This window comes from Grus americana, chromosome 9 (genome assembly GCF_028858705.1).
Source record: "Grus americana isolate bGruAme1 chromosome 9, bGruAme1.mat, whole genome shotgun sequence".
Lineage (NCBI taxonomy): Eukaryota > Metazoa > Chordata > Aves > Gruiformes > Gruidae > Grus > Grus americana.
In genome coordinates this window covers 8,509,165-8,797,522 of record NC_072860.1, presented here as the reverse complement: position 1 = coordinate 8,797,522, position 288,358 = coordinate 8,509,165, and the positions used below count along the sequence as shown (strand labels likewise).

Below are 288,358 nucleotides of genomic sequence, written 5' to 3'. Positions count from 1 at the left end.
CAAGCACTCTTAAAAATACCTGTTTCCACCTTCCTTTGTACAGTGTCTGCCTTCCCGGGTTTTCTGCTGCATACAGAAGAGCCCAGTTTATAAAGATATAGAGCCCAGCAACTATAAAGGAGCTCCCTCTGTCAGTTTGTCATGCTTTAAAGGATTGTGGGCACCCTGAAGGGAAGATTAGTGGAAGATTGTCCAAATTGTCAGGGTTCTGAATTCTTTTTTAGCAACCACTTTCTTGTGCTGGCTTAGAAAAGAAAAAGGGAAGTCTGTTCATGGGGGAAGGTGATAAATGGGCAGGAATGGTGACATTCCCTCTGTATCAGACACTGATCACAGTTTCTCAATTCAAGACCTAAGTATCTGACCCAGCCCTTTGAGACCTAAAGCATGAGCTTTGAATATTTTGTGCTTGATACTTGCCCAGAACCTGAAACCAAAGAACTCAAATATTCAATGTGATCTCCTTTCTCAGTGCTGTTTTGCTCTATCTGTAATAAAATAAACTATATATCTCTTTGTCTTCCATTGATTACACGAGTGCTTTTTGGAGACACCTTATATTGTACTCCAGCTGTGAATTGTTTTCTCTCAGTGATCCAAATTAACATCTGGCCAATTTCTCTTATTTTGCCCTCATAGTTCTGCTCATTCCTTCTCTGCCCCTGCGGTGATGTTTTGACATGTCAAGATGTAATGTTCCCCCGATTAAGCTAAGTAACTGGTCAAATATGAAGGGAAAGGGCCAGGATTGCCGGTTCCCCTTTTTATTAAAAGGATACTCCACTGCTTGCTCCTTGGGCTTTCAGGGGAACTTGGAGAGTTGCTTGCAGGCCTGTGCCCATTCTAAGTGCAAAATCTGTAGTTAGCAGCAAATCCTGTCTCTGGAGGAAATGGCAATCAGATTTACTCGCTGGTGACTTGATCTGGTGCCTCATGGATTAAGTGACTGCAGCTTGTCATCATTCCTCTGCACTGTATGGCTCTTTTTGCCTTCCCTAGCACATATCTCTGACTAACTTGCAGCCTGTAATGATGGATGGGTGAGGAGGAAAGCTGGGGCTGCTGTGTCCAGGTATTTCTGTGTGTGTATAGCTCATCTGTAGTAGGCCTGACCTTGCCAGGGAGCACTGTCACACGCTGCACATATGGTCAACACATGTACTATGAATGCAATGCTTTTGGGACATGTCAGATCGCTGCATTCATGTGAATCATCTGTCTAGCACAGGCACAGTAAATCCACTGCTCCTGGCCAGGCTCAGGTGTACTGCGTGCGCTGCGTGCAGTTGATCTGTGTGTATGCTGTAGAAACGGCTGAGCTTTCTAGCTCTGTGGCAGACCCTTGTGCAGGCCAGGTGTCCAAAAGCCCCAACCAAATCTCAAACTCTGATTTTATTGGATCAAATTTTTCCCTTGGGAAAGCTGCCTCTATGTCAGAGAGGGGGTAAAGTATTGCTTATGGTTGTGCTGGGGAGGGGTGATCTTTGGTGCGCTTGTTTTGCAAACCTGAAGCACAGATAAACAAGAGCAAAACAGCAAATTGTAGGAGTTTCATAGGAATTAGTAATTCCAAAAGAGTTGATCCTAGGAAAAATATTATAGGGCTGAACCGTGGCACATTACAACAAGTGGGGTTTTTTGGTTGGGGTTTTTTTTGTTTGTTTGTTTGTTTTTTGAGATTGCTACTGAAAAATCACTGTCCCAGAAAGAGTTCTCTGAGCTGACAGCTTCTTAGCTTGTACCTAGCACAGCTACTACACAACCTGTTCAAATTGCTGACCTATCTCAAACATCATTGTTTGTTACACTGTGGACAGGAGCATAACCCAATTTACTCCTCACCATTGTTGTAACAGAGTGGGAAGTTAGTAATGCATAAACCTGGCTTTGGCCACCTGCGCAGGCAGGAGCCCTTTTTGTCTCCCTGGTCCCTTCCCAGATGAGCAGGGAGACCTCAGCCTTCTCTCCCTCGCATTTTCACCGCGGTCACCCTCACCCTGAATAAACTGGTGTGAGCCTATTCCCAGTCTGAACTGGAAGAAATTCAGATAAAATAAACCGCATCGCTATGTGTGGTGCCTGGAAGAAGTGGGAAAGTATTTGTGGTTCAAGAAATTTGGGCCAATAGCTGAGCAGCCACGGGCCCTGTGTTCACAGCCAAACATAAACTTGATGAGTCTTTTATATACTTCCAGAGCTTCAGTATTATCTCAGGTGCATTTAACTGTACAGCAGTCACTATAATTTACAGTGGCTAGGAAATTCAGCCAAACAACCAGTTTTGTGCTTAATCTATTCAGGCTTTATACCTACAGGATGTTATCTGATGTTACGTTCCGTAGTTACTGCCTGTGGGAGATGGTACTTCTGGGAATGTATTTCTGGGTCACTAGATATTGCAAGGATACACAGGATTAGAGAGATAACCAGCTACGTGGCTACAGTATCATTTGTTCCCAGTCTCAGCAGGTTATAAATAGTTTCACAAAACACAGCCATAGTCGATATACCTACTAAGCCATCTGTTCAGGACTGCTCAAATGGAGTTGGTTAAGTAATTATCCCCTAGAGGCTGTTTATACTTTAGAGTATCTGCTTGTCCTTTAGATCCTTAACCTTTAGACAGGTCCACATAGCAATGCCATGATTTATTTTCTTTGTGTGGTCTTGACCTTCTCCTGGCAGATTTAACATTACCTTCCACAAGAATGTAGCTAATGCTGGAAAGGAATGACTATATGTGAATTTCGGTACTTTCTAACTGCTGGTTTTATATGTGAGTTTTTGTAATCTCTGCTATTAAGCTATCAAATTCAGGCCTAATAATCCTCTGAGGCTGGATGGGATTCATGCAACACTGTAATGTAAGAACTGTGGTTTGGGTTAATACTATTCCAAATATGTTAACTTGCCTGCCTTTCCTCTCCATCTTCTCTGCTATTGGCTTTTTTTCTCAAGTCTTGAAAAGCTGTAGAAATCAGGTTCTTAGCAAATAAATTTTCTCCTTAGAAGCTTAGATCCCCTCTATTTGAAATTGAGGGAAGAAATCTTATAGACTGGAATAAGGCACAGCAAAAATAATGTGGGGGTTTTTTGGGTTGTTTCCTGTTAAATTAATATTGTGGCTTCTAGTGGGTAAATTTAGCTGGGCTCGCAGTATCCGAATGCCCTACATTTCTAATAGAAATGCATCACATACTGCAACTGCATTAGGTGGGCATAATGAAAAGTGACTCGTGAGACTCCACTCCTGGCGGCCCCAGAAAAAGGATACTGTGGCTTGGGAGAGGCATGAAGAATGGGTTAGTCTCCCTGCTTTAGAAGTGCTGATCCCTTACAGTTCACTGCTAAAGCGTGTACCGACAGGGCCCTGTGGGAACACTTGCCCCACTGCTGCCAGTGGCGTTCCTGCTCTTTGGGTAAAGAGAGTGGTTTAGTCCCTTCCCTGGGTGCTTCAACTTTTCACCAAAGTAGTGAGGCAAAGGAAGATTGTGCTGTCAGAAAGGCAACTTGACAGATCTTACCTCTGTATGTTTGCAAATAAGTTAGAAATGTTTCACGTATATTTTAAGTGAGCCCTATGATTTATTGCCTAGGCTCTTAACTTGCTTTGTGGCTTTAACTTTTTAATCACAATTAAGGTTTGATAACTTTTAAATCCATATCTGTGGGCTGCTTAGAAAAATTGAATCAGTTGTGACATCTGTAAAGTAGTCAGCACTTTAATGGTCAACCCTTGATGCAGGACACTTTGTGCCTTTCAGTGTAGAATTAAATGTTAACTATTTTTTAGAATGTTTATAAAAAGGTTATAAAATGCCTGACAGTGTGTCCTGTAATCATGAGGAAATTTCTAGTTCTGGGCCTGTGCTGAAGGCAAATCTAACTGAGGCCCTGGTCTGCAGTGGATATGCCCCAGGGCTGTGCACTTTGCTTTTGGGGGATGTTTATAATAATCTTTGCGCTGGTTTTCTGTTCGTGAAATGAAGCACGGTGATATTCTAGCATCCACTCTTATCTGTCCAGTGAGAGGCACCGCTCTCGTGTTATCTGCTGGGAGCTGTTGTGGTTGCAGAAAAAACCAGCCAACTTCTGTAAATTTTAAAATTTAAACATTTGCTAACTATATAGAGAGCAAAAACTATGAATAATGAGGTGCTGTTTACTTTCAGGCTTGTTCAGGGAAATGGAGATGGTTTAGCACTGGTAGTGATGGTAGCTATCCCCGTCACTTGGTTCCCAGTTGCTATTTGTTGTTTAACAAAGAATATCTAAATTCTCTGGTAGGATGTTTTCTTCTCTGTATTCCATGCCTTGTTCTGAAGGACAGTCTCTGTATGCCAGGACAGAAGATGATGATATTCTGGTTGCTCCATTGTATAGAAACTTCATGGGATTATAGTCTAAGAAGAAAGTGTATTTATTATGGCATCTTTTTCATTAGTAGATGTCACAGGAATGCACAAAGTAAGTCAACACCATTATCTCTTTTGCAGATGGAGAAACTGTCTCTGTAGTTATTGCAAATGAGGAAGCTGTCTCGCCTTACAGACATTGCCTGGAACCTGCTCTGTAGCCCATAACTGAATTTGAACTTGCCTGAGAATTTATTCTTTTGTATTGCACCTTTGGAGCTCATTTAACCTTTTTAAGGGATTATTTCTCCAACAGTAAATATGAAATATTATTGCAGAGATTGCCACATCCTTTTTATTAATTACTTTTGAGCTTTATTATTTGAAATGGAAGTGGTTTAATTAAGCTGCTCAAATCTTCAAAACTGGCAGTATTTTCCTACCAGAATCATAGCAGCCAAGGATCAGAAATAATGTTGCAGTGAGGGCTACATATGTCCGCCTTTCCTGAGTAATTTTCTCTTTTTCAACACAGAAATTTGCCTGGAAGAAATGTAAGGATTATTTTTTTTGTGTTTATCTGAGCTCTAAATGTCCAACAGCCTCAGCGGAGAAGCTTTGTGGGACAGGCAAACAATGGGAAATCCCACATCAGGCTACTCTCTGCCCATGAAGTCATGCTGAAACATGAGGCTGATACACTCCAAGCAGCTGGAGCTTTTCTGTTTTCAACTGGTGATTTTCACACATGACTGCCTTAGAAAACTGATGGTTTGTTTAGGGTTGGCTTAAGACAGAGCGCTTTAAGTAAAGAATAGGAGATGAGTAAGATTAAAAGTGCAATTGGATATAAATATGAGTGTCAGGGTTAACCGCATTTAGCATTTACAGGACAAGTTTTGGAAGGAAAATTAACTTTCCTGCTTCAGGGTCCAACCTAATCTTTGTTCCAAAGGTTGGATTCCTCTGAGTAGCTGCAGAACCTCACTTTTGCCTGATGCAGGCATTTACACTTTCTCTTCTTGAACATCTTCCTTTGACCTTGGGAGAAGAAAATCTGAAACGAGAGAACCACCTCCTTGTCTGGTCCTTTCTGAAGCGATTTTCTTCTCTGTGCATGTGCAGGTGTGTGTGGAGGGAAGGGAAGGAAAAACGCATATAGATGTAAAATACAGACCACCATTAGTGGCTCTAGTCTTGGCCTTTGTAGCTTAGTTCACCATCTGTAAAATGGTCTTCATGTTTTTTCCAGCTATAATAAGCATACCAGTATGTTGATGTATCTCTTCTCTGTACAAGGCTGTGAAAGTACAGTTACGTTTGTTATTTCTCTGGGGAAGATATGTGTCCCTTCCCAGGAGTGGAAGCTGGAGTAAGGGAATCTCAAGGACTAGCTCACTTTGGGGAGGAAGCGGAGGCAGGCAGGAGCAGGGAATAAATCAGCAACTGACTCAGGGTTTCTGTGTTCTAGTAAGGGATTCAAACCATGAATGATTTAAACTCATTAAGTTTGAATCCCAACCCAAATCTCAGCATTTTTTATGCTGTATTTCTCTCTTGCACATTTAAGATAAACAATTAGTTTGCAACAACAAGATCTCTTCTGTCCACTCTAAGGCTGCTGAAGGAGCCTTCACAGAGCTCATCCTTGGCAAAAAGTCTCTGTTACCATCAGTGCTGTTTATGTATCATGTTCTTGTTGCCTGCCTGTCTGCTGCCCCTTCGCCCCAGAAATGACCCGAGAGCAACTTTGATTTTAATAGTAAATGTGAAGCAGCCTGTAAGGAGAGTTGGAGACTTTTGTGAGGCAAGTGCTGTGTACATGTGAGAGATCATTGCATCTAATGGCTGACAGCCATTTCAAAAGGTTAGCAAGCATCTCCCACTCATACTCACAGGGAGTCTGCCAGATTAGATATTTCTGTCCTGGCATATCTCTAAAATCATAATGACTTTTATTTAGCATTAATGTAGATGCCTTGAACATTTCTATGGGACTTCCACTGTCAATTCAGCATTAAAGTGTCATTAAAGCAAAGTGTTACTGTAAGAAGCAGTATCTGCCAAACATTTCTCAGAAGAGCACTGTGCTTTACAAGATGGGTAAGCGTTCACTCTTTTCCATTTTCATCTAAAAGTCAGAGATAAGTCTTTTTATTGATTAGACAAAACAATAGAGATGTGTGAGAACTGTTGGCAAGACTTTTTATGACAAGTGGCATATCAGTATATATTAATTTGCTGTTCAGTGCACTACAGTGTCCAAGATGAATCTTCATTGGTATTCAGGACACCATAATGTGAAACTGCATAGGAATATAGGACACTTCCTACATAAAATTGCCAAATTGTTCAGACTGAAATGGTGAGTCCTGGCTATAAAACTACATTGCAAAACTCTTCTAACAACTTCGAAGTGAACTGTCTTTGATATTTTTTTTGTAGCATTGACTATATCTTTATTCTAAACTCCCTTTTCAAAAGCCACATTAACAGTTAGGCACAAGTTGCACTGAAAGCTAATGGGGTTAGGCTCCTATGTCACTTATGTGACTTCAGAAAGTTTTAGCTGAAAAGATCAAAATGACCAAAGAGGCTCATGTTTCCCTAGGAATCTTCTGTATTCTGCATCACAGAACCTTATCCTGCAAAAGCAGTGTAATAAATCCTAAGATCGTTTTACAGCCCTCCTCCACTCTGTTTAGATGATTTACAGCAGAAGTGGCCAACCGATAAAGACAGGAAAAAGTAAGCAAAAACATCAGCGAGATCGTGAAATTGGCTGAATAAATAAATCCTGCTCTCTTTGTTTGTGATCCTGATTTTGCAGGCTTTGAGGTCTACTGGGGCTATGCTTTCCAGCCTTTCTCTGCACTGTTTTAAAATAAAAGATGGAATATCCCACCCCATAGCAATCCTATGAAATATGTGACAAAAGCATGGACTGACAACAAACAAGATGTGGAGTTTTAATAAGAGGTGTTTGGGTGGAAAAACTGTGATTTGATAAAATTACTTGCTCCCAGTAAGAGATAGGAAATGATAACATTTCTTAAACTGAAATTGGAAATTTGAGAGAGGATAGCTGTGCAGAGACCTCTGAATGACCCAAGTGAGATGCTCGCCTGACTTGTAGAACTGAGACCTGCTCTGCCCAGTTCAGGCTGGGAGTTTGAACTCTGGATCTCCCTTATCCTAGCTTTTGGCTCATTTGGTAAACTGTTCTGTCTTTCTCTCTCTCTCTCTTTTTTTTTTTTTTTTTTTTTTTTCCTAGGGGGAAAGGTTTGAAAGGTCTCTGTTAAATCTGGTTGTGGGAAGGGAGTGTTTTGAAACCTTAGTTTTGTGAGACAGGAAATCCTTTTCCTCCCTACCTGTAAATGCCTGATGGGCCTGCTCTCTGCCGAGCTGATACATTGCAAGGATTGGAATGGGAATATCAGACAAAAGAGCCTCTCATGTTTTTGATAGCTCTGGAAACTTCATGTTTTCTGCCCTAGAAAGAGTACTAAATGGGGTGCTTTTCTCATGCCACTACGACATTCCCAAGGAAGATTCATGATTGGATTATGTTCCTAGGCATTATAAATCAGAGCTAATGGCAGAGATAGGTTGATGGCTTGAAGTAAGTGGAAAAATAAATTGGGCAATGAGAAGGCCTAGGGCTGAGAAGACATAAATATAAAATTTACCTTCCCCTCCAAAGAAGAAGGCAGACCTTCAATTCTTAAAACATCACTTAAACAGGAAAAAAAGTCTGTTATACACAGCCTGTGCTTAAATGATGGGATAGTTGAAATCTGGGACAATACATAACCTGTGCGAAGCTTTTGAAGAAGTAAAATTTCTGTGTTTCCTGAAAAATAGACAGATATCTAACATGAAACATTAATTTTGAAAGAGCATTAGGCTTTTTCAGGGGAAACATCAGAGGACATAAAAATCTTTGTCAATATCAGATTAGAACGAAGCATTAAAAAAAAGCTTATATTCAGTCTCACAGGGTTTGACTGCCAGAGTTGAATGTCTCTATTTGGCCTTGATAATTGTTCTTTTATCCTTTGTGCGGTGTTGGTATGTTTGCACCCATAGCCTGCTGCCTATGTCCCAGTCCTCTCAACTACCAGCTACCCTGGCTCAGCTCACAGCTTTGTTCTCCTTTATGACTCAATCACAGACTGTAAAATCTCTGCTGAGGCAGTGATTCATCACCTGAATGCACTCCCTTTAAAATAAAGTATCTTTCTGTGATACAGAAAAGATAAAAAAAAAATATTTTTCAAAGTAATTCCAGAGGTACTTTCAGTCTAGATATCCTCCCTTCTTGGGTTTTTCTTTTTTTTTTTTCTGTATAAAGCTATAAAACAATCTTTAAAAAGATAAAGAATATGTAAAACACTCTTTAATGATTATATAGGATGCAAGATAATACTCTCTGAAGTAAATAAAAAAAATTAATTCCAAGTGGTTATTGGCACCAGTCTGTTTTGTTGTTCAATGTCACACTGTTTCTGATCTCATTTATACTGACTTGCGTTATAGCAACTTCTCTGAAGGGAATTGAGTTATTCTGAGGTGCAATTGCCACAGGTGAGGTGAGAGTTAGGATCCTGGCACAGCTGTGAAAGTGCTTTATTTGCCTCATCAGTAATGAAAGGTGTGCTCCCTCTGTTACTCCACTCTTTTGGATGCCTTTAGAAGAATCTACTTTTTTGTTACTACTGGCGAATCAGAGGCTTCTGTTGGTTTTATTGGGATAAATATGATCTCTCTGGTAATGAATAAAGATGGCAGAAGATAGATCATTTGCTACAGAGTGTTTTTCTTTTGGAGAATGCTGATCCCCGATGAATTAGTACAGTTTTGACATGAATGTGGAAAAAAATTGGTGATAGCCCTTCATTTGATGAACCCTCTTGTTTCTTTCCTGGTGTTACTCATGGGATGGTTTCCTTCCAGCCAACTGAGAAAAACTATTGAGAGAATAAGTTTTTAAAAATGTTGTTTGCCCACACAAGGTAACTTGTGGTTTTTGTAACCAGGTACAGTCTTGCTTTTGACCAGTGAACAGGTCTGTTACTAACAATCACATCAGCATTGTAAATCATCTGAGACATTTCATGCATACAAATTTCCTAGAATACAGGAAAGAGAAGCTGGCTTTCCCAGCCTTAACCGTGCTAACCTGTTCAATGCGTACCCAAGCTGGGTGCCAACCAGCTGTAACCTTTCCTGTGACACTTCCAGGGCAATGAAGAGAGCTTGTTAACCACGGGGAAGCAGAGCTGGCCTGCTTTGCTGCTGCTGCTGCTGCTTTGGACAGTCATTTTTTCCACTTTTGTTGTCTAGATATATTGCATCAGTTCAAAGGCACCTCTTAAAATAATGCTTGTGGTAATGCTGTATTGAAAATAAGTGTGTGTGTGTGGGTGGTAGAACAGAGTGGAGCAAAGAGTACATACACAGGTTTTTCTGATTCACAAGTTGCTTTTCTGAATCTCCCAGTGGAAAATTACCCATGGTTGTGCTGTTTGATTTCTTCAGCTGAGGAGGCAGCTTGTAAGTTGAATGAGAAAGGTGAGCTCAGTGTAGGAACGAGGGAGAGAGGAAATTCTGTGTTTGTGTAGCTTTGAACCACCGCATGCTTTCTCCTGCTCCAGTATATTGCGTATTTTTAGTAACTGGGGGCTTTATTGCCCTACTAATACCTAGAGGTGCAGGTGCATCCTAAAGCTGAAATGAGTCCAGTGATCTGTGCATCTTTTTGGAAAACCTGCAGCATTTTCACAATGGCCTCATTGACATTAATGGGACTTTTAGTGAAATAAACATATTCATTGTTTAAGTTCTTTTTATTTTCTTTTTTTTTTCCCTTTGTTCTTTTTTTTTTTTTTCTTCTCTTTCTTTTTGGATAAAAGTAATTTAAGGACAGTGACCTGAAGAAGTTGGAGTTTCTCTTCAAGAACTGAGTCTGTGGCACTATTGTGGTAAATAATTCATGTAACATGAGGAGAATCCCCAGTTCTTTCAGATTGTTCACACCCTGTGAAATCAGAAAGCAGTTACTAAAACTTGCAGAAATTCCTAGGTTCATTATCTGTGTTTCACCTGCTGAGGTTGGTCTATAAGTGTTATCACTTATGGGTAGTCTGTAAAAGACGTGAGAAGGCATAGAATTAGGATAGCCTTACGCAGGTCTAACAGTATTCTGTAGATTTTTATTTTATTTTTAATCTGAGAGCTCTATGTTTTGGAAAAGCATTTTACTAGACTTGGGAAATGGGCTCTATTCCCATTCCCAGCTCTCCTCCAGTTCTATGTTGGATCTTGACAAGTCCATTACACCTCTATTTACTTACCTGTAAAATGAGGAATGGCGATTTTTCTTTTCATTAGGTACTTTGAGATCTAGGATTGAAAAGCCTTTGAGGAGTTTTCTTCCTGGGATTTTTAAACAAGCTTTTTCTTAAACAAAACCAACCCCTTCCATGAAGAATAAACGTTTCTTTCCTACTGTTCTTTATTATGACACCCTAGAGTAGCGTCACAAATATTTTTGTTTTCAAGTAATTAGTTTTGTGTGTTTTGCATATACTTTCAGTTTCACAAAAACATTATTGGAAAGAGCAGCTTGTCTGTGTTTGTAGTGATAGCGTGGTAGCAAATTGTGCTCGCTTCTCCAAAAACTGACACTGGCAGACAATCTGACATTTCTGAGAGGCATGTCCTGACAAAGCTTCACTGAAGTCAAGCAGAAGCTAGGACTGTGAACTATTGACTGGGAAACTGCCTGAAACTCAGGGTGAACTGCCGCTTATGCAAGTTGTTATCTGGTATGGTGCATTTCTTCCTTCCCTCCCTCTCCCCCCTTCGTGGCCACAGGAATTACCGGGGCGCAGGGCTGCAGCAGCAGCCTGGGCGGTGGGAGCATGGCTACCCTCGGTCGTATGGCCTGGGGCAGCGGCATGTTTCCTGTTTCTCCATTATTATTAACGCTGTCGCTATTGTAATTTTATTCTGATCAGCTGTAACATCTATGTGAAATAAAACTAAGTGTAAACACCTGACAGCTGTAATGGAGCCACTAACCAGCCATCACAGTGGCACAAGTAATCCATGATGATTGACAGCGTTTTTCTGATAGCCCTAAAAAGTTCAGAGCTGTCGATATCATGTTGTACTCTTTCCAGGTGCAGTACTTTAGGAATTAATCTGCCAGGAATTACAGTAGTATTAGAGGGTGGGAATTTAATTACAATATTGATTATACATATGTATTTATACACTGCACAAATCGAAAAGCAGCTGCAAGAGAACCTGGAGCTAACAGTTTTGCTCGCTGTTTACAAGGCTGCTGGGTTGTTGGCATGATTGATTACCTTCACAATAACCTTTCTGTGTTCCAGAGAGTGTACCCTATATACCGAGAAATGACTGTTCCCTTAGGGAGGTCAGAGCTTGTAATGCAAATGTCAAATAATTTTTATAATAAAAACTAAATAAAAGGCCTGAACAATTTTTATTAGTATCATCTTTAATGAATTCACTGTCCTTTGAACCCAAACAATTTCAGCTTTAATAGCAAACCCCCAAACTCATATTTTATAATGTCTGAAAATTTTCTCTTTTAGATTTGACAGACTTAAAACTGTTGATTTTAGTTCTTATTTAATCTTTATCAGACTAAAAAGCTTTCTTTTTAAGAAACACAAACAAAAGAGGAGAAATGGACCTTTAAAGATTTTTTTTATTTTATTTTTGAGCTATTTATTGACTTGAAAAACATACAATGGGTTTATTATTTTACAGCTGGAAAATTGCCAAGGAGAGAATGAACTACGAATGCTATAGATTATATATCACACTGTATAATTAAGACAGCAAACAGTCTACTGGAAAATATTTTATAGACTACTTTATATAATGGAAAGTTCACAGCAGTCTAACAGAGACCACCTAATATGTCTTTTAATATGTATTCTACCAGAGATTTAAATTAAGGTTTGAACACTGGTGCTTTACAGTCTATCAGTCTTGGTAACGATTACACCTGCCTGCGCAGCCTAATTTTGAAACTCTATTATCATTCAAAATTAGCCTACTAGAAGAACTCAGCAGAGATCAGATGTGGTTTTCTCCGTTTTCTTTGCTATGTGAGCAGATCTTCTGGACACTGCCTTCGACTTTCTTCTTTGCTTCTTTTCTGTAACTTGTGATGACCAGTTTATCATGTATTTTGATAGTGATTTTTCTGTTCTGTGATGAGGAAACTGTTGCAAGTTTTTGATTAATTAAGATACTATTGAAAGCAGGCAAAAATAAGCTTTTTAAATTTACATGTATATTGATATATGTGCGAAACATTTAGAAATTGGGTGCAAATCTGTTCCCACTGAAATAATCTGGAACGTTACTACTGGCTTGACTAGGACTAGGATCATTACCTCCGTGTGATGTTTTATTTCAGTGTCCCCATACAGTGCACCAGTTTTCACTTAAATGTGCATTCCATGGCTTTCTCTAGAGTTTCTGATCTTTGGCATACCGTACCTTTGGTTTTGTTTCAGGCCTTACCAAAGGAATGTTGTTCTTGTTGCAAGTTTGTACTCCCTGTTTAGTCGTAGGTCTAGTTACACGGTATTTTGCGAATGCAATTGATGAAATGAATTTTGTTTTCCCCTTGTTCTGTGCGAGCTGGTGTTACTTCGAATATTTTTGAGTGCTAATGAGAACTTGACTTTGTGCAAAACTGTAGTCCAGAAAGGGAACCCACAAGAGAAATGTCATTTGTTTTCACTCTTTTCCATTTTATGGCCACATTTGGTGGCAGTATTCTGCTTGCTTTACTGGAAAAATGCAGCATGGAAAGAATTTGGGGTTTAATAAAAAGGGTTAAAGAAATCCTTGTGACGAGGTTTCCTGATTCTTGACAGTCACGAGACCTCTTTGACTGCTTTAAATCCATATAGACACACTAATGCATCTTGTATTTGTCGTAACACTGAGATCTCTGAACTCGTTGGCTCCAAAGGGCTAATAAAAGTCTTGATACTAGATTTAATTGTCAGGAGGGGAGAAAATGGCCCTAACAGACTGAAAAGTGAGTTCTGGCTTGGTACAGCTGGCTCCAGAAAGAGTGCTCCAATAGAGCCTTAGTGTTTCCTGACTGCCCTCTCAAGCGAATGCTGCTGCTGCCCTTTCCTCCTAGGCTGGCTGGGGCCAGGTTCTTCAGGCTGATAAGGAAGAGGAGCAGCAGAGTTGTATGGAGAGGCCATTCCTCCCCCAGGGCTCTGGAGAAGATGCATGCCCTGCCGTGGGTACTGCAGGGTTCATAAAAGGAAGCGATGGAAATTTCTGCTGTGTCCCCTGATGGGTACCCAGGCTAGATGTATGATGTCGAAAGCCATCTTCATTCCCACCAAGTGCTCAGAGCCAAGGTTTTCAGGCAATACATGTTAAAAATACATCTCCCTCACATGCTGTCTGAATTGACCCAGCTGGTTGAAAACTGACTGCTAGAGAGATTTGAAGCCCTTTGTGACAGACATCTGAGAAATCCTGGCATTCATCCTGCCCTGACAGCCATGGGGGTGGTGCTGCCATTTCTGATAGGGTCTTTCTAGTAAATGTTCTTTGGCCAGCCTGCTAATAATATCGGAAATGCATGAAGTCGATTAAATGTAGCATGTCTTTGTGAAATACTCAGATATTAAATTCCCTTAAATAATACCAATGTTTTGGTTGTGCTATTTATAAAAACTAATGAGAACTTGAAAAGACAGGGATTAAAAAGAATTATTTGTCTATTGGCAATTCCCAAGTCTAATTTGCTTCATGAAATGGAAATGTATATACCCAGGAAAGCTTTAATACACATCTATATTGATAAAGTTATTAAAAAATCAGACCATTAAATCTTCTGGCATGGATAGTTGCTGTGTATTGAGGTTTCTTGAATCTTCTTTATTTTAAACCCCTCTTGCAAGACTGCTTATAACACTGTCATTAATAAAAAGGTAGGATGTTTCCTGCGCTTGTAGGACCTGGTATGGCCCTGCTGTGTGCCCCATTGCATGGTTTCTCTGGTGGCTTCTTGCTCTGTTTTTTTTTGGCAGGTCCTCGGTGAAGGCAGGTAACATCCCTGACAGGAAGAGCAGGCTCATCTCTGGCCACTTGACACGGGCATGAGGGGGGTCTCAGAAGTGGGACCTGTGGTTGCTTTAGGAGGCTAGGAAAGAAGGAGCAAGACTTGGAAGGCACAACACGTATGGTCCTCTGCTGAAGGCTGAAATTGCTAGCAGCTCTCTCCACATAATAAATGTGCAGCTGTGCGCGCTTAAACTGCAGGGTGATGCTTAGGAAGGGACAAGGATCTTATGAATAGAATTAAATGCTAGTTACTGGTTGTGTATCATCCTGGTTAGCTGCATACAAACTCTTGAGACAAGGGAAAAAGCATATTCAAGTGGCAGAAAGAAAAAGGCTAACATGGTTCAGGAATTGAATGAAAGTGAAGGAAGATGAATTGGAGATTATAATTAGAAAGCAAAGGAGCAGGCAGGTTTTCCGACCTCAGTGGGAAAAGATGATTGACCTGAGCAGCAGGAGAAAAGAAGGGGAAATATTGCTGACAGCTAAAATGCAGAAGCTATTACTTGAGAGACTGACCTCTAAAGGGGAGGGGGGAGGAATTTAAAAAAATCCCAACCAGTGAAACCTGCAGTGTTCATGTTGGAGTCAGCTTGCTCAGGGAAGCTGGAGAAACATTTGAAAGCTAGAGTATATTAAACAAAATTGCTAAGGTTATTACGTACATGTTGTTTCACGTGTTGTGCTGACTTACATTTGTAATGCTTGTACTCCATTCCTTGTGTTTATCAGAGGTTTTCTAAACACACTTTACAGTATTTGGTAAAGATGTTGAAGATGCAGGATGAGAATAGTAAGGCAAGGCAAAGGACAGTAAAGAGGATGGTACTGGCCTCCTCCTCCCCCCATGCTTCCTTCCCCCATTCCCTCCTAGGTAATCAGTGCATCAGGAGTATTTGTTCAAGAAAAACCTTCTTGTGGTCACTAGGTGTTTCATTCCTCAAAAATACCTTTCAGTGATAAATAATACAGCGTTCTGTTTTATTGAAAATATAAAGGGTCAATCCTTTAGCCAGGGTAGAGGGAATCATGCTGTAAAATCATGCTGGACAATGTATTTCTTTCTTGATGCCTGAAGTACCCCTGGGAATCCTCAGGGCTTTCTGTAACCTCCGATTTAGTAGTGTGAAATGGTGTGGGCTTTCTGCAGAATGAGGCTGAGTGATTTAACCCACACTGTTCAGCCTTGCTACATGAGGTTGAAGGCTGAGCACACATGGCTGGATATGAGCTGGTTCGCCTGTCTGGGGGCTTGGGTGGACACAGCCATACTCTGATGCTGGGCTGGCTGTTGTCTGCCTTGCGGCCCTTGTCTCTCTCTCTCTGTGGATTGCTGCCCTTTGTACCAGATCTGAACCATTTTTCAGCTTCCCCCCCCCCAACTGAACTTTCATTGATAGTTTTCGGTTCTTTTACAAATTATGTATCATAACAAGACTGTTCTGATTACTACTCATTTCCAAACTTTCTGCTTGTTTCTTATATTGCTTTTAGTCCAATTTCCTTTGTCCCTTCCTCTCCTAATCAAGGTTTCTCTTCCCTGAAAAGATGTCTCTTATAAACAGAATGTGCATTTAGGTGTCTAATAAGGCACTTTTAAACAAATCCTAATTATGAGTAACGGTTTTGAGTATTGCTCATGATTGTCTTCTGCTATGGAAAATTGGCCTCCTGAAAGACCATGTGAATATGTGAGTGTGTAAAATAATTACTTATCATACTAGATTATTTTTTTCAGATAACAAATTAGGTTCTAGTAATTAGGTCTTGATCACTGACATCCAGGCAATGGTCCCACATCCCGCCACCCTCTCCCCGCCTTTTTTTTAAAGTATGATCAAATCACATCCACCAGATTAAAACATAATGGAAATTTACCCCAAGCATGTGTTCATCTAGGTGACAGTCAGATCATGGAGGCATTCCAGAGTGGAGCACATGGACAACATTCAAGATCACAATCGGCATATTGGCTTCCTCAGGCCATGGTATTTGGAGGCCTAATAATGCAAGAAATCCTACTAGCTGCCTATTAGGCACCAATATACCTTTAAAAATCAAGCTGCTAGTTAGTCCTGGCCTGAGATTGTTTTGTAGCATGTCTCCTTCCCAAGATAACTGCATATTTTCGGTATCGTAAAATCAATTGCTCTCTTTGATGCCCGTATGCCACCCCTAATCTTGTACAGTGCCTAATCTGAGGCACTGAGAATCTTCACCTGCGGTACAGTTTTTCCTTTTGCAAATGCATGGCCTTGATCCCCATCCAGGATTAATTTTCATGTGGCAGCTACATCATTACAGTGAATAATGTTGACTGCCTTTAATGTGAGGGGAAAAAACGGAGTTTAATAAGGAGCACAGGACCTCCAACCTCTAGGCAGGCCATCCTAGAGGTGCTTGTCTGAAAGCTGCTGTGTTAGAATTGCTCTGTTGTGATTCCAATGTATGATACTGTACTAAAACTAAGCAACAAAAATGTAACACCTGAAAATGACAATGACTTTTTTCCCCACACTGTAATGAGAGATATTTGCAGGTAGCGGAATGTAATGCTTAAATCCTCACAGCCCTCTTATCTGTCTGCAGAAAACATACAGCGCAATCCCTGTGGCATTCCCTGTGGCTCCAGCTCAGCAAAGTAACTCAGCGTGGCCTGAATTTAAAATGTGGCTCCAGAAGGGCTGCTCATATGCTTAATGTTACACAACACATGTGATTATCTTGTTAGGAGATGGAGAGAAATATTAATCTTGCAAGACTGCAGACACAAATGTGTTTTCTTCACGCACAACCTGTGTGTAACCAGCACTAAACCAAAGCCAGTACTAACCCATGTCACGGAGACTTCCCCGTGTTCTGCTGATCTGTTAGTTTCACAAAGATGCAAGATGGTCTTTTTCCCACCCCCCCCCCAATAAAAATATTTGAGTTCTGAAGTGAAACTACAAAGTGAGCAGCTATTATTTCTTCTTTGTCAAGGACCTGTTTTCTTCTATTTGTCATTAACATTTGTCAGCTGGTAAATTATGCAGAGTTTTTTCTTCTGTCTCTCCTATTTTTTAGCCAGCCATAATTATGCTAGCTGATTCCCGTGTAGACTTGTTTTCAGCTGCATTACTTACATGCCTTTTTAATAGACTGTAATTTTTGTTAAGTAAGTTATGTCAGATTAACTACTTCCGATAAGATGCGGTATTATACATGGGTTTTCTTTTTCTCCCAGCTGGATGTACAGAATATGTCACTGCTGACTTGCTTTCTCCTGCCTCCCTCTAGCTAAATGGCAATATGCCACTGCAGCAAAACTTGTGTTTGAGGATTCATTGGCTTTTTTTGTTGGCTAGTAATGAGGCTTTGAGGTAGCTCACTGCTCCTGATTAGTGACAGAGCGCACGAAGAAAGGAGTAGTGCAAACCGGTCATTAACTCATAGTGAAAGCCTCAGCATTTAAGTTCATAAAGATGAGGAAAGACTCTGTTAAATCCTTTCCATTCAGATTTGGCTGGTTTGTTTTTTGGTTGGGTTCTTTTGGCGCCTGCCTTGGTTTGTGGAAATAACCGGTTGAAACGTTGATTATAGCCCTGGTCTTGCTGAGCTTGTTACCTTTGTGCTCCTGGTACCATTGCTCTGGTTTCGGCTGCAGCCCCCATCGTTGGTGACATGACTGAGTTCAGACTTGCTGAAATTAGAGCTGGGCTTTGTCACTTGGCTGATTGCTTGAGAATGTGGGGGGCCTGGAACATCTCTGAGACTTGGACCGAGGGTGACCCTCACCTGGTGCAGACAAGGTGGATCCTGGCTGCAGCACTGCCAGCAGAAAGCTTACTGCTGCTGCAGGCAGCCTCTGCCCCGTCTCCTCCTGACGCAGCATAGGCAGGGGCACTGGCACAGGGCTTGCATCTCTGAGGGCTTGAAACGCCGTAGAGAGTTCAGTGCTCGTTCAGTGGGCTGCAATTTCTCTTTTCTAGGCTGGGGTGCAAAGTGTCCTGGGGACCTCTGAGTGTGCTCGTAGCTGTCTAAAGCAGCAAAGCTGTAGACCCAGTAAAGAAATCTCCAGCTATTACCCTTCCTTTGTTTTATTGCTTAAAGAGAAAATGAAAGGTCGTGTGAATCTCCGCAGGCTGAAATAGCTAAGTTTTGCAGTACTCTGTGCAAGAGCTTCAGCATAGTCCTTTAGCCTTACAACAGAGTTCCTTTATCTCACAGATTTCAGTTTTAGTCATGGTGTTAATAGCTTTACCAGGTTTTGTTGTTTTAATGCAGTACAGTGAGTTATATTTCTGGGTGCTCATATGAAAGAGGATTAGCTGCTGGAAACTGTTTATTTGTCTTGGAGTTTATTTAAAGAAGTAAATAAAATGTGAAAATAACAGTACTGTACATTGCAAATAATAGGCTATTTTCTGCCCTGTTTTCATGTTGGAATGGATGTCATTTGTCAAGTGCGAGGATGATAGAATGAATCGTATAAGTCATCTTAAATGTGATTTGCCACCTGCCTGATTGTTCAGAGGTGTATGCATGCTTAATTAATCTAATTAGTCAATGCATATATAAGAAGCAAATTTACAGGCTCTCTGTCATCTTAAATAAAGCATTTTTGTTTTCCTAGGATAAATAATTCATTATAGAGCTGAGTGCTAGACTATAATCCTGGAGAGCTGGCTTCTTGTATAATAAAAAAAAATAAATAGAATTATGATGTTTCTTCCTTTTTCCCTTTGGCTTCTCTTTAGATAGGGATTTCATGGAAGGAGAGGGGAACATCTGCACTGGAGTAACATAAATTTGTTTCCAAAAGAGAAACAGAGAGCACACTGGCTTTGACACTGTGGGCATTTTCATGTGAGAGATGGTGTCTGCTTTGGCACAGATGCAAACTGCAACATGTGCATGATTATCCCTGAAAGTGAAATAATTCACATGCTGAAAACCATGTCATGCTGAAAAACATGACAGAGTTCATATAGCTTGGGGGTTTTTGCTTCAGAGGTTGGTCCACTACTTAGGACAGTATTGTCAACATGCCAAGGGACAATAGCGGTATCTCTCTGGTAGGAACAATGCTTTGCATACGTACTAGTACAATGCAACACAGTCACACTGTAAACATCTGGATAGGTGGACAGTTTCACATTTATAAAATCACATCATCATTAGCTGCCTAAAAGTGCTGTGAGAAAGAGTATCTGAATCAAAGGAGGTCCTGAAGGTCAAAGGTAGACCAGAAATTGCAGATTTTAAATAACTTGTGGTTATCGGTATGTGCCAGCCTACACAGCAGCAACTTGCCCAAGTCTTCAAACCTTGGCACAAGAAGGATGTCCATCACCATGAGACACTGCTGCTAGCAGATGTGTGGTGAATTCTGTGAACTGTAGCTATTCTCTTGTAGCAATTTCTTTAGGGACCTGGTATGACAATGAAGACTCTCCCTGGGGTTTTTGCTGCTATCTGCTATTGAGAAGAATGGAATTTAGTGTGAAGATGGGAAGAGAATTTACCAGCTGATTATATATTTTAAAACAGCCTATACTATCCAGGGTGGAATAAATTCAGTATTTTGGATTAGGTTTTGGATTTCTTTTTTCTTACTGGCTCTGTAAGTAAAAATACAAAAGGAGTTAAATACATGTTCTTTAATGATGGCTGCTAAGCTTTGCTATCTGAAAACATGTAATGACAATTCCTTCCCTGATTGTCAGGTGTAGTCCTGCTTTCTGACCTCCAGATCCACAGGAAAACTCCTTGGACCTGATTATGCATTGAAATACATACATAGCTTGATGCTGCCAGGGCCAGTGAAATTATTGGCTGTAATCACTGAAGGAGGATCGAGGCTGTTTCCTGGATGAATTTGTACTGCTGTACAAAATTTGTGCCACTGTTTTCTACAGCTCTCTTCACAACTCCACGGCAGGTTTGACCACCAAAGCAGAATCTGTGGTGAGAGGATATTTAAAGACATCTATTTTGCTCAGTTTGCACACACAGATTAGTGCAGAATTCCTGCAAAGCAAATTAGTATGGAACTGCATAATTGATACATTAGAACTATGAAGATCGCTATGACTCTAGCTAGAAATGAAAAGCAGTCTGTTCCAAGGTGTTGCGGCCCTGTCCTAGTAATCCTGCTTGATTTAGTAAACTTTTAAATGGAAGCTGATGAGAAAGGCAATGTGTTCCAGGGGCTTGGCTCCTGTGCACTGGGGTCAGCCCAGTGGAATCACTTGTTTGTCTCATTAGTGTTGCTGGGTGAAGGATGCTCTTGTGTCCTCACTGTACAGTGTAACATTGCTTACCTGCCTTTTTCAGCTCTCTTGTGGAAATTTGACTTGACCTTTCCATAACAATTTCAGCCCGTGATGAAGCTGCCTGTTTGCAAAGCTTTCTGCAGGTTTGAGGCTGAAGTCTTTTTGCATTTCATGAAAATGTTTTATCAGCTACTCTTGGTGTTTGCAGAGTTTTATTACTAGTGTATCTGCATGGCAATAGTAGTCTTTGAATATATACCTGTGCCACAAAGCCACTCAGAGATAGGAATAGTGTCACCCCTATTTTCTGCTTGGAAACTGAGGCAGAGAGGTTGGATCTCAGACCTGTCAGTATTAGGCAGCAGGAGCTAGCGGTGGACTTCACAGCTCTGAGATAGGTGATGGAACTAAAGGGGAAGGTCTGGGTATTTCAGGATGGATTTCATGGGGTCAGGGTGAACGCTCACCCCAAATAAATACACAGATGAGGGAGAGGTGCGTTGGGCTCTTGAGAGGTAGGACGTACAGGTGCTTTTCTCAGTGCTACCAGGAGGTGCCTCTCTCTACTTGGGATTTATGGCCCACGAAGGAAATTGCCTTAGCCTTTTCTTGCAGAAATTGCTCGGGCTCACTCTTTGTTTCTCTCCAAAAGAGTCATGTTGGTGCTATGGACGTTTTGCACAGCAGCCCAGTGGCTAGAAAGCTAGGGTGAGGAAGATGAATGTTTCTCTCTTTTTGGTAGGGGAAGTCAGAAGTTCACGTTTCACTTTCAGGGGTTTGTGTGTGATTTCCTGGGCCAGCCCAGGGCAATGGGGCTGTGCCTGCGGATGGCTCTGTGCTGTGCCTCGCAGTCCCGCTCCCCACAGGCATCCTCACGGCCATATGTGGAGATGAAATCCATCCCTTCGCATGTCCTGGTTTCCTTCAGGGGAGAACTGAGACAGAGTGCAGTGAAGGAGCTGAGGTGCATTTCAGCAGGTCTGATGTGGGTCATGGGGAGCCAGGAGCCCAGGAAGTGCTGCACCGACCCTCTCCACAGCCTTGGCTTGAGTGCCCTAAACTAAAGTGTGCAGGAGATGATTTGTAAAGCACAGGGGTAGGCAAAGGGTGACAATTGCTCTGTGCCCTAGTGATTTGGGATTTTCCTTTGGCAGGAGGCACTCTGGTCCCTGCTCCGTGGACTTTCCATGTATTTTCCTCAAAATTGTTCAATATAGGATACATGCAATGACTGGAACACATTTGAAACCCTCTTTCTTGCTCTAACACTAGGTTCTTCGTTGCACCTCTACTCTCAACCAAGCCTTCAGAGGGATCTCCCAAGCTGTGTGTTTTATAGTTTTCTAACTTCTCTGATAGTTAAGAACAGTTTAAGTTTTATGATATGCTTGCTGGGTTATGGAGTTTGTAGTACTCGTTCCTGATCTTTTACAGGAGAGCTGCTGCGAGCAGCAATTGGACTGGGTGAGGGCAGGTGGGAACTCCTTGAATTGGTGCTGCAGTCAGGGGTGGCATGTTGAGATCTAGGCTGTTGCTCCATTTGCTTGCTTGCTTCTCATTTCTCTGCCTTTATCTCTTGATTCAACCCAGAGGCATGCTAACATCCCAAGGCATTGCATTCCTTGGTTTATTGCCTTATTTTCTGGCTTTGTCTTCACCATTGCATTTTAGGCCAAATTTTGGACCTATTCTATTTGGCAATGTCACTTTCCAAAAGTGAGATTTCTCTTTTACTATTTCTGTATTCCCAGTGCTGAGTGCTTCCTGTGTGTCTGATCCCATTCACTGCATTTAACCTATCATAAATGCAAATAATGATAATTAGATGGTGAATAACGCTATTACAGATGCAATTCAGTGCATATTTCATTGATTGGGCCAAATCAGGAAGCTATGCAAGGCATGCTGGCAGCTTTGTGAGTAAAAGTGCTTATTACTTATCTCAGATTGTAATGCGCTATCAATTAATTGCTCACAAATCTCTGGTGTCAGTTTGTGTGGGTTGTGAGGAGTGGTAAATCATTAACTTTCAGTGGCACAGAGTTTGAATTACAATGCCAGTCCTGCAAGGTAGGAAATTTGCAAGTTTAATCTGGTGGAACGAATCCCTTTGTCTACCAGCATCTTGCTGGTGAGGCCAGGAACAAGGACCCGCGCCCCAGCTTCTTTATACCTTCTCCTCTCTTGCCTGCGTCCCTCTGGTGGGACTCGGCCCCTGCGCACAGGGCTTTCGGCAGGGGCTGCCTCCTGTGCTCCTCCCTGATCTGACACATGCACACTGGGCTCCTGGGGAGCCGGTACCTGGAGGAGGAACCCTGTCAGCCATGTGTTGCTCCTCGGCCCCTTCTGAATAGCAACAGATGCTTAAATCAAACAATGCGCTTCCAGACAGCAAGCTGGTGTGTGATCAGCAAACACGGCGCTACAACAAAGCCCAAACCAAAAAAACCTACCACGACAATAAAACGAGATAGAAGAATAAAAAGTGTCTATGATTTGGCAGACAGCTAAAATGCAGGGCAGTGATCATGCTGCCGTGAGCATTGGAACAAATCTAATTCTCAGGGCACTGATAAACTCTAACCGTATGTTTGTCTCTAGAAGGCAGTGAGGGCAGTAGCCATGATTAACTTGCCTAAGAACTGCCTTAAAGCATTAGTATTTTTTATTTTTGTATCTAATGTTAATTGTGTTAAGGGTGCCAAGGGTTGATTTATGTTTTATGAGAATTGGAGGCACAAAAGGAATAAGAAATGTTTCTTTCCTAGAGCCTAAAAGGAATCCTGTCACAGAACTGGAGGAAAAAACCCCAGGTTTCATGAGTACCATCCTCTGGCATTGACTATATATGATTTTTTTTTTAATCATTTAATACTTTGAAAACAAGTGTTGGAAATTAAATAATTCACTTTCTTGTTCCAAGTATCAGTGTTATTTTTAGGATGGGAGCCTTGCTTACTCTTATTTCATTGTGGGATAACCAGTATGTGTCAGGAATCTTCCTGCTAAAACCCAAATGAAAACAAGGCACTATGATTTTAGCATAACGAGGAGGATGCAGAAAAGACTTGGATTTTATCACCTAACTATTTTGCTTTGTCTCCACAAAAGCATCTTGCTATATATGCCTGTTTTAAATTAATCATCTCAGGCTAAAAACATTCTATCATTGTAGTAATGGCATTGATGTTCATCTGGTGTATACCATACGTGGAATGGCAGTAGATCAGTGAATTTATGGGCATTTTTGGTACGCTTTTTGGCCTATGATTTATCCAGCTGACAAGGAGCATCAGGTACCCCACAGTAAGAAGCAGCCTCGTACGCACATATATGGAGATAGTGCTAAGTACCACGCAACTCGTCTCCCTGTAATCTCAGGCTCCTTTCCTAACTGAATTAGTGAAGTGCAAATCTCTCTTTCCCTCTTCTGCAGTTACCCTTTCTTTGCTATCCAAATAGTGATCCTTGTGCTCCCACCAAATCTGCTGTGACAGGTTTCTTTGAAGAGCGTCTATTGCTCTTTTTCCCTTTTGCTCTTCTCCCAGTATTTTTCAAGCAGATCTTATAACCTCGGCTAGAGTTTGGGGGTGTCTAGTGTAATACTTCTTTGCACATCCCATGATGGGTACAGGGTCTGGCAACAATACTGCTCTGCCTTTAACAACAATCACACTAGATAAAGGTCCAAAGTCAATGTGTGGCATTTCAGAAGGTAAAAGATGCTTTGTCTGAGTACCCAAATCAAAAGCAATCTTTTTGCTCCAACTTCATTTCTAAGAAGGAAATGACATTCTTTCCCACAGGTCTGACCTAGACTGCTGGACTTGTCTCCAGTTGTGCAGATATATTTTGTTCAATTTTAACCATGCCTTTCCTTGTAATCAAAAAGTTTGAAAGAAAAAAATCTTAGAAGAGAAGCCAGATGCAACAGGTCTGTAGCTGCAGAATCACTGTCTGTATCTCTGTTATTTAAAGCTCACCAAGCCCCTTGCATGCAGAAGACCCTCTGGCCTGACCTTCCATTGGGAGAGACTCCAGTGTTTGCTGCCCTGTGTTCACCTTTGTAAGCGTTGCTGTGGTATAATTTATTTTGCTGAGTTTTCTGGCCAAACCATACATTTGTGCCCTGTGGCATTAGAGTGTTGACATGAAGACACTGTTGCAAATTACACACCATGGGTCGAGAGCTTCAGACCAGGCATGTTTTGACCTGAAGTAAATTTCTGTAGAAATGAGGAGGGAATATATAAAAGCTGTACATTTCTACTACTTCAGAAACATTTTGTTGATATAGGAAGATGTACTGAGCCTCCTAATGAAATGCTGTATTGCAGTTTATCACCTTTGGAGGAGGATGAGCAGGGCTAAACCTTCAAATATCTTTTCAGTTAGTGTGCAAGTATTTTCAATGTTATCTGATCTATGAATAGAAAAAAAAAAAGGACTAATCAGGATAAGGACTGCTTAGCATATATGAAAGCTGATGTGCCTTTCAGACACGCCAGTCAAAAGGGAGTGCTTACTAAAGAGCAGCAGTGATTACAAAATTTGTGCATGTAAGGCATTTTTTTTGTGTGTATAACTACAAGGGAGTTGTCAGTACCTGCAAAGTGTATTTGCTAGAGGAATCTTCATTCTTTTCTACCTTTCTCTGTAATCTCATCTCCCAGGACAATCATGTATTTAGTTGGGTAAGTCCTGTGGGCGCTGTATGGCCAGTCAGACTTGACGCAGTGTTTCCCCGTTGCTCAAACAGCTTTTGTACCATGTGCCACTGTCAGCAGTGAAGGTCAGGTCCTACTGCCAGGAGGAGCAGTGGTGGCACTTCTCACCTGCGGTGGTGGGGCTCACGGTCCTCGCTCTGCTGGGATGCAAACCATAATGAAGTGCTCTGCGTATGGGTTGTAGTTCAAGTCCTACAGCTTGGGAAGCCCTGCTGTACACTGGACGAGCTTTTGTCTTGTCTTTGGCCCACTTTAAGCTGGGTGTAGGGCAAAGCTGCTGCAGCCTCCTCAGATGGGTAATGTGCTCTATCTGCAGAAAAGAAAGGTGGGACCACTCATAATGAGTCTAATATGGATTCAAATATCAGAGACTTTTATTAAAATGTAACTCTAGCCACTCTGGTGCTATTAACTAGAATAAATAAAACATTTTTATTGTATCTGCAATATTTCCACTAGGAAACTCTGATTGGTTCATTTATTTGTCATTTGAACAGTGAAATATGAAGGAAGGGTTGGAATCTATAGTGTTACTGTGTGGGAGTTATTTGTGCCTTGTGTTCAATATTGCAGATCATAATGACTCTTCTTTGGTTCCAGTCTTTCATCTGGCATGAAGGTTGCTGAGCTTCGCAGTCATTTTCAGAATGAAAGAAGGGAAAGGGAGGAGTGCTGACATGTCATGCTTAATGTGGCCGTGAGATAATAATACCTGTGCTAAACAAGTGTTACAAAATAAACGTAAAAGGTTAAATTCAGGTGCATAAGAACCTTAATTTTAGTTTCATCTGCCCCATTGTATTAGCTAGACTTCTTGCTCAGTCACAACTAGTTTAAATAGCTGACTACTGGGGACCAAACCACAGAGTTAAGGCAGCTTGCAAAACTGTTAGCTGAACTCTCTCCCAGCAGGAAAAAAACAAAAACCCACCCCAAACTAAATTTGCTAGATAAATTATTCATTGTGAATCATTCACTTAATTCTCATAATAAATGGTTTCCTAACCTTGGTTCTATTGACTAATTACCGTGTTTAATGCTTTTACTGGCTTTTGTTTTCTATGCAATTTAATTTTGTTGGGATGAGATAGTCTGGAAAGTCCAAGTGAGGGAATGAAATCTCTGTGTCTGTGCTGGTACAGCTCCCACTGAGAGCCAGGAATTCAGCCACAGATTCTGCTGCGACCATTCACAGCTAGATTATGCTCGGTAAGGATAGAGAAAGCATTGTGTCCTGAGTAACGCAGCCTCTCCTTAGGCTTCTTGCTGTGGAGAAGACCATGCTGCTATGCATTAGCTGGTACTATTTTCTACTGGCTTTGAATAACCAGCTTCACTGGATTGCTGAAGCAGCTTAGAGCTGCAGCCCTGCTCCCTAGTGCAGACACTAATGTGTATGCAGAGCCTCTGCCTCCATGGGAGTTATGGCTCCCTCTCTTCTGCTTCCTGACTCTGGCAGAGGTTTTCTCAGGGACTACTCAAATAGGCTGGCTTGGAGCTGGAGAGAGAGACGGCGGAGTGTGGCCGGAACAGCCTCTTACATGCTTCATACCCCTGCCTCCCCTAAGAGTTGTGTTCACTGTATAAAACTTGCTATCTTTGAGGTTAACAGCAATATTGTTCTCTCAGCACAGGCAGGGATTAGCAGATTGAGGTTAGTTTATGGTTATGTGAATATACTCTGGCATTTAGCTACAGGCTGTTTTATCAAAAGAACTTCAATTCTACTGATTTTTCAGTATCAAAAATATCACCAGGATTGGCATACCTGCGTAGCATCAAAATGCCCTAGTCAGGATCCTGGATAGTTCCTCTGCTCTGCAGTCACAAAGCAGAGCCGTGTCCTGTCCCAGAGGCCACAGCACGGGATTTTCAAGTGGTCTTTAAGGAGAAATTCAATCCTGAACTGGGTGCCTATGCTCTGTAGTTGATAATATTGGCGAACAAGCTAGAAAAGCTTGAAGGAAACTCAAGTGTGAACTCACAGTCTGACACTTGAACAGCTGAAGGTGATGCTACAGCAAAGTTATAGCTGTCTCCCTCAGGAAGCCATAAGGAGGATGGGTAGAAGAGGAGGGTACATATTACAATTGCTTTCAGTGTTGCGTTTGTGCCTATAGATACTGTACAGATGGATCTATTCAAATGAACGCATGATGTGACTGATAATTGTCCAGCAATGAATATTAAAAGATAATTTCTCTTTCTCTCTAAATGCTGATAATGCTGCTTTACATCACACAAAGCAGTGAAGCTCTAACTGAATTTGAAGAATTTAAAGGAATGTGAAACTGGAAGTACAGTTTGAATAAATCTTATCAAGTGTTCTTCTCACAAAAGTACCTTTGACTTCTGTTGCACATAGATTATTTGCATGACCTGAGGAAAAGTCTGGAGATTATTTACTATCTAGGTTACAGAGTTCTGTTTGATTTTCCAGCAACGTGTGCCAAAATAAGGCAGATACAAAATAAAATGGTAACAGAGATTTTCTTTTTCAACTGAATAGAAGCAGCCTTTGTAGCTTGTTACAAGCCAACTCTAGTCCACTGCCAGGAATTTGATTAGCTTTTTTGATAATTTATCATGTAATTTATCATGTTTTGATGAATTTATTTTATTTGTTTTTTAAATCTTTTTGTGTCAACCTTAAAATTTGATGTTGAAATCTTCATTTCTGAAGTGTGGTATTTCCTTTCTCCCTCTTCTCCCTCTCTCTTTCCGTTTCCTCTCTAAATTGTAACATGATACAAGTTAAACCTTTTAAATACCATTTTATGCATTTTATGGCATGTGGACAAGCTCTGAAGCTGGCCTTAACTTCTGGAAGTGTTTGAGGATGGGCACTGGAGGGTAACTGACTCTTGCTTCTGCAGTAGTAAGGTTAGTTTGAGTAACTGTGTCCCCACGTAGTGATGAGAGCAGGAGCTGGCAACACTGGACCACGCTCCCATCTGAACTAATGACTCCATATCATGGGAACAGAGCTGAAAGTCTCTCTGTCCTTGGCCTTTTAGGCCATAGGAGCTCTCTGGAAGACCTGGAGAGCTGTCCATGCTCCCTGGGAAGAAGAGACTTGAATTCTCCATTGTTAGCAGAGCCTCATTCCTGGCATGGCTTTCTGTTCTCTGTGACCCAAAAAGCTAAATCCCAGCAGTGGTGCTGATTTGCTTCATTTTTATGTTGATTTTAATAGATCTGTTTCCTGGGTGGAGTACTGCTTAACATCAGAATGGCAGCAGGATCTAGTGTTTCCAGCTTTTGGTGTGTATGAGGGTAAAATGAAGCCAGTTATAGTTATTTAACACAAGGGGGCAATGGGAAGCTCATCAGGTAGAGCACTTTCCCACTGTTAGCAATAGGCTATTAGGAAATATCCACATAGTTAACTCCTAAGACTGGAGAGTTGAGGCAAATTCCAAGAGGAGGAGTTAGTGGTTAATTACAGTAATAAGCAGAACAGTATTTGCAAATAGTGCACCAAATCAGAACTTTTTTAAAAGCATGCTCTGGTATGTCTATAAATCATGAAAAGAGAGAAAAGCGGTGCAAAACTCATGAGAATTTTCCTAACATCTCTTTACTGTCTTCCTCTTCTTGTCTCAGGCTCTATTTGCAGTGATTCATGAAAAAAGCCCTGAAGAGCTGACATTTGGGCTTTGGTCCTTGACACTTAAGTAAAATACTTTAAAGTGTAGTTTGGGAGCTTTAGACTCCTTCCTTCCACTCACTCTCTCAAACACTTTGAAATAAAAAAAGCACTAACGGATGTTGGTTTTCAGTTTTCCTTTCTTCTGGCTTAATCTGTTCTCTGGGGTGCTTGTGGAAAGCGAATCATTTCAAGGCAGCATTGCCAGTCTGCTTGTAGGTTGTAAACCCGAGGGGTTTGGGACTGTGGCAAACACTGCCACTTTGTTTGTTCAGTTATTTGAGGAAAGTCAGTGAATACAAGGGCAGTGTGAACAGCTATGTTACCGTGAGGAAAAAATGGGAGTGAAGAGTTAACGTGCAGGAATGCACAATAAAATTATTAGGGCTTTTCTACTGCAGACCTGCCTATGAAACTAATAAAGATAGCACTCGGCACCTATGCAAGGCTTTGTTTTCAAAGATCCCTACAAACATTACCTAATTCTCTTCTGAAACAGCTGTGGGAGTGGTCGAAAATAATTCAAAGTCTTTGTGTTTCATATATGGGGAGGAAAAGCCTTTGAATCCATAAACAAAGACTGTTATGCTATTTCCATGTGGCTCTACGATGAACGGGTAGCAGAGCCAGAAGCTCCCAGGCTCTCATTCAGCCTTTCTTTTTGTATCTGTGATTCTCTGCCAGATCTAACTATGTGCACTGCACGTAAAGTCAGAGCAAATAGAAAGCTGTGTTCGGTAATGTATTCATACACACAAACCAAACTTACTGGAAATAATTAATAGTAATGGACCAGACCATGATCTCGGTTATACTGATCTAACTCTATCGTAACTCTATTGACTGTGCTATATACATTTCCCAATTAGCATATTTTTTTGTATCGCCATAAAATAGCATGATATGTTGTAAGGGTCAATAAAGTCTCATGCTGACAAAGTACTTTTTCAGCCTATTTCATCCATAAGGTTGTGGGTACCAAGTTTCAACATGTGCATACTTCAAAAACATTTGGGAGGCTGCATCTCAGCAGGAGCTCTGGGGAATAGCCCTTGATCCTAAGAGCATTAAACAAGAAATACACAAGGGGTAATTAGGTGGCAGCAGCTCAAGTTTATATTAAACGTCCTGCAGCTGTATCAACCAAATTCTCTCGTCAGTGTTGGCTACTATAGCTAAGCTATTCACAATACAGCTTTTTACTGAAGTCAGCCACAGTTCTTGTGGAAATGACAAGTGGTCCACAGTGCTGAGACGCATCCACCTCTGCCTTCTGCAGCCCAGCATCTTGGGGTTCTCCCATGGAGAAAGGATTTTTTGCTTATGGTGATTCCTGAATTTCAACACTAAACAGTTGTATGCAGAAAGAGAGAGGTGTCCTGTCTGATACTGGAATGAATGTTTTGTTAACACCGAATACACTTACCTTTCCCAGATAGAACCCAGAACCTTCTTTCCACTGATCTGTTTCTACAGAGGAAATAACTTTTCATTGTAGAGGCAAGGAGTTAGTAAGCAAAATTGAAGTCCCCTGAAAGGGTCATGAAACTGTTCAGAGGTGAAATGACTAGTCCTAGGTGAGGCAAGAAATGAAACCTGCTTTGTCAACATTTCTGCAGTGTCATTTTCAACTGATATTGCTGAAAATAAGCTTAAGAGAATACATCAAAGAAAAGTGATCTGCTTGGATGACATCTGCTTGCGTGCTTGTCTGCAGTCGTTACCTTTCCATCAAAGATGTGAGTAATGCGAACGTCCAAAAAAAAATCAGAACAGAATATTCCAAATATTTTTCAACCAAATTCTGCTGTTTTCCCCGGTTTCTTTCTGGTGTGACTTTTCTTTTGTTACTCAGAGGTTTTTCTTTGGTTGATTTCGTTGCTAAAGGCAGATGAGACAAAGATGTACATGGATTTTTCTATTTGTAAATGAGCACTACAAAGGAGAAGATATGACATAAAATAACATCTCTGTCTTACAGTAAACAAAACAAGCTAGTATACAATGAAGAGAATGACAGGAGCACGTTGTATGTGTCAAAATGAAATAGGACATCCGTGTAGTAAAAAGTGCTGCTAAGAAAGTCTTTCAAGTGTTTAATGAGGGAAAACAGATCGTTAAAGTATGGATTTGATTTTTGGAAAGAACAATGCCTGCTGCTTTTGACAATGGCTCTTGGGTTGTTTATAATCAATACATTATTGCACAGTTCTTTCAGGCCCTTCTGTGGTGTGCTGTTGTGTCAGTACCTGATTCGGAAAGAAGCTGAACTGATTTATCAATTACCTGCTTTGTAGTGAAATCATCACCTATCAAACTCCAGCATCTAGAGGTCACCAGGCAAATAATGCGCTGGGAGGCCTTGGCTATGCCAGGGGCCTGTTTGCAGGAGTGAAATGAGAAAGGAGGGCCGATTCTCAACACAGGATCCCTGCGAGTGCCTCATGGGACTGGCGTGAATGAGAAGAAATGTGCAGCCAGTGGTAGAGCAGACACAGGATGAGTTTAATATTTCTGGGTGTACACTTGGATGGACAGGAGCTGGACAGGTGTTAGATTTGAAGAGGGTGATGCCTCCTTAAGTTCACTGTCTATCTGCAAGCTGACAGTGCTATTACAGCAGGAGAGTGGTGTAGCTGGGAATGAATTCAAGTAAATAAAGTTTATCCAGTTCCAATCTGGGCAGCAGAGAATTTACCAGCATCTCCCCACTGAGCCCAGAAAACCAGGCTCCCAGCTGAGCTGTAGAGTCCAGCCGACCCCGCAGCCGCTTCCAGCTGATGCTGCAGACTGAAGTGGCCATTTTGCCACTTTGAAGGAAATTCTTCTTGCCTTTAAACAAGATTATTTTGTGCCTTTCAGTTGTTTTTTGTGGCATGGAATACATCTCTAGCTAATACCCCTCATTATGGATTTCCTTAATTATTTGGTTTCCCAGCGGCTTAGTAATCCAATATGACTCTAGGGACAAATCCTTGCCTGAGATCACAGTCTAAATATCTAATGTTATATGGGATCCAGAGATTAGCAGAACTAAATCCTAAATCCACTGGGGCTAGAGAGTGCCAGTGAAATTGGTGAGGAACTGCCAGTATATGGCTGAAACCACAGGGGACACAAGTCAAATAATGGTGCATCTGGATAAGTGGGAATGCTCGCCCACCACTCCAGCCTCTCTGTCCCCAAGTCTTACTTGTTATTATAGGGTCGCAGGGATTTGAAACGGGAGAAAATCAGAGTGAGGATTGTTAGAGCATCACCACAGGGAACTTGTAGTGGTTGGAAAGGGACATCCGTTGTCATACACAAAGCATTAGTTCTGAGGGTGTGGGACAGGGGAAGGAAGAGGCTCTTTTTGCTATGCCTATGTTGCTATTCCCTCCTGTTTTCTGGCTGACGAAACACACCCATTATCTCAGGAACTGTTACTGTTATTTGTCTGAGGCAGAGTAGTGAATCACAGACCAGTGGAAGGGAGGGTCCCAGGTTTTGATTGAATCCCAAACCAGACAGGTCTCATTATCCTTCTTTTTGTCTCTTATTCAAATGTGCCTGAATCATTTTAGATTTTAACATAAGGTACTGAAAAATATGCAAATTTCTGTAGGATTCCAGGCTTCTGAGATTTAAATTTTGCAAAACCAGCTAGTAGATTTCAACGTTTTATCTTAATGCAACACTGTACCTACAAATCTGATCACTAAAACGTGCCTTTTTCCCCCTCCCTAGATCAGTTCCAATTATAGTTTTATTGTTCGAGGTCAGCTAAACTTTATTCTATCTACACGTGTGCAATCTATTTTATTTCTTTTTAATCTCTTCCCATTTGATAGTCTGGGAAAAAAATTGTTTACGGATTTCAAAATTTTCATCACAATAGTTCTGAGGTTAGAGCTGTGTCACCCTGCGTGTATATAGAATAGTTACAGACATGCACTGCATGTATACATATGTATACATGCTAATCCAGTATGGCCCTTGCCATGAATTTTGACATTTTAACTGTACCAAGTATCACTGGGTTTAGTGGTCACTTGGGTCCCTCCAACTCCTGGTAATACAGAGACATCCTCACGTCACTGCAGTATGTATGCAGCTTTGTCCCATATAAATTGCTTTGTATTGGAATTATCATTATAGCAACACTATTATTTTTAGGAGTATAATGAGGTGCAAAAGAATGGAAAAAATAGCCTCCCTCCCACTTTCATTATTAGTGTAACTTTTCACAGCTCATTCTAGCAAACTTTGTGGCTATCTTAAGATTTCCTCTACAGCAAAAAGAGAATAAAGCATTAGGCACATCAAACGGTCTAAGAGCTACTGAAGTGTTACCCTTTGCTCTTGCGTTAAAGGCTTGTTGTTACTACCTGTTTTGAGAAAATACGAGTGCTCGGTTGTTCAAACCTAACGAATACCAGCTGGGACACATTTCCGTTTATATAAAGGAAAGTAGATTTAACCTTTGTACAGTGGTGTTCACCCAAATTATTCAGCCTTGGGGATATTCTGCTGAGTGGCAGGATCTTGCCAAGCTGTGCATTGCTTATTTCTGCCCCATTTGTCATTGCAGTGCAAGGATGTCTCAATAAACAACATCTGGAAAGTGACTTGAGAGGTTCCTTGTTAATCATTTATTGGTTATAGGCTGAAGAGCATTTGGTAAACAGAGGCTGATGCCAATTACCTGGCAAGAATTTTGGTTTGCTCAGACGATCTAAAGGACTCTGCGATCATTAAATTCTTTCAGTCTCTGGTCTGGGAAAATATTAACTTGAGAGAGGCAGAACTGTTAAGTGAGAAATTTTAACAATTGACAAATGTATGTGGCAGGCTCTTCACAAACTTGTCTGCTGAATAAAATGTTTGCCCTTTTTATCATTGGTATTGAAAGCCTGGTCCGTAGAGTTGTTTGCTTAGTCCCCAGAGAACAATCAGTTCAGATCGGTTACTTTCAATCCTTATATTGTACTCTGCACACCACCTCAGAAACGTTACTGATGTCTAACCAGAAGCATGGATAAGAATAAAAATATCTGGGTGACATTCTACGAAGGCTGTGTTCATATTGTGTGAGGAGTGTTCCTTTTTGGCTTCCCACAATAATGCTAATATTACATGTTGTTTTTCATAACAGTATGATGTTACTCTCTGAATCGTAATATTTCTTAGAAAAAGGATTGATGCATATGGATTTACGGTGTGTCACAGAGTCTACCTACGGCAGGGTGAACATCAGCTGGAAAGCTCTTAGATAAATGTGACAAAATGGTTTCCTTTTGGGGTCTGCGCTAGCCTGCTCACTGCTGGGAGCTTGGGCGTGCTGGAGCACAGACACGCTGGAACTAGGGACAAATATGTTCTTACATGACAACTGTCCATATTTTTTTTTAAAAGAGAAAATATTCAGAAAATATAAAAAGAGCTACACAACTGCTGCAGTTTTAATTCAAGAGAAGTGCAGACAGGATAATCCTGATAATGGTGAATTCATTTAAGCTCTTTGTATCAGCAGTTTTCTTAATGTGTGATTTTTATCACAAGCGGTGGTCTGTCTCCATTGGCCTCTAAGGACTACTGTAATACAAATAATCACTCGCTGAGAGTTAATTGATAACTTTCACCTTTTCATAATCTTTGACCTTTACTCTTCTAATTTATAGCAGCGTATAAATTAGAAATTTATACCACTGATTCTGGTGGACTTGCTCTTGATCCACACTCAGCAAAAACAGGTCATTGTTGATTTCTGAGAACTGCTCTGTCCTCTCTGTCCTAAAACTTGTTGGTGGGAAAATATCATCATCAGGGCCTGTTAGGGCATTGCTGGGCTTAACAGAAGATTTCAGTGCAACCGATTGTAGAAAAAACTGCATTAAAGGAAATACGAATATACTTAAAGATTAGGGATGTTTGGGGGGGGAGGGGAGGGAGTTTAGTGCTATGTTTACAAGTGCTCTGTAAGTCTCTACCATGAAACTATAATTATCCATTCAAAAAATAGTAAATTGATCAGTGTCTGTTTAAAATGAAATGAAGAATTGGGATAAATAATTATTTAAATCCCTTCTCAGTCCTTTCTCTCTTTAGAAATTATATTTAACTGTATGTGGATGCTCCAAGGTTATAGTTTAGGTCTTCAAATTACATGAAGGGGAAAAGAGGGAGGATGACTAAAATACAGGGACTTAAGATAGCGAATTTAACATGGAGTTAGTCCAGCTTAATACCCTGCTAACACAATTAGGACCCCATGCTGGCCCACACTTAAGCTATGCAGATCTCTCATTTTTCTATAATTAGAATGAAATGCAGAGCTATGTGGCGCTCTCGCCTACGTTAGGCAAAGTCATTTTTTTCTCTTCTATAATTAAGTGCACAGCTTAAGACACTGCCAAGTGCTGAGAGCAACTTTAGCTGACATGGTAGTGCTTCCCAAGAAGATCACACGGACTTTGGTTTTGATTTGAAAGTATGTTGTGGAGATGGGAAGGTGATTTGCAAATCAAGCATTATTTAGAAGTTTTAGGGAAAGCAGAAACTCTGAGAAATTTGCACACAGGACTTTTCTATTTCTATGGATTTTTCAAACAAAGAAAGGACTTTAAGTAAAACTGTAGAGGTTCTACCAGTTCCTGAATTTTGCAACAATTCAGGAATGTACTTGGTAAGTCAGACTTTCCTAATGTTGTAGCACCATTTTAGCTGCTTTTATTTTTGTGGTTTGATTTTGTCATCTCCCAGATAAATAATTTTCTAGTAAGCCTCCACACAACAGTTTTGGAAGAATATTAGTTTAACCGGACCTGCCAAATCTACTGTTGTGAGCAACAGAGTATGATTTTAATGATGTCAGTTACTCATCTGCCTTTTCCCTGCATTTCCACCAGCCCGTGATGTTCAGAGGACTAGAGACCACTCATGTGCACATTACTCATGCGTAAGCTGTGAATCCATGGTGTGTTTTGAGCCTAGTGGACCCGCTCAGTTGGTTGCTCTGCCTGTAAGGTGGTTGCGCTGAAGTGAGGGGGATTGTGCCTGTCTGGCCTCCGGATGCTCAGTGGTGTGGTGTGAAGAGGAGATGGAGAGGGCTGTGCGTCCTTTGCCTTTGGAGGAGTTCACGCTGCCTTTGGAGTCAGATGAAATGTAATCATCAGAGAGTGCTTACAGTACTTCCTTTCAGGAGCAACTTATTTGCCTTTGGAAAGGTCCAAAAGGCACCAAAAGGCACTTATTTTCAAAGCATTCCTACGGAAAGATATAACAGTTCTTCTGTGTTTTCTTCCTTACTCGAGTCACAGTCTCCAGCCCACAAAAACAAACAGACAGATCGACTGACAAGTTGCCTGCATTTAGCATTTGGCAAATCTTGATCAGTTTGCCAAATGGCAGTGGCTCTTTTCATAGATGACCTTGCAGAGGAGAGGGGATTTTAGTTATTTCAGATGACTAGATCTCATTATCCCTTGTGGCTACATACCTAGGCAGCTATTTGCAGTAAATCACAAGATTTTCCACAGGAAATGGAGAGGGGATTTTGGTGGTTTTGATTGAAGTATTGGCTGCTTATAATAATGTTTTACTCTGTTTGATGGGTTTGAAGTGCTCTGCTCAGACATGGAGAGCACTCTGAAAAAGGAGGGGAGCTCATCTGTGTGTGGGGAGTCCCTGGTGCCTGGCTCCAGCCCCAGGAGAGGACACCTCTGAAAGGGACACCACCACTCGCCAAGGGAAAGTGGGTTCAGCTAATGGGAAGCTTCGGGTTTGGATCCTGGTGATTCTTCCAGTGAGAGGCAGATGTCCAGAAGAGGAATGCTCTTCTGTTCCTCAGTGTTAATACTGAGCAAAGGGAGAGGTGAAGTGTAGGTATGGGCTTTTTAAAAGAAAACTGGGAGAGGGGAAGGCTAGTGACCGACCCCACTGCGCATCCTCTCTTTGACAGGCCCTGGCTGCAGCGGGCAGGAGTTACTTGTGTGTCGCAGTCAGGCTGTGTTTGAGTGAAAGCAGCTCAGTCATTCAGGAGAACCTCACCGTGATGTGCAACACAGGAGGTGAGAACGGAGAAGGGTAAGCTGGTTGACAAAGAGCAGTGTGATAGGAGGTGCCTCCTGTCTCTGGCTGCAGCCTATACAGATGACTAGATTTCTTTGGTATGCCTTTGCTTGTAAGTCCTCACTGGGCAGTGACATGGCCTCTATGTCTCTGTCTGTGCAAGGGAAAAAGCAAGAACCAGAATTCCCCTTGCTGTGTTCTCTCCATGCAAACAAGAAGCATGCGTGTGGGTGTATAAAGCTTTCTCAAGCCTCTGGTAGCCACTTCTACAATGAAAAATCTTCATGTGAGGTGCAGCTAAACAAGATGCGTGTGTCTGTGACAGTGACCCAGCTGTTTACCAGCCAGAGCGAGTCTGCTGATTGAGATTTCACGGGTCTGCACAACTTGCAACAGCTGCAAAATTGCTTTATGCGATCAGCGGATGTTGCCTGCTAGAATTCAAGTCCCCTTTTCCTCCCGTCTTACCTACTAAGGTGACCTGTATAGCTGAAGTGCTGAATGTGGGTGCTGTATTGATAAGATCTTTATCGCCAGGCTGCAAACAGAATAGCCTATTGCCCTGGGTGCAGCACGTCTCTGAGCCTGCTGCAGCTGGACAGACTTCCCAAGGACCAAAGTCAGATCAACAAAATACCTGCCTGGATTCTGCAAATTCAAAGCGTTTTCCCATTTCGTGATTCAGGTTCTCCATGCATGCTGTCCTCCTGCCTCTGTCAGGAAAGGGAAGAATTATATCCTTTGTAAATGTTCAGGTTTTTTCACCTAGTTCAAGGGAACTGTAGTAAACTGGACCAATTAAGACTCTTCTAAAACTTAATGTGTAATAAGTTAGTGGCTGTAATTTATTCATCTCAGAGAGCATAAACCTCCCCAGTGTCATTGTATTTGGGGTAATTTCAGTGTCTCCAAAGCCTGGGATTCTGGAAAATGCTGAGGTCCTTCTGCATTGGGGGGAGGAGGGATACCAAAGTCTTTCTCTCTTATTTTTGAGTGCAAGGCACAGTCTCACAAAACCAAATGTGCCTCAACTGAGCAGTTGCTTTCCAGTGCTTTTGTGTGGACAGATTATCTTGAGAAATGCACTGTGGTCTGTGAGATTTACAGTGTCTGAGCCTGGTGGCTATCATCACAAGTGGTGGTAGTGACGAAGGAAGGGATGGGAGGTTTTATTCTGCTCATTTCTCTGAAGTCCTCCACAGGCTGTAGGCTGATGGGAAGCAGCCCACAGGCACAGCCAGTACTTCAGGTGAACTGGTGTCCATCCCAAGTAACCCCACTGAGCTGGAGTCAAGGGTGTTGTGGCAAACTCACATGGGAAGAGCTGAGAACAGAATCTGTCTCACAAGCAGATATCCAAAGGTAAATAAAATTTACCTCTGCACTTCTTTATGGTAACATAAGCCATTAGACAGAAAATTGAGTTTCTTCATCATTCCCGGGCAGATACACCAGGTGTGTCAGTGCTAGTGTGTTGAAAAATAATGTCCAGTAATGCTTTCCTATAAAGGAGAGTCAGTTGTCAGCGTAAATGCAAGGAGAGCATCAGGCTCGGAGTGCAGTATTATTTTTAACCAATGTAGGCAGGTACTGGAGATGTGAAATTGAAAAAGTCATGGATACTTCCTACCTTATTCGTTCTAGACAGGTTTCTTGTACTTAAAGGCCGAGAATCCCAAGGGACAGTGTTACCACCTTTATTACTTTCTCTCTAATGAGATTTTTCAGATTTGTGGCAAAGCCACATCCCATATCACAAATGAGATACCAGCCTTTGCTGCATCGGTCAACTTGCCTTACAGGGAAGAAGTAGCTGTAACTCTTGCCATTCTATGTTTGCTCAGCTTTCTTTAATGCATTTAAAACTTAACACAGAGATGGTGCCCTTTCTGAAGGGGAAAAATTCAGCCTTAACAAAACTGTTACGTCAGGTCCTCAGTAAGAGGGAAGTTTTCTCAGAATTGTTTTTAGATAAGACTTAGGACTACACTGGGCAACCTGTGCTTGCAAACAAAAGCCTATTAAAATAAGCAGAACTACTCTTTTAAGTCAGTACTTACATCAGACTGCCCTTAAAGGCTTTAATTTACTATTACTTAATCTAAACTAAACATTTATATATTACAGTACTTCACTTACAACTTCATAGAGTACAACTTCATACACCTGCAGCCTTTAGTGCCACTATTTTACTTTAAAGAAAAATATCACATATGAGTCAAGTGAAGCCAACCTGGAGCTTACTTCTACAAGGTACAATAAAGTTACATGGGCATGATGACCACTTAATATTCTTGGAGGTATTTAGCATGGGGTAGAATGGCAACTTGACATACTAGAGCCAGGAAAACCATAAATTTGATAAGTCAATTTTTTTTCTTGTCAAAGCTGTGTATTTTAGGAATTAATGGTCACTTCTACAAAGCCAGACTGAGTCATTTATATATTAAATATATTTTAATTTTTGAAGTCCAGTTTTGCCTGGCAGATTTCCCCATGGAATATCCGAAAGGCCAGTGGTTTACTTTCCTTGTGACTCTGTGTTTCTCAAGTGTATATGCCTCTCACTCCAGGAAATGTTGCTGCATTAAAAAACCCATAATGATTTTTACCTCCTGGAATTATTCTGGGCAACAGGACTTAGTCTTGCTGTTTTCCACGACCCTCCTTGCCTTGCTGCTGAGGAAACAGAGAAATCAGAGCTCAGTTACGGGGCTCTCAAAGGCAGTGCTTCTCTCTTGCGGTCTATGTGAACATTGCAAAAGAAAAATGCCAGCCCAACAACCCTGAATAAACTTGCCCTGTCAAGTAGACAACAACAAAAGTGAGAGGGGAGGAGAGTAAAATAATATGTAAGTGAAAATCCTGGAGGCATTACAATTTGTCACTTTTTTGTGGTATGTGTCAGACATGAGGTGGACTGATGGAGATTTTAGAGGGAACGCTGCCACAGCACTTCCTGAGATCTTGCAGAAGTGATTTGGGGAGTGAAGAGTGTTTTTTTTTTTTCCCCAACAAGATGTAAACATGACTGAAGTAGGTTGTAACTCGCTTCTTCAGCCAGGGAAGATGCCTCTCCAGAAGTCAGTTGCTGCATCCGATGTTCCTTCTGTTCTCTAGCTTCCCATGCTGGCTCAAGAGCTGGCGCCTCCATCACCCTGCTCCCACCAGGTGGGTCCACGGAGGACACTGGCTGCCTCTGGGGCTGCGTCTGTGAGATCTGGGAGCCGTGCTCCAGATTCCTCTGGGCTCCTCAGTCTTGTACTGACTTGAGGTACTGTCGGTGTAACAGGGAGGCAGTTAGCAGAATGACTGCTTAATTGGTGCTGTAAATGCATGAGTAAGTCTTTTAGTGTCCATGAAATCAACAAAAATGCCACAAGAGGAACATTTGTTTTTAACAGCCGCTTGACTGGGGAGACATCTTGCATTGATCCAGGGCTATTGGACTGCTAGACCTTTTTTCCAGTGTAGTTATCAGTAATGAACCAGTGGTGAGGAGGACTTAGAAAGGCTGAAAAGACTGCAGCCCTCTAATGTTAACCTCACCAACAGAGAGAAAGGATGACTCCAGCACCCATAAATATACGAAAAGCATAATCTGAAAACAAGGTCTTGTTTCTTGAAAGCCTGCTCTCAGAGACTTCATCTCTGCTCGTTCTGGCAAGGTCCCAGTACAGAAGTCTTGCTAGGAAGTGTCGCACTGTAATCCTCTGAGCTGAGAGGGGAATCTTTCACAAGAAAGATGAAAAGTCAAAAAAATAGAAAGATTTTATGACTGAAAGAAGAGCAGATAATTGCAATTTGTCTCTCTGAGCTTTTGTGAGCAGATATTGAATAGAAAAAGGTTCATATAATTGTATTTTTGGGAGTGTAGTTACAGCCAAAGATTTATAGGTTTTTTGCCTGCAACCCCCCACTCTTTTCTGTTTTAAAAGAGGGACTATCACCAAGTGTCACCCTGAAGAATTGGACCCACAACAGTATTTTGTTACATATCAGAAAACAAAGTGCAAGGCTGGTACACTATTAAGCAACAGCAGCGGAGCTGCCACTCTCAACCTCATTATTCAAGCCTCTCTTTAGTTCAATTATACACCTCTACAGCTAAGGAAGATAGATGAAGGTCATTTGGGAGCTGTAAACCACAACGCATTGAATGCAGAACTATGTTCTTAAGCTGATTTACACCTTGTTCTCCAGTGTTGTACAACATGGGGCTTCGATTGAAATGCAGAGGCAGTGATTGAAAAGCCTTTTTCCTCCTCTTAGCTCCAGATCCACTGCCTGTAATTATTACCTTGATTAGATGGTGAGAGACAATGGCTTCTGCTTTCCATACCTGGGTGGTGACTAAACCCAAAATCTTGGGACTTGGGCAGAGAACCCACCGGGGATGCACAATGGTGTTTACATCTGCAATAAGTTAATTCTTGGTTGTGTGTATTGGTCCAGTGAGGAAGAAAAACTGTAATTGAGAGGAGCAATTTGCCTTTCCAGGAGAGACAAAGAACTGCCATCTTGTACTGATTTACCTCCCATATATCTCACAGCATGAGGAATGTTGTGTATATTGAAGAAAATTAAACAATGCAAATGCACACAAAAAAGAACACTTCCATGCTGTTGACGGGTGACTGTAGGCTTTACTCAAAGGGAAAAGAGACATTTTTAAAATAAGGTAGTCTGAAGTACAATGTACAAAACCATCTGGAACCAGATTCTTAAGATGGTGAATCTGTGGGTACAAATGCTAACCGTCAAAAACCTGGTTACCCAGTAATGCCCCAGGGGGGAGACCAGTTTGGGTTCTCTGGTGTTTTGTTTAACTGTAAATCAGCCTCACTGTCTCTAAACATTGTTCCAGAGCTTATGCCATGCAAGCACCTTGCTTTGTACGTTAAGGTTAAATCGCACATTAGCACTTTTGCAAAAGTGAATGGAAGCAGATGCCAGCTCTGATGGAGTTAGATCTAACTAAATATCACCTTGTATTCCAGTGTTGTCTTGGGAAATATTTTGTCAGTCTAAGCTAACTTGAGAGGGGAAAAAAAGGCTATGAAAGCAGTGTGATTTGAATTCTTTTCTGAAATGTGGTTTGCTGAACATCCTGCATCTCTAGCAGCTCATCTTTATTTAGAAATAAATTCTAACAATAATCATGTTTTTGTTCTTTTAACAGAAAGAACAGGAATTAGCACAGAGCCACATGTACTTTTGATAGAGAAACACAGACTACTTTAGCAAGATTGTATTTTTATCTGTAGACCAGAACTTGCATCATTAGCATTTCCTCTCTTTTTATATTAAGGTAGAACATTAAGCACCATGAATTCATTATTTATGATGTTTCAGAACTTATTTCAGGTGGAGATGTTTTTTCTGGTATTTTTATTTAGTGGAAATAATCACAGAAGACTTTTAAACATTAATATTCTATGAAAAGGTTTTACTCTGAAATATTTGAAGTTTTTTTATCATAGATACATAAGTTTAATTTTTAGAATTAGTGGTTTCAAGTTTTAAAAAAAGAACTCTTCTCTACTTTGTCCTCATTTGACTCTCATTTTAGTTCCAGGGAGTCTGTTCATGAGCCCCCCCATGATTTCAGTATTGTGGCACTGTAAAAAAACCCTAATGCTGTCCACAGATGTGCATGTGTGATGCCCACTAGTTTCATAGTGCCTTCACCTGAAGGGCAGCATTCAGTCTGTGCTGTTTACCTGGGACTTTATTATTTGCAACACCTGGTATCCTTCAGAAGAGCTTTCTGTCCACGTGAGGTTCTCCCTGCTGAGTTTGGCCTAGGGACAAACATGCAGGTCCCACTTCTAGCACGGCCCTGTTGCGTTATTATCTCTAATTATACATGAATCCAGTCCTGCTGCTGTTAGAGTCTGAAAGGAGCACTGAAAGGGCTTGAGGTTGCTGAAAATTGGAATCTGAGTCCACCAGGGATAACTGTAATGATAGATATGTCCAAAGACAATAAAATTGTAATTATATATAATTTGCTACTAACTTAATTATAGATATTCTAAATGAAGAGCTGGAATCCCCTTTTCTCACAGGTGAAATCCTACTTTTGTCAATAAGGCTGTTGTGTAAAAACAAGCGGGACTTGGCCCTGATGCACACGAGTGCTATTTGCAGACCTTATCTGAGATTTTGCATTGATTCTTTCCCTCACTGAAGATTTGTGCTGCATTATTTATAATGTTTTATCTTCCTGTTAAAACAAATGTCTTTTTAAGGGAGAAAACAAGTGACTCAGAACTACCCCTTAACTTCAGTGTATTTTGCTACGGAGACGCATGCTCTGGTTTTGGTGGATGTGCTTCCCAGTAATAAGATCAAATGTAATGACCTGGAATTGTTAACATGAAACTTCTTCAGTATTCATTAAAAACTTTCAACATAAACATTTAAGAAGAAAAATGGGGTAGCAATTCCCTCATGTAAAACTAGGGTTGTTCCCTGGTAACTGGTGTTTTTGTTTGTTTCCTTCCCCCACAAATAATAATTTAGTTATCTTATTTATCCCCCATGATTGTACTGATGCCACTGTTTGCAGGGCTGCCTGGTGAAGCAGATAAGGGAATCATCTGGACTAAAAACATCTTGCCCTGTACTGCATCATCACAGGGCTCCAAAACCTGTGGCAGTATGGCAGCTGTGGGGACGGTGCAGGGCTGGGAGCGCCTGGCCAAGGATGAAAAGGAGAACTGCTTACGCCAGAACAGATGCTGACATTTGTTAACCTCAAACTATGTGTCAGCTGACCCAAATGCCAGAGCAGGTTATTGGCATAGGCAGTCTCTAATTGTGAGGGAGGAAACTACCCACATGTCGCAGGCTTATAATAATTGATTTTCTTTCACTCTTTTCTTCCCCTCCCCCAGTAATTAGTAATTGTATTCATGAGGCAAAATTAATAACTTTGAATAATCCTGGCTTTTTCATTTTTTCCTTCTTCTGGCAGTGAATTTCAAATCTACCATACGTCCTATTCTGGCTGAAATGCTGTTCTGAGTCTGTACTGGCATCCTGCAAACTCTCTTGGAAAGGGCAAGGCATGGCTGTGCTCCAAAAAGAGAGGAGCAGGGAGGAGGAGAAATAATCACTCTGGGGTGCGTGTTCTGTACCCTGCGTGTAGAAATTACCTTCTGGGGAAAGCTGGTACACCTCATCTGCATGAGTTGGCTTGTATTTCAGGTCCTTCCTTCAGAGGAAATTTGGAAACCCCAGGAAGTTCATGGAGTTTTCTACCATTTCTGCAAACGATGGATAGACCAAGTCTTTTGTTTCTTGTCTTCCATTTTTTTTTCCTCTGTTTTTTTTACACACTATGAATCTCAACAATGTCAGGTCCAGAAATTATTGCAAGCCTTACAGAGAAGGCACTGAGTGCATTGCACAACTGGCAAGCAATGCTTTCTAGAAAACCTCTAACATGGTCCTAGCAGCACCATATGTGGATCACTGTAATGCTTTCACTAATGCTTTCACCTTCCTTCTGCAGCTCTCTTACAAGTGCAGTATAGACAGGGCAAATTGTGTGTCCTGTCTTCTGCTCTATCTTTTCCTTCTGTAAAAATCCTTGGGTTTTTTGTGTTAGAAGGAAACAATGACTGAAATCACCTTGCCAGTTTATTGGAACACACAGCAGGGAGGAGCACTTTTTCCGCTTGTACATTTGGACCTTGGAAACACTGTGCATGCCAAGATGGGATACCCACTAGCCCTTAGCTGGAAACTCCCAAGCAGAGGATATGGCAGTATCAGCTAATTCCAAGAACTATTGGAAGTAACAATCTCATGCAGGTGTCTAAGTGCTTAAACAGAACAGTTAGGTTTTTATTTCAGTTTTTTAATGCAATAATCTTCTTCAGGAGCAACATCTGATAGCTTTATACAAAATCATAATAAAGTACTCAAGCAGATTATGCAGGCGGACTCTCAATTGTCTAAGATGGCTTGACCTATGAATCTGAATAAAAGGTGCTGAGCTTATTGGCGTGACCTTTCTAATAAGCATGAAACTGCAATGGGTAGAGGAGTTACTGAAATAGCCATAATGTGGGGCAGTAATTCTGAACGAAGGTTACACCTACTCAGTTTTCTTTTTTGCTCCCTCTACGCTGCAAGAGGGTTTCTGAGCTTTATTTAATGATCCCAGCTGTTCCTAAGGAATTCAGAGACTCAGATGCAGATAGAGTTGGACTGTGGTATGCATCATAAACAAGGAGTAGCCCTATGTATCTGTATAATTTCTTAATCAAACTGACAGTAAGGCATTTTATGAGCACATGCTGCACACATCACTGAAATGCAGTGCCTTGTAGGCACTAAAAAGCAGTGAAGGAGCCCCATTAGTGAGAGAGGACATATTATTAACCAAAGACATCAATGTAAACTTGTCTAATCAAAAGTACAACAAGAGGTTAAGCTGAAAGGGTCTGCCTTTCTTTGTCTTCTCAGGTCTCATCCAAGAGATTTGTATGCACTGTATTGTTTGGTACTCCATTTATTTTTCTTGGAAGGTGCTGAGCTGATCCTTCCAAGGCCTCGGTCTGTTCTCAAACAGCTACTTGCACTAGTGAGGATCTGTTAATTTGAACATATATGCCTCCTTGCACGCGCCTCCATCCAAACCAGAGCCTGCTCTGATCAGAACACCTGGTTCTACCTAGTGTTTTTAATGTAAGGTAGATTAAGACTCATACTTTTTCTGTTTTCTGAACTCCTGCTGTCCTACCCCCCAGTTCTCTTAAAAATGACAGACTTCTGTGACAGAGGTTTATTAGATGTCCTTGCAATAGGGTCAGAACAACCAGGGCAGTTTTCCCACATGTCCTGGCCCCGGTTCCTGTTTCCTCTTCACACCGACCATTCAAGTCCAAGCATCAAAATGTGTGATTCTGCCCCAAGTGATTAAGAGGCCTGATAACAGGACCCTGCTCCACCCTGCGCGTCTTCTGACATCATGAACTGCGCCGTCTCCTTCTGCACAGTGCCACAGCCTCTGGGGTGGGAATGAAGCTTTCTCAGTCTGTCATTCAGGGATTACAGCACTCTCCTAGGAGATGTGAGATCTTGGCTTAACATCCAAGTCCTGCAAGTGCTCTAACCACTCACCTGCCATATAAACTACAGATGGCAGCAGTACTACCTCTCTTCTGACCATGTTTGTTTTTAAAACAAAGGCATTACAGATATGTTTTGTGAAGGATTCATTCCTTAGACCTGCTCTGAATGTGGCTAGTGAAAGGGGCATCTTCTAGAGGACTGGCATGCTGCTCTGTCTGCCTTTGGATCTTGACCAGACTTTATCTGGGGAGAGGTACTTAACTGTTCAGGTTGGGTCAGCTCTGAATAAATGTAGAAGTAAAATTGCAGAGAGTGATTTCACTTTCAGGTCAAATAGAGAAGTATATGTCCCTGGCCAGAGAAGAAGTCCCTGGTCAGGGATGGCAAGGACAACAAGAAAAGCTTCTATATGTATGTTAGTGATAAGAGGAGGATGAGGGAAAATGTGGGTCCCCTCCGGAATGAAACGGGTGACCTGGTTACCCAGGATATGGAGAAGGCTGAGGTACTCAATGACTTCTTTGCCTCAGTCTTCACTGGCAAATGCTTGAGCCACACTGCCCAGGTCACAGAAGGCAGGGACTGGGAGAATGCAGAACCGCCCACTGTAGGAGAAGATCAGGTTCGAGAACATCTAAGGAACCTGAAGGTACACAAGTCCATGGGACCTGACGAGTTGCATCCGCGGGTCTTGAGGGAACTGGCGGATGAAGTGGCCAGGCCACTCGCCATCATATTTGAGAAGTCCTGGCAGTCTGGCGAAGTTCCCGCCGACTGGAAGAGGGGGAACATAACCCCCATTTTTAAGAAGGGTAAAAAGGAAGACCCAGGGAACTACAGGCCGGTCAGTCTCACCTCCGTGCCTGGCAAGATTATGGAGCAAACCCTCCTGGAGACTATGCTCAGGCATATGGAAAATAAGGAGGTGATTGGTGACAGCCAACACGGCTTCACTAAGGGCAAAATTGTGCCTGACAAACTTGGTGGCCTTCTATGATGGGGTTACAGCGTCGGTGGATAAGGGAAGGGCAGCTGATGTCATCTACCTGGACTTGCGCAAGGCATTTGACACTGTCCCGCACAACATCCTTGTCTCTAAATTGGAGAGACATGGATTCGATGGATGGACCACTCGGTGGATAAGGAATTGGCTGGATGGTCGCACTCAAAGAGTTGTGGTCAACGGCTCAATGTCCAAGTGGAGAACGGTGACGAGTGGTGTTCCTCAGGGGTCGGTACTGGGACCAGCACTGTTCAACATCTTTGTCGGCGACATGGACGGTGGGATCGAGCGCACCCTCAGCAAGGTTGCCAACGACACCAAGCTGTGCGGTGTGGTCGACACGCTGGAGGGAAGGGATGCCATCCAGAGGGACCTTGACAGGCTGGAGAGGTGGGCCCGTGCGAACCGCATGAAGTTCAACAAGGCCAAGTGCAAGGTCCTGCACGTGGGTCGGCGCAATCCCAAGCGTGGCTATAGGCTGGGCGAGGAATGGATTGAAAGCAGCCCTGAGGAGAAGGACTTGGGGGTATCGATTGATGAGAAGCTCAACATGAGCCGCCAGTGTGTGCTTGCAGCCCAGAAAGCCAACCGTGTCCTGGGCTGCATCAAGAGAGGCGTGACCAGCAGGTCGAGGGAGGTGATCCTGCCCCTCTACTCGGCTCTTGTGAGACCCCACCTGGAGTACTGCATCCAGCTCTGGGGACCCCAGTACAGGAGAGACATGGAGCTGTTGGGGAGAGTCCAGAGGAGGGCCATGAAGCTGATCAGAGGGCTGGAGCACCTCTCCTACGAGGACAGGCTGAGAGAGTTGGGATTGTTCAGCCTGGAGAAAAGGCGGCTCCGGGGAGATCTAATTGCGGCTTACCAGTACCTGAAGGGGCCTACAGGAAAGCTGGTGAGGGACTGTTTATCAGGGAGTGTAGTGACAGGACAAGGGGTAATGGGTTCAAGCTGAAGGAGGGTGGATTTAGATTAGATGTTAGAAAGAAATTCTTTACTGTTAGGGTGGTGAGGCACTGGAACGGGTTGCCCACAGAGGTTGTGGAGGCCCCATCCCTGGAAGCGTTCAAGGCCAGGTTGGATGAGGCTTTGGGCAACGTGGTCTAGTGGAGGGTGTCCCTGCCCGCAGCAGGGGGGTTGGAACTAGATGATCTTTAAGGTCCCTTCCAGCCCAAACCATTCTATGATTCTATGATTCTATATACTTTATTTAGCTGCTCCTGTGCTGAGGTGTTGGTTAATATACTTAGAAAAACACAGGTGAAAGGGATCTCTGGAGCTAATCTAGTCCAATCCCATGCACAAAGCACGGCTAACGTCAGAGGGTCCTGAGGTTAAGTGCTTATAGCCCACAGCTCCTTGTATCAGTTTCCACAGCCTTTGCTGAACCTTTATGTTAAGCAGCTGGGAGGTCCAAGCTCAGTTATTGGGACCATCGTGTTACCTATGTACCAGCAAAAAGATGGAGTGGGATATTAATTCTGTAGGATCAGCTTTATATAACACAGAAAAGGAAGAATTCTCACCGAGTTACACAGAACACAGAATTGCAGCAGCATATAGTCTGGATGGTTTTAATAAAGTCATAGATTTTGAGGCCAGAAGGGACTGTTATGATCATCTGTTCTGACCCTCTTCGTGATGATACAGGGCCATTGAATAGGCCTAATGCTGGAATAAAAGAGTCTGCTTAGCACTACTTGTCTAAAATGATTTCTAACTATTATAACATTTTTCTGAGTTATTCTCTAACCCTTAAATTACTTTTTTTCATATAAGGCTGTCTGTCAATCTGTTCTCTATTCCTTCTCTGACAGCCTTGTCCCCACCTTCCAGTGTCTTAGGTGCCTTTTTTTCTGCTGTCAAACTCAGGCTAATTCATTTTCAGTTCCCTTAAGAGACCTGTCTGAGCACTGAAAGATCTGGACTCTTGCTATTTCATTAGCCCTCATTATTTTTCAGTTAATGGTTAGCTGGCAGCATTGGTTTTGATTTTTTGTAATAGAAATGAAGCAGGTTTGTATTGTATAGTCATTTCTCATCAGTCTCAGGGAGAAAAAAATATATCTGTCTACAAAGATATTACAGTCTCCCCGAATGCAAGCTTCGTTGTTATTTGCATCACTTTCAGTTATGCACAATTTTAGTGGGAAAAGTATACGAAGTTAGAGTGCACGCAGCTGTTCACGAGTGCTAGCAAATCCTGCCACAGATGCTCCTTTCCCTTCTTTGTTACAGGACCTTAATTTTATCAATACACTGAAAGGGAAGCTACTGGCAGAGACAGAGAAACAGCACTTAGTTTTCTCACAATACCGTATGTTTTCTGATACTTTAAAGATACAACAGAGCTTTTAGAAGTAACGTGATTAATTTTGCTGTTCTGGAATAGAGCACAGAGAGTTATCGACTTCAAAGTGTCATTGTTCAATCTGGCTCTGCAGTCAGCCGATGCTGAACTGCAATTTTCAAATAGGGGAGGGGGAGTAGCATACTTCCTTGATTACCCTTTACTGGGGTTATTAATTAATCAAGCACAAGCTTATTACAATGACTGACTCAAGAACAATCATACCAGCTTTTTTTGTGGAAGAAGGATGAGAGGGGTGTAAAAAATGTAACAGTAGCATGTGAAAATATTTTCCTGAAGACAGCAGATTCACAAGGAAGGAAAGATTTGAAATATTCAGGTCATTAGCCTAAAGTTTTCAAAATGAATTGGGGTATTGGATCCCCATGTTTTCTCAGCAGCTTTGGTAATCTCAGTTCACACAAAGTCCATCGGAAAGTCAGCTAAGCATATCTTAATTCAGAGCAGATTTAATAGTCCTGTTGAATTTACCTGCATAAAATTATGCATACAGGGTGACTTGCATTTGCTGGTCCAGTAAGAAACAGAGCTTTGGAGTCTGGATGTGATGAGCTCCAGTAATAGCTGTGGTCCTGAGCAGCAATTGCATGTGAGCAGCTCCACTCAGATTGAGGTGATTGTCACTTGTGATCATTTTATCAATAAACTGAGTGGTTATCTGTAAAAAAATGTATTTTACTCTCTTCCATCCTGGCCTGTCCCAGAATGTATGTGAACTGTCTATTTTTTATTCATTCTTTTATTATATATTGTCTGTCAGTCTACCATCAACAAACCATCTTCTCCATAACTGAGCTTACATGGAATATAAACCCTATGCAATTAACATTAGTTATAATTGTACTCAGTGCTGATGGGGGAAATGACAAGAAATTTATACTTAATGGAGAAAGGAGGAGATGGAGAAAGGATTACAAGAATGGTAATGCAGTTAGTGACATAAAAGAGTTATCCAGAATTAGCAGCTGGATCAGCATTTGCTTTCCTGTTTTTCCCAGAAATGGTTCTGCTAATAAAACAAACACAGATGTGGAATGGTTTTATAGCTCATCCTTAAGTATCCTCGTGCAGTGTCTGAAACCTAATCATTACAATGTTTTGCATGAAAGCCAGAAAGTGAGCAGGTCATTATGTTGCTACGTGTTGACATGGTTCCTCAGTATCTTCTCCTGAAATAAATACAGTCTCTCTGTAGATTTGCTGTAATTGGATTCTACTGCACTGTAATATGTAAATCATAAACTCCAATTACCAGTGCATAAAAATAGAAAATCATGTAAGTGTCTTAGGGAAAAGTATATAAGCAACTAAGAATGTTTAGGATAACCAAAAATATATATTATTTTGTTACAGTCGTCATCACGACCCTGAATCTTTAGGGGGTTTTGTTTGTTGGGTTTTTTCCCTAACAATTTTTCAGTTCTTGCTTGGGTCAACTGTGGCAGTTAGCGTATTTCACCCACCTTGTACCATACTGCTGACTGGACGTGCACTGGTTCTTTAGTCTGTCTGTGATATTTTGATCATGAAATACCAACCTTAAAATGAATAAGCCAGAAGGTGTTTTAATTTGTTGTGTTTTAAATTGCACTTAGGGCACTGTTATAATCTGAGTGCTTAGCTTGGCTGTTGGTGTTCTGGTGCAGTCTGTGATGAGTAACTTCAGCAGTTTGTAAGTCTTGCTTTTTAAAGCTGTGAGAGGGAGGACGGCTAATGCAGCAGCTCCTGGAAGGGATGTCGATACGGTGAGGCAGATCCCCGAGAGGACACTCATGGTTGTTTTTGCTGGAGGTGGTATTCCACAGGTGGGTTCCCACAACAGAGCAGACATGGTCACACGATGAGGAAGGGACCATGATGAGAAACAAGGAGACTTGTTTTCTTTCATGTGGCATTTCATAGCCCTGAAGTGCTGGGCTTGACACCATGCAGCGTGGTGGCCCTTGGCAGACCACTGCTTATGGCAGTGAAGAGGCTGTTGTCTCATGGACCCTTAGCAAGGAGCAGATGGGAACAAAACCTGCAGCAGCTGTACTGGATCTAATGATGGAGCCTCATGCATGAGGCATGAGATTTGACTTGCTGACGTAATTTGTCAAGTACAGTTGTTTAGAGGCAGCCAGCAGGAAAATGGGAGAGGGGCGAGTTCATCGGTGCCAGCTGAGTTAATAGAACAAAAGAAGCAGTCTCTGCTTCTTTCCTCTTCTGTTTGCTTTTGTCTCTGAAGCTTACTTGCTTTGGTCCCTTAAATAAGGAAGGCCAAACCTAAATTCCGTTTTAATCTTTTGCACCAGCTCAGCTCTCTTTGTTTTCCTCAGGCCTTTCTGTTCCAAACTGTTCCTGCTGCCTGAAGCTAGCTACCGGTAGAAACGTGTTCCACATTTACATTGCGCTGACACTGTATCAACATGCAGGATTTGAACAAATGGGCTGTTAGAATGTCTTAAGGTGAGCTTTACAACTAGTGTCCATCACCACGTTCCAGAGAGATCGTTCCATTACTGTCAAAACACATTTACTTTACTGATGTAAGTAACATCACCACTCATTAATATTATCGCCAAGCCTTCAGTGGAATAGATTATTCTACCTGGAAGTGTCTCAGAAAGTTCCAATTTATTTTCTCACCTGCCTAAAGGATTTCAGTAACAAAGAGATCAAGGAGGAGAAGTGAATTACTTCTACCTGCTATTTAATTCTAGACTTGCTATTTTTATCTTAATGCAATTTGATGTTATGACAAAGAAATCCAATATTCTCTTGGTATAGCAAATGTATCAATTCAACTGTTGTTCTTTATTCACCTTATACTCAGTGCATAGGTCCAAGAAAGTATTAAGGCAGAAACTTTCAAAGATACTTTGAAAGCATAATTGCTTAATTTTTATTGAGTTCTAGTGTGATATTGGTGTGTGGTTCTTAAAGACTCTTTGAAGCCTGTGAGCCTAAACAAACCTGTATTACATTCAGGGCAATGCAAGTTCAGATAACTTTATCAAACTACTATATTTATCCATTATTCATTAATATTAGATGATACTGAAGTTTGGACTTTGAGATGATCAAGTGCAATACCTTAAAAAAAACCCCACTACTAGAAACCCTTGCATCGTCAGTAAGAAAACAGGCCAGAAAAGCTTGCTTAAAAACACTACTCATTTCAAGATACTTTTGTACTAAAGTGAAAGAATGAAAAGCTTGCAGCTAGCTTCAGCAGAGCTTACAGATACGTTTAAAGAGGAATGCTTTTATTGTTAAGAATTACATTTCCAGGGAAAGGGCTTTGATACTAAAAAAAATAAAAAATAAAAAAAAATTGGTTGTGCAATGCTGGAAAAATCCCATCACTGCTCTCCAGCTAGACCTGAGCCTATAATACAATGGGATCCTATCATGATCTTTCATTCACTGAGCCCACTATATTTTTTCTTGACACAGCAATTACTACTTAATCTCGTTAGGATAGATGGTAATGGAGCCTAGTTGTAAAATATCCCTTTGTGTTTTTCCTTTTCTTTTGTTTTGAATATATTGCCTTGATTTTTATCACATTTATGTGCACATCAAAGCACAATTATTCATTGTTAAAGCCAATCTACAATCAATGTAATTTTCTGTATTTTGTTTACCCAGATTAGTGGTTTGATCCTGCTCACTGACTTCAATGAGAGCTTGACTTACCCGCTCCCCCCTCTCCCCTGGGTCTCCATTTTACAAAGAAGCAGGGTGTCCTTGGCCCTGGCCTTGGTGCACAATGAAAAGAGCCCGTGATATGGACTCTTACGTGCTCTGAGGAAGGACCCCTGATATTTACCTATGCAGTTGCTGGGGCAGGGCAAAGTGCAACCCCTTCAAGTCTCCCTGGTCTCCAGTAAAGGATAGCTGGAGGACAGGAGCTGGAAAAGGGTGGAAGGAGAAGTGTAGGGACAAGAAGGATGGCAGAAAATCACTAGCAAATGCATCAGAAAGAGACCAAGCCGTGGCATCCCAGGGCAAAGGCTTTGTTATTGAAAGAGCTTGGGCTGGGCTCCGCTTACCTGCGAGGATGAGGAACTGCAGGGCTCCTCTGAGCTGTCTTTGTTCAGCCAGGGAAGAGCCTGTGGCTAACGGGTACAACATTGCAGAGGACTGTGCATATGAGGAAATTCAGTTAATGAAGATGACTGGAGGGAGGAAAAACAAATGTTCTCAGTGCTTCGAGGTGCAGTCTAGAAGAAAGGGCAAAAGCAGTCCTTTCTGACCTTCAAAAATGTCTCTGCTTCAGAGTGGTTCCAGTTTCAAGCAACTTTCTGTGCATTCACTAGAAACTTTCCTCTCTTCAGTTGATGGGATATTTGTGCTCTCCACCCTTTCCTGTGACTTTACCACTTGTCATATATCCCCTTCCTTAAGTTATGGATAAGTAGTTTTTTTCCCTTATGAGCTGCATTTCTGTTCTGATGAACAAGAAACTTAATGTAATATTAAGCAAAGAAAGAAACTCATTTTCCTATCTCTCTAACTTGACTCAGGCTATCAGTTACCCTGGAGTAAAGTGGAGATTAATCTACCCCGTATGTACTTGCTGTGTTTAACAATAACAGTCCGCTTGCCTTATCAGTCTCCCTGTGGAAGTTTTGATCACAGAACTGAAGGAAGAATAAGCCTGTGTTGACTCTTCCTGAGGATCTTGACGTTTGGCAGAGTGTTTACCTTGCTGGTTCTGTGCCAAAGCATTATAGCCCCAGTTGGCTGCGGAAGGGAGGGGGAAGACAGGTAGGAGAAAGCCCCCATTAAGGAGTGCTGGGAGAAAAACCTGCGGAGGTCATAGTGCAGTTTCGCTACCCACGTTTAGTAGGAGAAGTCGCATGGGCAAAGTAGGGCTGTCCCCAAGACAGCCAGCCCTGCCTGCCACAGGGACCATGCCACCGTAGTCACCATAACCAGGCTGTGATTCTTCCGTTAATAGAAATGTGTTACTTTTACTGCTCTTGTTTTTATCTAAAGACAGACTGCTTTCTGGTGGTCCAGGTGAAATCATATCCTCCCACCACGTATTTCAGCGTGAGGAATATCCACTTAACTTGGTTCTTGCCAATTTGTCCATACCAAAAAGGAATGCTCTTCCTTGGGTGATCTGAAAAGTCAGAATCATCTCCATCTTTAAATCCTGCCTCAAGAAACCTCTGTAATGTGCTGTGCACAAGAGGTCAGCCAGTTAACTTTGTGTGGATTAATGGCACTTGGGATAGAGAGTTTCACAGAGGGTTTTTATTTAATAAATGCTAGTGACAAGTGTCCTAGAGTATTGCAACTGCTAACATTGCACTTCCTCTACCTCTGCCCTAATTTAATTTCCTTAAAAAATATATTTTGAATGTTTCAAGGCACTGAAAGCACCTAACTGCAGGTATGTGGAGTGTATAGCATTATGGGGCCCTAATTTTGACATGGACCTTGTAATATTATTTCACAAAAATAATAATTAATAACCTTTGGAGAGGAAGAGAACATTCTCAACCTCAGATGTATGACCAGAAATCTGGCCTCGGCCTGTCAGGTGTTACGGTGATTTTGCACACATATAGGGAAACTATTCCTCACCCCATCCCTCTTCTGTACCAGTTCTGTGGTCAAGATAATCTCCTCTCCATGGATCATCTGTGGAGGGGCATGTTCCATGTCCTGTTGTTTGGGAAGGGAGGAGCGTGGTGCAGACCTGTGAGGCTCTTAGGTTTCATGGAACTCAAGTCTCATAACGAGAAAGGAAACAAGGTGACCAGAAGAGATGCTGCCTGCTGCTTTGGCACTTGCATGGAGGAACCCTTGTATGACAAGTCAAGTCAAAGAAGTTGCTTGCACCAGTTTGCAAAGATTTATTTTTTATTATTTTTTTATTTCTTAGGATAAGGATAAAGGACACTTTTTAAAAATAATATATTATTGTTCATACTTATTTGATGCTTGACAGTAGATTTCTAGTCTTTTTTTTTTAATTAATCCTTACCCTAAAATTCAACATTAAAAATATATCATTTTGATTTCAAGCTATAGCTGTTTTGCCAAGTTCTGCTTTTTCCCCCTATTGATTTTATTCCTGTCTAAAACCTCTTTCTGTCATTCTGTAATAGAATAAAAATGGGCTAAATCAAGCACTTTATCCAATCGATGACTCTTCATACTTGACCAAGAATCTCTGTGCCAGAAATAACATTCCACAGTCTGGAAGTGATAAGGATGAAAATGTCCTTTACAACATATTAATCATTGTTCTTTCATTTTTCTTTAGGCAGGACAAGTTCCATTGCTGTTTATTCTGTGACTTGTGATGGGTATCTTTGAAGCTTTCTTTACAACAGCAATGACCGTAAGCTCTACAAGCTTTCTTTGACTTTTTAAACTGCTGTGCCAAAATATACGCCCATTGGTATGCATAATTCACACATGCAATTGCTAGGACTGAACACAGTACTGGCTGGAAGCCTGCTGTGTGGAGCTTGGTAGTTTATCTGTGCCTCATGTGAAAGAACAGATGTGGTAAGTGTGTGGTGAAATCCGGTTCACTACTGCATGTGGAAATATTCAGGTGGTAGGTATTGCCCCTGCAGTGAGAGAAGTCGGAAGGCTAGCTCTGGGATGGAGTAAGAAGGCTGCTAAAATCCATCTTCCTCAACTTGTTGCAGGAGGGAGGAAATAGGCAGAAAAGGTTAGAGGTCTAGGGGTGGTGAGAGCTCATCAAAGAAACAGGGTTCAGCTGCTTCTGTATCAGACAGGAGAAGTCAAACTTGTGCTTGATTTGGAGTAGGGTTGTTGATACTACAAAAGAAAATGACAAAGAAAGAATAAAAGCAAATATTTTCATTTTAAGCTGAGTGTTCATCTCCTACCATGCTACTTAGACCTCTTCCTATCCGTGTCTATACTAACTAGGGTCTGCAGAATCAATTGTTTACAGTATATGTTTGCAGCAGTCAGTTTGATTCTCACAAACACTGGTGTAGCTTTGCTCAGCTTGGGAATAGATCTAGGAAAATGCTTCAGAGTGGCTACAGTGCCTCGGGCTCCCTGACAGTTCATGGGGCAAGTATGGTGCTGCTTCAGAATGGGCTCTAAACCGTGCAGTATGTTGAGCACAGTTGTTAAAACCAGCCAGCAGGAAAATGGGAGAGAGGTGAGTCTTCAGTCATTTTCTTCAGTTGTAGAGAGGCTCTGTGCAATGTATTACCCAGAGCTTGGAAACCTCTCCTGAAGGTAGGGGCCTCCTCTCAGATAACCAAGCAGGGCACTCTCTCTTCTTCTAATAAAGCAATTAGAAGAGGAAAAGGAAGACTGATCCTGCTCACTCTTTAGTAGTTTAACAGACTAACCATGATCAATTCCTTCTTCTGCCAGAATAAATTCAGCTGCACATCTTCTGGAAGGATGCTCTGTAGACAATTGTCGAAGAAGGTATGATAGAAGGAGGAAAAGAAATGGAGGTTTCTGGGATCAGGGAGACAGGCTAGACAAGGAACTGCAGCTGTGGTCTGGTGTGGATTATGCAAAGTGGGATCCCTGATCTCTGGATTTTCCCAGAGTATGACTCAGTGAACCCCCCAATTTTTTGCTCTTGAATTTATTTTTACAGGGAAGGGTGAGCAGTTCCATTTCTCTTTTCCCATCCCAATCATGCATGTTTGGGATCCTTCCAGAAGTCTATTCTGACCCTGGGAGAAGGATGTTTACCCAGGGTTAGGAATTTCTCAGCAGAAGGTGAGTATGGTGTGGAATCCCCTCATGCAAAAGAGGATATGCAGTTGAGGCAAGGCTGTGGAAGAGACACTTCCTATCCACATCTGTCCTCAAAGTAACTGCCATCAAGATTAAATTATATTTGAACAAAGGCTTTCAAGATAGAAATTTTGGCATCAGCTGAAAAAGAATTTCAGTACTGAAGTCCAGAGTTCTTTATTCAGTAGGTGGCTCCTGATAAGTGTAGAATGAATGTGTCTTGCAACTGAAATTGGATCTTTAGAAAAAGTGAAGTTCTGCTGCACGTGCTGAGTGAGAATTTGGCCCACAATTATTTTTAAGCATGCAAAACCTGCACCTTCCTTCAGATGTTCATTCTCTCCCTCTTTCCTCCTCAGAAATAGTTAGGCTTAAAATAGCTTTACACTCTACTTCCTCTTTATGAAGCAGTACTTACAAAGTAGGTAAAATTGAAAATTACATGGTATGTAACTCAGATCAATAATTAGAGCTACTTTACATAATCTCAGACTAAGTGCACGACTGTTGGGTGTTTCTCATTAGAAGTTTGTGGAATGTTCTTGCTTTATTTTGCTTTATGTTGCCTGTTTCTTAGCATTTCCTGCACAGACTTGTTGAAATAATTTTTTGTGTATTCTGACATTTCCTTATTGATGTGGATCCACATGTCTTGTCCATTTAGTTAATCAGAAGTTTTGCAATGACTTATGCAGCACTCAAAATCCAGGTTGAAAATATTTTCAAGGGTTTGCCATTTAAAAATGGTATGGATTTTTTAAAAAGCCAACATTCTTGATACTGAATCACATGTTGTGAAATGGAGATACATAATGTGGTGGCGCTTCTATTATTCATGACAGATCAATTTTGTATGGAAGGTTATGGCAAAAAATGCAAAACAGGCTGCCACAAGAGGTTATAACAGAGAGAGATCACAGGTGACATTGGTTTCTGTAGAAACTACAGGAAGATAAAAACAGATAAATTAGCAGGAGAATGTTTCTCTTCTGGTGTTGTTGGCAGAAGTTAGGTAAGTTATTTACTTGTTGTTTTACAAATAAAGGACCACACAGAAAAAATGTCATCAGAAAATATTTTGGACTCTAGATCGTGTCCAAGGACTTGTGTAATCCTTGGGAAGAAAACAAGCAGCAATATTCTTAGTTTAAAATTGTGACTTATTAAAATAAAACATTCATGCCTGGATTCTTTCATGCTTCTTGCGCAGAGCAGAATCTTCAAGGAGCCCTCATCCCTCCAAAACCATCTCTGTGTGTGGAGTATAGTGCTGATTAAAGGTGGAAAGGTCAGAGATTCTGTCCCTTAAAAGCTGATCCCCCCGCCCCACCCATCAGCCAGCCTCTCGCAGTAACAAACCTGTGGATTCTTACAAATGAGCAGGTTGGGCCTGTCCATGCTTAGCATCCGCTGCCTGCCGGGCTGGTGTTACAGCATCACTTTCACTGAGGCGAGGGGTTGGTACGTGTGTTTCTTGACCAGGAAAAGAGTGAGGAAAGGGAAAGCAAGCCCCTGGCGAGGTGAGTTGGGGTGCAGAGCCGGCGGGGGAGAGCGATGCTGCTGGGAGGAGCAGTATCTGCACGGCAATCTCCCCAAGCTCTGCAGCCCTGGAGCGCTTCCCACCTTCTCGCCCTCCCGCTTTCCCTGAGGACCGTGTGTAGCGGCTGGTCGGGGAGTGCCATGCCTGCGGGTTTTGTATAATAGCTGTGACCGTTGTTGTTGGGGATGACAATCAACAATTTCTCCTCCACATTACTTTTGATTATCAGCTCTCCTATGACTAGAGGGTCCAGGTTTTGTGAAGGATGTTTCTTCACACAAAGTGAAACAGATATCAAATTGACCTGAAGGTTATTTCCTCTAAATTTCCTTTGGGTTCTGTTTTCTTTGGCTGGCTGAAAACAGGTTATTTCAAATGAAATTAGCCTACCATAAATCTTCTTTCACTTCCTCTTCTGCCACAGGCTCTTACTTCCATGTCAGTGTTCTTCGATTTTTAAAAATATATTTATTTTAAGATAGACTTAGAGGAATTTTTGTAGATCTTAAGCTGATCACCACGAGAGTGTAAATTCAACCTCGCATTACTGAAGAATCTTTCCTGGGATGGCTAGCACCAGGGGTTGCAGCCCACACCTAAAAAGTATGTTTGCTGTGTTGCTTCTGTTTTGGTGTGAATGGTCATTGTTAGGATGCCAGTATGGGGTAGCTTTGTAACTATCAAATTTTCATGATCTTTCTGAAGTAGTTCAGAATTAAATGATTGAGTTTTGTAATATGATGTCTTTTAAATGAGCCAGCTACCCATGAGTTAACAAGATATTACAGCTGTTGCTTTATAAGCATAAGTGCTTGGTTTTCATCAAAGCCTCAAATGTTAGCCTATTCCAAGGGGTCAAACTTTATATTAGGTATCATTTATCAAGGATTAACACAAAATTAAGTTTTAATTGTACAGTATGATGGAAAGTTGGATTTGTTTAAAAGAGGTAATAAAAGGAAATTTATGTGTTTAACTGAATAGCAGAGTGGGATTGGGTGACTAGAGAACGCTTAATGTTTTTTTGAGGAAAAGTAAGGAGGTGAAGGCAGAGAGGGGAGACAGGCACTCTGCTTGCTGATAAACTTCCTAGCCAGTGGAATTGTGCTGGGGTCTCATGCTTGACTGTTGGAGGATGACACCGCCATACGTTTTCATTTAAGCCAAACCTCCCAAAGATTAAAGCCACTTAGGGAAAGGCCAGCTAGCCAGCCTCTCTTATATTTTCGTTTGGGAGTAAAGCTCACTCTTCACTTGTATTCTCAGCAATTTGGGGCTTGACTGAGATTGAGTTTGACAGTAAAAGAGATAAAACTTATCATTTGGTGTCATGATTCAGTACATAGCCTGGAAGATAAATGACTCATTTCAGAGGTTGATAAAAATGTATTTGTTCGTTTGCCATTATACGATCTGTTATATTTTCAAGCAATCTTACAATAGAAGTAACATCCATTAGGTCAGAACAGCTGTGTGCTGTCTGTAGAGTTAAAAGGAATTAAGGCACAGTTGTGTTTAAAAAACATATGCGTATGTTCAGATTTCAGCTTCGTTTTGATGAAGCGCCATTAGATACTTGGGTGGCCAGAAGAATAGTCACCGCTGAAATGGACACCCAAGCTAACGGACAGGGTGCTTAGTAAAGTTCCCCTGGGAAATTATTGAGCGTGCGTCGCTGGCAGGTCAGCGCCCAGCCCCACAGTGCAGGTTCGCAGCTAAAGCTCTGCCTTTGAGGAGCACAGCTGTATTCTGGGGGTAATCCCTGCTGGAGCTGGCCTCTGCCTGCCCGCCTGCGCATCTGGTACTCAGCCCTTTTGGGGAAGATTTCAAAAGGGCCATGCGAATGTGCAGAGATTACAGGAGGATGGATCTCTGTGAGTGACAGTTAAGTGATCTTAATGGGGCTATGCATTACATACATCAAGGTTTTGAAGCCTAATCTTAAACCAAAGGGAAATATTCCTTCCAGCAGGGCTGGAGAAAATGGCATCTTTTCTGTCAAACTGCTCTGGGCCAATTTCTTCATCGTTTATGCACTCCCTTTCTTGCTTTGCAGTTTCCCAGGCTGCCTTCCCTAATGGGCTTTTGCAAATCCTGCCTCTGCAGAAGGAAGCAGTCTGGCACTCTGACTCTTGTGCTGGTTTCCACAACTGTTAGAATGGGGGACAAGCTGTTCTCTCTCTCTCTTACCAATTGGCTCACTTTAGCATCATTTGCACAGTGTTTCTGAATTGGGACCTACCATTGCTCTGCTAAAACCTGCTCTGACCAGTAGTAACTCTGGCACAAGGATCTCCTATATCTCTTTGGAGGAAGAGACATTGCACAGTTACAGAAGAGCTAACTTAAATCATTGAGAGATTTATCACCAGTAAGACCTTGTGTTTAGGTCTGCAGAAGCAAAAGTAATCTTAAATCCAGAATGAATCTTGTCATGCTTTGCATAGATCCCACAACAACATGCAATTCCTTCAACGAAAAAAAGTTGAACTTAAGGTGCCAATTCAGAAACACAGTTAAGGCACTGCTTAAATTCTTTTCTGATCCGTGTCCCAACTCAGCATTTTCTTCCCCTTTCCAGTGTACTTATGCTAATAACCTGATGAGAAAATGTTCCACAGGATATATTTTTGTACCTGAAAATAATTTTTCTGTAGCCTGTGAGATGCAGTATGATGTATTATTCCTGTTGCAGAGAGGTTTTTTCTGAATGTGCTTAATAAATTTATCATAACAAATCTAACTCCTTGAAACAAAGTAAGATGACAAATGAGTGGAAATTTTATAGGTTACACAGAAAATAAAAAACAACATTTCCATGAGCACATTATTTATCAGTCCCATGTCTTTGTATTTATACAGTACTTCTCATCATGAGCTGCTTTAATTATCCTTTTGAATACTGTTCTCTAAGTCAGGAAGTACTGTATTTTTTCTTAGAAGAAATCTGCTGAGGATTCACTGTTTCAGTTAGTTCTTGAGACCATATATATTTTTGTTAATTTTAAATATCCTTTCCACAGCACAGAAGAATGTTTGATTTGTTTTTCTTGGTTTATTTACAAGTCAGCACTGTGTTCACTTTCTGATCATGGTTTTGTGATTCGATTTTTGTCTTTTTCCTCTCCCTCTTATTTTTTTTATAATCGACCACCAAATACACACAATTCATTATTGATGACAGCCTCCTCGTTCACCGGATTGTTACCTTTCTATGCTAAGCAGTTCAGCCATTGTCTCATTAATAATATAATGAACAAATTTATTAAAGAATATCATAAGTATTTTAAATTTTCTTGTACATAGGTCTCAGAGTTATACGGCATTGTTTGCCCATAATGGTTGATTTAGACACTGGAAAATGATTGTTATTTGTCACTGGAATGTGCAAAGTTGGGGAGAAAACACCAGCGTGTATCTGATGGTGGTTTTTGCAGTCTGGAGTGCGTCCCTGGTGCAGCAGTGCCTGAGTCCTTCTGAGAAAGGACCGCACGTTTCTGGGCTGCTTTTCTGGCCAAAGCCCCATCCATACTCACCACCTTCCCTTAAAGCAGGCTGGCTGCAGTTTCCTGCCAGGATTTCTGATGCCTTTTCTCTTTTCACGCATTGTGCCACCTCTCTCTTTATGATACAAAACAGGGGTGACAGAACTGAGGTAAGATTGACCTTTTGTTCAGCTGCGCTTCTCCTGGATGATTTTTAACCTATTTTTGGATGAAGGGGGATTTTCGTTTACTAGGAAAGGCCTATGTTTCAAACCTGGAGAAAATATTTCTGAGCCATCACTGAATGTTCAAATTAACTTTCCAATAGTTCTTAACTTTTCTGTCTGTCCCAGATTTATCCAGGCAGTTACCTAGATGCATAATGAAGCTCTGCACTTAATAAAAAGCAGATTTTTTGCTAGTGAGAGAGAGGCAAACCATTTACTGCAAACTCCTTTTTTGTTATTTTTTCAGTTTACCCCAATCTGCTGATCCCTGGTGGATGGTCTGTAATATTCAGTACACAATGCATTTGTGCCTTTCTCATCTATGCAAAACATGCTCTCTTGAACGCTTTGCCGTCTAGCTCCCCGCCTGTTACGTTCACCTGCAGTACGTCTGTTGGGGAGGGATCTACCTTTTCGATGGGCTTGATGGTGCCAAGAACAAAGTCACAAGGCTGTTTAGGCATTAGCACAGTTTAAATAATACTTAGCAGTCAGGTAGCTGTTTAACTGTAAGCAGCCGACCTCATCTTACCTGTATTCTTTGTAGAAGATGGACACAAGAAAAAGGATGTTAGATGATGCTTTAATCAACAAAACCCCCATTAATTTTAAAGAAAACAGGGCATGATTCCTGTGACGTGCTTACCTGTAATGTCTTGCTTTTGCATCACGCTTGATGAGACATAAGTCCATGCAACACAGTTCACCTCTGGCACCTTACCAGAAAATCAGAACAAAACTTGTTATGTGTACAACATCCATTAACCCAGGAAAAAATGTTATTTCATTGATTGTGGCTTGCTTACTGAGTTAAGGCACAGTATAACCATCCTTGAGAAAGCACCTATAAATACCCTGTGCAGAGGTTTGTGCTGTCAGGAGGGACAGTGCAGACAGAAGAAAAAGACAGATCAAGATTAAATCTGTCCAAGTGCAGCAGCTAATGTCTCAGTCACTTACTGGAATGATGGTGGGGTGGTTCATTATTCAAAACACGAGCAGGTTCAGGAGCTTTTCCCCCCAACAAGGTAACAATCCTCAATTAAAATTAGTATAGAGAGTTAGTAGTCTTGTGTCAGTCATCCAGTCTGGACTTAGCTACCTGTTTCATTAAAAGCTGTGATTGACTGTCATGGATCTTATTCTTACCTCAATCTCTTCCCCACTGAAAAAAAATTAAAATCAAAAATAAAGTAAAAACAGTTCCGTGACATTCATAGACTATTACTTAGCATATTGTGATTTCCTTTAGAATACAGCAAATTCCAGAAATGCATTTCAGTCTGAGTTTGTTGCTGTGCTTGGTACCATTTCTGTCAGGTTCTTCTGCAACTGTAAAACGTGGATTGATGACAAATGTTGAATGAAGTTCGTGGGAGCTGCAGATGCAACTTTCGGAAGCACATCCTTAAGAGAGACTTGGAGGGTCCCTTGGGGAAAAGTACTTTCCTCCCTCGCTCTCCTGTCCACTACTACTTTGATGTGATGTACAAAGAGGTCTAGAAAAGGTGGAGCAGGAAAAACTTCAAACTTAAGCCTTCTGGGTCATCTTTTTATATCCTAAAATAAGCTCAAGAGCAGAGACCTTTAAAGGCTTTACTTTTTGTTAGAATGGTTTAATGAGAAGTGTATAAACTGACATTGATCTCTTCACATTAGAGTTTATTACACTGAGACACTAGAGATGTTTTTAGGTGATAAAGTTCTGCTCAAGTACTCTGTAAATAAACGCAGTAATAGATTTGGCTTATGTCAAGAAGAGAAGAGCTGAACAGAATAGACTATAATAGGCAACTTTTTCCTGAAAACATTGGGGTATTACAAGAACAATGGGGTTTGTTAGTGTCCTTTGAACTCAGTGAGAGTGAGTTGCGTGTGGTCTTATTTGAAGGACGGGGGAAATTGTATCAGATGTAAGAGCAGCTTTCTAAATTCTCCTCTTGGCTCTGCTGTCATCTTTAGTAGATGCTGCTAACACAGATCAATGTTTCTGTTGATGTAAAGTAATCCTGCCATTGGAAGAAGTCTAATTTAGATGCAGCATAATTTAATTTGCTCTGTTTGGACATGCTGTATAATCCGGTGTTGAAAACCAAATCTTAGAACAGCTTTTCTTGACTGTACTGACAATTACACAAGTTAAGTGGTTGTGCCTTTTGGGACAGCATGTTCACATCTTTGTGGCAGGTTTATATTTGTTTTATTTAGGTGCTATTTCAAGTCCGGGTTTATGTGATAACCACTCGGGCAGACAAATTAGCTGTTTCTGTTCTAATTAATCTCAAATAACTTTTATTGGAAGCCTTCAGGAATATTACTAATGAACATATTCAAGATAGATTACTCATAAACAAATACTTATGTCTTTATTCCTAAACCATCATTTAAGTCTGAAAATATTATCACACGATTTCAGAAAGATGTGTTCTATCCAGTGTAAATGTGATGATTGCATTACCATCACATTCACAAGCTGTCAGCTGTCAGATTTTACTGGTAAATATATTAAAGTAAATAGAGAAGCAGCATTGCAATTTCTTATGTTAATATGGTTCTGTAGCTATTAAAACAGTCTAAATACATAATAAGTAAATAAAACTCAACTTTATATATAATGCTGACACAGGAGACGATTTGTTTGCCTCTCCGGCAGTTTTGGCATTAATGGAAGTGTGAGGTCAGGACACTGCACCGGTGGTTACGGGATTAGCTGTCCTCCGGCGCGTCACGCACCGGCAGGGGATCCGCCTCGCTGGCTCGCAGACCTTACACAGTGTTTTGGGTGCAGTTTGCCTTACGCCGGCCTCTTGGGGGATGGATTTCTCTCTTGCTGAGTTTCTTGGGGGAGATGGGAGGTAGAAAAGCTTGCATGGCAGAAATGAGAGAACAAAAAGGCAATTGGGTTTGTGTTCATCTGACAAAGAGGAGGGGAAAGTCAGGCTGGCAGGGTACATGGGTGAACGTAACTCCGGGCTCTCTCTTTCAGGAGGCAAACGGCCCGTCCTTCTCCCCCCAAGCAGACCCTTTCCTTGCTACAGGGCTGAGAATAACACTGAAGTGAACAGTAAAATATAAAGTGCACCATCTTATAGTGTGACATATCATTTTTCCTTGACATCTCATAACTTACCCTTTTCTACAGCTTTTTGTTCTGAGCCAAATGTCACAAGTTAATGCATGAATAAATGAGGACGGTTCTCACCACTTTCATGATATGTTGCAAAATATACACAGGTGGTGCTTTAAAGCTTGCCATTTGCCTCAATAACTAAATACCATTTGCATTTTACTGGCTTCTATGTGTGTCAGATCCCACACCTGTTCAAGACTGATTTCAGTAGGCATTACACCAGAGCCTATATTTTACTTCTTTCCAGTGGTAAATAGGTCAGTATTTCAAGACAGAAATCTATTAAAGAGAAAGTAAATGTTCTGTCTGAAAGGAAATATGGCATATATGAAGTTAAATTAAAAATAAATTGGGTAATAATCAGTCAAAAATGATAGAAGTGCTAAAGAAATCAGTCCAAACAGGAGGACTAAAAAAACCCAAACAAACCCCAACCTCAAACTCTCATGCATTAAATTCATGTTTCCATAATGCTTTCAAGTATGTATTTAATTTAAATATATGACTTGCCCAGCTGTAATCGGAGGTAAAACACATATGCTTGAACTTATACATATTCTTATGTACCTTGCTGATCTCTGGCTGAAGCGGTCAAGCTTATTAAGTATCTCTGGAAAACATATTTCTAATTACATGTAGGCAAAAACCACTGTTATGTTTGCAATATTTGTTACGTTGCATATTCCTTAAAATACAGCAAGTTTGACCATGACTAGAGGCTTTGTGACACGAGATGCTGTGACACTTGATGAACAATACCGAGATTTGCTTAAGGGTTATTCTGAATGCATAGATGATGCAAAGGACTAGTGGCTTTGGAAAGAGGTGGTTTTTAATATTCCTGTCAACACAAGCTGCTGCACATAAGAAAAACTGGATGATCTTCCAAGGCATTATAATCTATCTGGAATGATTGCTGATGGTTTTCTTTTTGCCATACTCTAGTAAGGTGCTAGGACTGGTTTCAGTGCAAATTTGAGCAACCCCTGCCTAAAACCATCGATCATCATTTGCAGACATTTCATCTTGTGCCTCTTGGCCCCAGCTAAGAACTTTGAATTGGTCTGAATGAGAGTGTTAGTGATGTTTACAGTTTACATTAAGTGGCTTTTAAAAGGAAGAAAAGCTTTTACTTCATGAATTAATCGTTCTGTATATATTATTATGATGGTACTAATAGAAGCTAGTATACACAATAGAAGCAGAATCAAAACACATCAGCTCTGGTTGTCAGGAAAATCAGAATTTTTAAGAGTTGCATGTACGCAAATTAAATTGTGTTAGGAAATTTGTAATGCTATTAGGTGGCCTTTACAGGCTTTAGATTTATGAAGCAGGGCTTAGGTTTTCCCATTTCCCATTGTCAGTGGATTTGCATACTCACTGAGAGCTGGAACTGGAAGAGCTAGAGACCAAAATGTACACGAGCCCAAGAACATAATTTGGCACATGGCTAGAAAAATCAGCTACCAGGGGCTTGAATGGAAAAGTGCTTATGCTTGTGTATCCAGAATTAACTATAGGCATCTACCATATAGGCATTTGGATCGCCAACCGTCCTGTTCAGGGGGTGGCTCTGCACCCAAAGCAAGCAGTGGGTTCCGAGGGCAGATTCGACATTGATCTCAGTGGAGCCACGTGGGAGATGGAGCACTGGCAACAACAGGAGGGCTTGTGCTGCATCAGCCCTGGAGGGGCTGTGGAGAGCCCTCTAATCTTCTCTTCCTCCATAAAATGATTGGCTGATTTGTTGTATTTGCATTTTTGGGGACTTATTTTCCCCCAGCTGTTTTGGAAGAAGAAAAGCTAGAGGCTAGGCTGGGTCTCTGCTGTTGACCTCTGTTGATTTAGCTGGAGGGGTCAGGATTGTGAAGAACTTGGACCCTCACTGGCAAAAGTGGGCGTTTTGTCCAAACTGTGCTTTCCTGAAGTAGCTTGTACAGGGTTTGCTGGGGGAATCTTAATTTGCTGATATTCCTATCACAGGGAGACATGTTTTACCAGAATTTACTCTTACTGTGGATGCTGGTATGACCAGAGGCCCTTTAAATCAGTGTCAGAATACAGATGTTACCCAATGGAATTGGTGTATAGTGACCATGGAAAAATACTTATTAACATTGAAACTGAGGTGGACTACTCTGAGACCAATACTCCACTATCACCAATAGCTCTACAATAGGTGTCTAGAAGAGTCCTCAGAAACATCTGAGCCATAACCCTCTATCCTTCATACCTTTCCTCAAGGCTCAATAAGGCAGTATATTTGTTCAGATGAAAAAGTAGAAATAATATGACTTTCGCTCAGATGTCTGCTGTTTGTCTTTCAGCACTAAAAAAAATGTATTTCAGAAAAGTGTAGCTTTTTCTGCAGGAAAGTGTGGAAGTTGTATCTCAATTAAAATGACAGTATTTATAAAGTAAAGGCAATGAGAGCACTTTCACAGTATAACATTTTGACTTTTCTTTCCTAAGCCATTATGAGAAACACAAATATTCATCTGGGACTGTTGAAAAATACCATTTATTGAAATGAAATTACTCCATCTCAGTTGGCTGCACCAACATGTTAACTGCTGAAGTACATTTATGCCTACTACAAGACGAATGGTGTTTGCTATCCTTAAAAAAAAAATAAAATTGCCAGTGTAGAGTTAAACTACATTTTTCCCATTTCCCTGTAGTAGGAGGCAGCACACAGCTATGCTGCCCAAGAGCAGACCCAGGAGATGCATACTCCTAGAGTAAAATCAGGGTTACGTGAAAATTGTGACCATTTTTGTCACTGAGTGGCGGTGGTGTTTTAACAGGTGGGTTCCTGCTGCTGGTTGCTACTGAATGACTATTAATGACAGACGTAGTTTCCCTCTGCTCTGTGTTAGCCCCTTTGGAGTCGCTGTGCATGACCCTCTGTGAATAAGCTGTAGAAGAAGGTCCCAACTCTGCCTTTCTTGCTGAGGCTGGTGCCCCAGTGTGACCCTCACCATCACCTCCTTAGTACAATAAATTAATAAAGCACCTATACGAATAAAATATATGGGGCTGAGCTGTTATTCCTAAATATAGTGTTTGCTAACCCAAGCCCATGGCACCATCTAGGTGGAGGCGTGTGGCTGAGGGACACTGTGCCCCATGCTGTGCCTTTTCAGTGGGACTGGAGAGTCGAGCTGTGCAGCTCCCGTTGCTGGTGATGAAAAGTGCACAACTGACGCGCCAGTCGCTCCAACAAAGTTTTTCCTTTAGAAATATCATAGAGCGAGCCACAAAGCACACAAAGTGCACATCAATCACAGCTGCACCCTGGCTCGATGCCTGCCTGCTGCTCCATTCAGAGAGCTGCAGCGTGCAGTCTCTCTCAGAAGGTTTCTGCTCTTATCTGGGTGGAGGAGTTACAGCCTGTGTTATACAGCATGTGAAGTTGTTGGCGGTGAGTCTTCCTGAGAGCCCAGGCTGTGTGTGGTGTTTTTGAAACACTGGGAACGAAGTGGAAAGGAATTCCCTTTTTAGGTGCATTGGGTTGGGAAAAAAATGTGTCGCTGTACGCAGTACAGCAGAAATTCCAGATAACTTTGATGTCCATAGGCCATGTTGCTGGGAAACATGCACTGCTAGTTACAACATCTTAGCACTGTCCTGTCCTGTTCTTTGCTGGTTTATACCTCCAAAAGACACACCTCTTGGTGGAAAACAGCATGGGCTGCATTTCTGATTCAGCCGATTTTCATTCCTGCATGCACCCCTCAGGCCATCCCTGGGGAGTCAATGCCTGCAAGCCACTGCTCAAACACGAGCATTTTCCAATCCATATTTAAGCAGCATTAAAAATAACTGGCTTTTTGGCAAGTAAGTTCACCTGTAACTTCTGCTGGCTTTGAAAGGATGAGTTCTTGATGTTCCTTATAGTTGGACTAGTTTTTGATTCCTGAGCTTTGGCCAGCATTTTCAAACATAATGGTGTGAAATGTTTCTCATGTCTGTTCACCATAAAATAGGAAAGCTATTGGGTGAAAGATGAATCATAGATTTCTAGCCATGTCTTGCTTTAATCATGGATATAACTGAGCCTGTTCAGAACTGTCCTCCCTTCTAAAAGAGCAAATTCTCTGAGTATTCTTAAAAAAACCAGCTAAAACCAATGTGCATTTTCCTTTGCAAAGTTTGGATTTCGGTTACTTTCCATTTTCCAAGTTAAGACCTTTTTGACTCTTCCCCCTGCAGGTTACAGTGTAAATTTTCCAGAAGCATAAGGATTCTTTGGGCTGCCATGTGTGCCTCCTTGTATGCAATGATCATTTGGTGGTACCATCATGTGTACCAAACCTCAGCATCTTCAGAGATTCCTGTCATACCAACATACCTGTTCTCACAAGTGCTCTCAGAATTTGGAGGTGCCAAAATCCTTTTGGGTATTCTCCTATTCTGCTGTTTATGAGGCTTTGCTCTAAACACACATTTCTTGTTTGTTTGTTTGCTTTGAACAGTAGCTATTGTTTTATAAACACTGCTACTCTGTAAAGTATTGGCATGATTCCCATAGGAATTAAGTCATATTTTTCCTTTCGAGATTTATTATCTATGTTTCTGCATTGGACTGGAAAACTATATAATGATAAGCCCTTTTAGATTGGCTATTACAGATTCAGTATAGTGGAATGTGGAACGAACTTTTATATATGCCATTAATTGAGGATTTCTACTGAACTTCAGGCTAGCAGGCAGTTGACGGTGGGTGTGAGCGCACCCAGCTCTGCCGATTGTGCTCGAATGTGGCCCCCTGCTCCAGCCATGGATTTGGCTTTTAGACTTGTGTTTGTTTGAGTTGTGTGCTAAAGGAATGTGTAGGGACATGGCCATTGTTCTGTTGGCATGGAAGTGACCTAGACTTATGTATGTTTATTTTTATGAACCTATGCGATGAAGTACTTGATATGGTTAATTTATTATGAGACATAAATTCAGTAACATGGTAAAGAACTTACTGCAAAAAGATGGACAGCTTGTATTAGAATTCCTCTACTAATGCTGTGCAACACTCATTTATTATTATTATACATCCAAAAGTGCTTTTGGCACAGTTTTGACACACTCTACTAACAGACATCCAGTCCAAATTTATTGCCAAAGATAGATCCCCGTAGGAATGGCAAACTATCCACACTGTTCTTGTACTGTCAAGATACCATGCTCTGCCAGCTATCCAAACAACTGCAGGCAGGGGGCCAGGGAAAACACATTATAACATATTATAAAAGTCTATTTTGACTTGCACCTTTGTTAAAAAAATAGGAGGCTGAATTTTAAAGTAATAATAGTAGAAGAAATGCTTTTGAATTTGGGACCTAGTAATCTGAAGGCAATTCAGTGACCCATCTGACTAATCACATATAAAGACCAGGCAAAAGCATTCAGTAAAATTCTGCAGTCAGCGCAGGGAAGTGAAGTGCTAACTCCTGCACCTCACCATTCATTTTTTCTTCCCTTTATGATTTAATATTGAACAATGATGAAATATGTCATCCATAATGGGAGAATTTGCTGAAGTGATTTTTCAGTAATTAAAAAAAATGTATGGAATCTGGGTCAATCTCCCAGCAAAATACCCAATATAAATTGATTCAGAGGGAGCCTAATCCATGAAATATATGATTTCAGTTCGTTATCTGATTTCTGAAATGTAGTAGTACCTGAGGGTCTTGTTTTCATTATCTAGGCGGATGGAGAGTAATCCAAAGTTCCTTTAAAATCAGAGGGTGCATTGTAGCTTCCCCACGATGGAAAGCCTACTGGACATGATTGAAGTGAGTGTCAAAACCTCAGCAAGTTCAATATGTAATGTAGGTAGGAAAAAGTGTGTTAAATCTCTTCCCTGCCCCTTCCCTTGAAGCAGTTTTCTTAGTTGCTGTGGTGTTCCCTGGGTCTCTCCGGCAGTGGTGGGCCAAGTCATGATTGCCGTAGCCATGCAGTTAGCTTGCTTGAAGCCAGCAGAATTATTTTTCTAAGTAAGAAGAATGGTCTTTAGCTGCATTAATTGCACTCATTTTTTCTATATTCATCCAAAAGACTGCCCACTGATTTCAGTGAGCATTAGATGTAGGTTTTATAGCTTATTTCTTTTTTACTATGGTAAATTCCTCTGGGCTTCTGAGATGCTTTTCTGGCAGGAAGTCTGCAAGATCATCTAGACTGCAAGTAACTCTCTGGTAGGATATTTATACCTTTTTTTTTTTTGTGGCATCAGGAACTATAATCTTATTTGAGGCCAGACGGTTCCCCTGTTCCATTGCCAGTAATTCCAGCAAAGTAGATTTCAAGATTTTGTTGTTTTAAAATTAGAACCTCTGTATTCCTATTTCATTAGAAGAAGTTCAACAGATTTGTAATAAAGGATTTGAAATCACTCTAATTTAATGGAAGCTCTTTCCTAATATGAATGATAGAACTGGTACATGACTAATCAAATATATTAGTGCACAGAATGGAGATTGCATAGGCTCATTTATCTTTTTGTCCATGTTTTATATTGTCTATATTTTACCTTTTTTTTTTTTCCCCTATTTTCCCTTTACCTTTTCTCTGAGCTTGAACTGGACAAATTCACTTAGGGTTCATTGTAAGATGATCCTGGAGTAGATCACATAGTGCTTAATGGATTGTATTTCTGCAAGACCATTTAAATTATATTTATTAGGGAGTTTAGGTTTATAGAAAATTAATACAAATATCAAAAGATTTGTAACATTGTATATGTTTTTGGGTTCCATAATGTTAACAGTCTTGTATGGAGGTCTACCGTCTTTGTAGACCTAGCAAGCGATATGTCAAAGAAACACATTTGCTGCTTTCTATAGAGTTTTGATGTTACACTCTGTTCACTTAAGATATTTCAAAAATCAAGAAGTCTTATAAAAGTTAATTAGGTCTTTAAAAACATGAAGTGTAATCAAAGAGTTTTGCTTCATGTCTGGATTTCGGTGCTAGACTATTGGCATCATATTGCATGATTAAGAGTCACTCTCCTAATTTAGCTATTAGACAATCATTAGCCTGATTACTACATATTGACTTCTGTACTTAGCTCTCAGATCATACTACAGGAGGGAAAAAAAATATACCAGCAGAAAGGAATAATTTACTGATGACAGCTTTGCTTAACAGTTCTCAGAGCTGTTTTGGTTTTTAAAACGTTTTCCCTTTCAAAGCAAATGCTCACCTTGGCATTTAGAGATGTAAAAGCCTGTCAGGTTGTTACAGCAGACTCTGTGACCGGGGCCGGGTTTCATGCTCTGAATGAGGCCAAATGCTCCCTTTGTATCTCGGGCTCTGAAGGTCACTCCAAAGTCAGGCTGTATTTTCATAGTAGAAGAAGATAGAGTTTAATTCTGCTTCTGAGACCAAGAAAGCTTGAAAGCTGTATTTTAGAAACATTTAGGTTCCCAACTCCTGTTGAAATCCTTCTATGTCACAGCTTCCTATTTGGAAAGCAGGAATGATGTTAATTTGGTCTGTCTAGTCTAGTTAGGCTGTAAACCCTCGGGGAGAGGAGCTGTCTCTAACCATATGCTTGTGCAGTGCCTGGCACAGTGGGGACCCAACTTCAGCCGAGGCCTCCGAGGACAATGGCAATACAAACAGCAATGATACGAAGTCAAAGAGGAATTTTTGACTTGTACAAAGTTAAAGTGATACTGTATGATCTGGAGCCTTCAGCTTTGCTTTTCACCAGAAGCATGGTGGCAGCGGACAGCCAGCCAGCTCCCCTGAGCCGAGGGTGCCCCACCTGCCTGCCGCCTGGCATGAGGCTTCTGCCTGAGTCGCTTTAAAGCATCTCTTCCCTGCATGCAAAGTCAACCCCACAGGGCAAGAGTGACAGGGAGTCTTAGCTGAAAGGGAGGAGTGAGAAATCTTTTACCTCCCTTTTTCCTGTGTGCCTAAGCATCCTCCTCCAGGCTACTCTGAGCTTGTCAAAGTCCTCTCTTGCCTGGGACGCCTCACCAGGGCACAGACACATTTTGTCAGTGGGAGCGTGTGGTCTTCCTCGAGCTAGGGCAATCCTTGGCAGAGCTCTGCTGTCTTCGCATCCCTTAAAACGTTTGTGGAAATGAGCCTTAACTGGACCTGGGGATGCACCGCCAAACCAGGACTGTTGTTAGTGTAAAAACGGGTTCCAGGGAAATCTAATCAGTGCCTTGATTTAATTTTGAGCAAATTTCTCCCCTCTGAGTTTGTTTTGGCATAATCAGACTTTTTGAAGATGAAGTCCTTGGAACATTGCTCTGTATCACCTGCATTAGGGCTAATAGCTGTTGGTAATGACCGATACTTTCATTCTTCCTCAGCCCAGCCCCACAACCAGCTTTTGTGCCAGCCTGTTTGGTGCTGAAATGGAGCTCATCATATCTAGGATGAGCACAGAAAGCATTATCATCCACTGCTTCTGTTAAGGCTTGCTCCGTGTCTGCGCTCAGCAGCATAGTGAATATCATCCATAATAAGTAGCTAATTTAGCATCTCCTATCTGAAAATGTGGTAGTGATGAATAATCAGCGAAGATTTAAATGATCGGGAACTTTTTGAAAGACTGAAAGATGAAACCGAGATCTTCTGTTATGATATTCTATGTGTATTATATAACACTAAGTGCCTATACAGACACTTATGTTAAAAGATAACACGAACGATGTTGGGACCTAACCCCATGTAATGCATTTTTATTCTCTCACCAAGTAATCTTAAATTATTTTCCTTGTCAGGATGATTGACTGATCTTGATTGAAGAATCTTTCATTGTTAGAGAATACCTTTTTGTTTTATAATTTCCCTAATTAACTCTAAATCCTGCTACTCCTCTCTGTAAAGAACTGACGTCTGCCAGAAGTAACTGCCCACATAAATGCAGGCCCCTTTGAATATCGCCTCACAAAAGTTTCTTTTCCATATCAAAAGACATATGTGCCACACAATAAAGCTAAATCACTTCAGCTAGAAAAATGAAATTAAGCATAGAAATGCTGCCTCAGACAAAATACCAACCTACGCAAGCCTCCTTGGCATACGCAAGCCAGACCTGGACTGCTGGTGCTTGAATGCGTTCTGCTGGCTTTTGAGGGTGAACCCCAGCTGTAGCGACCCTGGGGTGCAGCATCCCTCCGTGGCTGTGCTGGGAAAATAGCCCTGATTTGCTTTCTGGCCTATGGATGTTGTGGGTTAAGGCTGCTGGCTGCTACTGGTGCCTATTCTTACGTCTCAATCCCACAGCATCTCAGTTGTTTTCTACTTCCCTCTAGTTCCCTTCAGCTTCCTACCACGCTCCTGAAGCGGTTTTCCCTTTAGGGCTGGAGTCTATAGCTTCAGAGAAGGTGCGCGCAAAAGAGAGGAAGGAAGCAGAAGCGGTCAGTGTTCAGAGGTGATGCCACAGTCAGAGGAGGCTGGGTGCCAGAGCAAGCTGGCTGCAGAGCCCTTCCAGGCTCAGGGGCAGCTCAGCCTCCCCCCGGCACAGCGCTGGGCTTCTCCAGGTCATGTCACCAATTAGGACTGCTCCTGTGATGGGGGGGTGACCTGCCTGCAACCAGAAAATAGGACCAGTCTTGGTTTTCTGTGGCTTTCAGCTGTATAAAGGGTTTAGATCAGCTTTGGACAAGTTTCTGAGCTTAAGCTTTTGTGGGGCATGAATCTTTTTTCTACTCACGTCAATGTGTTTTGAATCAGGCCCCTTGTTGGGATAGGCTGACTCTTTTGATATATTAGCCTGTTGCTGGTTAAATGTATATTTCACTTTTTAATTTTTGCTTTTTGGGGTAGCCATTGCTCTAATGGAGACCCATTTAGCCATTGCTATAGATCAAAAAAGCCAAGCTTCCTCTGCACCGCTATGGATTTTCCATGGAGCTGCCCATAAGAGCCTTGAAGTTATTAAATCCTTTTGTTTTGCTGTCAATTAAAGACGGGTAAACATCAGTCAAGGAAGGGTGGGCTGGCTTTTTTTGGTTTGGTAATTAATCAGTGAGCCCCTTCTCTCTTTCCTCCCTGCTTTCCCTCTCCTTTCTGTGCTTTATTTTATGTCTGTCCTGGTTTCTTTCTAATGGTAGCAGGCAGCTGTACAGCGTAGACTTCACTGCTTTAGTAGCAGAACTCTGTGCCTGGATCAATCACAGCCTTACAAATTAGAACAATCCCTGGTACGCATGTCGAAATATGAAAGAGAAAGGTCCCTATTTCTTTTTATTTTATTTTATTTTACAGTGCTGCTTTGCACACAGCACACACAATGTCCTTTTACATTAAGAAATTAGTTACATTTCCTTGATGGCTCACTTTCTTATTAGGTCACATTTGGCATAACTGTTCAGGGCTACTTCTAATTATTCGTATAATATCATCTTACGTATGAGGATGGCCCATTTTCCACTAATTTCTCAACCCTGTTTTTCTTTCTCTAATGGCATATGACCAGCTCCTAATGTAAAAGAAAAGAAAGGAGGGTGAATAAAAGGAGAGGAAAAGAAAAAGAACTCTGCTGTACAACCGAAACGGGTAATTATGCTCCTCTAAGCACATCGCTAGAGCCCAGCTGGCACAATTAAAGAAATAGCTGATCAGTTCCAGTTATTGATTCTGCTAACATGTTTGTTCACGGTTGCTTCTTGTCTAATTAGTTTTTTCTGCTTTCTTAGTCTGAAAGCATACCTTTTCAGTCAAATCTGTTTTCAGGCATCAGATAGCAATGCTTTATGTGGACCACTTGCTAGCCATTTATTTTAATGCAACAGTACTTCTGTTCACTTCTTTTTAACCCAGTGTGGGGATGATTCTTTGGAATGGTGTTGAATTTCCAAGAGCTGTTTGAGATAGTCTGAAATTTAAGATGATGCTTCATAACAGGGAAAGGAACTGATCTGAAAGTTGGGGTTAGGGGATCTCTCAGGAACACCTCAAAATCTGGAAATAGCTCTGAAGGTTGTAAGAAGTTACTGTCCATACTTGGCAAATAGGGAAGAGCAACTGTTAAGGCCCTATGCTTGCATTTTAATTGTGCGGATGGGCAATTTTAACTGCTCAGAGACTCTTCTGTTTACCTGGATCTGGTCTCTTTTTTTTCTCTTTTGAAAAAACAGCTCCTATGTAGAAAATAGTACTTTTACAAAATGGCCCTTCACACAATGGGGACTGGACAAGGAAAAAGGGAATGGGAACTTAGTGGGAATCCAAGTGCACTGGGTTTTGTCATTTCTGAAGTGCAAATATGTAGCTATAAAATGCTTTTGGTTTCAAATGTGCATTTTACATAAAAATTAAGAGGATTGATATATCAAACAAAAAATAATTTCCCTCCCCTAGAATAGCACCATGTGAAAACATTTAGAAATGTAGCTTTTGGTCTGATTCAGAACAGCAACAACAAAGGAGAAGAAATCCTGGACTGTTTTGCAGGACAGAAAATCTATTTTCTAACCAGCTCTAGTACTGGTATTCCTTTGTGCTGCTGAGCAGCTCTCACGCTGCATCTCAAACACGAATGCATTGCAGTGGTGGATAAAGCTTTATATATTTCAGTAAAGAATAAATAGATCATTGCAGTCTGAATAACTTTTATCTTATATTTAAAAACAGCAAACAGGAGAGAACGTGCTGCAGTCTCCATGACACAATGTGTGTGTCTGCACACATGAATGAACACAGTAAGTCTAAAATGGATAGTAGTAGTCTGACAGATTTAAAGGTGCAGAACATAGAAAAGACATCATAATTCTCTAACTTAAAAATGTTCTTCAGGCAATGATTTCTTCAGAAAAGGGAATTGCTTATTGCTTTGTGGAAAGAGATTTGAAGGGGTGCATTATCTGGACTGAGAGAATAAAAATGACTTTTATGTCTGTTCGAATCATGCTGTTCTTAAGATTTCTTTTTGGGTTATTAGAGCTGTATAAATACAGGTTGCTATTAACTGCTTTCAGCACCCGAAGATGTATATATATTTTAGATATTGCAGTAGTCCTTGTCTTCATGATTGACGTCACTCTTTCCTGATTTCCCATTTCCACTGAGGGGGTAAGCCGAGAGGTGTTACAGCTGTTAGCGGATGAAACCTGTACCCTACAACCTGGTTATCATTCCAGGAGCATCCAGCACAAACATCCAAATGTTTTTTACACATCTGGGCTCCATCACTTCTTCCCTGCCAAGAATATTCAGTGCAGCTTAATCCCAGGTCTTACCCCAGCCCCTCTCCTTCTGCTCCCCGGAACACTGTGTCCCTCCTGCTACCCAAGGCTACCTTCTGTGGGTACAGCCTGGCAGCTACACTACTGTCCAAATGTGGGAAGGTGTGGCAAAAGGAGGAAGAGGTGTTAAGTGTACCTGGGATAGGTGCTGGAAAAGTCTAGGGAGCTGCTGCTGTGTACTGGGGATGTGCTAGTAAGGGACCTGGGGGATGTGGGGACCTGCAGAAGGTGGCTCAGCTGGGTACAGCATGTAGGACAGCGTTACCCACCACTGACCGCGGATTTCCAACGTTTGGCCTGCCTGGGGCGCAGGTGAGATGCTGGGGCAGGCGGGCAGAGAGGCCAGGAACACCTCCGCACCATTAAACAAGGGATTTGGGAAGCTAAGGGTCAGCTCCCAGCCCTGTCACAGATTTCCTGGGTGATTTTGAGAGGTAGTCTTATTTCAATCTGCCTCAGTTTACTGTCTGTAAAATATAGAAAGTAGAGCAAACTTGTTTCGCTCTGCCCCAGTGCGTTTGCGAGGATGGGAACGGTACGGGTGCCACGGCGTGATGGGCAGCGCAGCTCGAGGAGGGGAGGAAGAAGGGGCTGCCTTTGGCAGAGGGCTCCGGTGCTGCCCTGGCTGCGACTGTGCGGCAATGCACAGCCAGACGTGGGGGCTGTCTGATCTGTCTTTATTGAAGCTACAGCTCATTGTGGTGAAGCTTTCTCCTCTTCCCACCATAAAAAAGATGTAAATTGGAAGGGTACAGCACTTCTCATAAAAACTCTGTGCATTTATATTTAAACATTGAAGTCACACCACTCCCTATTGAAAAGCCCTCGGCTCCATTGTTGCACATGACTAGCGCAGAAAGAGACCATTATACTCGGCAAAAATGTATTTTCCTTGCTCATTTTCCTGGAAACAAAACCTTCCGAGCCCTGGTGGCACAAACCTCACCAAATGGTATTGATAAAGAGGGAGAGACTGCACATGGCACCAAATCACTGGCTCCGTCTGAGAGGGAAGGAATAAAGCTCCAAAATATGGCAACAGATGCCTGTGTGAAATGGTGAGATTGCCTTTGTGGCAACGCAGAACAGTTTACCAATAAAGCTCTCTCTGGCTGTTATAGTTGTGTTCAATAGCAATGACAGCTGTCAAGGAGCTCGGGGACTCGCTGTGATGCCTTCAACATTTTAATCACTCCAGCAAAGGCACGGAAAAACTGTTTGTGTTTGGAGCACTGTTATTGCCATATGATATTTAAAAGGAATCAGTAATTGTTATTTACCTAAAAATTAGAAGGAGCTTTTGATTGTTGCGGTACAGCTCTCATTTCTGTAAACAGAAAGGACAGGTCCTCTCGCATTTTAATTCTGAGCAGTTAATTGGTGATTTACATAGCCCCTTTTACCATCACGCTCTCAATCCTCAGACGATGAACTATTTTTCCCTGAGAAGCTCGACTGACAGATTTTAATATTCCATTAACTTTGCAGTTTTACTATAACATTGCATCTTGAGACACTGGGGCACTTTGATTCAAACTACAGGAAATTAATTTTCTCTCTTTTATTATACCACCAGTAACTACCTTAAAAAAAGAAACTTTAAAACTACTGATGACATGAGTATAATATGTAAAAATGACAGGAAGAATTATGAATTTTATTTCCATAAGAGAAGGAAGGGGGGGTAATTATAGTGCTGAACCATTGTATTCAATCTGAAATTAAGATACTTTTCTAAGACATGAAATTCGCATAGTGAAGAAATGATCATGAAGTAAATCTTTGCGGTTGAAAGGCATTAACAGTTGTTAACCCCTTTCGTTGCAGCCAAAATGTTTTGACTGAATATTTCTGCAAAGGAGGGAAAAAAAAAAAATCACAAAATTTGGTATTGAGAAGACTGAACTTTTTAATCTTGTCTAAAATGACCACAGCTCTTCCTGGGGAGAAAAGAAGTATAGCTGCTTCACTTAAATTTTCTCTTTCATTTGAATGAGTTCAGTTTCTTGGTAATATTCTCCTATGGCACCGGTCTAAAATTATGTTGAAGTACTTGCAAGTTATGACAGTGTATTCATCGATATTTTACAGGTGAATACAGAATATGTAGCTGAATATAGAATATAGATTAATCTATATTATACAGACAAATATATATTTTAATATAGAAGAGTAATCTATATATTCCCTGAGCACAGACAAACAATGGTTAAAAGAGAAAATATGTTCAACTGGGAGAATGAGGTGTTCTTCACACACACAAAAAAGTAAAAAATAAAATAAAATTATGTTTTATGTAATTTCCCCAAACGGCAGAAACGCTATGCAGTCAAGAGCGTCCCTGGCAGTTTTCCACGCTCCCAGCCACTCTTATCTGTGCTTCCACGCTCCGACCCCCATACCCTCCTGAAGCCGCCCCCTGTTCCCTGCCCTCGGTGCCAGGAACTCCCATCGGCATCGCTTCTCCCTCGGCGCGACCCAGGCACGGACGCAGTGCTGTGTTATTTCCACTACTAGACACAAACCGCCTCATTTTTCACATCGAATGCTACTGACTTCAGGAAATGTTGTAGCTGGGAGTTTTATGGCCTGATTGTATTCTCTGAGCCCGCTTCCTAACTGTAATTATCGAAGCTGCCAAGGGCAGATTAAAAGAGGGGTTTAGGCTAAAGAGGGTCCCCAGCGCTGGCAGCCCCACTCAGTCTGCGGGGAGCTGGGGGCACCCGGGGACTGGGACCCTGCGCGGGGGAGGCAGCTGCTCCGCTTCTCTCTGGTTATCGTCAAAGCCCCGATAAACGAGCGGGGTCTGCAGAAACGTGAGGAAAGGTTGTATGGAGCTGGGGGGTGGGTTTCCCCAGCTGCTCAGGAAAGGAGATGTGGGACAGGGGCCAGGCGGAGAATACGGACCCCCGTGCGATGGGCAGGTGTCGGTACTGAGGGGAGAGGAAATGGCAGCGGTGCTGAGCCAGCACTTCACTGCGATGCTGCAGATCTTGAGAAAAGGTAGCAAATGTCTGTCTGGAATGGTATCCTGCTTTGGGACAGGGGTCTGAATTTAGACCTCTTGAGATCCTGTTTGTCCTATTTATTTTAATGATTCAGTGACTAAAACGGGACAGGAGGGATGGATTTGGGGAAACCTGTCTGACCAAGCAATGACTGAGAATATAGAATAGTTTCTGAAAGGTGGTAGTGCAACCCATGTTACTGGGATCATGGAAGAACATGTATGGAAAGATTTAAAACATCTTTGTTCTATTTGTTTTTTAATTTCAAATCAAACAAGGATTTACAGGCTCCCATGCCATAGAATTATTTTTTAAATGGGATTACACACATGGAGGTTTCTTTCCATTTATTTTAAATTTAGACAGAAAGGATTTTCCCATATAGTATCGTGTTGGGTTGCAAAGGACCTGGATGTCTGCACATCATCAAAGACAGTGAATGATATAATTGCTCTGCAATTTGCAGCTCAGGTTGAGAAGGCACATCGATTGCAGGGGGAGGGATCCTGCCAGCACAAAGGTGCTGGTTGCAAAGTATTCACTGCTTCTGCTTTAAAAAAACAGATGAGAGTAGCCTGGAAGATGCTTGTCCACAATAAGAAAGTGAGATTTCTGATATGCTTTTGGAAGGCAGGAGGAAAAATGAGCACTGCTTCCGAGGAGGTCAGAATGAATTCCAGCGCAAAGGAAACAAGCACTTGCTCTGTGTTGCTGGAACTGAGGCAATCGAGCAGAGACTGAGATTGCTTGAGCTTCTGTCTTCTTTTTCAAAACAGTAATAATCTAATCTAATAACATTGTATCTTCTTAGCTCTGTCCTTATGAAATTTTTGTCCACCGTCTACATCTTTTAATGAATTGCTGTTTATGCATAATTAAAAAAACCTGAAGAACAGATTTTACTCATACTTTTTGTGACAACTGTATCGGCTTAGGGATGACCTGGGAGTTACAGTTTCCGCCTGCTGTTTTCATAGGGCTTTTAGCAACCAAACCCTGCACCTTTATAGCCATGGGTGAAGGATTAGTCACATGGAGAGGAACCTGTGCAAAGTAAGCAATGTGACACTATATTCCCCGCTGAGATAATAACGCCACTTTCATGACAGGATGAGTAGAGAGGTAATTGAGATCTCAGAGAAATTAATTACATGTACATTGCAAGCAGAGGCTATGGAACTAGTGGCTTTATGTTACCATAACCTAGTAGCTTTCCCACAACTTCCATGTGCTTCAGAGGAAGCCAAACAGGGATTTATGAGCTTGTCAGTGCTAGAACATAGTATGAACATATGCGGCTGCTTAAGAATTGCACTGAGGTTTGGTAAAAGACTTTGGCATTTAGAAACAACTTTCCCAATGAACTCTTCTGCCCCTCATCCACGTGTTTCCCAAAGCTTGAGAAATTCTAGTGCAAAAGGGTTGATTAATCTATATAAATTCTGAGATGGAAACTGTCATTCATCCTTATCCAGCCCTGTAGCCTCCTGTGACGATTCTGTATTTATTATTGATATAAGATTTTGCCTGTGAGGCGATAAAGAGAGCAGAGGATACTCGTCATGGTTCTGTCACGTAGATCTGCTGTCAGTCCTCTGCAGTTTTAGCCAAGCCAGCACCTTGCGGGGGAATGATAAATGCCAATTGTTTCACGGTAAAGAAGTGTTTGTGAGTTTTGACTGAATGTGGGGTTGGAGGCAGTTGTTTTCTGTGGCTCTTACCTACCAATGCTTTTTCTCTCATAACTGGAGATCCCTCTAGTCTTTCAGCTTAATCCCTGTGAAACACTGTAGTAAATTTAGGTCATCTTACTATAGTGATTCTGAGCCCTGGAAATTTTACTCTGTTCTGCTTTGATACCTCGTGAAGAACCAGCTTTAGCAAAACAGTATTGCATTTTCATTCTCAGCCATAAATCCAAATCCCATTGACTTAAAGTGTCAGAGCTGGCACATGCTTCTGGGCCCACTGAGGAGCTCCTTGCTAAGCACCAGAGCCAGCGCTGCGCAGGATGCCGGTGGCTGGCGGAGGACAGCTGCGACGCGTTCAGTATTTTAGTATTAACAATGCAAGCACCTGAGAAGTCGCAAATATTTATTGCTTCCTTTCATTTATTTGTAAATGCCTGTTGTGGGGCAAATCTACTGTAAAGGTGCTTTGGAGGCTGAAGCTTTCCCCCACGGACACAGCTGCGAAGCCTGGCCGGGGCGGCGGGGAGGGCTGTGGGACGGCGTGCCCCCGCTCGGCGCAGGGCTCCTGCCTCGCTCTCCCCCTGCCACTTGCCTGTTGCCATGGAGAGCGGATTTTGTCATGCACACTAGTGGGTCCCGTGCGTCTCCTCTCTGCCAGGGTAATCTGCTGTCACTGCGGTCATCACAATAACCACCCTTTTTTTTTTTTTTTTTTTTTAATATACTCTTCTCAGCACCACATATTACTTTCCGCTGCCTAGGTGCATTCTTGACAGCAGCAGCATGATGTGCTACTGCTTGTTTAAACTGGGAGACAAAACCCAGATGCGCTCTGCTCAAAAAATTGCTCGGTACTACTGTATATTCTGCAAGGTTACTCAGGATACATGTGCCAGTGTTTCACCTTTGTCTTTAAAGTGCTGTAGGATGAATGTCTTTCAAATGAAGAGACAGGCGACTGGAAAAAAAGGGGGAAAAACAAGTAACAAGATCAAAGACATAAATAGAACAAAATATGCACAAGAGATCTCATCTGAGATCAAAGATGTGAGCGTAATTACCATGAATAAGACGTGCAGAGCTCACCAGAACAGAATGGTTTGTGCGCCTGGAGAATTCTGCAGAAATAAACCAGTCTGTGGGAAGTCGAGCGCTCCACGGAGTGAGGAAAGGACGGTCATTCTGCAGCGGAGGGGCAATAGCGGAAAGCCCACCATTATGGCAGGGTTGCTTATTGCTGGCTGACCCCGTGCAGGGCTGCAGCCATCCAAATAGCTCAAAGAAAACCTCCGAAGCTTTTATGTTAAAAAAGATTCTGATCTGGGGGGGAAAAAACCCAAAACCAAATCCAGCTCTTTAACCCTGGGAGATGTGTAGTTTTCAGGCAGACATTTTCAAGGGTAAGTGTAGTGATTGTGTTACAGGTGCAGCTGGAAGAAAAACAATTGCTTCTGTTAAAGTACCTTAACGCATAGAGGAATTGTACAGAACATGAAGAATTTCTTTTCACTAACTCTGTTCAGTCAGGGATTGCGAATGTATTTGTGATTTTTATGGCTGTTATGTACAGGTGTCCGCAGGCCCTAACAGAACATCCTTGCAAATGGAATAAATAAATAAATAAGTTGTCTGGAAGAGTATGTAAGGAAAGTTACAGTGGCTGAGCTGAAATTGCAAAATGCTGATTCTTCCCAGGGAAAGATTTTTATGAGCTATGTGCTGGTCATATATACCAGAATATTGTTTGATTTTTAGTGGAGTTACTGGAGATTTATTCTTTTCCTGAGAACACACTGATAGATCCTTGCTGTGCTTCCAGATACAATGTGCCTTCTCCATGAATATCTCAAACATGACAGGAGTGTGGAAATCCAGGAAGTTTTAGGAGTGATTTTTATCTTAATACCTCTTTCGTTCTGTCGGCATGAACCAGAAATTCAGGCACAGGTCCACATGTCAGGCTTATTTCCACTTGGAAGAGGGGACAAAAAGGCAAACGTATGCTGAGCCTACTGTCAGGCTTATTGTCACAGAAACATTACCGGAACTGTGTTTAGCATGTAGATGAATTTATTTATTTTTTCTTTTTTAACAGTAGCTTATACATCTTTGTATAGAAACACCTGCTGTAGGAGCCTGGCAAGCGTGTGCAGTCTAGAAATGAATATTTCCACTCCATTCTTCTCACTGCTTCATTTTTGGGAAGAGCCCACCCCAGCCCATAGGTTCTGCTGACTGTGACTTTGAGTCAAACACTGAAAGCACAAGCGCTGTCTGTGTCAGATCTCATACTGGTCTGAGAACTGCACAACCTGTGGTGCCAATCCTGCTTTCCACGGCAATAGGCTGCTTCCATTGCAAAATCCCTGTCAACAGTCATGGTCCAGTACTATGCTGGATAATACCTTCAAAGGGTCATCTCTGCATAAAGCACATTTCTTCATTCCATGATAAACGTATGGAATGATTCTGCTGCATACAAGCATTTTGCAGGTACTGTAGAATTTTTATGGTATAACAATAAATCTAAAAATGTATAATTTTCATCAAAAAATTAGTTTACTTAGAAAAAAATGTTGCACAGCTGCTCCTATTCTCTTCAGAAGAGTAAACCCAATTCTCTCTTCCGTCATGTCCCCACGATCTTTCTGAAATAGAGGTATACAGATTAAATTGAGAGATTTTGTCCTTTTGCAGGAGATAGTACTCCATAAAAAGAACACTGTCAAGTCTTTAGGCCAAAGTGATTTATGACTTATCATCTTAGGATCATCAGATGCTGTCAGATTAGAGACTGGGGAGAGTTTCTTCTGTGATGTCCATTACAGTTTCTGTTTTCCTGCGAGCCTTTGCTTGGACTTCATTGCTATTAGGAATTCAGGAATCTGTAAACTCACTCATAAAATTAATATTTTTAAATTTTTTTTTTTATTTTTTTTTTAGCTTGAAGGTGTTGCTAGTATTCGAGTATGCCCATGGTCCTGGGCAGCCTGCTGTAGGTGACTCTGCTTGAGTAGGGTGGTTGGATAAGATGTGCTCCAGAGGTCCCTGCCAGCTTCAGCCAGTCTGTGACTCTGTACTTGTAACTCCTCGGTCTCTTTGTTTTGATTCAGATGAAATAACAATAGAAACCTCTATCCTGTTGTATTCTATAAATGGGATCCATTCTACGAAATGAGCTTCACAGGAATGGTGATCACAAATTTTGTACGCATCTAATGTATTTAGTTATTTTCATTAGATAATAGTATGTGCTTTGGTTCAACTAAGTGCTTAAATGCCAAAGGCAGGCACACAAGTAATCCTGAGGAAGTCAAGAGAGGTGCTTTTATAGTGAATACTTAAGCTTAAGTGCTTGACTGAATAAGAGCCTTACTCATGATTTTCATTAAAACAGTATTGTGAAGAGCATGTAGTTTATGCAGCAGAGAGAAGAGGAGCACACATTGCATGCAAGTCTCTACCTTTGACATAGTCTTTGAAATGTTGATGCTTCATGTTGGTGAAGGGTGCAGACTTCTCTCTAAAAACACAATTCACCATTGCTTAGCAATGAAGTAAACTGGATTTTGGGCAAACATCATCTTGCCCAATAAACAAATGCTTATTTGGTCTTTTTGCTGGTAAGAGCGAGTCGTCAAACCTATTTTCTGGGCCAACAGCAGCTGAAGAAAGGCTCTCCTCTCCATTGCCTCGTCCAGCCATGCAAGTATTCAGTCAGTTCAAACAGTTTGTTATTACTTGAGAGTTTCTGTAGCTCATGGCAGCTGTGAACAGCCACAAGGGCATCAGAAGGCAGCTACAAGGCAGTATGGCAAAAGAAAGCCATAGCTATATGGCTCTAAATATATCTCCTTTTTTCTTAGCTCATTTAACCCAGTTATATTGAATTTATCTACATTGTAAGACTAAGATTATTATGCCAAAGAGCTGGATCACTACAGCATGTTGTGGGACACTGTGGTCTTCTCCCCCCTCCTGCAAAAGGGTGGCCAGGACTGCAACTGCTGACCATGGCAGGGTGCACGGGCTCATCTGTTTTCTTTCAGAAACACTTTCTCTGTCTTTACTTGCATCTGAGAAGTTCTACACATCGATAGCATTTAAGTAAATAATCCAATGAGAGCTGGGTTTCGGCACAGTAGGGTCAGTACAGGGCTTCAATACAAGTTAGGGTCAAGCATTTCATTTTGTGGGTGGCAGTGTTGTTTCTGCAGCATGGTACCTCCCGTTGGATTTAGCAAAGCCAAGTATGTTCCTCCCCTCTCAAAATATTTTGGTCTGTCTTCTCCCTAAGACTAAAGCCTTCCTTGTGATTCCAGCCGTGAAAATAGTTCTATGGTGGACATAAAAATAATGCAAACCTTAGTTTAAGTGAGAATCAGGCCCAGAGTGTGTGTATCAAAGACTATTTGAATTACATTCAGCACTGTTTACAGTTTCTAAGGAGCTGTAGAGCCTGTTAAAAATGAAATACTGCTTACGGAAAGGGGCTTATGTTTTCTATTCTGCTGAAAAAAGAAATAAGGAGGAAAACATATTTGTGCCTGTTCAAAGGCTGCCCAAGGACAGCTTTCATTCTTTGTGACCCACTTACATTAAATGCTTTCACAGGAACTCCTCAGATACTTATTAAAAAAAAAAGAAAAACATAGATCAGTGCTTCTAATCTTCACTCTGAGGAGACATCCAGACTTGGAGCCATTGATAGATATGGTGCATCCCTAGCTACCTGTATGAAAATTAAACAAAGCAAGAGATGTGCAGCACTGGAACTGAGAAATTAACTCTATCCATGTAAATATTAAATAGCATGGTTTAAGATCATTTTGGTTTTAAGAGATAGGGCAATCAGTTGTAACTTCAGCCAGCACAAGCTGACCTATTGATCTTGTCCTCTTCCTCCAGTCTTTTTTTTTTTTTTTTTTTTAAATTTTGGCACAATCTTTGTACTTTGGGTCTTTTGTCTGGCATTACCAGACCTCCTCGAGTCCAGGTGAAAGCTTTGACTGGCTTTTGATGCCTGTGCCATAGACACCGCCATGGTGCACTTACAGTGAAAGTGGCACTTACTGGACTCTGACCAGACAGCACCCTGATAAGATTGAAACTTCTTTGTGTGGCAGGTGAACAGCAGTGGTGGGCCTCAGCCTGCCCTACATCTTGAATCCTTGCTAGATTTCCACAGGAGCTAATCCCTCTGCCTGTTTGGCTCAGAATAGATGTTGTTGATAAATGAAACTTGTTGTAGACTTTGTTATATCCTACCTAAAGAACAAATCAGTATGTGCTTTGAGGGAAGATAAACAAAGCTTTTTATGTACTTCTTAATATTATGTCTGAATAATGGTACTTGAGGAACATGCAATTGGAAGGATTTCCTGTGACTTGTGGTATATCCCTTTGCGCTTCCCAGGGCTTCCGGAAGAGAAAGAGAGAGTACACGGAGCTCCAGGGAGCACTGGGCAGCAGTACTGCATGTACGCAGGGACAGAAAAAGCCTTTTGTGGAAACCTAGAGAGTCAAAGGGATAGGTGTGGTAGAATGTGTCCACTCGGAGTCCTTTTGGATATCTTCTTGTCAGTGACTAAAGTAGTAGCAAATATGTTCTTCTTGGTGTTGTTGCTTCCTAATAAGAAGAAAAAAGAGACTAGTAAAGTCTGTTGTAGTTGCTTGTTGTGATTTGAAGAAGCTAAGATATTCGCTATCCACTATACTAATTCCCCTGGTATTGTGCCATGTTAGATCTGCCAAAATAACAAAAAAAAATTGTAAAAAAAATCAGTATTTTCTTGATATGAGCCCTGAATTCTCATTTTTCCCATCATATGAATATTGAGTCATTGATATTTTATCTGTCACACAGAATGGTTGATATATCAGAGAAAACTGATGATTTGCATAAGCATCCCAGAGGCATTTTTGGCTTCCCAGCATGCAGAAGCTTTAGCCTGTTGTCTTTACACAGAGTCTGCTGTAATGCTGCGTGCCAGAGATGATAATTCATTTTGTGAAACGTGATCAGAAGAACCTTTATGGAGGTGTGACAGATGCAGCTGTAGCCATCACTTGAAGCACTTTCCCATAACCTGAAAAATGTATCTCCTCCTGGTTTTCTTTCTTGATGACTGTTTTTAGGCATCGTTGAGTTGCAACTGTTGTACACAATGAAATTCCTGACAGAGCAAGGGGATAAAGAGGTTAAAGTGCCCGCAGCCACAGTTTCAGGACTTAATTGGACACTAGCTACTCAACTATGAGCATTCCCCCAAAGAATGGTGGAGTTCTTGTAGGCTTCAAACAATGGAGATGCGTGGGTTGATGCCATCTGCAGCCTAGGGCTTGTGGAACAAAAAGATGTTTGAAGAAGAGGGAAATTCTCAGAGATATGGTAGAATGGGAATGATCTGAAAGTAATCAATCATTACGGTGACATAAATCACAACACACAACAGCCCACAGCCAGAAGATGTCAAATACCGCCTGCAGCGCATCAGTCTCTCTGGCATCATCACTTTTGTGTGTTGTGCCACTGCTCTTTTGTGGGCCATCAATTTTGTTGGGTGGTGAAACTCAAGAATGCTGCTATTCCTCCTTCATCACTAATGCAAGCTTTATGATTGCGCACCCTAACGTGCACTTAAGGCACATTCATCCTTTGACCCGAACTAACAATCGATTGTGAGCTGGGTGCCAAATCTGCCAGATGTTGCTTGATCTCATAATTACGTTAGTGCTATTGCTCCAGCGCAACAGCATCAAAACAATACCAGCCAATCTGGGGCACAAAGAGAGTCTGCAACTCTCATGTGGTCATCTGGTCCATGCCTGACATTTTTGCCTAAAGCTCTCAGATGTTAAACTTAATTTCTCTTCCTTGATTATAAGCAAAATGATATGTGTGCAATATTAAAAAAACATTTATCAGCTGGAAGACAGTAAAAGGCATGGCATAAACTCATATAAATGTTAATGAAAGGCAGACAAAATTAAGCAATAGTATTGGGTTCCTCAGGCTCTTACACACTTTTACTTAAAAGAGGATCTAGTAGAGGAGGTCAGAGCAGCGTTGGAGGAAAACACAAAAAACATTGTTTTAAAATTTACTCCAATTCTTGCAGTTCAAAACACTGGTCTGGAAGTCCTGTTGAATGGAGCAAGCACAATACTCCTTTAACTTATTCCAATATTGATCATCAGATCAATACAAATCATAAATCCCTTCGTTTCAATAGAAAGGCTCCACCTTTCTGTTGTTGCCTATAGAACGAAACATGAACTACTGGCTGTGTAGCTCCTACCGAGAAACTGTACAAAGTAGTAAAGCAACGACTGTGGCGGTTGTCTAATGGAGTCTATTCCTCTGAGTTAGAGCGATGCCATATGGATGGTCTATAGGGCAGCTGAGCACAAGGCTCCAAATCCCAGTACAAAAATACCTGAATGCAAATGACCCAAGCTATGTTATGCTTCATCTTGTCATATTGAGCTGTAATTTGCTAACCTTGAGCTGAAATATAGCAAGGACATTTTCATCCCATTTTTTTCAGTCCACACCCCCCCCAGATTGCCAAGGGGCACCTACCTTCCAGTCTACGGAGCTCCGGGAGCTGTGCTCGAGTTCTTCAGCACTGGTGGTGTGCATGGGAGCAGAGGTTCAGGGTGCACAGGGCACTGCGTGTCCCACTGTAATTTTCCGCTTTTTAAAAAAAATGCGGGTGAGTTCTCATCAGCAGCAACTGCGAAATTACAGCGTTTTCCTTCCCTCTCAATTGTGAGCTGCAATGCCTATCTCAAACTAGGCACAAGGAAAATTGTAGCACAGGACAGTAACTATCAACTAAAAACAATTTCTAGACAATACAAGTTGGCTTCAGCGTGCCCTACTAATATTCTCCCTCTTACAGTATTTTCATTTCAAAACAGAATACAAAGTCGTACCACATATAAGAGAAATTTTATTTCCTCTACTACTACATTTTTTAAGAATAATGGCCCATGTAGACCACTGGGCAAATATTATATCCTAAAGTTTCAAATAATTGCCATCTTTATGCTTCATATCTGATCTTTAATAAACGTTATTTTACACAGTGTAATTAGACTTCAGGATGTAAAACTCTGAGAGTAATCCTGAACCTTTTAGCAGAGCTGGGTATTTTCAGGGTCCACTGACATCTAGATTCTGATCTAACTAATGGCACAAATCTGAAGCAATTTCCTTGAAATCAGTACAATTACATCAGCACAAACCCCATAAAAGTGGGATGAGAGTCAGACCTTTATTTCTTTTCCAGTCAGCTCTAGACATATAGTATTTTCCATTTAGTCAACTGAAAAGAACTGTAAAGGGATAGAAAGAAATGATAGAACTAAATTTTATTATTTAACATATGGGAAACTTGGTTATTATTTTACCATAAGCATACGCAGGAAAAGGAGCCTGCTGAAGTAAAATGGAAAAAATTCACCTCAGGTGTTGTATCATGAAATCCAAGGAAGTGACATCAAAGATTAAACCTGGTCCATTTATTTTTAAGCTGTTTTGTTTAAGTATCATATTTTATGTCTGGACTTTTTCTCTACTCTGTGAATTTTAATTTTTTTTTTTTTTTTGGTAAGCATAAAACTGAATAAGGATCAAAAAAACCCCCTTATTTTGTCACCTCAGTACCGATATAAGACCCTCATTTTGGGCACTCAAATTCTTTTGACAATTTTGGGTGCTGTGCATGAAAAAGCTGCTAACTGGGGTCAAGGTACACACCAGATGAGGTGCACTGGTGGTTTTAGCCAAGTAGAATGCAGTCATTTGCCCATGGAGAAGCTATGTCTTCCCTGCTGCCAGAGAAGCCTTTTTATTCAAAGGAGAATCTTCTGGACTAGCTGGTCATACTGAAACAAAATTTTGTGTTAGATAAAACTACCTCTTGGTCATTCCTCTTTCTTGAAAGGAGAAGTGGGAGTGCCAGCGTTGTCTGGGCAGTCAGAGTTGCCATTGTGTCTCCTCTTATCCCATGAAGCTGCAACCTGTTGCACTGGCTGAGGAAGAGGCGTGATGGCCAGAGCTGCTGCTTTCTCCAGGCTGCTAGTTATTTCATTTAAGCTGAAGGAGGGTAGATTTAGATATAAGGAGGGTGGTGAGGCAATGGAACAGGTTGCCCAGAGAAGCTGTGGATGCCCCATCCCTGGAAGTGTTCAAGGCCAGGTTGGATGGGGCTTTGGGCAACCTGGTCTAGTGGAGGGTGTCCCTGCCCATGGCAGGGGGTTGGAACTAGATGGGCTTTGAGGTCCCTTCCAACCCAAACTGTTCTATGATTCATTTGATTCATTTCACTAGTTCAGAAGAGTGAGAGAAGACCACTTGGGAAACCCCAGGAAAACTTCCAAACTCTTATGGGAAAAAGAATTAAATGGACCCAAAAGGCCTTGTTTTGCTTAACCAGAGCCAATAGGGAAAACATATCAGGGAGAGGTGAGGTGAGGACAGTGGGAGAGATGGCTCCAGGCTGACCCATTCCTGTGGGCAGCAAGGTGGCCTGGAAGTCCTGGGCACATGGAGGTCTCCTTTGGGGCTCTCCAGCATGGGCCAGCCTTCACCCCAGGGCTTTTACCTGGAATCTTTACCTGGACTTTCCGGAGCCGTGGAAGTTCAGAGGAGTCTGGAAAGCTCAGTACGGATAAGATGTGTATCTATCATGCTAAATTTTGTTCCAAGTCCAAAGCTGAAAACCTTTCTGTGGGAAGAAGTTAACTGAAACTGCTGAAGTTTCTTTTCATGGATTATTTAAGCAGTCCAAGATGTTGTTAATTCTGAGTTTCTTCCATGTTATTCAGGAAAGTATGTCTGATTATGTAAATTAAAAGTTGCTGCTTAAAAATATTTTGCTTGAAAGATTGCAAAGGCAACACAGTAAATGAATTAAGATCAGAGAGTCTTGCTCAAGTGAGAAGATTGCATAAGTAACCACATGTGTTATTGAAAAATACATATTGTTTACAACGTATTCTTGCAAGATCTTTAAATATTTCACTTTGAGGTTTGCTCGATATAAAATATTGCATTTGTTCAAGTCGTTACACAGCCTGGGCTCTAAACTGATTTACAGCTACATGCAGATTAAAGCCACGATGCTGTCCCTCTGCAGTTTTGGATTTAATTTGGTTACTTTCTGTCTTTTTAAGAGAAACAAGAGAGTTTTCAAACCAAAAGGCATTGACTGCTTACCTAATTAAAAATGTATCCATCTGCTGGTTTGGTGGCTGACTTGTTATTCAAAGCATGCAGATCTAAGTAGGTTGATTTATTTATGAAGACCTTATGACACTGAGAGATATGCACTCAAAAACATGTAAAAATAAATGTGGCTGCAGATGGGTAGACGCACACAGATCTTTATGGGGTTCTAAATAACAGATAGGGAGAATTTGGAAAATGTGCTTTACGGGGAAGATCCTTTTATGTTGCTTCCGCGTGTTTAACTTTTAGAGCTCAAATAACAAAGCAGCCAGCTAACATGTTGTGAGATAACTCTAGTCTAAATATCCTATAGTGCCTTTTAAGTTACAATGATTGTTTCTGAAAGCTTTGTCTGAGTGATAGACTCTTAAGGAGATGCTACATTTTAAGCAATGTTTTATTTAGAGAACACTTTCAAGTGAATTTTAATTAAAGGAAAAAAAAATCATTATCACTCACAAACATCATGAGTCGGAATCAGGGTAAATGCTGTCATCTTATATTTAATTTCATTGATGTATTGGTAAATCTCTCCCAAATTAAGTTTCTTAGTAACTATGCTCAGGCTTTGAAAACACTGAGTTCTAACGGATTCGTTCTCAATGCTATAAATATTGTTGCAATCCTCAGATGAAGTTTATTCGTCAGTTTATGGGCTCTAGGAAATTCCCAGTGTAATGAAACCATCATGGTATTTCCACATGGGGTGTGGAGCTGCTGGTGTTAAACCTCACATCATTACTGGTGCAACTCCACTGGCGAGAACTGGCTTCTTAAACTAATACAAATGGGATAATACCCATGTCTTGTATATAACGCTCTCCATGAGGCTGAGTTTGTGGGTGGTCTGCATAGGCCACCTGAGAGGTATGAGGAAAGTGGAGAACGACGTGGCTGGGAACAACTTTGGAGTAGCTTTATGGCCTCTGTTTCTGTTCACAACATGGTTTCTAGTGGGTCCTTCTTGGTTTTTCTTCCATCCATGTGCCTGGCAGCGTGCTTATTCAGGTTTCGTACATGTTCGCATCTGTGTGTGTGTGTTCATAGGTAAAACCAGTCATTCTATCCAAAACAGACAGAAATTATTCCTTTACAGACCACCTGATCATGCAGGTATCCTCTTACATTGAAACTGTCTTGCACCAAATGGTAAAGTTGCTTTTGGCAGAAATACATTTGTTACTGAACTGTGCCTTGACAATCGTGTTCAGCTTCACAGAAAGACATTTCTCTATCCCAAGGTCAGTCTAAACTGGTTCCCAGATTTCAGATTCCCAGTGAATCTCTATTTCCATGTCAAGACAAGCATGTGGGTTTCTCAGTGCCAACAAAATACAGAAACACGGTTTCGATGTGGATTTAGCCAAGGAGGATATTAGACTGAGCTGCCTTTGGTAGGAAGCCATCCTGGCATTTCTTTGGAAAACTCTAGAGATGTTTGAATAATCCTTATACTAACAGATGTCACCACTGGGAATGTTTTACTTTTACAGCTCTTTATTTGATATTTTGGAATGGTGGGGGAAACTCAAACAAATCTACATTGTCTTTTACTTTGATCTCTCTCAAAGATATATTTTGATGAAAGTTTCAGATAGTAATCAAGGGAAGAAAAAACATAAATTTCACTATGCATGTTCCCTTTGTGCAGAAGGGAGTGGACAAAAAAATGACCAGCAATCCTTTCCTTTTGTTTCCAACACACTGCAAATGGCTCTTTTCTGTTTTCCTAGTGCTGTGCAAGCCCTTAAAATGGGGGACAAGGGATCACAACGGGTCAAGGCAAATAGTTAGTCACACTCTTCCTTAGAATTGAACCCATTGTTCGATTAGGGTAAGCAAGTTTTACACTACTAATTTTAGTCTGCGTTAGAAACTGTAGCCAGTGTGGTAATGTGAATAAGAATTAGTACTAGTGATGGGCAGGGGAAAGAGCTGAGGGGAAGGGTGGCATTTTTGTGCCCATAAAAGCTGTCGTGGTTGCACGTTTCTCCCAGAACTTTATATTTTTGCTGTTTACCTCAGGATACTGCAAGAGAAAATGTTGGGGAAAAAACCATTGTTGGAATTATCAGCTGTATACGTGTTAGGAAAGTCTTACAATTGACTGTCTCAGTAAAGCAATACCAATGAGTCATTTCTAATGGAACCCTTGCCGTAAGGTAGAATTCAGAGAGATGTGTTCCTGCTCTTTGCTGCTGTTACAGACCTGCGTACAAGAAAATACACTCAGGGTTTGGGGCTGACTTCCATTAAAGGAATGAGATGGTTACTGCTGAAGGAAAACTCAGGGGGAATGGGACTTGACAAAGAGTGATTGCAACCAAAGAAAAATAATTTGTTGGTGCCGTCAGTGTATGAAATAAGAGGAACTAATCTGTATGCCATAAATTAAAAGAATTCTTAAAATGAGGTTCATGCCCGTGTAGTGCAGGATGCGGGTACAGACCTGCACACATCTTTTGTTCTAATGCTACAGTGATGCTCAGATCCCTGAGAGTGGATTTGAGATCTGGTTGTGCTAGAAGCTAAACAAGAGTATCTCAGTACATGACAAGACCCAGCAGATGGGTGTAAATAAAAAGAGAACAAGGAAATACAGTGGCAGTGTTGCCCAGCACAACAAACTGCGTTATTCTCCGAACTCATCCAAGATCAGTGGCAGTACTGAGGAAAATAATAGCTGCCACTTTTCTGACATAAAAGCAAAGGGTGGATTTTTCCCATTGTCATTCTTGCAGGTTTTAGTTTCTGTGCCTACTATTTAGCTTATATGAAGTTAATCCAGAATTTGCAATATTCTGCCATAAAATCAGTGCAAATACTGAGCTGGAACACATGCATATGCTCACTTTCCTCAGTTAGTGGTTCCCCTAGGATAGGACAAATAATTTATTAGATAATAAACAACCATTCTTTGGTATCTATACCTTCTCTGAAATCAGGACAGAGAAACACAGGCAACGCTTCAGATTCTGAGGGAAGCTCATCATTATTACTTTACGGCTGGCCAACCTATAGACCACACATCCCACGGTGCCTTATAGATGTTATCAAATGAAACTGCACATCTCCATATTCTTTGCAAGAATGGAGCAACAGGCACTGGATGCCTACGGATCTCTCCGACTTGATAGGTATTTAGCATCACTGTTTTAAGGTGGACATTTAAGGTAATCATCTACATCCAACTTCAAAAGTTTTGCTGCAGTGACTGTTTAACATCCCTAAAGAAGTTGTGCAGAATTCAGAGCAGACCCCTTCTCCCAGGTGTAAATTCCCAGTCTTAAACTTTCTCCTGTCCTGTGAATGTATCAGTCATGCCTGCATGCACAGAAAAAAAATGCACAAATGCTTTCTACTTTTTGAAACAAAAGGCGAGGACTTTATAGTTCTAAAATAGTTAATTTAATAGTTAATTCCAAAGAAAGACAGAGAGTCTTCCTCTGCCCTGCTACTAAAAAACCACCGGACATTAAAAAAGTGGGAGGTGTTGGTTTTGTTTCTAAATTTAAACACTAACAGTTTTCTTCTGTATGGTTGCAAATATTTTGTTCATAATAATGGGAGGACTATCTCAGATAGGATGGTTTAATCTGAGTTAATTAGGATTTACACACTATTAGAAGTGCCAGAAATCTTCAGTGCTCTGTAGGGAACCTGTCTCTGGTGCAGTTTGATTGGTACCATCATTGCATAAATAATCTCTGAAAAGATTGCTGTCTCTGAACACACAGAATAAAAATTAATTAGAGCTCTGACACTCTGTTCTTTTGATTATTTTACCAAAAAGACAATTCAGAGACTTTGCACAAAAATAATCTTTATTTATACAGAACATTTAGTGGTGCTATAAAAATAATCCTGTATTTATTTATTTATTAATAATATGTGCAGTAAATTATGGTAGAAAGCCTAAAATTCCAGTATGCAAACAAATCTGGGAAACATTTTTTTTTTCATTTATATTAATTTTAGTTTTATTCCGTTTCACATGAAGGGCCCAATTCTGCCTACCTATTAAAGCTTAGTAGCTAAGCTGCTACTAAAATTGAAGTTTACCTTAGTACAGGCCAGAATCTAGTTCAGAAATCTTAAACTGTGACCCTGTTCTTGAAAGAGGAAAACTACATCTGTCTGACTAAATATTTTTCCCACTGCAGAAAGAAGGGTGTGTGCTCGTAAAGAAATCTGGATGTAGTTTGCAATCCTCTGTGCTTAGACTTTAGCTTTTACCCTTCAAATTCAACTAAGGCCCCTCTGAAATTGCTACAAACAGATTCCCTACAATTTTTGGCAGAGGCTATTTCACTTACATTTGTTTCGTTATTAATGGAGCACGCTCTCTCGCAGCGGCTCCAAGGAGTTCCTAGGAGGAGCCTGCCTGTGCAGCCTCCACTCTGGCTGGCGGCCCTCGCCGCTGCCAGCAGCAATCCTCCCGCGAACTGCCGCTTGCCAGGCCAGCGCGCGCCAGTCCTACATCTTCATCCCAGTAACTTTTATTTTCTGGAAGCTGACGCTACTCCCAAATGATCGTGAATGAGTAAGAAGCACAGCTGCTAAGGACTGGCAGTACAAAGCCAGCGATATTCGAAAGCAGTTTGTAATAATTAAGGTGTCTGCTAACCTCCGCAGCTTTAAATAACCCTTCAATGAAACACAGGCAGGCGCATTCCTCTCTGGGTTGCCAAGCATCTGCGCTAGCACTGCAAACAACCTGCAGCCTTACACAGTTATTTGCACTGGTTTATTGGTCACACTTTCACATGAAAAAACCTGCAGGCTGCTGCTTGCCCCCTGGTCTTAATGAGGGTGAGAGCTGCAGCGAGCTAAGCTGACACCTGTGTTGCAGAGGTGGGCACTTGCGTTTATCACGTTTGATCTGCTTATTAGGTGAAAAGCAGTAATACCTGGTTAGACGTCCTGGTGCATTTATTTCCCTTCCCTTTGCTCCATCTGTACTGCTTTTCAGATTTTACCTTCTGCCAGTGCCCTTTAATGTTTGTTTATTTTAGGAAGCATAAACTGCATCATAAACACTCCTGGCTTCATAAATAGTTTTGGTGATAGGATTTCCTTTCAGGGACTTGATAATGGCACATTATAAATTTTAGACTAACTATGAGATTTGAGTTGTGTTGTCAGCAGCAATGCAATAAAAGGTACTTCTTCAATTGTCATTAAAATCCTGTTACATTTCACTTACGATTATTTAGTTTTCCTTAGCGCCAGTGATTAGAAAAGGCAAAAAAATCTATGCAACTGTCTGTATATTGTCAAGTCGCTGCATGTGCCTAGTCTGAATAAAGACACTGTCACAGGTCCTGTAATCAGCATCAAGGCAGTAATAAATAGGAAACTCTTGTGATGATGATCACGATTAAGAAAAGGAAGTGTAAATAATCTGCAGTGCCTAAAGCTCACTTTTTTGCAGAGTGGATTTGCAAATGAGCTATAAACCTGATCCTTTTCTTATTGAGGTCAGCAGCAAAACTCCTGCTAATCCCAGCTGAAACAAAATCATTCTGCCAGCTAGATGTTTACAGAAATGCATATTACCTTCACGTAGATGTTCTCCCACTATGGCTTTTTGTATTACAGACTGCAACTTCATCTAACATAAACATGACCTGAGGAATGAAATCTTACTCATATCAAATAAAAAGCTGTTATTCTCAAATAGCTAACAACAAATTTTGTCAAGTAATTTATCGGCAAATGTTTAATACTCACAGGTCCATTAAGAATCAGTAAATCCAGGGAGGGAAAGGCTGGGCACATCTGAGCACTTGTACTGGGAAGGAGCCGGCAGTTACTCTGTGGTGCCCAGCCTGACAAAGGTGCACCTTTGGGGCATTACTCCCTTTGACAGTGAGACTCTCTGTGTGTGTTAAACTTCCTGGGGTTATTTTACACTCCTTTGCAAATAGCCAAGTAGCGTGGAAGTTGTGTGGGAGTGGAGTAAGTGGGATTGCATTTTTGTGGGAAAAGGCTTTTCAGAGGAGCTGGGTGAATTTTTTCCTGCAGGGTGTGGAATTGCATACTAAAGGAAGAGCTTGTGCTTCCTCCTCCCCTCCTGCTTTCTTCTTTTTCCTCTTTTTTTTTTTTTCCCCCCATCTAAATGTAGTGCTGGGCCTCAGGAGGCCCATGAACACACAGAGCTTCCTACTGAGGTTGTCACTTGACTGACAGCAAAAAGCTTCTGGGGAGATGGACGAGCGCGAGTAGGTGGACAGAGAAAAATGGAGAATGAAAAGATAAAGTAAAAATAGAACAGAATGTTCATCCAAAATCACAGCCCTTTCAGGGAATGTAATGTAATTAACTTATGAATGTTGTGTTTGTGATTGGGAGAAATGTAAAACAACTATATGTATATAAACATATGTGTGTGAGAGAGACCATATATGGATTCATATCCATTCAGAATGCTCTATTACAAATTATATTAACTACAGAAATACATCCAAAACAAACCACATGTGTCAATGCCCAACTATTTGAATACTAATATGTTCCCTTAGTGCTTTAAAATAAGAGGAAAACAAATTGTGAATGAGTAGGAAATACAACAATCCTTCAGTCCTTACATTTCAAGATGATTTACAGTTTCTCAAAAACTCTGTTTGGATGTACATGTGCCTGTTTGTCTATACCATTCGAGTCCCATAAACAGGTCTCTAAATAATTCAGCTGGGGTTGACCTCCATGAAGCAGACAGGATCAAACATTTAACACATTTTCATAATAATTACAGTGTGCGCTGCAAGTGAGTATAGTTTCACTGAGGAGCTGAGACAAATACAAGATCTGAGACAACTGTAAGAGACGCTGGCTGTGCTTTTTCGAGCTGCATTAAATTGACCGTTTAAATGGTGTAAACTTGATTATGGTGCAAACATGATTAGCTCCCATCAAAGCTGAATCACTCCTGATAGTGAGTTACAATAATATAAGCCGGCAGGTTGGCAGCAGCGCAGGCTGCTCAGTTAATAGGCAGTTAAGAAAAATGTAACAGATCCAAAGGCTGTAACAAAATTTTAAGGAATAAATTTTGATGTCAGGTACTTTGTTGTAAGGTGAAGTTACTTGCTAAAGCTGAGAACAGAATTTAGTCCAAGTATTGATGACATCTGTTAAAACCAAGCTGGGCTTTTACGATCCGTTGAAATGACACAAAGTAAGGAAATTGTGATTATTTTGGCAAGGCTTCTTAAAAAAAAAAAACTTTTATTGGAGCCAAAATGTAGTGGATTTGGTAGAATTGCGAACATTTTAGTTTATGACATTTGCAAGGCTTTTTACATCGTCTGTGTTTATTTTACATGAATTTTTTTTAACAAATTAACTTGCATTAATATAATAGAAATATTTTTAAGGTTTCAAAGTATTTAATATTTTGACAACTGACTTTTCTGGCATTGCAACAAAAATTACTTCAGTTAAAAAAAAAAAATGTTTTGATGCTCCTCTATTCCCATAAAGTTTATCCTGACTTGTAGTAGATCTGTCAGATGCATCAAAGATGTGAAAAAAAAGAAAACTCAGATTGCTTTAACTGAGGACTGCCTTTATTTTTGTGTGAATAATAAAAAAGGAACTAATCCTTTTCTTCCTCCTCATTAGGCCAAGAATTCTTGTAGATAATTAAAGTCAGGAAGTAGAAGTTTTAACACTTGCATTGACTGTGCTGTACTGTTTTCTAACTCCCATTATCCAAGCAGCCGCTTAAAAGATTTATTTTCTACGGAAAGAGAAAAATACAGCAGCTATCTTTGCAGAGTTATCTTTAAGGTTCTGCTAGCGGGTGCTCCAAAATAAATGTTCAAGGCAAAGGAAAACAATCTGAGCCTCAGACTATCGAAACCTCATGGTAAATACTATGTTAATAAACCTTTTAAAAGCTGTTTTAAAAACCAAAATGTGCATCCTACCTAGATCTTGGCCGGAAATTAGAACAGGTGAAAGATACTCTATATTTTGAGGCAAAAACTAGTAGTAAGAGTTTTTATAGGTATTATGCTTTACAGATATTTGAATTTGGGGAAAAGTAGAGTGATTTAAAGAGAAATCAGCTGGTTATCAACAGGCACATTTCCTGCTGCACAAAATTGTTAGTCAAACTTTAAGATCTATTAAAAATATTCTTCTGACTAATCCAGCTTCCACAGGGGTTCTGTGCTTAAACTAAAGTTAATGTGACAATAATTCGTTTTACCCCAGACAGAAGAAAAATCTTTAGTGAGTCTGGGTGCGATTCCCTGAACCCGGGGTGCTGGAATGAACCTGGGGAGGATCCGCGTTACCGGGGGAGGCGATGCTGGGGAACACGGGGCGATCCTGGGGGGGGACACGGGCACACGCACCGCTCCCGGCTTTACGCCAGCGGGGTTTTGTGCTCAGCCGGGGGCACGGCAGAGGCGGAGGGAGCTGCACCCGCAGGTGAAGGCGTTTATTACCGCCCTGCTCAGCTGGGGGAAACTGAGGCAGGGCCACCGCCAAGTACCTCAGGTGAAAACCAAGGGTGGGCTCAGTGTCCGGGAGCAGAAGGCGCTTGGCGAACTGGTGCTTGTGAAGCAACAGCAGGGCGGGCAGTTTAGCCCCGTTACCGATAACGGTAGCGCCAACGGGGGCCGCAAGCCGCGGTCAGGTTCCGCAGCCTGTCCCACCGGAGCCCCGTCACCCCCCGGTCCCCTCTGCTGCTTTGGGAGCCGGCGCCGGGCACCTCGGTAACCGGGGACTGCTTGAAGGACGCTGTTTACCACGCTGACGCTGCCTGGCACACCGAGGACTTAGCGGACTTTTAAAACCATGGATTTATTGTAATTACGCATTTAGGGAGTTGGTTTTGTTTTGGGTTTTTTTTTTTTAAAGTCTCATGGTCAAAGCGTTTGAAGCAAAGCAGAGGCGTAGCTACATACTTCTTGTTAAAAGGAATATCCTCTGCATTGCTTTAAAGCCACCAGCCGATACAGGTGGTACTTGGCACACAGCTGCTTTGAATCGGGGGGATCTTTACACGCATATATTCCATATGGAGTGTGCAGTGGGGGTGTATGCATGAGCGTGTGCGTCCTCCTGGGTCTCAGCAGTGTCAATGACAGCGTGCGGAGGGACTCGCTCCGACCCCTGGCTTTCTCCTAAGCCCCCCCGCGGCTGCTGCTCTTGTGCATAAAACCATTAACGATTTGCACGTCCGCGGTAAACGAGGGGGGGGCTCGTCCTCCGCCGCTGTGGCCGGGGAAGCTCCGCCGGGAGTTGCCGCGGGTCTGCCGGAGCTGCCCGCTTCTCCCCTGGCGTTGCTGGAAAACCCGCTTCCTGGCGGTGACCGCCGCCCGCCGAGCCCAGCGCCCCCCTACCCCCCCCGGGGCACCGGGCACCGAGCGGCGCGCGGGTCGCGCCGCCCCCGCCAGGTGGCGCTGTTGTTCAACGGTCGCGGGGCACCGGGGCGGGGCGGCGGGAGGCTCCCGGGACACGGGGCTGCTCCGGGCTCGGCGCAGGGAAGGTCGGTCTGCGCGGAGCGCCTGCGGCTCCCCCCGCTGCCCCGCAGCACCGGGGGAGAGCGTGAGGGCTGCTCCTAACTGGTTGTTTTTTTTCTCCCCCCCCCCCCCCCCTTTCTGTCATTTTTTTGTGTTCGGACATTGTTAACGTTAAGAACCCTCGCGGAGCGCCCTCCTCCCGGCGGGACCGTGGCCGCTCGCTGCGCTCTCCCCGTTCAGGGCAGCGCAGCCCCCGGCCACCCGCGGGGCACAGCGCCCGTCCCCGCTCCCTGCTCCGCGCCGCCGAGCGGCCGGGGCGGAGCCGGGCGGCGCGGGGCGGGCGGCGATTGGCGGCGCGTTCTGACGGGCAGGCGGCGCCCCGCCCCCTTGGCAATGTCTATCGCCCGCCGCGCGCCCCATGTAGGCAGTTATTCCACTGGGATAGAGCGGCCGGAGCGGCGGCGGCATGGCCGGGGTCCCGTTCTGCGCCCTCCTCCCGCTCCTCGTCGGCGTCTGCGGGGCCGTCACCGGCTCTCGGGTCTATCCCGCCAACGAAGGTGAGGCGCCGCGCGCGTCCCGCGGCCGGGCTCCGCGTTCCCTCAGCGGGGCGCCGGGGGGAAAGTTCGGTGTTCCCCGGGCGGGCGGCAGCCCCCTCACCGCTTCCCCCCTCGCTGCCGGGACCGCGCCGCCCCGGCCGGTGGCTGGGCGTCCGGCGGCCGCTGATCCGCCCGTGCGGCGATCTGGGGGGCCGCCCCGGTGCGGCGACGGCACAGGTGTCGCCGGGCGGAGCGGCCCCCGCCTTCCCCGCGCGTCCCACCGCGCCGCCGCCGGTGCCCTCAGCCGGCCCGGTCCGGCCCGCGGGGGGTGCAGCGCTCCCGCGAGCGGCGGCGCCGCACCGGGGCAGCGCCGAGCCGGGAGGGCGGCTCATTAAACCGGTTCTCCCGGGAGCTCCCGACGGCTCCGCGCCGTTCCCCGGGGCCGCGCCGCAGCCTGTCCTGCGGGACGGTTCGGCGGCGGCTCCGCGGGGGGAAGCCCAAGGCCGTCCCGCGGGGCGGCCGGGCGGGCGAGGGGCGCCAGCCCCGTCGGGGAGCCCCCGCGAGGTGTCTGGGAGCCCGGCCCCGCTCCCGGCCGGGCTCGGGCGAGTCCCGAGGTCCCAACAAGTACCGATTTCCCACTCCCGGCTAACGTGGAGTTGCGCCGGTACCAGGCGGCGTTAAAAGCGGCGTGCCCAGCGCTGCGGGAGCGCACCGTTCCCGGCCAGCCGGCACGGTATCGCTTTTCCCTTTGAAGTGGGCGCACTCTGGTGTGTCCTTTGCCAGATGTGCCACGGGAATTCGCTGTTCGCTCCGCGCCCTGCGAGCGGCTGTAACGCGCGGAGGAATGAACGAGCGATCCCTCAGATCTAACCCAGAGCGAGGTCCGATCTGTTTAAGGTATTGGCGCAGTCGGAAATAACATTTCTTTTCAAGTTGAAGGTGGATGCGATCGTGCTCCACACATATGGAAACGCTCAGGTAAACGATTTAATACTGCCTTTTGGCAGCTGGAATTTAATCTATTTTATTTGTACCTTTCTGCAGTTACCTTGCTGGATTCCAGATCAGTTCAGGGAGAACTGGGGTGGATAGCAAGTCCCCTGGAAGGAGGGGTAAGTTTTAAACCACTATCTGATCAAAAGGGTAAAGGGGGTGATTAGTAACTTTCAGAGAGTCCTAATGGCTCGATTATTGTTGATTGTGGTGAGGAGGTCAGATTTCTTCCCTGGCTTACCAAGTGAATTACTCTTTGTTGGAGAAACTCTATACCCCCTTTGGATAGTTCTGTCATGGAAGAAGTAGAAACCAAAAGGGCAGAAAAGAGGTTTCAGAATTAGGAGATTGGTTGAGGCATGGGCTTAGATGCCTATTTAAAACTGAAATACCAACAAGAAATGTGATCTGGTGACTGAACTGGCATTCTTGACTGTAATTATTATATCTGTGGGCTGTCTTGGCTGGGGGATGTTCAGGGCAATTGCTGTTCTATTTATGGATGAAGGAGTAGGGATCAATATACAAGATAGACCTTTTGGAGTGACTGGAGAGTTGTCCTATTTCAGGGTGTAAACATCATATGTTTTGGTGTCTGAACAGATAAACTGAAGCACCCAGTGCTTCACAGTGATTCCTCGGAGTTTCTTTTTATGTACTTTTCAAAGAGACAATTGTAAGAGAAGATTGCTTGAATTCACTGCCTGATGGTGATGCGATGACATTAAGAGATTCACACATTCATTGCTGGGGCTTAGAGCCCCTTTGCTTAGTGCGCTGCAGGCAAGGAATCTTTACTAATTTAACTTTATATTAGTGGATGAGCACCTTGCTGCTCCCTCATCTGCACCCCATCCTGCAGGGTGCCCAGGGCCTGTGTGGGAAACTCCTGGGAACGCTGGACTTCGGAGATGGTGGGACCTGGTGAAGACTGTACTTTGAGATCTCTTGGTGTTGTTTTTTTTGCTTGTTTTGTTTTGCTTTTTAAATAAGCAATTGGACAGGCTTTTTCTTTCTTAAAGTGAACAATTTAAGAAAAATGCTAGCAATGCACGCTAAACATATAAGGATTTGATGGGGTTTTACATATATAATATTAAATGAGTAAAGCAGCATAGTAAGCTTAAGAAGAAGTAACTAAGTCAAACTAATTGAAAAATAAAAATGCTGAAAGATCAGGACCTGTGCACAACGAAGCACTGGATTCTTCAGGAAACCTACAAATTTACTTTTTTGTGTGCATTCCTGCTCGTAATTAGAAGAAGCAGAGCTAAGGAAACAGCAGCGAGTGGAAGGAATCTGGGGTTGCATTGGTTGGTGATGCATTATGCATAAGCCCTGAATAACCATAACATGGGAGAATGGGGGATTGTTTTGCTCCCCCATTGTTGTTCTGGGTGAACTTGACTACAGTCCTGGCTTGTGCTCTGCCTGAGCACACTGTGCTGTCCCCAAAACTCGGTTTTTCAAAGAGTGGGGAAGTGATTGGCAGGCCTCTGGCAGTGCCGGCCGTGCACATTCACTGCTGATTGCAGGCAATTGCCCTCATCTTTTGACAGTGTGGAAAGGTACAGCTCTATCTGGGTGAGAGTTGGGCTTCCTTGTTAATCCTATACCCTGGAAAGGTCAGTTAATGAGAAGGGGTCTTTCATACCACTCTCCAAGGGATATCTACGCTGTATATTAAAATAGGACCTAAAATACCAGTTTTAATAAGTCGGTAGTAGAATTGATGATCAGAGGGCAGCTGCATATTATTAGTGGCTGTTGGATTCCCCCTTTTCCCTCTTGTTTTCTCTGAAAGTGCCATGCAAGCTTGAGAAGGAAATGTGTGCTCTTATTGTGGACGTGACTTGTTTCACTAAACCTACATACGTGTGTTCTATTTTTAAGCCGGTAGTGAAAAATTTAAGACTACATGGGCTGTCTCTGAGATACACTGCTTGGAAAGCATTTATTTTAACTTCATATGCTGCAGATTTATTTCAAGCAGCAGACATGAACTCCTTTTTTATTTTCCCAGGAAGATTCTGTCCTTCATTGCTCGTTTTTAACTGTGTACACCTTATTGTGTATTAAAAAAGATATTTTTCTAGGTCTATATCATGCAGTTCCGGAGGTGTGAGAGTTGTGTGAATAAGAAGGGTTGGAGATAAACATAGTCATTTAGCAGTAACTAGCAGTAATCAAATATATAGTAGCCCTGGAGAAATTAATGAATTGCATTATAAATGTAATTAATGATTTACTCTTGCATTTCACAGTTGAAAAGCAGGTTTTGCACCCAGAATGTTTTACTCTGCATCATTAAACCGTGGGAAGAGTTGAATTACAAAAGTTAATTTCAGCTTGAAAGCAAAAAGTTACAGCTTTGACCACATCCTTAGAGTTACAAATAATTTATAGTGGCTGGAAATTTGGGGCTGTAGTTATTTTCAGCTCTGGCATTAAGACACACTTAGGTTTGTTTTGTGTATGTGTGTTTATGAAATAAGAAACCCAGGTCTATATATTTGTGTTTTTGTCAGGAGACAGGGGCATGTTGAGAACCTGCCCCGAAATTTGCTGAATTTAGTTGCAGTCTGTTGACCTCGGCAGTCTCTTTATTGAATCCTCTAGCAGCATCCTCCATTGTATAAATGTACTAAAGGAAATCCCATCAACAAGTATTATTTCCCTCTGCTTCTTCCTTTCTGTTGTACCACACGCAATATAGGTAGCGTAGACAGTCTGAAGATAAGTAGAATGGAAAGTGATGGATCATAAAGATAATATTGTAACAGTAAACTAGCTCTGTGGCAACTGTAAATTAACTCTGTCTTCTTACTAACACCATGTTGCGCTTTACATTGATAGACGACTTTTTAAGATTTATTTTTTCCTTTTCTGTGAAAAGGAGTGACATGCTGAGTATTGATTCCCCCCCCCCCCTCATTTTAATTTGCAGTTATCTCTAGGCAGCAAATAAAATATTATTCTTTCTGCTCCTAGTGACTCATGGTGCTAACTACTGTCATTCTATAAACGGATTCAGCTAAGCTGGAATCTTTTTAAGTAAAAATCACTTGCATAAGAGCAATCCTTGTGAGAAGAATGCAGGATGTTAGACAAGAAGCCCTTTAACATTAAGAAGGCTTCTCTTTATCAAAGTCACGGCTTCAGTAGTTCTGAAAAGCACTTCTGGGAAGTCTCTTTAAAGTTACTACTATTTTCCAAGGACAATTTTATATGCTTCATTGTATCGCCTGCAAACCCAGACAGTATATCATTATCTAATGTATTATTTTTTTACGAAGGATTTTTCTGGTACTGAACACTATGGGGTTTTTGCTGGCAAGAAACCTCTCCTTAATGCCCCAACTTCCCCCTTTCTCCTTACCAGGAGAGAACTGGGACAAACTTTCTTCTCTCTATGATAATACTTAAAACAATTTTTTTTGAGAGTGTTGGTTATGTGTGCTTTCCTTTTGTAAGTTCATCCTGCTGAACTACTGAATTAGGGCCAGATCTCTTCTTTCCATACTTTCCTTGGATTGCATGTATTGTTGTTGTTTCATAATTACGTTGCCTGTTAGTTTGGCACTTCTGAAGATGCCTGAACTCAATTTAGGGGGTGTAAGAGTTTTGAAGCATACTGCTACCCTGATCTTTCAGCATTTACCCTCTCTGCTGACCTTTTTGGGTTTTTGAGAACACGAATGTAGCTATTTCTTGAGATTTCCTCTAGAACAAGATGTGTAATATTTCTTCTTTTGCCACCTTCCCACTAATAAGAAACTTTGTTTGGATAGCAAAGTTACAGCAGTGTTGCTGGTAGACTGATGATGATGTCTTCTTACCTGTCCTTCCATCTCTGTAAGTGCCACCCAAGTCAAGGACTCAGTTCTCTGTAGACTGCTATTTCTGCCCAGCTCCAAAGTAAAGACTATTTGCTGAGTGTGTCTGGGATATTGCTAGCCCAAGAAAGTAGTTGGTAGCTTAGAGGAATAATAGGGGGTGGCTTAAGAGTTTAAAATATGTGGTAGCGATGCCAGAAATGCAGGTGTTACTCTCTGCCCCGTGCTTTTTGCACAACTAAGTCGTGCAATCTCGCTGTTTGATATTCTCCATGTACGAGGTGGAGTCTGTGCATTACCTGCCTTGTCTGCCACGGGGCACCACCATAGTGTCAGTGCTATAGTACGAGTCTGTAAAGTGCTGTGTGTATCCCTGATCTAGGCAGGGTCCTGTGGGCTGAACTGCAGTGCGAATAAACATAATGAGTCGGTAGAGCATTCTTGGATTGGTTCAGAGGGCCTGTAAAACACAGGCTTGCTCCTCGAGGTGTTACTTGATTTGGAGCTTGTTTCTCCTGAACAGATTCTTCTTGTAATGTCAAGTAGTTGAGGTCCTGGCTGTGGTTTGGTCTGCTGGTGTTGGTTGGGGTTTTTTGTTTGTTTTCCTGTAATGAGAAAAATACAGTCTCCGTGTTAGTTGTGGAAGTGCAGATTACATTTGCTATGAAGATCTGTTGTTTCTTTTAATGCTGATGTATTTTTCTTCCCCTTTCTGTCTTTGCAGTGGGAGGAAGTAAGCATTATGGATGAGAAGAACACTCCGATCCGCACCTATCAAGTCTGCAATGTGATGGAGCCCAGCCAGAATAATTGGTTACGAACTGATTGGATTCCCCGTGAAGGGGCTCAAAGGGTATATATTGAAATCAAGTTCACGCTAAGAGACTGCAACAGCCTGCCGGGTGTCATGGGAACTTGCAAAGAGACTTTCAACCTTTATTACTATGAATCAAACAATGATAAGGAGCGTTTTATTCGAGAAAGCCAGTTTGCCAAGATTGACACCATTGCTGCTGATGAGAGCTTCACCCAGGTGGACATTGGTGACAGGATCATGAAGCTGAACACAGAGATACGGGATGTGGGACCACTCAGCAAGAAAGGGTTTTACTTGGCTTTTCAGGACGTCGGTGCTTGCATTGCTTTGGTGTCTGTTCGTGTCTTCTATAAGAAGTGCCCGTTGACAGTTCGAAACCTGGCACAGTTTCCAGACACCATTACCGGGGCTGATACATCCTCTCTGGTGGAGGTTCGCGGCTCCTGCGTCAACAACTCAGAAGAGAAGGATGTGCCAAAAATGTACTGTGGGGCAGATGGCGAATGGCTGGTGCCCATTGGCAACTGTTTGTGCAATGCTGGCTACGAAGAACGCAATGGTGAATGCCAAGGTAGGATGAGCCATATTGTACTCTTCATTAGGGCTTAGTTGAATGCATAATTGAATCGGAGATGAGAGCACATGGAATAAAGCCAGTAATTAGCAGCCCCTGTGGGATGTGGTGGGACAGAGGGGTTTAATGAAAAAGTCCAATAGCTCCAGGTGGCAAGGCTGAGAATTATGTAATGCAAAACAAATGATACTGCTGTAATAGGCAGAAGGCGAAACACATTTTCTAGCAGGCGCGTAAATTTGAATTGGCTCACAATAGTCACCAAAATGTGAATGGCTGCAAAACAGTGCAGTTGAGCTACCATTATTTAAAGAGACAAATCTTTAAGGTTTTATCTCAAGTGAATTTTGTTAAGCACAGGAAATTCTGATAAAGTCCCCTTTGGATAATGCAGTGGGGTAAGAACCGGTTGGGGAGGGGGGAGCAGGAGTTTTAGCTGGATTACTTTCCCACTTTGGGAAGGGGAAGTCTTTGGTGTTTTACTTGTTGCAAATTTTTAGCACTAAATAACCCTTTGATATTTGACACTGCTGCCTTTGTTAAATATTTTCATTTCTCAGAGGGTCTCTATTGTCAGTTGAATAATAGAGGTGCTAGGATACTCTTAGAAATGCTAAAAGTCTCCACCCCACCCTCCCACACACACCATCCTGTGTGCTGTGGAATTAGGGATTAAAGTTTGTATAAAAGACAGATTATCCTGTAAAGAGAAAACCTCAAAACCTATGTTCTCTTTACCTCCCCTTTCTGGAAAAAGAAGTTGTAAAAGGTTAGGGAAGGAGAGAAGGGAAATAAAATATCTTTAGCCTCAGCTTCTAAACTGTTGCTCATGTAGTATAAATTAAGATCAAATTTAAATGGATTCTTGCACAGATCTCAGTGGACTTAATTTTGCTGGATGCTGAATGGAAGGTGCTTAACTCCTTAGTGGATTTGGACCCGTGTTTTTGGAAAATGTTCTTTGGAGCCAGATGACTTTGTTTTACGTCTGCTTGGTGTGTTTTTCACTAGGTCATTTTTTTCATCTTGAGACTGAGAAAAAGATAGCAGAGCAAGTAACTGAACTGCTTTTCCGCTGGACTCCTAAGAGAACAGTGTCTTTTGAATGTCCTACTTGATGTCTTTTAAATGATAATTTACAGTCAATATGAAGTTCATTGTTACGTGTTGAAATTAAGCTTTGGCAGGAAAGAAGCACTAAGTATAAACTTTGGCCTTCATTTCTAGCTTTTTTGCTATATGGAAAAAGCCTAAGTGTGCTGTATTGGCAACAAAATTGCCGTGGGCTGTAAAGTGAACTGAAAGATGAGCAGCACAATGACAGAGCATCCTGGCTGGGGTAAATTACTCTGGGGTGGTGGGTTTTTTTTGGTTTTTGTTTTTGTTTTTTTTTTTTTTTTTTTTTTTTGGAACCCCCTGAGATGGAAACTTGAAAACCTGTGTGTGGTTAAACATGGGAACCTGTGGCTCTGGTACTGACTGGGTGCTGCTGGGGAGAGCCATTGGTGCTGGGGAGATGCTGTTACTTTCCAATAGCTCTAACTTTTGGGCAAAGCGTCTTGACACCTTTACAGCCTGCGCTGTGAGAGGAGGAAGTGAATGCAGGGGGGAAAGCATCTTGATTTATTGCATGGAGATTATTCTGCTTTCTCCTAAAGGCCTATTAGGTCAGTACTGGGTCACTCTGATTGACACAGATCTACTATTTTTTAGTGTCAGTGGCCCAGATGTGATGAGCTAATTGCCTAACAAATCCTGTGTTGTACAAGGGAAATCTCTTGAGGTTTTGCTGGTGGGCGGTAGTGATAGTGCAATGCTTTTTTTTTTAAAATTTATTTTTGTGATCGTGGACTAGACCTTGGGGATGAACGTCAGCTTTCCTACCGGTTCTCAGCCATACCTGGGAAGCTCAGGCTCAGGAAACCCAATTCTCTGTTTCCCAAGTAAAAGGAAGATCAGGTGATGCCATATTTACAAAGGAGGTAGAAACATTCTGTCTCATGAGTGCTCCAAAGTGAAGTTGGCCTGTACTAGTCATTTTGAGAGGATTCAAGCCAGCATGTAATTTGAAAGCGCTAAATCCATTTCATCAGCGGTTATTTGTGGTTTCTGTTTCTCGCGTTTGCCGTTCTCCAGCCAGAACAGTTTACTGGGAAGCTCCTCTTCATGAATTCATAAAGTTTACCAGAACTATGCAGCTTGCTCTCTGGTTTCCAACGAGGCCGTTAAAGCAGTTTGGCCTTTGACACTGCTGAATGAGGCTTCCCCTTTTCTTACCCCACTTAACTTCATAGTTCAGCAAATGTTCTGCTCTGGCAGGTTTTTGGAGGGGAGGAGGAGGATGAAGTGAGGACGATTCCTGTGTTTTGGTACAGAGGATTGGGGGTGGGGGAAGAGACTTTGAGTTTGGGAAAGGCTGTCAATGGGTGCCTGGCTGGGGCTGGTGAGCAGGTTCCACCTCAATTGTTTTTCAGTAGGTTGACTGTGGCAGGACAAATACAAGGAAAGGTCAGAGGTTGTCTGTTTCCTCATCCATCTTCCTCTGTGATCCTAGGGTGAGAGTTAGGATTGATTAAGATCTTAAATGTTTGACAAAAGCTCGGTGGGCAGAAATAGTTTAGACCAGTGGATCGGGGCTTCGCACTTGTTGGGAGATCTGCCAGAGACGTCGGAGCTCCCTGTCCTCTCCTGGGACCTGCCCTCTGCCGCAGTGCTGGGACAGACCAGCTAGAGCTTGGGTTGCCCTAAAAGCTGCTTCAAGTTCGCTCAATGTTCTGAGTTTTAAATAATACATTTTCCTTGAGCTGCTTTTGCTTAATTTCTGATGTGTATGTGGGAAGCATAATGGGAAGCCACTTCACATCTAAAGTGGTTCCTGTAGTGGGAGTTAATGACTCTCTGACCTTGAGCAGGATTTTAAAAAAATTGTGTTGGTGATATGGAGGTGTTTAAATATGATGACAAAAAAAAATTGTCCTTCCTCTCACTGCTTTTTTTTCTCAGCTGACTTTATTGATGATAACTGTCTTACTGAACATCCATGTGTGTGTATATATGCAAAAAACTCCCAGGACAGTAAGGGAAAGGAGCCAAACATTTAATCCATATTTATTTGGGAAGCTTCACAGGTGTGTCATAGGAGCGGTTCCACAAAATTGGTCCTGATTAGTAGAAATATTAGGTGAGCACTGATTCTTTACTTACAGCTGAACTTATAGCTGTGAACTTCATGCTAAAAAAAACCCCAACTTGCTGGGGTTTTTTCCTTATTATTTAATCTCCTCCAAACTTCCTGCATTAATGACTATCTGTTTAGGAGAGCATAAACATGGAGTATTGTTGATGGAACATGACTATCCCAACTAGTGCCACCTCTCAAGGCTAAGATAAGTAGTGCTTTAGGGCAAAGTTGAGACATAAAGTAATTTTTAAACCTTGCTTGTATGCATCATTGTTATGTAAATTTTGTTACATAGTAATATAATGTGGTTTGGATTTAGTTATGATTTCCTTATGATAAAACACATCTTCTTAACTCAAAGGAGGAGGGGGAAGACAAGCAGGAAGGGAGAAAAGACAGATTAAAGAAGCAATAGACTGTAGCCATCTGTGATGATTTTGATGCTGTGAAATTACAAATCTCAATTTCAGACCTGCCATTTAGTATAAATATGTGAGACAGTTGAGATTTTTACTGTGATATTGTAAAGGTTATGAGAGCCAACAGCTTTGTCTTCATCTACACTTGCTTTTTTGAGTTGCGAATTGGCCAATTGGCAGAAAATCCAGTGTCATTTAAAATATGGCTCAGTCCTGGTTTCATATCACTGCTGTTTTTAGAATTTTCTTTCGAACTTTGATAAGAGCATCCCTAAGAAGTAATAATTTGAATGATAAGATTCTTTTTATCTCAGAGGCTTTGAAGAGTGGCTGTGATGATTGAAAGCAGCAGTTCAGTTTACATCAGAAGGGTACAATCTAATTATTTTTTTTTCCTCTGATAAGATTTTTGGATGGTGGGTTTTGTATGGGCAGGGAAGTGAAGTAATTTGTGTGTACTTTTCCATTTTAGTCATAGACAACTTTTTTTTTTTGTCAGAATAACACTGATGAACAGTCTGGCTGCACAAAAGGGTAATCAAAAGGGTGACTAAGACTGCGCAGATTTGAGATTTCAGAAGGATTTTTTTTTCAGGTTGATTATTTTTGGCAGGGGAAAAATGCACAGACTCAACATGTTACGTTTTTAAAAGGAGCTGAGAAGATGGAAGCTACCAGGAGGGGCATGGGAGCGATACTGAAACACAGTCTGTCTGAACCAAATTTAGCTGGTTCCCTTCTCTGCTGAAGGAGTGATTTGGTTGTTACGTTCTCACGTAGCTCAATAGATCTTCCAAGGGTTGGTCCCTCTGTGATTTTTGTACCACCTGGTGCATTTCAAAATCTCCATTTAAATGTCATTGCAGGCTCTGTATTGCTTTCCTCCTCCCTGACCCCTCTCAGTTGTCAAGCAATTGTCCCTTTGTTGTATCTCTTGGAGAAAGGCTGGGATTTCTTCCTTCTGAATTCCTGACAAAATTTCTACTGGTACACAGGGGAGCAATATCTGGTCCTTGTTCTGTGTGTTACTAGTAAAAAGCACAGTCTTCAGAATCAAAGCCAGATGAGCTGTTGTAGCGGTACGAATTTCATGGAAGGTTTGGGTAGGCTTTTGTGGGACATATAGACATCTTCTGGCTTGTGTGTGTTCTTTTCTTTAAAAAAAAAAAAGGCAAAACAAAACTTTCTAGACAACTCATCTTGTGCGTGATGACTTCAGTATTTAGATCTTGGCTGGGTAAGGGTTATTATCTGTCTAATAATATGCTCTGCTGAGCTTAGTCTTTATTGCGCTTGTGAGAAATGATTAAAGAAATGCGCAGCACTACACTTCAGTCTTTTGAGACTGCATCAAAAAGCCCCCCAAACTTGTGAGATAAATATCGTATCTGGTTTCGTTCCATTATGCCACAACCTTTTGATATGTTGTGGGGAGCAGGTGAGGTCACGCAGTTTTGTGAATCAGAGACAATTAACACTCCCATGACTAAATGGCCATTTTATGAATATTCAGAGCCTGCTTCACCTCCCTGGGAAGCAAACATGTTGGTTTCCTTCTCTTTCCTCCTGCTGGAGACTAAGGAAGCTCTCCCTGTGAATGGGGATTGGCAGCTGTCGTCCGCTTTGCCTTTTGCATGCAGCAAATTCCTCATTTACATCTTTTGTATACACCCTCATGCAAAGTAGCACACCCATTTCCCCATTTCACAAAGGAGATAAGAGCTTCCTTTGGAAACGCCAGCCAAAATCTCCTTCTGTTTATGCAGAGCTCAAAGATTTGGATTTTATGCCAAATGGATTCTGTTTTGATTTTTTTTGATCTCTTTGTTTAAGAGAGAGTGTAATATTTGCACAGTGTGCTTCTTGTGTCTCGAGGTCTCCTCTTGATTATGACTGATAGTCACTCTTTCCCCAATCTCAGCAGCCCCCTTGCTCGCTTCGAGCAGGCATGTGGGAAAGCGCTATGCTCTGAAACCCTGGCCTCATTTGTAAAACGATGGCCGGAGACGCAGGGAGTGCCATTTCTCACGCCTGGTGGGGCTGCAGGCCCTTGGGTCTCATCTCTAGATGTTCACTGGTGACCATGAAGCCCTTCCGTAGCTACAGCCTCAACTGGGGGAGTGACCATCTTCAGGAGGTGGGATCCCCTGCGCTTAAGTGTGTGCACGCACGTGCGTGAAGAAGGACAACATCTTAGGACACTTTCTATGTGTTGAGTTGACCTGCGCAGCCCTTGTGTAGTGCCCTTCGTGTTGCTGGGCTGGGGGCAGAAATGGGCTTGGCCAACGATTGTAGTGTGGTGCAAAGGGGAAAAGGGGCTGGTAGCGCTTGGGTAAATGTGCACAAATGAACTGCTGTCTTTATTTATCAAAAGAAAATAATCTGTGAGAAAAGTTCTGTTTTCTTAAGCCTCATGATTACACAAGAACCCATATTTTATTTTATTTTTGGTTTTAGTGGCTTTCTTTTCTTTTTAACTTTTCTTTATTTCAACTTTACTTAAAATTGCCTTTGGCTTGAAATAAAGCTGAGGCTCATTAAATGCTCCCAAAACACAGGCTTGTTCAGAACGGATTTGCTGAAAGGTTTATTGATGTAAGTTAGAACACATGCTGCATGAATGTACTGTATTTCTTTAAAGTACTGTTTTTCATTTTGTGTCTTTATAAATCAGTGGTATGAAATTGGGACCCTGATTGTGTTGAGGCTACATCCTATAAGAAACCAGAAGGAAAAACAAGGTTGTGGGGGGTTTTCATTTTTGTTAGATGTCCAATTAGTGTTTAACTTGGAGGTAATTTCACAGGGGTAGTAAACTGCGCAGTGTGAAACCTGGTGGTGTAATTAAATGGAGGAAAGGCTCTTTAAAACAACAAAAGAACGTGCAAAAACTTCGCTTTTGTCCTAATAGTCACCCAGAAGGGGAGGTCATGCTGTTTAAAGTACAATATAGATGGGCTATTAAGGTTTAAAAAAAGAAAAAAGCTATACTGTACAGTTGGTATTTGCTTTGGCTCATTTAGTCATGGATGCCTAGAGAAAACACAGTTTGGGGGTTTTTTGTTTTGGTTTTGTTTGTTGGTTTTTTTTTTTCAGATGGGTGGGTTTAAATCTCACTAAAGGAATCTGTAAAACTCAGATCATCTATACAAACCCACTGAAAGAGGTGTGCTCAGAAACAGGCCTTGTATTTACTGGAGGCCTGGTGCAGCACGGCACGGGCTGCAGAGAGCCTACGGTCTCAGCAGGCTGGGCGGGAGGAGGAGGAGGAGGGATGCTCTTGTACTGCAGCGGCTGGAGGATGGAGGGAGGAAGACTAGGTAGCTTTCCCTGAGGCGCGCAGGATATCTGTGGCTGAGATGAGACCAGAGAGAAGACTCAGTCTAGCGTCCTAGCAGCGAGGTAGCTTCTCCCCCCTTCCACGCTTGCCAAACGGCATCGGTCACCTTTCTGTAATGAGTTACGCATCTTGCATGCTGGAACTCCTTAAAACATCGTTTGAACTAAGGCAATTGATAAGTATTGCTTCTGTTTGTATATGTGAATACTTTGTACAGCCACAGTACAAAGCTGCAGTACAGTGTCTTAATTACCCAGATAATCCTGTTTGCTTGTATTTTTAAACTATGGAGCGCTGGGTAATTATTCAATTCTTAATAGAAGGCAAATGGCAATGTAAACAATAATTAGGATGTTAGACTAATGTGCTTCAAAGCAAATTGGATTTTTTTCATACCGTTCAGCATGAAGTCCCATAAAGCTAACAATTTAGTGGCGAGGAAACAAGTTCCATTTTGTTCATATTTTCTGGTGTTATCTCTTCATGCCTTGTTTCTGTGACTAAGTTTGCTCCGGTGATGCTGCCAGCTCCAGAGCCAGCATCAGGTTGACAATCGGCTCCCCGCCGTTTGCCTAAGCTCTCCCGTGGCTTCCGATGGGCTTTTTGTACCCTGCAGCCGGGGGTTAGAGGTCAGCGGCATCCCGAATTCCCTCCTGCTGTGGGGGCAGGTGAGCGTGGAGGGGGGTGGCTGGTGCTGCAGGTGCAGCCGAGGCTGGGCTCGGTGCGTCGCAGCTGCCCTGGGCTGGGGTCCAGAGGAGCAGGTTGAGCTTGGTGGCTGAGGCTCTTCCTTCATCTGCGTTCAGCTCTTCTGCTTCCCGACCAGCGCTGACTTTAGCCTTGGAAATAGAGACATACTTGAAGGGAAATCCAAGTTTTCTGCTCTTTAATCTTTGAAAGCAGGCTAATATGCTGTGGGTCAGAGCTACAACTCATTATCTCTCTTAGCTTGGAGAGTGCTCCTGGTTTTCACAGCTCGTCTCTGGTTTTACTAGAAGCATGATGTGAGCCACAAAAATGCTTGCAAAATACTCAATTGATTTCTGTTCTGTCTGCAAATTTTGTGTATGTAACATAATTTCAGTACTTCCACAGACCGTTAATTAAATCCTGTCATTGTATCCATTCCTCACATCGTATTTAGCCAGTGATCGAAGATCGTGTGTTGGTAGCAAAGGTGTTAGTCAATAATGCTGCTGTTTTCCGAAATATTTTAATAATGCCTCTGTCACACTGAACGTTTTGTCTGGCCTTTGCCATGCGTTCTCAGCTGTCTGAACTGATTGAACAATCAGCTTTATTTTCCCCATTATCAATGATAAGAAAGGCCAAAATGTTCTCCAGTGTTGATGCTGAATTACAGAAATTGAATTACAGAAATTTAATTTTAACTACATTTTACTTTTCTGTAAAGTGGCGGTGGGAGAAATCAGTGGAACACTTCAAGAGGTTATGGCTGAATTTTTTTGATACTAATATAGGCTATCTTTACATTAAAGTGTACACTTAAAGGGTGTGGATTTTCTTATTTTAAATCCCAGAGGCTTCTTGCCAGGCCACATTTTAATAGCATTAATTAACAAGTCTGTCTTTCCATACATCAAACATCTCTGTCTGGGGAGCTGAAGAATACCAACCAGCGCTTCTGTGAACTTGGTGCTTGAATTAATTTGTTTTCAGTTTTAAGTGTTTTCTACAGTTCAAAAAAGACATTGCTGCTTTGAAAACAGTTTCCTCTTGAAGTGTCCAGCCTGGCAATGACTGAAGCAGCCACTGGTCAAATTAACATGTTATAAAAGGACCGGATCAATACCTTCCCCTGGCCAGCTGTCCTCCAGGGCTGGGTCTGGGCAGCCCTTGATCGGGTCCAGCCAGCTGCACCCGTGCATTTCAGGGGAGCCATCAATAGTGGCACGGGTTGCATCAAGCTGAGACAGCTTGATCCAGTGCCCAGGCTCTTTCAAGGATGGCCATTTGAAAATGGATTCAGGGGAACTGAAGGCTTTGAGAAGATCAGGCAGCTCATGTAATTATGGAGAAGATTAGAAGGAAAGTGTAGGGAGAAATAGGAGATCAATTGTAGGGCACAAGTTGCCTGAACTCCTCTTCAGATGCTGGTGTATTCAGTTTTGTCGTATTTAGTTGGAGTGTGTAAAAGAGAGTTCTTTGGGCTTTTTCAAGAGATGAGTAAACACAAATTAAAAAGAGGGTGTGTGGGTAGTTCCTAGTGTTTCACAGAAATGCTTGGGGGCAGCGGCTGCTGGATAAGTAGGATAGCAGGAGATGCTTACATACAACTGTGTTTGCCGACAAACCGAAGACGATTGTTCTGGTTTCTCAAGCGTGTGGTCTGCAGCCCCAGCCTATGTGCCTTCAAACCTGCAGTGGCACCCTCCAGGAGCTGCAGGTGGATGCTCTGCCCTGCCCTTGGCTTTTTGTTTGCCAAACTCCTGCACTCTGACGAAGGCCCCTTGGGGCCTTTGGGTAGTGCTCAATGTCTGTGCCATGGTGGGAGAGACAGACCCTCCACCCCTTTTTGGGAGTGGGATGAGCTTTGAAGGTTCCTCCTCTGCCCATCAGTGTTGAAACAATGAACAAGCAGTTGCAGTAGTCAATTGCACCAGAGCCATTCTGAAATAGACTATTTCTTGAGGGGCTTCCTGTGGTCTCGCACGCCAGAGATGCTAGAAGATAGCTGAATTCTGTTGCTGTTTCTTTTTAGTGGCTTTGGTGTTTGCATCTTGCACATCTGCCAACCTCCCCTTAATCTCTGCAGTAACATAACACAGTTATTAGGTTGACACATTTTGTCCACTCATAATTAGTCCTTGGATTTCCTCATTTATTTTTGTGGTGATCAGAAGTGTCCAGGGTAGAGCTAATAAGACAGCCGAAATCAGGACGAGGTCCCTGTACGCACTCCACCTGCTCATTAATCAAGGACTCTGCAGTTAATGAGCGTACTTTCCAGGTAATATTTAATCTCCAGAGTAGCAATAGTTACACTTAATGCAAGAGAACTTTTTTTGCAGTTTGTTGCTGAAGTCATTCCCATTAGAAACTGTCCTCCTGTGCTAATTTCAGACACAGTTCTGTCATGCTGACCCAAATTTGGATGACTTCCAAAACTCCATACAAGATTAAAATACTGGATCTAATACTTTAGGCTGGACGTGACAATTTAGTGGGTGCTGGGTACACATACATACATATAGACATGGCTGATAATGTACGTTGGTTTATAACGCTTTGAGGTTCAAAGGCCTGTCTATTTGGGGAGAAAAGTTGAAAGGAATCAACTAAAGAGGTGAAGTCAGTGTGTATAACTTAAGGTGCATCGCTAATTGCCCGTGAGACTATTTCCATCCTTTTTGGCTGAATCTACCTATACGCAGATCCTTTATCCGTTTAGTCGATTCACCTTAAAGTTCTTGGTGACTCTTTGAAGACGTGCACTTGGGACCCAGTTTTAATGTACCCGGAATTAATGTACTTGGTAGCCTTGAATTCAACACACCCAACAGCTTGAAAGTGAGCTCAAAGGGTTGTGGGCACTGTGAAAGCACTCATTTATAGCTTTAGGATAGATAGAGCACTTTAATTTGTGAGAGAAAGGAGAAAAAAATCCACCTAGTCACTTGCAGTAGAGCATGGGGCCGCAGCAGAAAGGAAAGGAGCATTGAGTATGGCCGTAACATTGCCAAGGGGGGCAGCCGGCCGGCTCCGGAAAAGGGCAGGAGACCTTGTCCACTGTGAAAGAGCAGCGCTAGCTTTGATGGAGGCTGAAGGAGATGCACCGTGGGTCTGATCCAGCACTGCAGGGAACTGCCCTTGTCAACAGGAATGGTGCAGTCCCAGAGCAGTATGTGACCTTAGTAAGTATCGCATCTCTTCCCGTTAGGCTGCACTGGAACAGTGACTGTGTGGTGCCGGTCCTTTTAGTTCAAGATGAACTGTGATTGGGGCATGAAAGTGTGAGAAAGGAGGTCTCCTCTGTCTTTCCTCTTTGGCTGGACATTGGTTGGTCCTTTCGTGCAATCAGAGGACCCTGTAGCTCTAACTTGCACTGAGTATTTAGCAGCTTCCAGCTCACTGTGGGAATACTGGGGAGAAGGAGCTCTGCCCACCATGTTGCTTTGCGTCTTTAAAGGTCACTACTAAGTCCTCTCATGGTTGTGGATGTTAGCTAGCCCTCTGCAGGGATTGTGGTAATTTGACCTCTTTGTACACCTGTATTAAAGTCTGAGTTAAAAATGCAGTGTAGCAGAGCAAAGGAGAGACATTTTTCCATGGGATTGTTGAGCTCTTTGAGAATGCCAAATGGCTAAGTTAACTCTTGTGCAAACACTGCCTTTTATTTGACTTTGTAGTTTGCCCTTTGAAATACAAACATATTTGTGTCAATCAGCAAGTCTCCCTTCCGGAGTTCTGGTTGACCCTGCACAAAGAAATGTGACTGTGCAATTATTAAAGGTGAGGCCGTCGTTTTAACAAATGCTGAGTAATTGCTATTCGCTTGTCTCTGCGCCTCTGTCATAAATGATGGTGAACTGCCCTTCAGCCCAGCTAAATAACAAGGAAGATACTTGTTTGGAAGGAATAACTCTTCAGAAATTTGCAATATGTCAGAAGTATTGTGTCATGGGGACTGTGGCTAGGGTAAAGAAAAAAGTTGCCTGTCTCAGCTTAGAGTGCAAAGACATTATTTGGGCTTTAAAATGCAATTAGGTCAAGTATTATACCTATGTCACTTGAACAGAATTAGTAAGGGTTGTCAAAGTCTAGCAGAGGTCAGAATTTGCCCATCATAAAACAAGCTAAAGTGAAAATGGAAATGTGATACTCTGGCAACTTATCTAGTGCTTCTTATGATGAGAAAGATGAAAGCTCCTCCTTTCCCCTGCCATAGTGTTGGCAGGTATCGGGAAAAGGCTGTTAATGTCTCCCAGGAGTTTTTCCACAGTCCAGAGACTTGGACCTGGTTGATGACACCGCCCTGATTGAGTCTGTACGGGGAAGTTGTCAGCCATGGTTGTGAGGCTATGGTTGAGTCATGCCTATTCAGAAACAGAAAATCAGACCTCACAGCTGTTCTTGGAGAATAACCTCCGTCCTCTTCCAGATACTTTTTTTTAATTGTTGTTTTTTAGTAAAACCCTGAAGAACCAGAAGCCTGGTGTAAAATTAATTTTATTAAGCACTACTGATGCTCTATAGAGATACTACCAAGACAGCCCAGTGCTGATTTGACCTGCATCTTGTTTCTGTATTAGCTTGTAATTCCTATATCTTCATTCAGTCTGCATGTGATTTCTCAGAATAATTTCTTTACTGCCCTGAGCTCAGCATCATGAATCTGGCAAGCAGACCTTTGATAACAAGTAAGTAAACACGATAAGAAGAAATAGATTTTCTTTGAGAGCACTTTTTCAATTTGTTCCTGAAAGAGGTTTTTTTCTGAAAAAGTTAGACATCTAGTAGCATGGTTTAAGTACAGGTTATCCTCCTGTGTGGCAAGGGAATAGGCTAACTAGGGTTGTCTCCAGCCTCATCTCTTGTGGTAAATGCTCTTGCACGGTTGCTATGGGATCACCATCATCTTACAGCTGAAAGGTAGCTCTCGGTCTGACCTAGAAATAGAGACTTGATTGTGCTGTCTCCTGACCTCTTTCTCCCCAAGAAGTCTCTTGGCTACTAGAGTTCTTTCCCTGCATTTCAGTTTTCCAGTTAACTAACCAGCTAATTTCAGCTAACCAGAACCCTCTATAGGCACCTTGGACACCTCTCTATCGGTTTGTTCCAGTCGCCTGCAGAGCCAGAGTGACACTGAACAGGCCCTGCCTTTCCAAAAGTTTGTGGCTCTACACTTGAGGTTCGTACCTTGATTTTACTGGCCTTAGTGACCCCTCCTTATCTGAGCCTGCGGTAATGATACGGTATGGCAGGGAAGCGGTGGAGCAGCCATGAGGAGCTCTGCTGGTTACTGGCCTGCCCGGAAAGACGAGCAGAAGTGCTGCTTCTGTCTGGGTCCTTCCTCCGCCCCCGTTTGCAGCAGTACTGCTTTCATCACTCCAAAACAACATGCCGTCTCTAACACTTCAAGAAGCCCAGAGTAGATGTGTGTAGCAGATGTGGTGTTGTGCGCCTTGCTTTGAGTCTGTGCTGTGTTTTGGCTTAATTTTGAATTCCCTCCCACGCACCTCAGATATTTGGCAAATTTATCTGGGCTTGTTGAGAGATGGCCTCCCTCATGCAGACGGAAACCTTCTATTTGCATCCAGGTTGGTTTTAATGTACAGCACATGTGCTCACTTACAAGTGGAATAAACAGGTACCTACTGAGGAGATATTGGCTGCCTAGGTGCAGTCCTATATCTGTTGGGATGTGGAGAAGGGATATTAAAATAGTTTACGAGGTCAGAGCTATAGCGAGCCTTGCACCACCTTTGAGTTACGATATCATTACCTGAGCTGCGGGAACCAAGAAATAAAACCTTTTACTGTGAAATATGAGGAGCGCTTATGACTTTGAAGTATAGAGAGGAAGAAAAATGTACACTACATCCTAGTACTTTTTTTTTGTTCTATTGCAGTGGGTTTGATTTTTGCTTACTGGTGACACACATAGAATAGATATGGCATTTGTTAATAATGTTTGTGCTGGAGAAATGCTCCTTTTACTGGTTCATTTCTTTTTGGGTCATGCCATGAAAAATGTTCCTTTCCAAAAGGAATAAATTATTCAAGCTTATTTAAATAAACTTGCAATTATTTCTCTACCTGGTACCTGCACTGTTGCAAGTCCAGTCACTTGTTTTCTTTTACCACATTGTGCTTCCCATCCTTTACATGAACAGGTTCTTTTTTTTTTCCTGCTGTGGTGTAGAAGGCATTATTGTGTTTAGGCCAAATGAAAAGTTGCACTAAAACATTGATGGAATAGAACAGAGGTTGCTGAAGCAATATTGATTAAGCTGGTTATTCTCAAATAGATGAGGGCAGCTAGCAGCTTACTTCTGTTGTGAGAACCCCTAGCAGTTTTTCAAAGACTGAAAGCAGTTGATATCTGTATGCTCTATAGGTAGCAATCTATCAAAACTTATTTTGGCAGTTCTTATATTGTCCTTTATAGGTACTTGTCTCATAAGTCAGTTTTGTAGAATAAATAACACTATTGCAATGTTAAGGATCTGCAGAGTGAGAAAGAATTTAAAAGCCATCAACAAGAGAGAAGAACGTGTAGGTGTAAAAACTGGAATGAATGTGGGGCATTGGAACAGAAAGATGTGCAGCAGGAGAGGCAGCAAAGACTGTCCCAGGAGAAGCTGAGAGACAGGGCCATGACGAAATGCAGTAAATCAGTATTTAGCAGAGTTAACTTTCGGTTTCTTCAGAAAGTGGATTTTGTGGTCTTGCTGGTCTACTGTTATGTCAATAACTTGCATCAAAACTTCCTCGAGTCAGAACATCTGTTGCGGCCAATGGAAAGACTCCCCTTGACTTTAATGTGCTGTGGATCAGGGCCAAAATGCAAATAGTTTTTTTCTCTCATCCTTTGAAGTCTTTAACATTTCATGGGCTCCCTTATGTTATTGGTAATTTGCACCAGAGGTATTTTGCATGCAAATGAAATTTCAGCAGTAACGACGACTGCATTTGTGAATATGCATGTAAGTGCGCACACACAAATATCAGTAAAGCAAAATTTACTTTCAGTATATCAAACTAGAAATTTCTTTGTAATAGTGGGTTGTTCATAGTAACTAGAACTGCAATCAAATGTATTGACAAATACATGTAAAACATTGTATAAAACTGCCAAAGTATGTTTTGATACATCTATATAGAGCCAATTGATTTTTCTTTTTTGTAGCTTGTGCATGTTAATGCATATTTTCTATATGAAACTGGTATTTGTCGCTAACTTGTTGCAGTACTGTAGATGTCATAAATTTAAATGCTGTAATTGAACCTGAACTCGCTATGGATTTATTTACCAGATCAAAGAGTAACTTCAACCTACAACACTCATTTTGTTTGCTAGTGTAAACTCCTGAGCTTAGTGAAGTGCCAGAGAAAGATTATTCTTTTGAATTATGTGAGTGCTAGCAAATCACAGGGTTTTAGTTTTTAATAAACTGGAAGTGTATTTTTTAGCTGAGAAATCCTACTGATTTTAGTATTAACATTTTAAAGTTTCTTAACTCAAAAGACTATTGTAGTGCTCTCAGGAGTCTGAATGTGTTATTCTGCAATACCAAAGCAATAAAATATGACAAGCTTAGTGACCCTGTTTACCTGATATTAGGACCTCACTCTATCATGTGAGGGGGGGGTGAAGGTGCTTTGCTCCCTAGTACCTCCCCAGTTAACTCTAAAGAGCACTGAGCACTTCTGGGGGCAGCAGACTGACATCTCAAGTTGTCACCTGCCCTGACCCCTGGGATGCTCTTCCCCATTTAAAAGTCAGTCTTTCTTTCTTATCTGTTTAGTTTCATCCTTTTCTGACCCAGCCATTTCTGCCTGAGCTCTCATTCACGGGCAATCCTGCCGAATCCCAGCAGGTTCAGCTGAAGTCGTGTCCCCTGGGGACTTGTGCCGAGGTCCTTCAGCCCGTCCTGCTTCCTCGCTCCTTGGGGCAGCTGGCCCTACCTGCACGGCGGCTGGCTCGGCTGTACTTCAAGGGCACAGCCATCTAGTGACTGGGAAGAGAAAGGGAAAAATTATTTGGGTTTCTAATTGCCCTAAGATATGATTAAGAACACCTTTCCACAGAAAAACATCTGCTGAATAGGCTGTTGCAGGAAGGGCTTGTCAGTGCCATTGCCTGTTAGGAGATCGTCATGTGTGACTGGAAATGCAAAGAATTAGTCACTCTTCTTGTACCCTAGGCTGTTATGCAAAGCTCTTACTGGGAAGGTCATTGCAACCAGGAGGGAGTAGCAGGAAATAAGGGCTGGGGTCAACAGTGACAGTGCGAGTGGTGAGAAAGAATGTGTCAGAGGAGCGGAGGTGCGGGTGCCGACAGCCCGCACCTGAGCCGCCTCTCCTCCCTCTGGGCCAGCACCAGGGAGCTCGCCGCCCTGTGAGGTGTTGGCTCGGATCGAGTGGGAGCTGCTGGCTGAGCTTCCCTCTGTGTGTGTGTGTAAGAACAAAAGACGTAATCAAAAACTGAAAGTGTTCTTTTGTAGTCTGACATGTGATTGCTCAACTCTTAAAAATCTAAGTCACCAAAAATATTTGTCTGTTGTCAGTGGAAAGCGTTTAAAGGAAAGAAGTGTCTTTCTGGTTATCTGCATTTACTTTGTGGTGATTTAACAGATTCATTTTGAGAAAGAGGAAAGAATGTGAGGGTGAATATATAAGGAAAGGTAATGTTGCAAGCCATATTATGTAGCTGCTGGCTGTACTGGGACAAAATAAGCTGGACAAATTGAGGTACTTAAACTGTTAAGGATAGCAAAGTATTTGACTAACACTCGGTCCTGGTTTGGAAAATACTGAAGGGAAGGGAAGAAAAGGAGTGGGACTCTGGACCAGGCTTTGCTAGAAAGTGGATTTGGAAGGGCTATAAAAACATGCCTCTTCCCACGAGGCTGTTCTCAGCCTTGCTGAGTCAACACCTGCAGTCCCAAGGGTAACAAAGGAGGAAGGGGCTGGGTAGGTTTTATGGCCCTGAGAAGCCGATGCCAATGAGCACACATCAGAAGTGTGAGGCTGCCTCATTTAATCCTGGAGCCGTGGGCTCCTTGAGCAACCTCCGACTTCAGAGAGGTTCTGCTCCACTTCCTTCAGTTGCTTGCACCGCAGGGTGGTGTTTAAGCCACGCTGAACTTCTATCCACAGCCCTCCTGCAGGCATTGCCCAGGGCACGGCCTCAGGGAGGGCTTCAGGGGAGCAGGAGGGAAGGGTGCAGTCGCATTCATGCAAATCCTCGGCTGCTTTGAGCTCTTCTGCTCAAACCCAAGCTATGGAGGTTTCTGATTCATGGGGATCCATTTGCTTAAACAACCTGCTTGCGTTTTCTGAAGGCAGGTGGTGTCCCAAATTACTATGCAGCATGGACTCTTTCGAGGGCTAACTTTGATATGAGCTGCATAAGCAACGAATAATAGCTGCTTCGTTCCTGTCGGAGGCTTGGTGCCGTATATTGACAGGGAGTATCTAGTTAATTTTTGAACTCTCTTCCTCCAGCCAAAGTTAAAAGCTGATCCCAAACTATTGATGATATCTGGCACATAAACTAGGTTGTTAAATCTCAACCCACCAGACTTTGTGGTTTGTGGGTACTGGTCAAGCTGTACTGTGACATCCGAGCATGCTTGAACTTCACCTCGCAAATGTGCTGTTGTGTTCCTGATTCACTGCCGCCCCTCCAGAGAGTCAGCAAGTGACCAGGCAGTGCAGGGAGAGCCAGGGTCTGTCTGGGTTAGCGTTCCAAAACAAGTGTGAGATATTGCCCAATTAATATACTCTGCATTACCTAAGACCATGAACAGCCTCTTTTGTGAGGGTCAAAGTTGTCTTTATAAAGAAACAATACAAAGATGTCTTTAAATATGCATGGAATGCATACTGATTATTGTAAACACTAAAAAAGCCTTATCTGGGAGACCAAGGACAGTTGTCTTATTGTATTGAGGCTTACAACATCTTTGAAACTTTTCAGCTGGTTACAAGTCTAGAATGAGAATGATCATCTAAGTCTGAATCACATACAAGTTGTAAGCAGTATTACTATTGCTACTGCAGAAGGGGAGGTGGAGGGCTGTCCTCCCAGTAATGAGACAGGTTTAAAACGCAGAAATTGGGACTTTACATGCTGATCTTTAACTTTTGTGGTTTGGGGGTGGGTGGGTGGGTTGGTTGTTTTTTCTTTAAACCCAATGGAAAATATTTAGGTCATCATTCCAGGCCATTTTCACTGCCGGGAAGGATGTGCTTTGACTGTAAGATGAGCGTGACAGGGCCCATTTAATTGTGTTTAGAGAGTGAGATTTTGATAAAACACCACATACTGCGCTGATCATGCAGGAAACGACTGATAGCTGGCCTCTGGCCCATGAAGTGACGTTTACCCTAACCCCACTGAGATTTAGTGCAGTTTCTTGTGAGTCTTCTCAGTGCACAGCCCTTGGGTCTGCTTCTCCTGCCTTAAAACTTTTGTATCAGTGAAACTCCACTAATGATGAGAATTTCAATTTGCTACTTAAATTTATGTTGATGTCAATGCGAGGAGACTCAGATAGTGTGTTATTAGACTGGTTTTATGAGAGTAGTGATCAGGCTGTTGAGTCATTACATCTGCTTTACACTTTGGATTTTAATTACTTTATGGAGCTTGTTAATTTTTGTTTAGCTTACCGGTAGCTTATGAATGATAGTTGTCTCTATCAAAAATCGTCACGAGCTCTTTCGTCACTACTTCTATACAGTACCATAGTTCTTAGAAACAGGAAGGCAGGTGACAGGAAGGTAACTATTACATTGTAGCTTCAAATATACCATTATGTTTTGTTTTGGCTTGTTTTCTTCTCTCTGTTACTAGGAACAGATAAAACACTCAGAACAACGTGAGCAATAATCAGAACTTGTTAAAGATCAACGAACGTGGCAGATAAAGCTACCCAGGTGACATACTTGTAATAAAGCCAAATAAGAAGTCATTATCTCCACATTTTTAAATCATTTGTTGAGAAGTATATTACTGTTTATTTAAAGTATCCTTAGTATAAAGCTTCTGGGAATACATGGCTAGAATGTGGTACGCAAGTCCCTCTGCGTGGGGTTTTCCATAGGCAGCTGTTCTTTGACCTTGCCCTACATGAGGAGTTTTAGACTTTCATTTCTGGATTACCGACCGCTCTCAGTATCACACATTCACCTTAGCTTTCTAAAAATGCAGTGGTAAATCAGATTGCATTAATGGAAAATGTCGTGGCCTAGAAAAGAGCTTTTACTGCTGACAGAATGGGCTGATGAAATCTGGGCTGGTAAGGTATGTATGCTATTTTTGACTGTGAAAAGTAGCATTTTCTGAAGGTTTGCTGAATGCAGTAATGTGATTTCATGTTCTTCTTTGTTAGTCATCTCTAGCTGCTGGTGATGGTAATGGGCGTTGTTAATGTTAAACATTTAATCAGCCAAAGTATATGTCTGTCAAAATTTGCAAGGATTGTTATCAGTCCCATATATTTTCTAAAAAGTCAAAAGCAGCTCAGAGAAGGTGAACAAAGATCTGCTAAATCCATTTTAGAAGCCCATGAGTGCAAATGAATGATTATGTGAAAAGAATTCAGTCTTCTCACCAGCTGAAGAGGTGCTTGCAGTAACCATTGGCTTGTACTGTCTTTCTCCAACCTTGGCTGTGACCATTTAATGAGGTCTGATTCAGACTAATTCCCACAATCTGTAGGTTTTACTCCCTGCTGAGGCTGAAATATTTGGATGTCTGTTCAGACATATAGTTTTACTTTTAATTGGCACATCTGATTATATATTTTTTTTTTTTTTCTGAAGGCCACAACCTCTGTCCCAATCTGGGCAGGTGAAATTTCACAAGCACTTTATCATGGCTCATACCTCAAGCATCTGGACACACCTTTCTAATTGTCATTTATATCCGCCTGTCATTGCCTCTGGCATTTGCTGAGTTCACATTTCCGTGTGATTTACTACAAAACATTTTGTTTAACAAGTCGCTAACACACACTGACAGGGAAGTCCCCCTCAAGAAGCTGAAATAATGATTGCCTTCATCTTTACTTTCTTGAGGTAGACACTGAAAAATCAATCTGTTGGTATCAGTGCTTTAGACTTTGCATATGTGAAGAATTCTTGAAACTGAAAAACTCTGACCTTGAATCCGTGAGTGCTTTGAATTGCAAATGCTTTTTGTCATGGGCTCTGTGTGTGTAACAAGGCGGACAAGCTCTGAGGCAGCACGTTTAATCCCCAGATGCAGAATTTTGAGTGCAGTTGGCTTATGAGTCAGCGCAGCTCTGCAAATGTTCAGGTAACTATTAAAGTATTTGGATGCTGAGGCTGCTCCTTAACAGCAGTTCTGGGAAACTTTTTAATATACCAGGGCAGCTGCTCTGTCTTCTGGACTTGGCTTCTTCAGCCCCTGTCCGTGGGTCCCGTGCGCACGGGCCTCTTGCCGGGCACAGTCTGAGCAGGGAGGCTTCTGTTTTGCCTCCGTGGAGCCAGGAGGCCTTCAGCCAGGGGTCTTGATGAGATGGTTTTTAAGGCCATGGATGAGTCCAGTGTAATTACTCTCATATGGGGGCAACTTTCCTTCTTTCCTTGCTACTTTAAGGCAATTTGGGTGGTGGACGTCTAATTTAGGCTTAGAATTTGCTCTCCTTTAGTTAGATATTCAGACCCTGTATTCCTCTGAAGCCCTAAAATTACTGTGCAGATGAACAGTTCTGTTTTTGTATTTCAGAATAAAGTCACTAAGCATTTGCAATGTCAAAACCCACTTACTGTTGACAAAGGTGCCTCATATGAGTCTTTCAAAAGATTGCTTATGTCCTATGATGAGTTGGGCACAACCTAAAAAAATAGCTTTGAGTGACACATTGACAAAGTGTAAGCGAATGTATAAGAATAAAATGCAGTGAAATAATGATGTCCCCTCTTTCCCTGGTTGGTTGCTGATCTCATGTATTTGGGGCTCTGCCTGGCACAGTGCAAATTTACTGACCCATTAGCAGGTGCTGTTCGGCTGCACCTTCACAAAGGAAAAATACATCTAGAAAATAAACTTGACACATCAGACACGCCATAACTAATTCATTGCAGCCAGCACTTTTCCTCCTGCTCTGCTTAACTGCCTCAAGTTTCGATCATGTACAAATTTTGTGTTTTGGTTCTGTTAGAAAATCCTGGGTTTATTTATTTGAGTATATATTCTTGATGAATGAATGCAGGCAAGAAAAAGTGTTAAGTAATTGCAAGTAAGGAACATGGAAAACTAATATGCTGACCTGATCTTTAGTTTTCAAAAGAACAAATTCTCCTATGTTTTTTTGGTAGGCTAGTAAAGATTTTGATAATCAAGTGATGAAACGCTTGAAAGTTCAGGCAAACGATGGTCCTTGAAAAACTTCTGGCTGAGGCAACCGAACAAATTCACAATGAACTCGGTTTTGGTGGTCAAAGGCAGAGTGCAAGTAACCCTTCTGTGGGGCGTGCGCAGGGCAGAAGTCTCTGGTGGCCTTAAATGGCTGCTGGGGCTGCTCTTGAGGATCATCCATCTGTAGTTGTGTGGTGCCTTACTGTATGAAACTTGACAGTCATGGGAACACTGGGAAGGCAGTGAAGTTTTGCAGGGTGGTTTTGTCTAATTCTGGATTAATCCACTAGCATTGACAAAGGCAGAGAGAAAAATGGAAACGTTTCTGCCTCAGGTCTGTTTGGCTGAAGTTTGGAAGTGAAAGTTAGTCTGTGTGAATTTGGGATCTCTTGAAAAGTGAAGGATGTGCTGAAAATAGATGGTCTTGCATATCCAAGTATATTTGTTTAACTGGTGTAAGATCACCTTGTCGACAATATTTTAAAACCTCACTCTCCTAAGCTATCTTAGATGCAATTTTGATGCTGCTGATAGCATTCTGTTAATTGTTGAGGCAAAATTAGGTCTTGATATGGTTTAGTCAGAGTAGATAAAAGTAGCGCTCAAGAACTGATAAGTTATTGTATAGGGAAGAGCGCGGGGCAGTCGAGGCGGATGCGAATCACATGCCAGCTCCAGAGCGTGTGAAGCCTCGATGAGACTTGCCGCCAGGTTTCTTTCCTAGAGTAAATTTTTGTGGCCTGGACTGAAGTCAGTGGTGCTTTTGGCCATTTCTGAATAGCTCCATGGTTACCACAATTAATTTCTTTGTTTATTATCTTGCACTAATTTACGTATCATGTAGATACTTGAATAAATAGCTTTATCATGTCAGCCACGAGGGCCTCTGAGCCAAAATGGGATGTTATTGTTAGGTTTATTTGCCAATAGTTTTGTCGGAGACGGATGCTTTTCCAGATTAGAAGCAAAATTGTGTTTGTTTTGTCACTTTCTCCTAATTAGCAGCTGTGCGACATCCAGCAGGAATTTGAAAGGAAGCTTTTCTTCTTGTGCGTCACCATTGCTGGGGCAAAGGCTCTGCAGGCTGGGCTGTGTCCTGACCTGTATCCCAGCCCATGGGCTGTGCCCTCCGGGTACCTGCTCTGCTGGCCAGGGGCGCAGGAGGCTCAGGGTGATGTGGCAAAGCCCTACTGGGGATGGCTCATCAGCTGCCCATGCCGGGGATGGGACTGGCCTCCCGTGATCGGCATAGACAGTGGGAAGAAAGCTGTTGTTTGTTCACTAGGACTGGCAAGCATTAACCCAGCCACCTGAGAAGGCTTAATTTGCTTTAGTGATTGGGTCAGCTGTGGACTTGTTCCTCCTCGTGCTGCAGTCAGTCTTGTCTTGAAACTGCACTATCATGCCTTGGTTTGTGTGCTTCCTGCAGCGCCCAGAGTGTGAGCCCCATCTCCCACAGGAGCAGTAGGCACCTCCACTGTGTAAGCTTTCAGCCAGTGCTGTTTTGCTCCAGTACAGGTGGATTCATGCTCTGGATGCTTCACCTGGAGCAACCCAGAGGGCCCCTGCCACCCCTCTCCTAATTCATCATTTCCACGAGCTCACTAGTGTGTCTGCTGAGAGCCTCCCTGGAGTTGCCTTGCAAAGGCTAAGCCAGGGGAGAAGAGACCTATCACAACTGGTTTTGTTCACGCCTAACATCAGTTTCTGCAATTATTTTCCCCAGGATTTTATTTAATTTTATATATTTTTATGTACCTTCTCATACTTTCTGCAGAGCACTTGAAGCAAAGCTTGGCTTAAAGCATTCATCAAATGGCTGCCTCCATAAACAAACCTACTTTCAAATTTTACCAGGTGTTATGCCCATTGCACAACTGGGCCAAATCCTGTACTCAGAGCAGCAGCTGTGTTGTAAATCTGTGGGTTATCCAGACCTCAAAGATGGGTGGGCAGAGCTGTTATATACCACACATCAGCTAAGAGGAATTAGTGCATGATGTGTCTTGTGAATTCAGGATAGGAGAGGATTTAAAAACTAAGTCTAGTTCAAATTGTAATTCTTCTTATCCTGAACTCGCAGCAGCCACTCATAACTGGTGTCTCTCCAGCTATGTTTTTTCTGAACCTCTTGCTTGCTGGGACTGCTAAGACGGGTCCCCCAAACCAGCCTCTCTACATCCAGTGCCTTTCCCTCACTCTGCAGGGAGGTGTGTGATGGGAAGAAGCACCGGGTGCAGGCTTGGGGAGATACCTGCTCTCCACAGAGCAAGTGCTGATGCACCAGCATGGGGCAAACCATTCTGGGTGCACTTGAGAGGGTCAGTAGTGCAGCCTGGACAGCAAATTTGCTGCTTTCCTACTCCTCCTAGATTGATGCAGTGCCACTGCTGGCACCTCCTTCAGGACGTCATGGTGTGCAACTTAACAGGGGTTCTGCTGCACTGGTGTTTCCGTTCATGACCTAACAGATTGTGCTTCAGTGCTACGAGCAATATGATTCTCCCCAGATAATTCTCTCTTTCTTTTATTTATTGGTGATAAAAGACTGTCACAGATAAATAAGCATGTTCTCACTTGACTTGATAATTTACATGGCATTGCTGAAGGTGATTTATAATTTATACATGGAAGGGATTTGCTGATCTCATTAATAACTTTCCAAATATCTAGATAAACATGCTATCGCTGTGAATCAAGTGAGCTTGAAACAGCCAAGGTATTCACCTGCAAGGGCTTCTGGCACTCCACTCTTTCCCAGACAACAGAAGTTTGACAAAAGAATGTGGGAACTGCCAAAACGCGTTTCTCCTTACAGCCACCCAGATCATCCTAAGGTGGGAGATTTCATCTATTCTTGCTAAATTATTCTTCTTTATTGAAAGGCTTGTTGACAGGAGCAGATTCCCGGCTCTTTGATTTTTAAATAGGGACTGTATTTCACAGCTCTGAGTGCTCAGCCCATGCAGGCATTTCTCTGCATCCTCTCAAACATCCTGCCAAAGCCTGTGATGCAAAAGAACAGGTAAACAATCTCCACAAGCTTCCTCTACCAAGGCTGTAAAAGGAGAGTTGAGACAGCCGTGGATATTCCCTGCTGAGTATGCCGGGTTGTTGCCGTGAGATTTTGTTTCATCAGAAGTAATCACCTCCTCTCTTCTATGGGTGCGTTGTTATCTGGAGATCTCCAAGCGTTCTGTATGTGCTTATTGCTTAATTAAACCTCACAACAGCTTTTAGATGTATCTATTGTGAATTTTATTGCCACTTTGTCAGTGGATAAACTGAGGCAGGGATACTGGAGTTTATGCTCTGGGTGTCTGTGTAGTTACACCCTTGAAATTAGGTGGCCCAAAGGAACAGCCCTGCTTTCTCTTCCACTGCTCCCTGCTTCTTTCTTGCCATTAACTCCTGTGAGAAAGTGTTATCCATGTCCGGGAACCTCCTATGATCCACAGGGAGGTGAGCTGGAAGTTACTGAGCAGAAGGTGAGGCCAGACCAGCTAGGAAAGAAATGAATGATTTTTCCTCTTAATACTGTGATACGCACTGTGTCCATGAATGCTAGAGGAAGGTCAGGCAAGCCGTCCCCAGCCTCTGCAACGGAGCCAGGAATTAGACCTGGGTGACTCTCTTGGTCTCCCCTGTAGCCATGAGGTCGCACCTTGTTGGGAGGCATCAGGCAGTAAGTGAGAACAAATGTAGAAGGATGGCTTCCAGATGCCTCCCTGCGTGTTTGGGGTTGTGTAAGTTAGCCCAGTGAGGAGCAAATCTTCAGCCTGATTTTCACATCTAGGATAAAATTGGGGCGGGGGGGAAGGGTGTCTAGAGAAATCCTGGGTGGTCTGAGTCTTCCTTTCCCACTTTCAGAATGCCTTTGGTAGTGAATGCCGTGTTTAAACAAGGGTGCACCTGCACGTGCCCCATGTCCAACACTTCTGAAAAGGTGTGACCTGTGTAGAATAAAGAAACATACAGCTTGAGCAAATTTAAGGAGAAAAGGACAAATAATTGAGCTGTTTACCTCGTGTTGAAATTAAGCTTTGTGCTAAACTTTGCATTGGTAATGAACTAAAAGTGGTCATGCACTCCAAATAGGAAAGGGCAAAGAAGAGAGAAGCAACTCATCAGTGTAGGACCCTCTCTAAAATGTCATGGGTAATCAAGTGTGAAGTACTTAATGGATCATGATTTGCACGCCACTATTTTGATTGATGTTCTACTTAGTAGAGGATTGATAGTTTTTTACAGTGATGTTGATGGGAGTCTCTCAGAAGCACCTCCATTTATTTTCTGTAGTGCTGGGGAGAGCCAAAGCAGTGTTTGTTTGAAGCCATTGTGTTCCCAGCATCTTTGTTAAATGGTCAAAAATAGTGCAGAGTTGTTATCTTGCATAGACCCGGATCTCGCCAGAACTGTCTATATTTAGGCATCTTCCAAAACCTTTGTGTCAAGCAATTCTCTGGGGAGACCAAAATAGTGCGTGCTTTTTTTTCTTTTTTTTTAAAATAATGTCATACAGCCAGTTAGAGAGGATGTGATGATTAAACCATATTAAGGCATCTTGCTATAGCTCTGGAGATAGGAGCTTGAACTCTGTTCCGTGCTGTTCACAGTTAACCCAAGAATACAAAAGCCCAGAAAAACACTGTAGTCTTTAGTTTGCTGGGATGACGTGGCTCCATCACAGTCATGATACAAGTTCAAACGGTAGCAGAAAACATTACAGCTATGCCGAGTTCTGCTGCAGAGTGAAATTCCACTTGCACAAAGGAGACAGCATTAAAGGATTTATGCACAGGATCAATCCACAAATTCTTGACAATAGACAATTCGTTAAAGAGTATTAAGTAATAATTATTTCAGCCAACTTGCAGTGTGTCATTAGCACGTGTAAAACACAAGCACTTTTAAAATAACATGTTAGATGCTCTTCAATACCTTACGGGTACACTCTTTTTCTAAGTTCAAGACGCTCAGCTGATGCCAGCTGGTGCTTGTGTTTGGAGCAAACAGACATTTTGAACAATAATGTCGGAGCTACGTGTTAGGCCTTTCCATGTCAAACTGCTCAAGCCGCTACTGTGCTCTATCACAGACTTCATCTAACTTTGGAAGTTTAATTGCCTTTCTACGGAGCTGTTAAGATGTAGGAGATGAGAGAGAATCCCAGGCTGGCTGGACAGTGCTTTGAGATACGTATCTCTGTTCCCATCAGTGCTTTTACATGACTGGGGAGAGAAGCTTGTAAGCAGGTCTCCTGACAAGAGGATTAGGGCTTGTTAATGCGGAGATTCAGGCCGATTAATCAGCTTTCACTGGAGTATATTGTAAAACTTTAGTAGTGATTTTTTTTTTCTGTAAAATTTACTTGCTTAAAGAATAAAAATCATTATTTTCTTTTTTTAAATTTTAGAACCCCTTAACTTCCTAGGTTTGCTTAAAAATCTGTGAGTTTTGTGATTGTCTTTTTGCTGCTTCTGTGCAAGGGAAACCATCAACTTGTTTTTCTAATTGGGTAATTATTTGAAACTGATTAGTTGACTCATCTCTTAAATCTCACAGCTTGTATAAAGGTGATTAAACTTTCAAAGTTAGATGAAGTCTGTGATCGAGCACAGTGACAGCTTGAGCACTCTGAAACGGAGAACATCCGAACACTTGACTCAGGCAGTAATATTTTAAAGCTCCTCTTAGCGCTTGCACAAGTGCACTAGCAGCATTAGTACTCTCTGCACCAAGAAAGAACACAGCTGCTCAATTGCTCTTTCTGAGAAGAGGGGTCTTTATCATACCAGGGCATCTGTTTATTGTTTAAATATTTAAAAAACCCCCAAAAATGCAAACCGTTGAGGTGCCAAGTCCCCGGTTCAGCGGTACATCCCTCTTCATTAAAGCACTTAAATGTGAAGCTATGCGTGCTTTTAATACTCTGCTGAATTGGATCCTACAGCTGCCTGGAAAGGAAGGGACACCTCCCCGAGACATCGCAGGGACAAACAGTCCTTTCCATTTCCCGCTGGTGCAGTGCCGGCCGCTTCACTTGCTATCGCCAGTCCTAGCAAATATCTTCCTGTAGAGAGCAGAGCAGATTGGGATTTTCATTCCTTGTGGAAAGTGCTGACTTCTCACTGAGAACGGGGTTTTTGTGGTCGGTTCTTTTCAGTCAGGAATTGTTTCACCCAGACCCTGAATTTTTAGATTTCTAATTTTTGTTTTAATTTCAGACAAAAATCCAATGCAGCAATATTCTGTCCGGGGCTGGTTTTCCTTTTATGATGTCGTGATGAGACTTTTCAGCTGACCCTCCTAGCAGGGGCAGGACGCAGCGTATGCAGGCAGTGTTGACAGTGCTAATGCAAGATCAGGGCACCATCAAAGATTGGGAGCAATCGTGATGTGGAAAATGTCAAACTTACCCCCAACTATTTCCCCCCCAATACCACAGCTATAGCAAAGATGGGTTTCGCATATATAAACTGTTATTATTAATTCATAGAAATATGAGGTTTTCAAGTTTGTGTATTTTTTGAGAGGTTTTTTTTTTTTTTAGCAGTTGTGATCTATCAGTTGTGTAGCAAAGTTCAGAATAATTCTTAATAGTTTTTAAGAGTAAAAGCTAATTTTTCACTTTTGGGCTTTTCTATGTATGTGCCTATTGAACTTATTTAACATATGGATTGTATATGTATTTAATTTTTTCTTTAATACTTTTGACTGTCTAGTTTCCTTAGAAAAGGGTGACTGATAAAGTAGGTTTCAGCTATTAAAATGATTGGATTATAGCATAATTATATTTCTTTTGTATGAGAGACAAGTTGGTTTGAAAAGTTTCTGTATAAGACAAGCACAGCATTTCTGTGTAAAACCCAGGAGAACTGGTACCGCTTAGGAGTGGGACTCCAAAGATGCAAACTCTGTCCCTACAGAGAGGATCTGGAAGTGTAACGATGCCAGCGGTGCCGCGGGTCTGTGCCCGCAGTATGTGATGTCCAAGTGTGGGGCTGCACGGTAAAAACATCTGGCAATTGGCTCTGAAGGCTGTACCAAGAAGAATGATACCTGGTCAGGCAAGGCCGCCTTGGCTGGGATCAATAAGCCATTCTGGTATCATACGCCTGGTGGCTTTGTGCTGGTAGCTCTCTCTTAAACAGATTGCTGTATAAGATGTCCTGTCCTGTTGTGCTTGTGACCTTTGCCAAGCTAGCGACTTCTTAATTTCTCCTGTTTTATTTCACTGGACTTCATGTATATTAAGAAAAACTAAAGCCCTGGAGTTCGGGAGAGCAGATTTTGGCTTGTTCAGGAATTTGCTTGTCAGGAGGGCGGTGAAGAAGCCCATGTGTGGGCCTCATCCCTTTCCCTCCTGGGGATTCAAGAGGAGACCTTGGATGGTGATCGTGATTCGTTTCCACACCAGAGATCTCTTAGCTTCTTGCTCCTCACTGCTTTTAACTTCTGAAACTGAAATAGGCAGTTGAATTTCTTGTCTTCTAGGAGCCAGAAAAATTAAAATAAAAACCTGGCCACCTATCAATGAGGTGATCATCACCTCACCATGGATGCACACCAGGCAGTTTGAGTACTGCTGTGACTACCTACAGCAACTGCCTTGGGATGCTGCCTCCTCTTCCTCATCCTGCTGTCTGCAGCTGAGCCTTTCCTGATGGCCAGAAGGGCTGCCACAGTTGTCCGCAGTGGAGCCACCATCATTTGGTCTGGAATGGCTGAGTCTTCCCGCAGTGGCTGCTGTAGGTGCTCGGGCGGGTGCAGGTGGCTGATGGAGAGTCGCTTCTGTGGTGCCGTCCAGCTGGAGACCACGTGCCTGGTTTCTGTCTGTCTTTTAACGTTTAGAATTACTGCACTGGGAAAAATCCAGCCAGATAAGGTCTCTGTTGGAGGATGTGGACTTTGGCCTTGCAAGGGTCATGCACAGCGTGGGTTGGAAGGGAACAACCCAGTGCACGGCTGCCACCTCCGGCAGCACGAGCCCAGCTGGGGTGGGTGGCCTTGTCTCCAGGCAGCCCCCGGGGATCCTGTGCTCTCCTGGGGCTGGGTGCCTGTCGCCCTCTCCTCTCGCCGCGTTGGGTGCCTGGGGAACGGAGGAAGGTGAGCCTCTCGGCAGCTCGGTGGAAGCTGCCTGGTGCACAGGGCTGTCTGAGGCAGTGGGGGAGAGGGGGCTGCGCTCTGTTTGCAGCTTGCTGTAGGAGGGACGTGAGTGTGAGGTGAGCAGCAGCAGCATGGTCACATCACCCGCAGCGACCGGCTGCCAGACCTCCGGTCCCCGCTGTAGGAACTGTCGGAGGAAGCCTGGTACCGCCCCGCAGAGGAGTTTGCCTGTGGGCTGTCCAAGGTGGCTGTGCTTTCCTCTTCTCCTGCCAGGGCTGCAGCTTTCCTGTCATCACAGTGTCAGCGTGTTTAGAAAAAATCTGCAGCGCAAGCTGCAGACTTGTAGCCAAGGTTGCTACACTAGGGAAAAAAGTAACCAAAGATATTTTATTTTTTAAGGTTGTTCAGATTGGCTGCGTGAAAAGCTTCTCTGCTCGGTGTATGCTGTGGCTTTGCACAGGAGGGCTGCGTGCGTGCCTGCAAGTGTACCTGCGTGCACAGTTTCAGTGGCTTTAAACAGGGTTTGGATTTCATATCATAGTATGTTTGTGCTCCAAGGTCCCTTTATTTCTGTTTTGAACTAACCTGGTTTGTACCCAATCATGGAGTAAAAGCACTCCGAAGTCAAACAGTCTAGGCTTTCTCCCAGTGGGGTTGTGTTTGTGTTTCCTTATGTCATTCATGCAACAGAAATATATGTTTAGTGTGTGGAAATACTGTTTTTTCTTATCAGAGATATGAGTTAAAGATAGGGCACTCCTTTTAATTTGTAGCAATTGTACAGACATTATTGCAAGAGGCAAAGAGCTTACAATGTGGACACCAAAAGGAATCTGACGTTATTTGGAAACAGCATTTGGTACATCGCATCAAATTCTACAACTTGACTTTTAAGAAAGGCTCAAAAGAAAGCTTTTTCTTTTTCTTTTTTTCCTCCCTTTCTCCTGGCTTCTAAGGATCCTTATTTATCATCCTCAGGGGCATTACAGTGAGTAATTAGATTGGACCAGGAGAACGACTTAATTTTACAAGAAACTCATCAATTCATCCTATTTAAAATCTTCTTATTTCACCCAAAACCCAATTATGCTTGTAGTGGCAATGATCTGGAAAGGCATTGTCTCGTAGGTATTAGGGGGGCCACTGGGACTCCTGTGGTATTCATGTTGGGGAGACAAGGGTGACTCCCTTTCTTTGACTTTTAGGTCAAAAGAACTAGTCGCTGGGACAGCTTGACAATTAGAAAACCCTGATGAGCATTTGGAAGTAAAACAGCTGTACAATAACGGAGGGGTTCATGGTGCGGGGCAGAAAGCTCATCAAAAGAGACTATCCAAACAATTGAGTTCTATAATTAACACACAAAAATCTGTTCAGAAATGGTAATAACAGTAAGAGAGCGCTGAGGAGATGCTGCCTACTTATGTGGCAGATGTGGTTTTGTTACAATCCGAGAGAGAAAATCCATCCTCTTAAAGAATAAGAACAACATTAGAGGGGAAAAATAAAAGTAACTTTTTGTTCCTAAGGGAGCAGTTAAAACATAAGCTTAAAATATTGCCAGATAGGGAAGAGCTGTAGAAAAAGTAGCCAGTGCTGAAAGACATGAAATATGCTATCAAAGTATTTTTTCAAGTCTTTAAACACAAATTTCTTTTCTCACTGAAATTTATAAGCCTGATACTGAAATATCTTTTCTTAAATTATTTGCGTTGTCCTTCATTTCACCAAGAATACTATTTTAGGGCTTGTAATTAAAGTTGGCTACAGTCATTGACTTTGTTTCCCCTCTTCTGTCATGTGTGGAGGGAGATTGCATTCAAAATTGCATCTCAAGGAATTTTGAAATTTTCCTGAGTGTGTAGCTGATATCTTTTTCTGCTTCAAAAAATGGAAACTATTAAATGCATAGTTTTTGAAATTTCATCTAAGTCCAGAGATTTTTAGCTGTATTATTCACTTGCCTGTGATAATAAATGTTGTCAGTGTTGCGCTGGTCCCTTTTGGGAAGGAGAGGTGCAGCAGGAGCGTGGTTTGTGTTCAGTTGCCGATCCTGTCCTGGTTGAGGGCCCCCTCCTTGCAGAACTCAGTTGTAGATCGCAGCCTTTAGCATAGGGATCTATAGGGTGACTGGTCTGGTGTTCCTGTGCCTGTTCCGTACCTCCCCTGCGCAGGACTGCCATCCCGCTAGTCCCTTTTGCTGCTGCTGCAAGTCAGCACTTCAGAACATCTATGTCAAATTTTCTTCTAATATAAGTTCATTGACTTAACTAGATTTACTTGAGCAAACCCATGTTTCTGTGCTTGTTTATTCACCCTGTTCTCTTTAATAGCATCTGGAAATCAGTGTTTTTCTCAGTTGTGAGCTCTCTTCAGCAGAGGCTGAGGCCAGCAGGTAGAAACTCTTCCATCTGGCCTTGGTCCCTGGTTGCCAGGGCTGCTGCCGGAGCTCCTGCCCAGTGGTGTCAGCTCAGGGCTGGCTTGCTCGGACCTTCCCTGGCCCGTCATCTTCTCAGAGCTCAGCCAGCCCCGCCTGGCTCCAGGGGCTCTTCCCTCCCCGGTTCAGAGTCCTGCTTAGCCGTCTGGGGGGTGAAGAGCAGAGCCCTGCATCCATGGCGCTACCAAAGCCTCTACATGGAGCTCACTGAGATTTTTTTTTTAAGATACGCACTGCATTTTTAATGACGTAGGAACTTGTCAGCAAAGAGATTGGGATTGTTTCTTTATCCAAACCTTTGCAAGACATTACACTTTTTTTTTTAAAGAACTATTAAGCATTTCAAGCCTTTTCCAAACTGTGATGGAAAAACTCATTGCCATTTCAACAAGGGCAGAGGAGTAATTTAAGAGCAAGCACTGGGGGATTTTTTTTAACAACTTTAAATTTGCAAGAGTAATTTTTTAAAAGATTCCTCCCCCATCAGAAAAAGACGTTGCTTATTTAAAATAGTTAAAAACAATTTAATACATATATTTTGTTGTAGCTGTGACTAAAAAGAATGTGACTAGAACCCCATCCACCAGGTTTTAAATTCTGAAATTGCTGACTGAAATTTTCTAATAGAAAATTCAGCATTTGGTGAGACCAAGCAGGCAGACTTCCCAGCCCACACATATATTCTTTTTTTATTTTTTTTTCTTGAGAAAGCCATGAGTCTGAAAATCAGCTTTTAATGAGAAAATGGAGTTTGAAAAAACAGCTTGAGAAAATTTACTGATTTGACTGAAGCTCCATAATTCTTCAGAGCAGTTTTTGTGGTTTTAATGTGTATCACTCTGGTAAATTAAAAAAAAACAAAAACAAAACAAAAAAAAAACCCCATATAGTAATGACCAGCAAGGTTGGACAAATCCTGTCTCACTTGAAATAGAAACAAAGTAGATTTCACCATTAGAACTCAAAGATATCAGCATAATTATTTCAACCTGTTGTTCATTTAAAATCAATGTGATTTGTTCTGAGGAAAAACTGTGAGCTTTTTCATGCTGAAAGTATTTTTGTTTGAGAATTTTCCTTGGCTCTAGTGCAGATGATTGTAACCTTGTTATGCTTGTGGGTGATCTGAATGCGAGAAGAGATTTTTCTCTTTTTTTTCCTTAAAAAAAAAAAAACCTAACAGAAAGAACTAATTAAGGCAAAGCTAAGGAATTGAATTCAAAGTTTGCATTGCACATGTGAACTAATCTTTTTACAATGGTATCTTTCGAAAGCTGTGTAAGAACCTCATTCATGGCAGGTCTCACCCAGCAAATCCTTCCTAGAAAAGCAGCCGCATGAAGATTTGTCATGAGCATGCAATAAAGACTCTCAGGGAACAGGTTCTGTACAGGCTTTTTGTTTGCCTACTAAATCATTAACCTTCAAAAAAAGCCCATCCGTAGCCTTAACAGGCACTGGTTGTAATAGGTGTGTCAGCGGTACTTCATGCTAAGAACGGCTTTTACAGGATTAGATTCGAGTTTTTAAGCGATGGTACCATGGAGCTCTTAAGGGCAAAGAACTGCTGGTTGAATGCTGCACGTTCTCTTATGCCCTTTTCTGCCACGTGCTGAAATGTGGTGAATCTCTGAGCACGTTAAATGAAGAAAACTAATGTGGTCAGGAGTAGGTGATTTTTGAAGCAAAATGGCTGTGTGTGCTTTAGGAGCAGCCACTGTGTTTGTTTGAAGAGCTTTCTTCAGGTCTTGAAATATTAATGATCTTGGCTTAATATAGTAGAAAATAAAATACAGTGCATGAAACGAGGGGGAAAAAAATCCTTGAATTACAGACCGTTGACCTTGCAGTACCCACTGCATCCATCTATTGCCTTTCAAACCACTGAGTCTGAAAAGACAGTGAGGAGGAGGAATGGTCTCAAAAATCTTTACCTGTGACATTTTCTTGCCTTTCCAACAGCATGTTATAGCCCGAGCAGGATCTACAGCCTTGTGCTAGATTGTTTATCATCTAAGTATTTTAATACTCAGAAGATGCTAAAGGCAACTCTTCATTTAATAATTTCTGTGAATGATGATGTTCACATTAACAGTAATGTTAGAGTTTACATGTTTTATTTTAAAACCCTTGAATATTAGAAAGAATTTTATGGGTAAGAACAGTCAGCCTGCTGTCTCCTCTTGTATTCTGTTTTTCCATGCCTTGTCTTTATATATGGCAGCAAGATTCTGCCTGTTGTTGTCTGTCCTGGTCATATACAGGCTTAGGCGTATTTCCGATCTGAGCTTTGACAGTGAAAACCAGGAATAATATCTCAGATCAGCATCTGCCACTTGACTGCCACTGTTGTTAAACCAGGCACAAGAGGACATGTAGTGATAGTACAACTGACCAGATATTGCAAATCATATAAAAAAATGAAAGGTAATTTTCCATGGGTTGTTTTTTCCTCTCTTTTTTTTTTTTTCTGGGCAATTCACATCACTAGCTGAATAAGCTATTTTACACGAGTTGCCTTTGTGTACTGCGACTGCCTTGCTGATAGACCATACCCAGTGGGCTTGTATTTGTGTTCAGGGACTAATTGTCTCTGATGTGGGGAGGCTGGGTTTGACCCCCATGATTCTTCCTGCCAAAGCTGCGGTTTCTGATTTTAATTGAAACCCCAAGGCTGTTTGAAGCATGGCCAAAAAGCACCTTGCAAGTTGAACCTTATCTAATAATGTGATGCATGTAAACTCTGGAAGCATAAATCTTAGTCACTTGAGCAGTGTAGTTTTATAAGATCCTCTGGTCCAGTGACAGCCACAGCAAGCGAAAGCGGACCAATCTCCCAGCGCTCTTACGGATGGTGCATGGCACCTCGTAAAGATAGGACTCGTTAAGGAATTCCATAAATTGAATTTGGATAATAAGAGTCAAGTTACTTGCTGTTTCATAAACACGTTACTAAAATCCCTCTCTGTTTCCCATTGGAGGGCTTCATAAGAGAAGGAGGGAAAGGAGGAGGGGGACTAAGAGAAGAGTAAAAGAGAAAGAGCGAGCCCTGGCTGTGTGGGTGCCTCCGCCCCATGTACTGGAGCCTGTGCAGAGCAGGGGAACCCTAAAAGTAGCGTAGGTGATAAATGACGAGATGTGAGAGTGAGTCACACAGTAAATACTGGGAACAACCTTTCCTTTTTACATGCTCGTGTGCCTGGGTATTTTCTCTGTTCTCCGTAGTGCTGAAAGCCAGTGGTGATGGTGGGCTTTTATCTCTAGCCAAGGGAGAAATTTCTAGGATGACATACCTGTTAGCCACCATTAAAATGTGTTATTAATGATGCTAATGAGTTTTTTCCAAGTGGTGTAAAAGTAGCCATTCATGTAAGCATTGCATTTATGAAGATGATGTCACCGAAAGCCTGGCAACTGCACGTGGGCCCTGGTGGCAGCCATGCCCTGGCTTCGAGCTGGGGAGAGCATTGCCGATTTCCTCCCTTGGGGAGAAAGAGCCAAATGAATTCTGCCTTGCCAGGAGGGAGATGTGCCATTTCCGGGCATGTTAGGCTGAGGGCCTCGCTGCCAATCACAGTGGGTTCCTGTCCTACTCCCTCTTAAAAATTGGCAGTGTCTGACTGTCAGCTGCCATTCCTTAAGTGGTCATGGAATAAACCAATTGCACCCCTTTTGTCATGCTCTGTGTGTGTGTGTGAATGCAGGTGGACGTGGGTTAAGCAACATGCAACTCCACAGTAAGCACAAAGAGGCAGCTGATTTTCTGGCAGTGTCAATAGAAGAGCATAATTTTTTTTTTTACCATCTCCAAGCCAGCTTTTAAAATGGCTCTTGTTGGAATTAGAAATCAGTATCCCCTGACATAGGATTACTCATTAAGAGCGTGATGATTGTTAATTCTTCACCTGGGGCTAAAAGGACATCATTAGATCTCTTTGAAATGTCTCCTGCCTCAATTTTGAATAAGTAAGCTAGCAATTTATGATCACAGCCTGGGCAAGTAACACTCTCCCTTCCTGTTCCTCCATCTAGCTTGCAAAATCGGATACTACAAGGCTCTCTCGACAGATGTGGCTTGTGCCAAATGCCCGCCTCACAGCTACTCCATCTGGGAAGGCTCTACCTCCTGCACCTGCGACCGGGGTTTTTTCCGAGCTGAAAATGATGCTGCCTCCATGCCCTGCACTCGTAAGTTGGTCTTTGAACAGTCTCTTCCCCTTTTATCATCCATTTCTTCTCCTGTCTTTCTTTTGCTGTGTATACAGGAAGTATGGCCCAGAGATCTGTGTCTCTAAGAAGTGTCCAGCTTCTGAGAGCAGCATTCAGTAGCTCTTAAGCCCTTTGCAGATGCCGTTTGTATTTTGGCTCGCACTTCTGGGAGAGAAAGCGTTAGTTCTCAGCCCTGAATTCCTAACAGTGACATGGTTGCACTGACCCTTGAGAGCTTACAGTCTAAATAAATCAGGAGACTGGGAGGAGACAAAGCTGCGAAAGAGGAGTGACTCGCACACCTCAGTAAAAGAGTTGGAAATGAGAGTAATCAAAGTTCCAGTCTGAGGACCTGTCCAGTAGATCACATCACCTTTCATCTCTTTAAATATTGATATTTGTAGGAATTGTGAAAGCTTTTTTTGTAATTGTATGAGCTACAGTAAATAGGTAATATTTATAATCTCATTATATATGTAATTTGCTCAAAATATAGCTGGTGATCCTTAGGAACATAAAACTGTTCCTCTGAAAGGGGTGGTAATAATAAATCTTAATGAAACATACAACCAAAGTATGGTTTATTTTAGCCTTTATAGATAAATACATCATGTACAGCAAATGGAATTTGCTTTAGTTCCACCAAAATGCCTTCAGCAGGGAGAGCAAGAGGCGTAGAGCCCTGAGCACACCCACGGGGCTGCTGGAACAACTCCTTGTCCTGTGTGTTGGTTAACGGCTCATGCAGCTGGAGACCTGGGATTCCAGGCATGCCCTGGCATTAAATCGTGATCATCTAGTTCTTCAGTTTTCGCTTCTCTAGGAGCAGAGCAGTTTGAAACAATAAGTGAAAGGGCTGTATTTTACCAGGGGATAGCCATGTGTGGCTTTCCCTGAAAGCTATTGGAAATGCTTCCAGATTTCTGGAGTTCAGCTGTGTGTTTATGTAGAGAGTGTGTGTCTGTGAGTGAGGGAAGGCTGAGATACTTCTTTTGTAACATTTTAATATATTCCAAATTCATTTTGGAGAGATGACTCACATTTATTTAAATCTTAATTTCTCCCTTACAAGGCAGAAACAAAGTATTGTCCATAACTAAGCCAGCACTCATCCTTTCCCCACACCCCCTTGATTCCAGCTCTTCTTCAGTGATCTCCTCCTTTTCAGCTGTGAGTTTTGCTGGGTGGTGGTGAAGCAGGCCTGGGCGCAGCCAGCAGCAGCTGCTTTTGCTTAGTACGAAAGCTGGAGGTCCATATATCCCTTGCTAAATGTTGACTGGGGATGGAGGTCTGACTGTATTGTGAAAACTTGCTGAAGTGGGTAGGAACATGCTTTTTATAATATAATTTACACTAGGAGAGATAAAGCTTGACCATTTTGATAGGGAAAATGTCTTTTTGCAACAATAAAAATATTATTCAGAAAGTACACACTAAATAACATTCTAGCAGCAAAAGTTTCTCATAAAGCCCTGGTCCTTGCAAGTGATATCCTGACCAAATTGAAATCAAATTAGTAATCAACTGGTTGAATTTCAATAGGCATGTGCAGTAAGTGAAGTATGAGGAGAGAGCAAAACACTTCCAGATGCGGGAATTGTGAGCAAATGATATGTATGTTTTCTTGTATTGCAAAATGTACCCCTGCAAGCTTAGCTCTTTTTTGTCAAGTCTTGGACCTCATTCTGGCACCCTTCCCCATTCCTCTCTTCAGAGGTCAGTCGAAGTTGAAGTCCCTGATCTTGGTCTTTTACCCTGAAAATATGAAGAGGAAAGAAGAGAAGGCAAGGGCCATGGTGCTGGCCTCGGTCATCATCTCTGCAGCAGTCTAGGAGGATTCAGCATGCAGAGGCAAGCCAACACCGCAGTCCCACAGACACCTGGTCTTGGGACCTCCAGAGACAGGCCTGTTTTCCGTTTCATAGCTTTGAATTTTCCTGTAGCTTAAGGGCTGCTTTTTCTGTGATCCAAGGTGAGGGAAGACAAAGAGGTTATTTCTGAGCTGGCTTGTGGGGCAGCTTTGCTGTGCTCACTAATATCGCTCACTGCTGCGCTTGCTAATATCCCCTCTTTGAGGTCTGCCTTAGCAGCATTTGGATGTTGCTATGATGGTGGTACCTGCACGCACAAAATGCCGCCTCACGTGCGTGGTGTACCTCTGCGTTGTGCAAGGGGCTCCTGGGGGGCTGTTTGTTTGCCATGCCCCCCACACTTAATGGCCTTCTGCCCACGCACTTGAGGCAGGTGACAGAAAGCATTTAGAGGGTCTCTGCTGAAGGAAGCCCCTCCAGAAGAAGCTCCCTGTTTGTCTGCCTTTCCTGACAAGATGTGGAGACAGAAGGGAGTGTAAACATCAAAGGTTCTTTCAGACGGATTCAGACTCTAATCAGTTCTTACCAGTTGGTTAAACCAGGTGACAAACCCAATTCCCTTGTGCTGACAGCCATAATAATCAGGCACCTTCTTTGTTCATTATGCTCTCTTTAACCCTGGTATTCTCATTCAGCCCTGCATTTAGTAATCGCTCAGTGTGACGGCGCACTAATGAAGAAATAAAACACAGTATCTGAGATCCATTCTTCTAGCAAAAAGATAGACTCTGCTCCACTGGCTTGTAAAATCAGGTTTCTGTTCACTTGGAGAACTATTAGACCAGGTGAATAAAAGTAACATTGGGTAATTTGGAGAGAACACCTGGAATGGACTGTGGATTGATCCTTTCTTTATTATTTCTAAACACTTTTTAAGATGAAGAACTTCAACCTTCTTAGGATGTGTTTTTGTAAAGCTTTGACCCTTGGCTATTGATTTCCTTTAGCAATAAACTGGCTGGCCTCGTCGCTTATCTCGCCTTCTAGGTTGGGGGAGGAAGACCGTTATGACTTTCCATTAGCGTGATTGTGCTAGTGGATGAAAGGGAATTGGAGAATTCCCATTCCTTTTTCTTTCTTGCAATTCCCATGGTAAGTAATAAAAGCAACACCTACTTCCTGATGCACTGGTCAGGAGAGGGGCTCCAGAGTTTTCTCATTGGACATATCCATCCGTTGTTGAGTTGTAGAAACTGTGCCTAACCTTCAGGTAAGCCAGGCATCCAATCTAAACAAATAACTCAAACTTTGGTTTTAGTATTCTACTCTATTTTAGCTCTGCTAGAGTGAGTAGTTATGTCTGGCTTAAAGCTTGTACAAGTAAGAGAAGAATGTGGCAGGATGTGAGCGGAGGAGACAGGGTGTGGGCTATGTCGGAAGGCCAGGCATAGACACCCTGACATACGCATGTTTACCGATGCATCTTTCCCTCAAGCCTGCCTCATGGGGATAATCATCAACATGTCTGTCACCACCAAGGAGCAGAGCCGCTCTGGATCCGCTGCTTTGACCTAACTCAGGAATTTAGACTTTCAACTCTGAAGCACAGTGGGCTTGTCAACTGTGTGCTTGGGCATGGAGATAGAATGATTGACCTGTACGCTTGAGCACAAGCTGTGGAAAACAAGGATGCCTTTCCCTTTTGGAAGCATTGCAAAAATAACATTAAGGCAACTATTCAGACCTTCATTATATTTCAGCACTTGCTGAGAGGATGGATCTTTCTAAGGTTAGCAGTCTAATGGGGAATAAATTGCCTTACCAACACACAAATCCATGAGGCTGGAAAACAATCAGTCTCAATCATGGTCATCATCCCTGAATTTGCTTCTCTGTAAGGAGATATTCTGTGAATCGCTGCCTGGCGTGGGCAGGTGCAATTCCCACCCAAGTTAATGGGCGTTGGTTGGTCCCACGTCCCCACCATTAATGAGTCGGGTTCTCTAACTGTTTCTTAACAAACAATGCTCACATTATGAGTGAGAACAGGACAGTTTTGTATTGTTTATATTGTCTGTTCGATTCAGATTATTAATGATTTTTAATTGGGAGCCCTTTACAAAAGAGAGATTACCAGCATAGACTGTCCAGCTTGAAATCTGCCTCAGTAAATGACCCTGAATAATTTAGACCGTTGTGCCACCCAAACAGTGACTGATTCATTGATATTTTGGCGTGGCCTGAAATATTTCTAAAATGGTTGCATTTAAGACAGTTTATACCAGAGAAGCTTAGAGATAATGAGAGCAAATTTAGTGAGATGCAAGAGAAAAGTGCCTGCTGTAAAAGGGCTTTCTCCAGTTTAGGTTATGAAGAAATCGAAGAGCCTGACTTCAAACAGCAAACGTCACTTACTTGTCTTTACATTCGCCTCTTCTAATTGAATTTAGTGCATTGCTGTATTTCCTCCAGAAAGTATATTGTTTTTAAATTACCATTTCAGTGCTATTACTCAAGGCTTCTGCTCCTAATGCTTTCTGACAGTTATCAGCATAATGAACCATAATGAAATGATGAGCAATCTACAGTGGAAACTCAATGTGGATTCCACTAGAGCTGTGTGACTGTGTTGTTAAAATTCGAATGCACATTAAAATAACACTGTCCTTATTTGTTTCCAAGGTCAAGGCTTCAAAAAAGGTCTCAAAGGTCTAAACACTTCAATTTTGTAAATGTTACGGTCTAATATATGCCGTCAGTGCAATCTTGCATTGCATTTAATATATCTCAGAGATAAATATTTGACCTGCATTTTCAAAAAAAGAGTGAATTTACCTACCTAATAACTGTGCTTGCAAATGAGTCATTACACAGGAGCTGATTATTTGAGCATATGTTTATTATGATTGCTTAGACTTCTAAATAAACAAATGTGCTCTTTTTCCTTCAACTTAACTTGCACCTCTTTAAATTTCCAGACAGACGCCGATTATCACTGTTCTAGCTTTTAGAAGAATAAGAAAGTAGGGTACAATGCGCGGTCATGCTGGCTAGTATGTTGTAGGCAGCTTTGCACTGGCTTTGCCATGCTTCCTTCCCAGGGCTTGCACGCTTGTTCTGGCACTGCGTCAGTCTAACCTCTGCTGTTGGAGCCCGTTCTCTAGAATATGAAGTATATGCCAATACAGCCTCTAGTCTTGAGAAGTTAAATTTATGACATAATTCTCCCACATCTTTATATATGTCCTTACCTTAAGTAAATTATTTTGTTCTTAAGACATCATATAAGGTTGTTCATTATGTAAACAGTATGTCAAAATGCCTTTTAAGGTGCAGTCTGGCACTTGCGAGAGCAGAGGTAACAGTGGGTAGTCAGTATGGAGAGAATGATTTTTCTTCTCCACACAGGCTGGGAAAATAGACCATCCGCTGCTGCATCACTGCTGGAGCGAAAGGGCTTGTGAGTGATGGGAATCTCAGAGGAGAAGGCTGTCTCCGCTCGTCTGTCGTGACGGGCTGAAGGAATTGAGAAAATGTTGAATAAGAAGGGGAGTGGTTATGGCTGGAAGAGAAGAGACGGGAGTAATTTGACAATGTGTTTATAATCAGTAGACTTAAAATCATCACTCCTTTAAATACAGCAACTGTTTACTAGCTGTCTTCTGATTTTCTGGCCAGAACCTTAAATTAACAGAGACATTTACTCAATTAAGTGGGGACTTTGATTTGGTTAGTCAGGACACAGTTCTGTAGAGTCGTTGAAGTAAATTAGAGGGGTAACAGAATAAGAAATTCAGCAGTTGGGCAAATGACAGAAAAACTTATTTTTCTGGTTGGATGTCAGGATGTCTTTCCTGTCAGACTGTCACATAACTTTCTGGTATCTGCAGTGGAATTCTTCTTTTTATCTCAAAAGAGTAAGTGAACACAGGTGGTATTGTCTGCAGCACAGCGTATTAGAGTAGATGCGATAACATGTCTTAGCATACATGGCAATGCAAAATGTTCTTATGTGGTGGTTTTTGGAAGAGAAATCCAGAGCCCATGGGTGGCACCTGCAAACATCAGTTTTCCCACACCTCTGCCATTGGTAACTGGACCTCTTCACTTAACTCCCTTAGCCTGGAGAGAAGAGGAAATATTGATTGGATTGTTCTCCAGGTGAAAGGAACAAAGCCTATTGTGAAGCTGGTGACCAGGGTTCTTTTGGCAAGTAAATAGGAAATCATACATGCCAGTAAAATGGGCATTTTATCATTGGTGCTGGTCCAAGAGCTGTAGCTTGGCAGAACTCCCACTGAAGTCAAAGGAGTCTTGCCCGAGTAAATAAATTAAGAATTGTTTACCAAATCACTTGCCTTATTAAAACCCAGTGGTAATGCTAGCTGTGCGCAGAAAGGAGAAGGGGGGGTGGAAATAGAGCAGATGACTGATATTTCAAGTGGCTGCCGCATCTTGCGGGCTGTTGACTTTGGTCTCACCAGTTGTAAAAACACTTAATCTATAATGATAAATGGTCAGGAATGGCCAGGCAGACAAGAAGTGAGGGTTGTCCGAACTGTCAGTGCTTGTGTAAATTAGCCCACAGCAACAGGAGAGCTGTCCACAACTGCTGAAGGAAGCAATTAGTGGCAGCAACATATACAACTGTCACAGGAAAGTGTGGGCTTTATTTCTAAGCCTAAACTTACACAGCCCAGGTGTTTACTCTGCATTATAACTTGTCTTTCCGATGGTTAAAGATCAGCAACAAAGGCTTATCTGAAGGGCTTCACAGCTCACATGCTGAAACATTATTGACAGCTCCACAGTTGTACAGGTTTAATGAAGCTTTATGAGATGGAAAGAAGAGGCCAAAGTGCTTTTTCTTGAGGGCTGTGCTTGGCACCACTTTGCCAGACATTTTAGTGAGGGAACTTGGAATTTAAAGACATTGATTATTTAATAATTACTTTCTTTACATCCACTCTGAAAACAGTAAACCCTCAGACTCAGCCCTGCCTCCAGGGAGATGAATTTTAGAGTCGTGATCAAGTTTAAGAGTATCGATTAGAATTGTTAAAGGCTGTCCGTACAATAACGGCATCGCGAGGCCTTGTTGAGAGAGCAGCAGTATGGTCACACTGGTGAGGCTGGCAGCATGACTAAAAGCCTTAGCAGAGTCGTACTGCCCCTTAGCTAGCCCCTTCAAAGGTACGTGGTGTACTTCCAGTGACATTTCATTGCTCTCTGTAGATATGCTCCAAGGATCTTTGGAGTTGTTCATTGTATGGATCTTTTCTCTTTTGCACCTCTTTATTTGTTCTCTTTATTCTTGCTGTGTTGTACACAAAAGCTGGCTTTCAGATCTTGTGTAGCAGAAGATGTGCTAAACTTTTCACTGCTTCTGATAGAGGATTTCTAGTTAAGTTTTCTTGCTATTAGACAGCTGGATGCTTACTCCCAGGTGCCTGCTGCTCCTGTAACTTATCAAAGACTTAACTGCTCCTCTGTAGTATAGCCAAGGCCAAGTTGCTGATTCAAAACAGGCTGGTTCATACTAGGCTCCTCTTAAAAGACAGTGAGTCATAGCAACCTTCCCTGTTGTATGAATCTTGTTTATTATGTAGCAAATTAGCTCAAGATTTGTGAATACCCTGAGTTCCCTTTGTAATCACCAGAGATGAAGAGGGTCAGTATCTCTGGAGCAGGCGCATGAAGAGGATCCTTTTGTCAGTCCTGGTCCAAAGCCCATTGAAGCCTGCTGGTCTGCCTGATTGACTTTGATTAACAAACACCCGTAGCTGGCACTCTGCTGCATTTAACAGTATGTTTACAGGGTTTTCTCAGTTTGAGGGTGAATTAGAAAGCTTTGAACTGCAGCAGGTTATTGGATTATTTTTACTGTTTGTTAGAATAATTTTTAATCCTTATCAAGCTAAGGTCTACTTTTTCTGCCTTAAAAAAGAGAGGTGATATTTTCCTCGAGGAGGGTGCAGGAATGGTTAAAGAAGATTAAAGTCTTTTCTACATGCTTGAGGTTTTCTGATGTCTGGTGGGAATTGCCAATGAAGCTTCCTTCCGATTTCACACTGCCAGGGGAACACAGAGCGAATGCAGGGTGACAACCCACTTGAAAATAATTATCCATCGCTCCGGCTGCAGAGACATCCGTAACGTGATAGAGAAATGTGCTTTTACACACGTGCGCACAGAAACGGGGTAAATTATTTTTTTAATCATTTTCTCCTTCCAGGGCTCAAAAGCTTGTTACTTAGTCACATATATATCTTTTGAAAGCATCTTTCTTTTAAAGGAGGGTACATCTTAAATGCACTGATCTGGTGACTGACAGGATGCTTATAATGAAGGCTTGCCTTCTTGAGGGTATATATTTGAAATATCTCCATTAGCACTTCTATGGAGCGTGTGGGTTTCAGCTTGTGTTTTTAATAGATCTCCTCCCACAGATAGATCTTTCAAGGTAATAAATATTAACCATACCATAGGTTAGTAGTAAACAGATGTGGTTACAGTCCAAATACTGATAATATCAGTTTAGTCATTAATGGGTAATGTTGCTGCCAAAATAATCCATTACCACTGTTAGTGGCTGAGGACTAAGCTGGCACAAAAAAAAGGAGCTCCTGGTAAGGAGCCCTCTGCCAGGGGACAGGCTGTGACATAGGAGTGCGGGCAGGCACTGTTCGTGGCTAGAGAGAGCTTTATTTTAGGTGCCATCAGAGCGGGTCCTTGTAAGTGCTAAATTCACTTTAAAGGCATTAAGTGTCAGAACCCTGTGCTGAGGTGCTTTTTGGTTTGTTTTGGAATGTTTTTGGTTTTCAGCCTAAGAAAATAGTATATAATGGCTACTTGGGTCTGATGAAATTGGCCAAACCAAAGCCCACAACGTTATCTTCAGTGCTTTGTCCACGGGACCTCTGAGAGAAGGAAAAAAAAGAATTTTTTACTTGCTTATAGCTTTCATGAACAAAAGCTGTTTGGCCAAAATTTGGAGCTGCTAGTTGTCTAAAGCTGGGATTCTGGCATCCTATCAACCTGGGGCAGCAGAGAACCAAGCCACAAGGTCCTCCTTATTTCTTGCCATTTTATGGGTCAACAAAGTTACTCGGGAGCTGTTTTGCTGGGAATCATTTCTTTCTCTTCTCCTTTCACTGTCCTTTAATCCACGCCTCCTAACCATATACTGTTGCTGAACTAAATTAACTGGTTTAGTGAAGACAGTATTCCTTATGTCAAACAAGTCTGTCTGGTCCAGTTGTAGAAAACTGTAATTGAATTTACTGCATACACCCACAGAGACTTTTAGAGAAGCACCTCGCTGGGCAAATCAGTAATAAAAAGGAAGATGTAAAACCAGGGATATTAAAACCTTTATTTAAATACAGTTCCCCAGCCCAGTGCACTTACAGTTCTACCTTCAGATCCCAGGGTTAGTTTCCAGAGGTATTTTTCAGTCGTGTAGATTGGTCAGGTTTACAGCTGTAGGGAGAAAGGGTGGGCTGATTTGGTTGGAGTCTTTCTGCACGCCCAACAAATTGTGCCTGTCTGCCCGTCTCGCTGGAGTCCCTCCAGCTCCAGGAGCCCAGCTACAGCATGTTCTTTGACATGGGTTTGTGGTATATGGCATTTGTTGGGGGAGAGGCTCTCTGCTTTCGACTCGTGGCTTCACGGTGGTGCTGAACTTGGAGCCCTGGCACACCCTGGTTAGACCCCGTCCTTGGGCATGCCGAGGGTCCTGGTGTCTGTGCTTTCCCTTTGGCATGCATGAAGGGCTGGGCGCGACCAAGCCCCGAGGGCAGCAGGAATATTCACTCGGTTGCAGCTAATCATCTTTGTGCTATTTGCCTTTGAAATTGTTCATTGCGTTCAGGGCAGACTTTCTTTTTCCTTGGCGGAATGATTTTGTCGCTTCTACTAGGTTGAACCTCCTACACTTGTACTGCTACCGGCTGGTGGCAGGAAGAAAGGGGCTTTGGGATAACTTCCTCAGCAGGGTGGTATCCAAACAACAGGCAGACAACCTGTTGATGGTTGAGCCAACAACCTCTGATGGACTCTTAGAGTGTAGGACAGCTGATTTAAATGCAAAGTATTATTCTGCTTGCAAATAAACAGTTTACCAACATGCCATTATGCCCAGTGTTAGTCTGCAGCCTGCTTCGCTTCACAGCTGTGGCCCCTTGCCGTCTGCACCCTGCAGGTGCCAGTTCAGTCCTGGACAGCGAGTTCATTACCGGGTCTTCGCTGCGGAAGCTGTATGTGAGTCACTTCAGCACTTGGACCAGACTTAATCCATGGTATGAATCACAGAGGCTCCTTAACTATGCCCACAGAGACCTATAATCCACAGAGAGCTGGCACACAGGTAACATAGCACACAGAGATGTCCTGTGGTCTGGAAGGTAGGAGGGAGCTGGTCAGGTGTTGATATGATCCTTGTCATGGTTTTCATCCAGCCTCTTATCAGACTTGCAGTGGCGTGCGGGAGGCTTCTGACTGGAGAGGGACTTGAGTGTTTTGTAGGAAGGGAGGGAGAGAAATATTGATGAAAAGTTAAAACTCAGCCTGAGGTTGTAATAAGAGTGCTAAAATAAATCAGTCCTTTTAGTACAAGTAATGCTTATGCTATTAACCCCTTAGAAGCTCTAGTTTTCCTGCATATTCATTTGACATAGGATACAACATTGTCCTTAAGACAGACGGATCTGTCTATCTGTGGGTGAAAGAGACAGATAGCTATAATGGCTATAGCTTATTGCAGCAAGGGAAAGCCAAACAATCTGCATTGCCCAATACATTCAAGTAAACCTAATAGGAGGGGTGAGGAAGATAGCAAGATTAGCCTGACAAAGATTATTTGTTGCTAAACAGACTCCTCAGTGTTTCCCTCGGCCCTGACACACACAATGAATTGCTCCACCCAGGACCTTTCCATTTGCTTCATGGCTCAGTTGATTTTGATGGGTTTATTGTGAAGCAAGATTTATGGAGCCCCAGGAAGGTATAAAATTAAAAACTTCCGTCCCCTATGTTCCCACAGAGGAGTCCCCCGTGTCCACTGATGGTGCTGGTCAGTGGGCTGGGTGAGGGATCCGGCTTTCAGGCTCTGTGATCAAACGTGTCCTCTTTGCAGTCCCCAGTGGGAGAAGTGTGAGCGGCTCTGCAGATCTGTCCCTCAGGTTCTGGTGTCTTGAGCAGGGAAAGCGAGAGCTCCTGCCTTCCTACCATCATAAAATGAACTTTAAAATTAGTTGGTTTTCAAAATAAGAATGTCTAGATTTTTTTTTTTTTCTGTAAGAACTGTCACATTTTTAAGCTCTTCTGGGCAGTGTGGCAGTATTAGCTCCATGCTTCCAGAGTGCTGGATGGCTCATGCAATAGCATGTTGCCATCAGCGGCAGTGGCTCTGTTGTCAGAAACAAAGCAAATCCTGATCACCATTGAAGCAGCAGATACGCCCCGTGTTTCAACATCTGAAACCAGGCCCATCAATCTGAAACTATTCCCCACTCCCAGTGCCAACAGCTCCATTGATGACTGTGCTCCAGAAAGAAAAGAAATTGCCTTTCACCTCACTGTAATGTCAGCCCACCATTTGGAGACTCCCCCGCATCTTCCTTTTCATGCTGGAGGTGGTGCACTCATCTCTGTGACCTGCAAGCATCTGCTTCCCTGGTTTTCCGCTTCGTTGCGTCTCTGTTTAGACACTGCAATGCCCTGTCCCACATACTAATTACTGACTTTTTGCTTCTGAGGAACTTGATTGATTCTGGCACATTTTCCCACGTGAAACTGGACCTTGGAAAATATCTTAACGGCCATCAGACTAAGTCTGAGTTTAACCCCAAACTGGCTGCTGTATCTGAGCTAAAAGGTGCCTCTTTCAGACGGCAACTGTGGCAGGGTGAACCTTCCTCGCTGTGCTTCGCGGATATCCCCCTGAAAGGGGGGCAGCCCTGGCCAAGCCGGGCATTGCTCAGGGAGGGGAGGTGTTTGCCCTGGCACCACCTTATCTCAGCTCTCCTGGCTGCGTGCCGAGTCGATGCTCTCGCTTGTGCAATTGCAGCAAGTGAACACTCTGTAAGAAAAGGCCTTTTGCTTTTTCTCGCTGTAAAGCTCTTGCCGTTTCCCACAGGAGCAGTTTCTGGTCAGGACTTGCTGCTGCCAGGCGCTGAACAGCCTCTGGGAGGACAGCCATCCTCAGCTCCCACCCGCTCCGGCAGCCACTCTGGCAAGGTCAGACCTTCGCTGCACGGCGAGGACTTCAGCTTGTAGTCTCCTGAGGCTGCTGGTTTCCTCCAGAGGCTTTTATTTGTTCTCCTGCCTCCTGGACAGTGCGGAGGGACAAATGTTGTCACCTTGTGCACCTGTGTGCCCTGCAGAGAGAGCCCTGGTGTGAGGCGGTATGGGGAGTTTTGGGGTAGACGGGATTTAGATCAGATCCTGCTCAGCAGTTCCTGCACTGCCGCTCGAGTTGATGATTTCAGGAGTGTCTTCCACCTCATTGCACTCGGAGTGTAGTTTTGAAAAGGAGGCTCGTGTATTTGCAGGCTAAGCAGAGACCGCTGTCTCCTGCCCAGGGGAGCTGGCAAACCCAGCTTTTGGGGGAGGGAGAGCTGGTTATGGGGCAGAGGCACTGGGCGGAGATTTGGGAGAGTTGTGACTGATGCCCAGATGTGCGAGGCACATCTTGTGTGCCCTTGTCGTTTCACCACATCTCTCTCTACCTCGGTTTCCATGTGATGAACAGAGATTAAAAACCATTTCTTTCCTTTTTCTTTCTCTCCTAGTTTCTAAGCATTTTTGGAACAGAAAGCATCTCTTACTGTGTTTGGTAACTGATCTTTGAGTAAAAGGTTTTTGTGCTTAGGAATCCTAAATGCTGCCAGTGTATAAATAAAAGTCATGAAAGGCAGCCCAGTGGTGCAGCAGGCAGGAGGGCTCCCCATCGCAGGGGCTGGCCCGGGCTCTCTCTTCTCCTTGCAGTAATTCTATCTGTCAGCCCCGATTAACTCGGAGACTGTTTCAAAGGTTTGGCAGGAAGGGAGGATTTCCCTCTTTTAAAAATGAATATATTAATTTTGTATTTCTGAAGTGAACACAGCGAAACAATCCTGGCTCAGCTACTCTTGCAGCAGAGGCCTTTCATTTAGGTACTGAAGATAAGTAGATACATTTGACCTCTATGTAATTTAAGACTCTTTTTTAACCTACCTGTCTCTCCTAAAATAAAAGTCCTGTCTCCTGCTGAACATGTGTTACATCCTGGCGGCTTCAAGCACAGACCCAAGGATGTGATGCAGCCCTCAAAACCTTGTCCTCCTCGGTGTGCTCAGGTCTCCAGCTTCCTTTTAGATGCACCTGATGAATTGAGGCAGCCAGAATTATTCTTCACCCTAGTCACCTCTTAACGGCTTAACCTCTTCACTGCTACACTTGAGTCACTTTGTAATTTCAGCAAAATTTCACTATTAATGTATTAGGTTTCCATCTTACCTTGATGGCTGCCTGTGTTTTGAATAAAAATTGAATTTGTGACTGTCTACAAAATTATTTCTAGTATTTTTCTGGTAATAATTTTTGTATTTAAAACTCTTAACTATGCATAATTACTAAGGACTGGTATTTTTATTGTATTCTGATTTGGATCATTACATTTTGCAAGCTTTGTTCTCACTCAGTTTCATTTCTATTTGATACAGTATTTAGGTTATGTCCTGACCCAAAGTCCTGCGTGTGTAGTCAGAGCACCCTCATGCTCTACCCCAGGACAGGCTGCCTTCTGATGATCAGTGGAGCTTTTCGTGATGTATAAAATATGCATCTGTTTCATGGAGTTGCTCTGAATCATCCCTTTTGAATATAAGGGTACAAAAATTGTGTCTCACCTCAACTGTATTGAAATTAGATTAAGAGTCATAGGATTATCTCTTCTCTGTTTTCAATGTGCTTATAGGTTTTGGGCCTGTGGGGATTTAAGCATATAAATAAGATTTCTGCCTGTGCACTGGTTACAGAGCAAGGCAGGGCACTGCTGGAGGCCGCTTGCCCGGTCGGGTAGAACTGACCCTTGTGGTCCCAGCAGGTTGCTGAAGGTGCTGGGGGGAGCTGCCTCCTGCGGGTCTGCTCCGCTCCTGCTGCCCCTTCCCTGTGCTCTGTCCCTCTCCTGCCCAGGGAGGTCCTCCCCAGCCTGCCTTCGGCTCGGTCCCCAGTCTCATAGTTCCCATGCTGGAACCGGCCGGGAACTGCTTGGCAGCGTGTTTACAGGTTTTAAAACCTCCTGTCCCTGTGGTGCAAGAGCTGACCTTGTGTCTCTGATTCAGCCTTATTTCCCAGCTTTCTGTATGGTCTCTTGTTCCTGACCAGTTTTCTTCTATCAGCTCTTCTTTCAGCTGCTCACCGTATTTTCCTCCCCAATTCTTTCACGTTCTCCAGCACTCCTCTGTTGTAATCTTTATTCTCTGTCCTTTAAAGCCTTAGTTCTGTCTCTGGCTTTCTACCTGAATCTCCTTCCTGCATCCCAAAGTGTCATGTCCAGGTCCCTGCTTGATGGGCTTCAGTGTTCACTGAATGTGATTTGACATCAACTTCTCTGGAAAATATTGCACTGCTATTCTTAAGAAAAAAAATATCGGGAGATCAACAATTTCAGTGAGAGTCTGCCTGTAGGTAAGGGGGGACTTTGAAAGTCTCAGGTGAAGCAGGAGTTTGTGTATTTGATGCTTTGCTCAGGAGATCATGGAAAAATGAATGTAAAATGTCAATTTTAAGTTTTTCATAATGAGTATAAATGTTGAAAGTGAAAAAAACCCACGCTTGTTTAATGCAATACTGGGCTTTCAGGCTCATTTAGATCAGGGAAATACTGTTAATTCTTCAGACAAAGAGATCAGAGTTTGACTCACCAGTTAATTTTTCACCTTCACTAAGAACACGGAGAGGTAAAATTCTGTGTGATCTCCACTGTTCTGGACTTAACTGGGAGTTGCACACGCTCAGTATCACCCAGGACACTAAGTCTGAAGATACTACGTAAGGTTTTTCCAGTTACTAAAAACATGTGCACTTTTTCTTTCTAGGCCCTCCGTCTGCTCCCCAGAACCTGATTTCCAATGTCAATGAAACATCGGTGAACTTGGAGTGGAGCCCCCCCCAGAACAAAGGTGGTCGGGAAGACATCTCCTACAATGTGGTATGCAAGAGGTGTGGGGCCGGCGACCTCGGCCGCTGCCGGTCCTGTGGCAGCGGCGTGCACTTCAGCCCTCAGCAGAACGGCTTGAAAACCACCAAAGTCTCCATTACTGACCTCCTGGCACACACTAACTACACCTTTGAAGTCTGGGCGGTGAATGGAGTGTCCAAGCAAAATCCCACCCAGGACCAAGCTGTGTCAGTCACTGTGACAACTAACCAAGCAGGTAGGGACCTAAACACAAATTCTCCTCTTCTCTCTTCTGCCTGTTTTTTGGGAAAGCTGTGATTTCTATTACATTTAGCATTAGCAAACGAATGCAAGGAGCCCTAAGATGCATAACTGGGTCAAACCCTTATTTTCTGGTTATTTATATGGATAGTTAGAGCTAGAAAAACAGAGGATTTCACTCATGTAGCTGGGAGCAGAGCTCTGCTGTGCAGCAGGCTGGGAGGACACTGGGAGGCATTCTGCAGAACAGCACAGCTGCCTGGGGCAACAGTGCCAGGGCCGCCAGCGGTTTGGCCCTTTGTTGGAGAGACACTGCACGTGGACACAAACGTACCCTTGGTGTTTGCAGAGGGCAAAATATGCACTTGGGGGACCACTGGGTTGTGCTTCTGCCTCCTTCCAGAAAGGGCTGTGTAAGATTCAACAAGAAGAATGAATTGATGCTCCTTTGCCTGCCTGCTCTCTCTCCTCTCCTGCAAAGTCAATTAGATTCTGTCCCGTTGTTAAATAAATACCTCCTTAACCTGCTGCTAACAACGTTTCAATTGATCAGAGCTGGCATTACTTTAGAAATTCTATATGAGCTTTCATCTTCATGCTGGCTGATTTTTGCTTTTCACTCATCTGGGAGAGTGAAAGACCATTTCTGTTTATAACTGATTATTTGAGATACCCTAGGCAGTTCTACTTTTTTCAGTCCCCTGTGCTTGACATCGTAAAGGCTGCTGCAGCAGATTGCGGTTTACTTTTCATGATCATTCGTGTGATTTTTTTTTTCTTTAATTACATGAAAACATTTCTTGTTTGCAGCTAGCTAGGGTTTCAAGCACAGGGTTCCAGTTGAATTTTTAATGCACAAAATTGTATACATTTGAATATGACACTTCTATATGCAAATTAGATATCTAGGCTGTCAGACTGGCTACAGGACCATCAAACCTGTTATCTAATCGCTCACAGCACTGATTGCCTTCAAGTCCCACAGATGTTGCAGGCATTCAGCACCTTAGAGCATAGCTTACAGGGTTATCGTTTATCGTTAGGCTTATGGTGTATGGGGCAATACTAATATTTTATATTTTGATAGTATGGGACTATATAAATATTTTGAATTCTGTTTCCCAGTAGATGCACGTGAAAAATAGGTATGCAAAGTCTATATCTACAAATTTTAGCTGTGGTCCAGTACACTTCAATATTAACAATGAGAGACACGTTCAATTTTGCAGTGACAGTTACAAGCAAAATTGTCAAGTCCACACTGAAGCTCCTTTGAAAATCTGGTCCAGTGTTTTTTGTTCTTTACACATACAGTTGACAGCATCTCTTTGAAATTATGATTCAAAAATTCAAACTATCACTTTGCCTAGTGAAAAGACGACTAATAGAGAACAGGGACTATTACAGAGTCTTGGAAGAAAGCTGCAGGAGAGTGCTGTCATACGTTATACGAAAAGAGAAGGTTGAGAACAGCAGCAGGGACAGTGTTTTTGTGCTATGAATGCCTAGCAAAGAGTATTTCTGGCTGATTTTGGCATGTGTAAGGATTAGTGGATGCATATATGCATGAATAAGTGAGTGGGATCCATCTACCGTGTGAAAATTCCACCATCTTATGCTTTAATATGCAAACCAAAATCTGATTGAATATGTAAATAAGAATTGATTTTGTTTATTATCCATGAGTAGCAGTTCTTCACATCAGGAAATTTGTATTTTTGCCAACATTTCCAATTATGAAACATGCCCAGTCTATCAAATGCTTCAGAGGGCCGGAGAAAACTGTACTGGTACAAATGAAAATTAACTCCAAGGTGCCGGCATTCTCCCGTTCTTCATATGACTTTGTGTATTCTGCTGCATAGAAGATCTAAATAGAAATGTGTGGCCTAAACCTACAGATCTCAACTGAGATAAATAGTCCTTACATATGCAAATAATCCTATTGATTTCAGTGAAACTGCTTGCTTGAGTAAAGGTTTGTATAGTTGGACCCTTGGGTTTTACAAGTACTGATCTGTTTAATCATTGTAAATGTGCGTCTGGGGTGCATTAACATTCTTGTGCCACTCATTTTCTTTCACTATATTTCATTATAAAGGAATCATGTCATGCTAGAGCACTGCCACAGGCTTGGTTTTGATCTTGCACCTTTCTTACAGTAACGTAAAGCTACCTTGGTTTCTCTACGGAAATGTCTAAATTCATATTAGAGCCAAGCTCCTCCTTTAATAACACTCTTTCCTGTTTTGCTAATAAAAATGAAATTACCAACAATGAAAATCTGTGAACGACTTTACTGTTTTTGCTATCTATGCTTGTGCTTTCCAACATTCGATAGGAAAAAATCTTGTTACCCTGGTTCTTTAGATAGGAGCAGTGCTTTTGGGTCCTATTCTGAGGAATTTGCTGGAATTGTTTGCAGGAGGTGCATCTTTGAGTTAAACTCAGTAGGGATGATACATATGCAAGGGACCAGGAAATTCTCCCTCTTAACAGCAGTCTCAAATTGAGCTTCCAAGTATGCAACAATATAATCTGAAAAAAATATACAGAAATTTTAGAATGCAGTTTTAGATGTCAGAATCAGAAATCCAAATATTTGTGTGTTTGCTTGCATTGGTGTCAGCAAGGCATGCATTTGGAGACGGACAGAAAGCAATGAGAAATCAGCCACTGGTATATTCAGCACAAAATTGAAGTGTGTTGCAATGACATAAAAGGTGCAGCTAAAAGGCACAGGTGTTTTTTTGTTTGCTTTTGCTGTTTTATTCCTGGAGATAATGAAGTGAGGCAGTTTACTTTCCCCCTTTGTTTAGAAACTCTTTTCAGTAGAAAAATATTTAAATGAAAATAAGCTTTTGCCATTTAAAGTAGGATCAAAAAGCATTTGAAAAAGTATTTTTCCTGCTTCCTTTGAAAAGGTCCTGGGTTTTATAGCTTTTTTTTTTTTTTAAAAAAAAGATAGAAGCTAAATTTCAGACTTTGAACCAAGTAAAAATTTCTGTCTCCTAGTGAAACTCTTCAATATTGGGACATTTTAAGAATTTTGAACGGTAAATTCAGCTCACTATTCTACATGTTTAGTATAATAATTTTTATTATTTTTGAGATGGGAACTGTCACTCTTTTCCCATATAAGATTAAAAAGAAATTAAAAAAGCAAATAATGAAACACTGAGCTGTTGAAATTTGGAGCCAGCGCCCTTAGCACAATGATTATAGGGAAATGCTGATATTAAGGGTCTCCACCAGCAGTGGTGACTTCTGTGGCTTTCTGGTTTTGATCAAACGAAATCAGCACTTTGTCCATCCTTTAAAAACATGAAATGACTTGTGGAAGAGATGCAAACCAGCAATTCTCCTGCGATGCTGCTAGGAGAAGCTAATTTCAAGGAGAGACCCTACCAGGCAGTTGACTGAATAGCTCAGAAATCTCTGGGCTCTTTTTTTCCCCGCTAAGGATAATGCTGCGAAGCTGTTCAAAATGAAAAGTAAATCTCTCAATAAAGAGACCTTGTTCACAGCAAGCAGGAAGCTTTTGTTTTTTTGAAGAGGTGCTGAACAGTTTATATTTTTATTAAAGATTACAGCCGAGCTGTTTAGGTCCAACCTGACAGTCAGGTTCACGTCCGAGGGGGCAGCGTCGCAAGGACAAGGTTTTGCACGGATGCTAAAGGCGTTCATGAGGCAGGGGAGCAGTGATGGAGGGAGAGCCTGCACAAGCTCTAAATGAGATTTAAAATCCAAACTCATTATGATGCTTGTTTTGCTCCCTTCTTTTTGTTTGTATTTTATCCTTGCTCCTTTGCTTGTGGAGTTAAAACAGTTGATATTTCTGAATAAACAGACTGCCTGGTGATTTGTTACCTTGTTAGGTTACCTTGGGCTCAGCGTTTCCTTAAGTGGACCAGCACAGCTAGGTGGAGGCAGGATGTGCCAATTAGGATGAAAATACAGTATAAATAAATAAACTTACTCTTTCTCCCATTGCATCAGGCTGGATGTTTTCAAGCTGCCTGTGCGCAGGATCAAGAGCTGATCTTTCTTATGAATATCTCAGGCACTCTGTCCCATTTTTCGCTCTTTCTGTTCTCGCTCCTCTCTCTGGCTCCTTTGTCTCTGCGATCCCCCACACCTTGGCTGTCTAGCTGTCTGTTCGCCTGTCTCAAAGCCGCTTCATCTCGGAGGCAGAGCGGTGTGGCTGGCAGCGCTGCAGTCCTTCCCACCCCTCTTCTGCATGCCTTCCCGGTCCCTCACCGTCACTCAGAGCCCTGCGGTCGTTCACTATCCATTTCCAGGCAGGAACTAAAATGGGTCACAGTGCCACCAGGACTTGAGCGCTGCCAAGAAGACCCGCGTGAATCGAGTATTCTTCTGGGACAGGTTGCAGTTGTGATGACCAAACTGTGATGAACCCGAAATACTGACAGTCAGTGCAGGGAAGATGTCAGCTGTTACTCAGGTTTATTTAGCCTTTAGGTTTGTTTGTTGTTTCTGTTCTTAATTCCATTACTAAAAGGAAAAAAAATCCCAAAGATGTGCCGATCCTTTGAGGATGCTTGTATTTTAAGTTAGAAAGGGGAGGGGGAGAAGTGGGAGTTATTTGCTTCCAGATGACTCACAAGTTCTACTGGACTTTTTGGTAGGGGAATATATATTCCCATTTTGCATTTTGGTGGGTCGTCTTTGAAAGCCCACATTTCCTTTCAAATGCTGATTAGCATTCCTCACGTGTTGTACAGAACAGCGCAGAAAATGCATATAAGGTCTTACATTCTGCCAGTGTGCTTTAGCCTGTGCAGAGCTAAATTTGCAGTCAGTAAAAATTCATGGACATACATTGCCCTTGGTCAGCGTACACTCCTCATATCGACAAAGTAATAGTTGCTCAGGCAGATCAAAAGCAAAACATGCCAAGGCCAGGAAACCTAAGGTTTTCAGTATTTTCTTTTTAATGTGCTACTTTCCTGGATATTTATAACTTCTATAAAGAATTGCTTGGTAGTGAAACATCAAAAGACATTGTTAAGCAGATTTCAGTCACCGAGCTTTCTTTAGGTGACTGCATGAACACCCTAAAACTACTACTGGAAAATAAAATGAACAGATACTCTGAAGATCGATCGATAATCTGATTCTCTAAACTCCATCATGTTCTTTGAGTATATTCCTGGTTTCAGTAGAAATAACAGTAAATGATTTCTGTTCACTGAGAGGGAACATAACATTTTTTGATTTTGTATGTGGTGATATTTATATGCATATTGAGAATCTCATTGATAGAGAGGTGGTAGAAGTTAATTTTGCTTTCAAAAATAGTAATGGCTGTAGTTGTTCAGAGTGCTACAGTTTTATGCTCAGATCTTGCAAAAAAATTCTTTTTTTTTTTTAATGCAATCCTGGTGATGAGCTCTCTGTTGTTGTGTTGAAACATAATTTTGAAGGGCCGTATAACCCCAAGGAAGACGTCATCTCCAAATAGCCAGGGAAGGAGCTCTGTGAACTTGAAGACAGGATTCATTATACAGTTCTGTCAGAGTTTCACAGACCCTCTAAAATAGCGTAGGCTGGCAAAATAAGTTGTTTTCTGTTCTGACCTCACCCTCCCTAGTGCCTGCTGAGGACATGGAGAGGCTCAGGCAGGTCAGCTCCCCGCACGGCTGGTGGGTTTTCCAGTCCAGCTGCCCACCTGGCTCCCTTGGGTGTGCGAGGATGGGGTGGTGCTGGTGAGATTTAGGGTGTTGCGGAGGGCAGGATTAAGGTGCTGGGACAGGCTGTTACTAGGCGAGTGTTTTGGACCAGTTGGAAAGTGTTGAGGTTTGCAGCAAGTTGGACAGCCCAGCCTGGGAGCTGTGAAGGTGGGTGAGTCCGTGTCTGCCCAGGCGGCAGGCTGGCACTCCACAGGCTGGGCACAGCGGTACCTGGCTGTAGCTTTCCCAGACATCCAGGAGTCGATTCAGTTTTTTAATTTTTTTTTATTTTTTTCAAAGTACTTGCTACCAGCGTGGTCCCACCCTTTCCAGTTACTTGTTCCCTGCAGCCAAAGGATACAAATAGCCTGTTCCAGGAGTCCTTTTACAGGCACACAAACCCGGGAGGAAACTCATGCACGTAGCTGGGTGTGTATTAACAGTCACAGCGCCCTGGCCGCCCGATTCCCCCCAGTCCTGATTGAAAATAATCTCTTGGCAAACATCTGGATATATGCCAGATGTCCAGAGCATGGAGGGGGGGGGTGCGTGTGTGATACTTCTAGATGCTGCATTCTTTTTTCTGCAAAATGTCAGGGAAATGGAAAAGGGGAGTTGCAGAGGGGTGTTTTTATTTTGCTTTAAAGGTGTTTGTACCAAGGATGATGGATCAGCAGTCTCCTTGTTCCTCAGATGGAGCTGTGTCAAGCGTGAATTCAATAGGGAAAGAGATTCAAAACTAGTAAGCAGGGACTTGAAAAAGGGGTGATCCATGAGCGTGACACTTCGAGTGATTTGTTGCAGCATCTTGCAGAATTCGAGGCTAATTGTATGCAACTTTCTCGTTTTGAATCTAAACCAGTGTGGTTTCTAAGGCTTCACATTTATCTGCTAGACATAAGCAGCAATCTCCCCCCCCCCCCGCCCCCCATTACACACATTTTCAAGTAGAAGAGTTGGGACAAGTTGTCAGCTGTGGTAGGGTTTCACCTGCCGTAATGGGTGAGGTGACCTGCCAGTTTGTGCAGGACAAGGACCTGCCTTGCTCTTCCCTCGCTCTGGCTCTCCGAGGGAGTTGTGTTTTGGCTTTTGCCGTCTGAAGATTTACATCGAAGGGAGTTACCGCAAGGACTTCTGAAGCAAACCCAGTAATGTGTTTTGGGAAACCACAGACCTTTCAAATATAAACGCAGTGGGAGATCCACTAAGATAAGTGATCCCAGCACAAGAAATTTGGGAATTGCATGGAAGCACTTAGGAATACTTCTGGATTGGCAAATTCCAGTGTTTAGCATGAGATTCCTCAAAGCCTCAAAGATGTCATGTGTTGACCACTTCAGATGTCTTCTACTGAATGTTTAAATACGTGTGTAAGATAACGTGTCTGAGTAAGGAGCTTCTCCAAGCTGGCAGATGCAAGTGGGAGTTTCTTATTAACAACTCTATGGTCTTGCACAGGTTTTAACTGATGGTCTGTAATAAATGTGTAGTTATAAGCATACGTGCTCCCATCTTAAAAACAAAACCGGGAAAACTGTTGTTGGGAGGGATTAAATTATTATTTTAAGGTAACTACAGCTTTCCACAAAGAAATAATAATTAAAATAACAACTGCCTGCTTGCTGGCAAAGCTGTCTGCACCACCCATTTCCATGAATTTGTATTCAAGGTGGAGGATACAAGTCTTGGTCGGAAGGAAGAAAAAAAAAAAAAAGTGCTTTCTAAAGATCCTTAGTAAATAACCAGCTTCAGGGTTCAGTGAACAGCTTAGACAAGTTGCATGTCAGATAGTGCCAAGAAGTAATTGCAGCATTTAAATAAAAATTTGGTCACATTTTTAAAAAGATCTCATGGTTTGCTATGGAAAATGGAAGTTAGTTACACATCCTCCTGGGAAAAAAACCATTTAATTTCAGGACTGGGTAGAGTTGACCATATTTAAATTATATAAATTTACTTTTAGGAGGCATCAAATCTGATCAAGTTCTGGTTTCAGTGATGTTGGTACAGATGAATAGGTACCAAACTGACAGAGAGGAAGATACGGTCCCGCAGCTTTTATTTGCTCTGGACTATTTAACGGTGCGTTTCCTTTCGCTGGCAGTGTACTGACATTTCACGTTCGTGAAGCTTACCGTCCAGTCTGAGCGCTTCCCTTAAATGTTGGCAAGGAAATACTCTCATATGGAAGGGGAAGAATGTTTGTGGCTACCAAATGTTTAGATGGGCTTCTAAATTTTCTAGTTGTTTTTGCAGCTGACTAAATTAATTGGAAAACAGCCAGGGAGACAGCAGAGTCCGGTCTGTAGTTGAGCAACAATAAAAGGCTTCAGAGAACTTTATCAAAGCTTCCATTAACCCCCTGCTGATGTCCTCAAACAGGATTTTTTTGAGTGAGTGGGAACACAAAAGCAAGGCTGCACAACTGCCCCTGTGTGTCCATTCAAAGGTTTTAAATCTGCACAGTTACTAATTAAAATGCCATGCAGAGTAGCACAAATAAACATCGCTAGTCCCTGAATCCCAAAGTTTCTGCATTGGCTCATGGTTTGGAGGACAGGATGCTGAACTGACCCCACGAGGGTGGGTAATGCAGCCCCCTTCGGTTCAGATATTCCGTCCTTGTATGAGGAGTTGCAAAACACGTGTTGAGTCTATCCATATGCATGAAATCATACTCCTAGAATGCCATCCCAAGGCAGCCTGTTATTTTTTTATTTATGTTTTGTGTAGCATTGCGTTGAACCATGAGGACTAAATAGAGCTGTGGCATGCCTGCTGGATCTCTATAATCACGTTTGCCAGATTTTGGCGGACATCAAAATGCTGAGCACACGAGTGAATACTGCTCCTTTCATTGAGAAACGTCACTTCAGATTTAGCCCCACGTGTGAACTGGCGTGCAGGGAGCGCTTTATTATTATGGCAGGGCTCCAGTGGGCTTCCCCTCCCAAACAAAGCAGGCAAATGCGTAGCCTCTATCTGCATCTACTTGAAGGATTTCATGGCGTCTCCTTAGATTAAGGTAATCTGCCTTCATTACTAAATTCAAGAACCAGAGTCCCACAGCTCTTAGTAGTGCACTCCAAGAACGGATTCAGGGTTTCTGAAAGTTGTGATTTTTAAACTGATAATAACAAAAGTTCATGGCAGGTTTGGATTTATTTATTTATTTTAAATACAGTCTAGAGATATGTAGGAAGCTCAAGCATTTGTATTTTATTTCTCTGGTCGTTTGTATTTCAAAACATCCCATATGGAAAAGTCCTACTGTTAATTTAAAAGGAAATGACAGCTTTTGTCTCAGCCTTCTGAACTGTTCCTGCAGAATTTATTAGGATTTTTATCCCTGCTATTGAATTCTATCTCCTAGTCTTAAAAATATGATTGACTGATTCTGATTTTTTTTTTATTAAATACTTTTACTGTTCCATAAAATCTCTTTAGTTTTGTCTGTATTAAAATCCATTGAAAGTATCCATGGATTATTACAGACAGAAAAACCCTTAAACTGTAATGTGCTTTGGATAAAAATGTCTTTCAGTTCCATAGATTACTGAAAACCAAAAGGAAAGCACTGAAGTTTTAAATTAGCTTTTTATTATTTTTAATTTTCTATGTGCTATTAAATGGTCCCATCAATAAATAATAGAATGAGACCGTTTTGGCTAAGCACAACAGGAAGGTATAGTGGGTTGGAAGAGATGTCTCAAATATGAATTGAGTTTTGTATGGTGTCCATTTATTTTAGCAAACAAATAAAGGCATGATCTCAAGACAACCCATTGCAACGGCTCCCTGGGAAGATTGCACTTGTCTCGATAACATAGTGCGTTCTTTAAATCTGTCCTCTGAATCAGCCTCAATTTATCTTTCTTAGCATAAAAGGGAATACAGATGGAATGACTGCAGCCTCCCTTCCAGTTTATCAGGATATTGTGCATGCACATAAATAAGAGAGAAAGTGCCTGGAATATGCAAGTGGCTGAGTGTTAAATCCCTTGTTTTCCAAGCTCCCCAGGCAGTCTGGGACAGGGTGGCCAAGGGGAGTCCTGTAGGAGCTGCAGAGATTTGTGGGCTCTCCATTGTACTTCAGATGTGCAGACCCAGCGGTGCCTTTCCAAGAGCGATTCAGCCGTTTGCTTTCACTGCTGCCTATGCTGACGGTTAAAACCGCAATTATGCAAGTACTGGGAAGAACTGATTTGAAGAGAGCGCACTGGGATCAAAGGGAGGCTTCTTGTGCACCATTGCAGATGTGGCATTTTTCTTTAATCAGAGACTATTTTTATTTATATTTGTTACACCAACAAGCTGTGAACATCGCCGGTTAGAGGGGCTCTGTAGCACAGTAGTTTCCTAGCTTATTTTCAGTCTGACTGATCCTTAAATGGGAGTTACCGGCTTGATCTGGATCAAATGAGAAGATAATCAAATTTTTGGACCTGTGGATGACAAAATTGAACTAAAACCAAAACCATGAACCTTACAGGGAGGAGAGACAGAACGTTGAAACATGCTTTGCATGTTGTTGTAAGAAGCATGCATATTATTGAATTGCAGGTTTAGAATGAAGATTTTATTTTTCCTTGCAGTCCCCGTTCTGTGCACTGCTCAGTTCCAGCCCCTTTGGGGCCCTGGCCTCGGCGGGGCGCGGAGACCTGCTGCAGAGGTGCTCATCAGGAGTCGGGGCGGGCTCTCGGTGTCCTCCTGTCGGCTGCGAATCTCAGACTGACAATGAAGCTCCAGGCTTGGAATACAAACCCATTTATGCAAGTGCTGAGCTAATTTGGGATTATTGTTTTCACGGGCTTTTATTTGCCCAAACCGAAGCTCAGTACTCCTCAAGGAAATAAACATGGCTGATTTCTTTGTACAACTCCAAATCTTCATAACCTCGTGAGGTTGATTTTTAAATTTTTTATTCATTTATTTATTTAAAATTGAAATTGTTCAGACTTTGTAATGGCACTTGCATTGCACAGGAAACTTTACCAATTATCTTTCTGACTGTTTTCCACTGAGGCAGCCACCTTTAATATTTAATTGCTTATTCCATTTGGGGTTTTTCTAATTGACACAATTTTACATGAATAATGCACTAGTTTTCAGTATCCGGCATAAAACCAAAATAATGAAACCCCTTTATAAGTTTAATTATGTGCCACCTATGATGTAATCGGTTACTGACATCATGAACTAAGACTTTAATTTTAAGGTTTATGTGTTTCAGGAAGCTTAAGACTCTTCCCCAGTTTGTCCCTCATCACTTTTTTTTTTCCTTTTTTTTTTTTTAACTGAACAGCAAACTTCAGGTAGCTTTGCTGTTTGCAGCAACACTGGGTGTAGAATACAGTTTTCTCTCTCATTGGGTCTATTTATGATTTTTAATTTCCTGAAGAAATCTGCCCTTTGGGGATGAAGGAGAGAGGGCTTAATTCAGTTCCAGTGAGAGGACCGGGTAGAAGAGCTCCGAGCGTGAGAGTTTGGTGTGCTGCAGTCCAGTTCTCTGCCGTACTTTTCCAAAAGCAGAGTATCTTTTTCCCCCGAAGAAGAGAAATGTTGATGGGGTAGTATGGCAGGGTGTCTTGCAGCATCCTGGAGGAACTGAGGATCTCCAAGTGCTGTCAGCCCAGCGTCCTTCACAAAGTGCTACCAACGTGAGCCCAGAAAACCTAAACCTTGATTCAATCTCAAGAGTTTCTCAACAGCCCAGAGGCAGAGATCATATCGTATCGAATCCATCTAACCTTTGTACAGAAGGTGCTTTACCGGAGTTCCAGCTGACTGCTCAGAATATCAGCTGTAATTAAAATTTATAGGTTGTTCAGCTGAAATGTAAATAGGTAAATGCAAACCTTCTGCACCAGCCTCTTCTGTGTGATGGAGCTTAAAGTAAATAAAGGTGAAGTTCCTTAACTTTGGTGACTTCAAAACGATTTATTACTCTCAAGTGTTAAGACAGGAATTGTGATTTTTATTGTCAGGTGAATCCTGGGTTTTGATTCTTTTGGGTGCCGCAGGCTCAGGAGAGCGTGTTTGAGACCCAGCCTGCAATTGCTGTTGCAGCCTATCAGTTCTGCATATCGCAGTTGAAGTAAAATGTTTATAATTTTATTATCTTTTCTTCCTCCAAGATTCTTGCCATTTCTGATGTTAGGTGATTGATCTGAGAAACCCAAATGGCAAAGTCTAACTCTCTGCTGTTACTGTAGCATTTCAGAAGTCAGGATGAGACAATGTGGCCAAATCTATTTATTAAAATAGCAAACGCTGCTTTTGCGAAATGAGTCATAACATTTATTTATTTTTGTTTAGAAGATACTTCAGTATTTCCAAAGCATGTAAGCGAGTAGGGCAGAAGCTTTTATTTGTCTGGATTTCAAAAAGGCTTTTAAGAGGCTCTTTTTACAAAATCTAATAATGCTGAAAGTAAGTGACAAAGGAAGTTATTTAGCACATCTGTATATCACCTAGACATCCACGTTTCAAGTAAATAAACAGAAACTGTGTGAGAACCAAGGACAACAGCTTTACAAGGTGTGTTGCCTTGGGTACCAAATCACGCCTTTGCCCCACGGTGGATTAAGCTTTACCCCGTAGCTGTTGGGTAACGCGCTCAGGTGGCTTGGTGCTAAGTATAAGGACCAAGGCGCAGGGATGAGTCTTTCTGTTAACAGATATGGACATGAGGCATCAGGAGACATATCCTTTGCAATGTGAGACAAAAGCGTGCCCCTTTGGGATATTAACAGAGCAAGGCCAATATTTTCGATGTTGTTTTATTGATTGTTGATATGCTATTGTAAGTGGTTGGAAAGCTGCACACAAGAAGTGGTCTGTAGGGCACAGATACAGCAGGTTATTTTGTTGGTCCTGTACAATTTAAGAATAGCTCTACTCCCCTGGTCTGTTGACTTATGAAGTGTACACAGAAATGTCTTAACTCCACTGACCATAGGGAGGAGAATGGGAAAAGGGGGAGGAGGAGAAGGTGGATGGTTGCTTGACTTGAGGAAGGGCTTGGAGAATGGCACGGGGGTATCGTTTGGAGGCATCTGATGTGTCTTTGAGGGTAGCTTTGATTTAATTGTGGAAGGGACTGGAGGGGTAGTGGAGGAGTTTGTTTCGAAAAGGCGGCTCAGCAGACCCTCCTCCTGTGCAGCAACACAAAGGTGAAGGACAGGCTGTTTCTGGGGAGGAATTAGCTCTGGTGGCTACCTTGGGCTTCCTGGGAGGAACAGCAGGGAGTGTGTGTGAGGTAGAGCTGCCCTGAGGGGGTGGCAGTAAGTGGGTCAGATTGCTCCAGACCGCTTATTTGGAGCGGTTGGGGAATGCTCTGTTTCCAACATTATTATCCGTTTTAATAACTAAAGGTTACGGTCCCTAATTTCTCATTCTGGTTCTTCCAGCGGCACTGTACCCTGGGGTGCTATACGTTATGTCCCAGCATCAGTGGTTTCTGGCGGTCTGCTTGCTGGACCAGCGTCTGGGAAGTAAGAGGATGATTACAGCACGTGCTTCCCAGAAGTGCTCAACCCAAATTCGGGTCGTGGGGTCCCACCTCTTCAGTGTGGCTGGCCTGGGCCCTAAAGGAAGGGCTCTGGGAGTTACAGCAATCTCTCTTTGTCCTGACTGCATGGCCCATTTTCTCTGCTTCTCTCAAGCCACTATAATGCAGTGGAGCATCAGCGTTGGCTTCTTTAGGCTACAAAATTTATTGTTGTTTATATTGGGTCAGATTCTAACCTCAACTAGAGGGAAGAGTAACTGCAACGTGACCTGCTCTGTGACCAGTGGCTCCAAACATGCTCAGGTCAGACAGCTGCTGACTAATTCCCCATCTTAACAAATTGCTTATAGGTCTGGAGTTTCTTAGAGCAATTCACAGCGCTAAGTACGTTCACCCTTCTTGTGTTAATCATTCTAGTTTAAGCGTTTAGAAATGTTTCGGTGCTGGGTTTTTTAAGTGGTTGTGATGTTCAGACAGATTTTTATAAATTGCTTTCCAACTGAAAGACTTGTTTTCCTGTTTGTTTTAAACTGGCATTCATACATACAGGAAATACACAGTATTCTGCCATGTTTCTGTTGGCAACTATTAAGTTATCCTTGTCAGAACATGCCAACAGGATTTCTTAGCAAGCTAGCAGAAGGAAAACAAGCAGTTCTCAGACTAAACAGACCCCATGCTTGAGTGGTAATACTGATCTCTTGCTAAATGCTATGTAGATTCTATAGTCTTCTGGTTTAAGGCAATCTTTGGGATTGCAGGTTGCAGATTCAGATCTTTGGAGTTACTCCAGACTTGCATTGCGTTAGCTGGCATCATGATTTGGCCTTCAGAATTGGAGGGCCAGTACCTGAAAATGATGTACTGCTGTCAAGAGCTGGTGCTCAGAAATTAATAGCCAGAACGAGCCATCTCCTGGGTGTGCAAAATCTTCTTTGTCTCCCGTCTCATTGCAGTTCCTGATGTAAACCACAGGGAACTGTGGTCAGACCTCAGCTCCAGTAATTGGTTTGATCTAAATTACAGCAGTTCTGGGATGCTGAAGTGGTCTGCGCTAAAACTGACACAAAACTGAACATGCAACCCAGAAAATACACCGGCTCTTTGTGGATCCTCAGCAGCTACTGCATGTCCCCAAGAACTGAGGCTGGAGTAGGGTGGTAAAAATACAGCACTCTAATAATCCTCAACTACTACTATTTGTTGCTGCTAACAGCCTGGGTTTTCCTTCAAGCTTTTGATTTGATGCAAGTCAGAGCCAGCTTTTGTGGTTTGGCAAGATTTGCAGCACAGGTTCTTTTGGGAAAGGCAAGAAATGAAAAGTTTAAAACAGAGGAAATGTTTAAAACATAATAATGCCATGTTAACGGTCTTTAAAATCTCATTTTCTAGCTCCTTCCTGTATGAACACATCATTACAAACATAACTGATGTGAGCTGGTCCCTAGATTGGAGAGCTCGTCACTTGTTTTTCTCAGAGCTCCTTGGCAGTGACTGGGTTGCAGAAGGAACGTGTCATTTTGGGATGAAGGTGTCCTGCGAGAGCACCCTGTGGCCAAGCTGGTGCTTTTCCTGAGCAGCATGATTTCTAGTAACAGAGGAAAGTTTAGTTCAGAAGTATTACGGCTGACTGAAGGGATTGAAAGAGGCCAAGCTCAGCTGTCACACTGCTTCGCATTACGTTGGCCAGGATTTTCAAGTGTGGGTGGATAACCTTGGGCGCTTTACTCCAGTGGCGTAGATTTAAAGTCTTTGCTTTGAATGCTAAAGCTTGGAAATGCTGGCCTGAATCTTGGCATGTCTCAGTTTCTAAGCTGGAAGGTGTTCCTTGCCAGTCGTCATTCCTGGGGGAGGGAGAGGCAGACGGTGGGAAGACAGAGGACTTGGGAATGTCTTGGGAGGCTTCCAGTCGCTCAGTTGAGCAATCAGACCTCTAGATCCTTGTCCAAGTCCTGACCTGGCCCAATCATCACTAGTACAAATGTTTGTTCCACTTATACAGAGGGAATAATGAAAAAAAAGAAAAAGATTCATGTGGTTAGTTTGTAAAGTGCACATTCTGCCCACAGACTCTTACTGGTCCCTAGGAGAAAGGCGTAGCTGTCGTACCGGCAGTGAAGAACGGGAATGCCAAACTCTAGCTGAGTTCTTCAGACATGCACAGACATCTAATCTATGTGTCCACATAGGTTCACATATGCAAAACCCTGTCATGTGCTTATCCTTAGGCACATATATGGCTTATACATATGCTGTGCATATGTTTGGAAATTTGGTCATGCTACAATGCATTCCCCTTTGTTTGCAAAGCCATTTGCCAGGAGTGCTCAGAGCACAGGGGTGGTGTTCCTCAGAAGCGAGGGGCCTGGAGCATTTCTGCCTGGACAAGAGAGAGGAGTGGGTAAAAGGCCCAAGAGACCAAGGGGAAGTGGAACTGAACACCAACATTTTAGGAGAAAGCAGAGCTGCTTTCTTTTTAATTTATTCTGGTACATGGAAGTAAATAGGGCTGGATGCTTCTCCCTCCACTTGATCTGAAGTCAGTGCGACAGCTAGTAGAGTAAGTTGCTGTCTTACATGAATAAAATTACCAGAATCTGGCCTGGAGAATGTTGCCTTTAGAAATTGTTAAAAACATATTTGATTCTTTGCATTGTATGTCCTTTTCCTGCTGTGAGATTATTTGATAATATAATTTACAAAATCCCGTGTAGAAACCCACAATATTACAAGGCAAATATTCAAAGAGAAAACCTGAAATGTGCCAAGTTCCCTTAAATGTGTTTTGTCCCAGTAAAAGAAGATCTTTTATTGTCTTGTTTTGATTTCTAAGAGGAATTTTCTTCGGTGTTAGATTCTCAGGAATTTTTTTTTTTTTTTAAATTTTTTAAGTAATTAATAATGGATCAGGCTTTTAGTATCTACCCTGGAAGGTAAAAACCCTTAATCACAGTAACATCATTAGTGCTTTCAAGCATTTAATTTTGATGCTTGACAAAGCGCATAGCCATTGATAAGAACAAATAAGTGGTGTTGTGTGCAATTGAGGGAAAAAAGAAAAGCATGAAAACCCCTAAGCTTCAAGTAATTAAATTTAAATATGTTATTTGAATTTAGCTGAGATAATGTACAAACTGTGGGTATATTTTTCAATCAGTGAAAGACCCCTTGAGTAAACATGTTCCATTTAAATTCAAATCATGGGGAGTGGAAAGTAAACCCTGCTGTGGTTAAGGCATCTTCACTAAAACACTGGGCATTGTGTATCTTTGATATCCGAGTACTCATGTGTTGTAGTTTTATAAAGGGCTGTTTTCACTCATGGATGCCTACATGCCAGAGCCTTTATTGCATCTATTTATTTCCTGTTTTTTTCCTCTACTCCCCTTCCCTAATTTGAACCAGTAATGAAAAACTGACACTCTGCTTCTGCCATCCTTTAAAGTGCCTCAAAACTGTTATAATTCAGCACTTATTAGCCTTGGGATATGGCTTTATGGCATTTGGGTGAAGTTTTTGTAGTACATCTGAGCTCTTTCTTTCTCTGTAGGCCACAAGCTCAGAACCGCAGTAATAAAACTACTAGTAGGTGTTTAATGGCAGGTTATTGAGGAAGTAGATAAAAGAAAATTGCAACATTCACATCAGTAGGGAGTGGGGGTTTTAAGGGAGAGGAACTGCTGAGCTTTGAACTAGGGAAACTTACACTTGGTGCTTTTGTTCAAGGGGTCCACTTTTTAGACACGAAAATACCTCGTCATTCTTCCCTGTGAAATGGGCTGTTCTGGTAGAATTGGTGCTTGGTATGTACAATCTGTGCATGTGTGACAGAAAAACTTGCTGTTGTAAGCAATGATGATTGAGAAACAAGTTTTTGCTTAGTGTTCCTTTCCAGATATCAGGGAGTGGGGAGGAGGAATGTGCAAAAAGCGAAGGAAACAGCGATCTCCCACTCTTCCAGAAGTATTATGTGATCTTATTGGGAACATCTTAATTGTGTACGTTATTCTTTTTGGTCAAGCTGTCCTCAGTATGTTTTGTGTAGGAATGCGTGTGTATAATGAACAGTTAGCCCACGCACGTAGAAGAGAAAATTCTGTCTTTTATTCTGCTCGTGATCAAAGCACCATTTTACAACCTGCTACTTGCTTATCTTTACATCATCCCGAAGAGCCAATTTAAAGGCAAAAGGCAGAAGAGCAAAGGATTTAAATATTTTGCATAAACTCACCCAGAAGGCTGTGACTGCTGCCTGTGTTGCCATGATGAGCTGGCAGTGGTGATGTCCTCTTTGTCCCGGACTCTACTGACCGGACTCTTACACCCTTTTGGTATATACATCCAAGGAGATCCAGACCTGTTGTTCTTCCAGAAGCCCAGTCTTTCAACTGCTCAGCTCAGCTGCTGAATCCTGGAAAACAAGGAAACAAATAAACCTGATTTGTAGGGCTGTTTGCAGAAATAAGAGAGAATTGGTAATGGAGGATTTTATCCGTGCAGTGGGATAGCTGTAGTACTCCCTGTACAGTGGTTACCGAGCCCAGTTCCTCAAGGTCCACAGAGGAACACCATCCTATTGCATAGACCATTACGGGTCTGTGCTGCAAAGATGTCAAAGAGCTCCTGGGCAGCCTCTTGCAATTCTGGTACTTCAGCCTGTAGTTGGACTTCAGCACTCGGGATTTTTGTGTAGCATATGGAGAGGCAGGATGTACAGTCAAAACAAAAAACTCAGAAACAAATTGCTCATCTGTGGGATACAGGACAAAAGAATAGATTACAAGTTAAGTAGGATGAATTTGCATATAAAGGACAGGAAGGAGTAACTAGGGCCATTCTTACAATTGTAATGGTATGGAGTAACAAAGGAATTGATGGTACAAGTCCTTTTTGTGTCCTGGAGGCCAGGAACAGGTTCTTTATTCCAGGATGGTGTAGTGCCTCAGATCAGCTGTCCATTTCCGAGAGACGTGAGAAAACAGTTTTTAAACTGTATAAAGCTAAGCATCTTCCACAAGAAGGGGTAGTTTATATATATTCTTCTGCTGCAAATAGCCATTTTACAACAGAGAAGAATCGTGCTTTCATACCGCACTTACCAGCCCAATATTGAAGGACTCACTAAATTCCAATATAAACACCTGCAGAAATGAAATTGGAAACCGAGAAGGTTAAAAAGAGGATAAAGGAAAGAAAGTGAACTTTCTCTCTGCAATTCTTTGGGTCAGACCAGCATAAGTGACAGATTCTCAGTAAAAAGAATTGCCTGTCTGCCCTGCATGAGGCACCGATTAACTAAGCAGATTTATTTCCGGTTGGTTTATCAGTAATGTCATATGTGTGTGTGTGTTTTAGAGTAAGAAAACTGATTTCTAATTTATTAGCTGAGCAGTATTTCTTACTGCAGAGGGGAAGAGAAAACAGTCTGATTCTCTGTTGAGGAACTGTCCGGTTATTAAGCAGGTTCTCAGTCATGCCAGGGATGTAACTTGATGGAGCACACCTGGATCCTCCCTGTTGGCTGTGTTTATAGTCTCCTCTGTCATCCAGTATTTGCCTTTGCATGTGAGAGACAGGCAAGGAAAATGAGAGAAAGGTTCTGGAGGCATTTCTAACAGAGATGCCAAACTGTCAAATAGTGAATCGGGAAGCAGCTCCCTGATGGTTTCACATCAAGAGGAGACACCCTTTTGTGACTGTGCAGCATCTACTGGTTATTTTCACTTCCATCAGAACTGTCTGATATGGTCAAGTAGGTTTGAGGCTTTCAACATTCAATTTTCCTTTCATTTATTGTGACTGTTTTATTTATTTGTCTTTCTCGGTAGTTTTCAAGGATACGTGTTTCAAGGATACTTTTTACTCTCTAATGTTTTCGTGGATCGCCGACCCAAAGTTAAGGGTAGAAAAAGAAACAATGAAAGGGAAAATGGGGGGGAAAAAAGAGCAACATGGATACAGCTTCGGCGGACAAAAGAAGAAATATATTCAATTTAGGAAGACCTCTAATCTCTGGTTATACAGGACAGCTTTGTTAGATAAGATTAAAAATTTCATGAATGTCCCTTTTTATCCCTGGAGACTCCGCCATTTATACCAACTATTGTCAGCATCAAAAGAGCTTGATAACAGCTGGCTAGAGACGTGACCACACAGCAACACAACAGCAAGGAAGGGGCAGCCAGGTTCATAAATCTTCAGAAAACCCGTTCCCCCAGCGCAGCCATGAATCTGCTGCTATCACAGTCAAAGGGAGAATGCATTGTCCTCCAGCCAGTCAAAAACCTGAACTTCAGCATTAGCAGGGGCTCTATTGAAAGTGGAGGGTGCACAATGAGATGTTTTCCATTATCTTCTTCATTGCAGCCCTTATTACTGCACACAGATACAGTTTAAAGGATCTTTGAGTTTAGCTTGTTGCTAGGTAGAGTTTTTCCAAAAATCGCGCAGCCCTTACCCTTGGCAATGTAATCTTGCTTTTTCTATTCATCGCCTCAATATAGTGGCATGTGGGACAGGGTCAGATGATGCCAGTTTGGTACACAATGGACCAATCTCTGATATCTTCTGGCTGGGAAGGAGCTATCAAAGCTAGAATCTGGCCCTTGGGCGCTGAGCTTCGCTATTCTCCCGGGACTGCTCACAGACTCGGCGTAAGCAGGCCGAGTTAGGAAGCACAAATTGACTCAGACTCTTGAAATACAACCTTCCGGCTTTTCGTGGGAGGGTCCAAATTCATGTGTATTCAGCTTTATTCTGGTCTTACTTAATTCAGTGGCAATATTTTCTCAGCTTTAGAGAAAATCGGATTGGTCCCTTGGGAATTTCATCGTTCCTGTAAAGCAAACAGCTAATGAAGTAACATCAGTTAATTTTAGGAGATGGAAGAAGAGAATCACTGTGGACCAAAACAAAAGTACAAGTCTATGCACTGTGCCTAACAAGGGACAAAAAGAAGGCAGAATCCTTTAGCCCCTTAGCATCTTACGGAAGTTTGCACCTGAGCGTCATAAACTTTATGGTGTTTAGACAACTGTATTGTTACTTAAAAACCCACCTATCTAGTATTGCCCAGAATCCAAGAACAAGCTTTATTTATTAGAGAGGATTAAATGCAATTGTGTTACAGAAAACAGGAAAGATACTTAATGCTTCTAAACCCATCCCCCCCCAAGAAAAACACAGTTTCTGAAAGTGCTCATCTTGTGAAAGCTATGATTAAAAATATATGTTCCTCATTAAAACTAAAATATTGCTTATAATTTTCTTTTTCTTCTGGCAGCTCCATCCCCAATTGCTTTGATCCAGGCCAAAGAGATAACAAGGCACAGCGTTGCCTTGGCTTGGCTGGAACCTGACAGGCCAAATGGAGTCATCCTGGAGTACGAAGTCAAATACTATGAAAAGGTAGTGTTCAAAACTGGACAAACAAGGATTTTTTGTTTGGGTTTGGGGAGAGCTTTTTACTTCATTCCATTGTGGTTTATTTCCAGATAGGATTCCATAATTTGAAACCAAATAGATTCAGTTTAATAAAATCCAGTTAAGGAATTCATGCACTTGAATGGTTGCTTGAAAGAGTAAGACTCATAGGCTGTTCCAGCTGTATGGTACGAGTTTATTTTGTTATTTTTCCCTACCTAGGAACTGAGCTTTTGTAGCAAGCATATTTATAATGAGAATCAATAATGTTGGGCAGAAGTGAGACATTAGCTTTACTTTGTAGACAGAAGTATATTAATGAAGTATATAACACAGTAATAATAATAAGATCTGTTTGCCGATAGCTTCTGCTTAGAGTGATAGTGTGGGCTGGATGGCTTTTAGTAGAGAATAAGGAAAGAAAATTACATTCTTCATACTTTCCAAGTTAGAGGGAGATGTTATTCCTACAAATAACTTTTCAAGTATGGAACTATGAAAAGAGCTATTTTCTTTGAAGGTTCTCTGCAAAAATGAACAATTACCTGCTCTTGCTTGTGTGTGCTCTCTCACACACGCATGCATACTTCTAAGGTTTTTTTTTTTATAAAGATAATCACTTATTTGCTTCCCTAATGCATACAGAAAAAGGCATCTGATTTGCAGGGAAGCTAGATTATTACGATTTCTGATGGATTTTGCAGTCAAAAATAGAACGGTTTTTAAGATTGGACTTTCTGGAAGACATTTTCTTTCTTAAAATATTTTTATCTTTTTTTTTTTTTAATATGGCTCCTAGCTGGTAGGAAGAAAAAGAAAGTGTCAGCATGTGTGAGTAAAATGTTGCTTGTTCTTCAAGAGGATCCTATTTGAAGGCTTGGCTATTTTCCAAAGGATTTCATTATGTGATTTCTTAAATAATCAGTGATATATGAGCATCATACCTAGCGCCTCATCATCCTTTTTTGGCGTGCTCAGAGCTCCACGCAGCACGCAGTGCTAGGGGTATTGAGCAAGGCCGACAGCAGGAGCCCTCTGGACATATTTTGAGAATTCCATCGTTGTTACTCATCTTCTTTCATCATGACAATTTTGGCAAGGAAGTGGGTTTCCACAGTTCACGGTGCAGCAAGGCATTTTTACTTGATCACCACTGTGTTCTTTTGTTGTTAGGACCAAAACGAGCGCAGCTATCGCATCGTGAAGACAGCCTCCAGGAACACTGACATCAAAGGCTTGAACCCCCTGACTTCATATGTATTTCATGTGCGGGCCAGAACAGCAGCAGGATATGGAGACTTTAGTGGACCATTTGAGTTCACAACTAACACAGGTAATGACATGCCCACTGATTTCTTTTTTCTTCTCCTTGAGCAAAGAGTGCAAATGTAACTGAGCTGTGTGTTGGGAGTTCCCGTTGGTTGCTTGGACTGCGATGTGTCTGTTCTGGGAAAATGTTCTTCCATGGCTGCATGACTGTTAATGATGCCATGAATCTGACCCGAGACCTCTATTTGGATATGCTATATTCTAGATTCTAACAATGAAAATACTTCACTGTGGCGTAAGGAGACACGCAGCCTATACACACTCGGAAGCTATTGATGCTTGAGAGATTTATGTACCTATTTTGTTTACTGTAAATGTAGATGTTTGCACATGTTTTTGGAATATCTCATTTGCAGGAGAATAAAACCCTGTTACTCCCCTTTGCAAGCTATTGACATAGATCAGTTAGGTGTTCTACATCAGCTCATATATTTGCTCTTTTCCTTAGACAGTCATATAAAGACAGAATGTTTGAATTATGTTGTCAGTAGAGCTTTTCAGTTTGCTCAAGGAAACATGCAAATTTAGCCCCCAAAATGTTTGCTTTTTGGTAGGAAGGCCATGTGACCAAGCCTATTTTATTTTGGACGTACAGGTCTGTTTAAATCAATGTAAGGTCATGCCAGTTAGTGGCAACATCCTTCAGGATGTTAACAGCTGAAAATAATCAATCCAGCAGGAAGAGGGAAGACATTTTAAAATAACTTATTCTCTTTGTGTCAACTGGGGAGTGATCATCTGGCCCCACTGAGAGAGAAAGGAGGAGGAAAGAAGAGTGGAATGCAATTAGAGAGGCAAAAAAAATAGCCATTATAGCCTCTGAGCAACACTGGAGGGGAGAAGGAGAGAGAGTCCCTGTTCCCAGTGAACTGAAGTTCCCCAAATCATTATCAAACATCATGTCTTCAGCTAATTAGGGCCCTGTTGGAAAATTGTGTCAAATGACTATATAATAAAGGCCTGAAAGTAGATTTGAGTGCTAATCTAAACTGCCTTCACAGGCCAGAAAGCCTCATTGAGTGCTACCTAGGTTGATTTTTTGAGGGTGTCTGACACTAATGCTCCCTTTTCTGTTTCCAGTTCCTTCCCCCATCATTGGCGATGGTACCAATCCCACAGTGCTTCTTGTTTCAGTGGCTGGCAGTGTTGTTCTTGTGGTCATTCTCGTTGCAGCCTTTGTCATCAGCAGGAGGTAAGAACTTAAGCTTCTCTCTCCCCCTCTCTCTTTCATGAGGGAGCTTTTTGTCTCCTCCAAACAAAGCTAAATTCTTTGATTAGCATCATAAACAGTGCATTTGCATTACAAGCCTTCTCCCATGTAGCTTTGATCTTCTCAACATTAGTACCAAGCAGCATGTGATGTAATGGCAATAGTTCCAGCTCTATTTGCCCTTCAAATGCAAAGCTGAGTCCAATAACTGGCATTGAGAAGCAAGCCAGCTAGAGATTTGTGGTTAGTGTAATTTGAAGTTAAGTTTAATGGGTATGGGTACAGTAGATTTTCTTGGACTGACTCCTGATAGACAGGGAATAAACAACTGCACTGTTGTGAACTAAGCCATCAGACTGCTATGCTTGTGATTTTTGTGTTAGCCTGTGTGAGTCTGCATTAGTCTTTTGGGTTAGTCCTTCCAGTGTGAGTGGGTCTGACTGTAAAACAAGCCACAGTCATTCAGCATCATATGCAGTAACACAGCAGACTGGATCGATGGTTATTTCATCAGAGCAGGACCATAATCTTCTACCAAGTACTTGCTCGTTCTCCCAAATTCAACCCAGGCATCAGGAGCAATCCTGCAAATGGGAGGACAGTGTAGCAGAAACACAGCGTGAGTGTTTCTGTCTTCATCTTTGTGTTCAGACTCATTTTAAAAGATCAACATGATTTTGCTTCGGTGTAATTCTGAGATAAAACTGGATGTATCATTACTGCATCCGAAGCCTGGGAACTTGAGCGATGCACGTTTTGTCAGTCTCTGTTAGCAGTTTAATGGCATCAGCCATAAATGTGCACAAATTCCTCTTGATTTGCTCTCTTACTTTAAATTGTCTCAAAGAGCAGCTAAGTCACTATGATTGTAATATCTGGAAAGTAGACATGCATTGTTAGAGCTTTCTGTGGGTGTTCAACTCAAAGCCTCCATGCTGGCAAGAAGAAAGAAGAGCAGAACATATGAAAATGTAATGCGGAGAGACAGGTTTATTAAAAGCCATTGCAACAGAAGATAGCATCACTGAGCTTGATGACTTAATCTCCTCTCTGCTTTTATTGATCACTTTATTATTTAAGGCAGGATTGATAGCAGGATACATTGGATTTCTAATTATGAGTCGCCACCTTGGAGAATTGAGCCTGTCGAGCTGCTTTGAGATGATTCCTTCCCCTCCTCCCCCTATAAAAAAATGTCGCTTCCCAAGGCTGATAAACACTGCTTGGTGATTGGCCCTCAATGGATCACTTTTTAGAAAATGAAACGTCAACCCCCTGCCCTCATATTGATTCTCTTTAGTATCGGCCATAAAGCTGTCAAAGGAAAGGCTGCCTGGAGCCAGGTAGCCGACAGACTGGCTGATGCGGGTGCGCACTCAGGCAGGTCTTCTCACCGCTCAGGCTCCCTGTTCAGTTGTCTCTGCCCACAAGTCTTCAGCTTGGGCAAAGAGAAGACAAAGAGCAGGTGGGCAGTAGGGACAAAAGGCTGGTCCAAGCACTAGTGGGAACGGAGGGGAAAGTATCCTGGTGGCCATGGGTTCAGAGGTGTCCTGGAGCTCTGCGCTGGTAGGTCTCACAGAGGCTGTGGAAGGGGAAAGACACAGCAAGATGAATGAAATACTGGGACAGTGAAACTGCTCTGCGCATACTAATGCATGGTGCCTTGCTAATTAATAGCCTTCCTCAATACATAGCTCTCTGGAAGTAGCTCTCAATAAACAGAATCTACTTTAATATTCACTGTTACTCTAATGATTTTAACTACTTTACCAATGTCATTTAGAGGTGTGGGCTTTGGGGATATTTCACGATGTTCCTACACCAGCAGAAGTTAATAGCAAAATAATTACACTTTGTTCCAAAATGACTTCAGATGAGAAAAAACTTTTCTGTCCATACAGTCCCCACGAGGAGGTTTTGTAATCTAGCCATGGCCTAAAAGTCATAATTGCACAGTCAGAACCATGCTTTGGCCTGCAGACATGGCCACTGTGCACCTAAATGTGGGAACTGGGCATACGTTGTACGTGCCCACTTTTGAACCCTGGGATGTTATTACTACTACTTTTGCATTACATTTTTTCAAGTCATTGCTCAAATCCCAAAATTCATCATTATAACAGAATTTGTCAAAGGACTTTGCCTTCAGGCAGTTCACGCTGTTTGGTTCTGTCCTGTGACCACGGCATTTGTGTTAACGTGAGAACTAATCTGCCTAAATGTTAGTTTAAACTTACTGAGGTTATGATGAACATATGCATAGAGCAGAGTGCAGGAGGTAGTGTGAGTGTTTCTAAACCCTGCCCTGTAGGAACGCTGATTGAAATTGGAATATGTCAAACAGAGTTGTAAAGGATTTGGGAAAGTGTAAAACAGAAAAAGCCACTTTGTGAAAGCGCTTGAGTGGAGTAAGACGGCCCTGCAGAATTCTCTGGTCATCTCAAAGTTTCTGTCAGAAATTCTAACGATTGATAGATTGACTTATCTTATGCTCCGTAAACAGCTGAACCCATTTGCCAACCTTTTGCTGATGGTGTTGGCTCAGGTGCTCCGCCAGCCCGGTGCCTGAGCACTGCAGCACCCCGGCCCCTCTGTTCTTTGGGGAGGAGGAGGTGGGAGCAGCGGTGCGGCGCCGGGTCCCTGCTGTTTCACCTCAGTGCACGCTAATACCCTCCGTTGTTACCTCCTCTTCATCGCCAGCCCCCACCTGTAGATCTGCCTGTGTCTCAGACCCCTACAGTTTCTGAAGGCTTCTGTGTTCTTTTCCTGAATGCCGGCTATTTAATCACCACCGCCAAAATCCCTGTAATTACGGGGTTCAAACTTGCGACAAAGGCTCCCTTCTGCCACTCAGGTGAGCTGCCCCGAGAGGCAGCCCCAGCCCCGCGTGCCCCGTGGCGTGGGGCTCCCAGGCTGCTGGCGGGGACAATGGCAGACAGGAGTGTCCTGCCCCAAGCCAAGCAGGAGAGGTCAACAGGTGACACAGGGAGAAGTGGAAGTAGGTAGTTAGTTTGGAAGGTATTATTTAAAGTTAATAAGCTGCAATTATATTGCTTGAACAGTAATCCCTTTGTTTTCCTTTGCTTTTTGCATGTCTTTGGGTTTTAGTGGGGGAGGGTTATTTTTTATTCTGTTGTTAGGGTGCTTGTACTTTTAAAAATAAGATAAAGAGCATTTTTTCATACTTAAAATGCTTTCATGCAAAGCCTGTTTGTGTTTCATATTTCCCATCTGTGCCTGAACATTAATAAAATGAATTTGAAGAGGTCCTGCTTAAAATGCAGAACCTATTTTTTTTCCTTTTCTTATTTCTTTTGAGGGAAGTTGTATAACACCTGAAACCGTCTCTGTGGTCCCCATAGCTGACTTGGTCCTGTATGGCACTGGGTGAGATTTGTGTTGCCTCTTCCTCCTTACTCAGTTCAGTAACTGGGAGCAGAACATACTCCTTTTATTTAACTCAGCTCTGTTATACCAGTGCTGTAAGTCCTCAGGCAAATAAATGGTTTAAATTGATGTTTGGATCCAGTGTGGTTTTTAATAATGCTGCTCTTGTGATTTGGAGCCATTTACGTTTAATTGACTTTCATCAAGAAAAGAGACTCCGAACCATTTATGGTTGGATGTGTACCTGCTTTTTATGTCTGAACACAAGTCCTGTTGATGTTGTTGGGAGCCGTGAGGCTTGGTTCAAAGATCAGGTAGTCTTCACATGTCAAACAGGATTTTTTTCCCCCTTCTGTTTCATGTTTAATTTATAGTTTTTATTATTGGCATAGTGTGTTTAACACCCAGCGCTAAAAGACTGCAGAGACAAAGGCTGGGAAATGGCCTTTCAGCTGACAGCGATGAGAAGCTGCCATTCCCCGCAGGCCAGGCGCAGAGTGGGAAGTGAGATGCTTTTTGCTAATGGGCAGAAGGGTTTTGCTGACGGGAGGGGAACGGTGAGACTCAGGAAGATTTGCTGCCAGCGAGGCTCTCAGTCACGTGTTTTGTTCCTGTTATCTGTGATTTTTTGACCCATTTTAACTCCTGTCTTCCCGTAGGTCTTTCTCTCATCCGCTCCCATTTTCCTCCTCTACCCATTCACCATTTTCAGACTTCTAACTCAGTCTCACCTCAGTGTCCGTGGCAGACCTGGTCGTCTCCTGCCCCACTCCAGGCAGCGGGTTGCATGTCGCAGGCAGTGCCAGTCTTGCCTCCTGTTCTCCTGGCTTGCTTTCTCCTTCTGCCTTCCCTCTTCTTCACTCCAGCCCAGACTCTCGCCCGTTAGCTAACCTGGGTCTGACGTGTTGGGAGACTTGGACTTCCATGGGAACAGGCCAACCGAGGCGTAAGCAGCAATAAGCCCTTCCGCAATGTCTGTTCTTACGCCTGGTTCTGAACTTTCAATGAATGATGAGTAAAAGCCCAAATCAAATCTATCTGTATACCATTAGATGCTGGGGAACTTCAAATCCCAGTACATATTTGGCCGAGCTGACCCCTCAATATCTTCCCTAACAGACTAACCTCTTGGATTAACTTTTCTTAATGCCATTTATCCATTGAAGTTTAATGCTGAACTAATTAAATACATAACTGGATACAGTATCACGCGTGTAGGTGTAGAAATAGTGGCAGTAATCTATAGAATTAACATACTATACTACACTATTGTCTCCAACTCAGAGGGTTAGTAGAGGAGCTCTGCCGTCAGGAGTTCTTTGCCCCCTGCAATTATACAGTGATTAAAACAATAAACAAAATCCTTGCGATCTGCATTTTTGACGGTCGGGGTTTTCTCGCTGCCACCCTAATTTCTGTGTTAATAGACTGTTTCCAGTTTTAAATTTGCAGTTAAATAAGTGTGTTGGTATTGGCATTTGCCTAATTATGTTTGCATATCAATCTACCAAAACACCTCTGTTGTAGCATTTACATTCATATATGATAGAGTTAAAAAGCAATTTGGCCCCTTTTTGCACTGAATTTCAAATATACGTTTGAAGAAAAAGTAGCCGAAACGCAAGCTTTCTTTGTTTAAATGCCGAGATGCAAATACAGAGATTTATGTTTCCCTTGATGCTTTGTTGATGCCAATGATACTTAGAGCAGTTTGAGGAGAGGAGTCTCCTACCCCACTGGTAGGTGTACGTTGTGTCATGGGCTGTTGTAGGGGAGCTGCCGAGCACAGGTCATGGCAGGTGCAAACAGCTCAAGTCTCAGCAGGTCAAGACGACTGAGCTTGTCTCAAAGTAAGATGCTTCTTTTGAATTGTAATGCTTTTCTTTGTTCTGACAGGCGCAGTAAGTACAGTAAGGCTAAGCAAGAGGCAGATGAGGAGAAGCATTTGAACCAAGGTAAAAGGCAGTGGTGCCTGGGTTTTTTGATTTGGTTCATAAAACATGTCCCGTGTTCTGATGCTAGGGAAATAAAGGATGACATTCCTCTTGAGGTGAATATGTTTCTGTTTTCCTCTCTTGCAAACTCCTCCTTCAAAGCTATGCACTGTAGTAACAGGGAAAATAGAAGTATCTGGGTAAAAATTTTTGAGGAGATGGACAGGAGAAAGAGGTTCATCAATTTTTTCCATTGTTCCATTCCACTGCAAGACGTCTGTTCTTGGCAAAAGTCATGCTATCACTAGCCCACAATACTCTGCTAAGGCAGTTTCTGGATGGGCCAGAGGCAATCCTGCAGGGAAGGAAATGTGAACTTTGCTGCCTTTTTTCCAGGACTGAATCCTCCTGTTACTTCCATCTCGGTCATCCAGGTACCAAACCTAGGACCTGCACTCAGAATTTCTTGGCTCCCAGAAGAGAAATGCGATGTTTTTTAGTCTCATAGGTCCATAGACAGGCTATTGGCCTCTTAGTGATGGCAGTGATTTCTGAAGCTCTTTTATTGGCAAAAGCCTGACTCCTTACATCGATATTGGGAAATATTAAATGTTTACCTTAAAAAAATCACATTGGGGGAAAAATACATTAAGTCCTTCCTTCCTTCATCAATCATTCCTGGCTTACAGTACATTTTTATTGTACACTCTCTTTGCTGTTGTATATCATTAAGGCTTCAGTCTCATATGTTCTGTGTTCAGCAGCATGTAGATCAGTGACTTCAAATAAAACATTTCTGCCTTGCAGGTGTTAGAACATATGTGGATCCTTTTACATATGAGGATCCAAACCAAGCTGTGAGAGAATTTGCCAAAGAAATTGATGCCTCCTGCATAAAGATTGAAAAAGTTATTGGTGTGGGTAAGTGCCAGAACTTTTGCATTTATTTTCTGCAAATATAATTTTAAATTTGCTTTTAGGAAACATGAGATCCTATGATTTTTGTATGACAGTTCCCTCAAATGAACTGACATAACAGTTTGACAACACAAGTGCGTGCTTTGTGTTCATGACCATGGATTCTTGTGCCTTTTTCCTTAGGGGAATTCGGTGAAGTATGCAGCGGACGTCTCAAAGTACCAGGAAAAAGAGAGATCTGTGTTGCTATCAAGACTCTAAAAGCTGGTTACACCGAAAAACAAAGGAGAGACTTCCTGAGTGAGGCCAGCATCATGGGACAATTTGACCACCCCAATATCATCCACTTGGAAGGTGTAGTTACTAAATGTAAGTAGGTCATTTTCATGACAAGGCCAATTTGGAAGTCACTGAGAAATTAAGTCTGTGCTGGTGTGTACTGGGTTTTTTTTCTTTTTATCCTCTTTCCTGTGAAATGACAGATGGAACAGATCCACTGATAGCTAATAGGAGGAAATCAGTGCAGGACAAGTCATTAATCTTGTTGTCAGCTATAAATGGGTTTATGGTTTCAACTGATACTCTATCTGTAGGCAGCTTGTACAAGATTTTGTAGGGGGAATTAATACTGCAGGGGTTGGCTTTTTTCTCCCCCTTCTTGCTATGCCAAGCAGGCATCTTTCACATCTTTGCTAGACTGAGCTGATTGTTACAGGATAGGCAAAAGCAGATGGTGAGCAAAGAATTTAAAATGGTTGGGGGAAAAATACCAAAACAAAACTACAGAGTCATATGTTTAAGGTACAAAGCCCAGATGTACGGAGCAACCCTTTGAAATGAAGTAGGCTATTTTAGTGTGAAACTTGCTTATTTGTTTTCTCTGATTTACAGGTGCGATATTATCACTCTGTAGAATTTACCTGGCCGATCTTTCTGTTTGGTTGGTTTGGGTTTGTTTTAAGTCTGTTAGCATTCACTGTGCCAGGAACCCTGCCTTAGGAAGAGAATGACGGGGCTTGCTGGATGCTGATTGTAGGCTAGAACTGAAAATACACCTGTGAGACAGACGTGCTTGGGTCTGACTTGATAAGGTGCTACTGCGATGGTGTAGTTCTTGTCCCTACTCCAATTGCCCTAGGTAGCGTGTTAGCAAAGCCTAGCACTGATCACTGATCCTGAAAGACCCTTCGGATGGAGGGGCTTATGTTTGGGGTAGCAAAGAAAGCAGACAGTCATTTTGTGAGCTGCTGTTAAAGGGTGGAATTTGTGGAAGTTACCTTCTGCAGCTGACGGTGTGCATGATGAACATGAATGCAGGGTATTAATAGTGTAAGAAATTAAAATTAGATATGGATGAAAAGTTAACATGTAAAATATTGCTAGAAAAATAATGTGTCTCCCATAGAGGGTTGTCAAATCCATCAATACCACTGAAAATCCCTGTCCCTCTCGAAAGTCAGTGGGAGCTGGATGCTTGCTCAACCACCTGTGTTTCTGGAAATCTTACCCTTCCTCATTTGTGTATCCCTCTCCTAGTCTACCTTCTCTCACAGTTGTTGAAAATGGCTCATGCAGTGTGTTGCTGTTTGCTTTTTGAGACAAATTCCACTAGGGAAAACGGCGTTGGACTAATTTTGCCCATCGTTTACCGAGAGCCTCCTTCAAAACTGAAATTAAAAGATAATACTCTCTTTAAGTTATGCAGGTCTGATTCTCTATTTCTCTTGTTGTTGTTGTTGTAACAGGGGGGTTGTGGTCAGGCCACAGTGATTTTTCTAGCTACAGACAGTGATTTTTCTAGCACCTCTGTAAAAGAAAGGCAACATCAAGGCTGAAATCCCATCGAGGCTGGAAACCCCATAGCTATTACAGCTCTAGCAGTTATAAATGACTGTATGCATTTCCATAATGCACTTGTCACTGAATTAAAATGGTTTGAAATTTTCACCGAGGAGGTGGTAGCCTGACCCGAGAACATTTCATTGCCTGACTCACAGTAAGTGATGCTTCTGCAGCGAGCCAGCTTGGTTACCTCAGAGCTGGTGTGTTTGGTAAACAGGGCTACTTAAGAAGACATTTATCTCAATTTCTCCATAGGTGTTCTGAGTGCTGTGATAAATGAATGCATTTAATAAACTGAAAATTAAAATGTGAGATAAATAGTGGTGTAGATGGGGGTTGAGAGAGGTGGCAAAAAACCATGAATACATTATTGGCTGCTAGTCAAGTACTTTAATAATTGACTCACTGATGGTAACTTCTCCTCTCTCTATCCCCCTCCTCTGCTAAAGAAGTGCCTGAGTAATGAAATTACATGTTAATGCACTGGAAGAGTCTCCCTTTCTTCCTTTCTACGTTGACGTAGTATCTTTTGATTGAGGGAGGTTAATTAAAACTCATTTAGCTGTATTTGTGCAGTGGAAGGGTTCTGGTCACAGTTGCAAAGGATAAATGAAACAGTGACGTATGCAGATTTGGTTGGAGTTTTTTCTCTTTCTACCAAAGAGTGCTTGCAAACGTGAATTAGTGGGAGAATGATGTTTTATCACTTCCCTTTCCTTAAGGGTGCAAGTATTCAGCCAAGGTCACTAAGCCCTTCATCCAGAGCAGTTTGCTTTATGCAATACCATCGCTTTTCTGTTGCGTTCCTGCAAATCAGAAAGGGTTCAGCTGCCAGACTGACGTTTCATGGGCTTGCCAATTTGCATGGGCCCAAACCATAAGAGTTTTGATATCAGTTCGGAAGGGTAGGAGAAATGGGAATAGTAAAAGACCTGCAAAGGATAAGTTGGGACTGAAAAAGGTGAAATGAGTAATGATGAGTGAAATAAGTGATGTATCGCACATACATGTTGGCCTAAGTGAAATGATATAAAATTTTCAGTGCAGTCAGTCCTTATAGCATATTGTTTTCTAATAAAAAAAGAAAAGTTGCTTCATAAACAGAAATCCCTGACAAATTAAGAGAAAAGCATCTTGGTGAAAAACACAGAGGTAGAAATGATATGGGGAACTTCGCTGCAGCACTTCATGGCAGGGTAATTTGCATAGCTGGTTGTTCTGGAGTAGACACTTGCTGGTGACAAAAACAAGGAAAAGTTGAGTAGTTCTGATACCTCTGATGCCAAGACAGTATTGAGCTGTCTACAGCCTAGATGACGTGTCCGTTGAAGCCTTCTTTCCCCAGAATGTTCCCTTATTCAGAACTGCTCCAGATAGTACAAAAGCAGAGTTTCTGTGGGACACTGTCTTTTATTTAGGAAGAAACTCTATAGTAGTTCCTGTAGCTAAAGCATAACTGGGAGGAAGAGTTGCCATGCCAGCCTGGTGCTGATCATCAGGTGCTCCTTTGACTTTAGGTGGGCTTAATGGTGCTCATCTTGGGACCAGGCTTTGCCATTTGACCTTTGATAAGTCACTTTTCTACATTTCCCATTTCTTGCTTTTAGAACGGAGATGATATCGGACCTATTTCTGCAAATATCTAGATGCTGAATATCCAGCATGATTTAACCCTGTGAAATAATTAGTGTTATTTGTAGGTATCTAAGTGTTTTCAGTTTCAGTGTCCTGTGACTTTGTAAAGCTCTTAAAGATGACATCAAGCATTATTTATGTATTTGCTGCTGTTTTAGGCAGGAGAGTGCCTAGAAAGCATCCCCATGTCGCTGACATCACATTAAATTTCTCTTCAGATTACCCACCTCGGCTCTCTATTGCAGCATGGAAAGCTGAGTGCTCCTGAAGCACTATGCCCCACATGTGACACAGTTCATTGAATCATTTATCCTGTGGTTGACTTCGTGAGGCAAATGGCTTTGGCTCATTTATAAATAACAAGAGACACGGGATACAAATTCGGGACAGGGAAGGTTGAGAGGAACAGCTTGTATTCTGCATTCTTGAATCCAGTTGTCTTGGAATACCTTGTAGCTGCTGACAGCTTCTAACTTGCCTAAAGCGTTGATCTTTCGAAAGAGGCAGAGAGACCAAAGCATTCACAAATTCCATTTTGAAAGAGGAAGGCTTTCTGGTCTGCAAGCAGTTTAATTACACTAAAGATTTTTGTCAAGTTTGAACAGATCTTTGTTTCTTAGCTCACAATTATCAATTCATATATTCCTTAGAGAACAGGAGGAACTTTAGTTAAAAACCTTGTCAATGAGTCAACCAAAGGGTTAACCTTCCAGATGGGGCCCTTTAAATGTTTCTGTCCTATACTATTTCTTCTCTTGCTCCCCACAGCTGAGGCATAAGCTTGGTGCTTTTCAAATTAAATTAGATTGTGTAAGCCAGGTGTCTTGGCAGTAAAATCATGTGCAACCCATTTTTATCCCGTTAACATCGGTGTTCATCAAGGAATTGTGTTTTTCTTTCTGCAAACTCTAGGTAAACCGGTAATGATCATAACTGAGTACATGGAGAATGGCTCCTTGGATGCCTTCCTCAGGGTAAGCTAAGGAGATTTTATACTGGGAAACATTTTCTGGTTTTCATTCTGGTTCTTTTTGCAGAAAGATACTGAAAATTCAGCATTTTAAAAGAAATTATGTTTATACTTGGGAAATTCTGTTTTGTGGTGTTGCTCCTATTGAAAACCAGAATAAATGTAAAGTGGAAGAATGTAGAAGACATGTAATGTTTAAAATAGCAGGGCCTTAAATAATCCATGTTTAATGGGAACAGTTCTGATTTGCTCCATTTTTGAAAGCATTGCAATGCTATAGACTCATTAAAATGAGATTCATTGCAAACTGGATACTGCATCACTGGAAGCTGTGGCAGAACCTCTGGGTTTTTACTTTACTGGTGAATTATAGACACTAGTCAGGAGAGTGAGGAAATAACATTGCATTTTATTTGAGAGAAGATGGGAATCCAGAGATATGCTTTTCCCAATTTCAGCAATGGCAATGATGTAGCTTTTAGCTTAATGCTCCGTGATTTTCTTCCTTCCCCATACGCAGAAGAATGATGGTAGATTTACAGTCATCCAGTTGGTGGGAATGCTTCGTGGCATTGGCTCAGGAATGAAGTATCTGTCTGACATGAGCTACGTGCATCGGGATCTAGCTGCTCGAAACATACTAGTCAACAGCAACTTGGTCTGCAAAGTGTCTGACTTCGGCATGTCCCGCGTCCTGGAAGACGACCCTGAAGCAGCTTATACCACACGGGTAAGGAGGGAAAGGAAACGTCCAGTGGGTTTTCTTGCCTACATATTGGTTTTGTCTCAGTGTGGGAGGTGACAATGGTTTGTTTTAAAATAATCTCAGTCACAAATGAAAACGTATATCACAACCTAAAAATAAACATTGGCCCAGAGTCCATAGCTGGTATAAACTGATGTAGTGTTATTGCTACATCAGTATTTCTTCTCTGAGGATGTGATCCATGTATTCCTTTGGCTCCTTCAGTGTGCTAGAGTGTGTGACAGGAATCTGATGCCAGAAATTAGAGTTTGGGCTTCTGTTCCTTCTGATATCTACAGATCCGATAATGATTTCCAAGTGGCTAGTCCCACTGAGGTTTGATACAGCAAGTGTAGGTACGTTGCCTAAAAAAAAATAAAAAATATAAATCCACTTTTGCCCATCACAAAGCTAGTCATAAATTTGACCTAAATAATTTGTACTGGGTAAATAATTTGGACTGGGAAAAGTGTGAGGCCTGCATTCCCATTTTTTGTTTCTTTCCCATTCAGCATCCTACTGTTAACTAATTTTGCTAAAGCCATTTTAATATGCTGCATGCGGAATAGTACTAATGCAAGTACTTCTGGCCACAAAACAACATCCTGACCATTAGCAGCCTTTGTACCAGTACCTCTGTAGATAACATGTGCACGAAGAAAAAAAAAGCAGAGTTTATAAAGTCTCCTTTTTTAATTGCTTATTTTCTTCGTTTTTAAATATCTGCCATTCTCCATCTGTTCTCCCTAGTGCAGAGTTTGTTTGCAGCACTCAGATTTTGCAGTTTAATCCCAACACTCATCCTTTAATGGATTCACAGTTCATTACAGGGAAGGATAGACTCATGTAGTATTAAATGCTGGCCAGCCTTGGTATTTCTCACTCATGAGGGTGGCAAGTGGAAGAAGCAGAAGCGGAGGTCTGAAAAGCTGTATTCAGGGAAATCAAAGTTTAGACAAACACACAACGGCAAGACAGAAATGATTGAAAAGCTTCCCTTTGAATTTAGTGAGTGGAGATATAGTATTATGTTTGCTCTCAAGAGTAAACTACAGGGAATCATTGCATTTGCTTTACAGTGCATTGTCTTCATTTGGTATCAGTAATGAAGGATCAGGAAAATTTGGATGAACTCCACTGTACTCGAGCAGCTAAATAAAAAGAGCTTATTGATATTTTTTAGAATGACAACCATGTATAAACTGTGTCCGTGCATCTGTGTCTGAAAGGAGGAATAGGGCTTTTTCATAACCAGAGACGATGCAACAGAATGCAATTTTTAAAGCATCCTTTTTTAAGAGAATGGTGTGTTCTGCTCCCTGTTAGTAGTATAACTCAATAAAGTGAGAGCATCCTATAGCCACACAAGGCACATACTGCTACAACCTGGTTCACTGAGGGCCTGATGCAAAGGCCAAAGAAGCCAGGAGAAGGACCCCTTCTGATTTCACTTGGCTTTGGAACAAGTCCATATTAAACACTTGAGAGAGATATTAGAACAATAAACGACTAAGTATGCACACGCTGCACTCACTTATGGATAAAAACTATCTAGAAGATTGCTGAGAAAAAAACCTACCAAAATACACTTAATCAGAAAAGCATAAAAGCAAATGAAAAAACCCTGAAACCTTTGTTCAGTTTAAGTCGTTCCCCAGATGGAACTGGAGGAAACCAAAAGCTCAATTAAAAACACCTTGCATATTAGCATAAACAAAAGGAGAAATCTCTGGCCTGGGATCACTCACCTAAGGCAAAATCAGATAAACAGGATGGAGTGAGTTCCTTTTAAAACAGTGCAGAACCTCAGTGGCCCAAATGAGATGCCCGAGTGGTTTTATTTGTTTAAAAAGAAGTATTGTAACAAGAGGCAGCTCCCTCCAACAGGTATCAAAAGCAGCCTTGTACCATGGTCTGGTGGTGAACTCCTCCCACAGGGACTGGGAGAGCCCAGAGGCTTGCTTGCCGTCTCACATCTCTGGTAGGAGTTGGGATGTTGCCCATGGGAAACACCACGGTATTCATAAATCTTCCCAGTTTATCCTCTCCTTATTTTACCTTTTTGAAAAGCAAAACGTTTATAATCCCATTTTTCTGAAACAGGCCAAACAGGTCAGACAGGCAAGCAAGGAAATAGTAATTAACAGCATGTACTTATTTGTTTTGTCAACTAAATCTCTAATATATACTTTGTAAAACCCCAGGCTTGTTCTCATGCTTCAGCATAGCCCTGAGCAGAGATCTCTTAAAGGGCTGATAAAAATACATTTAACAATTTACTGGTTCGCCTCCTTGTGACTAAAGAAAACAGATGGGCAGCATTGCCTCCTGGTTGGATCTGACAGCTTTATGGCAAGAAAAAGAGAAAGTAGATGACTTTTTAAGAAGGATTCTGGAATTGCGTACAGAAAACCTTTTGTATTTTTAATGGCAATGTAGAACAGCGTCAGCCACGCACATTACTGGGTCAGTGACTCACCAGCCTGTGGTTTCTTTCATTTGTGACAGGGTGGCAAGATCCCCATCAGGTGGACTGCACCAGAGGCAATTGCCTACCGTAAATTTACATCAGCTAGCGATGTGTGGAGCTACGGCATCGTCATGTGGGAAGTGATGTCCTATGGAGAAAGACCTTACTGGGATATGTCCAATCAAGATGTGAGTCTAATCTGAGCTTCCTCTTCCTTTTCTTTCCCTTTCCCCCCATGCCTTTATCTTTGTCCTTAGATGTCTGCTGATGTGTTTCTCTGCCAATTGCTATATGGTTATAAGGCATTTACTCCGGGTTTTTAAGAGGATATCATGGGTGGTAGATTTCTGTTTTCTCAGGAAACCTCTCTTCATCTAAGACTTCCTTGAATCCTTCAAGCCTGATCTATGATCAGGGAATAGGGGATTCTTAGGTTAGGGTCTATAACTTGTGCAGGTATCAATTTTCCTTTCTTTTTTTCTTCTTTTTTTTTCTTAGGAAAAATATTATAAGCAATTGAAGTAAGAAAGAAGAAGGGAGTAAAGGGAAACAAATGTATTTAAAGTGTCAGATCGTAATACTGTCAAGAGAGGGAAGATTTGAATGTTGATATTAAATCTCAACTTTATTGAAAGTCTTTAAGAAAAAACACTTGAATTTAATGGGGCTTCCTATTAGTAGTTAATTCTTCAAGCCCCAGTACGCTTGTAATTCTTCCAGATGATTTTATTTCTTGCAGGATATCTAAAGCAACACGTATGAAATCCAATTCTGACTATCAGTCAGAGCATCCTTGTGACAATTGCATAGCTGCCCCCCGAGGACATTAAAAAGCAGGTTTCCTAAATGACCATTCTTAAATTATGCATGTCCTGTTTAACCGTACCATCTGGACTACTTCAGTGTATTCCAAGAGGGAGTATGCACAATGACTGCTATTCCAGAAGAGTATTTAATAATAATGCTAATAGCAGCTTTTGCTAATAGAATTTTTATTAAATGGAGAAAAAAAATCCCAGTGAAAATGAGGCATAGATTATCCATAATTCTTTTCCCAGGGGATTTACAAACATATAAAGGAAGAAGAAAATGTTAATCTGAATATATGGTCATGGGAGTGGTTAAGTCATTTTACAAGTCATCTGCTTTCTTATGTAGAGCTGAACATTTTCAAAGAGTGTCTAGATGCGGATGGCATTTAATCTAAACGGGGGATATAATTTTAATTTCCTTCTGATGTGAAATGTCTCTTCTGGCACCCAATCTAGCCTTCCATTGCTAACAGGAAGTCATCAAGACTTAGCAAGAAAATAAAACACCAGATGTGTCTCAGTTATATCAGGCATGTCTACACAGCACCGTGGAGCTCAGTGCAACAAATGCAGAGCTAGCATATTAGGCTGGTATACTCTGCTGGTGTGCGGTGCTAGACCATGTTGCAAAGCTGGCTCGAACAGGACAGTGAAAGCAAATATTACTGTCTTTGCATCCTCTTTTTAGTGCATGGCATAGACTTACCGTTTTTTTTCTCCTTAATGATGGTGAGAGCAGTGCTTTTCACAGCAAAGCAGAAGTGGGTTTCAAATTATTCCCAGTGTCTGTTGAATCAAGAGAAATCAAAAGGATCTTCATACTTTCTGGAGTAGTGAGAGCCACTTTGTTTGTGGTCACTGAATAGCTGCTAATAAGTGTATCCCTCGCCCTGTCCTCCCAGTGGATTTTAGCCACTAATTGGACAAGAGCAAGAGAATTTAGTGCAATTCAGTCTCTCTGCACTCCTGGTCTCTAGTCTCATGATGAATCCTGCCAGCAAAGTCATATCGATTAATTAAGATCTGAAGGCTTCTGGGTGATGTCCCTGTCATGTCAGAATTGAGTCCTGGTCACGTCCCGTTCTCCTGAGAGAGCTAAGAAGCCATCAGAGTACTGAACTCTGGAGCCCTCTTTGGAGGGTTTGAAATGGCTTCATCTTGTGAGTTTTTCTGGTTTCTATTAAATATGAAATGAATACTTCAGCTGCTGCATTGGACTTCTGTAACTTTCTTGGTGAAGCTGCACAGAAGGGTTCCCATCTCAGCAGTTCTTGGTTCAGACCATACAGTGGTGAGAGAACAGGTTCTCTACAAGGCTTGTATTGCTGACAGAGATGAGCTAGCCCAGGAGAGGGAGGAGGGAGTGATCTGCTGTAGCCTAAAAATGGTGGGGGAAATTTCATCTTCAACATATCACGCCTAAAACTGACAGATAGTAAAGATTTGCGTAGACCTGTTGCTTCTCCAACCCTCTGTCCAACATGGATAGTTGCTTAATTCTAACCTGGTCTATTTTGTCATCCCTGTATCCCATGTGCTCTTTTGTGATACATTGCCCTGCTGCATCTGATGTCTGCTTTGGATGCTGTACCCTTTTAGTTTTGAATTGCTGAGAAATGACAGTTCTGAGACCACCAACTGCCTGAGCCTGAGTGCAATTTTCCCTGTTGTTGCACTTAATTGTGGATTTGTTTCCATACTTTGGATCGCCCTAGGATAAATGATACTCAGCTGGTAGATATGAGTGGTGTCTGATGTTCTCTAATGCCTTCCTAATTGTGCCATTTATAGGTTATTAAAGCCATTGAAGAAGGGTATCGGCTGCCACCCCCGATGGACTGCCCCATTGCTCTCCATCAGCTGATGTTAGACTGCTGGCAGAAGGAACGCAGTGACAGGCCTAAATTTGGACAGATCGTCAACATGCTAGACAAACTCATCCGCAACCCCAACAGCTTGAAGAGGACAGGCAGCGAGAGCTCCAGGTCAGCGGTGCTTTTGTAATGGTGATGTACGAGGGAGCACGGTGGAGATGACAGGCAAAGCTGCGAGTCCCCTAAACCTCCGCGCTGGGATTGAAGCGTGCTCTGTAGCTCGGCAGAGCCAGACTGCGCGGCAGGCACTGCACCGTGCAGGAGAGCAGAGGGGTCATGCCGGCACACTGCCGAGCCCCGCTGGGCACCCCAGACTCTCCTAGCTCTGAGAAGGAAAATCGAAAGAGCAGAGCTGTTGCTGTATCACACTGATGCTGGCCAGGTTTAGAGCAGAGTCTTACACGCATCCTGAAAAAGTTCTGATGCAGGCAAGCTCTGTGCAAAGACAAAGTTTGCTGCGTCTTTTCCCTCTCCCCCCTAGTGAAAGGGCTTGAAGGGATAGCCTCAATGCAGTGTAGCTAACAGCAGTGATGTGGTTTTCTGCAGGAAAAGTACATCATCAAGTTTTATAAACCCTAGATTTGTGTAGGATTTGCAATTACGGCGTTACGGCATTACAGCCAACGCCTTGCAGGCATTGGGAAGGTGTGGATTAATTTTTATGTGAATTTGAATTTAATTTTGTGGAAAGCCAGTTTCATGTCTCCACCGATCCCGCATTACATTTGTGTTTTGTTTGCTAAGCATGGTATACCTGGTACGTGCAAAAGCAGCGCAGTAGGAAGGAAACTCCCAGGATTGTAGGGTAAAACCAAAATATCTTTGTTGGGACAGATCAGCAGTTTGTTTAAGCTGATGAAACACTGCTGAAGTAATAGGAGCTTTACTAATTTACACCAGGTTTGTTCTATTTTTAACAAATGGCTTTGCTTTGTCAGGTAAATTTGCTTACAGCAAATATGGAAAAAAGCTTAAAAGAGGAGAAACAAGGGGAAGATAATGGGAAGATATTTTTCAGTAGAAGGGAAGGCACAAAAATATCCATTGGGCAATACAAAATTAAGTGTCTTGAATCAGTGAAGGAGTAACAGAGGTTCTGTTTCAGCCTCCAACAGAACAAGATCCTGGAAAAAGCTATTTCGGTTTTAAACTTGTAGGTCCCTTTGTGACTCTTGCTTACAATGTGCATTATCAGAAGAGGGATTATGAACCCTGTGAGGCCACTACCACCACATATCTTCCAGATTGCCCTAATTGCCTTGGTAGCCTGGCAAAAATGTATCCACCCTTGAGGCTTAAATAATTTACATGGTGAGAATCACAATATGATCTGCTGTGATAATTTGATTTGAGAATCACAGTATGAACTCCTCCATTTTGCTTTCTTTCCAATTTACAGGTGCTCTTGAAAATATATAGATTTTACAAAAGTTAATAGCCTGTACGAGGTCATTTTCTGTGTGTGTGTATGTAAGTTAATAGCCTATTGAAGGTCATTTCATGTTCATGGCTATTTATAGATCTTTATTTTTCTTCTCTTTGGAATATGAATTTCAAATATGCATATAACATTATTAATATATTATATGACTTTATATGTGAAGCATAATTGTATATAATTAGGTTGCCATCGTTGGTCTTGTGTTAGATAGTACAGTAAAAGAGTTGTACCAAGTATTACCAGCACGTACTTGGTGCCTTAGGCAAGACATAATTATGCTATTGCACACCTAATCTTTGATGATGTGCATTTTCAAATAAATTGCTAAATGATAATTGTTTTGGTTAGATAGTAGTAATTTATAATGGTTTAATGAAACTGTGATTTACAATATACATGAAAGAATAACTTAGATATTAATAAGAGAAGCAAATTTTGTAAAAATAATTATTCGCAAATCTGTGCAACGGAAAATGAGAAGCACATTCCACAGTGCAAACAAAGATCAAAGCTTGCGCGATTCCCGCCACTCCTGGCACACGCGCCAGTCAGGAATGGATTGATTAAAGAGGGGATTAACTCCCTGCTGTCCTGAGTCTGATTGAATGCGCTGAGCTTGCCTGCAAACCTGGCTAGAAACAGGATTTATCTGAACCCGCCCTGAGTTTTGCCCTCCAAACCAGTCTGGCAGGTTGCGAGCTCCCAGTTCCTTTGCGCATACCTCAGTGGTGTTTCTATAGCTGCTGAGCTGAGGTCTGACACATGCAGGATTGGCAAGGCCTCGCATTGCTGCCTGTGAGATACAGACCCAGTAGGCTGAACGCCTTCCAGCATTGCCATCTTCTTTGTTTTTTGAAGTAAAAGCGTTTTCTATCAATTTGCTTGCATCTGAGGTGGAAATTGTAAACGGTGTCGTGGTTCGAAGTAGATCTGAAAGCAAAAATAGAAACCTAGGGTCAAATTAATTCTTTGCAGGAATTGGCCTATTACTTTGCCTTTCGTTAAGTTCCTTGCATTGATCTAGGTTGCTGTGCAGAGAGCCACCAGTCTCGCCGGGCACAACGTCTTGCCCTTACTTTCCCTAATCATTGAGGATAATTGTTGCAGAGACCAAACTTTGGTTTGTGATTCATTCCGGCTGACACCATTTCTCTGTCCTTTCACTGTTTGGCATCCAGACCTAGCACAGCCCTGCTGGATCCCAGCTCCCCCGAGTTCTCGGCGGTTGTTTCTGTCGGTGACTGGCTCCAAGCCATTAAAATGGAGCGATACAAGGATAACTTCACAGCTGCTGGCTATACCACCCTAGAGGCTGTGGTGCATATGAACCAGGAGTAAGTACTCAGCAATATAACAAAAGAACTGGTAAATCTGGATTTAATCGGGCTCTTTTGCTTTGTGCTGCATATCATTACACTCATTAAAGGAATGGAATGCCTTTCATTTGGATGGAGGATAACTTTAAAATGCCTCCAGAATGCCTTCACTTATTTAATTAAACATTTCTGTACATCTGCCTTGCTTTTGCTGTGTTGCTTGCGGTTTTTTCTCTGCACCAGCATCTGAACCATGGTTCTCAGCCCCCTGCTTCTTCTCTTGCTTTCCACAGTGACCTGGCAAGGATCGGGATCACTGCCATCGCGCACCAGAACAAGATCTTGAGCAGCGTTCAAGCAATGCGCACCCAAATGCAACAGATGCACGGCAGGATGGTTCCCGTCTGAGCCAGTACTGAATAAACTCAAAACTCTTGAAATTAGTTTACCTCATCCATGCACTTTAATTGAAGAACTGCACTTTTTTTACTTCGTCTCCTCGCCCGTCGAAATAAAGATCTGCAGCATTGCTTGATGTACAGATTGCGGAAACTGAGCGTGTGTGTTGGGAGGGGGGCCTCCAGAAATGACAAGCCGTCATTTTAAACCAGACCTGGAACAAATTGTTTCTTGGAAAATACTTCTCTGTTGATCAACGATATGTAAAATACATGTATCTATATAAATATAATGTCACATTCAAGTTTTGATGCTATGTTTGCTGCCAGATACTGTGCTTAAAAAACATAAACAAAATTACATTCCTTCTCCCTGTGACCCGTAGGATTACAACATAGTGTTTTATTTGTGGGTGAAACCACCATTGTGCATCTTTCACTGGAATGAAGAATCTGCCCTAGGATATTTTTTGCAGACTTGATGCATCGCTAATACCTTGCAGAAACCTCAGTGAGAATATCATTTGGCTAATCAGTGCCTGCCGATTAGTGATCTACCCGCGTGCGGGCTTGAGACATGAAATGACCCACCTCATGGATTACTGGGCAAAACTGGACTTCTGGGGGGATTATTGGCTGTTACTGTGCCGTGCTGAAGCCTACCACTTAAAGACATTTTGTGAACATCTTGCCAGTAGTCAGCTGTGACAATCGTGGCTGTGGAGCTTTCAGACTTCTTTTCTCTTTCAAGAAGCGATTCCTTTTGCCACACGGAGAAGGTCAGTGGAACTGCAGTGTCCAATGTGTTCGTGGTGCTTTATTTCGTAAACTGTGCTAGGATTTCATCGCTGTTGGGGGGGGAGCGGGGAAAAGATGCTGTGGTATGTATTATTTGGGGTTCCCAACTGGTTCGTGTGAACCTGTGCTGTCTTCCCAGAGTAACTGCTTAGTGTTTCCCATTGTTTGCTCTATTTGATGACAGTGAAAATTGCACTGTTTCAAAACCTCGTCTTGCTCTCAAGCTGTTGCGTGTTAGGATGTGCAGACAAGGTGTAGGAGAATGTCTTGGGTCTCACTCAATTCAGTACTAAGAGCTTGACTTCACACTGAGAGCATTAGAGATGCCCCTATTTTTTGGGTGGAAAAACCCACGCATATGGATCTCACAGAAAGTAAGAATAACCTTGTAAAGTATAGATACTTATAAATGCACCGTGGAGAACCAAGAACTTTGCCCTCTCATGGACAACAGTAGAACCAATATTTGTGTTTTAGAAAGACCAGTCTCAGTTGCTGTGTCAGTGGTTTTATGGGAGGGGGAGCAGAAGTAAACAGGATTGTGCTTGCAGCCTTCCTGATTTTGCACAGTTTGGGTGTTGGCCACAGGGATAGCTCCATGTTATGCAGCGGCGTTACCCTTCAGACACCGTGGTCCAGTCTCATCAGCTGTGGGAACCCAATTCACTTTTGAAACCAGCCCCATAGGCCGGATTATCAAGGCAACTGTGGGTGCGAGTGCCAGGCGTAGGCTGCATGGCTGAGGTCTAAGTGTGCCCCTCTGCAAGGATGGGAAATGCGGTGGAGCATGAGCTGCTTGGAAAGCTGCCCTCCAGCTCCTCTTAGAAATAGATGGAAAGTTGAGTGAAAGCATCCCTTGGGTTGCTAGGTGGAGGTGACTGCTATAGGAATGCAGTTGTCCTCGTGAGGTCACATGGGATACCCCTTTATCTGGTAAAGCTCTGAAGACGTTAAGGCTTGAATTTTATTTATATTAAAGCTTTCAGTATTCTTTTTGAACAGTGTATAAATTAGATTCCTTTTAAAGTCCTTTTGAGGACCAAAGTGATAAGATGACCTTTAGAAAAGAGACAGGATCGGGCCCACCAATGCTGCGCTGGGTAGGAGGCAGATTTTCACGACACAGTCTCTGGAATAGACACTGTGTTTCAGCTGCACTGGGCACAATGTCAGAGAGGTGAGATTTGTATTTTGATGGCGCTAAGACTGGTGCTTGGGTCTACAATATTTTGGTCCCACTCCACACCTGACAGCAAATTCGGAAATGATGTAGTGGCTTTATATGTCGGATTTTTTTCATAATTGCATTTATTCTAAATCCAAAACAGCTCACTCAGTTGGACAAGTCACACTTACTCTATCGTCACTCACATCACTTTTTGTCACTTTTAACAATAACTTGCTGATTTTAACCACTAACTCTCCCTCACCCCCAACTTTCTCAGAAAACAACTTGTTCAGAATATGGGATGCTAAATGTGGATTGTGTCAAGTCATGACAGCTTAGTAAAAGCTGTTCTGCAGTATTACTTATAAAGGTTTTTCTATTTCAAGAAATTTAAGATTTCTTTTAAAAAACTACTTAAACCAGCATGTTTTAATGTCATTTTGCCAGGCGACATAAGAAGCGATTACTCATTTTAAAGACCTGACACTTGTATTTTCAGCAGCAAAAATTCTTTTACTTCTTAAGTGCAGAGATACTTAAAGTTTCCTCTTGCTGTAAATCTGTTGCATTCTGTTGAGATTGTCTTTTTACGTAAAAACAAAATACATCCAATTTTCTGGCCAGTTTGTAAAATTGCTTTCTTGGAGTCTAGTAACGGTAATTCAAAACACGCCAATTTTTTCCACACAAAATGAAAAACTGTGTTCCCTACAGAATGAAAACTGTGAAGGCAGCTCAGTGCCAGGTTTTCAGAACAGCCGTTGATGGTTGTGTTCCTTGTGATAAATTGGCCAGTGAGGGGGCATCCACTTGAATGTGATTTTAGCTGGAGGAGAGCAGATTAAAAAAAAATAGGTGGCACATAGAAATATATATACATATTCCATATCTGTTTATAAGGTATGTCATGGAAGCAAGACTTCGAAATAGCGTGAGGGAAAGAAAGGGGACAAGGAAGGCAAAGGCTTCTCACCCTTTGAGAACTGCTGGTTGTATTCGTCTTGGGGGCCCAAGGTGGCCGAACCGCCAGCGAGAGCGTGGCAATACACTGCAGCCTCGGCGTTGCCGTTCAGCCACCCTCTTGTGTGAGAACTGCATCTCTTCCCACTTTCTCCTCTGTCCTTTAGGAAATCCTTCTCCCCTCTCTGGGGAGAGGTTTAATTCCATGAACCTGCTGCCTTGTCACCTCTTCACCAGGGCAGAGATGAGTTCAGGTCTTTTCCTTGGATGTGAATCAGCAATTGCAGCAGCCAAGGAGGGGCTGGCTGCCTACAGCAGCGCTTCTGCTGGGAAATCTAAGAGGAGGCGTTTGGGCAGGTGTGCGTGTTTGGCTTGTTGCGGGTTCTTTAATAGATTTGTGTTTTCTATTTCTGTTTTCTTTTTGTGCAGGGAAATTAGATTTTGCTTTCATGGCCTCACAGCCCGTCCTATTGATCATATTGACCATGGAGGAACACAGACTAGATGTGAAACCTTCTGGATCCACAGTTGCGTCTTCCCTAGCGCTGATTCTGGAAAACACACGCTGAACAGTCATTGGTCCCTGAAGAGAGTGTGGCTTTTACTTTCTCTTTTTTTTCCCTTGCCACCCACCCTGATTTTTGTCTTCATTGAGAGATAACTAACTCGATCAGACTCAGCACCCGCTCGTCACTTGAGGAATGTACTGTGTCAAAGCCCTGCAGACTTCTGGATTTTTCTTCTCCTCCCCTTCTGCTTTCCCTTCCTACCTTTGGTTTTATTTATATATGTTGTTATTTTCTCTCCTCATCCCCTGGCTGTCACTGCTGCATTGGGACGAATGCAGGTGATGGAGCACTACCCATCTTACCATGGACACCAGGCCAGGTGCCGCAGCAAAGAACCCAGTTCCTGTGATCTGCCTATATACGTTGCTGAAGTGACATTTTACACAAAATGTGCCGTTGCAGTGATATAAATACATTATTTTTTTTCCTTGAATGAATGATGGATTATTATCTCCTCTGAAAGGTGCGTACGTGTGCTTGTGTGCGTGTGTTTGCGTGTGAGTCACCTCGTGTGTAGAACTGCCTGTGAATGCGCCCAAAACATCTCTGGAAGCACAGGAGTCCCCTGTCATACGAGAGCAGGCCAATAGCTTGCGTCTGCAATGGTAGCAAGAACACAGACATTAAAAAATGTTTAAATTTCTGTATCTATAAGTGTATTTTTTAGCTGCCACACTAACCTTAATGAGTGTTCTGCAGCCTGAAACAGGGGCAATAGTTTTGGAGTTGTGGATTATGGGATCCATAAGGGTGCTAAAGTTTTTCGTAAGTGTCGTTTATTCATACGAATGCCCGGTTCATGATCAAGACCGACCAGTTTCTCAATGGCAAGGTGACGGAGGCAACACCTGCATATCTATCCATTGGTAACCCTGAACTTAAGAATTAAGTAGCCTTTTTTATCTGCAAAAATGGGATTTTAAAGACTTGTTGAATGCGAACAAATATATGCAATTCTTCCATTCACAGAAGCACCTTGCTCTGTGTGCAAGCTGTGAAAACTTGTAATAATCAAAACACTTCATTTGCTCCCAGCACAGTTAAGGCACAAAAATACAACAAGAGCTGTAAGGTCACAGTGGCTAGCAAGAGAGTTGTGAAATGTGTCCTGTTCCTTGTGCGGGTGAAGTGCAGTAGAAGGCACTCTTTCTTCCGTGGCCCGAGGAACAGTGCTGCGACTTACCGGTACTACCTAGAGAAGCTTTCTGTGGTTGGAGAATTCACTGTTAATGTAGTGTAAGCCAGTTTCTGAGCAGAGCTGTGCGCTAGAGCCCAGGGAACGTACGGCCACGGGGTATTTGGAGGGGGCAGGTGATGCTCCCCGCTCGCTTCCTGGCCGCGGGCGGCTGGCGTCTGCCACGGTACAGGGGGGCTCCAGCAGAGCTGGGGGGGGCTGGATGCGCTGCGTTAAAAGAGAGCGCAGCCTTGACCAGAGCCGTAAAGTGGCGTCCCAAAGTTCCTCCTGCTTCCTCCTGTTTCCCCTCCTCACCGACCCTCCGAGCTCATCGTTAACCCTAATTCTGCCTGCGCTGGCAGAGGAGCAGCCGCGGGTCCGTGGCAGGGAAGCGAGGGCAGCCGTGCTGCGGGCAGAGCCCGGGCAGCGTGCTCGGGGCGCCGGGGGTGCCAGCTGTGCCAAGGGCCACCGGCGGCGGCTGCTCCGGATGGAGCGGGGGGCGAAAGGAAAGCGAGGGGCGAAAGGAAAGCGAGTGCCGCGGCGCTGCTTCCCCTTTGGGAGAGGTCATCACCGGGACTGTCTCGCATGATAAGCCTCTGTTTGTTAGGAAATTGTCCTGCTCACACACCACTGGTTGATGTTTGTCCGGGTTTCTTGCTGTACTAATTTTGTGATGGATCTTATGTATTAAAAATATATATGTATAAAATACAAAAGGCTGGTAAGTAACCAGTAAACAGGACTTAAAAAGCAGTATTTTTCTTTTGTGACATTTTCATAACCAGAAAAAAGAAAAAAACCTGTAATACTAATCAGACAAATAAAAAGAGAGTGCATTTATTTTTTTGTATCACTGCAAGTATGTTGGAATATGCAAGGACTGTGGTTAAAATTAGAATGTATGAGGCATATTATAATTTAGTTCATCCTGAAAAAATCTAACAGCATTTCTTGGTTTGTGCATTTGAACGATCTCTGGGTTAGATATATAGATTTTTCTATTTTGTTTTAATTTGTAATTTTCTCCCCCTCCATGAATTTTAGGTACATGTAACTTATGTCATTTATTTATGGTCTTTTATACCTAGTTTGTAAAATTGTAAAATAGCAAACAATGCGAACATTTGCATTTGAAAATAATAAAGTAGTTGCTGTACAAACCTCAAATGAACTATTTCTAATTATTGCATGTTTTTTTAATTTAGTGTTTATCCACACCAGATACAAATACAGAACTCAGAGTCATAATCCTGGCGTTTGCCCCAAAGCGATGAATTCTGTCCGGTAGATTTCACAGGAACACACCCCCGAAGTTCATTTAAACTGCGTAACTCCCGCGCGTACCTGCTCTTGTTGCGGACCCGGATTGCGTGGTGTGCTGAGGATTTGTGATGGGGGAAGGATGCTGCAGTCAGGCTGACCTTGTTAGTGGTCTCAGTGCTTTTTCCTCGGAGACCAGGTGGCATCCGTGGGCGCTGTGCCTGAAAGAAGCTGCGGATCGTAATGTTGTTTCACCTGCACGCCTGGGGTCGGCTGGGAGTAGTCCTCCTCCCCTCTCCCGCTGCCTGGACCTTGCCTGGGGCCAGACGTCGCCTTGGCAGAAATCCCACGGTTTTCGCAGCTGCCTTTGGGCCAGGGTTTCGTGTCTAATGTGGGAACCGTGACCTTGCTGATGCGTTACTGCACTTGTTGCTCTGCTCGTGGGCTACATTTGCGTGGGGCGGTGGGCTCGTGTTGGAGACTCGTGGCCAGAGAGGGGGAAGGTGGGGGGAGCAGGAGCGAGGAGGGAGGTGAGGGACAAAATGCAAACCAGAGGTGTGAGAGTTTCGGGAGCAGCAGAAAATGGAGGAGGACGGTTTCTGTGACGAGGGCTCCAAGCCAGAGACCGAGAGAGCGCATATTGTGTAAAGGATCTTGCTGTGTAATGGTAACACACGTACGGGCGCGTGCCAAGGGTGTCATGTCCTTAACCGTCGCTTCGTTACAATGCTGCTGCTTGGGTTAGGATATACAGGCTTTCTGGCGCTTTAACTATCTGAATTACATGTGTACACAGCTCACAGGTACCGCAGAAAGGGTGGTGACTCTTCTGGAAATTTGCTTGAGCTTTTGAACTTGTCTATTTGAAAAATATTTTGAAGCAAATTCTTCTCAGTAAAGATTCCAGTGAAGCCAGCAGAACCGTATCATACAGCGTCGGTCCCAAGACAGCCCTGCCGATGGCCGGGGGTTACTGTATTGTAAAAGCAAGTTCATTGTGTCCTTCTGTACTCGAGAGGGCAAGCCAGCCAGCTGCGTGTTCCTCCGGTGCCTTTATTCAGTCAGTCGGTGTACTAAGAGAGAATGTGTCATGGCTGGAAAAAGAGATTCCATTTCACGCACACAAAGAAAAGGTTTTACGAATGATTTAGTTTTACTGTGAAACAAAAGCAAAACCTTTACATCTTTTTAAGAAACAACTGTCAACATGTCCAGTGAGGATTGAACGCTTGGGTACTCTCCCTTCTCTTTCTGATTCTCTGCTTTGTCCCTGTTAGCTCCCAAATCTACAAAATCATCCTATCAAAACTTTTTACCCCAATGGTTTCATTTTCTTCCAAGTATATGGATTTTATTGAAATATTTCCTTACCAAAAATACATTTGTTCTCTCTCTGCCCCTTGCTCTTTCCACATATTTATACAGTAGCATGAGGCAGGTGATTCTAGTGAGATATAAAGCCTATATATTTGCATCTGGGTGACAATGCACAGAGCTGCCCATGGGCTGAGCATGGAGCGGTGTGAAGAACAGACGTGGTTTATCTAGAGACATTGGGGCTGTTCTAGACATGTCAAGAAAAATAAAATGGGTTTTGACAATTGGGAAGAAAAAAAAAAGCAGCATGTTATGCTCTAAATCAACAACATGATTAAAACTAGAGCTGCGTTTGAGGCCTTGACCTCAGTTATTTTACCCTTTCCCTTGCAAGGAAGTACCCTTGGGCCATTGACTGATTCTCCGTGAATGGGTTACAGACCTCTGACATATCGTATTTCTGGCGTGGCCCTGAACATAATTCTTTGTTTACAGGAGCCTGCAAGAAAGTTACATGAATATGTAGAGGTTTTCTTTAAAAAATAAAACTAAAACCTAAAGCATTCCATTCCAATCAGCTTAGTGAGATGTATTCTCCATGGGTGGATGGAGAGAGTAGCCACAGGAATATACTATGCTAACTTACTTTTGTACATGTACATATAGAGGGCAATTATATTCCAGTAATCTGCTGTGGATTACTAGCCTGTAGCCAGACCAACAAAAGATAATGAAATCCTTGTTTTTATAGAGCTCTTGAAGCTACTCATGATTCTGTTCTATAAAGTCTTGTAATGAATTAAATGGGCTGAGGCATTTTGGTATCCATTTTCTGAAGACTGTTTTAAAAAAAAAGGAAAGCGGTGGTCAGCAGAACAAAACCACCATCGGGAACCCTGCTCTCCTCCCATTTCTAGCAGTGTACCTTGCCCCCCGTGGGGTCAGTAACTCACATCTCGGGGCCGGGCAGTCTGGGGCTGTAAGGCAGTTACAGGTGCAGGGAGGTGCCTACTGCCAACTTTTAATGATGTTTTGGAGCTGCGTAGCTGAGGGGTGCAGCAGCTCACGTAATGAGCTCCTGCTTCCCAGTTGGATTTTCAGCCTTGCATTGTGTCTTGCTGACGAAGCTCCCGAAATGTCTCTGTCATAATCACCTGGGGGAGGGATTTTTCATAAGCCGACGGTCGCGGCAAGAAGCCACGTAAGCTCGGAGAGGTTGGAAAGCTATTGAGCGACCTGCTGTGCTGCTCTGCTGCCTCCCATGCCTCGGAGCCTGCTGCAAATTCTGCCCTGCGCACGAGAGACATGCCCAAGGCAGGTGTGGGAAGGGAGGCATGTCTCCATTGCCCCTCCCATCCTGCCCATGGGCCCTTCTTCCTTCTTGCCTTTCATGGCCTTCTCAATTGGTCCTTCTCATGGTATTACTAGGACGGTGGCTTTCACGAAAGGTGGTGTCTTGTCTCCTCCTCACCAGCAACCGGTGGTCTGACCTGGGCCTCCTGTCACCTGGCCTGAGCAAGGTCAAAGGTACAGGAGGGTCCTCCAGTGAGCGAGGGGACGGATGGGTGCCCCCTGTCCTGGGAGATGCTCGCTGGGCTCCTGCTCATTTGAAGGTCATTAGCTTTTGGCAGCATCAGCATTTAGGCTGTTCAGCAACTGTGGCTGGCCAAGTCATACATGCTTTGAAAATGGAAACATTTGGGAGGTTCAGTGGGCGTCAGAGCTGGAGTTTTCAGTAGGTTTAAATCCAAAAGTCCCTTAAAAACTCTGGCCTCAAATTTTCAGAAGTGCTATGGAGCTCAGTGCCATCTCACTGCTATGTGCCAGCTGGATCACCTGGAAACTCAACACTTAAAAATCCATGAGAAGTGGGGGAAGTGGGAGAGTGCCCGGCTCATCTGCTTACCTCATTAATCGGTGTCTGAGAGCTTCCTGGGACTTTCCAGCCAGCAGATTTGCAATATATGACAAGGATTAAAGAGCATTTACTTTCATCTTTGTGAAAAATTAGTTAAAAGTCCCTTGGAAAAAAATGCTTCTGGAAAAAAATGTGAGGTTAAAATTCAATGACTATGGTCTTCCACGCTTAAAGAGGCTGCTGAGTTGATTGAAGCAGCATAACGTGAAAGGCCTAGGAAAGGTGACACTGACAGTAATAAGAAAATAAGGATAAATGAGTTGATCTGATCCCGCAGGTGGTATGAACTGATTTCACTAGGACTGCCCTGACTTGCGTCAGCTTAAGGATCTAGTCTTTAGGTACATGAAAATTTAGATAATTTTTATTTGTATTTTACAACAGACAATGTATTTTCAAGTACGTTTTGGCAATGACTCAAGTAGTGATACCACATTCCGGTTGGTCTTCTAGTCCATTTTTTTTATCTGGCCATGACTCATGCAAATATTTGAAGTACATGTTTAACAATACAAAACAGTGGTATCTAACAACAGACAGGAAGGTTTCTGTGGAGTCCCGCAACTCCTCTCTTTGTCGGCTTTGTTTTCAGGTTCCTATTATGATGGCAGATGGATTTTGTTTGGCCAAATGGTGAGAACTGCAACACGACATCCTCAGAGACCTTTTTTGTCATTTTTGCACTCTCTTAGGGTGCTCCACTATGGTTGTCGAAGAGACAGGCCATCTACGCATCTTTCACCAACTTTTGATCTCTAGTATCCACAGATGGAGGAAAGAAAAGGAAAACTAAGCAGCCGCCCCGCCATGAGATGAGTTGCAGGCTTGGGCAGGCGCACAGGGACGCGACGTGCTCCCAGTCACCCGACAGTCCCGGTGGGCGGCAGCAGCTCAGCGTTGCCTGAGGAGCCGTAGGAACGGCAGAGCCAGGATTCAGGGTCTTTTGCTGACTTTGCAGATCACTCACAGAGGGGAAAGCAACCTAATAAGCTGGCTGTTATTTTCTGAGAAGTACCAGCAGTGCAGTTTCTGTTGTTTCAAGTTTTGAAGATTCACCTGCAATGAGGCCGTTTCACACCACGTGCAATTCTGTGGTGGCTTCCTACTGCGCTGGGGGAGGGAGGGAGGGGAGCCTGAGCCAGTGGCAGCTACGGAACATTTGCAGGCAGCATCTCTGCTCCTCCCGTGCCCAGGGACACAGCTTTCCCAAGCATTACTGGCTTCAAGAACTGGTGGTGCTTCACTTTTCACCTGCCTTTGTCTTCACACCAGGCTGCAGCCTGCAAAGAGCTACTTTTGACTTACCCAGGGTTTTGGAGGTGCTTATTTTTAGAGCTGATTAGTTTTGGAGCCAGGTTATCATCCTGACAGGTGGAAGAGATCATAAAAAATTTTCAATCAGCTTTGAAAGTGGGTGTAGTTGATCCAAGAACAAAAAGCAATCACTAACTGCTAAATCCAATCAACCGTGGGTGACTGATTACTTTTAGCTTTCTTAATTGATTGACTGTGACATTTCTATTCTGAAACCCAAGGAAGTCCACACAACTGCTTCGATTCTGGGAATAACTTGTAAGTTATGTATTAAACCTGTGGTTGAATTGAACAGTACCGAGTATTATGAGCAAAATATACAGATGGATGTGCAAGAGCTGGATTAGAGTGGGTGTTTTTTTTCTCTTGCTTAGTAACAAATTAAATAGTGGGAGGAATAAGTTTATGGATCCTTTGAAAAGAGTTTGAGGAGTTTTTCCTAGTAAAAAGTTGCTGTAATATTGCCTGGTATCATCCAGCAATGGAGTTTTCAAAAAGAGGCTCCTTTCATCCCAACAATGTAGTACAAAATCTATCTGTACCTATCTACGTGTACACGAAATTGCCTTGTATACACGCAAGGAGCTTTGTTCTGGCTGACTATCGTGGTGCAGCGCTGAGCACCGCACCTCTGCTCTCACCCGGGTCCACCCGGGTCTCTGGCAGAATCACTGCTAAGGCAGCTGCTGAAGTTACGTTTGACGTCGCACTGACGCGCCGACTGCGCCGGTGTGCGAGAGCTTGCTCTGGAGGATGTAACCGTGAGCACACGGTCCGCGTGGGCTCACCTGTCCCAGGACCAACCCTGGGAGACAATTCAGATGCGCTTTGTAATACCAGTGTCAGGTTTTTAAATGTGTTCCATTACTTTTACTTGCACAACTGGAAATGAACCTGTCGAGGGCTGAAGTACCATTTCCACAGCAGTGCTGGTGCCAGTGCGTGTTCTAGGGAAAATCGTTAATATCATTATTGTTTATTTGCAACACAATAAGACAACTCCAGCTGGCAATGAATGTGCATAATACCCAGGGATGCTTTTGGTACGACACAGAGCAACCTGTCGGAAGGTGAGCCGGATCCGAACAAAGGCACGAGCCCTCATTCAGCAGGACTCACTCATCACTCTCAGCTTTCAGAGGTGTCTGGTGGTGGGCTGGGACCAGGTCTGTTGTGGGATCGATGGAGAACATGTTAAAAAAATGCTTCTGAACCTGTGGGAATTTTTGCCACAAGCAATCAGGGTCCCTGGGAGCGATCACCTTCCTGGTAAAGCGCAGACTTCTTCCTGGTTCAGCCTCTTTTCTCTAACAGCGGTAAGAAATATCTTGGGAACATTTTAATACAAAAATAAACTCTTTGTTCTTATAAAAGAATATAAGTAAGTCACACTAATCTGTCCCTGAGCTTGATTTGAAGGGTTTGGGTGGGACTGAGACATATTAAAATGATAGGGATTTGGTTGGTAAAGTTCTTTCTTGGGGGCCACTTTTAACCTGGGCATAGGAGTAGTCTGCTTAAGGAGAAAAAGACAAATACACTGTTGATGTTGCATCTTTTTGCTACCCTGACTTCAGCAACGTTATTTTTGCTTCCATCTCAGGTAAATGCAACTGGTTGTCTTCAGCATGACCTCTGCAAGGTGTATAAAAGCACCAGTGGTCAATGTGTGTTTAGCCTTTGCCAGCTGTGGAAGTTATCCAAGGTGTATCCCAGCTGCTGGGCATGTCTTTTAATTGCAAGCCACAATTACGGCACTCCCATGCTCTTGGCTCCCCAGCTAGCCAGCAGCTGCTTGGAAGGGGAGAAGGAACTCACAAGGAGCCAGTTCCCTGAGGATACGAGGTCATCTTTTCCTCTTTGGGCTGGGCAGCAGGGCTGGGAGTTTTTATGCTATCAGGAGATGCAAATGTTGTCTCTGTGAATTAATTGCGGAAGCAGCGCAAGCTCTTCCTGGCTGCAGTGCGCTTCCAGGCTCAGCCAGGGATGCACCTGACCCCCGTGTGTCTTGGGGTACCCCACGGGATGGTTTCTGGGCTCAGAAGCTGGGGAGCAACAGATCTGATGCCTTTGCTGGTGCTGCTGTGGTGGGTATGTTTTGTATCATAGGAAGCCTTTAGCTTGTCATTTGCTTACTAAAGGCGTGGGGGGAAGCAGCAAACAACAAACAAGTGTGGCTTAAATCAGAAGCACCTGCAAAATCATGCTAAGTTTGGGGGTGTATGCAGTTTAGCTGAAGTAGGGGCATACTGGTTTTTTAGATTGTAGTTTTGCAGTTTGTTGAAAAATGATATGGTCTCCGTTCCCTCCTCCCAAAGTTAATTGTTGTCAAACACTGAGCCAACTGAAGTAAGCTTTTGTTATTCACAGCGGAGGAAGAAAAGCCGAACAGAATTGGTTTGTGTTCCAGGAGCCCATACGGCCGGCTCTGGGCCTGAGCTCAAATTTGTATTGCATTGGTCAAAGAAACCAGATAGAGCAATAAATAAAGCCAGGGCCTTGTCTGGACTGTCAGCAGAGTCACTAGGCCTACTTGGCAGGTTTTACTTGAAATTCTGCTTCTCTCTCAAGAAACATGCATATTTTCATTTGAAAAATTACATTTGCTGGTAATTACTCCACACACTTGTATCAGCAGTGCCAGTACTGGGTTTCTTCACCTGTGCTTGGGTCTTTGGTCCCTCAGTGCACTTATTCTTCATGCAAATAACCTCGAATCAAAGTTTGTCTGAAAGTCCTGGTTTATTGGGTTTTTCGATTGTTTCCTTCCTATGCTTGCCCCAAATTATTCATATTTTCTATTCTCCAGTTCTCATTTATGCCAGTTTTTTTCCTTTTCCATCATTAAACCTCCCTCATCCCTCACTCTCAAATTAAAGTCCCGGCGAGGATTTTCTATTTTGCCAAGTCCTGAATGCCCTGTGATTTCCTGGCAGCCCCGCTCTCGTTACAGGACTGGAGAGGCTTGTGCTTACTGTAACGACACACATCCAGAGAGCATCACAGGACTATCTAGTGCAGATTCAAACATATTTCAGGAATAAATGAAAAGCAGCTCTACTTAAATTATTGAGGAAATAAAGACAATGTGCTGTTGGGTACTGGAACGCTTCCTCCCTTTGTTCACAAAGAAAGCAGTTGTTAAACATCCCACACGTTCGTATACATGCGCTCCGTGTTCTAAGAATGAATTTGCCCCTCGTGTGTGACTGAGAAGCTGCATGTGGTATTGTCAACAGCCACAGGGCTGCCCAGGCAATTCCAAGTGTTCGTGTAACCCAAACAGCTTCCTAGCACAGGACAAGTCACCAGATGATTTTTGTAACACGAAGTCTTATTTTCTTACTGGAATATAGATCTTTTGTTCATCCACTCTTTTCCTTATTGGTTCTAATTTCCATTGACTGTCAAACAAACTAATGCTAATGCTAAGACCTTTCCGCTTGTATTAAAAAGGGGTTTCCATGGACTTACAAGCTTACCTTTTTGAATCAGAATGACATGTTGGTTTATCTCAGTCTTTAATATCTCATTATTGGCAGGAACAGCATATGGAATCTAAAATTGAGCAACTGGAGGTCTTACTCATGAACACATTGTGTTCCTTGCAAAGTCTGAGTCTGTGCAAAAAAAAAAAGCATGCCTCTTCCATACGTAACTGCATGAACCTAGCATTTAGCCCCATAGATGAGGTGACGTGCAGTTGAGTATTCACCTAGGGCAGTATTGGACTCATGGGATCAGAGCTCCGTTGCTTCATTTGTTTTGTTTTGCAGCTTTTTCTTTTCTCTTCAGCCTCAGTGTTGCATTCTGGGGCTTTGGTTCAAGTGAAATCCACTTAAAGCAGCTGCATTTCAGCTGTGTGCTCATTTTAGATATTTGATATATATGATGTTGCTCTTTTTGTTTATATATCATTTTGTAAACCAAAGCGGAGTGTTTTAATGTATTTGCTGAAGAGCACAGCCAAGCATTCAGCTCATGAACTGTCCTCTTTGATTCATCACTACTTGAAATTCAGTGTGTGACTGGGCAACTGAGTTGCATGGGATTTTTTTTATGTTGCCTGAATCAATCAAACTTTCTCAGTGAGAACCCATAATTTAAAAGAAAAATGCACGCAACCAAAAAACCCTGTTCATATTCTATGGCCCTGATTTCTAGAAGTGCGAAGCAGCCTTAAAGATGGCTTAAGAAGTCAGCTGGGGTTTTCCTGGCATGAAATAGTGCAGCGGTAATGCAGTTTGTCTTACAGCACTTTAGTTCAGACCAAGCATCGTAAGCAGGTGTAAATCTGCACAGCCCCGATGAGTTAGGAGGTTGTCTTCGCTTCAGTCTGGCCTCCAGGCTGTGAAAAGTTTGTCTGAAAGTAGAAGGAGGTGGCTGGGGCAGAGCTGAGAAACAAAAGGGAAGCCAAGAAAGAGGAGGGGAAAAGGAGCAGAGGAACCACTTAGAACACAAAAACGTGGCAAAGAGCCTGTTACAGAGTTTTTCAAACAGGAGAACTTGCTCAATTTTAGAGTTGACATAACGAAAAGTGAAGTCACAAATTAACAGTTCACTCTGTTCTGGTGAATTAAAAATGCATAAATATATTTACTGATTATTGAAACAAAAGATAATCTAAGAATGTGAAGTCTGTTGTGCGTTGAAGAGTTCAGAACGTGGACAATGGACCCGAGACGTCTCTGGATGTGGCCTGAGATGTGGAGCGGATGTTTGTAATGCGTTGCATATGTGCCTCCACGCACATCTGATTTGGGGCTGGCAGTCGGTGCTGTTATTTCACTTGATTTGTATATTTTAAAAGCCCCAGCTCCTTCCTCGCTGAAAATGAGGAGATTACTTGTAATCTTTGTTTTAATTGGACACGAGTAAAGCAGATGCCTGACAAAGCAAAAATCCAAACACTTTTTCTTTCTATTACTTTTTAGAGAGCAAATATTTTTAAGGGTTCAGAGGGCTCTGCAAGCCAAGTGTCAGAACTGGGAAATGAGAAAAGGTGGGAGATGGAGGGGAAATTGTGGTGAAGAGAATGGCAGAGCACTGGCTGGGAAAAACAATAATAGATATTATTGCTTTCTGGGTAGAACGAAAGGGTTGTGCCCTTGGCTGGTGTTAATTGGCCTAACTCCTCTAAACTTGGTAGAGGATTGATTCACAGCAGCTGTAATCCTCGAGTTAAATCCCAGCCCCACCGGGAGTTTTATCATCGTCTTCAAAAGAAGACAGACTTTAACCTGTGTGTTATTTTATTCAATCACCTAGTGAATCTCTTAGCAGTGAAAGAACCTGGCTCAGCCAGCACTCCCCTGCGGGAGAGATGGGGTTCAGACTGCTTTATGAACCAGAAATGTGGAACTAGCTTTCTGGAACAATTGTGAAAAACCTTCTGAACAAGCCTTTGTCTAATTTTAGTAGTTTATGTTTTTTCCACAGATATTATTCAAAACTGCTGAATTGCCAATTTTTCAAATCCAAGCCAGGTGAGAACTTCAGGTTTTGGCTTGTTTCCTAAGAAGAGTTTGGGTTTAGGTCCAACCCGCAGCAATGTATAATATGTTTTCATGTAGTCATGGTAAACAACTGAGCTACTGTTAACCTAGCACAGCAGCGCGCGCATAGGTCTCAAGTTTACTACGTGGCACACATAGGAAGCAAGTGTTGATCCTCATTTATCACAGGGTAAGTTCAAGGGAGCCAAACACTACTGTAAGGTGTGAACCCGGCCAGCTGACTGGGGGTGATGAGGTTTAATGACGGGAATGACAAAAAGCACAGTCTGGACTCAGTCTCCACCTGATGAAGTCAATGTGGGGCTGGCCTTTAGCTGTCCCTACGCACACCGATGTGACTTCAGAGCTGCCGCGGGCCACATAAACCCTAAGGGACAGGAAAACAGCATAAAGCTCCTATTTTTGCATCTTTTAGGTTTTTCCCAGAGTTTGTAAATTTTGAACCATCGGAAAGCTACATTTAGGTTGCTATTCAGGCTTGCTTTTGCAGTTTCAAACATCGCCGCCTCTTTTATTTAACTGTGTAGAGCTGTAACCTGTGTATACAGAATATTGGCACATTCCTAGCTATCTTAGTCATGTATGGTGAATTTAAGATACTAAATTCAACTTCCTTTAGGAATAAACTGGGCTCTGTTCCTCGGGCTCTGAATGAAATAGTGTAAGAAACGTCAAAATCCCACTGTCAACACAATACAGATATACACAAAGCCAAGACAAACTCCCCTCACAACACAGCAAACATCCATACACTAGCGCATGGGAAGCAGACACGGAAAAGCAGAATATACATGGCTCAAAGAGGAGATATTCACTGCTCTGAGTCTTTTTTTTTTTTCCTGAAAAATTATTTTTTGATGTTGAAGAGAAATGGCTGGATAAAAACTAGCTCTTTTTTTGTCACAGAAATTTGGTCTCATTAGGTGCTGTTGTCAAAATTTCTAACTTTTGGGGATGTCCCATTCAAAAGTTGATTTAAAATTAGAATAGCAGTTTTTGGCAGGACTCAACTTGTTTTTATTTCTTGAAAATAAGGCAGAATAGTAACTGCTGTGCCAGACTAGTGGTGTTTTAAGGGCTTTCATAAAGACAAAAGATAACAGAGAATCTATTTTTTTTGCTTTCTTCATGTTTTCTCTGTATTTTTTCCTCTGCTGGTGAACCTTTCCTCTGAAATTGTTTCTAAGCTTCTACTTCATGCAGTTGTAGTCTTCTCAGCTTTACCTTTAGTTTCTGTTTTATTTTCCTTTTTTCCTGTACTGACTTTGTAACTAAATTTTTATTTCTTTCTTTGTCAGATTGCTACCAATCATTGTAGTATCTGAGAGCTGTAATGTTTCATTCTGTGGCTGTTTTCTGTAATTGTATACCCAATACACGCTGCTGTTTTATTTTATGAGAAATGAAGAGTGGTCCACAGCCATCGTTATCTGAAAGCTGACTATAAACTTCATAATATTGGCAATGTTCTTCAGAAGCGCTGTTAGCAGAGGGGAGGGCAAGGCTCATGTCTCCAGCTGTAGCTTTCCAGCTCTACCTGCGGTTGCGGGCAGGGGAAGGACTGGGACGGGACACTAAGACCGATAAGTGTGGTGGGGAGAGCTTGGCTGGGGGGGTGTGTGGAGGGTGACGTTCCTTTTGGTCAGCTTGAAATGAAAGCCTGTTTTCTCTGTCAAGCCACATCCCTTCTCCTTAAAGCTCTTAACAGCTTAGTCTGTTCTCAAATAAGCAATTGTTTTTCTGTTTGGATATTAAAATAAAAAATAATCAGATACATCAATATTATATATTCAGAGTACACATTTTTTCCTTTACATGTGTGGTCAAAGTCATAGCAACCCTAAGTTTGTGAATAGATGGGCTGAGACACCAAAGCTCTCTTTTCATTTACAATTTTTAACTGGCAATTTCATTTAGGAGTTATTAATGAAGGGCATTTTGTGGGGCTTTGGCTGTGTAACAGTGTCTGAGCATCAGATTAACTTGCTACGAGGATGGGAGGGTTGAGGAGAGAGCAGTTCCTTGTAACACCCTGTCCTTCCTCTCTCTCTTCTGTCGTTCCACCAAACTACGCATTTGCACGGGGCTAGCCGCAGTCTGGTAGAGAAGCAATTACTTTGGGTCTTTTTCTTGTAATTTAACATAAATTAGCACCGTATCCCCTGACAGTAAACGAGGGCAACTGTAGACATCGCAACCAACAGCAAGACACAGTTCAGGCTACAAATGCAAAGAGTAGAAGCCATTCAATATCCAAATGCCACAGACTTTAATAAGGACAAGCAAAGAGCTGGAGTCAAGAGGCTGTAAGAGGAGAAAAGCTGGGCACACTGATACTTCCCATGGCTCTCCTACTTAGCTAGCTCTCGAGAAATGGGTCACCAAATGCTGTGAAGACTGCTGCAGCTATCAATGCTAGTAAATAGCCGAAGCCCATTTAATTCTGGCCAGCTTAGGGGAGTTAAAAATTCCATCACATCACGCCATGGCTTCCTCTTCGTGCTGCACAGGCACTCCATAAATCCACACAGCTCTCTCCCTCTTATCTGAATTGCAATGCAGTTATTAAACAAATTGTAAGTCTATTTCATATCCTTTTTAATACTTTGAAAACTGCACAATATAAGGCTTAATAAAAGCTGAATGCTCCAAAACTGCTCTTAGAACTGAAAATATGACTACATCAAAAGACTTTACAAGGGCAGGATTTTAATGGCTGAATAATACGCTGGAACGGAGCAGTAATTTCTTCTCAAATGCTGGGATGAATTATTTATGCTTTGACAACATTATGTGTCTCTAAAGCAGCTTTTAGTTATTCGCCTATTCGAGGACACAGCTGATCCTGCTGCCCGCTCTTGTAATTACATTAACCTCTTGACACTACATGACAAGCTTTTCCTGTGAACTGCGATCAATAGCCCATAACTGCTACCTATTTAATAGGGCCATGGTTACACTTCAGTTCAGATATAATTAGCTCTTTTCCCCCTTCCTCTTTTAACAGAGCGTGGAAAAAGCCCCATGTTGTTTAAATTAAAAAAAAAATACACACAACAAAATAAAGGCTGTTAAGGAAAAGAATAAAAGCATTCAGATCTCTGAATAGGCAAGTAATATGTTCCCTGAGTTTCTGTTCAGAAATGCGCAGCCCTTCCATTAGTCCACATCTGCATTTAAATGGAACTGGAAGCCATAGCGTATGAGGACTTGTAGGAATCAATTACAGAAGTGTTGGTACAGGTGGGCAAGGCTGCGTCCTGATACAGTTGAAGCACATGCTGATAATGAGATAAACTAGGTTCATTTCTGCTCTGTTTTCACCTAGCTTTAATAGAAGCATAGTATTTTGTTGCATACCATTGGGAATACTTTGTCTCAGGGATATATTTAGATTTGGATTTATATTTTCACATAAGTACATACAGGGTTGGAAATTAAGAAGTTCACCTAATTGTGTTAACACTTTTTAAAAGTAATGCTTTCTTGCAGCTAATTTTTTTGCTCTTTGGGCTGTATTATGGACTATCTGAACAGACTAATGAATACCACATGAAAGATAAAGGTTGATCTTGGCCTCGATGTAATAGAAATTACCTGTCTAGTAGCCTGTAAAAGAGCTTTCCATTCCTCGATCTGTAGACAGATGGCCATGCTTTTGCCATTGGCCCAAACAACATTGCCCTAGCTGTAATTTAAAAGTTTATATTCCCTACTGCAAATAGCTCTTTGTGTTTTCATGTGCTACGTCGCACAATGGCCTTTGGGAACTAAAGAGTTTTTATGGGGTTTTTGACTTTGGTTGGGGGGCGGGGGTGTTCAGTGCTTTATGCCGCTGCTCATTTTAAAAGGACAGGATAAGCCTTTGTTTAATAACTTTTTCTAAATAGGATGTTTGCAAGAGTTGTACTCTTTCACTCAGGATCCAAAGAAATCAAGTCCATGAGGCTCTTTCCAGCTCCTTCAAGGGATCTTCAACCAGGTCTGCACCAAGGGCAATTAATGCTAGCAAAGCATTACAAAGCAATATGGGTAGTGAAAGAACCTAGATGGTTCCCTCATCAGAAACATGTCTTTTTAGATCTATGAACATAGCTTGGGCACCTCTCTGTTTTTTAGGAACTGCATTTGAATTTCAAACTTTTTGGGGTTAGATGCTTAAATTCATGTAAGATCTGGGTCTTAGGTCTTGCTTCCCCTTCTTTGAGATTACTGGAAAATATTCTGTAATTCTTGACTTCACTGGCAGGAAATGGTCTTTTGTGAGCATGCCTGTTGTGACAAGTTTTTTAAAATGCGAAAATTACAGACTCTACCTTCAGTTTATAAGTAGTTATTCTCTAAAGAAAATACATTCTCTTATAGTAAAAATAATAGCTTTTGTGTACTTGTGTGTGTACATTTTATTTACTTAGATGATGCTACAGATTGTAAACATTGGTGCTGCTATAGGGGCGGCATGGACCTGACAATACCTTGCTCTCACTGAAGCAGAACTTCGACTGCTCTCTGACATTGATTCTCCAGAGTAAGGGAGTTTGATTAACAACATGTATTCCCAGGAAGGCTTACCTTTGCTTAGTAAATATTTTATTTCCTATTTCAAGACTGTAACAAAGCCAGAGTTTTACCCCACCCTGAAAAGCTCAGAATAGAATAATAGATATGAAAGCATATTTCTGTTATAAAAACTTCCTTATCAGTGCGTGCAGTTACTATCTGGACACTTTTTTTTTTCAGCATAGATGGTTTAACAGAATTGTTAATACCATTCTAAATTAGAGTAATAACGCTGTTTGAGATGGTAACTAGACACTCCTGGGGATAGCACTCTCGTAATCAACCATAAGGTATAGGTTCCAAGGAAGCTCTGAAACGCCTTTACATTTCTCCCAAGAGACAAAAGACAAGAAAGAGAAGAGCTGAATTAGCAGTTAATAATATATAATGAGTTGGAAGTTTGAAGTTTATGATGATTCATAATTATTATAAGAAACCAGTTTGTCGATTCATGAATTCAAGACAAGCTTGTTTTCCCGCACGCTGCCTATTGCCACTTGCTGTAGTTGTGGGGTGTTGTACTGCCTTTCAACAGAGCTTCATTTTTGGAGAAATTTTTTTTTTTTCTACAGCACGTCTGTTAAGTAAGCAAAGGGATTGGCTAGGTTTTCTGTTCCTCCTCCTTAAATTAAAAAAAAAAAAAAAAAGTCAGATTTTCAGATTTTCAAAGGTATTTTTGGCAACAGTGTTTCCCTCTCACGTATTTGTTGATCCCAGTAGCTGACAAGGTGTGTTAAAGCGAGTACTTATAAAACTGCTGTCCTAAGAAAAATGAGAGATTATCTGCTTCTCTGCAGAAGGCAGACATCCTCTTTATAACTTCTGAGTGTGTTAGAGGTTCTCAAATGTGAACCTCTTGTAGCCTTGACAGTCTTGAAAATAGAGTGAAGGAGACATAGGAAGGAGACAGAGGTAAAGGACCTGAGGGGAGGGCAGGGAACGGAGGAGGAGGGCTGGTTCTCAGAGCAGGGCAGAAGCGAACACCGCAGCCGCAGAATGGATCAGTCTGTCTGAGAGACTGACATTTGGGAATACATCAAGTAAAAGAAAAAGTCATTTAGCAGCTTACTAACTTCCACAGTTAGCAACCCCTCCGCCCCAGATGAAAACAGTGATAATTTTCTTACTATTTTTATAGGTTAGTTCTATTAAGGTGTCAGAAGATCAGAAGATCTCGGTCTGTCTTTGAGGCTCCCCTTGTGTTATTTAACCATGTCAGTTACAGTTTCTCTACCATAGATATTCTGGTCTACTTATAAAAAGGGGATGTTTCATTATCCACAAAGTAGGAATTGAGGCACACTGAGAGGTAGTTATTTTATTAAAGGTCACCCAGACAGTACGTGACAAAGCCAGGAACAGAAGTCAAATCTTTAGGATCACAAACCTGTTCCTTAATCACAAGGATATCTTTCCTCCTGCATTTTTACTGTTTGAAATGGGTTGAGAAACCCTTTATGAATGTGGATTTGTTTAATGGTATTACAAGATTAACACTACTCATCTGGCTGGAATTTTCACTAGCAAGTCATATCACTACGTATTTATTTAATAGGAGATAACCTTTCATTTTCCTGCTGGCAAATATTTTATTTCAGCGATACTAAGCTGACTAAACTTACAACTTGCATGAGTGATATGGAATTTGAAGTCAAACAGCAGACTGTTTGTTATATTTACAACTGATAGGGATTTCAAAAGGGATTTCAGTTCATAATTAAAAATAAAAAAATCAACAGCTTGTCAGCATTAAAGTGAAGGAAGTCTGTGTTGGGAAATGCATAGCATAGCTAAAGAATTTATGCACCTACTTATTTTCTTGCACACCCATGTGATTAATCTATGTGCTATCGACTGGGCTTCCAAGTAAGGATTTCCTCAGATCTGTATTGCACAGAGCAAGGCAGGTCCCAAAAAGAGTTCAGAGCTACTTTGGTTTTCCTGGGCTTTTCTTTTTGCTACAGTAACTGGCAGATCCTGGATTGTTATGAGCAGGGTGTTTCTCATCCTGCCAGGCCTTTTCCTAGAGCCCCTGCCAATTTGACCTCACAGTGGGGTACACTGGTCTTTCAAGGCCGAATGAGCTGAGAATGCGGTTTCGATTACTATCTGTAAGTAGATTTGGCACCTTCATCTGACACGGGGAAGTGGAAATGAAAATCAAACCTGGAATCACCTGTATGGCAATGCAAAGCACTCCCAGCAGGCTGGCAAGACAGAAAATTGCAGGACACATCTTGAACGTAGGCACAACTCCACTAAAGCCAATATTACCTACATTCAGGAGCTTCTTTTCCAGAGGACACTGGTTCATTCTTTTCTCAGCCGGGGGGTTGAGGCACTTTCTAAAAGCACCTAAATAATTAAGGTTTTTGGGTGTTTCACTGGGGTGACACCAGAAGTCACAGAAAAAATATTTTTTCCCCCTTGTATGGCAATCCACCCATTTGCCTATGCATTATTTAACAATGGTCACCTAAGAACAGCAAGAAAGTGACATCTCATGTCCCCTTTGAGATGTTACAGGAATAGTATTCTGTTACAGATTATAGTATCCATAATGGCTTGAGAAATACGTTCTCTGTATCCGGTGTCCGTTTTAAACAGGGAAGGAGAACAATGGCAATGTGATCACAGTATCCATACGCTGGTATTCGGGATGCAGCTGGGCTGCTTCTGTTGAAAGAAAAGCCTTGAATCCGACAGAACAATTTGCTTCCAAATTTGTTCTTCTATTGTATTATTCCAGAAAGAATTCTTGCTTTAAAACAAGACTTCGACTGCTGCATAGCAGCTGTCTGCAGCAAGAAAGCTATGAAGTCCATCAGCTTGTAAGCAGGGCACAGGCGTCCTGAAGAGAAGACTTCTGGAAATCTTGGCCTTACATTTAGCAATAAGTTCGAGCTGCCTTCATCCAGAGCAGGGTTCACCTCTGCTCCTACATCTCAGGCAGGAAGCAAGGTCACAGGGAGGGAGCTGCAAGATCCCTGCAATGGCAGTGAGGTCAAACCAACCACTGAGCATCTCTGTGTTCCTTGGCATGAGGGCGCTTGGCTGGGCAGCTCCTAAGGTCAGAGAGTTCCCTCTGGGACTGCTTGTCCAGACTTCCAGTAGGATTTTCCTCTGATCTACTTCTCCTCACGCTGCTCACCCAAATCAAGTAGATCAAATTATTATTCCCCAGTCTTATCCTTTCATACCTCACAAGTCTTCTTACCTCACCTGATTGCTGTCTAACACTGTGTAGCCCAACTTAACCTCCCACAGAAGAAAGTATGTAAATCTGCAGGAATAGTATCTTTCCAATTTTTTTTCCTTTTCACAGTGATGGGATACAGTCTTTGATTATTTTTAAAGCTCATTCATATTTTAAAATGATTTGATTAAATGTTTCATGAATTCTGCTTGCACTTTAGTTAACTATTTCCATACTCAGCAGTCCCTGTCAGGCTGTTTGTTCACTTTGTATTCAGTCCTGGAATTGACTTCCATACTGCTCTGCATGGGTCTACGGCACAGATTGCCACAAAGTGTGTGGTATTATTTTACTTCTTAACTAGATGAACATAACTCTCTTAATCAGATTCCTGTGTGAATGATCATGTACAGAAGGTTAAGATTTGCTTTCTCAAGCATTCAGAGAAAAATCTTATGAACCTCAATTTCATTGGTATTTGTAGAAGGCAAAGGTATCATGTATGCTAATATAACTGGAGTACCTTTGTGTTTAAATTTGAATGAATATTCTTATGAGATTTCTTTATTTATTGAGCGTTTTTGCATTATCCACCCACTCCACTTTTGCCTATGGACAAAATCTGATTTTTCTAGTGAAAACTATTAATTCCACAGGTAGATTTCACTCGAGGTGAAAATAAAATGAAATATACTGTGGAAAAATGCAAACTAACATAAATGAGAGCAAAACCTGTATACAGTGTGCTCCAAATTGGGAGGGATATAGTAAGAAATGATGTAGTAAAAAGGTTTGGGATTGATTGTTTTCATAAAATTAGCTTTGATCTGTAATGTGATATCACAGGAAGAAAGGCTAGCACGGTTTGGGGCTGCATTCATTGGACCATGTCCTGAAGAAAATAAACTATAGATTGGGTCTTGCTTTAGCTCCTTTGGGTTTTAATGCCATTTATGTTCCCCAGATTAGCTGCCCTCAGTCTTTCATAGTATTATCTTGGGGCCTTGATATCTCTGCATGCATCCTCATGTACTGGTGTTTGGGATATCTTGTAAAGACATCAGTGACCTGAAAAATACTGATAAGAGAAATAAAGTGGACTGGAAGGACTGCTGTATAGAGGTAAAAATAAGGTGTCCTGGTATATATTACATGCTTAGCAGGATACTAGCTAAGGAGCAAAATAATGCAAAATAATGTAATTGATGTATATAGAAGAAAAACAAGTATTCAGTCACACCATAGAAGCTATGATATAATTAGGAGCAGTAGAACGAACATAAAAAGTTAATTTGAATATTAGGGAAAATATTCTGGACTAGCCTTTCAAATAACATCCCAAGTGAGGTTGTAGGGGATTCTTGAAAATCGATCCTATAGGTATTAATTAAAGAACCAATAAACCTGCAATAGACAGCAATCTTATCTCTCCTGGAGGGATTGCCCAAACGATCTGTGCAATATTTTTTTGTCGTTACCACCTCTGGCTCATGCAGATAAAGAAGCAAAAGCAGCAGCAACATCTCCAAGGAGGGTGGTAACCTGGCCATTAGTGAAACATGGAGTCAGCCAGCTCTGCAGATGCCAAATGGAAAAGGACAAAGAAAAGAGGCATCCGGAGGGGAGAAAAGCAGAAGGTACCAGCACAATGCTCTTCAAAGTCACGTGTCAAGGAAAGGGAGAGCAACGTGGAGCAGAGGCTTTTACAAGGGAAGGAGCAATGAGAGGAAAAGTGACAGAAACCTACTTGGGAGTAAAATGTGTGCACCCATAGCTGCCCCACCGACGCTGCCTGGAAGCCTCTGCGGAGCGGGTGTGGGGAACGGAGCCCTGGCGACCAGCCCTCCCTCCTCACACACCCCACGGCTGCTGTCCTTGTCTGCTCCCTGGGTTAACCCATCCCTTCGAGCAGAAGTGAATCACAGATTTAGGAGACTTTTTTTTTTTTTTTAACACTCTTAGTCATCCTGCTGCAGATGAGCTTGCCTCCAGGGAATGCATTGCCAAGAAAGTTTCCACAGGGCTGGGACAGTTGGGTCAGGCTGTCCCGGGGAGCCAGGCCGGGGGCCCTACCACAGCCCCCAGGCACTCCCCTGCAAAGCCCAGTGGCCCCACAGCAGCTCCACCCTGCCGTGGCAGCACTGGCTGAGCCACGGCAGGCAGAGACAGAAAGACTGATTTGACAGGAAAAAGTAGGGGAACTTGGTGGAATTGAGAGAAATCTTTTCTACCTCAAAGAAACAAAGATAAAGGTGGAAAGTTTCCAGTCAGAAAGGTGATAGTGGGTGTCCTGGGCGAGGTTGCCTTGGATCAGCCATGGCTGCTGGCCCACGCCTGAGGTGCAGCAACATGTGGGTGAGGGGACCCAGTGCCTCCTGCAGCACTATGTTCTTTTCTGCGAGCTGCATTTTAACTCCCAGTGGGTGAATTTCTTTGCTTTGGGGTTAGCAAGCATCGTGAGTGCTTTTGTTAAAAAGCTGTTGAGGGCAGGAGGGTGTTTCCCTCCAAAACCCACTGCCCACCCTTTTGGAAGGGCCTGTCCGTGCTGCTGAGAGGGTGTGAAATGCAAAGGAAAGGTAAGTGGTGGTTTTGTCTGCACAAAACATCCTTTTTTTACAAGCCTAGTAATTTGTTTTTAAACAATAAAGACTGTTTGGGAGGTTGCATTAATGCCACAAAACTGACCCAGCTCATGGAAAGCCTGCAGCAGCCTTATAGCAAAACAAACTACAGCGCTCAGAAGCAAATGGTGTTCAGCAAAGTGCTTGGGTACAAACTGAAGGTAAATGGGATGCTTTCCTTCCCCTGTTTCAGATACTTTTGCTGAGTGGGTGCATGGGCAGCCATGGAGGAGCACTGGACCCCCATACCCCTCTGGGGCTGCCCGTCCGCCTCTGCCAGAGTCCTGGGTCTTTCTCAGCTGTGGGTGCCTTTCCTGAGGCTGGGGGGACTTGCTCCCGTTTCTATTCCTCCTAGGATTTGTTGAGAGCATTGTTGAAAGTGAAGAGCTGTTTTACAAATACGCATGCAAAATGTATCCATGCAGATGTAGTTGAGGGAGTCAAGCTGAGAGGAGTGAGGATAAAAGGTGTTTTCTGAGTGTGTAACAGTAAATCCCACAAATATATTCCCAAATGTTATGTTAGGTACAAATCAACAGCTAAAGTAGTCATTGTATCAACTGCTGGTTGATAGGTGCTTTGGGCTTCAGTGTTCCCAATATCGTCATAAAGGAAAACATCCGTTTAGCGAGAAACCTCATGCAGCAGCTAAGGTGGCTACTCAGATTCCCTGTCTGTGTGTCGCAAGTTCACTTCTGTCTCGGCAAACACAGAAAGCTGCAAGACATTTGTCTTTCCTGCTTAGAACTGGGATTTTTCTCTCCCTTAAGAAACACCAGGTGTGACTCCTGGCTCGCATGTTGGAGGAACTCCAGTGACTGTGGAGGAGATCCCTGTTTGTGTGTGTGCAGATGAGCCTGCTCATGTAAATTACTTGACACTGCAAGAGGGTAAGCATCATTTTGTGTAATAAACAAGCAGTTTATTTTGTGAAATTATGAGTCCATGTTTTCCTATCTGTTCAAGACTTATTTTTTGCAAAAATCTGTGTGATTTAATCTAATTTTAACAGTATGTAAAAGAATTTAAGATATAGCATTCACCATTCAGTGTTTGGAAATGCACAGAAAAATCGCAGGTGTTGGTTTACTGCTTGATAAACATTGTAGCTATTCTCCTTAATTTTTTTTTCATTTTTTGTGGTCTATTTAATGTCTCTTTACTTGTGTGCAGGCAGGTAACTTAAGTATTATGCTGTTTCCTTGTACCAGAGCTCCTGTTAAGTGGATGAATAGTACAAAAATGCCACTACTAATGCAACGCTTCTTTTTCTGCACCATTTTCTTCTGAGAGATGGACTCCTATTGATATCACTTTCCCTTGTAATCACGTTGGCAAGTGTTTGAAGGTGTGATGGGAAACCTTTAAACATGTGAATGCTCCAGTTGACTATGAGTATCAGTAATGGAAGTGCTTTTGAGGTCATGCAATGATAGATCAGCAGTAATACAAGGTAACTTTTCTGATCAGGCAGCAACTAATTAATGTTATTGTACAATAAGAAATGACTTTCCACAGCAACTGATAGGAATCAAACCATAATGTTAAATCAAAGAACCCTGGGAATTTGCCAAGCAAGTGAAGATCATACTCTCTACAGATATTTTGCAACAGAAAAAAAGGCTCAATTTCTTGGATAAATGACCTTTGTGAGTTATTCATCTAGCTGTCATTAGAGCGGGTGCTCTAGGTTTCCTCTCCTGATATTCCCCAGAAGAAATTTGCTTTGTTTTTCCCTACCTGATTGCTATATTCCTTTAGAGGATATTTATTGTTAAGCCACGGCCTCTGTTATTTCCTTTGCTGCCTGAGCTTAGTCAGAACTCTGCTTCAGACATGCAATAAAGCCCAGTAGCAGAGGAAATAACAGTGCAGTTAACCTCCTTAACATTGATAATAAATAAGCACTAATAAGATATGTACCAGGGTAGCAATTGCTCTGACATAATGAAATGCACTAGTTTAAATAAGCGGTAGCTGGTGTCATCGTGCTTTTCAGTAAGGAACCTATGCAGGCACTATGTTTTCTGAGTAATTTATGTGTCAGATTTTGTAGGCAGCTCAGCTGCTGTTAAGACATTTAGTCCAAGTGGCCCAGTTATCATAAATTCTTGACACCGAGTAGAACCCTTTGTTTTTACAGGTGCCTATCTTGGATTCGAGCCGTTTCTTTAAAAATATTGCCCCAGTTGGGGGTACTGAGCATTTTTGGAAATCTGGTCTCTGTCTCCTCCCTCTTTGTTTAAACTGTGTTTCACTGGATTAAAGCCAGCTCAATTGAGAATTTTGCTGTCCGGTCACTACTATGACTCTTGATTGGATGTGGTATCTCTACTATCAATTTATGTCCCTGCAGATCAAATAGCTCTCTTCACCTCACCCTACTGACAAGCTAGCATGACAACTCCGTGGTGAATATATACACTCTGGAACTGGAGGGGAGGTTTTCTTTATTGTAAAGCAATTCTTCAGGGTGGCTTAGTGACATGTTTTGAAGGAAAGGCTAAGGTTTTCTTTGCAGCAGGCCTAAACCAAGAAAATGCAAAACGTGCCCGCCCTCCCCCCCCCAATACATTTAACTATCGCACAGCTTTGGCACTGCTTAGAATAACTCATGTGCTGTAATTGAATTTCAATACCTACCAAAAAAATATGGTTGTACTGAATAACCAGGAGATGTTTATAAGTACCAATATTAATTAGACAATCATAGTTTATAAAGGCCACATGAGGATATGATTTGTGAATCGTAACTAAGTCTGAGTGATTGTGCTAATTTATTATGGTTTGGAAACAGAAATGTAAATTTGTAAGCCTTGTGCCTCATTATTATGATTATTATTTTTTTTTTTACTCCACAGTTCCCCTGGCACTTATTGCGTTACTAAAGACAAGAATAATAATACCAGAAAATGGTTGTGTTTTATCTCTGTAATATTGCTGGCAAAGTGAGACAGCATGGTAGCAAAATCATAGAGGAAGTTTTCTCTCAAGTGCCCACGTCTTTGGTTTATAGAACTTGTCAGATTTTCGTCATTGCTTGGTTGCAAAAAAAACCATCTGCTCCTGCTTTTGAGAAATATTTGTAGCAGTTTTACAGCAGGATTTAATTACTGCCAGTGAATGGTGGTTGGATGCCGTACAGTACTAACAGATTTTTATCTATACTCCTTTATATCTATGAAGTGTAAATGACAAATAGGAACACTATTTAACTGTGACTTTCATAACAGAGGCTATTTGCTGAAGAACTATGTGGTGAGAGAGTTCAAACGATGGGCAATACTCAAAGGATTTGGTTTCAGAGTTGCTCACAGAGTGATGTGATTTGTTTCTTCTCGAGCTCTGTATCAGAATGCAGCTTGCTATATCCTAAAACTGTTAGCCACAGGAGAATCTCTAATGTGAACCTTGAGTGAATCTGAGATACTGGAAATCTTCTGAGCAGTTGCAGTTATTGTTGATTATGCTTTTTTAAAGTGCTGATCACTGTTGGCTCTGAATACTGTGCTTTCGATGGGGCTTTGTTTTAATAAATTATTTTGTTAGGTTTTAGTCATCCATCTGCTGTTTGGGAAACATCTGCTTAAACATCTATATTACTGTGAAGATACAATCTGATTTTTATAGTGTCCAGAAAGGGGGGCATCTCACTTATCTACAAATATCGATGCATAGATATGACTGATGCCATTTACTGATAAGTTTCTCTGGCAATTAGAGAGAAGCACAATACCTGAAGCAGCAGTAGTGCCAGCTTTGACTCCCTCCCTTTTCTCCAAAGCTTACGCCATTCTGATTTTTGAAAGCCTGTTTTCTTCCTCTTCTACTAGAAAAATAAGCCTTTTCCTACATCTGATGACTTCCCTCATTTGAGTTGTCCGTGCATTCTCTGAACTCTTCATCCTTGTCAATTGTATTACTTCCGGAGAGAGAACCAACAGCAGGTCATCCATTCTGTTACATGGTGTGTATCTTCAGCTGAATAGCAAAGAGGATGGCTTTACAGGCATAAAGCCAGGAGTTGTCATAGATGTTAGTGAAGTTCCAGTTTGGCCTGGGGAATCTTTCTACTGTGGCTCCGTGCTCTGCTCACACCCTTTTTATACAGTATTTGCATGAGAAGGAAAGAGCCCAGCTTGGCTGGTAGAGGCAGGCCTGGGAATTTGTGGAGAAACTCTTCAGTGCTTATATATGGGACATTATATATGGAAATCATGATGTTATTGTAGCTTATAAGAAACACTTAGATTAGGGTGACACCCACATGCTCTGTTCTACATTTATGTATGCAAATAAGTGACAAAGCACTTGCAGTTTGCAACTGGGAAACATTTTTTTTTCTTTAATCTGAGTCCTCATTTAATTCCTGCAATGATCTAGCTGTGGCAAAGGTTCAGACTGTGGTATTTGAAAACAGTTTCAAGCACCTTCGATGTTTTTTAGCAATACTGACATGCCTGCACAGGCAAACATAGTCTGGACTCTCTTTATACCAGCAAAAAAGTGCAGTTGCCAGTTTATCTTGTGTATGGTTCTGGGACTGAAACAACCCATAGCCCTTGGGATACCTTACATTGTGTTTGTGTGGGGCTTTTCTCAGCACAGAAACTTAGAACCCCAGCAGATACTGTTGTGCTGGCAAAAGCTTCATGTGTCAGCCTGTATTTTCTTTAAAAATTCTTGGAATTCAAAAAACAGTCATCCTGCCTTTTCCCTTGCTTTTTGCTGCTAATGCTTTGCAGAACGTTTGGTGATAGATTGGTTTGTCTAGGTGTTTGTTACACACTGACATGCAATAGTGTATGCAGGGTTAGTGCTATGAGTTTCAGAGAGACTGAGAAATCCTCCTTCAGCTTTCTCCTGAGCCCTAGGAATTCATTTCACATCTCATTCATTAGACAAACTAGCTGATCTGAAAACAGCATGCAAAACACTCCAGATTACTCTGATGCAAAGTTTTAGTAGCCTGTTCCCCCGAGGAGTGCCAATAACTCAAACTTTAAACCTCAAAGAAAACCTGATTTTGAGGGTCCAATTTAGGGTGGCTTGAAAATGAATGTCGGGTAGTGTTTGTGAAGAACTGTAAGCTAAAGACAACATGCATTTTGTTAGTTTAAAATGGCAGGCCTGCCCCCTCACCTGTAATCTCTGAAGATTACCGGCTCCTACTACACTCACAACACTGACAATGTGCTGTTCATAGCGTACTGGCCTGGGGCAGATTCATAACAACTCACATTTCTGCTCAAGCTATATAATTTCATTGCTTTGACACAAGAAGTATTTATAATAGCAAAGGATGACGTTTTTGCCCTATCTCAAATGAGTGACAATTCTCACTTTCTCTCTCTGTTGGGCCTGTTGCTATCAATTCTAATGTGATTTTCAGTCTTGCATATATCTATTTGCAAAGTTAAATGAGATATTTCCTTGTATGGATGTAGGCGACTGAGGAGGAGGTTTACTAAGGTGGTGTTCAGCATAAACACCCTGAATTCAGATAGTTATACAAAATGTGAGGCGCTGTCAATCTACAAAGTTGACTGGAAATTTTTTGATAACATATTTTCCTGGTTCGTCTCTGGAACTTCACTCAGGAATTAAATAGGAAATTCCTAGTTTCTGAAGTAAGCAGAGACCTTCTTTAAAGTGTACCTGGCATCCTGCTGATGTAGGTCAGAGCACCCAAACTAGCAATTTTGGCATCAAGATTACCACTTCAGTTTGAGTGATACTGCATCTGAAAAGATTTGTACATGGGGAAATGTACTGGAAACATATTAAAATATAAAGAGTTCAAAGACCTAAGTGACTGAGAAACTAAACAATTCCTCTGCTAATGTCTTCTAATAACTTAATTAGCTTATCTATTTAAAAATAGGCATTTTAGTTCTAGTCTGAATTAACTGAATTACTAATTTCTATCTTTTGCATTTCACTATGGATTTTTTCCTACTGTTATTACCACCAGATCTTTTTTCCTGTAGATGCTAGCTTGGTATGCATGCTTCAACCTCATACCGGTTTGTAGCGTAGACAAACACTGTTTCCTGTCTGAAGAAGTACCAATCTCAGTAAGCAAACCCAGTAAAAGGCAGGCGGGGATCCGGGTGCAGAGAGGTTAGTGACAGTACAAATATATCTGAAAAAGCCTGGACCCAAACCAAGCTCCATGTTCTCACCCTGAGAGCTCTAGGCATTGCTTTTGCCCAAGTCATTTTGATCTGTTCCTAACATAGCAGTCTTTTACAGATGAGATTATACTCTAGGAAACCCTGCACAGTAAAAGACTTCTTTTAGTACCCATAACAACATAGGTTTAGGAAAATGCCAGCAGTAATAGATTTTATTCTGCATTCTCTAAATGGGCCAAACTTTCCCATTGATTTTAATAGCTCTTTTGCCTGAGTAATTGTTATGTGAGCAGGTCATGATTGAAATGGCCTAATCCCCATTTACAGGAAATATGTATGAAATAGAGTAGAAATAGCTAGAGAATGCAGCCAAGCAATCATTGTGTGTGTGGTAAAAAGGGTTTGAGTGTGGTGGAAAGTAATTTTAGCTTTAAAAGTAAAGCTACCACACTGAATTCCTTACCTCTCCTTTTAATTTCCTTCCACCATTGCCTCCACTGCTTTTTTACAGGCTTTTTCCTCATTTTCTTGTCAGGTTCTTCCAGGGACTTGGAAGCTGAATGGTGATTCTGCCTACTGCTCTGTCCAGCTCAGGTTATTATTCTGAGCTGGTCAAAAGTAGTTACAGAAATTTCTAAATGCACTAAGCAATTTCCTCTTCTAATTAGAAAAATACCCCAAAACCCAAACTAGCCAAGAATCTCGGGTCCCCTTAGTCTCACTCAAAGCCCTTGACTTCTCCAACAGACTTGAAAGAAAGAGATTTAAAAAGTATGGTAAGTGACTTTTTACCCTTTTGGTCCCACAAGTTATTCAAATCCTCCTAAGATTCTTGAAGCTTGGTTTTTTTTGGGGGGGTGTTTGAACCAATTTTCATAGATAAAACAGTCTAAAGTTCTTGACCAAAGTGATGGATAATATTAGCAGATGTCTGTAGTATTCACAAGTAGCCTCATCCTGTACTTGCAAGAACTAGACATACTGGCAAAAATGTCTCCCTGGTTCTGTGATACAAGATGGCACTTCTATCAAACAAGGAAGCACTTAGCCAACTGAAGATAATCTGCAGCTGAAGGTTTTTTCCCCCCTGAAATTCTTGCTGCAGAAAAAAGTACATTAAGATAAATATTCCAGTGTCAGATGCACACAAGGAGGCCTCTGTTAAACAATGTCATTAAAAAAGAAATAAAAACACATGCTGCAGTCTGCGCACTGTTACTCCAAGTGTAAACCTGGTATCCTTCACATGGTTGTACAGAGAACCATTCCAGCTTTTTACCAAGGCACATAACAGGAGAGTTTGCCTCCTGATTTCTTACTTAGAAAGGATTTTTTTATGCCTATATATTTATTACAAGAAACTTCTTTTGTGGGCAGAAAGAGAGCTCATTTATTCCCTTGAAAACTATGATTTGAAGTTAGGGCAATCAAATTTCAAGCTACTGATTTGCATGAGTCCAGGTATGACATAGATACTTTGGTGCGTGACCTGTGTATGAACTTGAAGGAGAGAAAGGGAGGAGGGGGAGAAATGCATGTGCAAGAGAGATGGTTAAAGGAGGAGATAATCATGTAAATGGAGTAACCTTGCTTGATCATCAAGAGAGAACAAATTCTCTAAGGGCCAAAGGATTACCGTGTCTACAAAGGTCCAATAAAGGGGAGGCTGAGCTACTCATAGTGTCATCATAGCTGTAATTCTCAAGCCATAATAAAACCCTGGTATGTTATTAATTCAGCTGTTCTGGTTGCTGTAGAGATGGTATTTGAGTACTGCCATTAATTCATCTTTTTACCTACTAATACATTATTTTCTACAGGGATTCATTGTTTTAACCCTCAAAGTGAATTAGCCTGTGGCATATTTCAAAGGTTTCCGCCCAATTAAATCAGTCCAAGGACATCCACATTGCATCAGAGCCACTAGCGTTACATTAGCAAAGATAAAAACCCCAGTCAAGAGGGTAGGATATCTTTAATGGGACTTTATCACTGAGACTTGAAGTTATATATACGCGAAGCAAAATGTGCTTGGCTATTCCCGCAGAGATCATGCACTCTAAAATTGCCTAAAAATGCACAATCACTAACAGCAGTATTTGTCACACTCATTGCTCATTAGTCTAGACCAGAAAATTACTTCTGAATAAATGCTGATTTGCCACAGAAAATATATAAAGCAGTAACGTGTAACTAAAAATGATCATCAAACTCTAGCATTGCTGGGACTTGGTTTTTTGCACTTGTGGGTGATGAAGGGTTTTTAGCTAAAAAGAAAATGAGCATGCATAGGGCTGATAGAGAGAGTGGGAAAAACCAAAGTGGAATGAACACGATATGAGAACTAGCTGAGCAGGAGCTAAGCAGCTTTGGTGGATCTGAGCTTGTCTGGGGTCTCAGCACCACGTTCGGCAGAATGTAGCACCTATATTGTTCATGCTTTTGCATTATCTACCATATGCAGGCTTCCTGCTGCTCTGGCTCATGGAGAGCTGTGTACAGCCCTACCGCTTAATTTTTCTGTTCCCTGAACAGCAGCCTGGAGAACATTGCAGATAGAAATAGCCATCCCAGGTCAAACCCTCTTCTGCCCTGTACTCTGGGTGGAGTAAGGACAACTGTGTGTTTAATTTTTGCTTATTATTACTTGCAGAAACTGGGGTGAGAGTAGATGTGAACTTTGTATAACTACACTATTTGAATGTCTGTCCCTAAATTCTTAGTACACCTGTCTTTGTCTTCTACAGTTCAAGTACTTACCACTAGCGGTGGTTTATGCAGAATATCACCTATTCTTATTGGCACAGTTTGTTCTAGAAATTAAGGAGAAACATTTCGGAATATAATTTATTTTCATAGTATTAGTAGCTGTTTTTATGACACTGCCATTTACAAGGATCTGACACTGCTCAGATGCAGAATTCACTGGTATCAGAAAACAGCAATGCAGAGCATAAAGAGAGGACAGATTTTTACTAGGTATTATTCATCTACAGGGAAGGCATTTAAAACACAAATAGACAACATGTAGCACATGTACTATTAAGCTTTTACGGGGCATTATTCCACTCAAGGGATGCTTGTGGTGTGAAAAGAGAGAAAAACAACGCAGGGCACAGAGAGCAAGACAGATCTTTATAGGGAATTATCCCACACCAGGGAGGCTGCTATTGTGAACAGAGGAAAGAAAAACAAGGCAGGAGATAAAGATGAGAGATTTTACTGGCTTTAACATTTGCCTCTGTGTGATCTAAAAACTGGTAGCACTGGATGAAGAATGCACACTGAAAAGCTCATCCTAAGATCTCATTCTATTCTCCTGTTTACTAATTGTGAAGGTCAAACTTGGCAATTTTTTTCACCTACAGAAGTTGTTTCGTGGATATTTTTTTGTCTCAATCTATAGGATAAAATGGCCAGTGAGGCACTAGAGAAAGTACTGAGAACAGTTCTTTTCAGAACTGAGGTTTTCAAATGCTGTGAAACAGAGCTGTACAAAAAATAAAGACCTAGTGGGATTTTGCTGAAAAAGGGAGTTCAAGGAGAACAAAAATAGTTACTGAGTTAGGGTCAAAACAGGAAAATCATTTCAGACAAAAGAAAGTACAATTTCAAAATGCCACTTTTGTTGTGAATTTAGATGCAAATAAGAAAGTGTGTCCTCTTAAATGTCTTAAAATAAAAAATTTTATTTTCAGCTTGACACAAAATATTTTGATCTTAAACAGAATTTTTTTGTTGTTGTTGAGAACCTTGTGAGCTAGAATTTTAGTTTTAGAGTCATTCTGAATTATTTTTTTGTAAAAAAATTTACTTGTTCAGACACCAATTGCAATTATTTGAATACTGACACTAGTAAAGTCTCATTCCTTATGGAGTATGATCCTACAGTTTGCCGCAGAAGCATCTTATGTTGCTCTTCCTTCAGTATTTGAGAAGCAGGAATCCTTCCTATGGCTGGGCATTTATAAAGTCTCCATGCATTCCCTGCTGTCTACTCAGGAGATACCATGATGTAGTGCTTCTCAGAATCAGATCTCATGACATCCTTCTTTTCTGAACTTGACTGAAATCTGCAGGAGATGCTCTTTTGAGATAACTTTCTGCTATAACAAATTTAGTTGAAATGAGATGACTGTCATAAAAGCTATAACAGGGAAACAGAGCAGACACAGCATGTTCTTACAGTCCTTTCTGCCAGAGCAAACCAGTTAAAGGCTGATCATTGAGTCAGCTTCGCTGGGTAGCATTCCCTATATGCAGCTGTCCAGCGGCCCATCACACAGCCTGCAGGGAGATGCAGGAGCCCTGTCAGAAAAGAGGCTGTCTGCCAGTGGGGATGTAGACCTGGCAAATAGGGTCACTGATCCACTGCCACAAAACCCAGAGTGACAAATAGCTTGCCCTGCATTCCTAACAGCTGCTGCATCCTCTTTTACGCACATAGAGCTCTATCTCTCTTAGCTGTAAAACAGGGCTATTCACTTGCTATATGCCATGCTGCATACTACAAGTACAGCTGTAATATTGATTATAAGATGCTCAGATATTGTAGGAAAGAAGGTGATATAAACTGCTTTATACAATATAATAGACATTTTGAATGGTTTGATAGGCTTTCCAGGTCATTCTGTAGTATTTAATAGGTTACAATGTCCTTGTGAGTCTACAACTGAAAAACCCCAAGAAAACAACAGGACCCTACCCAAACAATCCAACCACATAAAAACCAGAGCTCAGTTTTTCCTATTAAATTCTGTGGTCTAACAAATAACTGGTTTGGTGCAATGTCATGACTGATAAACTCGAGGAATCTTTTCTAAAGAAAGGGCAATTGCGGAAACAACGGTTTTCTGAAAAAGAGGAGGAAAAAAATCAAGTATGTAAAAATCACAAGGGTAGGAAGAGTTGACAATTAAAGTAAGATGAAACAAAGGGAGGAGATACAGGAGGTGACTTTTTCAAAGTTGGACAAAGTCCTCAATAGTTAAGAGAACAGTAGCAATAGGATAAATAAATACTTAGGAGGGTGTAAATGAGAAGGAAACCCGGAATGTGGAAAATATCCAGTGGGTGGGGAAAGAACAATCGTTATGATTCATGCACTTTGGCTGGCACAAACTCATCAGCATGCAGTTGCTAGTTTCTAAGACTCCTGTGATTTGGTAACTTGTTTTTTCTTGGGTTTCAGGGGAAAAAGCCTCAAACTACCACAACTGCACCTTGAACAATGTGGCTAATCAAAGAGAACTGGAATACACTATATATAGAAATGAGTCAAGAACTATATTTCAGTATTCATTTTTATCAACATAGCATCCCTTTGCCCAAGCGTTTATATGCTGCTGATCAAGAATGTTTCTGTTCAGGGCATGTTAATGTGCATACATATCATTTGTTCTGCTCTAAATGGATCTTGTTTGCCTTTAAGTATTTTTTTTCTTCCCTGTGATGCCTGCATGGATTCCAGGAAAAAGACGTATAATCTCTCTTCCTTCGCACAGACCGGTACAACTTCCTAAAGCAGGAAGTCCTGAGAGTTCATCAACCAATAGAATATGCCATTGTCCTAGCTAATAAAATTAGGGGAAACAAGGAGTTACATCTTGCATTACACTTGTAAGTGGTACCATTTAAGCTTTGTCAGGATTCTTCTGGGGTCAAAGTCCAAGAGACTGCCACTGACAAAGAGAAGCCTTCCTTAGCCATGTCTGGCACTGCTCGGGGCCTGGGTGAGGACAATTAGAGCATTCCCACCTGACTTGGAGCTGCTACAGGGCAGACCCTGCCTTGAACACTGGTAAACCCAAACTGCTGAGTGCTTTAGCTTGAGTTCTGGAATGATACAAAATGAATTGATTGCAGAGCTTTCTCTTAACTGTCCTTTACTTCCAAGTTTTAAAGTGAATTTACTCTTTTGAGTAGACTTGTTGTCTGCAGTGGGACTACTCACAAAAGCATCTGCATTAATACTCTCATGGTCATGCCCTGTCAATGACATTTGCCCATGAGAATGCAGAGTTATCTGACAGCCTTGTTTGACTTCATCCATGTGCTTTCTTTCACCTCCAGACAGAGTGAGAGACTGTCAGCAACCTCTGGGGGCAGCTGGAGGCAAACACTGGAAAAGTTGTAGTGGTGAAAGCCCCTACAGTTTTCTTGTGCTGTTGCACAAAGGCACTTTATGCTGGAAGGTGTGTTTTGCTAGTGACAGTGAAATACGTAAAAAAGCTTTTGCCACTACATGGTCATATCTTCTGTTGGTGCATAATTTGTTCATTCAGTGACTGGCGTTACTGCTGTCCTTAAATCCACACTGTTTGTATCTAACATAGCTAGATTAAGACTCAATCATATTAGGCATGGCCCTAAAAAGTCTGAAAGTCATGGCCTGAACAACCTTATTTTACCAAGAATGATTCTTCATGGTTGTGAAAAAATATTTCTGACTCAAGTCACAATGTGACTGAAGGATACCCAATGTCCAGCAACATCTTTCTAGGTCTGCAACTGGCACAAACTGAGTTTTGGTTGTGTGAACCATTCACTGTAACAGGCGATAAACTCTGTGTTGTAAATTGTGGATCTGCTGTGTCCTCTTTCTCTGGTGAAGCAGATACAAGTAGTCTTTCACTCAAGATAATTTTGTTCCTTCCTTGAGAGACAGAGGGTAGAAGCTGCCCAGCCCCTCTCCCCTATTTCGACTTGCCCAGAAGAAAGTGTTACTGTGTACCTTGAGAAGCAGCGATTGTGAGCTGTGTGACTGACCAGTACACCCCTAAAGTGGAAGAAGACTCAGAGGAGATGGGCCAGAGCCATGTGCTGGCAATAATGCAGGATATGACTGACCACAGCTGTTGCAATGAGCTGACTGTCTCAGCACAAAGGGATCCAGAGGGTGGCCTTTGTTTTAGACAAACTCCCTGAGCTCATTAAAAGAGAGTGAATGGCTCCCCGAATTAGCCAGACCAGCATGGGGGAAGTGAATATGTTGCTTAGCCCAACATATAGTATAAAAATGGAAGAGAGCAATGTGTTTGAGCTGGCTTCAACCCATGTTTTCATTCCTGGCAATTGGGGATGCTCAGCATTGTGGTGGTGAGCACATTCTAGAGACTGGTAATGGGAATTGCATTAGGATTGTGATCAAACTGTGTATTGCAATTGCCATATATTTTGCTAAGCGTAGCTTATGTTTGCATGGTGTTATTCAATGTATTTTTTTTTATCACTCTGCTAAATTGGAAATCCTCTGTAACATCAGCTATTTTAATTAAGTAAATTTGATATTAAACATTATGCCCTCCAAGTATGGAATATCTAAAAGAACCTGGTCAAAGCATATTGGACTCTGGTACCACCACAGAAACGGGATGTGGAAGAGACCCTCAGACTCTGCTACACTGTGCCTGTTAAATTATACTGCCTAACAGGTGTTATCTGCATCCAGATTAGATTGAGCTGTGTGATTTTGTGTGTGTGGTTTTATTTAGCAAACTCAGGATTTTGGCTTCTGGCTTTCACACTGGTGGTGGGAGAGAGAGGAAAGAACTCATTTTAATTTTTGAATAATATCTAGTTAAATGTTTCAGTTTGCAGCTTACTGGGTACTTGCATGTTCTCTTACTAATGATTACAATCATTTATCTACTCTGATAGGTAGGCATTTTTTGCATTGTTTTATTTTCCAGATTCCAACCCCCCCCGCCCCCCCCAATTTCTTCTTACTGCTAGCCTCACAAGTAAATCTCCCTAAATAGCAAATAAGTACCTGAAAGTAACCTGTGTGCAAGGAAGAATAGGACTAGGCTGTGTGCACCCTTCCTCACTCCCCTTGGATTCAGTGGAGAGGGGGTCTGCATCTCTTTATAGCATTAGTTCTCAGTACATCTGTTCAAGTGGAAGATCTGTGAGCTAAAAGCAGGAGGCCATCTAATATTTCTTTTCACTTCCAGATTTTCTGTGCTTACAAATATCAGTTACAAGGTTTGTGTAAATTACAAGGATGATGAACTCGGAGTAGCTACAGTATGTTTAAAACGTCTGTACAGGGATAATAAGGAGATTGTGAAAATCTGCTCTAGGAAGTCTCAGAGACATTTCCAGATAATTAATGCAATGTGTGGAAACTTGAAATAAGCACTTTTTTTTATAAACTAGTAATTTAGGAGTGCATTACAGGAGCACATTAAATTAACCATTATTAGATGAGGAAATGTTAAGATTATTAAGATAATAAAAACCAATTAGTGTAGGTTTTTTGTGTATAACATGAGTCTCATACAGAAAACCTATTATACAGGAGGGACTACAAATATTTGGGGGATATTTCAGGTAGAAGCCAGGGCTTAAGGGTCTTGAGCTTTTTTTTGCAGCAGGAAAAGAGTGCTTTATGAATAATGTCCTATTTGAAACACAGTGATGTGATGCTAGGATTGAAAAAGCGGTTACCCCAAGAGGATTTCAGGTAGTGTGTAAGAAGGTTGTAAATTAGTCTTATATCCTTTGGGACTAAGTTGTGGCTGCTTGAAGAAGAATACAAATTTGTTTATTTGTTCACATAATGATGGAAACAACTTGTCTGTTTGCCCATGTTAGAAATGTTTAGATATCGTTCCTGGAAGGTTAATGCATCTGATTTTCTTCTGGTTAAGCAATAAATTAGAACTATTTCCATTGACATTAAAAGGTTGACATCACTGTAAGAACACTGGAAAGGAGATGAGAATCACTCCCAGTTGGTATCTCAAAAAGAATAACATGATTCTGTAAAACTATTTACAGTAAGTGGTGGAAGATGTCTTTAATATCAAGGCAATGCATTTTCATAGCTGTACCAAGCTTCTCAGCTTGTATTCTCACATTGTTTTCATTTTGCTCCTGTGGCTGTGACAAATGATTAGAAGTTTATCACTACTTCAGGCAGAAATTATACAAGGTCAATAATTTCCCCATTATAACTTTATGACATCAGACACCCTTATAATCCTTGCATCACATTCATTTAGCTGTTTCCTGGGCTGTTATCGGAGTCACTGCTATTGATTCTTGTTGGTTATTTTGTTGGTGTGTCCAAATCCATTTTTTCAGATTAGCCTCAAGCTGGAGCCAATTAAGGGGACCTTCATGAAAAGTGTGTTTCCCATCTGGTAGTTTATTCAAATGATCTCTCTTCATTTACTAATTCCAAATGCCAGTTCTTCATAGGACAAACTCTTGTCCTTCAGAATGACTTCCATCCCACAAAACATAACTGTCAACCTAAATTTTGGTTGATTCTTCCATGTGATAGATGTCTTGGAGATGCTATATCTAGCCAACATGGTATGGCCTTCACTCACCTCTTACTTTAGGAAGAAGAAGTAGTGTTTGTTTTGATGTGACCTATGGGCTTAAATATAACTTCAGCTTTGCACAAAAGTGCATAATTGCCTATCTATGTTTGTATGTATCAGGTTACCTGCCTGTTGTTGAGTCAGAGGCATTGCTATAGCATGTCTCACTGAACTGTTGTTGGAAATGATCATATTTTTTTCAAAGAGAAAAGTAAATTCCCAGTCCCCATAAGTGTCTATCTGCTGTTTTCTATCTTCCCTGGTCTAGAGTTATCATTCTGAAATACTTTAGAAAGACTATAAGCAATATCTGTTGGTTTGGTCTTTTTTAAACTTCCACAGGTGTTGTTTATGTCAGGGCCCTGAGTGAACCAATAAGCCTTAACTGTCCTGACCAGCCTCACCAGAGACCTCCACCCCTCACTTCTGCATCCAGGAGCCTTATTTAAGCTCAGACCTGGGTCTTCAGTCCTGGTCTGAGCTGGAGGAGCAGAATGGTGACAGCAGCAGTTTGGCCATCATCAGATGTAAATAGGGTAATGGATCTGGTCTGTGGTCCATGTGGGAAGTCTAAAGAGCAGCAGCTCAGGTGCAGGAATGGGAACAGGTACACCTATGACATACTTAGGCCAGAACTGTGGGCCCGAGTTTGAATTATATTGCTGGATGTATGTGGAATGGGGATGGGCTGTGGGTGCAGGTCCTGGGTGAGGCTGGCCGGGGCAGGTAGGATCTATTGGTGCGCTCGGGGCCCTGACTGTATGTAGTTAAAATGCATGTTCACGTGAGTTTCTGTGGGGCTTTACATGCTAAAAGGGCATCTTTCTCTGCTCTAAAGGCAATCTGAGCAGGTGTGTTTCTGAGTTCCAGTTTTTGTGGTGTCCAGTTCTGTTTTTTTACTTTTTGCCAGATTATTTCCAAAAATTGATGTGACAATTCAGGAAAAACCTGTGAGTTTCACCTGGTTTTATCTGGGAGAAAATGATTCAGTACAAAACCATTAATCAACCTTTTTTTTTAATTTAAAAATTGGACCAAATTCTCTTGAATGTACTAATCTTACGTCCACTTTTGAGTAAACTGGGCCTGAACTTCATGCTTGTAACAAAACCTGAAATGAGGCCAAGGCTCTCAGCATTTGGTTTCATTGCCAACATCTTGCAGCACACCATTACATATCTGTGTATAGAATATCTATAGTAGTCATTAACGTGGGCTCATTACAGCCTGCCATCTGTAGTGGTGACAAAATGAGCTACATTATTGCCTCAAAATGCTGTGATCTTGAAACGATTTTGCCCTGCATCTTCCTCAAAGCATGTGCAAAGCAGTCAGTGAAATTAACACTACAATGAATTTTTCTTTCTTTGCATTTTCTGTTCTGTTCTTTTCACTCATTCCAAAACTTGCTGTAGTTTTAAATGCCCCTCCAGGTAAATATAAGGAGATGTGCTGATCCCTGTCTTCTCATAATTTTATTTGGAGTTTGTCTTATTTTTTGCTTTTTGGTGGGTTTTTTTTCAGCTGTGGGTGACAGATTTTATTGCCATCCTTTTTAAAGTGATGCTAAATGTTGCTCAGACTTTGAGTGAAGGGTGTACTATGTGCCTTTGGGTCAATACCACTCGCAAGAGAAAATACATTGTAAGCCCCTGTTCAGTCACAAAACAATGCATTAGTTCAGAAAGGGAGAAGACATGAAAGAAAGCTAGGATAAGGATAGAGACAGTTTCTGGGCATAAACAGGTAACATGATCTTGTAAGATTATGGAAGATTAGTGTTCTATCAAGGCGCAGAGAATTCCTTTTGGGAGAATAAAACCAATGGATTAAGCACAGAGGTACCTGTCTGTGGTTGTGCATGGCAACAGTGTTAAGGTTCTGCTTAACAGGGGAATTATACAAAGAGACAGCTTACACTTTCTTAAGTCTTCCATATTTGGCAGCATTGCAAGCCTCAACAAAATCCTGGATACCTCAGAGATGTTTACATCCCCATTGGTTTGGGGAAGTGCCTCACTCTGTCATAGCTTTACAAAGGAACAGTTTTAAATGCAAAATTTTTCCAAGCATTGTTCAGAAATTATGAGAAAAGGAAATTCCAGAAAACTTCACCAGACCTATTAGTGTCCCAACCTCTCTCTCTTTCTATCTTCCTCCTTTCTTTCTGGGGTAAAAGGAATCCTAAATTTCTTGTTTCTTCAGTTCTAGACTTTTTTTTATTATTATTTTTAATTTTTAGGAGTCAAATGCTCATTTTTGTCCTCTTCCCACTGCTGTACTTTCCTGTTTGCCTTTTCTCCAAGAAGATGCTTCTCAGTCCTGGCAGCACTGCTGCTTTTCCTGAAAACTGCTCTGCACTTTGCCACCTCACTGCAATATCTGTCTTACAGCTGACCCCTAGCTATAAGTTCAATATCCAAATTTTTTGATGGTGGTGTGATAAATTGTAAAAAAGGTAAATTCACTTTGCTTGAGGTACACCAGAAGAGGTTAAGCTTTGTATTGCCACAGTCAGAAACTGGTACACTCCAATATCTATGCTAATGCATATCCCCATGGAAAAGTATCATGTTATTAACAGCATAAGTGGCCCTATTTACTACTGCTGCTACTTTTTTTTTTAATACTTTTTAGATTGGTTTTCAAAACTTTATCTCAACAAAAAGTGAAAACGAAGTGTAAGTTGTCCTTTGGCTATGATCTGGATACTGTAAACTCGTGCTTCTAAGAAAAGTATTCAAGTTCTAAGATGTCTTATTTAAAAAAAAAAAAAAAAAAAGTTGTTGAGTACTGTGGTGTCCCTCATGGCTGTACTTACCATGCAATAATAAAGCAGTGGGAACTGAATCAAAATATGTATTGAATCTATGATTGCACTGCTTCCTGTGTACCTATTCCGCAATTCCTGGAAAACCTTATTGAGATATATGTGATTGGAAGATGTATTGGCACAGGAGACAAAGTCAACTTGTAGAACAGTTAGAAGGTACTTACTTTTGATTACAATTGGATCATATCCTACTTTAACAGTGTAGGCTTCACTGTAGAGGCTGTCAAGACCTGGATGAAGTGGATGCATCCTTACCACAATGACCTTGATTTGATAAGGTTGACTTTTATTCATTATTATTTATGTGAGAAATAACTGAGGCTTTAGGAATGCTTCTAGTAGTTCTGAAGACAACTAGAGTTACCTTCCTTTGAATGCTTGCTTTTGTCTGTTAATCACAAGCAATTTTTTTCAGAAGATGAAAGAAATTAAAAGGGATGTGAAAAGCTAACTCAGAACTAATTTTGAACCTTTTAAGTAAAGCTTACAGAGGGATTTATTTTAAAAATCTTTACACACCCCCCGCCCTTCTTCTGGCAGGATTATAATGACAACTGGAATGTATTTCTCAGTATAGTTAGTGAGGGATGGTGGCAAAGGTGAAGGTATGGCTTGTGTGCGTGTGGGAAAGCACTGCAATCTTGTAGGTATGGTGGGAGATGAGACAACTTTCTAAACTCCAAAACAAGCTAAATGTGGATCTTCCATATGACACTGGTTCTTTGTGCTTCTAACAGAAGTGAGGGATACCTCCCAGGCAGAGTAGTAACCAGATCTACTGACTTTTACTGTTGTCTGGATAATCATTGTTGATTGACCATATGCTTTTAAAATTTGTGGGTTTTGACTGTACTGGAATGTCATTAAACCTGTCTCATTGTCTTGAATCTAGAGACAGCTAATGGTTGAATTGTTATGGGGGGATGCAATAGCTTTCAAGACAAATACATGCAACCACGCTGTCAATCTGTCCATCTTTTAGTTCTCAGTAGCTTTGGAACTCACTGGACATCTTCAGCCAAATTTGATAGAGGGATATTAGTTTCAAAGGTGTTATGAAGTGCATATTGGTGGCTCAGAAGAGGTTAGAGTGTATATCCTCCCTCACCCACCCACACACCCCTTTCCTCCCCCCGCCCAAAGTAGAATGATTATAACTTGGCGTCTTAGCCATTCCAGAAAGCAGCAGCCAGCTGGACAGATATCACACATGCAATTTAAATTTGACAGCTGCGACTACTATTCACTCTGGTTTAAAAAGGTCTCTGGGAACTAAAAGCGAAGGTAAGAGTGATATGGAAAGGGTGTGGAGGAGAGGAAGAGCTGTTAAAGGATGGAGGACACAAATGGGTAGGAAACTTGCTTTACTTAGTTATGGTACCCACAGGACATTTTTCTTAGCTCTGTAACTTTCATTTGTTAAAAAAATGTGAAAAATTGCCTAGGGAATTATTATAGCCTGGAAGGGGTCTGGTGTGATTTAAGAAGAAAGTAGTGCACTGCAAATGTCCATACTGGATAGTAACATCTTTAACAGCAAAGGCAGAGTTTGAATAGAATAAATCGCAGTAAAACCTGAAAGGAGGGATTAAATGGAGGATTACAGTATATAATTGAGATGAAACCAACGTTCCCTCCTAAATTGGATAGTACAAGTGTGAAAACTGCTTATGGAGCTATTGATGTGGGTGCTTAGCCTGCTACAAATGCAAGTGTACAACAGAACACTTTTCAGTACAATGGTGAATGGTCTCGGTTGTGACAGGACGCTTACTTTTTTCAAGTTAAGTTGCCATAACTACAGAACACCCAGAAACCCATAAAATTCCTTATAAGTCTGTACTGAGGCTGGCAAATCTTATACAAAACCAGGTTCTTGCATATTTGATCCAGTTCTTTGTGAAATGATGAACTGATGGCAAAGATGACAGATGTCCGGAGAGGCTGAAGTCGTATTCATCTCTATTGCCAGGTTTTCTGTGGCTGGGGAAACCTTTAGCTGGTTTGAGGGACACACATTACAGGAAATTATTGTATTCACAGGCCTGCTGAACTGGTAGGAACATCTCCTTCAGTGACACAGAACCCTTTATTCCTCCTGTCCACAAAATAAAGGATTTCTAGACAAGTGTCCAATATGTGACCCTCTGTCCATCAAAACTGGAAAAGCAGGAGGGTGATGGGGAGGAAGCAAATAAGTTCCTCTGCTTCTGTGCTGCCTGGTTTTGGAAAAGATAAGAGCTCTGACTTGCAAAGGGATGACTGAAATCTTGCCTCTACCAGAGACCTTGTGAATGCTTTGAGCAAGTTATAGACTCTTTGTGCCTCCTGTTAGTGCAGCAGAGATTATGCCACTGCTTTACCTCAGGAGTGTGGAGAGGGTAACTGCAATTAACAGTTGTTGGGCGCTCAGCTGTTCTGATAGTAAGAGCCAATTAATAGCCCAGATAACAGCAGCTGAGACCTTCTACTTAGGGAAAGTGAGGGGTGAAAGTTAGGAAGCAGCTTTCAGGCTTTTATGGTTTCATAGGAGAATTCTCTTTCTATGATAGCAAGGATAATGTCTTCTGTAAGAAAGGGTAAAGGAAATGGACTGCCATCACAGTTTACAGACTGGATTAACTATCCATTTAGGCATGATCACTGGCACTGCAAATCAAGGACTGGGTGCCCTGGAAAAAGCTATACAGAGAAATAAGGAAAATATCAGTGTAATTTCTTTCTGATGGAAACATTATCTTTGCACCAAATTTCTAAAGTATATAAAACAGAAAGATAAAAGAAAACTAGAAACATCTTTATTTAAACTGTGATTCTACTGTCATGCTTAAGAGAAATATCTGAAGTTGGGGTTTTTTTGTTGGATCTAGTCTTGTGGATATATGAAAGACAGTGATGGATGAAGCAACCCACTTGTTGCAAGCCTCTAAGCTGACAAGAAGAGAGTAGGGAGTATGGTTCAGACAAAGACTCTAGATGCCAGTTCTGTCATCTGTATTATTAATGTGCTGCATTTGGTTCCTGTGGAGAGCTTAAACAGCCAGAGACAGGATGTGCATCCAGTGAACGCTTCCTATGATACTGGATTCATAAATTTTTTTTTAGTCTTGCAAGTTAACTCCCCTCTCCCCTTTATCTGTCTTCTCTTCCAGAGTTGCCCCAAATTTTTTATTTTCCTTGAATTGGCTCTAGCACCAGTCACCGAATATTTTACTTGTATTGAAAGAAGAAAGAGAAAAGCCAGGCTCACAAGGAAAAGGCAGAGGCAAATGTGAATTATCAGAGCTATTGCTGGCTAGAGATTTGTGAATAGTTTGGGAGTTTGTTTTGAAGAATGGGAAAATGTAGGCTTAATGGGAAAGGACTGAGGAGTGAGTCCTCTTAAGTTCTCTTGTTGGTGTTTTATTTTGTAATCTTGTTTCCAACTTTGCAATCCACCTTCAGTATTCGACCTTCTTTCGCTAGGATAAGCTTCTAATATTTCCAGCCTTGAACTGATGTTTAAATGAACTTAATACTTACAAAACCAGGATGCCATCTTGTTTGGAGTAATAACATTGTGGGTGTTGTGACCTTTTGGAAAACTTGCGTGGATCTGAGACACTGGCCACTTGACAAGCTGCAAGTGTAACTCCAAATTGCTATGAAGCCTGGTGTCGGATGCCAAATTCTGGAGAGGCAGGGAAGGATCAGCCCTACTCCAGCCAGGAAAAGCAGCGAAGTGACAACTCTTTTCCTCTCTGGTTTGTCACACCCCATTAACACTTGTACCTCGCCATCTCACTCAGGAACACAGTCTCTTCTAAGATCCTGTAGCCAGGATTATTCAGTTTGTATATTCCAGAAAACTGATTAGCAGTTGGGTGCACACTTTTTGAAAATGTGGACTAGGTGTTAAAGAGGGTAGCTACTCGTGCTGCATCCCTGCCATATACTGGTCTTTATATGTTTGGATTTTGTATTCTTCCCCCCCTCCCCGCCCCGTTGCTGCTCACCTTTGACAATCGCTTCCCTCCTTACTAATGTTTTTTTCTGGTGTTAATAGGTTATGGCAACAGTGGAAAACTTTAGTTCAACCAACAAAATATGGTAGGGGTATAAAAGGTTTTTGAAAAGCCTGTCTTTGATATAACAGTCAGATGTCTTCAAACAGTACTTTGGTCTTCTGGGCTTCTGTTTCAGTATTTCTGTGCCCTTATGTATGGCTAGGTTATCTCTGTATAAATTCAATCATATGAACTCTGCTTTATGACAAGAGATTGGATCTTTCCAGTTTAACGCCAGAGCATCCTGCTTTTTATATATTTTTGGTTAAAGACAAGTATTACTGTAGACACAGATCCTTCTCTGGCTGCAAACAAGCTGGATGAAGAGAGCAGTTTCCAGATGGCTGTCCTAGTCACTCTGAAAGAATACACTGTCCTCTGCTATCTTGCCACTGAGCTGCTTGTGACATTTTCCCTAACCCTGTTCTAGTCAACATGGACTGGATTAGTGTTAGCAAAGACCTGTTATTAAGCTGTTTATGCTAATCAGATTTACTTTGGCTGAAACAAGCACTCAGAGTAGTAGCTTAGCTGGTAGGTCTCAGAGAGCAGTAGCCAGAGGGTGGAGGGAAGCTGTGATGGGGACATAGGCTGATGGGACCTTTTCTGCTGACACAGCTGAAGTTGAGAAAGAACCTGTAGCCAAAGCCGCAAGTTAAAGATACTCGAAGTCTGGTGAGAAACACAGTCTGTGTTTTTATATGGCAGTGAACTCTCTCCCCTCCTAGGTTGGAACATTGTACTATTTAGAGAGGTGCAATGTATTGTTTCAAATTTGTTCTTCCCAGCTTTGGCTCATCTCTTAGGTTTACTCAGCACTTTTAATTAAGGAACAACTCAAGTGGGTGGGATGCTGTCTGCTCAGCTAGCATGACCCTGGGGAGGTAAGGCTTGTTCTGCAGCCATTCTCAGAGAGGAACATGGGAGTCATTCTTTATCATCAGCACTAGGCAATGTTTTATAACTGGGGAAATGAGTAATTTATTAAAATGAAATTAAAGAGTGGAAAGAAATAGAGGGTGTTTAGGGCAGAGAGGATATAGTTATCCAAGCTGGAACATAGCCAGGATACTTAGATTAATTTCTGCATTCTTTCACAATATTCCTTGGTATTGGTAATGAGAACAAATGGCCATTAATGTCTAGGTTGTCTCTTTCAGCCTGTACAGGAGGTGAACAAAGAATCCATATTGTGCATGGGCTCCAGAGTTTTACTGTATTTGGAACATTTCAGCTCAGCTCTCAAAACAAAGATCTGGCTATTCAAAAGTGTTTGCAGCTCTGATAAAACTATTACTACTAACTGGTAAAAGTTAGTAATGGAGCAGCTCATTAGTCAACACTACCTCTCTCTGTATATTAAATGAAGAATGTTTTTCAAGTAACAGGAAGCACCTAAGAGTATCTAATTATAGAGAGTAGTTGGTAACTATGTCACTTTTATTTTAATGGCACAATCAATTTTATAGATGAAAGTTTGAATTAAAACTTAAGGAAACTGTAGTTTTAGGCAGACAGCCAAAGCTTGAATTACTGTACTTGGTAACTTGAGGAAAAAAAAAAATAATTATAGAAGCTTACACATGTCTGTATTTTTTAAAAGGAGCTCTTGATTGCTTTTGTTTTATGTCTTTTTTGAAATATTGACTAGAAATCAGATGAGGAAATAATAATAAACTAGATGGCTTAAACTCAAGTGGCCAACACTGGGAACATATGTGTATGGTCTCAGAATATATGTTAATCAGGACTGTGGCTGGATTTTGGAATGAAGCTATCATGGTTTAACTTGATGGAAACCACTCAGACCTGCCTCATAACAAGAATGGTGTTTAGTTTTTTCTCTCATTTATTCTGAAGCTGTTTACATTTTTCTCTTATTTATTCTGAAGATATACTTTTCCCTAGCTGAAGAGTTCATTTAGACAGGACAGAGTTTTGAAAAGCTATGTGATTCCTCTGTGAAATTGTGAACACAAAACCCCCTTAACTAATAGTGAGGTGTAGAACTCAAAGCTCATAACTTAGAATTTAGTACATGGTAAAAAATAGGTCCTTCACTAGTTCTTTGGGGGGGGAGTGGTAAAGGTATGTCTGAGGAGTTTTATCTCAAATACTGCTTGAGCTGGTTATGAACCAAAATATTAGAGCAACTTTCTATATGCTAAAATCTATCTCTTCTCAAACAGTCTCATAATTCAGAACTAGCTTTTCTAGTTGACCTAAACATTTTTTGTTGTTGTTGGGGTTGTTTGTTTGTTTTTTAGATGAAATTTGTTTTCAAACAAGCTAAATGCCAGGGTACTCTACAAAGATTTCATTTTGGAGAACATTGAACTGTCTAAATTGTATTTAAAACAAAACTTGTTGAGGAATAACTCTTATAATGGGTACTGTAGGAAATAGGGTAAACATTCTGAATTAAAGTTTTCTAGAAAACAGATAATTAATGCAGTACACAGGAATGGATGGAGATGATTCGTTTTCTCTTCTATGCGCTGGTTGTTCTAGCTACATACTTAAATAAAGGACCAAAGCTGTCTCTCACAGGCTCCACAAAATTATTTTCAATCAGTCAAAACAAAAATCAGGGATTTCCAGTTTTGCCCAGTGGTTAAACGAAGGAAATACAATACTGAAGCTGGTGGCACTTGAATTAGGTTGTGCTTAAATGCATCACATAGACTCAAAGGTCTGCATGTATATTCTATAATATACGTTCGCTATAGTTGTGACTAAAGGGTTAATATGCCTTTAAACGTATACTATTCCATCCCTGGTAGTTTAATAATATTTTAGGATTACTAGTAGTGAGTTTTAAATATGTTCAGAGCTTGCAAGCTCTGCATTCCAGGCTTTCTGGTAACAGCTGGAAATCCCTAATTATAGTTCACAGGTTACACATTCGTCTGACAAAATCTGTAAATAAACCCTGAAAGGCAAGAATTCCACTTCCATAGTTAAATTCTGAATGCTGCAGACTCAATCACCAGGGAATGGGCAAATAACTCTCCAATCATATTACATTTCAATATGTCAAAGGATGAAAATATTCAACCCTTGCCAGATTAAGAAGGGATTATCATGTTAGTATTTATGAAAAGCACAGGAGCTTGCTGCTTGCTTGTAAAGTGAAAGTATTTTAAGTACTTGGATAAACTACCTGGTTGCTTGCTGATGATATGGATAAAAGGTAAGTGAAACTAAGTCAAGTTTCCACCTAACAGCAGACCTGTCTCTAAACATATCTGTCTTTTTTGCACTTATTTTGTGGGGGATGAAATCTTGTTTGTCCAAAAGGCAAGGCAGTGGATCCAGAGTGATTGCAGACTAGAGTGAAGATATCTGTGGTCTCTGCTTCCCACGGTACAGCAGATGATGTGCACTTAATTTGAGTTTAAAGGTGGTTTGGGAGCCAAGTAGTTGTCTGATTTCTCACTCAGGCTTGCTAGACTGGTATCGCTAAGGTTCTTCAGAATCCAAGCACTTAGGCCAGAAAATGTGATTAGGGAATCACATTTTAGTGAGAGGTAATAATTCAGCATCCCATTTGTTGAGTCCTTGACCTGGACTAGAGGTAAACCAATAGCTGATTACCAATCTCTTGAGCCATCTACTCTCCCAAACTGCACTTAATTAAAGTAGCAAGGATGGTTACAATTTTAAGGATTAGGAATAATTTCCCAAAGCAATTACATTTCTTCTTAGGGTTTTTAGTTCGTTCAGTTAAAGGAGGTTTGCTCAGATTTCTCAGTAGTTTTCAGAGGTAGATATATAAATATATAGACCCAATTTTACCACTCAATGACAATTAAAATGTTTTAACTTGCAAGGTTCCATGGAGATACACCCACCAGTTAGAGCACTCCATGACTGTCTATCTTATTGCTTTTGTAGAAGAACTTCTCTGTTTGGACAGAATACATTTAAGCTATTTATTTATACACTTAACAATTTAAACAAAATAAACTAACCAGAAAAAATGTAATTTGCCTATGATTGTCACACATCAGCCTTACCAGCATTAGTCAGTCTGAGTGTCCTGAGGCACTAGCAGATGTAATGTCTGATAGAAAACTGTTTTACTGATTTCTTGTTCCAGAAAATATAGGTCTTATTACTGTGTAACACACGTCATTTAGTTGGATATAAAGATAATGTGAGGATGTTAGCATTTATAAAAGCATGATTTAAATGGCATCAATTTCTTTCCTTTTCTCTTGCATTTTTGGAAAAGACTGTTCTCTCTTGCCTTCAGAATTTGTCATCGCTTAATGATACTGAAAAAATCACATGTTCTGTCCATATTTCTGATCTCTCCAATGCCACTGTAACACCACTGATGACAAGGGGCAGGGAGGGTGTGAATGTTATGTGCTTAGAGCTTCTGAAACTGAAACAGTGCTTATGCCTCTAAAGTAGTGCATCCAAAAATTAAAACACCCCAAATTAAAACTGCTTATGGAAATACATTTCCCTTTTCTGGGTAAACTCACTTTTGTGCAGAGGACCTGGACAATGTCTGTGTGCTGCTGATGTCTTTCGTGTGCTTGCTCAAGTGTGAATGCATTACTCTAGTTAAAAAACCAATATCCATATTTATGACATGTCCTTTTGTCTCCTGTCTTTAATGGGGTTGTGTCTTCAAAGACTGCCTGCTTTTCCTTTGTGCAAATGTTGCATGTGTCCTTAGAAATCACTGATTACAGTAGGGAATGGAAGTGGCTGGCTTGGCTAAGTTGGGGCCAGGAGTTGGGCAAAAATCCCTGTTTCCAGATCTTGATATGGAGTGTAACTGTGTGGCCTAGGGAATTCAGCTGGCTGCAGAGATGTCTTCTGCACCAACTGGGATGCACAGGCAGAAATTTCTGGCGTATATAGTGACCTAAGAGCCCTATAAACTGGACAGGCTGCTTAAGGGTTAATTTCCTCTCCACAGTTTTGAGGTTTTGGGTTTTTTTTTATACAGCAGTTGATGTTGCGTATGTTCAGCACAGCATCCTAACTTGGACACAGTGAAGAACAATGGAGTTTAGGTGAATGTGGGAGGAGAACAGTATATTCACAGTACCTAACCTTGTTAGTGCCTAGTTTAGAGGTTGGTCGATCTCCCTACACCCCTCACAGTGAATGGGAATGTAATTCAGATCTAGTGTAGGTAATATAAAAACCTGAAGCTAATCAATATGGTCCACTCTGTGTTTATCTGCCTGTTCTTTGGGACATGTCTTCTGCTTGTATAGACTCCACATAGGTCCAGTCGGCCAAACCTCTGGTTGTCCTTCTTACAACTACCAACAATAGACTACAAACCTTAGTCTGTGTGTTAAAATAGACTGATGAAATCCCTCCAAGGATGTATGCAGAGGTACTCACAGCACAGAACTCTTGGGGACAGCTCTGTGCTGTCATGGTGCCCTCCTCTCCTCACAGCCACAGACCAGACTGCAGTTATCATTTTTCCAGATAAACCCACAGCATCGACGGATTAAGAGATCATCCTAAAACCTGAATAATCTTTTTCTAAAAAGGAGGAAGGGAGCTTATTGCTGCCTTGAGCTGTGAATAAGAGAAATATTACAATAGAGAATGAGGAGCTATTGTTTTAGAAAACAAAGGGTTTACTTCATTCTGTCAATCACCTTCATGCGTCTTCCATTTACTCATACAGAAATACATTCTGCTATATTAGCCTTATGCAACTGAACAAAAGCCAACATTTTCAACTGATGAACTGATCATTTGTTGTTTCTAAGGCTGTGCCCCAGTTACAAACCAGTTTGTGTTTCCAAACAGTGTGCTGAACAATATTCAGTGCTTCAAATGCATGTGTTTTTAGCTATTCTTATAGCACATCATATATTGTACATGTTACCAAAAAAAATAGGAAAAGTGTAAACTTTTTTTTTACAGATATAGTGTTTCTTATGCATATTTATATTGAATGGAAATGTCTTAATTTTTTGTGGTCAGATATTGTTCAGAATATTGAAGTGTGCCTTACTGTGTGCAATCCATTTGCTGCAATTTGTTTTGTTGCTACCAGGGATTTCCTGAGTAATCAAGGGGAATGAGAGAAACAAGACATTTAATTATTCTATGAGGAAGGAACGCTTTTTCACAGGACAAAGGTATATGCCCACATAATGAGAACAGGTGTATCATGTGAAAGCACATGGGAAAGTTCTGTAAGGGAGAGGAAAAATGATTTTGTGAATGGAATTTATTACCATCTGCACAAAACCCTTTAAATCCCTTTAATTTACAACTGTAAAACTAGTTTACAAGTGGAGGTACTGAAGACTTACAGTTTTAGTGCATGCCACTTTATGTTTTTATGTTTGACCCAAACATTTACACACACGCACATAGAAAATCAAAGCAATATGGTTTGCAGCACACACTCTGGTGTGCAGTAAGCTGTGGAGGCCTTTCTAGCTGGCACTTGATAAGAGTGGTTCCTGTGAAACAGGCATATTCTCTTAATTATTTATAGAGTTATGGGAAGGAGTAATGGATTGGGAAATGGTACTTGCTTTAGGAAATCAACCCACCTGTGTCTCCTAGGTAATAACCCTGATACTGATTTTATGTTGCTCATGCATGTGTGAGTTCAAAAATATTAAACAGAGTTACATAGAATACTGAAACCCCCAAACAAAAAAAATTACACTTCTATTAGAAAACTACCTTTAAAGCAAATTGCGTTTTTTGCTGTTTTTCACCCTGTATTCAAGTTTCAAAAACCTCTGATGACATTAGCAAAGCAAATTATAATGAGGACAGCTGGGAAGTGCAATATCTGAGAAAATATTTGTAAAAATGACCTTAAATATCGGGGCTAATGGAACAAATTCTGCTCTCTGTTATACTGGTAGGAAAACAAACAAAACCCCAAACCACAAAAACACAAACTGATCTCAGTGGAATACCTATCTTTGTGCAGGGCTTTAAACAATATTGTTATTCTTTAGGGGTAGGAGTGTGTATTAAAAAGCATCAAGAGCTTTGGATATTGCTATATATAGTCTGTAATCTCTTAAATAATTTATTTTAATACTTGATTTTTACATGGCTGTGCCCTACTGAACTAAGAATGTGAAGAATTGTTGTACTATAGAGATAGTAATTTCTGTTTAATTCATGAGTGCAAAAGTGCTGAAAGAAACAGAGGGAATGGGGGAGCATAGATACATTTAATTTTTGTTCCTGTCCTAGTGAGAAATCCTGTCTTGAGCTAAATTGCTTTAATCTAAATGTAGTTTAAACTGGGAGAAAGGGTAATGCGCTCTAAACTTAAGAGGTCACATACTTATGGTTTTATAATTTATTCTCTGAATCCAGCCTCTGCCATTGTCCAGGCTGTCCTCTGCTGCTGTGGGATATCCTTATTGCCATTCAACTACAAAATCGCCACCTCTGGAGAGGTGTAAATGTATTTTGCCTCTTAATATCGCTGCTCTAGGGGAAAAGGAGAATGAGTCTATCAATGTCTATCTGCAGTGTTACTGAAAAAAATTTATAAATTTACATGTACATTCATAGGCACATACATGTGTGTAGCTGCAGCATTACAAATCGAAGATATCTGCTGTTGGAAGGGAATTCCTCAAAGTGCCATGGCGGTATGAACATTCGCCTGGGCAGGAAAGGAGAAAAGATTCAGTTTAGATCCTGCAAATAAGTTATTTTTGTGCATGGAGGTGATTTATTCCTGCCTGTTTCCCTACCCAAACACCCCTTGTTGCAGGCAAGAAATGTGCCTGTCTCTTTGTTACAGTGAAGTGCTTTTAAACCTTAAAACTGAGACCTGGCAGGTTTTGGTGATGTTTCTTTTTTGTTTTGCCTTTATGTGTCTGGCTTTTTTTTTTTCTTCCTGAAAACAAAACATAATAATTCTTAGCTTGTATGTTGAGTTTGTGTGTTGTAAATAATAAGCCATTAAAAAAGTCCCTGGGTTTCTTGCTGTTCTGTGGTGAGCTAGGGTCAGTGACTAATGAAAGCTCTTCCCAGTGTCCTCAGATACCAATGGTTGTTTAGTTCCACATCTAGCATGCTTCTGGAGGTGCTGGTTCTATGGTAAAAGACAGCATACACTGATTGACAAAGATACAATTATTTTTTATTTTCAGACAGTCATTAATACAGTGCAATGTCCACAAAGAAATAAGTGAACCTTTTTAAAAATATATCTATATTCATATGATATTTCTAGTAAATTCTCCTAGATTTGTGCATTTTTATTCTTTTGCTGTGTGGCAACTTTTGAATGAAAGTATTGTCATACCAATGAGGTAATGTAGTGCCATCACCAGAGACAGTATAGCAGCCTGGGTCAATGAATCTCCACAGCTTTGAAATTTTAAATTAATCTCACATGTTAATGAGGCAAATTTGTAAAATTTTAAGGTCTGTTTCTTCCTCTTTATTTTATGTGGAAAACTGAAGATTAGAAAAATTGTTTGTTAAATAGATAAGCTCAGGGACTGTCCCCCTATTGTGACCCATACATATGCTAACTTGGTGCCTCATAGAGAGAGATGGATGCTTCTAGGAGGTGATTCAGCCTACTGCAATCTGACTCTTCTTCCATAGGTGTTGCCTGAAAGTGCTGAAGAGAATTAGACTCCTAAATTAAGTTTCAGTTAGTTTTGGATTCATCTCTCCTCGTTTTAGGCACCTATGTGTTTGTACAGCACCTAATGCCATGGAGTCTTGCTCTCAATTATAGTCTTTTAAGTTCTTCTGTAATACAACAACAAACTTGCATGGTGTAACTCTAAGACATAGAACAGAGTTTCTCCTGGTCTACTGTACAGTATTTGAGTTCAAAATCAAACACCAGGACTTTGGGCTAAGACTGCTGACAATCTACCAATTGTGCTAGCAGCTCTTGTTGTGTAAACACCTGCATTTCTAAGTAACTGTTGGGAAATTCGTTCATTTTATGTAGGCTACCAATAACCTTCAAACAGGAATTATTTTTAGCCAGACTGGTCTTGCCAGGTTTTGATATGGCTTTTTGCCATGTGTTCGATTTAAACTAGTAACTTAAGTACCCATATCTTATTTCCGAACACCTGAGCTATGCAAAAAGCTGGTTTTACTTTAAACTTAAATCGTTTTGCAAAGCTCTGTAGCAGAGTATCCGCGCATCAGAACTGATGTAACCTGACAGACATAAAGTCAAATTTAAGTGAAATACATGTACTGGTTAAAACAAAATCATCCATGTCATGAATGAGAAAAACAAAACAGATGGAACTATGTCCTTGGTCATGCATCAGAGGATTTTCAGACTTTTCTAATATAGTGTAATTTAATAAATGGGAAAACCCTTCAATATTCAAAATGCAATAAAGTGAAAAATGTGATTTTGTAATCATGTTGGAATTTAGTATCAATAACTGCAAAATAAGGAGTGCATTGATGAAATTACATTAGAGCTTAGGAAGAATATACACATTGATTTATGAATGATTGAACTGATATATACTCCAATTGTGGTGTCACCAACATGCTGACAAAGTGGCTTTATATTAGCATACTCCATGGCAAAAGGAAGATTATATTGCTTAGTGAGTGGAGTTGTGGTTAAAAGAAAGGGAAATATCACAAGGGCTTTGAACAGCCTGCTAGCCCCATCTGCAAAACTGCTCAGTGCTCAGAAATGGTTCCAAGCATACAATTCTTCACACACACTTTATCCTCCAACACTGTGAAAGATGAAGCAGTTTGGTATAATGATTTTACTAGAGTGAGTTGGAGCCACAGGGAAGTCAGCAGTCTTCATGTTTGGAATGCAAAAGCTTGAGGTTACCAGGAAAGCCCCATCCTGCCAGAGGCAGGGAGAGGTGCATATGTACAGTAGTACTGGTTGACAACTGGATGTGCAGAATGTACATAAGAATTTATTCACTGAGGCACAGATTAAGCAAGGTAAAGTTATAGACTTTACACTTATGTGTGACAAATGATGCTGAGTTTCAGATAGTTTGCACAGAGAGATGATTGTATCAGACAGCACCTACTTATGGATGATTATAGAATCTGACTCATTTCTGTGTTCTGTATAGTCTGCCTTATTTCATTACTTTGCTGGGTAGTCCAAGCCTATACTGCGTGTAGTATACCAGTATCCCCCAGATCAGGGTAACAAAGCAACATGTAGAGAGGATAATGGCTTTGAATTTAAACTATGACTTGCAGAGTCACTTCAGATGCATCAGTGACAATATTATCCAGCATTTAATATACAAATGTTTTTGCACTCTTTTCCTCTTACAGTAATAAATACAAATAATAACAATATTTTCTGTAATAGACAGTTTAATCACAGTAATGTGGTCAGGATCCAGGAAGAGAAGGTCTTAGGTACCAAGAAGTCCTTGGGGACTTTCATTACTGGAAATGGGATCTTTGCCAGAATTTGCAAACTATCTTTATAGAAAAGACAAGATAAATAGACTCTTAGTATAGGATTGTGCCAGACTTTTAATTTTCAGGAATCTCTTTTTTTTTTTAACCTAGCAGAGGGTCAACTTACTTTGTGAATCAGTTGAAAAAGAAAGAAAGAAAGAGGGGGATGGGTACAACAGTTGACATTTTAAGCTATAGAAGCCTCTGCAGAAAACAAATTTCTCTTGGCAATCAAGATAACAAGTATAAACACGTTGTCAGAGGGAAAAATTACATTTTGCTGTAACACAGGTCATATACAGATGACTGATTTCTCTTTCAAGTTCAAGCACAAAGGGCTGTTTATATATATTCAGCATCTGACCTAGCTCTTGAAGAGCTGAGGGATGGTGGCTAAAGGGCTCTCAAAATGCTTCTTGGCAAGGAGTACAGGATAACAATCAGTGTAAGCATAAATAGCTCAGAATGTTGATAACAAGAGTGAAGTTGTTGCTTTAGATAATTTGTAATGCTTGCCTACTTACACAGATGCAATCAGGAAGTCTTTGTTACAGTATATTGTGAAGCTGCTTTGGATACCTGCTACTTTTCCTTTGCTTGAGATGTGCTAGAAGTACCTGTGTCTATAGGAGTCTAGAGAGTGCATGTTTGCATAGATAAGGAATGTCCTGCAGTGTGGGCTCAGTTTCTTTAATGCATTGGATCCTTGTGCAGATAACTGTCCTCTGTAGATGGTGCTGGAAATCATGCTGATGTAAATAAAAGCTTCAGAGTGCAACGTATTAGTTTAGATAGCGTCTTCTGAATCTAGAGACCATAAGCAGAAAGTATCTCCTCTTATGCTCCGACTAATTAGTGTAGATAATATAAGACTATAGGGACTCTTTCAGCATATTGAGTTTCAGTGGTCTAGTGCTCAACTGTGGCAGCTTGGTTTGTACTTGCAATACCTACCATTTCCAGGTGGTTTGTATCCTGTACTGCATTTGTCTAGGACTGTTTAACTTTCAAGATCATGCAAAATGTTGATGTGTTTAACATATTACAATTTATACTGAGAGGTGAAAAGAAATGTATAAGATGATCCTCCTACCATTATTTTCTCCAAGGCTTTGTACTTTCAGTGGTGCTACGCTGACAGCGTGTTTCCCTAGCTGTAACTTTCCTTTTGAGTCTCCTTTTAGTTGTCATTTGCTAAACTGATGTAATGTGCTGCCTTAAATTGACTTTCCCGCTTAATTTTCACATGAGTAGAAAACAGAGTGTTATCCTTGATCTGTCCTGCTGCTGCTCATAACCCTTGCTTTGCAGGATTGTGGGTTTCTTGGAGAGTCATATGTAGAGGAACCCCATAATAGCACAGGAAATGGCAGTTGTGTGAATTTGACCCGTGTTTCCTGTGGAAGGGTCTAACTGATGGGTTCTTCAGCTCTAAAAACAGTACTGCAGTATCACTCTAACCTTATTATAACCCTACTGATTTGATACAAGTATTATGGACAGTATGGATGTGTGACTGCTAATATTACTCAACTGCATGTAAATATATAACTAGAAATTTAACACAACATGTTGATTGAATTTTTTTATATATATTTATTTTTTAATGGGGAAATCTGAATTTTACCTTCTGATATTTCTCTTTAGCTTTTAAAATAGTATCATTCAGCGATCTAGTCTTACTGGTTACCGCATGCTTCGCTCCTGTTACAGAGCTAACATGGAAGCTGACAGATAGAAACTGTGAAAAGCTTAGCGTGGTCTGGAAACTCACTGTGTTATCCAAGTGGGATGAACAGACATGCACCAGTTAAGGAATGTGCAGGACCGTAAACATAATTCTTTTTCTTAACTGAGGAATCTTATTTCAAAGGTAGTGTTCATTTAACTTGTTTTTTCTGTCAGCTACACTGCAATAACTATGTGCATGCTCTTTGCAAAAAAGCACAAGATATTTTATAATATCTAACTAGAGACGCCTTGAAAAATTCATCTTTTCAGAAAGTTTGTATAATGCTCTCTGAAGGTTGTCATTCAAGCTGAATACTGGAAAATGCATGTTTTCTTCGCAGAACAGTTGAAGCATATGTGGCAAGAGAGCTTATTGGTGTTGTTTTGTAAAATATTACTTTGCAAGAGCTGGGCAATATAATGGATGTGTTTCTGAAGAAAGGTCAAAACAGGAAGGCTTCTGAGCTCCACAGACTTAAACTTCAGGTGCTTCTGAAGATTTGCATTTTCAGCATAACTGTTTTTTAAAATATGGAATATAGAACAAACAAATAATTTTGAAGCTTAAGGCACACACAACTGGGCTTCTTTCTCCAGGCTACTTCCTAACTTATATTTTCTTTTAAAAATACTTACACCTTGTTTATACCTTGCTAGATTAGAAGAACATTCTCTCCTGAAGCACTTAATAATTGAATGCTGGTTTTTTCCCCCCCGCCCCCTCAGATTGGTTTTACTGTTAATTTAATATCATGTCTATTAACAATTTAATAATAGAGACAGAAGATTGAGCAACACCTCAAAAACTGGAAAAGTTTTTCACAGCTTATCAAGACAATACAGTAAATAATTTTTTTAGTGTATACATATTTTCTCCTCTCCATCAGTACATATTTAAAAGTCTAAGTTTTACTGTGTACCACCATTTTTAAAAATTTTTATTTTTTAAAGAACCTCATGATTTCAGAGTGATCTTATCTGAAAAAAAATTTTCAATCCTGTGGCATGAGGAACGGTACATAGACATGAGAAATTTTACAAACATGTTAAGCTGCTTGATCTGTGTGGGTTTTTTTGTTTTGGTTTTTTTTTCTGTCAGTGCAGGATTTCTTCATTTATGATTTGGTCAGTGTAGTGCTAGATGAGTCAGCTACAGATTTCAATGAATGAAAAGTAAAGGAACACGCTTTATCAATAAGACAAAGAATTAAACCCACCAGCAATAGAAGCTGAGAAGAACCTAAAAGCAAGTGTGAGTTAAATGAATGTGTAGTGTAGGCTTGCTGATGAGATGTAAAACCAATGGCCTGATTGCTTATGGTTATTAGGACTCCAATGGCTCTTTCTGTAGGACAGGGCATAGTAGCCCCAGTTCCTGGCCTAATTCCAAATATGCATTCATTCTTCCTCAAATCTCCCTGAAGTATCAATTGGATATGGTATTCTCCTCTCTGTTTCCCCTCATAAACAAACACGTACTGAGGCTACTTCTTCCGAACTCAGGAGCAGAACTTGGGGATTCTCCATAAGAAAATTATGTTATATAAATGTTAAAAGTTGTTGTTATAATGCAAGTTAAATTTTTCTCAGAGAAAGCGTGAGGCCAATTCAGCCCTTCCTGACATACTTTCTCCTTGCATCTATGAGGAGATATAACACTTCAGAGCTCATCCTATATATTCTCAATACACTGGAGGAGGTTGATCTGTTCTGAATCACATCCTTTTGTTTGTTCCTCCTTCCCTTTCCTGGCACCTAGACTTATGAATTTGTTATGACCACCCTTTAATTCAGCCTAAAATACCCCATTTGTGTGTGGTGATACCCCTCCCTCCATTCTTGCTGTACAGATACTCATTATTAATGAAAACCCCTGGACCTCTCTTTTTAAGCCCGGAAATTGGTGTGTATAATTTTAGGGTGTATCTCGTGTCTTGAGATGCAAGGGAAGGTCTATCTCTTCCCCGATATGCAAGGCATGTTTTCTCTGTATTGCACTGCTCACTTTTCTGTCAGCCATCAGCAAGTGCTGTGAAGGGGGAGAGAGCAGAAGAAATCTTTCAAGGAATAAATGAAATTGGAAAGAGAAAGAAAATGGGAAGTTAAGAATAAGAGCAAACAGCTCTATGGCAATAGTGTCAATGACTACGAGAATGCCCTCTGCAATGCAGGAAATCTAGAATAACTGTCAGGTTGCTCTGCATAGGCCTGAACCACCATGTAACTCAGCTCTGATATTTAGGCACACTGGGTCTGCATGTGACACTTGCTTTGGGTGAGGATGTCTGCCGTTGAATTTGGTCAGAGATATAAGGAGAATATGGTGCAATCTCTTATGTCCAATAATGATGGAGTGGCCTCTTCAGTTTGTGGACAAGAGGAGGAAAGATGGTACAGCACAAAGACAATTGTAGTAAACAGAGAACCTGGTTCAGTATCTTTAAATACATCTAATCTCAAGAAGACTTGTGTACTGCTTTCAGAAACTTAACCACTGTGTTTTTCTGCCAAAGTGGTGAAGTTTCTACTTGTACCAAGATCTAAATCAGTTTTCCTGAACTGAATGACCTCTAAGTAAACACAAGTTAATGTCTTATGAACTATTCAGAAAGTACTGTATGACTATTTTATTTATAGACTTGTTACAAAGAGTAGTTTTTAAATTTAATTTTAAGATTATATGTGCTATAAGCATTACTCTTCTTGGAAAAAAATCTGACTCTGAGTTCATTCAAACAAACTTTACCTTGCTTTATTTTTTATATTATTCCAGCTTTTTAGCAGAGTTGCAGTTTCAAATGTCGTCGTCCTGGATAGTGAGCATTAATTAACTCTAGAAGACTGTTGCATCATTCTTCCTAAACTGAGCTTCCTCCCTTATAATGAGATTATTTTCTTGATTAATTTCCCCCAAAACTCAATACAACCACCCTTTCTAGCACATACTGAAAAAGAGATTTAGTCTGGTTTCTAGACATGAAGAGAACTCATAGCTTCCACTAAAATGTGAGAAATCTGGAAAAGTATCCCACTCTGGTAAAAGTGAACAACCACATCTCTTTCACAAGCTAACAATAACATAAGACTTCATGAGAGAGAGTTTCTACTCTATACTTTCTTTAGAAACAAATGCTATTCTTAAGAAGGTACATCACTTCCAAAAGAGAATCCTGCTTTCTGCAACCTGATCCTTCAAGAAATTTACCCTGCAAAATGCTTTGCGAAAGAGATTTGTGCAATTTTTACCTATATAGTATGGGATGTGGTCTTTGGTATGTAGTCTTTGTGAGACTTGACAGCATAGCTGAATGGAAAGGATGATTCTTTTTAAATGTGCATCTTTATTAAAAATATTTGTATATAAAATATATGTTTTTAATATAAATATCTTAATGCATGTTTTTCTGTTAGGAATGCCATCAGATCTGTTAGGCTGGGGCTGTGAGCAGGCATGTACAACAGTATTTGTGTAAGGCACCATCAGTCTAGGATGTCTAATGGGAGACATCTTGGGCTTAGTTCAGTGATCTAAAAGCAGTGCTTAGTGCTATTTGAGGTGTCCCAGTCATCCAAGGATTCCCCACAAGGCTGGCAGGTACAGTAACAGGACCTACAGGAAACTCAAGCACTGCTAGACTGTCAGCTGGAGCCAGGTGAGGTCCCCCAGGGCATCTCACACAGCACTAACAGCTATGTTTAGGCAATGGATTGAGTCTTTTATTTTGCTCATGTCAGAGGCAAAATTTTTACTGACTTTCCCGGGACCTTGTTTTTACTTTATAATGAGAATTAAATAGTACCAAATTAAATCTCACGATTTTTGCACAGCAGCTTCTGAATACTCATTATCCTGGGATTATTCCTAGGTACTGCTGACTAGAGTTGAATTAGAAGAGGTACATGAGAAATCCTCTGAACCTTTCAGTATTTTCACTATTTGTTTGCTTGTTTTTTTAGTGTAATAACATAACTTCAATTTTTTTTTATCAAAAATAAGTAAAAAATCTCTGATTAATGAAAATGATACAACATTCCCGTGGTTCTTGTTTCTAATGGCTGGGAAAATGTATTACTGGACTTTGCCAATCGCTATACTCAGTAAGCAGCAAACACAATTAAAGCCAGAATATACAGCATCACAACGTATACTAAATTAATTTATCTTGACAGGTTTCATTTAGTTTAAATAATTCATAGTGTACTTTTATTAAAATCTGAAAGGAAAAGTAATGAATTCTTGGTTGCGTGGTATCTTACTGTAAAACTCTTACATTATTAAAATTATAAATGTAATCACTTGAAACTATTGCTTTTTTTTTTTTTCTCAAAAAAGCTGTTTGAGGTGACTCTTTGTAGAAAATGATGGTATGAAAAGAGCTGGAATAGAAAGATGTGCGTAAATGTGATATTGTTAGTTATCTATTAACCATACTTTGCTCTTCATAGACCTCAGTGCAATTCACAAGGGCAGTTAGTATTGTCTCCACTGTGCACAAACCAGGGAGTAGAGAAGTGCAGAGGGGTGAAAGAACTTGCACACAGCCATCCAGGAAACCCATGGCACAAGTGGAAACAAGACTTTAAAACTCCGTTCAAAGGCAAATTCTCTCTTTCTTCCCTGCTCCCCTACATTTCAGTAAAGTGATTTTGTCAGTACATTATATTTTTTTCCATTATGAATGTCTTAATCTTGTTTTTAATCTAGTTGTAGTTTATAGTTCTTGCAAAACATAGGTATTTTCTGTGAGAAGAGATTTGAACTTGCTGCATGAAAACTTTACCCCCTCCTCTGTACAGTCTCCTGAGCATAATGATATGAACAGAAGATTATAACCTCGGGTGCAATAAAAAGCAGCTGGAGAAGATGATCCCTAACAAAGAAAAATTTGATTTTGTGCAAATTGTAAAAAAAGAGTGATACAATATAAACTGAAAACTTTTCTTATAGCAACAAAACAACATCTGAAGAGTATATTTTACAGCAATCCTTGAGCTTAGATTTCCTGAAAAAGGCATTCTTTCTTCCTTCTTAGAAGTTTTCTTTTCTTATTTAAAGGGTGTGATAATGAAATAGGTGAACCATAATAATAGTGTAAAATATTTTTCTCTGCTTAACCTGTTCTGAGAACTGTTTTTGGTAAGCAAGCTCTGAATAGGAGGGCAGACTTTAAGTTTGCTCTGGACTCCTGATGCTGTAGCTCTGCTCCTTCCCCAGGCCCTTCTCAGTAGTTTAACTTGGGTTTCTTGCTATTTGTTGTGACAGCACAGTCTGTCACAAAATGTTTTGGGTGAGTGAGGATAGATGCATGAGGTTTTGCAGTGTACTGAGAGCATAGTATTTGGTGACTGAAACTTCAGCTATTAATAGGGTGCAATAGAACAAAACTGTTCATGTGTTTGTGTTTTTTCCCTAGTTCAGGACTTTGAATGTTCTCAAGCGAAGAACTTTTTTTTAACCAAAAAGAATGTTTCATGCTACTGTTGATTTGTGCAAGCTGCAGAGCAGGACAGTGCCATCAGACTATTTGTCTTCTAGCTGCTGATCGTGGATTCTCACAAAAGTGAAAGTGTGCACTTGACATGGCAGTGAGTGCCAGGGAGGGAATGGAGGAATAAAATTCTACTTTACTCTGTTTATACTGTACAGTTCTCTCATTCTTCCTTCTATTTTTTCTAGTCTCTTTTCCTTTTTTCTCTTCTGACCATCTAAATGACTTTGCCCTCACCATGTTTCCTCTCACCATGTCCGAGTTCCCTTTTCTTTGTCTTCCCATTTAGTTTAGAGATGTTGATTTTAGCCTTGTTACAAAACCATTACAGGATCCAGTGTCATTAGCAGGAATTCAAGAAAGGCCCCACAATGCAGTAGTTGGCCACTTACAGAGGAGTGTCATAAAGAGACATTTTCCCAAAGACCAGTGGGTTCTAGCCTTTTTAATAGTCTGTTCATTTTCACGAACACCAAATTTACAGACATTTATGTAGTGTTAAATCTATAATAATAATGCACATATGAAGCATTACCAAAAGATGTGTGCACTGCAAAATGTTGCAGACTCTACCTTTAACAATGTGAGCAAGCTGTGCTATAGCTGTCCGCTAAAATACAGAATGCAGTTTAAGTATTTTAGCCTAATATGGAAGACTTCTTGTAGGATTGGCCTATAAGTATGTGAGAGATTTTTCTTTCGGATCTCCCCCTGAGAGGTTGACATCTGTAAGACCCCTAAAAATCAGCTGCTATGTCTGCTGCTTCCAGTATCAGGACATTCTGGTGAGCCAAAAACCTTGCTAAGGAGCTCACATCTGCAAGAGCTGTCAAGCAATTACAGACCCTGTAGATTTCAGGTAAGTAGAAAAACCCTTCTCTCCAGCTTTTGCTCTTATTAATAAAAAAAACCACCTAAACAAACTTTTGCCTGTCCTTAGGTACTTTGTCAGATACAGAAACACAAACTCATTTGTTATACAAGTGTTACTCCAAGAAGCAATTAAAGGGACTCAGGTTGTTACTCTTGCTGTCGTTACTCCTTAAATACTGTAGTGCTTAGGATATAGACTTTAGCTAGATCAGCAGGCTGGCAGAAATGAAGTAGTAATACCATTGAGGAAGGCAAAAAAATTGAACAAATCAAGCAGGATAGGAGAGGTTTTTTTTCTACTTTTTTTTACCACACATAGAATCATAGAATGGTTTGGGTTGGAAGGGACCTTAAAGATCATCTAGTTCCAACCCCCTGCTGCGGGCAGGGACACCCTCCACTAGACCATGCTGCCCAAAGCCTCATCCAACCTGGTCTTGAACACTTCCAGGGATGGGGCATCCACAACCTCTGTGGGCAACCTGTTCCAGTGCCTCACCACTCTCACAGGGAAGAATTTCTTTCTAACATCTAATCTAAATCGACCCTCCTTCAGCTTAAACCCATTACCCCTTGTCCTGTCAGTACACTCCCTGATAAACAGTCCCTCACCAGCTTTCCTGTAGGCCCCTTCAGGTACCAGAAGGCCACAATTAGATCTCCCCGGAGCCGCCTTTTCTCCAGGCTGAACAATCCCAACTCTCTCAGCCTGTCCTCGTAGGAGAGGTGCTCCAGCCCTCTGATCAGCTTTGTGGCCCTCCTCTGGACTTGCTCCAACAGCTTGATGTCTCTCCTGTACTGGGGTCCCCAGAGCTGGATGCAGTACTCCAGGTGGGGTCTCATGAGAGCCGAGTAGAGGGGCAGGATCACCTCCCTCGACCTGCTGGTCGTGCCTCTTTTGATGCAGCCCAGGACACGGTTGGCTTTCTGGGCTGCAAGCGCACACTGGTGGCTCATGTTGAGCTTCTCATCAATCAATACCCCCAAGTCCTTCTCCTCAGGGCTGCTTTCAATCCATTCCTCGCCCAGCCTATAGCCATGCTTGGGATTGCGCCAACCCACGTGCAGGACCTTGCACTTGGCCTTGTTGAACTTCATGCGGTTCGCACGGGCCCGCCTCTCCAGCTTGTTGAGGTCCCTCTGGATGGCATCCCTTCCCTTCAGTGTGTCGACCACACCGCACAGCTTGGTGTCGTTGGCGAACTTGCTGAGGGTGCGCTCAATCCCACTGTCCATGTCGCTGACAAAGATGTTGAACAGTGCTGGTCCCAGTACCGACCCTTGAGGAACACCACTCGTCACCGTTCTCCACTTGGACATTGAGCTGTTGACCACAACTCTTTGAGTGCGACCATCCAGCCAATTCCTTATCCACCGAGTGGTCCATCCATCGAATCCATGTCTCCAATTTAGAGACAAGGATGTCATGCGGGACAGTGTCAAATGCCTTGCACAAGTCCAGGTAGATGACGTCAGCTGCCCTTCCCTTATCCACCGACGCTGTAACCCCATCATAGAAGGCCACCAAGTTTGTCAGGCACAATTTTGCCCTTAGTGAAGCCGTGCTGGCTGTCACCAATCACCTCCTTATCTTCCATGTGCCTGTGCATAGTCTCCAGGAGGATAAACATCTTTCAGTATTCACTGCATTTAATATTTGTTTTTCTTACTGACTCTGAATGAGTTATAAAGTCTCTGCTGTATGGCACCAGCAGTGAAATGACTGACCTCTGATCTTCCAAATGTTTCACTGCTGACATAGACAACTCCAGGAGAGACAACCTGAGGTTGTTTAGGTTCTATAGATATAGCGCTGTAGCAGCTGACAGGTTGGACAGTTTCTTTTTGAGGTCATGTATTGATGATATCTCCAGTCTGGGAACTTCCATTAGACTTGTGTGATGCTGCCTCACCTCTGACTACTAATCAGAATCTCATCAATTTGCTAATGTGTTTGGATACACTGCACTTTTTTACAAGCTTGGGTTTTGTTTTTTCCTTAAACTCTCCATTAATTTTCTTACGTAGTTTTACAAATTTTCAAATCATACTATGAGTGTGCCTTTGAATGATTTATAACCCCTCCCTGAAAGACTTCTGCTTTTTTAAATCACAGGAAATCCAGGTGTCCTCAGAAATGTCTGTATGTTTTGCAACATGTGGACTAGATAATGATTTTCCTCTGAGAATGCAGACACCATCATTCTTTGGGATGCATATTTCTTAAATTTGCCACTAATATCCTCATTCTCTTTTTAGGTGTGTGGAGAAGCAAAAGAATGAAGAATCTGTGTATTCACTGTGGACAGAAATATGTTGTAATCAAAGCTGTATTCATACTGCTTTCTTGGTTGGACTGAAAACTACCTAAATCTCCATTATATCAGTCAGCAAGCTGTGTTTTACCTAAAGCACTTCACATAATGAAAATCACTGAATTGGTGAAGTATTTGAGTCAATCAGGTATCAGTGTTTTAACTGTAGACAAATATATTCCACTGGACAGTAGTCATGGCTTGGGCAAGTTAATCAGAACTGAATTACAGATGGCTTGGTCATTTCAGTTTGTAATCCCGTACGCTAAAGATCTGAATGAAATAGCAGTGTGGGGATAGACCATCTAAAACAATCTCATTGGCCTGTTGTTTGAACTATTGCAGTCTATTTTTGCAGATAGCATGCTTTTACTAACTTAGGCTTGTCTCAAGATAGTTTTTAAACATGTGAAATATTACATATTTATTTATGAAATCTCTTTTTTTATTTTATCCCTAATGGATTTTCTAAAGTGCATCACCAGTGTGTAGGGATTTGATCTCTTACAAGTGGAATTCATTCTCATCTGCAAACAGGAACACCTAGTAACACTATCAGCCTCATAACTGCCAATATTTTAGGGTGTTTCAGAACATTATTAGAAAATCTAGTTAAATGTGAAAATAAATGAAAGCACTTCACTCGACCTTATAGAATAAATATATTTTCCTACTGTAATGTGATCTGGAAACTATTTCAGAACAAATAACTTGTTCAAACGTTTGCTCAACTGCAGGTTCTTCATGACTGTGAATCACACTATACATAATTCTGATAAAGGCAGTAGAGTTACAGGAGCTTTTTCAAAAACGTCTCTGGCTCTTATTCAACACTTTTATGAACAGTTTCTTCCATTCACCCCTTTCTGGTTCTGATTAGCTTCTTTCCACGTATTTTCCATCAACATTTTGTTAGTTAAAAATTAAATGATGCATTTTGATAACCTGTTACATGATTTTGAAGTACCTGTCTCTGGCAAGAAGGCTATACACTAATATTCAGTTATTTGGTTTCAGTAGAAAATTAAATGCATTTTGTAGCATAGATTGGTTTTCCAGAAATAATGTGGAGAAAAATTTACTATGTTACCCAATGTACCTTTTAAGGAGTATCTATCCAAAATATCCATTACTGTTTCAAAAGCAACTATGACCTCTTGATATGTGCATATTAGAAAAGTTAAACTGAAACTTAATCTATTGGCATTTAATGTGGATTGCTTAAATGACACCAGCTCCTTCTCCCAACCCTCATTCAAAATTAAAATGGCTTTAATTTAGGTTAGACATGGAAATAAATTAAAATATATTTGGGTTAGTTTATATTCATTCTAAAGGAGAGCTTCTACATAGTAGTTTAACCTAACCAGTTTTGAAAATTCTTTCAGAAATGAAAACATGACAAAATCCAAAGAATTTCAGTTACTCTACTTCATAATTTAACAAAGCACATGTGTGTACCCTTAGCTTTCTGCTAGAAAAATAAAACAAGCAAGCTTGAACAACATTCATGCTTCACCCAGCTCAAAAAGTTGGCTTTTTTCAAAAAGCCTCTGATTTTTGCTGTTGATGATCTAAACAGAAGATAAATTTGACAGCCCTCTTTGCAGATAAAACCGGAAAGGTGATGCTATGAAAAAGAATTATGGCAACATCTGCTACTGCAAAAATTGAGAGAGTGAGCTGAGAGGCAAGCATTGCCTGAGCTATCATTTCCCATAGTAAATATGGCACCAATGTGTAGGCATGTAGATAGCTGCTTTGGAGGAGGAAAATAATCTACATGGTAACACATGGAAAAATGGTATATTGTATTGGTACAGTTATTCATATGCTATCCTTGATCAATATATTTTTTGATATTAAAGAATCACTTTTCTGAATAGGAGTGAATCCTATCCTCAGTGGTAATGGTTATTATCTTGTGTGTGTCACGTAACAGTGCTCATTCATGTGCAAGAGTTAGAGGCAGTACACATCCATCCCTGACATTATATCAGCATGTATCTTGCAACTCAATATCAAAGTAATAACTAACTGCAGGGGGCAAGCACTTTTTTTCTTGAGGTCACAGTATATACGTAGCCTGTTTATAGTTAAATTGAGATAGAAACATTAAACAGATATTTTTAGTAAGCTATGATTAGCTAAATGTCTGATCTGAAAAGAACAGACTATACAGTTGCAAATTAGGATGCATTTGCCTTGATAATGTAGATACAAAAAAGTAGCTAAAAAAGCCAACTTAGTAAATGTTTGCTATATATTGCCAAAAGTCTTATGTAAAGAAGATGGCACTTACAGTTGGAATTTTTTGCATTCTCACTGGAGCTAAATGAATAGGAAAAAGAACTTTGCCAGATAGGCTTAGCCAAAGGTCAGCTAGGACAACCGCGTCTTCCTCCAATGGTGCCCTCTGGCAGATGTTTGGTGTTGTGTGGTTGGTTGTGGTGTTGTGTGGTGGTTGGTGGTGGGTTTTTTTTTTTTTGTCAGGGGTGGGGATTGGGGGTAAGTCAAGAGTGGAATGACACTTCCCCCTATTTACTCTGCCAAATTCCAGTATTCTGTGGTTTTGGGAATTCCAGAGTTGTAGATTATATTTGCCCTATTTATATAATAGTTCTTGGTGAAACTATTCTCTAAATTATGCTTTTTTTTTTTTTTTTTTTCCTTTAACTGGCCTACAACTTTGGCACACAAAACATCCTGTGGCAAGGAATTCAGCAATTAAATTATGCATTGTGTGAAAAAGTACTTCCTTTTGTTTGTTTTAAACCTGCTGCCTGATAATTTCATTTGGCGCCTGCTGGTGTTTTTATGCTTAAAGAATTAGTGAATAAGCAGCCTGAAACTTCATGGAAATCTAGCATAAACTAAGACATTAAAGATTATTGATATGACCTGTGCATAGCTGGCTTCCAAATTCACTGTCAATGACTTAGTCTTGCAATAAAAAGTATATGATAAATTGTTCTCATTTTTATAGCAGTCTGTTGTGCTTGATACTGTCCAATGTAATAATGTAATATCTGTCTTCAAGGTCGTTAATATGGAACCTTTTTTATGTCTTTTTTTTTTTTTTTTTTTAAATTGAGGGTATATGCAAGTTGCACATTCTCTGCATCTTAAGAGAAAGAACAGATCTAAATTTTCTTCAGGCTGATTATAAAGCATCTCTGGTATCATGTTTGTAGTTTTAGAAGAATGCAAATGGCAAACTTAAAAACAATTTATTTGAAAATTCAAAGGTTGTAGGAATTTATTTGCATTTCTAGTATTTCAGGAACCCAACTTATATAATTAGGTTTTGCAGTGATCTGAAAACTTCCATCTTTCTTGGCTTACTGTTACATATGCACAGGAGCATATGTGGATACATTTGAATGAGTGAAGTAGGAGATTATTTTTGAGTCCTGTGCTGACCTTTTCTCTGCAAAATTTATTGACTAGAATTATACCAAGATAGTGCCTAAGTGCAGCATGCTCCTGTGTCATGGATAATCTGATACAGAGGAGTAAAACTCTGAATTTATTGTTTTACTTTAAAAGATGCAGGCCTCAAAATGCACAATCAGCCATTAAGCGCAAATTGTCTCCATAACATTTTGTTTGCTTGTTTTTTTAACAAATCACTTCTCCATATGTAAATGCATTTCATTCAGAGCTTCGAACCAAGGATTGTCATTGGTAGTCCTCAAGCTAAGGCCCAAATACAGTAATGCGATCTGTGCAATGGCTAGAATGGGAACAAACCTGACTTTAGCATATGGTCAAGTTGAAGCACGCAGCAGAGAGGACCTTGGCTGACAATACAATGCCTAGGCTTCAGCTTTGGACCCTTTGGGGTCCTGAGAGCAAAGTAGCAATTGTAATATTTGCCTCTGGATTTGCGGTTTTGATAAGTATATCACTAGAAGGAGCTGAGCTTGATGTGAAGAACCAATGACACTTCAACTAATATAATACTCAGTTTGGTTAATTAGTCAAAGCAGCTTAATGATGGGTAGTTTCTGAATATAAACTAGAACTGACTGCATAGCCAAAGGTAGGAAGCTGAAGAAAGTGCTGTGCTTAAAAGGCTCATAGTGAGCTTTCATTTAATATTGCATGCAGTGCTAATATTATTTCAATTCCAAGAATTAAGAGATGCATACAATTTCCATTAACTTTAATTTGTCATGGGAGTCCTGCCTACGATATTTAGACATACAAATATGTGCTTGTGGAAATTAACTAACAAATGACAGGCTTTGGTTTAAGAATGCTGCTTCTAATGTTACTTTGCCATAAATCTACAGCTGAAAAGCAGGAATTGCTCACCACTTGTGAGTATGATAAATAGGGGTTATTATTACGCAGTTGGCTAAATATTTTGGTAAAACATAGTAACAATTGACAAGGTTTGCTAATGTGCTTCCTGAGATGCAGCCTCTCCCATGATGGTTTTAATGTGCAAAAAGCAGTACTTAAAAGCAACTTATAAGTTCTGTAGTTTGTCCTTTCATTATATTGCTGCGTACTTACCGGAAAGAGAGCAGTGGCTTGGCAGGCAGAGCACATAGTAGTAACACATAATTGAGCCTGGAATTTTTGTGTTCATAAAACATGAGACGCACATTCCCTACCATTATAGATCCAGTTTAGGTTTAGGCTTTTTCCCTCTCCCCTTTTGAGAGGAAATGCAAGCAATGGTGTTTGAGTAGAACTCTTCTAAAGTGCTGAGCTGGAAATCATTTCAGTGGCTCATGGCTAGCACAGCAGGCTTGTCTTCAGGGAAGCATGTAGTAATGTTTCTTTGCATGCAGCCAGATGGTGTTGATATGTACACCTTTGCCAAAGAACTGGAAAACTTGTAAAAGGAAGTGCAGTAAGGTTCAAGGGGAGAGAAATCAAAGAAATAAACAATAATGAGTAAAAGGCCTGCTGGTTCCCTATGAGGAGGGTGGCAATAAGAAGAATTGTTATTTTAGTGGCATGGATTGTTCAGATAGGAAGTGTTGTGCTGCCACAGTGCTTAACTCTTTATTGGCTGGAGTTTTCTTAGAAAAATATATAAGGTAGAGTTTGTGTTTCATGAATTTTGGGGTAGTTGCAGACCACCCTATAATGTTAGCTGCTAGCTATAAGTTTGGGTTAGGATTGTATTTTGCAGGAAATTTGTATATTATTTCTAGACATTTTTTAGTTTCTTGGCTCAAGATTAGGGAACAGCGCATTTTGGCATTTCTAGACAGCAGCACCTATCAACCATATCCAGAAAGGTAGTGAAGAAATGCATTGTTGATTCAGCCACAGTAAAACAAGTATTTTTTTTTTAAACATTAGAATTGCAAAATTTCCTTTAAAAATATGGAATTAGTCTAGGGTGAGAGTATCTTATTTTATTCAACCTATTTCACCTGCTGCCATAAGAAATGACTGATAAAGTTGATGCAGGAAAAAACTTCTAACTGTGATAAGGAGTTTGAAGCATAAGGATAACTTCAGCATGTTTAAAGATCTTGCAGGAAGCCTGATAGGAAGCCTTTTTCAGTCTGTTATAGAAATTGTTTCTTCAGAGCAGTAAAAAAATACCTCATAAGAGCATTAAAACTACTCCTATATAAATATGAATAAAATTTGGCACATAACCTTGTATTTCTTACAGAGTTCAGAAAAATCCTCTTAATTGTGGAAAGTGCAGCAACAGCTTGCTAAATACAATCAAACTTATAATGTGCATTCACAAAATGTGCTGTGTTGATGCTGGAAGGCTAGAGCAGGATTGACTGACAGCAACTGCCTCTAGTCTTTCATGAGTCGCAGTATTACCTGGATAATACTGCTGGAGTATTCAACAGACACAAATTCTTATGAGAAGCATATTTGCGACTGAAGGGAAAAGTGGTAATCCTGGAGCATGAGCAGCTTTTTGTAATAATTTCTGAGTGCTTTCCAACATTTTATTCTTCACAGAAAATGCCTGTAGAGTTGAATAGAAGTATCATAACCAGTTTCTGAGATTTCTGACTCGTCTTAGGGAACTGTGGCATCAATTCCAATAACAGGAGCTTTGTTATCAACTTTAACGGGCCTGCATGCCTTCTATAGAATAGTTCCTTAAATTTAATTATACTAGAATAAAATGAAATGAATCATTCTCAATTGAACTGTTCTATTTTGGAGGGTAGTTTTTATAGATCACTATTAAATTCTAGGCGACACTTCAATGATGGAGGTTTAGGTTGTCTTCCAATAATATTAGACATAAAAGATCTCAGGGGGTGTCTCCGATGAATAATGCTTGCTTTCTCCTAGTTCCATAAGAAGGAGGAGTATAGCAAAAAAGCATGTAATTAGCTTGGATGCAGTTTCACACTACTGCTGCCATACTGCTTCTGGCAGTAGAGTTAATGTGTCTTTTTTGGTGCTGCGTTGAACTGTGTAGACATTCCAGCTCACACAGAACTAGGTGAGGCGTTTCTAGGATGACATCAGATTGTGCAATATTGAAATGTCCTGAGATCTTACAGGTAGCTCTTTTTATGGAATCCTGCTGGAAAGAAAGGAGGATGCTATAGTAAGAATGCCAGTTCTCAAGTACTGTTGTTTTAATAGGATTACTACTGAATCACCAGCCTGTTTAATTAGACCTATAAAAGTTATTTAGCAAGGTGTGGATTGGGGCTTGGGGGAGGAATATCAGGAGCACAGCAAGTCTGGAAAAGTGTCTATAAAAATCCGTCTATAAAAGTCTCTTACTATGTGGTCTAATTAAGGTCTGGATACAGCACATAGATTACTTACAAAACAAACAGGTTAGTTTCTGTTTGCTGCACTTTATTTTTATAACCTGATTACAAACTGAAAGAGTTTGTTAATTTAGTCTTAGTTTGGATATACAGCAGAAAGCAGTGCTTGTCACTGCTTTAGATCAACCCTACTCAAGGCATTCTTTGGAAATAAACATAACTGAATCAAGTTGTATCAAATAACTGCTTTTTCAAATCATTAATTTGCTTTTTCTTGTTGGTAGAAGGTTAGATTATAAACACATCAATGATATCATGTTTTTGCCTAAGGGAAGTTAGCATACACCTGTGTCTGGAAGAGGGAAAATAATTTCTAAAATGTGGAAATCTGAACTGTAGATTGATGACAAAACTATCACAAGAATATTTTGAGCTGCATCTTCATTGAAGAGATGTGTGGGATGGTCCAGCTGGGAATGGGAGAATGATGACACCACATTAGTGCTGTTGTGATGTGTGTTTCAGCATGAGCTTGCCACAACTATCGTCTTTGTGTTCAGTTACGGCAGGGCAAACATAAAGTAACCCTGAAGTCATACTACTGCCACCACTTACAAGCAGAGTCTTTACAATATATCGTGAAATTATTCAAACTTTTAAACATGGTTTGCTGTTCTCTTTTAGGTCTTGTCACTAGGATATTTCTTAAGAATGGCCATAAGAAATGCTTGTTTTTCACAGTGAGGGTGGTCAAACACTGGAACAGGGCCCTGAGATGCTCTTGAATGACCATCCTTGGAGCCCTTCAGAACGCAGCTGGATGTGACCAGCCTACCAGGCATAAGATAGGTCTCTTAGTATGGCTGATAAAAAGACAGGAGGACTGATTTCTTCTATGTACAGGTGGTGACTGCAGTCAATTCCAAATAGAAGACACAGTCTCTGGAGCTATTTTGACATTGCAGTCCTTGTTCAGTAATCTTTAAGGGTCGTAAGGTGATAGTGGCCACACCATCCCACCTTGGCTTCCCAAATAAGTAACCAGCTGCTTGTATTGAAGGTAAACTGTCTGGTGTCTATCTAGTGTACAGAGTGTAAATAGCATCTCAAATACCATGAAATGTCACTATTAATGCTTGATGGTACTGCAGAAATTAATTTTAAGTCAAGTGAGTCTAAATCTAACACAACTGATTTGTTTATATTCTCCAGCACTGAGGAACAGGTTATACCTCAGACCTCTAGACTTGTTTTAGTGAGATCTTTGCTTTATGTCCTATATGCACCTCCTTTGCTGAACTGCTCTTATGTGCTAAAGAAAAGTCTAAAATAAATATTTCAGTGAGATACCAGCTGTCTCAGTATCTTCTCAGAGAGAATGAGCAATGTGTTATGCAGGTATGACATAGTACTTCTGCTTCATGGAATTAAAAAAAAAAAAAAAAAAAGTCTTGTAACTAAATCTATCTGTAACAAGCTTCGGAAATAATGGGGATCAGTGGGTGGTAAGTTACTGGGTGAGAACAAATTTATGGCCTAGGAAAAAATAATCCTGGTGGGATATAGTAGGATAATTGAAAATGACAAGATACAAGGTTCTGCTGGATATTTTTTCACTATAGTAAATGCTGGCTCTGGTTAAAAAGATTCTGTCTGGCTCTAGATCAAAAACCTGAGCTTTGCTGGTTGCAAACTTGTAAAATTCAAAGAGGAAGAACAAAAATCAAGAAAAATTATGTCTGTTTATTCTGTTTGCCTGTCTTCCCCCACTCTTCCAGCTTTCCACACTAGCATAATGATTTGCAGAGGTCTGTTCTTTAGAGAAGAACTGCTTTACACCAATCAGGTTTCTAAATCTGAGTAAGTGAAATTTTCATCAGTCTTTTCCAGCAGTTGCCATGTCACTTTTCTCATTGTGCTGGGGAAATAGCTCGAAGTTGAGTAAGAGTGAACTAATGCCATTGCCACATGATGTCCTGAATGCCTGAGCGGGCTACAGAGAAGTGTAACTTACCTTCTGACTGAAGTTGGTGCTGGCATTTGGGATTGTTAAAGAGAAGTTTAATGCAGCTACGCTGATTTTATATACGTGCAGTACAGGGTCTTCCATATGCCTACTTTCTACTTTTTTTATAGCTACTTTTTATTTTATTGCTGACTGGCAACCAAAGTGATTTCCTTTCATGTTTTTCTGGCCAAAATCTGAGACCAGTGCCACAGGTTATGGGAGAGGAACATGCACGCTATCACATGCTGAACAAAGCCCTCAAGGCCGTGGCAGGGGCACGTGCAATTTCTAGTAAAGGTGAACACAGGGAGTGGTGGGCTTTCCGGGTGTTGTACCGCAGTCCTTGCTCAGAGGGCCTGTCTATCAAGGTGATGAACAGCAGAGCAGGCTGAGCAGCTCTGTGTGGTACGAATGTGGTGGGTCATGGGGAGAGGTTGCAGCACTCAGACTGGGTTCTATGGGGGTGGATGCTGTGGGAGGCTTCCCAGGTCTGCTGATCCTCTTTCACTCTCGTTTAAACCTGTCTTAACTCTCTTGGCTCTCACAGAGCCTTCTGCTGCTGCTCAGAGAAGTGGCTGAAGAATTGGGACTCCTCTGGCTCCAGCATTTTCAGTCCTATTTTCTCTTGTTATTTTTCCAGCCTTCTGCTTAATCCTCCTTGCCAAAAGCACTCTGGTGACTAGCAAACTAATTGGCTGGAGGAGGTGTCATCAAAAATTCATCTCGGATAATTAGACATTGAGCTATCATTATCCTTGAGGTTCAGATCATTTTTGTTTTCATTATCTGTGTAGTTCCCTGTGGTAGATGTTTCTGATAATTTCTTGAGACTGAGGGGGTCATGAATTCTGGCATTCTTCAGACGTGCTTCTCTTACATGTCCTCGCTTACCTAGCAGGAATTGGGGGAAAGAGCTGTATAAGTCATGCCACAGATTCACAATTTCATCTGTTATATAGAGCATCTTATGTAAGAAGCAGAGGTTTTACTGGACTTTGCTAGGTAGCCAGCAAATTCAGTGCCACAGTTTGTGAAGGAGCATTTCTGTCTTTCCAATGTTTTCAGATAAATGTCATTTCAAACAGCTGTTTACAGCATTAAGAAATCCCATTTGCATTTTATGTAATTCTAATTATACAGTAATTAATTTCTGATACAATGGCAGATTAATATTAGAATTAGGCCCTTGAAATTTTATCGCTTTATGCGAAGCAGCACACTTTGTTATGAGTCCTTACATGTGAAAAGAATATAACCAGATTTCTGCCAGCAGAGCCTTAGCACTTTTAAATTTTTTAAAGCAACAGTGAAATTTGACCCCCAAAAAAAGGGTAATTCCATAGTGAGAAATCACCTGCCTTTGTCTATGATAGGAGGAAAAGTTTTAACTTTTTTTTAAGCTGCTGTTCTATATTTTACAGTAATAAATAATTCTGAGTATTGGAGCCAGCAAAACATGGAATTTGTATTTTTTCAAAATCCTGATATATAGGAATTTGTTTTCATTCTTAATGAAAATCCAGACACAAGAAAATATTTCCCTAAAATATGTACCTAAAATTTTTTCTGGGATCAACTGAAATAGTCTTTGGAAAGCCATTTTGAAAGGAAAGCTGAAAATACTTTGTATGGTTGGAAGGATGTTAATTCAGGGTCAATATGCTCTTACAGAAAATACAGATGCAACTGAAAATGAGTATTTTAATTGAAGGAGTTTTCATTGTAAATATTCATTATATTTTTAGTATACACATTATATCCTGGAAGTGTAATGTTGTTGGACTGCATTTACGTATTTAAAATGTAAAAATATTTTGAATGCATTTAAAAAAAAGGTATTGATATTTGCTAAACACCTGTACATTCAGCCTTTTATAAGACACAGAAAATTATATCACCCGTCTTTAGAAACTTAGAATAAGCAGTCAACTGTAATTATTAGACCTGATGCTATTGATTAAAACGTTTCATGGCTTTTCTCTCTGGCTGTTGATTGCTGCCTGCTAAGAGAGGAACCATGATGCTGCGCATACCTTAGAGATGTGGAAATTGCTTGCAGAGAAGAGCTGATTTACAGCTCCTGTCTGTCCTGTATATGTACCTCTTATAAATTCAACATTGTACTCAAAATGCAATGGTATACAAGTAAGTTGTGATCAGGTTTCACCCTGTACTTGTCATGAATAGCTCACATTTTGAATTCACTAGGAAGCCTGTTTGATTGCTTTTAACAAAGCATGGACTGAAGCAAAGTTAAGTAAACAAAACTGTGCAATAACTCTAAAGTTCCTGTTTGTTTTTAATCAAACCTGATTTAGTTTCTTGGGTGGAAATCTGCAATTTAGTTTTACACAAACATTTTGATGAACAGAGTGCTGGTAAGAAAGATAGGTGGGGTCATTAAAAACAAACTCAGCTCGGTGTTACACATGTCAAGTTCATCTCACCTTTAGCTAATCTCTGTTAAGGTTTCTGCTGGCATGCTTGTTGCCTTTGAATTCAGTGGAGCTCTGCTGATGTGCACCATTTGGAAATACGGCTGAGGAAGCTGGTAGCTTTCTAAAACTGTCTTTATTAAGATTGCTTATCTTCCTGTTGTCTCTGACTTTTACTTCTGAGTTATGAGCAATAAAAACATACAGTGTGTAGGTACCTAGATTTCCCAGAAGTTTTATGTCACGTTTTTCAAGGATCTCTCATTTTTTTCTAAAACTTGTAGGCTCTCTTCTCCATGATGTGCTGTTTTATCACATCCCCCACTGGGGGCAAGTATACTCTTCTGTACACTAAAACTGGATGGAAAGATGAGTGAGGATCACTGTATTTTTCCCCTTGGCCAAGGAAGCAGCGTTCCCCTTTTACTGGTGACTTGAACTTAGTTGAAACTTCATTCTAGTGTATTAGCAGGTAGGTTGATAATTTGAAATGTCAAATTCCTTCATCAGTATTATCATATACATTTGCAAACATTTCATAATGATATGAAAATATTTTAAGGAACAACAAAGTGAGCTAGTGGAAGGTTGTATAATTTCATTCTCATTTTGAAATGAGGATGAAATTAATAAAAAAAAAAAAAATCACCAAAAAAGTAACATCTCTATTTTAAAAATGTGGTATCTGCTTTGTACCTTGTGAGCAATGCAGTCATTGGAGTGAAACAACGTTGAAGAATTCATGGGCATGCTCATTGTTAAATAACATGGTAGAAGGACATTGAGACCTTCATCTTTCTTTGATAAAGTATTTTAGAAATGAACATCTTATCAGATCAGAAAAGCTGGTAATATTGGCAGATCAGCACAACTCAGTCATGTCAATCTGACGTTTGATCATAAGTAATGTACTTTTGGTAAGAGAGAAAGTCAAAGTGAAGGACAACACAACTTTCATATGAAGGGTTCCAAACTCAGAAAGACGGTATTTTTAAAATATTTTCTCTTTCTATCTCAAGAACCAGTCCTACTCTTAGATCCTCATAAAAAGAACTTTGTACTTGTCTCAGCCTGTTTCCTATATCCAGACATTTGACCCTGTATCTGTTAGCTGAGGAATATATAGCACAAGAGAAGTTTGGGTTTTCTTCAGGACATTGCTGTAAAGAATGTTGTATCTAAGCTGTTGAGTTGCCTGCAAAACTTTTACTAATTCTTTATCTTGGTGAACTGTAATTTAATTCTTTTGAAGACTTTCATGTCTAATATCAATACATATTGATTGATAAGTGAGTGAACACCTTCCCAGATATTAATTTCACTATTGTTTTCTTACATTACAGTCAAGTTTCCTAACCTGGTACTCCCTGCAGCTTGCTAGACAATTATCCTTGTAATGTTGTTATCTATGTGAAATATACAGCATATCACTTTTTCTGTCCTTACTTATATCCTGTGGGACATGAATCAGCTCCAGACCAAGTACTTATATAGTGGAATAGATTAGACATAAGTTAATACATTAGGCAAAGCAGCCAGGCTCTACTAATTGTACCTAATCAGTGGCTAATTTATGACTTTCTGGCTTTTGATTGGCTTGCAGCATAGGTGAGGCAAGCTTGCATTTGCCCACAGTATACATTGTAGAACTGCCTTAATTAACATGCATCTCTGCAGGTGAATTCAGTATAAATTCTTATTTCGTAGAGATTTCTACTGAAAACGTAGTATTTTGTCAGAAAACATGAACCCCTGCCCTTTAACTAGAGGCCAGTTTATATATGTTGCATCCACAGGTATTTATAATGAACTCATTTATCAATATACCTTGAATACAAAGAGTATCTACATGATTTTATAAATTATAAATAAAATGTACAGGATTCTTCTGGTAAGACCAATCCATTAGCTAACATTCTTGCTTCAATGACAATGACTTGATCAGCTTTTAAAACAATTTGTACGCATAAATTTCAAGATTTTGAATAGCACTCAGACACAGCACGCACACACTCAGAAGCCCTGTGAAATGAAGTCCCCTGTGAGGTTTCTGCTTCTATTTGGGAAAAATGGTCTTTTTCTCATATTTGCTTCAGGCTGAAAGCAACAAGAACAGAAAGATGGACTCATATTATTTTCAACTTTAAAAGGATATTGTTAATTTTATTGCGTTTATTTTTTTAGGTGTGCTGTATTAAGGTGAATGCATTGGTATACTGAGTCTTTGAAAATGAGAGTAACAACAAGCAACAAAGGAACTAGACTCTATAAATTTTTGTGTTTAGTTACCAAAACCCCCTCCAAATTTCAAAATCACCTACAGCATCTCTGCATCTCTAAGAGATCATCCATTTGTGTTTCCTTTGGTCACTTCCCATGTCCTGTTGGGCCAATACATGAATTGCCCTTGTAGCATATGAGATCCATCGTTGCTTTCTGCTGTGCCTTGGTACCCAAAGAGAAATTCAGAAGCCCTCATGACTGACTTCTAAGTTACATGCTTGAGCATTTTGTAGAGCTTGCTTAGGATCTGAAATATGCAGCTTCTTCCCAAGATCACTAAGTATCTTGTTTTAAATGGACTGTTAAAAAGCAAAAGCAGAAAGTGTTACGGAAAGAATAAGTACGTGTCTTTCTACCAGAATACATAAGGATTGAGATGAAAATGGTGGTAACTGCCTGTGAAATGTTTCTAAATACTCTTGTGTACCATTTCAAGCATGAAAAGATATAGTGCTTGGTTGGATAGAAAAAAAGTTGTTTATTACAAAAAGTTGTTTATTACTAATGAGTCATAGGCACTGCAAAATCAGGATAAAGCATAAGAAATGTTTGAACAATTATATTTGCTTCAGTGTTCCAATTACCTAATGTGTTGATTTTCAAAATGCAGAGAAATGAGTATGGGATCAATTACCTGTGACATTCAGTGATGGCAAGGTGTAGGGCAAAATGGGCTTCAAATATTCTCATCAGGACACTTTCTGAAGGCTGTTGGGAACCTTTAGTCCAAAATCTGGTGCTACTTCTCTGTAACCTGGAAGTACATGTATAAATAGCATAAAACCTGAAATTTGGGATGGCTTTTTTCCTCTTTAAAAAGAGGGATAATCTGAACTTTGCAGTAGGGCTAAAATGTTTCCCTGGTCATTGCTTGACCATCTGGTATGAGGTAGTAACACACAGATCAGCTTTTCCAAATACTGATGTTGAAATCAAAGGAGTAATTTTTCAAGCATTAGGCCATTGTCATCAGAGTTTACCATGTCAGCAGAAAAATAGGGGCAATATTTATTCTTAGGAGCAATTCTACTGCTATCTGCTAGTCCAGCCAAATAATTTAAGGTATATTACATCATTCTTGCCAACAGTTTTTATTACATGCCTAATTATTTTATATTTATACCTACCTTAGGAATTGTGTTCTTCAAAATAAAAATCTCTGGGGCCTTTGTCCTGGTTTCCATTTTTAGCAATACAAGGATGGCCATATTTTATTTTCTTGGCTGATGTTTGGGTTTTCTGCCATCGCCGCCTCCTTTCTCTGTCTTCTAGGCACAGCCTGCTGCTTCTCTGCAGATAGCAGGTACTTCCCCTTCTTTCAGCCATATGGTCTGGAGACACAGGAAGGCAGTGCCTTTCCCCATGGTGGGAAGGGGGAAGTCAACCATAACTGTGAAGAGGAGGAAAGATTTCTTTTCCCTGTTTTCAGTAGTGGTACCAGGGGAAGAGATAAACTTTGCCACCAACCTCTCTTCCTTTAAGGGAGATTAAACTCTCTGAATCAACTGGAATGAAAACTCACAGTCATTTTGGTCCTGCCAGATAAATAGCCATATTTCCTCAAGCAGTAAAAGAAAACTTCTGCAAAAAATAGGCAACTAAGCAGACTGGATGGAAACCGGGTTTAGGTGTGACAGAAGGTAAGCAGTAGACCTAAAATAACATTTGCAGTCTAGCTACATTGAAATCTTAGCTTTGGCATATCAGAAGCTTTTGATCTAAAAGTCAGGAGCTAACATATTTAGTGTAACTGGGAGCTGGTTATACCTACCGCAGATCAAAATTAAAATTACATTTGTTTTGTGAATATATTTATTGTATTTGTTAGAACAACAAATATTTAGTTCTAGAATAGGTTTTAAAATGGAAAAAAAATGAAAATTATATCCCCTCTCCCTGAGAAGTGCTACCTGATAGTTCCAATATATCTTTTTTAATTGAGCACAGTGAGGTTGTTACATGTGAAACAAATGCTCTTGTGGCCATAATTATAGTACCATTGACTTCAATTTTTTAGCACCATATATTTTGGTAAATTTAGTGTCTTGCTATTACTGTTTATCAAGACATGTGCTTGTGTTGAGCTAGATCACACTAACCTGCCAGACCTTTGTCCATGGTTGCGTGTTTGCAGTAGCCCATATGCAGTTCAGGATTCCTAAAGTCTGTTTGTGCTGTTTAGAATGTGTCCTCAAAGATATAATAATTCCCTAAAATATTGTTTTCTACATATACATTCTCTCTTTAAGTATCTTCCAATT

General features: G+C 41.5%; 1 protein-coding gene across 2 annotated transcripts; it reads left to right on the top strand.

Annotated features, from left to right (window-relative positions):
* Nucleotides 1–102,840: 102,840 nt before the first annotated feature.
* Nucleotides 102,841–208,927, top strand: EPHA4 (EPH receptor A4). Of its 2 annotated transcripts, none has more exons than XM_054835842.1 (18): nt 102,841–102,974; nt 103,998–104,065; nt 108,507–109,170; nt 144,769–144,924; nt 159,839–160,177; nt 180,671–180,795; nt 181,984–182,143; nt 183,220–183,331; nt 188,633–188,691; nt 189,478–189,591; nt 189,772–189,957; nt 193,978–194,039; nt 194,556–194,765; nt 197,289–197,438; nt 199,854–200,047; nt 202,556–202,711; nt 202,987–203,870; nt 206,447–208,927. In XM_054835842.1, exons 1-17 carry the CDS (start codon nt 102,884–102,886, stop codon nt 203,099–203,101), a joined length of 2,961 nt encoding a protein of 986 aa, XP_054691817.1. In that variant the 5' UTR covers nt 102,841–102,883; the 3' UTR covers nt 203,102–203,870; nt 206,447–208,927. The 2 variants fall into 2 exon arrangements, with proteins under 2 accessions (XP_054691817.1, XP_054691818.1); XM_054835843.1 differs by lacking the exon at nt 102,841–102,974 and adding an exon at nt 103,801–103,850.
* The last annotated feature ends 79,431 nt before the right edge of the window (nt 208,928–288,358 follow it).

Excerpts from the sequence above, each read along its gene's own strand:
- EPHA4 (XM_054835842.1), top strand. The coding sequence starts at position 102,884 with ATGGCCGGGGTCCCGTTCTGCGCCCTCCTCCCGCTCCTCGTCGGCGTC. Across the intron at positions 160,178-180,670 it reads TGTGACAACTAACCAAGCAG|CTCCATCCCCAATTGCTTTG; the intron begins GTAGGGACCTAA and ends TTCTTCTGGCAG. Across the intron at positions 202,712-202,986 it reads GTGGTGCATATGAACCAGGA|TGACCTGGCAAGGATCGGGA; the intron begins GTAAGTACTCAG and ends TGCTTTCCACAG.